The 205,158-nt window shown below is 37.5% G+C and overlaps 1 protein-coding gene across 4 annotated transcripts; it reads right to left on the minus strand.

Annotated features, from left to right (window-relative positions):
* Positions 1–2,818: 2,818 nt before the first annotated feature.
* On the minus strand, positions 2,819–149,241 carry LOC129353281 (semaphorin-6D-like). 4 transcript variants are annotated; one of them, XM_055022551.1, is made up of 23 exons: positions 149,034–149,241; positions 69,068–69,170; positions 52,871–53,079; positions 51,994–52,108; positions 51,101–51,158; positions 48,970–49,026; positions 48,762–48,863; positions 46,215–46,305; positions 45,756–45,878; positions 44,765–44,853; positions 44,431–44,520; positions 43,826–43,953; positions 42,405–42,536; positions 42,116–42,271; positions 40,141–40,314; positions 39,900–40,040; positions 37,055–37,132; positions 25,105–25,163; positions 23,992–24,045; positions 23,165–23,221; positions 7,255–7,499; positions 6,396–6,527; positions 2,819–5,782 (listed from the first exon to the last, which is right to left on the minus strand). In XM_055022551.1, exons 3-23 carry the CDS (start codon positions 53,013–53,015, stop codon positions 4,439–4,441), a joined length of 3,570 nt encoding a protein of 1,189 aa, XP_054878526.1. In that variant the 5' UTR covers positions 53,016–53,079; positions 69,068–69,170; positions 149,034–149,241; the 3' UTR covers positions 2,819–4,438. The 4 variants fall into 4 exon arrangements, with proteins under 4 accessions (XP_054878526.1, XP_054878525.1, XP_054878528.1 ...); XM_055022550.1 differs by having other exon boundaries at positions 2,819–5,794; XM_055022553.1 differs by lacking the exon at positions 23,165–23,221.
* Between the last annotated feature and the right edge of the window lie 55,917 nt (positions 149,242–205,158).

The following is a 205,158-nucleotide window of genomic DNA, read 5'->3' on the forward strand; positions in this document are numbered from 1 at the left end:
GTGCACAGATACCAAAGCTCTACTATAGACTGTGCTCAAATAAATCTGGGTTTTCTTTAACAATCTCGTGTTTTTATCCTCTGCAGTAACATTTAGATTGATAGAGACCGTACTGGCTGCTTCGCCTTACTGTGAATACGTGAGCTATTTTTCACATTCTGCTTTCAGAAACAGACAGCAAACAAAACACAAGCTATTAAATATTATGATTAAAGCAAAGGTTTAATTTTATAAAGCAAATAATTTTTTTTTCTATTAGTTTTGTCAGCAAAAAATCAAAAAGGCGAGTAAGACATGTCAGCATTAGCTTAGCACATGCAAATGTGGTTAGCAGGAGCAGAATGGGAGTTTATTAAATATTATAGCTGTTTATGCTGAGTCAGAAATATCAAAAAAGATAAAGCTATCAACTCGAGTTATTGGGACAAATACAGATTCCAAAGTTATTGTACATCAATGACAGAAACATTTCTAGTTGTTCCCAACTAGCATGTTGGTGTTTGAAAAGGTCATCTGTAATCATTTAAATGTGTATGATCAGTAAATACTTTTTTCCTATTAGAAAAGAAAATGCAAGAGATACACTGACTATGTTCTACAACAATTATTTAATGTGCACAAAAAAGGCCGACCTGTATATACCCATGATCAAACTAGGCCTCTGATGATTATCTTCTGTCTGTTATGTTGTTTCCTGTCTTGTAGGCAGTAAAAATACATCAATCTACAACTAACGGTAGGAGATTAGAGTCTGTCGTCATGCGAGCAGGACTTGTTAATTTAAACCTTGTTTCTTGCAGACTCAGTCCTTCCAGGCACCAGAACACTGATATCTCATAACTACATCAGAGCAGGGGTTCAGGTCAGACATAAAGGAGGCTGATGTAACCCCCTCATACACTGACACATAAATCCCCTCTTTAATAGCAGCCACTGCTTTGCTTTCTTTTGTAGAATCCGAACAGCGACTTGTACTAATTTACAAACGGCTTGATAATTACAACTTTTAGGAAGTGGAATTGTATAAAGTTGGTTCCTTCACAGTCAAGAATCAGCTCCCTCACACTAGACAGTGTTGTGCTGGGGGACTACGTTGCATCATTTGGTGCAGAGCCTGTTCAGCCTAACTGTAGCAGACAGGGATACCTCATTAACAGCACTGCATCATTGCTGCTGTGTTATTACTTAAGCTGCTGTGGGGGAGCTTGTCCAGCCAGCTGAGTGAGTCAGATAAAACAAAACCGGTGTCAGAATGCTTGCTTGGTTCAGTGTTAAAGGTGGAATAAAATTTAAAAAAACCCTGACAAAGTCATTTTCATATCTCAAAGCACAAGCTTATTTTCTGTTTTAAAGTCTGAGAAATTATAAGCTCACTTAATGTTGCATGGATTTCAACGTAAAAAACAGCTGGCATAAATGCAAAAAGACAACTTTTCTTTCCTCTGTCAATAAAATGGACAAGCTGTTTTCTAGTTTAGGTCAGTTATAATTACAAAAATTTATTTTAATTACAAAAGACAATGTTTGGACATCATAGTGTGCAGGAAGGAGTCAGGTTTTACGTCCCTGAGATAAATGGGTTGTATGTGCATATCAAGTCCAGAGCAAATTCAACAGTCCTTTAAAAGATGCTGAAAGTTACATTATCCACTTCAAACATCAAATAAAAACTGTCTTCAGAAGCAAAGTGATACATTTTCTGGAGATATTTCCTGTGGTCTGATGAAACTAACATTTATGTGTTGTAATTAAAACCCTGGCGTACAGTGGTTGTAGCGTTATTGTTGTTTTGTCAGAGAGTGGTGAACTCACAAGTCGATGGTGGCAGGAATTTGTCCCTCACTCGGCGGGTTGTTGGTTCGATCCCCGCTCTGACCGCCTCTGTTGTTTACCATTTGAGAGAGTATCATAAGGACAAAGCACTAAAACAATCTCCAAGACTTGAGATTGTTTCAATGGACAATGAATCCAAGGATACCACATGAAGTTATTCACAAAGAAGTTTAAGAATAAAGTCGGTGGTTCCATCCATCGATACTTATCTGTGCCGGGGTGTCGGGGTTATGTTGCTGCCAGACTTTTTTCCAAATTTCCTCAACATAAACTCAAAACATGGAGACATCACATGGGTAAGAACGTAGTTTCATTCTCCTGCAATTAAAGCATAGTCAACTGTTTTTGTTTTTACCTTCATGTAATCATTCTAGCCCAAAGGCATCAACAAAAGAAATGAACACAAGACAAAAAGTGCTTTTTAAAATAGGAAACGGCAGATTTCCTTCACAGTTGGATATTTTTGGACCATCTGTGGAGAAATACTCCTACAGACCAAAACGAGCTGCAGACTGAAGAGTCTGCCTGAGTGAGGAACTGGGATGCAAGGTAGGTCTGAAAAGATGACTTTTATACTGCACTATTACACTGTTGAACCTAACAGATTATTTTTTTCTCTTAATTTATCTACATTTCAGACACTTTACAGATTGAAGTGCAACTTTCCTTTACTCTAGTCAGCCTTCTTGTTCTCTGCTTCAAGTTTCAGTCCTGCAGGTTAAATTACCGTATTTCCCAGACTACGAGTCACATTTTTGCCCTGCGACTTCTAGTTAGATGCGACTTATATCTGCATTATTTTCCTCGCCATGACATTTTTAAACTGATGTTAATTCATAGTGGTGGACATGAACCAAGGAGTAAAGAAGGCTAATCGCGGGCTGAGAGAAAGATGACCAGAGCTGGTTGAGTCCACAGTGTGGCGCTTAAAGAAAACGCCTTCAGGAGAGGCTTTTGAAAGGCCAGGTAGAAGAAGGACACTAAAAAGGTATCCGATATCAATTTATTTGAGAAAACACTGATGTTACATGTGAACAAATAGTTTTGAGTTAAATGTATACAAGTTGTCATGCAGGTCATTTTGAGCTCCAGGAAGGCAACATCATATGGTGCAGACTTTCATTTCCCCCAAAATAAAGAACCTCAAACAACCTAAAGAACAATCTCCAGCATCACAGTCAGGTCTTTATATTTTCCATATATTAGATTTGAGTATACTTGCCTGAAGATTAACAAACGTGTACAATTGATTATATTTCCATTCTCAAACATATTTCAGAACTAAATTGCAGATGCTGGCAAGCAGACTTCAACACTTTGGAAACCAATGCAGTGGAGGTAAGTGAGTCGTTATTTGGGTGAACTCTCATTGCTAAGATCCTCCTGTGATCAGCTGGTGATGAGAAAACATTTCTGATAAACTAATATTCCTCGTGCCCTATATCAAAATCTGAAAATAGCAGCCAGCACTTTAAACCTCTTGACTTCACAGAACCTTTGAGTGAAAACATATTCTGCAAATGCTGCAGATGTAAGACTGTTCAAGAGTAAAGATGCAGAAGACAGAAATGTAATAATTTGAAAGATTAATTATTCATTGAGCCAATTAAGTAATTTGAACCCATGAAGGATAAAAATGATGAGTGCCAAGTTTAATGAAAGCATTAATTAGCAATTTGCCGAAATGGTTTATCAGAAATCTTCACTTAATCATCGACCAGACCTCAATATTTATTTTTTCTGATATTGATGAAAGCAGCATTTATCTGGTTTATATGGGGGTAAATACTCTCATCTGGATCTCCTGACTGCTCAACTATAACACTTTAATGTGATCTCTAACTTCCCTCTTCCTCTGTTTTTCTCAGTCAAAACTATTTTCAAGTCTTGGCTTTGAACAAATGGACTCTACTTTTTTCAGACAGTGAACATTTCTTGAAATTTCATTAATCAAGAGTCAGAAAAAGCAGATCTGCTGAGCAGAGTATTTTTTTTCTGACTTTTCTTTGACTTGCTTCTGCAGAAAGCTTTGCCGTCCTCGGACTCAAAGCGGCACAACAGTCCCAGATTCAGTTCATCTCAGGTCTGCATTTGTCCAATTCCCTGCTTTTTAAATATTTGCAATTGAAATCCGGGCCCCATTCCAAGGTGCAGCGACTCGGGACATTAGATCAAAGCTCTCGTAAGAAAACTGCATTAATCAGGAATTTTTCCAGGCCACCTCGAGCCTTGGGGACTCCTTTTGAATCATTAACACCTTTCGCCCTGCTTCTGGAATGTTTCTCAGACGTTTTCTGTCTGAACTGGTTTTGATCCACATTTACTGTGAAGAGCGAGTCTCCACAAGGAATCCTGCCCTGCAAAGAAGCAGGTTTGTCTCAGTTGTGCCTCAGAGAGACAACAGATGGCCCGCCGTCAACAGCATGACGATAAGTACAACTGAAAGGTTGTGATAAGGAATCACGAGGACTGAGGTCTCCTCCTGTCTTTTGGGCCCATCGGTGCTCATTTTGTCCTTTTGCATGGCCCCATCCGGCATTTCGGTGATTTTCTTTGTGGGGAGCATTGCAGCCATGTTTGGGTGGCATCTTGTCCACCTGCAGTCTTAGTAGTTGTACTTTCCTGCCTCCGTTACTGCAGACGTTGCACTATTTGGCAGAAAAAGCGGTTTTGGTGGGATCTGTGGCTTTAGGGACACCGTTCTTCGGACTATTGCCGCCCGCTGCGCATGCGGCCCTTCGCTGTAACTGTGCTGCCGTGTCAGACAGGCGCTGGCGACAGACACCCGTTGGCTCTCGTTGTTGTTGCTGGTGTTTGTATTGGCCGCCGCGGCTGAACCTGGGGGTCGGTTGTTGTTGCTGCTACTGCTGTTGTTGTTTGTATTCATTCTGGCCAGAAAGTGTGCGTGTGTCCCCCGTTGGTTGAAGCTGTGATGGCGGGGCACAGCGCCACCTGCTGCACCCATCTTGATGAGGGACTGGCGCTGAGATTGGTGACGCGCCACGGGGACACCGCTGCCTCCAGGCCGCTCCGGGATCACCTGCTGTTGGAGCGGAGTGGAGGAAGAGGAAGAGGACGAAGAAGGGATGGAGGTGGAGGACGTGGGGTTGTTTGAAGAGGAGGATGAAGATGAAGACGTGGCAGAGGATGAGGTGGAGTTTTGAGGAGCTGAATCCAAGCGTTTGGGGACGCCATCCCTCGGCAGTGTGGAGGTGCTGTAATACGAAGTTGGTTCCGTCTCTGGGATCTGCTGCTGGTGATGGTGGCTGCTGCTGCTGCTGCTGCTGTTGTTGTTGTTGTGATGGTTGCTGTGGTGATAGCTGTGGTTGTAGTGATGTGTTCGAGTCTGGTTGTGTTGATTCTGATGATGGTGGTGATGGTGACCACTGTGATGTCCTCCTCCTGTAGAGGACGGTCCGGGGAACAGTGAGGACGACGATGTAGACGTGAGGACCTTGATTCCACCGGTTCCTGATGCGCTGACCTCATGGATGTGTTTGAGCAGCTCATCCAGTGCAGACACGTCCACCACCGTCTGGGGTAGGGACTGCTGGGAGTGGTGGTGATGTGGAGCTCCACCCACTCCTCCTCCTGCAGCGGCTGTAGTGGCAGCGGCGGCGGCAGCTCGCTCATCATTGGGAATTTTCCTCTCCTCAAGGAGGTGCAGTGAAGTTGACGAGGCTCCTGCCCCATGAGCTGCCCCATTGCTCAAACCGCCACCGTTGTGGTGAGAAAAGGGAAACACTTGCTGGCTCAAAGAATTCCCAACCACAGCCATGAAGCCCTGGTTGGATTTGGAGCAGCTGGGGCCTGACTTGGGGTTGTTATCCTTGGCATTGTTGCAGTTTTGGTTCTTCTCATACTGATGATGTCGCAAACCCTTCATGTTCCTGAAAGGGAGCTCTGGGGTGGAGTCAGGCGTCGGCAAGCCAGAGAGTTCTCCATCGCCCTGAGAAAGAGACTAAATGGAGGTTAGACCAATGCATTCAGTGATTTATATTTTTGTACCTGAGGAAAGAATATTTTTAATTAAAAAAATAATAATGTAAGATTTGTAATGTAAACAAACCGTATGCCACAATATGCTTACATTGCACAACTTGCAAGGTAGCAACAATACTCTCTCTGCATCTTTGATCTAATAAATAAATAAAAATGTTCAGATACTTTGCCAAAATTTTTTCAAACAAGATATTGTTTACCATTAATATAACGACTACTTGTTTGTGAGGGACGTTCAATGCTTGTAAATGAGAGTATCAACTGTTGTTGTGTATAAAAGCTTGTTAATTAAAGGTGGCTTTGCTTACAAGGGCAGTGAAACTCCTCAGTGCACGCACAAGTAATATTTAATTACAAAACTACTCAACAAAGGCAGCCAAAAACGTTGCCATTAAAAATGGGAATATTGCAGAAGAGATTTTGGTAAGATCTCCAGGCAAAACTGAACAGCCAGAAAAATGTGCAGGATTTAAAATAATTGAATATACCTTTAATTAAAACAACTACTTTTGTCAGTACGATGAATGTAAATCATAAGCCAGGACTGTACGATCTGCTACCTGTGAGAGGTTGAGGTCAGGGTCTCCCAGCTGCAGGCCTTGATGTCCAGGGGTGTGGAGGTGGGGCTCAGCCCGACCGTTAGGGATAAAGGAGCTGTACATTTTTGGCGTCGACACATCCAGTTTGTCATCCTAGGAAGAGAAAAAAAATAGGGGTGAATTTTAATGGTTCTATACAGCTAATGAGCGACTTTTTTAAATGTATATTTCAGCTAGGGTCAGAGGTTAGCAGCAGCTTAGAGACTCCGATTCTCACTGAAGGACATTTGGAAAAATGATGGAATAATAATGAAACCGTCAATTGTAATGACTGAATAAAACACCAAGGTGAATCTTATTATGTGATCCCTCAGGGTGATGAGGAGGAGGGAGAAAGGGGAGATGAATATTTATGCTGCTCCTCAAAATTCAGGCAGCTATGTTGCCACCTCTCAGCTGTATCGTGGAACTTAAAAAAATCTGATTGAAATGTAATTCAGCAGCAGTGATGAGCACATTTAAGTCTGTCAACTTAATGTTTTCATTTAACTGCAGTCTCAAAACGTCTTCAACTTAATTTAGATTAATGTGCGTTTCTGCATCAACGTCCTGTAAGTTCAGCTTGTGGAAAACGTTCATTTGGAATGAGATCAGTCAAGTAACAACGAGCATCATCATTTCTTTCGTCCTCAAAATGTGATCCAGTGAAAACAATCCCACATATAGGAACATATACATACCATTTTATTGTAGCACCATTTTAGTAAAATACAAAATATAGTAGCCAACCGTTTTCTACTACATTATACTTTCAAATGATGAGAATTTAAGAAGAAAAAAGTTTTTAAAGTCTGAAAGAACAAAACTGTTCATAGCCAACCTTCGGCTGCCCTTCCAGAAGCCCGTTCAGCTTGGCGAGTGATCGCAGCGACAGAGCGTGCGGCAGAGATGCTTCGGGGTCCTTCCCTAGCCTGCGGGCTCGGTGAGCTGCGCTGCGGCTGCAGTAACAAGACACCAGGAAACCCGATAGGATGGCTCCCAGAAAGAATGCCACGAACACGCAGGCGATCAGCAGGGTGTAGTGGACGTTGGCGCGCTGATCCAGCTCAGGAGGACGACGAACACCTTAAAGATAAAAGACAAAATGATGGGAAAAAAAGGACATTTAGTGTTCAAATAACTAGCTAAAGTATACAAATTGTGCTCTTTGTATGTTTTAGGGCTTAATATGGAAATTATCTTTTCTTTACCAAATTCTACATTTATAAAGAATCCTACTTCACACCTGACATGCATTGCCATAGCCACAAAGGCACTATTAAAAGATGAAGCCAAATTGTACAATTTTATAAAATGCAAAGTCTGTATTTAAGTGGCATTGATTCATATGTAACATGTAAAATCCTGAATTAAAATGCGGCTTTGCATGGATGTGCCTCAACTGTCTCCAGCTAAACAGAAAAATGTTATCTTTGAATCTAAGCAGGAACAATCCAGAGTAATTTATTCCAGCTAGAAACTTGTGACGAGGCCTGAAATCTCAGACCAAACTCAACAATCCTAAATCTGTTGCTCCACAAACTCCAAAATACCCCAAGACTTTTTGGTCATCCTTCCAGTGCTGCTCGGTTTAAATGGCTGGTCATAAAATTATGACTGATCACACTTACTTTGTTCAGTGGTGTTTTTTTGTGTGTTTGTGTTTATATTTGTGTGTGGTACTTGGAGTCAAATTAAATGCAAAACCTGATTCCCTGCCAGCGGGCAAAGGCTTCCGTGGATGGATGAGCAAATGTTATGCTGATGTTAAGTTGACAAGCGAGTTTAAGAGGAGGAGAAAAAAAAACAGATGGAGGAGAGGTAAAACCAAGGTGAATGGGTGGACGAAAGAAGAGTGGAAGACAGCGACGAGGATTAGACTTAATGAGAAAGAGGTGCTTTACGGGTGAGAAATCTGGATGACGGAGCACAGAAAAAGACTGGGAGGACAAGAAGGAGGAGAAGAAAGGGAAGGTAAGCGATGAGATTGGAGAGAGAGGAGAGAGCTGACAAAAGGATGAAGAGACGAGAACAGAAGGAGGGAGTAGGTGTAGACGAGTGGAGATGAAAGAGAGAGTTTATTGTTTGGCAGCGTTCACCTCATCAGGTTGAGATATGCCATCAAAGCCCCTCTGACACAATGACTCATCAGTCTGTGCAGCAGTGATGCACACGAGAACAAACACACACTGCCCAGGATTGGTGACAGGGCATCAGTTCTGCAGCAATCAATACTTTGATTACATATTGTTCAGATTTTTTTTTGTCCAAGGGAAAAAAAAAAAGAAAAAAAATACAGTAAAATTATAATTTTACGAGCGACAGTAGGAGCAGAGTGTTTCACAGCCTTTGGCCAAAACACCTGTAACGTGTCCAAAAAAGATTCCTGATACACCAGAAGCTACACTCTAACAAATGGAGCGATCCATCATGAAGACTGATTACCTCTGGTCCGGCTCTGTTGTGTAATTTTTCCAGCTACCAGATGGGGAGGAAAGTGTACTTCAGGACTTGGACTAATGCGTTTAAAATATTAAAGTTTTGCAGAGTGAAGAGGACAATTTATCAATGCTATCCCGACAAAACTTGGTAATCATATAGGATATCCATTGATTTATATCTTTAATGCACTTATTTTAGTACTTATTTTATATTTGTACAGGTTTTCCAACATCAGATTTCACTGATAGTAAAACTTTGCTAATAACCCTGTTAAACAAGGGCAAATTAAATCTCAAGTTTCTTTTAAACGTCTTCGTGTTTGTAGAAACTTGACTTGTAAGAATGGCAGTAACAGGCATTTAGGGGCCAGCTGGTAAAAATTAGTGTGGCCATTTTTCTAAGTGGTTGAGCTTTTGCTGTAAAAGGAAACGTACATAGCGGCGTTAAAGATCCATCTAAATTCCTGTTGGAGATAAATTGCCCAGGCTGAGTTCATGTCCCTGAAACCCTGATCAAACACGACAAAAATACTCCAGAAACAAAAAAGCTAATTCCATGCCCTTCACTTTTTGCCATTAGGGGATTTTATTCCCCGCTCCCTGGTGGTGTGGGACTCAAAGTGGCAACCATCTGAAACCTCAAAGCCGGAGTGGCCTCTAAGCTTCTGAGGCTTTGCTTTGATACAAGAAGCCATGGAAAACATGACTCTTTTATGCAGAAGTACTCTTGAAATGGAGCAAGCAGTCATTACACATCAGGGCAGGAATTAACACACAAATACTTTTCTTACATGCACGCGCGCAAACGCATCCCATGTGCTTAAAAGAGACAATTTCATGTTCGTTATTTGCACTCTTTCATCTCCGTCCCTCAGTCTGACAGTTAAAAATAGGAAGATGAAGACACACAGGGAGAAATATTATGCTAATTGCAGCCCAACACGGATATGTTTCATTCTCTGCCCTCTCTTTCTCCCTCTACCCTCTGTCAGATGGAAAGTTCCTCGTTCTTAGCTGTCAGCCCAAAATGTTGAAGTTTCTGGCATCTGGGGGAAAACTTCAGGGTGATATCTTGACTTTTCCCTTTCCCTCCCGTCACTGTTCGATGTCAGTCTAGGATTTACAGTATTCTGTAAGACTTTCTTTTCACTGTTTTCTCTACCACCATCTCCTTCAGCTTTCATCTTTCTTCCTCCCATTCATTTTTTGCTGCCTCCCCTCTCTGTAGCCCACTGCTTGTTACCATCCTCTCGTCTGCTCTTTCTTTTAGATTCAGCTGAAATCAATACAGTCTGTCTGGGAAGGTCTAATTAAATCAATCATACAAATGAACCATATAACTAGATTCAATGAAAAGCCGTGAGGAGAATTATTAAAAAGGGTCAAAAAAGGATAAAAGCTTCAGTAAAGACTGGTTCAATATGCTGTAAAGTAAGTTTCTACCAGAAGGCAATGCAAAGTGTTTTACATATATTCACACAATATCTGAATAGTCAGGGAACATTGCAGATCAAACATTGTGGGCAAATATTCATAAAAAAAAAAATACTTATATCTATTGAGATCATTTATTATTAATGTAAGCTTTAAATTCTGCACAACAAACTTCCACAAATCTGGATTTCATGAAAGAGGAGCGTTGACGTCCATGTGAGCTCCAGTCAGATGAGAGCAGCATGAACGAGTCTGGAAACTGACCCTGAACACACCATGTGAAAAACGTGATGATCTCTTCTGAAGGGTCAGCAAACTTGTCTGAGTTGACCTTGAACATTTTGGGCAAAGTCGTTTGTGTCCATAGTGAGCATCAGGTGATTTGTGAGACTCGACACCTGGCTAAATATTACACTGGAATGAACAATTTCTATTATTGCTGCATAAGCAGCTTTTTGCAATCGGAATATTGCGATGATGATTTATTCATGATACACTGAGGAGCCAGTTTTAGAAACTGCAAAACAATTCAGGCTTTGGCAACGAATCAAGCTTCTAGCAGACAACAGTCCTAAACATTAAGCTAGAGCTACAATGATTGGTTCAGATTGCTGCATATTCATGTGTAATAAGGGCCTAGTCAAAGTCCTGGCCGAAGTCTGATTAAGAATCTGTAGTAATGTTTCAAAAATGATCTTCCCAAACCCAATCATCCCATTTGATAGTGTTTCGGCTACTTTGTAAAGATGAACAGCCTTTAGAAGGAGGAAACTGGTCGATTTAGACCAACAAAAACAATAAAATTGCACCAAATACTGAAAAAATATTTCATAAAGTCTACTCAGGGGAACTGAATACAAATGCACATCACAGTACTTTTGAAACGATTTTTATGGCATGATACATGACAATGTGGAGAAGTTGATGGGGAGTAAATATTTTTTCAAGATACTGCACATACTGGTCAGGTGCTACAAAATGTTTAGTTTTTAATATACGTCTGCAGGCGTGATGGCAGGAGAAATCAAGCCACCTTTTAAACAGAAGAACTGTCTTTCATTGTTATAGCATAGGCCTGGCAGTGTTATATCAGATAAATGCATTTATAGAAAACTGTGACTTTAAGGCAAACACAGATCCTCTGAACACTGAAGTCAGGCTTCAAATGACTGTCCTATTTGCATGCTCTCCTGTCCACCGCCTTCCCATTGGTATTCACATGAAGCCAGACACCAGTGACAGAATCCGTACAGAGAGGCAGTGAGCAACAAGGATGCCGACACAAAAAAGAACCGACGTCGGGATGAAGGTGATTGAAGGAAACACAGCTGGAAATCAAAACAAAATGAAAAAAAGAAAAAAAACTGAATAAGTGTGACGAAGACACAGCTTGTCAAGTCTGACTTTGTTCTTCTCTGAAAATGTCAGTTACACACATGCGCACACACACACGCAACCTTGTCCTCTTTAAAGGTCACAATTCACACCTGAAACACTGCAGGTGTGTGTCAGGTGTCTTGTGGGTGTGTGGATTTAGAATGAGGCGTTTCAGTCTGCAGACGCCTCAAAATTGCTGCTCCTCAGCTCTCCTTAGATTCTCATTTAGTCTCCAGTGTTCATTATTTAAATGAATGAAGCGTTACATTTAAGAGCTGCTTCAGGGTGTTCAAGGAGGCTGTCGCGTGGGTGGGAGGTAAACAAAGCGCTTTGGCACTTCGGAGCAATCTTCAGAAAGCGATGAAATACAAGGTGTCACTGTTTTCTGTTCAACAGACCTGGGGTACCGCAGCAGAAAGGCAGACACTTCTACGCTGAAGAAATTATTCAAGCACCAATCGCCATGTTTAAAGCCGGCACTTTAAAAGATGGTATGTGCAAAAAGGAGCAACTATTTAAAGAAACAGTAGTTCAACAATTCACTAAACATCAAATCACCTCTGAGTGGGTTCAACTAATCTCTGTTTTAGAAACCAAACATTCAAGCAACTTCTGACCAATCCACATAGATATCGCATATCTGGTTATATCCATTTGTAAATAGGTATTTTGGGTAAATGATGGAGCCAAGTAGTTATAAAACCCTGCAATCTTAGATATTTTTTAAATTTTATTGCATTTAATTTTTTAAGACATGCATTTTCATTGATCGTTCTTAATCTAATGTTGTTCCCTTTGCCTGTTTGGAAACATGCAAAGTGAGGTCAACTGATCAAAGAAAATACCATAGAGGAGGTGAAAGATTTTATGAAAATACTTGTAATCACAAGTTGTCAAAGGCAATCAAGGAATCTGCTTAAGAACTTTTCATACCAAATTTTAAACAATAAAAACAGCAAAAGAACTAAATTGTTGAGCTGAGACTGAAATGTTCCTAATGAAATAGGAATCTTGTGAAGAAAAACTGAAAAATAAATAAAATAACATATGTGGGACCAATATTTCCTGGCACACAGAGAGTAAACAGGTCACCAGTAAAGTCAACATCTTCATAAATTATTAAGCAAATTACTGTGGTTTAAAAATGACTTCATGTTTTCTGACACACAGAAGATTCAACTATTATGCAAATGCAGAATGGATGTTAGCTTTAGAAAAAAAGACGTGATAAATATTTTGTTGTTAATTGGAAAGTATAGAGAAACATTTTCTGAAACAAATAGATTTGCAGTCCATTGAGAGTATAGATTTAAACACTGAGCAGAAGCTAAATTTTATTGTTCAAAACAGAAGGAGCTCTGTATTAATCTGGAATTTAATGTGTGTAATGAAATGATACATTAGGCACCGATGTGGTGATAAAGATAACCATGATTGCATTGAGGGCAGGGTGGGATGTCTCTGTAAATGTTCACTAAGTGGCATTAATGGACTGTTCACTCAGCCTTTTAATGGAGATATTCTATGTGATGATACTGATGCGTTAGCAGCATACGCATTACATTTTTTGCATTCATATTGAGCTTCCATCCTATTACCAACAATATGTAGGAAAAGCTGCTTAACAATCCAGAAGCAGAAAAAGAAGTTAAGCAACTTATAAATGCAGAAACTTTCATGCTAAGATGCTCAGTCAATCAAAATTCAGCATTTCCAATTTTTCTGTGTTTTAGATCAACTGATTTTGAATTATTTGTGGCCTGCAACATGAATATTTTTAGGCGGTTATTTCTAATAATAATCTAAATGACCACTATGTATACCTCTTGCTTTAATCTTTGGGATGTTTTGACATATTTTATTTGAAGAAATGAAAAATACATCAAGGCAGTTCACTGCTAAATGTACATGTAAAACAATTAGATTCAAGATCACCCAGTCTAATTTATTTCTTTTATGCATCAAATCAAACATGGACTGGCCACTTTAATTACTTGTTGACCTGCTTAGTCATGCAGTTATCCATTTAACTGATCTGATTGATTATGTGAAACAGATATAGATCCAGTGCTTCTAGGAAAGTTAAAATTTAAATATAATTATTAGTGTGTGGGGGATGATCTACATTTTAATGCAACAAATCATTCTTTTCTTAAGCTGCACAGAAATGGACAATAAAGTCAAAGTTTAAGTGTGAATTCAATGCATGTAAATGTTAAAAAAATAAATACAAAAATATGACACTGCTCTAGTTTACCTGGAGATAAAATTGGGAATGTCACATTCTAGCATGTAGAAACTAAATGCTAGAATGTTATTTACTCAGAGCTGCTTATCTTAAGATGCCATAGAAAAGCAAGGCAGACGAACAACGTGAAAGGAGAACTAAACAGATTTAAGGCTACAGTGTGAGTAAGCGCGAGTCCTATTCTGCTTCTGATGCAATAACGTTCTCTTCTACATCTGCTATTGTTTTAGTGCCAACATGCAAATGACAGAGACTTCAGTAAACATCAGCAGCATCTTCATTTAGCAGATCTGAATCCTGTGATGTACCTTTGGGTTGATTGAGAGATTGCCAGCCAGAATGTGAGACCGACAGTTCATTGAAGATATGATGAATCACGTTGACATGAAGCTGAATCTCAGAGGAAGGTTTCAAGCATATCAGGACAAACAGAGCTGCATCTTACTGAGCGAAGACGTGCAATGTTGGCTGCTATTAAAAAAAAAAACAAACACTTAACTTATTGTATAATCTGGTATTGCCAACCATCAAACTTCCTAAGTTTATCAAAAAAAAAAAAAAAATCCCCACAAACCCCCTAAAAATAAAAATAAAAAATACAAAGTTGCCTCTCAAACTCAATATTTTTGTTGCAGTTTTATTTTAGGTGTAAAAGTAAACATTTAAACACACGACTGAAGCTAAGCAAAGGGTTAAATCTACTTAGATATGGCAATTCAGGCAACTTTTCTCTGCTGACAGTCGGGGTGTTCAGGGAGATGAAGGCTTTGAACATCTGGAACATTTCCTCTGAAATGTAAGAAATGCAGCAGCAGTTCAGACTGGGAAGTGGGGAAAATAATATGGATTTAGATTTAAAGTGTGCCAATTTAAATCAGTTTAAGGGCCAACTTCAACATGTGCTAGCTTGCATATTTAACATTTTGAATACAAATGAACAACTAAGCAAAAAACAGCTTGGATCTGCAAGTTGTTCAGGATACATCTCCACATACCAAGTACGCAAAACAAAGTCTTTATATTTTGCTGCTGTAAATGATTGTAACTTATCAAAACAAACTACATTGACAGTTTGATGTCATTTCCTGCTTTTAAACACAGACTGAAGGGTCTTTATATGGGGTCATGCATTTGTTTTGCAGAATGAACAGATGACTCATTGTATGTGTGTCCTCCCCCCTTTATTCCCTTAAGTGTTTTAGCACTTTCAGCTTAGAAATTGTTTGCAATGTCTTGCCTGGTGAAGCAAAGATTTAACTAATAAAGATGTGAAAAGAGACGGAGCGCGCTCCTCCTGTCCTTTAACTGAGTCACGTCAGGTTTTAACAGATTAGACAGAGGGCTAGTCAAATGTACTATTTATATTTAATCTGGAAGCAAACTACATCCTCCTAACTGGCTAAATGAACAGCATCTTCCTTAATACCATGTCAGTTGAGTGATTTCGAAAGATTAAACTGCTGGTTCGCACCAAGCAACCATAGTTATACTATTACTGCTCAGAAAGATGATGCTGTTTAACTATAGCTTAGACACAAAACCTTAAAAATATTCATACACAGAGAATGTTTCATCATGTGAAAGGACATCACACTGACGTTATTCCACTGGTGAATTACACTAATCCTAATCTTCAGATTAACCCAACATGGACCTTTTGCTAAATCTTTTTTCCTATCACCAAACTACAGGACTCAATGATGTTGTCTCAGAGTGGGACAATTCTGCCCTAAAATCCCGGCCAGGTCATTTCTTGTGCTGCGTGGAGTTTCTCTACATCCTCTGGTTTTTCCGATGGATGACAACAACGCGTCCGAACAGAAATTTGAGCGTCACAGTGCGGTTGCATAAACAGATTTGCGTCCACACACGGCAAAACAGTGACCCGCATAATAGTGCCCCCTTATACAATCATGTGCTTACAAAAGAGCAATAAGGCTGCAATCAGCAAGGTCACAAAAATAAGTCAGTGCATGCAGTTTTAGTTAGTCCAATTTCTTAGCATGTTAATCTGCTGAATTTAATCCAGAAGATTTTCACCTTGCATAAACAAATTTATTCGTTAGTGTAACTGGAAAAAAGAACCTAAATTTAGTCAACATATTGTGTTGGTTTGCAGTTTGGTTTTTGGCTACCGTCATAAAACTAATGCAACAGATGCAACAGATCACCGTCGAGGAGTACAATGCAAAGAAACAAAAGAGATCAAATGCTCCTGAAGGTGTGTCAGTTTTTTCTCTACCTCAGTAGAGCAACTTTACGTCTTAATGAAATGCGACATGCCTCAAAACTTAGTGTCCAGTGAGCAGATAATAAAGTTCATCAGCAATCACATGCTAGATATCTGTCATTTTCAAATATATATATAAAAAATATAATGTACTTGTTCCAGTGAATGAAAGACGGTGGTCTTTTCAAAGTTTGCATGTTCAATTTTGGGGATTTCTAAGCTAAATTTTTTATCTTCTATTAAAAGAACTTTCACTATTTATATGAAAGTTGTCAGCTTTAATCTGAAATAAAGCGTCTATCTTGCATTAGCTCTGGGAAGAACTGAGCCCAAAAAAAAAAAAAAAGAATATAGATGAAGCAGGAAAGGGCTTTTTGAACATTGTGGTAGCAGTTTTCAAACTCCTGGTTCAAAATGTGTGTAATATTTATAACTAAGACAGTCAGAAATATCACCTTCATCACTCAAATCCAGCTGGAGGCTCATTAGCAACAAACAGCCGCCTGAAATTCATCCAGTGAAGCTGCTTATACCCTTCGCCTCATTTTGTTCAGCGCTGGGAGAAGATGAAGACAATTAGCGTCAATACGACCGCTTTTGGCGGCTTTCTAACACCTCTCATCCCCGCCTGTTCTGCATGAGCCACATAACGTACTCAGTCCATTTGTAAGAGCTCCAGCTCATTAAAAAACACTTTAACACGCTTTGATGGCTCTTTTGCCTGCTCATACACGTGCATTCATAGAAGGAAAAATCACTCACCAAGCCATTGGCAAGCACATTATCACACGCATTCTAGACTTCTACATGATACAGACAACATCTTTTGTTTCACCTTATTGTGTGCAGAAGTACACTAGAAACACCCATGCAGAGTAATTGCTCTGTGTCTTTGTTATTCGCAGAGTAATTAGGCTATTTTCTGTTACAGAGAGTGGAGAGATAACAGTAAGCACACCTTTGGGTTGCACCATAAAGCTATAGATCACATCAGCTGGCACCTTCCTAAATTGCAAGAACACTTTAGGTAAAGAGGTGAAACTTGCAGAAAGTATTATTCCTAAATGTTACAGCAGTATGTTTTAAATCAGAATTAATCTAAAAGTGTAGATCTGATTTGGAAAAGAAAAAATCATTTGCGATTTAAGGTTAATTCTTGCAAAGAACTTCAAATGAAGGTAATATGTTGTCCACAATGAGGTAACTGCACGTCAATGTATCTTTTTAGATTTACACAAGTGTTTGTTTGTTTTTTCTCTCTCTTTTTTTACATTACATCAATGTAGCATTATAGGTTCCAATAAAGCTTCTTCCTGCCTCATGTTGATGTGTTCTGGGTAAAGCGTTTAAACTGAAGTTACCTACTGATTTGTGCATCATGTATGAATGTGTGCAAAATTCAGAATGTGATTAAATGAATGTGGCTCAAGTGTTTAGTACATGACTGGAAAAGCACAACTTAAATCCATTTACCGATTATCCTCTAACTTGTTCTGAACTGTTGATCTTCCTGCCTCCCATTTTATTTACAGTATTTATAGCTGCAAAAGAGTAAGCAAAAACTTTTTGCATAGTTTAAGGTTGAACAATTTTTTGTCAAAAACTAAAGAGATAAGCAGTATATAACTTGATGCAAATGATTTCCTTATACATTTCTTTATAAAATGAGAAAAGATCATTGATTGACTGAATTATTTTACAAGATGTGTGAAAATTGGACTCTGAATGTGTCTGTATGAAATGATGTAGAAATAATTGGATTTCGATCTCTTGAACACTGAGTAAAAACTGGACATGTGTTTATTAAAGAGCCTTGATATTGTGTGTGTGTGTGTGTGTGTGTGTGTGTGTGTGTGTGTGTGTGTGTGTGTGTGTGTGTGTAAAATGTTGCTAACCATCATTAAAGACACATTTTATTGTTAATGTAGAAAATATAAAGAAAGTCTCATCACAAAAACTGAAATTAAATATAAAATAAAATGGTTGCATGTAGAAAATCACAATGCACCATCAGTTTCATGATTCACAGGCTGGTCACTTTTTAAAATGGATATGTGGCATTTTGGCAGCAGATCTTTCAGGCTGAGTGAGGCGAAAAGGAGCCTCACCTTTGTTTCTTGAAACAGAGGTTTTCTTTTAGTTGTTCCCTTCCTGTGGCAGGCAGGCGGATCTAATGGAGACGCCCCGACCTCCTCCACCGAGCTGCAGCTTTCTTTCACTTAGATATGCTCTTGTAAATGCAACTCATGCTTTTATTGCACAAAAACACACACACACTCAGTGGCAACATTTTCTACTCAGTTAACACTTATGAAGGTGTCAGACACAGAAGATACCTTTTTTATTCCCCTGCGTCAATTTGTGTAACTTTATAAACAGTCGACAGGTTTCCATTAGCTTTCCATTTTGGTTCTGAGCAAAGCCACTGATGCCCGGCTAATAGCAGTATGTGAGAATCATGTGCAGTTTTGATGAAACGTGGTGGGAGCAGAAAGAAAGAAAAGAAATATGGACCACAATCCAAAGAATGCCTGCAAAACACTTTGATTTTTCTATTAAATGACAAAAAGTTACTTTAAGGACAAAGCTATACTTTCTCAAAATTTCCTACAAGTACTTCAGGTCTGTAATAGGACTGAAACATCCTGAGAACAAAAGCAGCATCAATCTGCAGTTTTTCTGATCTTTTAAAATATTGCATATTGAAACTAAATTGAAATGAACTCCATCATTCATAAAATCACAGTCGATTAATGATTTGTGAAAAATATTCAAACCTGTCCTAGTATTTAGTCACCGTTTATTTAACTGCTACAGATCATCCATAAAGAATATTAACTCTTTTTTTTTTCCAATTTGTACAAATCTCTATTCGCCAGCAGTCTGAACGTTTGTGTTTCGATGGCACATCTCAGACTCCATGCACTACAAGCTGGTTGATTATAATCCTTTGGTTATAAGAGATGTCTTAAAAAATCTGTTGGTTGGTTTATTAAAACCATAAAAGAAGTCACAAATGCTGAAAATGGCAATTATGAAAAATACTGTAGATCAGTTAATGAGTTATATATATAAAGGGTAACATATATTTGGGTATATAGCATATCAGGTCTAACCATCTGTAGGAATAATATATAGAAATAAATATCTAATGGGCTATTAATTGAAAGATATTCCATATCCTGTGGTTATGGTTCCAAACATTTTCTCTTGCTTCATTTCTAGACCCAGTGAATATTTTAATGTCATGTGTACAGTTCTTGTTGTGTGATTAGTAAATTAATGATCCAATTAAAAAGCATCTGAGCTGCTTTAAATGTCAGCTTCTCACATTCATGTAATTACAAACAAAAGAACCCGTTAAGTCACACCATCAACTCTCTCGAGGCACCAGAAATCGCCCCAAACCTCTGGAAGGAGCCGCTCTGCGATCAACAGCAGCAGAGAGAGGCTGGAAAAAAGCCAGACGCTGCTGGAATAAATAAAGACTGAGAGCTGCAACACACAGACTTTGCCCTTCATGCTCTGGAGGAGTTGTCTTAAAGTTAAACAGCTTCCAACGTGTATAAAGTTTTAAAGTGCAACTATGCCCACGAGTCAAATTCACATTGAAAAGGACATTTGATGTTTAGACGAGGGTAAATGTGTTTTTTCTAGGCCATTTGTGGGCAAAATGATCACATATTTGAAATAGTTTTTGACTAATTCATTATAACATTGTGATCATTATTCTGTATTACACAAGTCACTGCTGAAGAAAAACTCTGTTGCTCTTTAGAGAATCAACACTAAAAATGTAAAATATAATCTTTCACGTGTTAACTCAGTGTTTGAAAATGTCTAATTCTTTGAGAGGTTAAAATTTATAAGGGGAAAATACAGAATGTCATATTTTCCTACCTGGTCAACATTCACAGCATTAACTTCTCTGGACACCAGGAAAGGAAAGTCAAGCTTCTTTCTTCAGTGTTGTAGGACCTAAAAATTTATCTTTTCTTTTTTTATTTCACAAAATTCTTTACATCCATTTATCTATGTTTTATTTCATTGTAGTAATTTCCTATTATATTGGTGCTGATTTTAATATTTTGTTATTTCTTACTTTCTTCTACTTGGGCTCATGTTGGCATTACTGGTAATATAATCAAATGATTTTAATCACAAAGAAAAAAATTGATGGATTTTCTCATTAAATTTGTTATTAATTTTAATAACTGAGTGAGTATTTCAGCAAAACTAAATAAATATTGTTGAATGTGAACACACAGCCACTTATTGTTTTTAAACCGCTGGAGTGAAATTTGGGGATCAGTTCCAAATGAGCATCTTTATAATTCAGATTTTCCTTCTTGCTGCCAAAGAGTTAAGTGTCCAGATATGTGACCTCTTCCCGCCCAACATGGCTTTGAGTCAGACCTCATCAACTATCGGCTAAAATCCCTGCAGCCGTTTTAAAACTTGGCAGGAAACATGAAGGAAAAAGGAACTGGGGGCTTGTTGCTGAGAAGAGCAGGTATTTTTAGCCAAGTATTTTACCTGGAACTTTAATTTAATTGAATATAAAAGCGTTGGAGACAGATCTGTGGAATCGCAGTAATGCCAGGTCGCTGGCACACACAGCCTAACATCCTCAACTTTCTGGGAAGTCAACTTAAACGACTTTTTAATTGGGAATTATGAAGCCAGGCACTCAAGCTCACCAGCAGAATAAACTTAATTTACTGGATCGTCTGCACAACAACAAGTAATTTAAAGGTCACAGACTGCATTTATGTCCTCCCAAAACCATTATAATTTGCATTTCTACCACTCATTACGCACAATGTCAGCACTCATCAAATAGTAACGTAAAAAAAAGTCTGTCCTGTAAAAGCACCGGGCCAATTTGTGTCCATTCAGCCCCTGAGCTGGATCTACAGGGTTCTCCTTGTCAGTGCATTAAATAAGCAATCTACTGCAAAAACCTCATTAAGGGAATAGTTGCCCAGCAAATTATGTCATTACAGTAATGATAACCAGTCTAGCGTGCTGCAGATGAATAAGGGTGCATACAGGCTAACACATCAGTCATTGTGTTGGGAACCTTCACACCCGAATGTCCGACACTACAGAGTTAATGCTTCAGAGATCATTATGCAAAAAGCACCGGCTGACAGTTTTACCATAAAATCTCCCTAAAAAGAAAAAAAACACAATTTAGCTTTGATTTATCACCGTCATCTTCACAATGGAACCACTGAAAAAAAGAGAATAAAAGGGAACATTGGTAATGTTAAAAAAAGACGTGATAAAGTGACTGACAGTTCTTATTGTGCTATCGTTCAATTCGCTCCCCAGGAAAGCCTGCAGGCGATGCAAGGTCTAAAACTTAGATGGCAATTTATTTCAACACAATTAGAACAAGTCAAGCAATTAATCCCGACAATGCACAATTTATTATAAGGCTGTGGTTTCATTTAAAGTATTATATTAGATCAGATATACAACTGTAATCAAAGTTGGGCTAATCTTTTAACTGGAAGGTGGAGATTTGTCTGCAAAGTCTTAATTATGCAAAAAGAAATGAAGACATGAAGCTTCTGTTTCATAATTTAGGATGTAGATAATGACATCTATTCCAACTTGATGTATGTTTGAGAAGATATAGAAAAAAAGGTTGATTTCAGAATATAAAACATCCAAGCAGCTTATGGGTTAAAATATGTCCATTTTTAAAAGCAACACAGATAAATGCACTCTAAAAAGATATAAATCAGAGACTTTATACATCCTTTTTATTAGCCTGCATGTTTTATGGTGATGCTAATGAGCCTAAAATGAACCTAAACTTTCATTCCAGTTTTTAAATACTTTTAGTGTTATAAGACTGCAAAAGAAAAAAAAAACATCTAATGGGAAGGTTGTAAATTATGCAACAAAATGAAGGAAAATGTTTATCAAATAACTAAATAATATTGGTGGATAAATCTGTTGGAACCACTGCTAAAAGCACAAAATACAAAAATGTATAAAATATTGACAGCAGAAAAAAATATTTAATGTCCCACTGGGGATTTTACATCCATCTCTGGAGGCTCATTGTGTCATAAACTCTGTTGAAGATAATATCATTACCTAAAAGCCTTAATGCAGGAAAATCACTAATGTTAAAAAAGAAAAAAACATTAGCTTCAAGTTCCAGGTCAAAGTGCCCCGAGAAATGTTTTATCCTTATTGAAAATAAAAAGAAAATCATCTCAATACCCAAACAGATACTTTCAGTGTTCATGATTCTTTCTGTGCCATTTACTCCTTGAAGACTTAAATTGTGTTTGAAAAATGGTCAATTCTTTAGAGAATTTTAAAGGCCAGGAAACAAATGCCAGCTGCCGTGTTTGCAACCTTTGTAAAAGTTACTGCATGCATAATAAGGACAAAAAAAAAATAAAAAAAGCTTATCCTTTGTTTTCAAAAACGCGTACACTAAACCAAAAGAATTTCACAACGATCTGCTAAAAAAACAGGATTAAATCATTTAATCCAATAAAAATTACAATAAATAAAGCTGACTATCAACTAACTGAATTAGAGTCTCTCTGGCTCTCTGTGCTCCACTTCAGTTTTCCTTTTCTAAAAGTATGATTTTAATTCTTGTCAACGAACACTGCCTCATTTCAATTCCAGGTGGATGCAATTAAGCTAAGTGGTAGAATACAAAGCGAGGCGCTCTCTGTGCTCTGACGGCTACGGTTCCAACCTTCGCTTTCATGGCCTACAGTGAAATTACCTCAGGAGATGCTGCCTCTGACTCAGGGCTGCTCACTTAAAAAAAAAAAAAAGAAAGAAAAAGACTTCAATACACGGACGTGGCAATGTCAAACTGAGGTGGTGATTGAATTTGAAGAGACTGATAGAGAACATCATCCAGAGTTAGGTCTGTAAATGTTTTCAGTATGTGGTAAAAAAAAAAGGACTAATCATTTATCGCTTTCATTTTCCTGATTCATTGGGCTCGCAGTCTGACGACCTTGCTCTCCCTCACTTTCATTCTCTTCATCAGTGCTGCTGACACAACGCAGCCTCTTGGGCTCAAGTGTTCCTGAAAAACAAACTCAGCTTGAGTCAAGTGGACCACAAACCAAAAATGTCTTTCTAGCCATCCCCTCTCCGGCTTTAATCACTGGAATGCACCACATAGAGCCATAATGGGATTCACTGTGTGGGTTCGGCTGCTGCTCGGTGAATGACAATGCTTCTGCTGGTTTACGAGAAGGACTCTTGACAGTCAGGTAGCAGCTGAGCTGCAGCAATGAATACAGAGCAGGTTGCTGAGCGAAGCCGGGCTTTGATCTGCTGGACTGTAAAGTGGTGGAAGGTAATGATGTCAAACTGAGCAATGAGTTGCTGTACATTAACTTGAGCCAACCAGGCAACAAAACGGGATTTCTTCTGGTTGAGTCGAAGCTCGTTTGTTAAGACGTCAAACTGAGACAAGGAAGTTCTCTGGCCTCTTCCTTCTGGGTTTGGGTTTAGGGGATTCTGTCTGAGCATCACCAAGTTTTAACAAACCTACAAGTTGCCTTTCATGGGAACAGTAACTTTAGGGCTAAACCCCAAACAAGTTGTGTTTAGATCTTCAACTCCCATTAATATTAAATGTCTCCTAAATATCTGAGATAAACATTTGGAGTCTGAGACTGATAAACCCTATTTCAGCAAAAACACTCACTTATAGACTTACTGCCTCCTATTACCCCGTTCTACTTTGGTATATTAACTGGACACAAAATATTAAATTGAATAAAATTTAAAAATGATTTGATCCATTAAAAAAAGAAGAAAAATGGAAGAAGGCATGTTTTGCTTTACCGTAGGCAGAGTCAGCTGCTGATTCCTGGTTTCGTGTTGTGGCCAACACATCAGCTGCACAAAAGATAAAACCACCAGTCAGCTTTCATAGCATTAGAAAGGTCAGAAAACTATTTGAACCCACTTTTATGTGTTTTAATTATAAAAATACAGAGAAAAACATTCATTTAAATGCTCTAAAAGCAGCACTTTGCAATTATCTTCACAGTTTTTATGCATGTTAACATGGTGCAAAACTGATGGAAAAAACTACTAAAGGCTATCTTTATTTTGCAATTATAAACAAAAAGTTAAACATGCAATAATATTTTTAGCAAAATAAATTTTAACTAGTAGAAATGAACAAATTCCTGTGTGCTCTGACTTAGTGAAACAAAAAGGTGCAGTTTCCAAACATTCAGGATATGCAACTGTTACAAACCAATAGGATTCGCTTTGGAAACTAAAAAAGAACAATCCCAGCTATTAAACAGAACAGATAAAAGAAAACTAAGAGCCCAAAAACGTTGCTTTAATATAATATATGGTCAATCTTTCAAACAAAGGAGAGGTAGGACGCAAAAATAAACACACAAACAGTTGGGTCTTGCAAAAACATTTTACTTTTAGAGGATACTGAATAATTTGTTGTTTAAATAATTAACTGACAGAACTTGGTCCATTTGTGACTAGAGTAGAGACAGAGGTAATGCCCCCAGATGGGGGATATCATAAGTACAGCTGGAGAAATAGCTGGAAAGCGTAGCGAGTAAGTGGGAGATGATGGCCATTACACTTAGAGAAGTGCTGTATTCCAGTGGGTAAAGGGTAGGGCAGACAAAATATGACGAATTCCACACTGAAAACTGAAATGTGTTTCTTTGGCTCCACTAATGGCTTAGAATTTTTCCAAAAACAAAAGACTGAATACTAAACCAGACAGGTCATTTTTTGTGTGACCCAGATTTTCCAATTAGGTCTCAAACTAGGATGAACTCCATAACTTGGATTGTAAAATCCATGGAAACAAACCCCAGGCTGGGTTTTAACAATCCATAACCTTTACACCTCTACAGCTCATATCATAAGTCCAAAAATCGTTACTGAGGCTTTAAAAGAACAGATTTATCTTACTGTGACAGTTGTCGGGGTAAATAGAGTGGTCGCCCTCTATATCCTGTTCGAACCCGGCTCTGCAGAGAAAAAAAACAACAACAGAAAACAGCATTTATAAACTAAAAGCTTCACACACGCACACATCAGGCACGGCTTTTCATTTTGTTATTTGCCTTCGGCTAACGCTTATCAGGAAACCCATCAGTGACTTTGCATCTATAAAGACGAGATAAGACGTTTAATTAGCTTATCACTTCTACTTCATGTCCGAGTTTTTATTTAGTTTGAAGGCCAAAGAATTTCAGAGGTCAAAAGAGGTGAAGCAGCAAACTTCTTCACCTCCTCTTTGTCCTCCAATTAAATTGAAAAAGGTGAAACTCATCCAGACAGGAGACAGGCTGTGACAAGAGGTGAGCATGAAAAACACTCGCGCTCACTGTCAGTGGCAGTAAAGTGAAGCGGCCTATATCTGAGTGCAGTGGCAGTAAATGAAGCCATTTACCCTCGTCTGAATGTCTGTCTCTGGGTCTGAGTCCCTGTTGTTTACCGAGCCTGTCTTTCTCACCGCCGACACTTCCATCTGACCTCCAAATCAATTTTTAAAGGGACTACAAATCAGGATTTCACAGCCACGGAGCACAAAATTACTTCCGTAAAGCAAAGGTGTCTAAGACTGGAAGCTTTGCTTTATTTTTACTGTTTTCACAGGGAAATAAAAGTCATTTACCTGTTAAAAACTGAAAGATAAAGAAAAATAAGGACAGATAGAGGTGAAACCTTATCCTGCTTTATTTTCCTCTAGCACACAGTTGACATCCCACCAATGAAGTAGTATCGATTAGACTGATGTGAAAGAACAATGGCTCCTGCTGTTGAAACTGCAACCATCCCTCATGTTTTGTCGCTGGCATTTTATTTTATCTCGATGTTTTACAAATAAAAATAAAAGCTTTGAGAAAGTAGAAATGGGATCATAACCGTCTTACTGAATAGTGTCAGCCCACATTCTGTATGGGAAAAAACAAATTGTACATCTGTATAAAAGAAAACAGTTAAAAACTCTTTAATGAGCTGCAAGACTATTGCTGCATAATGTTTTCAATCCCATAATTTAATTAACCCGCCTTTCTTCTCCTCCCTTGTTTTATAAAACTATCCCTCCTCTAGATCCGACTTCACTAATATCTCTGAGCCGTATTTAACTCCTCTCGCCTTGTTTTCATTTTACACCCCAGCAGATTTCCTGGTGTGATGCTGCAAGCGAAAGTCTGCGGCTCAGCAGGCTGCACTGCCAGAACAAGGGTGAGCACAAATGCCCAACCGCTCACCAAATGTGTTGAAGAGAACTCAGTGCATGACTTGGAGTCGTCATTCAGTAAGCTGTATGGACCAGTCTGAATGCAATGCTCCCTCCTGCCCCAGAAAAAAATTTACTATCAAGCAAATGTGACACAATCTGTGAGATTTTTTAATGGCTATTCATTTTGAGTTGGAGGAATTTAGTATATTTCTTCACATAAGGATCCGTCTAATTGGAAACTAAGCCTTAATTCTGTTTGAGAAGTAAAACAAATAGCAAAGTGTCTGGGATCATTTCAAACCAAACGATGCACTTTGGGTTAAAATGTCATTCTGTAATCATACAACCTGTCAGATATTCCCTTCCCTGCCATTTTGATGCTTCTTGTGGCAGTCATGAACATCTGTGTATGTTATGTCAAGGTCTCTGGGCAACTCTGCACATTGAAAATGTATGTAAATGGCTGCAACAACAGTTGCAGCAAAGATACTGTACCCTGGGCATACGGAGAACGTGATTTCAGCACAGAAACAAGCTGAACTCGGCACAAAATGCACCTCTAAGATGCATGCATGCAAAAAAGTGAAAAGAGCAGAGCAAAACGGCTGAAGGTTTTACTGGAAATCTCTGGTGCTAATGAGTTATTCTATTTTACTGAAGAACATCTAAGATGGGTTTGGTTCCAAAGGCTTGACATGAGCTGAGAGTAAAATAAAATCAGATTAGAAATTTAATTTAAAAAAATCTTAAGTTTGACATGAACCCAACGTCCTGAACATTGACTTTGGGTTTGTCCTGTCTCAATTATTCATTCTATCATCTTATGGGTCAGATTCTTTGTCGTGGATCATTTTTCTCAAAATCTGAAAAGTACACACAGTCTACCCTTCTAAAAAAAACAAGAAAAAAAGAAAGGGGTTGCACGCATTCCTCTGTGGAGAGACCTGCAGGACCCTGAAAGCATTTGGCAGCCAAGCAGACCACAGAGTTGCCCAGAAAGCATGAAATATACTGTTACTAAGATGCAGCATATTTACACTTCCTTTAAGCCTTCATTAAATCTTAATTTATTAAACGTATATGCGCCAGCAGTGAACTTTAAACTTTGATGGGCTATACATTTACATATGAAGTCCTCAGCATTTCTTAGTTGATTAACTGAACATCTCATTTGATTACTCAGCATGTGAACCAGAAGATTTGTCTGCAGTAAAATGTGTTCAACAAACTTCAGAATGGAGACAAACATGATTTAAAGTTCATCTCAGAGTTTATTCCACACGCAGAAACTGTGGCAGTAAATAGAAATGAAGTTTTCTTCAACAGTGTGACTCTCCTCCTTACATTTCCTTTTATGTTCTTTAAGTTGTTCGTTGATACTGTATTTACATGACTGTACAATAAACCTGCATTACACATGCACAAAGTAAATTATGTAACAGATGAGAAGTGGAACATTTAGAGCCTATTTAATGAAATGTAAAAGCATAATTTTAATTTCCTCCTTTCATGCACTCCACTTCATAGCACTGTACCTCATATTTGCTAACTCGTCCACCCCCTCAGCCACTCAATATTTATCTCCCCTCATTGCTCGTTTTCTCTCCTTCCTTCTATTGCTGCTTTTCAGCTTGAGCTTCATTTCCACCAGCGTGGGCTGAGCTGTAAGTGAGGAGAAAAAAGGAGAGAACAGGAGGAGGTCGATGCAACGGTGAGCAGCTATATATCCCAACCGCTCTCAGGCACCTGAACGCCTCGTTCATGTAGCGGGGAGCGACTCGGAGGAGGGGATGAAAATAGACTCGGTTGGAAAAGACAGCCAAGTTATCAGACGCCGGCGTCGCTTACATTGTGATTTCACGTCCGCGGCGTTGAGGCTCAGCAGTGGAGGCGTTAACGCATTTGAAAGACTGTGAAATGTAATTGCGATGGATGCACGGCTGCGGGAGTTTACTGCTAAATGAACATTCGCAGGTTGTGTGTACTTCAATTAAGTTATTGAGACTTTATTGAACAGCTTGAGGTTTACAGGCAAACAACTTCATTTGACACAGAACAGCTCAAGTCTTTGATGAAGCTTTGAATCAAATGAATGGAGGAATATATTTCAGGTCGTCTGGTTGGGTATAAATAATATATCACATTTTGCAAAACATGATTCAAATTGGAACATCATTGTTACAGGATGTGGACCAACTTAATTTCTACGCATGTAAACATCTAATGCAGCCATAAAGGTTTATAAAACAGAACTTGCATCATATATTTTGAGACTAGACCAAAGGTTTGCTTTAGATAAAAACTAATCCCCTCGTCATCAGAGGGAGGTTACAGAAAGAGTTTTAAGACAGCTGTGAAAACATTGACAGGTCGTGACCAAAGACAGGACTTCCCTTCAAAAATTTGAAGCAAACATTAAAGATAGAATATTAAAAAGAAGGAAGCTCCTCAATATGAGGTTAGAAGAGGTTATTAGACTCAGCGGTAAGATACTCAAAGTCACTGCATGTGACGAAATAATGTTTTTTCCCCTTTGGGTTCTGGAGGCAAATAAAGACACTTAAATCATCGCTGACTAATTTAGAGGCTGTCTATTCTATAATATGACTCTGAACTCATAAAACCAAAACACAACTGGCTCCAATTTTAACAAATGCTTACTCTTCATGCTGGCAGGAAAGATGACTCTTTCCATTTCACCTCTCCTTCAATCTACCACCTCTCTTCTAAGACGGCTCAGTTTTTTGAATGCATTTTCTGTTCCGGGCTGATGTTATGTAAGACGTTACACTCTTCCTCTTCAGCTCTTTCTATTCTTACTTCATCATCCTTCCCTCCACGTCTTTTTTTCTCCCTGGAGGAAATCTTTTACTCATCAGCAGAATTTTGCGAAGCTAAACTCACTTCAGCTTACAGACAGTCGAGCAAAACTCTGAGCCGTAGCTCTGCCCGTGGAGGCTGTTCTATATTTATCCTTCAATCAGCCTCACTGAGGTCAGCCTGAGCAACGTTTCTGTACTTGGTTTGATTTGATAAGACCTCAAGTCATCATTTCATAAGACAAAAATGTACTGTGTGGTTCGACATTACTAAAAAGCTCATGGCATGTTAATCTTATCAGTAAGATTTTGACATAAAAACTTTTTTGAAAAAAGTCATAATGGCTGAAATACATCATGTTTTTATGCAAGCAATTGAAGGTTACTAACATTATTACATTTGACATATTGGTGCTAAATTTTATTTTATTTTGTTTAATCAAACGCCGAAAAAGTATGGAAAAAACCACTTTATTGCAACTACTTTACAGCAACGAACAGCAGGTGTCAGAATGCATTTTATAATAACATTTTAAACTTTAGTTAATGTCACATGACACTAGGGCATTTACACGTCCTTTGAAGTAGGAGACTTAGTCATTCTCACTTGCTCCATTAAACTTTAGTGATGAGCCTGATATTTTGTTTTGCTCGTCTTCCCTTCACCCAGATGGGGATGCTGGAGATGCAGGACAAGGACCTGCGCCTGGACTGGAGTCTTGGGAGTCTATCTCTGGAGGTGGAGAGCTTGATGTTAAGTGAGGCAGACCAAACGCAGGACGAGTGGGCTGTTGTGACTTATATTGCTGTGATGTGATGCTAATAGAGGATAATGACGAAACTTGGACAAACTTTCTTCCCCTGCCTTGCAGAGTGTGGAAGACAAAACTGAAATCGGAACAGAGCCTGTAGCCCTCAACTTCTTCAGTTTGTCAGAAAGCTTTAACTCATTATGAGGTTTATTGCAGGGAATAACAATTGCTTTCAAATTATGTACAAATCTTAGACTTAAGAAGCATGCATCAGGTGGTTTTAGTAAAACTGCAGTCACTCTCTCACCTGGGAACTCATTTTTGTTGCAGTTTGCTGTTGCTTTAGTCCTCCTCTTTCTGCAGTTCACTGTTTAAATAAAGCTTTCATCTCATCTCAACATGCAGCTCAGTGATTAGTTTCATCCTGGTTCTAGTGTCAGTTTACCATTTCTCATCTCAGAAAAAAGTGGTGATTGAATCTTTTTTTCTAAACCCAAGTAGTAAACACTTCCACACAAATTATTGGTCAAATTAATTTGATGTCCAATTAAATAAAATGCACTTTTAGAAAATACATCTAACACACAAAATACATCTAACACATTCGGATTAAAAAAAAACAAACTGCCCTCGCTGAAATGAGAGATTTCAGAAATCAAACATTTGTTGCAGTATTCACACCTCTCTTCCACATGCAAACTGAAAAAAAAAGATTTTCTATGTTTCATAAAGTGAGATATTCATAAACCGTTTTTGTGGACCCTTTGTGATTGATAGTCATCCAACCATTACTTACTTAGAGTCTCAATGGTGTGGGGAGATTTAAGTAAAGCTTCAGCATTGATTTCTTGCACATCTGATACTGTAATACGCAGAATGTGATCTCCAGCTAAGCCACAGATTTATTGCACATGCAGAAAAGTCTGTGGCATTAGCATGTCAACTGAGAGAGGCCAGACATACCGCGAATATGTGCCAATGCTAAAGTGTTTTCATAAATGCTTACGAAATGTTGCACAAATTAATTTTATACACCATGCAGACGCTTTGTCTACATTAATGAAGATATAGTCACTGGGAAAGTTGAATGCTTGCATCATAAACTGTGTATTGACAATTGAGATTGTGAGATAATGATTTGGTATGTCATCACATAGCAATGCACTGTCAATTTTACACCCTTGTCCCCAGTTCACAACAGGAGGGTCCGTCAGAAACAATATTCTGATTCATAGACATAACGGGGTTTAATCTTTTGCTGGATTTCTTCACACCTGTGGAAAATTTAATTTTAGGGTTACAGGAATATCCTGTGTTGTTTTGTTTGCTCGATGGAAACTTTCGATTGAATCTGCCTAAACCACAAGCAGCAGATTCAGAAATAATTTAGTGATAAAATACTATTTCATGCTTTAAAAAAAAAGCAATCAGGTGATTAGTTGCATCAGTGGTTTTGCTTTGGTAAATTAGGGTGGTGACTTTTTTGTAGTCACAGTGGCGACTTTTCCTTCAAAGAAAATTAGAGCCTGAATAGATTTGAAAACACTCAATGTGGTTTGCTTAATAAAACAGTGAGACGCCAACTGATTGAAAACCAAGCCCTGATTTATAATTGCAGAGACAAAATAAAAAAGAAAAGCACAGAATGAAAATAAAACAGCTCTCCTGAATTGTCTGTCTATATCTGTCTTGCTTTTATTTCTTCATCCCTCAAGTGTCTGACACAGATATTGCTCTTGTTTTGTAATTTTCCGTCTCGTATGTTTTGCCCCCTTTCTTCTTCCTTTCCGCATCTTGCATCACAGCTTCGCTTCCCCCTCAGTTTCCTTCCTCGCCTCTTTTTCATCTCAACCTGCTCATCCTGTCCATTTTAATCTTCCTGCAGCGTCTCCTCTCTGCTCCATCCCCACTCCTGTCTGTATTAAAAGCTATGAGCCGAGCGTCTTTTGTGCTGCCGCAGAAGATATTGTTTCCTGTGTCTGTGGGCAAATGGACGATTCTCTGAAGTTAGCAGAAAACAGTGTTTTGACTTCATCTGGCATTCTTTTTCCAGATGAATTGTAATGTCTCATTTCGAAAGTAAATGAAGCAGACCAAAACAAAACTGCCTGCCAGCTTTTCCATCAGCGCTGTCATTTCAGCAGAAAGGAACCCTTTCCTTCGGGTTTATCAAGCCCAAAGGAAAGGATTGATGAGGCTCTTAGAAACACTGTGGACATTATTCTCTCACAGCCTTTGTTTCTCAACTGTTTCACAAAAATTTATTGCATATCTTTACAACTTTAAAAGGATTCCAACACTAACTACAACAAAAAAAATCCTCTATTTATTTCAACAGAGGAAGAAGATCTGATTTAGCTTCCAATATACAACAAAACAAAACTCTGAGTTCAATGTTGTTTTAAACGACTTTGCTGTGAAATATTAGTAATTTATTTTCCATTTTTTTTTAGCTTAAGATGATTCACCATGTTTTTCTTCGCCCTAGAGATGAGAAATAGGTGTAAAACGTTTGCTTGCAAATACGACCATGAAAATGTTTCCACAAGGCTGTACAGTACTTAAATAGTTTACTTTAGTGCAGTTTTACTTCGTGTTTCTACATGTTTAAAATTTTTACAACTGAAAGAAGCCAGACGCATTGGAAAGACACATAGAAGAGGAATGTTTCATTTCAAAATGTTGAGGTTTTGAATTCTGTCTTTCCTTCTAATTTATAGGTAATTTCATGTAGATGAATCGTTGCTTTGCATCAGAAATCACATAATTTATTCCATAACTAGTTTTTTTTTTTTTTTTTTTTGCATATTTGGAATCAGTATCAAGTTTTTTTTCACCTTTTTATCCCAAACACTTTCTGTGAATCACTGATGTCACCAACAGTGGTTTCCCATATGACCAAGTCAGGCATAGTTCTGCTTTTTTACTTTTTAATTATAGATTGGATGAAGTAGCAAGCACTCTATAATGCTAACAGTGTTAGCTTAAATGAGTCAAGTTAAGCTAGAACATCTCCTGCAGATTTGAACATGAGCTTCAGCAATGCTGAGACTTCTGTTTTTTTTTAACTCCAGTGTCCATTTTGAATTGGAATTAATGAATTTCTCATTTGTGTCCATCGACTGAATACTGTGAACATGACTAATATATGTGCAAGCATGCTCACCAACTACAAGTATAGATTTATGGATTGACCTTTATTTCTCTGCTGACCACAGATAAGCTGTGAAGCACCAAGTTGTTATAATAGCTCCCTAAAGACATGGAAACCTTTACGTAAAAGCCTGACTCAAAACTCATTCCCTGTCATAATGACATGATCTTATTAGAAACGCCAATCATGTGTCATATTTTCAGCATTATCCTAAAGTAATATAACAAACTCCTCAAATTCAAGGAGAGAAAAACACGGCATCTGCAACTGCAGTTCTCAAATCAGAAGCAAATATATTATCATTTAAAGTATGTTATCAGAATCATAATGCTAAAGAGTTTTTTGACAACAGAAAAAAATAAATAAAACAGCTTTTAATTAATCAAAACAAATTTTAACCAACTGAGTGACTTGTGCGGAAAGCTTACGTCTTCCTTTGAACAAGTGCAGATAAAAGTCAATGAGTTAAAAGACAGGCGACTGGCCCCTCTCTCCTCGCATCGATCCATGTCAGGAGACGGATCAAAAAGATGGAGGCAAACACAAAGAGCTGCCAGCAGAGGAGCCAGATCAATACTGGGATTATGTATTCCTGCTGGAATATTTGTGTTCGACACTGATAATGTTCAGTTTTGATAGAAATATTGGTGTGATCAGACTGGCTTGATGTATATACAAAAAAAGAGCAGAAAATCTCAAGTCGAGTGCTGCTGTAGATCTTATGGGGCACAAAGTGCCTCAGAGATGTTCAATGAAACCCAATTTCCACGCTTCGTTCCAGCGGACAGCTTTTCCCTTAAATTGCATGAAAATGCGGCATAAATATTTAAGACACGGTCATTTCACTACGAGCAGCCTGAAATCCATCAACAGAAATTTCTAAAAGACGCTGCTATTCTGTTTTGACATAATACAAAATAAAAAAAAAGAATCAAAAGTAAGGTGACTGTAATGTGGATCTTCATACGAGGGAACAAGCTGACCTTGTCAAATTATACTGGGCCCCTGACAACTCAGGGGACTTCAGTAGCAAGAGTAAACACTGTCTAGACGAAGAGATGGTGAGAATATGTGCTGCGAATGAACCGAACAGAATGAAAGGTTTCACTGTGGATCATCTATACGTCTTTAAATCTTTTAAATCGAGGGTTATAATAAAAAATGCAGTCTACCCATGATGATATTGGGTTTCTTTATATATAATTTGAAGGACGGAAAACTGGCCGTCCCGTCATAAAGAGAGAAGTTCCAACTACAAAGCACAGCATGAATCAGCGTTATAGTGAACCCAGTAATTTTAACCCAAGAACTGTTCCTAACTAATATTTCAAACAATTTTCAAAAGAACTTCACAGTTTTAGGAAAACATTCCAAAATTATTGTTGCATCTTGTGATGCCTACTTTGACATTGATTAATCCACATTTTCCTCCTTCCTCTTTCAAATTCAAAGGTTTTAAACGTGAACGCATTCAGCTTCAGCTTTTCACTACAAAACTCCTAAGAACGGTTGTGAACAGCGTCCCCTGAGGGCAAAGAGAAGCACTGCTGTGACGACATGCTGAAGGGCGGGGGTCACAGAAAGGCTAGAACCTTCTTAAAGAGACAGGAGCCCTTTCAAGGCATCAGATTCAGCTATGAAGTCAAATTTCTTTTAAACTGTTTTTGATACTCAGCCGTTTCGTAGTATGAAAAAAGCGGCACCATGTGCCTGATGCAAGGCAACAAACTGGTGACATATTACATATTTTATGATGGAATATTTTGTGCATTTTTGCCTCATTCCTTGCTTTGTAGATGTCCAAGTTCAGCATCATCGATTTGGAAACCTGTAGAGGCTCTCCTTTAGGAGATTCTGCAGACTCCCAAGTGAATCAGCTCAATTCATAACACTACATTTATACCAAGAAATTCTCACCTTAAGATAAAAGCCCACTGTTTGCACATTTTATCGATAGTCCCAAGCAGTACAAGGATTAGAAATACACGCAGATATGCACAAACAAACAAACTCAGCAGGCAGCTTCTAACTTGTGAAACCCAGTGTTTGTGGAACCTCTCAATCAATACCTTTTAAGTGTCGGGTAACTCGGGCTCACGATGCAGCACGTCATAACATCGATCTGTGGCTATTGGATTTTTTTGCCATTCCTCCAACCCTCCGCAAATCGAACTTATATTATTTTCACGTATGTCTCCAGAGGAAAGCCTTGCTCTAAACCTCAGGGAGCAACTAAGCACCTGCAACATTCTGGTATGTAAATATAATCAGTCACAAACGCGGTGAAGTGATCAGAGACAGACACTGAACATCAGTAAGCTTATTATCAAGACTGCGATTAAACTAATGAACTCAAAACCACCTTTGGCTACAATAAATAAAAGCAAATTGAGGTTAGGAGGAAGAATTAAAGAAGAGTCCCATGATTCTAAAAAAAAGTATAAATATGAGCAACTTATGACTAAAGCATAAAATTAGTGACACTAAGGAAGGAGCAAACATAATCACATTGCTTTGTGGGATCAGAAACTATTCTGCTTTAGTCTTTAGGTCTGAGTTGAACCCTGTATTCATCAGAGTTCAGAGATTTTCTCTCAGCATCCATGTACAGCTGCACCAGCAACTCCCACCTGTTCTGAAATCAAGATGCTTCTTGCAAAGGCAGCGCAGCAACGACAAAGGTTCTCATCTGTAGATCAGCAGCACAGATCAGTGATCAAAAACCAGCCGCACATAAATGACTGGAATGCCAGCCATCTGCCAGGGACGGGAAGCTGAGGAAGCGATTTTTCAGCACCTGGTGCAGCGTCGACTGAGCGAGGCTGTGTCCTCGGATGATCAAAGTTCCAACTCTGGGAAATTTTGTTCAAACTCAAGAGTCAAAAAGTTGCCCTGGGTAAAATCAGAGAGCTGCACAGCATCCCCATGTGAGCTTTATGAAAAATGATACCGTGAGGCTTGGGAAAATGGGCAACTTCTATAGCATGCATTGCAAATGTAATTCCATTTGCAGTTCTGAAAATGGGTTTAGACTGAAATAAAACTGATATTTGTTTTAATTTTTATTATAATAATGTCCACAACTGCTGATGATTACATCAACAATACAGAAGCTCTGACTACTACTTACTGTAATCCACTCTGAGCTAATATTTGGATTCATTCAAATGTAGTTTGATGCAAAATAATACATTAACTTCGTGTGTAGAAATTAAATTATTGCCAGTATTGACGACTGTGATGAATCTAGAAAAAAAAAATGCATTTTGGAATTGATTTTGAATATTTCGCAGGTATCAAAACTTAACTTAAAGGTTATTTAATTATTTACCATTTTTCTATTTAAATTTTCTGCTAAAAAAATAACTGTCAAATTAAGCAGCATGAAGGAAACAAATGAAAAATGGAATTTCTAAAGTCACAAAAACTCTTTCCAAACAAAACGTCTGGCATTTGGTGGAGTCACCGAATGATAAAATGCGTTCAAAAAGATTTGTGGGAATTCACATCAATATATAAAAAATAAATCCCTTTTGCATTTGCTTTATAATGATGGACCTCATTATGAGGTCACTGAAAGTACAGAATGCTCATTAATATGAAAAACCAAAGCTAATTAAGAGATAATTCAAGAATCATCACCGTCAGCAGGACAAATTGCTTATCAGAAAGTCAGAGGCTGAGTTTGTTTGTGACTCAATAGCTTTCTGACTACGGCTGATTTAGACCAACATCACTCTCAGAAACATTTGTCCTCATTGCACTTTTACATCCTTTCACTTTGGCATCACAGATTTACAACTTTCAGACGTACGGCCTTTTTGCTGGCAGGGCTGACGGATGAGCAGGACCTCCAGAGCCTTATTGGCCGTCAGACTGACGATAACAGGAAGAACCGGGAGACACGACGGTAAAAGAAAGATTACAAGGAACTGGAACATACTTGAAGCCTGGTGCCATGTTGGCGCATGTCCCGGTGCGAAGCCAGATGCAGTAAGGGTCACGAGAGGCCAGGCAGGTTCTGGAGGAAGAGATGAAAAGGAAGATGAGGGGAATTTATTGTTATTTGGGGGTCCAGTGGGCTCCATTTTCTTTTTCCTTCATGATGTTAAATTCACACAAGCTGAGAGTCCTGAATTAAACAATTCAGGACTCCCCATTTTCCCATAGCACTGATCTAATTTCTTCATTATCACACAATAAACCTTTGTTACTTCTCTGTGTGTTTTCATTGATTCACCTCATTCTGCTCATCTACAATGTTTAGATCTGTGAGTCAACACTGAAATCTCAATAGTTTCTAATCGAGCCAATAATGAACAACATGGCAAAAATACAAATTGTGAAAGTCAAATCAAAGCTTAATTATTGCAAATATCCTAGATACAGTTAAAAAAAAACAACCCTGAGAAAATACAGCAAAACATGTAGACCAAGGAAAATATTTTTTGTGTAATTTTGCCAAAACGTATGATCCAAAAAGTATAACTTAAGAACTGAAAAAAAAATCTATTTTAATTTACAATGTAGAAATAAGTTAAGCAAAGTGGAGTCTTTTGGGGATTTAAGATTTAAATCTCACTTGTATTCTGTCTGTTTTGATATGAATAATTGATAATCAGATTTTGTTGCAGTTGTTTGTATACGAACACGACCGACAGAAAAACTTATCTTCTCTTTATTGTGTACATTACAATATCCTACTTTAAAGATAAAAGTTGATGCTTCAAAATGGCCTTTTGACAGTTGTCACAAAATATCTCTACAAGTCAGATAAACAAAGACGTGTTCAAAAACAGACCTGCATCAAGGACACATTGATAATATAACATCCGAGACTCCCTTGCCTTTTGTTTAGAGACAGTGAGCTGTCACACCATCTTTTCATGCGTTTCTGAAACACACAGACAAACACGCTTGTGACAGCAGCTGCCATCAGGTAGCCGTTTCAAATCTAGCAGACCCTCAGTAATGCAAAAAACAGCTGCCAACAACTTGCACGTGTTTACACATCTAGTCTCAAACGCGTTCATCCATTACCAGTCCACTTTTATTCGGGCTCTGCCCATCAATCACGCACAAATGCACAGTGGCACAATTCACAAGCAAAACACAGAGGCGACACGGCGGCCAGCCAAAACAGCAGTGTAAGTATTTACCAGTGCTGTCAAACAGTCACATCGCAAGTCATTCTGAATAAAGAGAGCAAGTCCCAGCAACCACAGGATGAAGTCCAGGCAAAAATGAAGAAAAAAACCTTTGTTTTCAGTAAAAAAACAAGTTCAGGTTCAGGTAAATTAATGATACCGCAAGCAAAAAACAAAAGACATAAAAACTAAGAGACAAGCAATCTGAGTTCTAAAAATGATCAACAATAAAATGTGCCAAAACAACACATCGAAGTCCATACAAGACAGGGAGAGGACCAACAGTGTATATCATCATTAACCAACCATTAAATGAACATTTAATGGTTCAGATCATCAACCTTACAGTTCCAAAGTGGGTCCAACAACAAGAGCTAACCAGTAGGTCAGGTAAATTTATGGTGATAGACACATGATCAATAGTATCAATAACATGAAAGAGTTTTAATTTATTCCACTGAACTGTGATCCAGAGCTGCACAGCATTCTGGGAAATGTAGGCAAAATAAAGGCTTTAGCCACTCAACCGCTCACAGCCAGATCAGCTGGGTTGGTGGCATCAACTCACTCGCTCTTTGGTTACCTCGCAACAACCAGTTGGGTAACTTGCGCAGCAGCGGTTCAAGGTTTTGCCAACGTGCCTCACAGCTGTTTAAAAATAGTAATAACAAAAAAACAAGTTTGACTGTTTCAGATATTTAAAACAAAAAACGATTAAGAATTGATATTGCCCCATATGGAATGCATATATACGTTTTTCAGTCATATTGTTCAGCAAACGTACATTTTCCTCTCGTTTCCACCAGATGTAAAACACTAGGCAACCTTCTTCTGTTGCTCCAGGTACAGTTCTGATGCAAAATGTCTATATTGGTACTTTCGACAATAAAAGGGGTCCCACATGTTCCAGGCTGCATTTCAATTCTCTCAACTGTAGCTGCATTTGGCATGAGATTGTTCTTCCATAAATGTTAATAGGCATCATTTAAGGTTGCTGTAAACCAAATTTACCCCATATATTCTTCATCAACAATTTGATTCATTACTTTGAAAGCAGACTCGTTAGTTTTTCCAAATCTGAATCTCAGTTGGGTGTAAAAATGACAGTGAAACCGTTGTGCGTTTGACTAGCAGCAAAGCGTGCGTGGCTTTGCGTGATGGAGTTCCAGCTGGTGCAAGCCTCTCTTTGCCACTGCAGCTGTTGCCACACCAGACTGGCTGGCTTTCATTCATCCTGCTCAGTGATTAAAATGAGCCTGATTAACACCAATGTGGGTGTGTGCATGTGTGTGTGTGTGCACATGCATCCCTCTAAAGTGATGAATGTGCTCTAATTTGGGCAGTGAGCTCTGTTCTTTTCAGCCTAATGAAGTCTATAAATAAAGTTCTTTAATGTTCATATTTTACGATTCAGATTTCCCCCATTATTACCCCGAATGCACATGTGTTTCTACAATATTTATTATGCTACCAAATTAGGCTTGCCATTTTAATAGTTAAATAGATTTGCAGCTAACAAACTTGAGACTTTGTTAAACTCATTCTTCTCATGTAATTTTTAAAATACATTTTTGATTGAGTGTACTTTTCCTACAATTAAAAATCTGTATGAAGCCATTAGTTTTATTCTTGTTTCCTTACTTTTTACAGGCTCCATGTTGGGTGCAGCGACTAAGTGGTACTCTGATTACACAGCTGGTAAAAGCAACAAACAGTGCATGATGGTCCTTGTCCAACTCCAGTCCCAGAACCCTCCTGTCCTCCTGACCCTGAACATTGCACCTGAGCACACGAATAAACAGAAAACAGAGCATTACTCTGAAACCTGGACACATCGTTCAACGCCAGCGGTAAGGCGGATTAAAAATGAGAGCAGCAATACTTGGAGGGGTTATAAACATCGATGTCCTCCAGGAGTTTGGATCCAAAGCTGTCATTGGGATGCGTGCTAGCCAGAACTTTCAGGACACGGCCGTCGTCTGAGCCCAGGAACATGACTGTTCTGTCCTTAAGGGGACCAGCTGAAACATCCACCACGATCTGGGTCAACTTGGACCTGAAAAAAACACAACAAAAAGAGCTGAAAAATCCAATCTGTGTTGTGTCTCTAAACAAACTCAAATACATCTGAAATTATTAAAAAAGTGCATCTAAAAATTTAACTTTTGTCAATATTTCTTGTGTATTTGGACATTAACAGCTACTATTACAAACTATGATAAAAAAAAAGCAATTCCTGAATTTTCTTTTAACTTACAACGTTCCATCTATATACTTAACTGTTATGACAGGTTGACTACTATATAGTTGCAATAAATTGTTTAATAATACAATAAATCAAACAGTGAAGTGGTTCACAGCTGTTTTTAGAGGAAAATATGACCCAACAAGTTTAACAAGGGGAAAAAGTGACAGATCTGTCCTCATTTGGTCATAATACGCTTCGTACTGACAACATCAGGAAAAGAGCTACTATCAGGAGAAAAGCTGATTTAGGCATCTTATTAAAAAGGCTACAGTGAAATGGCGATTTAAAGCCAAATGTTTAAATCTCAAACTAGTTCCAGCTGCCTTTACATACGTAAAAAGATTGGTTTCACATTGAAACAAGAATCAAATTTCTCTTTATGGTTTAGAAATCTGCATCATCTCTTTCACAAATCATTCAAAACCAATCATTTGATTGATTTCTACTTTACTCTTATCACTTATCCTCATTCTACATAAAACTTGCATCAAAATGAAAACAAATTGAGGCTAACTCCTTACCCAAGTGCTCCGATGGGCTCAGACTGTCGATCTGACTAATGCTACATAAAAGAGTCAGCAGATTTGCGCTACCCTTCGGATATCTGCATCATTATTATCTGGGTCAGCGTGGACCTCTCCAGCAGAGAGGCTAATTCGAACATGGAATTAAGAATCTCATTCTCATTTCAGACTGGTAATTAGGATCCATCAGAAACTCATTTGAAATCTACAGCCGAGATTAAAAAGGTCACAGAATCGCAGAGCTGCAGAGTCGGTGGGAGCCGGAGCAAGAACTTGCTGTGAGCCTGCGTCTAATCACGGCTGATACAGATGATTATCCTCGAGGCTTTAGGTCGGGTAGCGGATTCACTATCCCTCACTGTGGCTGTAATTTTCTAACTTGCCCCTGCTGGGTACACTTTACATCCTCCCCTTTCATTTTGACCTTTAAGATTTCTTTTTTTTTATTGTCCTGGCCTTCCTGGAGCAGGTTTTCTCTGGGTGATTTAAAAAAACACCAAAGCATTTTGCTTGTTGCTGCAGCCTGGCATAGCTGTACTCTCACAGCTACAACAGCACATCTGACAATAATTTAAAGAACAGATTTATTCGTGGATGCCAATTTCTGCCAAAAAACAAGAAGAAAAGGAATGTGAAGGTAAGGGGGATTTTAGGCAGGTGTCATCTGTGGGTGTAAGCCAGTCAACACCTGCTTATCTTGTGAAGCAGACTCCTTCTTTCCCACGATCTGCAGCAGGTGTAACGGTTGCTAAATTTTCTATCTGACAGCGAAAGACAAACTTAACTCTTTCCACCTACATGTGTAACCTGGCTATTGCTGATGATTTGGACCATGCATTACAGGATGAGCACTTTCTAAAGGCCTATAAAGAATGCATTTTACCCAAGCACAGCATGCATGTTTAATCAAACTTCACAGAAGATCTGGAGCAGAACATAATGGTTCCTGTTTCCAAAATGGAGCTCCTTATACTCTGAATGGGTGCTGAGATGTTAAAACAAAACTAGTCTCCTTCATGGCAGAAAACCTAAACCATCTCAGCAAACTTATTGTGACTTCAGGATGAAGCTCTGATGTGTTTTACCTGCTCGATGTTCGTGTGAAGCACGGCCGGTCGTTGACAGAGGGAACTGCCTCATCCATCAGAGGATAAGATTTGATGAAAGTCAACATCTCATCTGGGAACTGAACCGAAGATTTGTAGTCTGAGGCCGGACCGTCGCCTGCACAAGTACCAGGTCTGGGAATAAAAAAAAAAAAAAACCTTTACACTCAGCAATCTTACAATTTGATAACATTTGAATCATGCACACAATTTTTTAGTACCTAGATTAATGTTTCTGGTTTCTCTGATTTGTAGAGAAAGCCCTCACCTTGGTCTGGGAACTTGTTCATCTGGCACTGGAGTCCAGGATGAGTCACTGGTTCTTTGCTCTTTGAATTTCCCGTTGAAGACTTTCTCAATGTCGTCCATGTAAAACGCACAAACTGCTGAGCCTGGTATGCTGGAGACACGCAGGAAATAATGACAGCAGGTATCAAGTTAATTAATCTTAATTTCAGTCAACACAGAAATGAAGAAAAGTTAAGTAAGAGGAGTTGAGCAATTTAAAATCTTCCTTTGTTTTGACTGAAGAAGGAAAACTGTTCAATGGCCCATTAACAGACTCCCATTTGTTACTTTGTTCTTGGGTTTAGTAAAATAAAACCATCATTTGGATTTTACTAAACATACTTCTTGTTATTGTGAGTATAATATAATGTGGCTCGTCTGTTTGGGTCTGTTGGTGCTGATTCTGAAGCTTCCTTGTTGTTTGGCAACCTGTTGGCCCAGGACGGCCGCAAAAACCTAACAATAACCCAACTGTCCCGCACCATGATGGCCAGCAATCAATGCAGCATTTCTGACTCATGCCAGAATCCATTTAGCAATTTAAAATTTATATTTCCACAATGGCAACGCAATCCGACATTGGACTGACTACTCTACCCACTGAGCCACATTTGCCTTCGTAAACTCAATTTTTATAAAATAAGCTGCAACTAATGAGGTCAGCCTCATGGATTATTATAAGTATTCTGAAAATGGAAGGAAAAGAAAGAGAGCAGAGTAAAAAAGGAGCCAAGGGGATTAATTAATTGAAAATGGCAAGGGAAGAGACATTCCAAGAAAAACCTGTACATATTTTTGCAAAGACAGTCATGTAAAGCTGTACCTGAGAAGACCCCGTTTGACATGTTATTATCCCTGACCCAAATCTTAACAGGGACCCAATTTCTTTGTGAAATCTTTAAGTCCCGAGAGTAAGAACCTGGGTACCGCGTTCCTAGTTTTTAAATGATGTCCTCATTTCCATAAATGTCGAGTGAAAGAAATGTGTCTGCTTTCCAACAATAACCCCACACACCCTTCTAACAAAAATCTGCACATTTAAAAATGGCCCTGCATTTCCAAATGACCTCCTTAACAGTTAGAGTACCGTTACTTTTTTAATTCAACAAAAACTAATCCAATTTTCTTTTATTTGGAAGAAGGATGTAATAAAAAAAAAGCATGCACCAGTCTTCTAAAACATTTTCTTGCATAATTTTCCATTAACTCTCCACTTTGATAAAATTGTCTTAATTTTCTGTCCACTTTCCAAAATTATGCTCAAGGAAGGGTGGCTTAAAACAAATTTTAGAGCTGAAGACAGCCATGCATACTAAAACTATTAATTAACAGAAATCTCAAAAACATGAGTTTTCTCACCAAAGTAACTTACTTCCTGTAAAATGTCCTTTATGAGCTTACCTGTTGGACTGAGTGGTAAACACTCCAACAACTGCTGGCCTCTGGTTGATCTGCAGCACGTTGGTGAGAGACTGAAGAACGTCGAAGTAGAAGAAGGAGTCGCCCGGAACCGAACAGTTCAACCGAGCCTGAAAAGACAAACCGATTTACAGATGGAAATATTCGGAAGTGTTGCAATCATCTTAGATATCTTCAAGCACTAGTGTTAGCATATTTACACTATTTGGGTATGAAACTGTATCCTTTTGCCATGGGTATGCATCACAAGAGCTGTCCAAAAGTAAAATAGTAAGAAAGAAAAACATCCTCTGAGCCGCACTGCATCCAAAACTAGAGATTCCTTAACCAAAACAATAACATTTTACAAAAAGAACAAATCAGAGCTACTCCAACATGCTGCTACAATGCGTGGTTCAATTCTAGCATTTTTATAACTAAGATATTTATATGCACACAGCTGCATCATGACATATTAATGGAACAGGGGCTAAGAAAATCACCAACAGAAATCAGAAATTGGATTTCATTCAGGCGTCTGATCCAGGTCATCTAAACGAGATATTTCATCCCAACTCTGATCTGAAACTTCCGCTCAAGAAAATCACCTTCAGGAAGGAAGTCCAGTATCTTTCCAGAACTCTGGGTGATCCTCCGTTATCATTCTTACATACACGCGCGACTCGAGAAAACACAACCTGAGGAAATTAAAAGGAAAAAAAAAATGACGGCGGTTAGACATTGCGAGTAGCTCATTTAAATTCATTTTTAAAAAAATAAGTCTTACTGCTTTCAGGATTACAAAAAACACACCAAGCTACTGTTTAAAAAGAATTTATCAAAATACAAACTAATTTTTAGGGTTTGTTTCTGTTTCATTGTTTTAAAAAGTTTCAACCATCTTGTTTCATAATGAAAGAGAATTTTCACACATGCATGTACCTTGCCCAAGGCTGTGTACTCCACTGCGATCTCACTCAGGAAAAAGTAGACATAGTTACCATAGTCAATGGCATGCAGGAAATGAGGCTCTGCAGAAAGGAAAAGAATAATCATCCGTTTCATCTATTTTCAAGGTGCATTTTTCTCTAACATTTAAGCTTTGTTTCTGTTATTCAAATCATCAGGTTGGAAAAGCCGGTTCTACGTTTTCCAGAATCCTTTTCAGAAACGAAGGACAAGAAATAAAATATACAATATTGGGAGAATAAATTAAAAGGATTGTCTTGTGAAGGACAAATTGACACTTGGAATCCTGCCGTCTGTCTTATACAGTGAACAGATTCATTATTCCTCAAGTCTGGCAGGGGATCGCTAATTTTAATTTATCAGATGGACCAACAAAGGGACGATGTTAATGTGGCCATGACACTTATGAGTTTTAAGATCAACTAGGTCTTAAACCTTTATAAATAGGTTTCAACGATCATTCAAAGCATTTAAAACGCCTCACTCTAAACGCCAACAATACAAGTTGTGTCTTCATTTGCTTTCCATGGAGGTTTTAATAGAATATTTTTCCAACATTAAATCAGAGGCTCAGCTTTGGTTTCAGTAGGTTTACATCATAGGTGCCTGTTGTGAAGATCTGCAACATCGCGAGGGAACATACAGAGCATCTGTAGAAGTCACAGACTTTAGGGAGGCATTGACTACAAAGAATATTTCACACAACTGGTAACCATTGCAATTTATTCTGTTAAAAGCTGTGAATGAGCTTTAAAGGCTTTTATACTGATGCAATTGTATTCAAATTAGAGAAAATAGCTTGTATTTTAAATGTAGTATTAAGTTGATACATGCTGCAGGCTGTATTGCTGAAAGGTGTGGCGCCTAAATGCGATGAAGTTATTAAAGATCAAAAATAAAACGTTGCCGATGGTGAAGATGATTCCAGCCATGAAGTGATCAAAGTCATGTTTCTACAAAATACCTCGCAGCCATTTGGAGTCGTATTTGACGGTCCTGAGAACTGGTCGGCCGTCGCCCAGGCTTCTGTAGATGACAGCATCGCTTGCTAGAAAGTCTGTCATGGTGGCCGAATAGAAATCTCCCCCTGCAAACAACGGGGCATTTAATTGACAAATTAAAATGAGAAAAATGATTCTAAGTACTATCTCTTACAGGTAATTAAATGTCTAAGACAAATGAATGCTTCATTCAAAGGCTAAGTATTTAACTTTTCTAAATTACCACCTAAAACTTGGGGATGTTGTGATCAAAGCTAGTTTTCATCCCCACGTTTTATTAAGCACATAAGTTAAGAACTTCCATTTTGGTCTCACCAGACCAGAGCACCTGGTTCTGATTGATTTATGTGCTGCATATATGGCTAATATGTCACTGCAGCATGTAAAAGTATTAGAAACCCAGTAAGTACGAATACTTTTACCAGCAAACAATCCAACATTGGACTGGATGGACTCAAACGGACAGCGAGCCTGGCCCACCACTTCCTCCCCAACCTGCTCCAAGGAGGTCATCTGAACACGAGAGAAAGAAAATCACATTTCTGCCCATCCGTCCACAAAGTAAACCAAGAAACTCAACACTTTAAGATAATAGAAACATTAGTTTTAGTTTGATCTTTTGGAAAGAATTTGCAAATAAGATAATAGCATTAATCTGCTGCCGTCAGTCAGTGTTCAATGTACAATATTGGGTGCTACTATTTCATACATCTTATGCTTCATCCTTCCATGATGAAATAAGACTGACTGTAACAGCATTTCAAAAACAAAAGGTCACCGTTTAAAATGGCTCCTTCAGTAACAAATCCCTCTAAGTTATTTGGCACACACTGCAGACAAAAAATAAAAATCCATCAGGAATCTTAGCATCTGTTTGCTAACAAAGGACAAGTTTGTGACTGTGATAAGGTTCTGTTTTATATATTTGGGTTAATTATCATGCTGCTAATATTCAGGCCGGCCTGATGAAACTTCGATATCACCTCAGAGTCCTCCTGGCAGATGTGCCGACAGCAGTTTTCTGAGTGTGTTAGCTGAATCTCTAACAGAGAGAGTTTAGCCTCCTGAGAAGCCTCATAAATACACCTGTCTGCTATTTTCTCCCTTGGGGAGCTGAATCCGTTTCGAGCTGCAAATGCTGAACTCCCCGATGTTTCTGCCAACCTACTTTGCCGCTTTAATTCCTAATCCAGCCCTGGCTTATTATACTTCCTTTTTAAAATCGGAGCAGGGCTTTGTTGCTTTCGTACATACCTTTACAATTCTTTTTTGGATTTCTACAGTCTCCTAACTTTCCAACTCAAGAGATTATCTGGATTTAACCTAAAACCCAAGTCAATATTTAATTAATGTCATTTTTTTCTTTTTCTTTAGTGTTTATTTCCAACAGTCTCGGCTCAACAGCCACACACAGAGTAAATAGACCCTAATTTCCACCAGTATTATTGTTCATCGTCTGCTGCTGTTGCAATAGCTTGGAGACATTGATGTTGATGAATTAAAAGCCCTCCACAAGACTAGGGCAGGCCATAGGAGCCCACATTTATAATGACTTGCTGGCCTGCATAAACAACTCTTAAAGGGATTTGGATCATCATGGCCTCAATACAAAGAGAATATATAAAATTATCTCCAAAAATATCTTACATGTTGATTTGGAAGATTGTAATTGTTTTAACTCAGAACACAATGTTTCCTAGAGTTACTACATTTTAATGCATAAGAATTCAAAGGTGTCAAACATACAAGCTAAGCTTTGAAATCATTCAAGAGTTTGCAGTTTCTCTAAATTCCTAATGTCTACTTTTAGATCCAAATGCTTCAAACCGGAATAAAAGCTCCTTTTCTTCAGGTGAACATGTTTTTTTTTCTCCTCCACAGCAGGAGATTTCAAAGGCCGAGAAGTTTCTGCTAAACAGGGTCATAAGCTGTCAATCAAACCTGCAGCACTGCGGTGGAAGGGTAAAAAAAGAAACCGCCGCTCCTGAGTGGCAACTGGGATGGTGGGATTTGTGAAAGTTTGTTTGGTTTTGACGAGGCAGCCAATTATGAGTGAGGGGAAACTCCGTCAGAATCAAAGGCATCATGTCTCTGAGACAGATGTCCTGCTTGTTATCTAAAACATGGGAGGCAAACGGGGCTTGTAAAGTGAACAGCTGAGAGAGTAATGGCTATGACTGAAAAAAAACAATGAAATCACAATAATCTCTTGGTGGGTTTTAACACAGAGAATTAAATAAAATACACAAATGGCAGAAACAGCAGGATTTTCACTCATAAAGTCACAAGATAGAAAGAAACAAAAGAATAGTTAGAACTTGAATTCTGTCTAATTTGGTTCATGAGGTCCTAACTGATCTAAACTCTCTATTCATGTTGATATAAAATTCGTAAATTAAGTTGCACCCGGAGCGTTATCCGGATCGTCATACAGCTTTTTTCTGCCACTTTATAAAAAAATCCACCCATTTTTCTAAATCCACCCATTTTTCTAATCATCCAAAGCTCTTGAAATGCAATAAATATAATTATGATCAAACAAATCTTTTCCTAAACATTAGAAGTGCTTTTTGCAATTCTAACCCAGCCTTGTCAACACATTTTACATACAACTTCCTACAAGACATTGGAGGCCAATGCAACTGCAAACCACTGCTTGGGATGCCACTTCTACTCGACTGGGATTTATTAAATCATAATCCTTTTAATCCCTGAACCAAATAAACATTAAAAAAATTAATGAAATTAAATAGTTATTAGGATTTCTGTTTCTCCTTTCTGATAACTCAATATTTAAGACCCAGGAGTTATTTCCCACCATTTCAGCCTGGAAACTATCAATATTTATTGAGCTGGGAAAGAGCTCTCACAGAATGAATAAAAATGTGCTGGAAAAAAAAGAAAAACACCTGTGGGGTTTTTCAAATGCCCTAACGAGGAAGAGCGCATGTCTGAGGAAAATGTTTTACCTTGTAGTTCCGGCAGGTTGGGTTGAAGGCATTAGTACCACAAGCAAACAAAGTCTCATCGTTCCGAGGTACCAGAACTTTGACGTAGTTATAGCACTCATCCTGAAACACAAGCGTATATTAGAAAATATTCTTACCATGAAATTAAACCGTAGAGTATAATTGTTGAAGGCAAAATCTGGAAAACGTAGAGAGATCAAAAACTCACGCTGTTCTTTCCTCTGACTGTACACTTGCTGACGTCTTTGGATCTCCACGTCAGCTTCTGAAACAAGGCAAACATTCGCTCAATAACGGTAGACTTTCTCTGGAGCTTTGCCCGGTGAAATCAGTTGATTAGAAATAACAGCAGCTGCACTGATGAGCAGGAAGAAGATGAGTCATATGTGACTGCAGAGCTGCAAACACTTCAGGTCAATCAGGGAGGCAGCTGTTGATTCTGCAGCTCAGGTAAGCGTTGGTAGACTTCAAGAGAGAAGTTTTCCCATTATTCTGTTACTGGTTACGAATTGAACCGTTCAAGCAGTTTATAATAAGTTTGTGATTTCTCGGCTCTGTGCAGTGAGAAGCTTCCCTCCTTACCTGCTGCCTTGTGCTATCGAATCAATTGAATAAAAAATACCAGATCAAATTTCTTTAAAGCTTAATTTTTATAACCACTGAAGGTAATATAATCCTAATTTTGGTGTAAAATATCACTTTCTAAAAAATGTATAACACTCTCCTTTTAACCAACGTATACCTTAAGTCATGCTAACATTTATGCTTAAATTCATGATATCACATATCACCCAGTGACTTATCCCTGCATTTGAAGGCAAGAGTGAGAAATCAAGATCTGGACATTTCTAGAATATAAAGTTCCAGCCAAATATTCCAGTTTTAAAAAAAGATGGATGGAATTTTATCTAGTTCAAAAGCATTTTGTTTTTCCGATTACAGATTTTGTTCTCTTGGTAAAAGAGAGATAATGTAGTGACATTGCCAATCAAGTCAAGACAAACTTTTTTTCTAGAAGCATGAGTTTTACCATAATTAAACCCACTGAGAAGCAAAACAAACATGTTATTGTAAACATTTTAAAACATAGGGAGCTCAAGAATTCCCAAATAAAGAAGAAAAACATTTCTATGAGACCGAGAGGGCATACGCACAGAGACGGAGCGGGATGCGCTTCTCAGATGCACCACTGGGATCGAATCAGTGGTAACGAGTGTAACATCTCACTTCAAAGAGCTGCAGTGAGCCCACCATCCCACAATACACTAGAAGGCCTATTACTGTCAGAAGCCACCCTGTAACCTTTTCCCTTTGATGAAGAGGAGGTGTGAAGATCAAAGGAAGCTTGTCCTTTGTGCTGCCTCAAATATTACAAGCCGCTTTAGTTTTGTTTTTCCGCCCTGATATTTAATAGATCTATTGTGCAATAAGGAAAAGGGTTCTTTGCTGCATTGTCAGCTGTCAGCTCTAATGCTGCTCTCTTCGCCCTGAGAGAGATAACCTTATGTAAGACTAAAAATCAGAAGCAGAAGCTCATATATGAAGTTCACTGAACCGTCTGAAATGAACAAGTCTATTAATCATTGCTTGCATGCATACGTGGATATATTAACCTTAAAACGTTACTATGAAACTTACTATGAATGCAGAGTTTTAAAAATGGAGCTCAGCACAGTTGAGTTAAAAGCGGCGTGCCACCTGGCTCTGTCCTCGGTACAAGTCAGTATATCATTTTTGCTTCCATGATCTGAATTATCGAAACTTTATGTCTGCATTCTATTTTATTTTCATTTTTCTATGCTGAAAGAAATAAATAAAAGTTCAGCTTCACTTGTAATAGCAACTAAATATCTCTTTAAATTGAACATAGAATGGATTTGGTACATAACTTCAAGTCATGTGTACTTTGTTCTTTCACAACAATTCCTGTCAAACAAAATATGTTTTAGCAGCAGAGGAGATGTTGGATATACTTCAAAATAAAGTTACTCTTAACTTTCTTAATCTCACACATTCAGTTCTTTCAAAGCTTATTCCAAGTGTTTTTAAACACCTTTGACCAACACTGAAGGAGAAAATAATGACTTTCAGGGTTAATAAAATAAAACTGAATACTTGCAGTGCTGTTACTTTTTTGGAAAATAAAAAAATATAAACTGAATCACAAACTAGAAAATATATATATATATATACAAAAAGGGTGAAATACATCTGCGGGGGCAGATAGAGGTACACAGTCAAAGTAATTCTGACATCAAGAATACTCGATGCAGACATGTTTGTGATCTCTTGCAGCAACAGATCCAAAAATAAACTGTTTATCGTAAAAATTTACTCACCAGCTGTGGAACAAACTCCTCTGATGCCGTCGTGAGGTTCACAGCAAACACATGATCCCTGAAGAGTTCAAAGCACAAAGTCAGGCCTCACCGCACACACTCACTCAGATTTACCGAATTATGAAGAAGGTGCTGCTTCAGACGCATCATATATAAATGCTTCTATATGTGGAAGGTTGTTTTTAGCAAAATCCAATACTGTTTGCCATCTTCCTTGTTCTAGTGGCAGTAATAATAATAATAATAATAGGACCTGGTTGTTTGGTCCCCCTTTGTATCTATACTAGTTTTAACTTTACCTTTCCTTTGTTTTTCGTGTCTGAATATGAATATTTATCAAAATCAGAGAATAATCATATTATTAGAATGTGTTCCAATAATGTACAATGCATCTTGTCTATTGCATTTTTGTTAGTCAGTTTTTCTTTAGTCAGTAACTACATGTGAGCAGGAAGATGCACTTTAGATGAGGCTTGTGGATGCCGTGTACCTCTTAAATTATAATAATTTTTTGAGATAGGCAGAACAGACCGAGACAGAGTGTACTATAAGTCTTACATGTCAAGTGGACTTAATGGTGTTTGGTAAATTACATAAACTGAGTAAAATCTGTTTGCGCTCCAATGCTTCATTATATCATAATTTTAAGGAATGTGACTTTACAAATGAGAATACTCAGACAAGCCAAACTAAACTACACTAAAGTACTGATTGAATCATTAAAAAGGGCAATATTTTATTATGATAAGTTTACCTTAATGATACATCTCAATCAAGATATACAAAAAATGAAACATGTTATGGTTTGTTGAATGTAGATATTCAGTACAGGAATACTATGAGTCGAGTGCAATTAGCATTAATGCGAACTGCTTCACTTCTGACCAACCAACCTTGCTGCAATGTAAAGAACGTGATTGATCCTCAACATTCTCTGAAAGTCCAGACCCAGGCGCAACGTGTCGTTGTCCTGCAGCAGACCCTGAAAGCCTGGATACTGGTACGACTCTGCAAACAATTCAACATTTAGAAATGTCACTTATCAGCTTATTTCTTTGAAACAGTCTCAGAACAAAGAGACTGCATTTTGATTTTAAAAATAAAATATGGTAAACTACATATTTATACACTGTACTTGGATCAAGGTTTGATATTAAATCGGACTAAATGTTCTCCACCTTTATATGAGATGTAATCATGAAATATATAAAGAAATTTTTATTTTTATTCAAACTTAGATTCTTACATTTTAATCAACATGAATTAAGTCAAATGTTTGGCTATTTGTTGCCAGACCTGTGGAGGTCCAAAATGTTCTTCCTTATATCTCAATATTTCTTAATTCAACAATGAGTTCAAATGTCTTTTTTAAAAATATAACATGCCTGCTTTCGTATTATCCTCATGGATTCACAACGGGTATAAAAAGCATATTAATCTTATTTTACATAAACTTCTAAATATGAGAAGTTTTTTTTTTAAAAGTAATACAGTTTTTCATCATTCTTGTAGAAATTTATTGTAAAAACAGGAAACATTTACTCAGATTTAATATCAGACAAAAACAAAAGGTTATTTGTCTTTTTACAGTGTATGACAGTGATTTTCATTTTTGTTCTGAAATGAATTATTGGTGACTGCAAATTGTTTAATGACCACATCAATAAGGTGTAGATATGAACCAGATACAGATAAATTTAGCAGCATCAAAAGTTAGCAATGAGCCAACTTGTCATCAAGACCAACACGGACTCTGAGGGATTCACTCACGCTCCGAGCTGACGACATGGAGTGGCTCCAGGTCTTTGGGGAAGGACGTGGTCGAGGCCGACACAGACAGAAAACACGAACGAAGCTCGAGGATCGTCAGCAGCAACGGCAGCCGCCACAGCCAGCCGGTCGGGGCCATTTTCATAAGAGACCTTGAGGATTAAGGAGGGTGGAGGAGGTCGGCGTCAGTGGGTCATCGCGAACATCCGCTGTGAGTAGACAGAAAAAGAAAGGAGGGTAAGACTCTCAAAAGGAAGACGGAAAGCTTCCTTTCTCTCCTGAGGGAATGGGTTTCGTCTGCAGCTATAAATTAGAAGAAATTAGCATTTCACCCTGCGTTAACCGATACAACCACAGTGCAAAAGCTGCAGTCATTTACAAGCATTAACATACTGATGGCATGTTGGAGTCACCACAAAGAGACACTTCTATCATGATGAAAACAGAGCATTGCAGTTTTAAAGGAACTGGTTCATCAGCAAAGACTCGGATCAATCGTTTTCACATCCAGTGTTTTCACAGAATCAAAGCGTTGAGCCGCTTGTCGCACAGACATCAGAAGTCTGGAAGTTTATTTTGATAACTTCAGCTGAGCTGCGTTTCCTTTATTTCGATTTTGCTCGTTTTAGGGGAACGGCTTCAAAATCGAATGTTAAGACCTCAATTATTTCAGTTTCTGTTGAAATCCTCTGAACCAAAGTTGTATTTTAAAAAGCTCCTTTAACTTGCTCTGATTTCTAATTAACACTCATCGAAACCTCAAGGCAAGGTCAGATTATCACATCGTACAACTGTAACACCGGAGAAATAAATTAGTTGAATTACCAAGGTTTTCATGGCTTCTCACTTCTTATTTTAATCTATTTTTACCATTTTATTCATCAATTATATTCTAAAATGCATTATTAATATACATTTGGAATAATTGTTACTTTTTTCCTTATGTGTTCTTGTCATTCATGTTGCTCCATACTAAATTTCTGGCTCCTCTATTTCTTTCTGTCTGACTTTTTCAGCTCCTTGTTTCTTTTATCATCTGCCAAAGTGACAAAGGAGAGCATGAAGGTGACACACTTCCCTCTCGTCCCCTCTTCAATCACCTTCTTTGTGTCATCTCCTCAATCTCTTGATTTGTTCTGTCGTATGAAGTGACAAATGAAAAGAAAAAAGTGAACTCAAACATGGCAAAAAGAAAAAAACAATTTTCTCCTCATCATCCTCAAAGGAAATGCACAGTCGGAGTAACGACTTGCTTTTTCTCCACCCATTTGCGTCCTTTTCCATTTTGATCTGAAAGCATCATCAGTTATGTTGTCTGGACTTTTCTTGCTTACGTTTCATCTCAAACTACAGAAGATCCAAGCTATTCTTAATGTCATCCACTTGATTTATTCTGTGTGCGTTGAATGGGAAAAGGTGGGAAGAGCAACAATGGGAAAAGCATCAGAAAACACACATCAAGTAGGTAATGGGAAGTAATGTGGTAATTCTACCCTGGAACCATGAGATTGACCAAGATCATCTTGGCAACGGTAGAAATTTGGTATTTTGTTCAGTAAAAATGATACTGCTTTGAAAAATCCCTCAGCGCAGCGCTGATATCTTGTTTCAAGCCGTGCACCTTTGATAAAACGGCTTCTGTGATCTGATGATTGCTGGAAATCTTGTACTGGAGCTTTGTGGCTTCGCAGCGTTTGAACAAACTGCTGGTGGTAATAACCATCTTTCACTCTCCCTGTTGACAGTTTAGCAGAGGCCGCTTCCCTTTTTTCGCCCCTCTAGCTGCTTTTTATTGGTTTTATACATGAGACAATTTAAGAAATTAGCTTTAGACTGAATTCTATTTTGCAAAATCTCATTCAGTCATCACTGGTAGATTTTCTTCTTTCTAATGAGATCATGTTGTGATATATAATCTGGGAAACAGAAAGTAGCTCAATAGCTTTGTGAAGTAATTTAAATGATTGAAATACAAGAAAAAAATATTTATTCAAGTCTCCCAGATATAAAATAATTTAACACTAATATCCAATAAAAGTGATTCCCACAAGAAACCCTGTAAAATGAAAAAAAAGAGAATGAAACAGTTCCATCTGTTGTGGAAAAAAAAAGTTCATTAGTTTTAAATTTGAAAAGAAATTCGTCAGCTAAAACTACACATTTTACAACTGCAAAGTGATGAGGCCTGTGAGCTTATTCCATCTGGCCCATGAAGTATTAATTTGCTCATAAGTCAAATTTAGTCCAACACAGTAATTAGTCCGCTTGCTCGCATTACATAATTAGGGCTTATTGTGCACACTGGTGTGCTTCATTAACTAGTGGTGTCCAGGTCTGTTCCACAGTATTGCACATCATTGCATTTTTAATAATCTGTGTTGGCTCCCTTATATAAACTCAACTCCTTATACCAGTAGCTTGAGTTGTGTTTGTGATTTTCAGCCATGTAGGTGCAATTTGCACCACCAGCTTTTTAGCAATTACAGCATATTTTCATTTAAACAGATACTAACAGCCTTATAGATTTCACACATTTTGTCTTGCATAAGTGAATCCATATATTTTTTAATTAAGCAAAATGTTTTTAACCCTTTGAAATGATGTTCCCAGTTCAAAAGAGAAATATGGCAACCTTCGTGCAACAACTGCAACAGGAGTACACTTCACATGTGTGAAGTCCAAGCAGCGCTTCACTGCTTCTGGTCTTCCTTCGCCATTTACCATTATACAACTAAAATCTACTGCTACGTGAAATATCATCAAAGAGGTCGGTCTGATACAAAAAGGCATCAGTTTAAGCTTAGCATTGGTAAATCCATGCAACTAGTGAACAGAATTAGCATTGATGTTATTAGCATTAGCAAATACAAGCTTTGTAAGTTCCCAAAGACTTCTCAAAAACTCTGGCTGTCAGGAAAGATGCATTTAGATTGTCAAATTGTAAAGAAATCATCTAACATGCAAATATTCTTCAATGTACAGTCAAATATTACTGGTCCTTAGGAGGCTTTGCTCTCTCAGAGTAATGTTAAATACATATAAGTAATTTAGTGCAATGCAAGAAAAAGCAGAAATATACAAAGAGAAACTTGGAGGATGAATTGCATATTTATCATTAAAAATAAATTAATTTATGACTAAGCTCTGTAGGATGAGTGTGTGTGTTTTATTCCTTCAATCACTAATTGGTTGCTGTAAGCTAAATCAGCCATGATGTCAATTCTCATTCAACAAGACGAAGCAAAGTATGAGCACCATCTGACTAGTCACTCAGTCAGTCAGTAACGCTTGTACAGCTCAGAGCTCACCTTGGAGAAGAGTTGGCTTTATTTAGTCCTTGATCCGTCTAAAGCCGCGTCCCATTTCTTATGTGTAATTTGCACCTGGATGTGTACTGCTGCATGGGATGGACGCATGGAAAACTTTCCAGTCAGTCGAGACATTATAATGCATCGATGACCTCCAGGTACGCATGTTTGATTCTACAACATAATGTGAGCTCATGTCTATTTTTGTCATCTATATACAAATTTCACTCTTTGCCACTTTGGTTCTGTAGATTTGTCAACAAATTCAGAGACAGCGTGCATGCAACTTGCATACAATTAACAAAAAGTAAGGAGTTAAAATAGCAAAAGATTGAATGTAAAAGGTAAAGTATATGATTCACTGTGTGAGACATACACATATAACTGTGGCAATTATGCCATAAAAATCTTGATCTTTTCATGTACACATCGAACAGGTCTCTGCTGCATTATGTGTTATTACAGCAACATTTCCAACATTAGCATAATACCAAAGAAAGCTCAGAGTTGCTCCAGTTCATGCCATTTTAACAAGCAGAACTGCTCCAATGCAAATAATTCCCTAAAATCCATCAAAGGATCCAAAATGCTGCAGCCAAATTGGTCTCTTCTGTATTCGCCTCTCAAGATTAGCTTTCATGTACAATCTACAAAAAGATCATTCAATTAAAATTCCTTCAAGGTGTTGCCACTCAGTTTTCTTAATTGTGCTGCTTTAGCACTTAGAGTTACATTTTCTTACGGTAAATTAAAAAAAATAAAAAAAACAAAGAGGTTAGTTAACAGTTAGCCTTGACTTGTTTGCAAAGGGAAGACAGTGACATTAAATGACTGATGCATATTTAAATCAGAAGTCTGGGATTACTTAGAAGATTGGGGTTCTGTGGTGAGGTTATCAGCAACAATCATCTGATCTAATAGACGGCTCTTTGAATATCTTGAGCTTGGATAGTTGATGGTTATTTTTTTAACTGTAGACCGCACTGGATGGCTGTCTGCATATGCACAATGTGAAAAACACACATAACTAATGTTCCAATCCTAAGAAAAGGTCATAAGCTGTTTGTTTTTTTGACTGAAAACACTAAATCCTTGATGCAAGAGCCTCAGATAAGCTTCCTCCACGGGGTGGACAGACTCGAACCTAGAGACGATGTGTCACAGTTTCTCTCCAGGATCTATTAATTTCACAAAGCACTCCAATGCAGGAAGGATACAACTTTGGTGTGAACTTGGAAGCACGCAGGATATATTTTATACAGCCTTAGTTATTCTCATTATGAATCTGCCCCAGGCTAAAGCCAGTTTGTATCTTCAAACAAATGTTGAAATTGAACAGGAGGATTAAATGCCACATACTAATAGGACTTCCTGAATGTCTACCGGTAATTAAAAAACAAAACAAAAACTGCTCTTTTGCTTGGCGTTTCTACAAGAAAAATGTGGTGATGATATAAGTGCACTGACAGCACATTTAAAAACAGAAGAATCCAAGAGATTCTTGGCTTTTCCAGTTTTAAACATTTTAGTTTCTCATAAAGATGCAAGAGTCTAAAATCCAAGCTCTTCCAGCCTCTCATGTGGTGGTAAAGCTTTGAACAACCTTTGTTTTCTTCCTTTAAAAATCTTTTGTCAATCCCCGTCACTCAACCAGTAACCCATTTGGATAATTGAAACATCTTGTTCTTCCTTTTCCTCGCTGCATGTTTTCTGCAGTCGGAACATGAGCGTCTTATTTGGCAGAGACGATCCGTCATCTGAACTGCAGAGCTAATGTGCCACACAGGGTTCAAACAAGAACACCAGACTCTGCAGTGATGTACGGTGATTTATAGAAAAGGCCAATATCGAGATTTGATCATAAATCTGATCTGGTTTGGCTGCTGTAGTACGCCCACTGAAGAGAGCTTGATCGATTGCACATTTACAACAGGATTAATCAATAGAACACTGCTTCCTGTGGGAGTTAAGACATTAAGCTGAACAAGTTTAACCCTTTACTACCCATCTTTCTGCCTGCAGCAAAAGCAGAGTTTTATACAGCTTTGGCATTTCATATAGAAGTAGATTAGACATATTTCACTCTTAGTTCTTCTGCCATCACAAAGCTTCATAGTGAGACCAGTTGGAAGGACAGCAGTGATTTTCTTTCATATCAGTCAAACAAGTCATCACTGAAGGGAAGAGCATCACTGTAAAATGCATCAGGCTTGTAGTCGGCAGACAGTTCTTTTAGACAGACGCAGTCTGCTTGACCTATACAAGAAGAGGAACAGTATGGATCGTCTTTTCTTAATTGAAAGTTATGGTTTTCCACAGTATTCCCAACTTATCACTGCAGACAGACGTATGAAACCACAGTTCTGTTGACCTCTGGGTTATATGATTCAGTTAAAGATTATTTGTGAATCTTGGAGTAGACAGGAGCTGCATCAAGTCGTCTCACAGGAGTTTTGCTCAGGGCAGGATTAGTATGGCTCAGTTCAACCGTCTAGAAGTTTCATTGGGTTTCAGAAAATCAACATTTAGTGAACACATTTTCCAGGAAAACAGAGCTGGCATTTAAAAGGTAGCAGTTAAAACGGCAAACAAAGACGGCCTGGATATGGGCAAAATCCAAAAATATGTATTTTGATAAATATTTGCACATTTGCAAAACAAATATCTGCTAATACAAGGAAGCACAAGCTGCATTGAAACCTTAAAAGATTTGAAAAGCGAGCTTTGTCAAAAACCAACACCTACTGGAATACAAATTTTAATTTGACCTCAATTAGCATAATCAATAAGTGGACGCCATCTGAGTTTTAGTTTTTTTAATCTTCCAGGCCTCATGAGAAGTCATATTCTAATTTACCGAATATTACTGTTCAATTCCATTCAATGTTACTTATAGTAAAAAGCTGTCAAATTCACTTCATATTTTAATCAAAGAGGCAACAACAATTTTGTTTTAAGCAAGAGGAAACCTCCGGCAGATCCAGCAGAGGATTGGGAGGACAGAGCAGACACATAAAAGCACAACTACACACACAAATTGTCCCAAGAGGGCTACATCTCTCAGTAAGTGGTGGCCCATCAGTGAGGTAATGTGTTTCTGAGGCCAACAGTTTATTCTCATTCACTATAAAATCTGTATTGCCATCAATACATTGCAGGACAGAGTTTATAGTTTTCCTCAAAGCTTCATCAGGACTAGTAATACTGCCAGACCTTAACTGTGTGTTTTTTTTAAAAAAAAAACAGCCGGTTTAGGTTCACACATCAGGACAGAGATGCACAATTAGATCACTAAAAACATGTTTTTGAGGAAATGTGTCTTTCTTCCTCTGGTGTAATTTAATTTCTTTAAAAGATCTCAATGGAAACGGCACATCAGCATCTGCTACCCTATCATCACCATCAAAATCTAATTGTGTTTGTGAATGCTTCAAAACCCCAACCAGCCAATCACTAATCAGCAGCAGCAGCATTATTGCAAATGAGACTTAAACACAGCTTACAGAGCAAGATTTTACTAACTGGTGATATTCAAAGACCATCACTGTCTCAGGATTAAGAGGCAAACGACATTTATGGAGCCAGTGGAAAATGGTGGCGAAACGACGAACATTAGTGATATAGCCTGAACTTTTTATTAATGCTAAAGCTCAATGTTTTGCTATCCATCAGATTGAAAGCAGAAAGAATTTGACATATTGACTCTTTACTGATCCACATGTGCCAGTATAAGACAGTGCAAGTTTCAGATCCCAGAGCTACACTTTGGAAACAAAGAATTGGTGCAAACCAAGCAGGAAAACCATTTGCTGGAGTGAGCTGTCCATGGTGCTGACACACATACACACACACACTCAGAGCCGACACAGAAAAACATGTTCATTATTCCTCTGACATGATCTTATGCTCAAAAGCATTTTATTCCTTTATGAAAAAAATAAAGAAACTCCTTAGATAAATGACTTACCTCAAACTAAATATCCAGAAATTAACTTGTTCAGGAAGTTTGTGTGTTATTTTTGCCATCTTTTTTTAGACAAAGCTGCCTCAGTAAGAGCGATTATGCATCGCCTCAAGAGACAGCCTGCCAATTAGTTTTTGTGACTACAGTGGCATGTTTATATTTCCATTTTGCTAGGGGAAAATTACCTTCCCATGTATTTATTCCAAGATGAATAAAGACAATCTGAAACATCAAATTTGTAGGGTGTAGAAATTAACTTCATGCCTAAATGCTTATTTTTCTGCAGAAAACAGCATTGCACACGCCAGTGCAGTCTCGAATAAGCACAAAATAAAAAATCTGCAAGGCCAAATTTCAGTCACTGAAATTATTTCGCAATGCATGCATTTACATTACTTACTTTTTTTGTCTTTTTTATTATTATTACTATTTCAGGTCACGGTTGATAGACAATACAAAGTTATTTATCTTTTTTAAAACAAAAAAATAAACTTTAGTATCATATTTTACACCTAAGCTGAACTTCATACAAGAGGTGGATGCAACAAACCACAAAGATGCAGTTTTTACACATAACATTAAAGGCTTAACAACATATCTTCCTTTCCCTGAGCTACACCTGAAGCTTCCTCTCCCTACTTGTCATCTCTTGAGATGAAGCAGAATTAGTATAATGAACCTCATTCTTACATAGGAAACCATGAGCAGCCATTAGGTAAGGTCCTTAACAACCTGCTGTCAGTGGTTGAAAAGGGGGATAAGAATTATGTAAATCTATTTTTTACTGCCATACTTAAAATATTGGGTCAATTTATATTTTGACTACTCACTGTCATGTGGTTTGCCATCATTTTTGTATGGAAAATTTAAATGACAAAAGAATACTCAATGAGGGTTTTGTAGCTGCATCTGGATTAAAAAATGGCGAATAAAAAAATAGAATTGCTGGAAGCAACAATTAAATGTATAATAGATGTGAGGCTGGCCTTCACTAAAGCTTACAGTAATGAGAAGAATAAAATATAGAAGTCATAATATGAACAACTTGAGCAAATGAGCTACAGGTGGGTATATGTATGAGAATGTGATCTTATTAGTATATGTCTGTCATTTCATATATTTATTAGAAATGGCCCAATTCAACCCAAAGTATTGGATCACAGCTTTATTAAACAGTCAAAGTTCTCCGACTAAATTCAGCTCCAAATACTGGCTGTTAGTGCATCGTCTGATTTTCTGAGCCACGCATTAAATGATCAAGTTTAAAAACATGCAGCCAAATTTCAGAAGCACAGCTGCATACTCTGAGGTTAAAGGTATTTTAAAGATACTTAATTATTTAAAAGTAGAGTATTAAAATGGCGAAAACAAGTGTCCAGAAAGTTATTATTAGGATTGTCTCTTAAGTTTTAAGTAGCAGGAATAAACTGGAAATAAACCTCCATGTTGTTAAATGGCTGCTAGAGACAGTTGAGGCTCATTAGTCCATTTCAATCTGCCTCCAGGAGTTTCTTCCAGTAATATTAGGTATTACTATTACACTAAAATGTAGATGTATTTAATTCACCTTTAATTGCAGAAACGTCACAGATAATGAACCAATCGCTGACATTGGTGCATCTGTTAAACAATCCATCTCTCTTCTGCTTTGCACAGTCTTCAACTGCCACCTTCTTTGTAAAACAGCTCCTCCCCTTTGAGACACTGCAGCTGCTTTCATTTAGATAATTGACAGAAATCATTCTGTGGCAGCTTCCTGTTTGTGTGCCAGATGAACAGCGGTTCACCTCCGCGGCCCGGTGGCTCTGGATTAACCGTTATTGGGAGAATGTCAGAGCAACTCTGAGGTTTCAATGAGATTGGTGTCAGACGGGTCGCGGCGGCTGAAGCGGCTGTGATTATAGTGAAGCCTGATAAGTGATAATGAGATTAGGGTCTGCAGCGTGAGGGCAGATCCACTGATTCGGTCATTTACAGCATCTATTGAAGAGGACGGTGAGATGCTGTGGCCTCAGCTCTCTCATTTGAAAAAAAAAAGGATTTAAACCATAAATAAAGTTACATTACTAGTTAGTAGAATTTAATGATCTCTGGCTAACTTTCTGCACCTTTAGGTCTTATTGGACATATTTTTCTCTTTCTGGTGAGCCCTACATATTCAGTCAGAATGCATTTTGTATCCGTCATTTGATGGTTATTCTTTAACTTATAAAAAAGTTTTAGTATTCAACCATTTGAATGGATTGTGTTATTTTTGTGCATGCTTATGCCAAATGTGTGGATTCTTTTGCTTAATTAGAACAAAAGGTGTTACTGGTACGATTTTAGTCACACCACATTTCAGATGGTTAAATATTTCACTGAGAAAGGTTTCAATCCCTGTTTTCATCTGCTTGTTAATAGGAAAAATAATATGCAGACTTATCAAATCACAAATTAGAGTAGATGTTCTCACAGATAAACACATTTCAACAAAGTAATGCTATCTGTGCTGTATTTTCCATCTTATGAATATGAATGTGAAGTAATGGTGTCAGTAATGTTGATTTTTCAACAGAGAAAATATTCTGTTGCAACACATTTTCTGTTTTGAAACTGCCAAACAAGAGAAATGGAGCCGCACTTTTACCCTGATTCATAAACAGATTCTACTGGACAGAGTTTTGTATCTTTATTAAGGTTTTATTTTAACCTTACAAGAAAGAAAACATGATTTGCTGCTGCAATCATGTGACTTTCTCTAGGAATTAGTATGTATTTCCATTTGAATGTTTAGTCTGGTATTTTTTAATCAGTTTTCTGAAAATTCCAATTGGATGAAGCATGTTTTACTGTACAATAAATAATGGACCTTGACCTCAGTAGTAAGACTTTTTGGAGCTTTTGGGTCTTAAAGATGTTTTGCAACATGTGCATCATTCCAGAACTGACTGTTAAAAGGATAGAAATGCTGCATTAAGCACCAATTGACTGTGGAGAGTGACTTTTTAACCAAGCAGTGTGTGCAGATGGGATCTATTAGGACATTCATTCATCTGCTTCTGGAGCTCGATTTGTAAACACAAAAAACCCACAGACCTCAACTTCAGAAAGATAAATGTGAACATTTATAGCTACTAGCTCAGTCTGATCACTATCCTGGTGTATTTTCCACCTCAGAAGTTCCACGTTTTTATTTATAAATTGAATCAGATTGATTTGAGGAAAGTTTATTGTTTAAGAGGATGTTGGTCAGCTAACCAATTCCTCATATTTAATGGCCAACTTTTGCAAGTAGAAAAGAAACACAAACAAAACAACATTTTGAATGCATCTTTGCACACACATTTAGGTCAGTTTAACCTGCTTACAAGCAGATTATTTAAAGTTCTTTTTTATAATATATTGATAATCAACTGTCAAAAAATGTGGTTATGTGACTGCAATGATCATTATTTACCAGTAGGGGGCAACTCTAATATTCTGGTTTGAAAACATGTCAACAAGTTGCTACTAGTTGATAATGCACATCCAGTAGGATGCATCTGGCTACAACCTGCATCAGCAAATTGAAGTTTTAAACAAATGAGAAAACTGTCAAATTAACCAAATGCTTTCATTTTAGGCCTGAAAACAGGTCTAAATGAAATAGGAAGAGATGAATATGAATTGGCAAACGAGTGAAAAAACCCAAAGCTGGTCCAAGAACATCTTCAATCTCAGCGGGCATGCATCAAATCAGGCTTTTATTTCCATTGTAAAACATGTTTACTACTTTAAATGTACTTAAAACGCATTTCACTGTTTAACTGCATCACTTCTCGCTGCCTCAGTCTCTGTGTGTGGGACTTTAACTGCGTGCAGGTTTGATGTCTCGCATGGATGTTTGTGTGTCTGCTGGCCTTGAGTGGGCGCCCCAAGTGCCAGACTGAGAAAGTGGAATCAGTTTTCAAACTGACAGGCAATACACCAGTTTCTGCCGCTGTGCGCCTGTGTGCGTGGTTTTGTTTTTGTGTGTCACGCTGAAGGACAAATTCTAACAAAAAAAAAACTTCACGGGTGCCGGAGTAACTGAAAGACCACCTAAATGAAACTGAAACTATAATCGGACTGAGGAACTAACAGAAAGAGGGAAAAGAGAATAGCTACAGTCTTTAGTTTTTTTTCTCCCCTCCTCCGGCTCTCACTGTTTCCTTTGAAAGTTTACGGTATTAATGAGTAAACTATGGATCGGGCACAAAACTAATCCAGGCTGTAATCAATCTGCTGGCCTCTGTTTGGGGAGGCGCAGCAACACATTTAGCTCTGTGAAATCCTGATTTCATGCAGCTTGAAATCAGCTCTTATGCTTCCTGTGGTTCACTGCTGGCTGAGAAGAACCCTGCCAACCAATGCCTGGCCTCAGTACAGATTTGCTTTCTGTGTCTCTCCACACTAAACATGTTTAAGAAAATATATAAATAGAAAGAAGGAAGGTACTTTGATCTGCAGTCTGATGCATAAACCTAAATGTTAACCTAATTCAAAAGAAATTATTCCTGTGTGTCACAAAGTTATTCCTTTCCTCAACTATTGCATCTATTGTGCTTTCATTTAATCTATAAGCAATAAAAAAAAAGTTTTGGCATCGCACAGGTCTTGAACAATCTGTGAACTACCAAACGTAAGCACAAATCCACCAAAACTGAAAACACAGCTCTACGTATCAATAAATTAATTGAAGAGTGTTGCAGATGGGATATCAGTATCTTATGTTTCGCAATCTGTGCCGGCAGATTTGCGAACTGAGTGCACACTTAAAAACAATATCTTTGTTCAGTGAACATGATGGTGTGCCAATGTCTACAGGAATTTACAGGCCGCCCACAGTCGAGGAAATCAACTTTATTCCAAAGTGTTGTGAAGGAAACAACGCTTTGGAATAAAGCTATGCAATAAAACTGTGCAATCAAAAAAAAAAAAGAAAAAAAGAATAATATCATGGCTGAGAGGCGAGAGGGGAAGTGATTTGTTTTTAATCCGGTCACTGAAGATGGGAATCAAGAAGCCTGTCAGCATCTTTTCTGCATCATTCCTCACCTTTGAGCCAAGTGAGAGAAACGCAGTGCAAATGCATCGTTTGTTATCCAACGACGTAGGCTGACAATATATAATACGGAACGTCTAAAAATCGCTTCTAGTGCGGGTTCTGACCCACGGAAATAAAGAATTTGAGAAACAAATGTTCTGTTGTGAATACAAAATATGTGCATCATTTATGAAGCCCCCATGTTTTATATATTGTATGTGCAGCAAAAGGAAGAATGTCAAGAAAGTCAATATTTTATAAATTTTTTTCTTCCTTTTTCACATTTAAAAGTAACCTGACCACCTTGGGCTGAAAATTCGGCCTTTGTGTGAGGTTGAAAAAAGTTGGAAATCTTTCTTAATATAGTCTCATGGATTCATAAGAATTCATGAGAATATATTGGCATTGAGAGGAATTTATGGCCAGAAACTGAAGAATATCTAGAATTTGAAATATTTTACATTAACCCTCAAAATGAATATAAATATATGGAAATATATCTTGACTTTAACAAGCAGATTGCATGAATTTCTAAATATATTCTAGCTCTATATATATATATATATATATATATATATATATATATATATATATATATATATATATATATTATTTTGATTATTTGATGCTTTCATTCGGTCAATGCTACATTTGTTCGGATTCCATAATTGTTGCATATATATCCAGCAGCTATAAATGACATTTACTCTTTCTGAATTAGATCTAAGCCATCTACAACAGTCAGCAATGCTTCTGCGCACGTTTGATTTTCTCCTATTTTTAGACATCAGACTCATTGATAAAACAATTTCAGCTGTCTGGACTAATTAGTTATATTAGTAATAGATTCCTAAAAGATTAGCTGCAAGAGAAGCTTAAAAAAAACAAACTAAAAGTCAGGCTGTGCTTTGAGTGATGCAAAATAAAGAGCTTCTTTTCATCTTTCCTCTACTGTAAGGTGTCACATTTACATAACTAGTGAGTAGAAACAAATAAAGACTCCTCAAAATAGATCAGAAATGAAACTTCAGATACATTTTTTTTTTGTTTAAAATGCAACGGCATTTTCTTTCCAAATCCTTCTCTCCTGTAGATGGTTGTTGTTGAGATTTTTAAACCAAAAACAAAACGATAAGATTGTGTTTGAGTTGGTTTTGACATCTACATATCAGTCATCGGGCAAAGAAAAACTTCAATAATCTGTGCCATTTAAAAATAAGCCATTTCTGGCTCTCAGGGGGCTGGCTGAACAAGAAGCAGTGATTGAGTGCTACATCAGACCGCCTTCTTCTTGCTCCATTTCCGTTCATTTTTAGTGTTTCTTATGAACCATTTCATTGCTTCGCCATTGTGCCACCACATAAGCGATGACTGCACTGATTGTGACATTGGGACGTGTTTTTTCCTACTTTTCCACAAAATGTTGTCGATCTGAAACATTTTAAGAAGCATGTGTGCGAGTCAATTCAGCCGTTCTTGTGCTAGAGGTTGCAGAATGCCGTTTTTGTCTGGATGTAACTGGATGAATGGAGTAAAGTCAGGAAAGGAGAATAACAGAAACTGAGGGTCAGCTGGAAAATGTCATCGAATGAGAAAAAAGGAATTTACATGAAAATAAAGACGCAACAAATCCAAACTGAGGATGAATGAACAGAGATTAATAAGAGGAGAAAAAGTGAGGAATGAAGGGAGTATATTGCAGTTTGGATGAAAGATTCTAAAAAAGGATGCAAGAACCCGACCACCTGAAAAAGAAATAAAATGAATAATGAATATGTCAAAAAAAAAGGAACTAACAGCTGAAAGGCAAATGAAGCACAGACAGAATGAGGAAGTTTATAAAAAGTGACTGAAAGACATTACCATTTGAAAAAAAACAAATGAATATGGGAAAAATTGAGTGCAATAGAAAAATACAAAATTCTAGCATTCCCTCTATTTTTATTCAAATTCTGTCTTCCATGTATCTTTTATCCCCAGTTGCAACACTGTTGTGACATTTACTGTTCCAAAGCAGGGAATAAAAACAGGTGGGAATAAAAAAAAAAAAAAAAACGCATCAGAGGGAAACTGTTTGAACCAGACTGAAAAATTTATTCCACAAAAAGAATAAAAAGGGCAGAAGAAAAATCTCTGGCCAGCCAGTTTTGCTTTATGGAGGCCACACGTCTGTTCAGATACCGCAGGGAAAAGTGATCATCCAATTTTTATGGTGTCTTCATGGTTCATCTGGGAGCTGCACGTTTTTATGTTGTTATTGTTGCAATTTAACACAGTTGGATCAAACGCATTGCTTTAGAAATCTTGCAGCATAAAAAAATTGTACAGCAGAAAAGAAATTACAAAGTCATAGATGAATATTTTAATCTATTTAAAGATTAAAGTCTTTAACTGTTGCTCAGCTGTAAAGCCAAGAGACCAAACAGTTGCAGTTGATGGACCCGAACCAAATGACCCAAATCACTTGATTGTAAAAATGACTCTACGCGTAATAATGTATCGATTCCTTTTGTTTAAATAACCACACACAGATCAGAGGCCACCATGTTTCAAAGGTAGAAGTAACTGTGTCCCATAAGCATATTTATGTTAAGAACAGAAGAGGTAATTGGAAGTAAATCAGTTCATCACTGAATTTTGTGCATGGTGAAAAGCTGTCCTAACAGATTGTCCTACTTGAGCCTTTGAACGCGTTTAAATTAACAAGGTTAAGGAGTTTCAACCAGCTGATGAACGTGACATGACTCATCTGTCAGGAAGAAGCTGAGTGGACAAAATAAAAAAAATCTTTCTGTGAGGTGAGAACGACGAGGAACCGAGATGCTGCAACAAAAGCTGCCTAAAGGGATTCTGGGAAACTCTGAACAACAATCTGCACAAAAGCTGCACTTTGCAAAATAACAGAGTGAGAAAATAAAGCAGACAAAAATGATGAAGCCGCAAAAGAAGTACTTGTAAAATATTGCTTCACATGTTGGCATTCACACACACCTTGAGCAGATGTTCTGTTGGATTCACTTTTATTTCTTTGTGCCTTTGATTGTAATGAGACACTGCTGGAAAGTGAATCAGTCCATTTCACAATGCAATGCCTTTGCTGAAGCTGAATAGATGGAATATTTTATTTATGACGCTGCATCTATTGGTAAAAAAGGAGAGCACTGACTCATGTTGAATGATAGTTTAACGGTTCCTTCCACCAGCTCATAGCAGCCATTCGAAAGAAAAACAGGTAACAGCAAACAGGGAAAAAGGAGTCCCTGCACATTATTAATATAGTGTAGTTTTTTAAAATATAACTGCACTGAGAATTTATTGATTTCCTGTTTTGGGATTGGTGCTTCTGTTCTCTTTTTCTGAAAATACACTAAACAGACAAGGACACAACTGCACTTATTTTGACATTTCATTTCATCTGCCGCTGCACTTAAGGACCACAACCTCGCCACTGCAATCCAACAACTTGAAGAGCAACTTTGCATTTGAAAAGGAAAAAAAAAAAAAGCTGAACCTGATAGCTGAAAAACCAGTGAGGTGTCTTTGCTGCTTTTAGCACAAACACAAAGTCAGTTCACAAGGAGACCTGCATGGTGTATTGATACAACTGATGCCTGGAATATGGAGGCTATAAGTTTCTGATGCAGCTGTTTAGGATGTTGGCCATTTCCTGGAGGAGAAATGTGTTGGACAAGAAATGTAAAAAAAAAAAAGATAAATCAAGCTCCTTATTTACTGATTGGTTCTTTTGCATCATCTGTTAATTGAGAGGATGACATTGGGTGTAATTTAAGGCCAATCCTAAATATACTAATTTCCCTTTAACCAATTAAAATGATTTTAAAAAAAGATGCTGGGATGCAAAGGTCAACAGTACTTACAGTATTAAAATATGCTGGGTCTCATCTGTGGCTCTTCCAGCTGGAGAGGCGACAGAGATGTGAAGAACAAGTCAAGAGGCGGGGGTGGACCCCCTCAGATGTCCTGCAAAAACAGAAAACACAGAAGTTTACTTATGAGTTTTCATTTGTTATACTTAGCCAACAGATGAAAACAAATTATGTTCATCTTCTCAGAAGTCAGGTAATTTCCCAAATGTTTGCTTTTGATGGAATGGTGTTCGAGTTTGGCCGAGGAAACACCCAAGTGAAGATGAGGCTGTTTATGAAAGGTCTTTGTGAAATCCACTCTCATGAATATCCAGAAAAAAGTTCAGTGAGGATGTGTGCAATTTTTCATTTCCTTCTAACAAATGATATAATCCATAATGATATTTGAGATTTAGGACAATTCAACCAATTGCAAAACCAATTGCAATCAGCAAATGGGCTCCTTCAGAAAATGTTTTAAAATTCAATCATGCAATTTCATATAGTCAATACAAACCCCTCCGCCAGTTTATGTTTCCAAAGACTAAAATTAAATGTGATAAACTCAGTTAGAAATGAACGGTTGAATCTACACAAAGCAAGGATAAAAATAAAACGTTAACTTTCAGTTCAAGGATCAGGAGATTCCAAAAAAATTATCTGACCTCTATCAGATTCTAAGATTATTTTAATCTCACTCAGCTGAACAGTTCTTCATATCTTTACTAAATAATAATAAAGTGAAAGAATGAAACGTCTGCTGAAGCATGCTGCACCTTTCCATCTTGAAGTAGCCCTTTTCTTTATGACACCATCAGTCTTTCATGCTGTTGTGGGAAAGTTCTGGTTCAATCTTCTCTACAAGATTGCTTGCATGACCCATTGTTGGACATGCTGCCTCACATTTTGACTCTGGGCTACTTTTTTGTACAATAGAGATTATAATCCATCACTGAAAGGTGCCCAGGTTGTGTGACTGCAAAGCAAACTCACATTTAAAACACTTTCACTCCTGTGCTGGTATGCAGTGGCGCTACATTTCATTTTATAAAAAATAAAAAAGTAAAACAGTGCTATACTATATAGAGAAATATCCTTGCTTTCATCTGAGCAAAATATAGTTTCAGTTCATTTAGATTCATCTCAAACCATTGGAGTTAAATCTAACTGCACTGACAAGAACGTTAACATTCAGCTGAAGCTTGTATGAACCGAGACTGAACTCTTGGATTTTCTTGTGTGATTTCAGGGTAAATCTGTTGGGACGTTGATTTCAGAGAAGATTGACAACTATCTTAATATATTTCCATTTATGAAAAAAAAACAACTGAAAAACAATTAGTTCAATGGAAAAGTGTCTTCAAACTTTACTTGTTGATCAACAAGAATGACTGGCTGCAGATCATTTTTGTACAATAATCACAAAGCCAAATCCATTCAGTGCTTCAAATACAAACAAGTTGTCAAACACCAAGTTCCACATGTTTTCTAAATCAGATTCTGCTGAGGAACATATTTCTCACATCAGATGACTCCTGGAAGATCATGCCGCGTGCCTGCTCTCCACTGTGAACCACAGCTGGTTCTGCAGCTGCCTTTGCTTTGCATCATATCATTATGTCACCCTCGTTCAGCAACCCAAGCAAGTTTCAGACTACCGCCCAGTGAGACCAGGAGTGCAATAATATCGGTGGGATGACTTAAAGTAAGGAAAGTAGGTTTGCATGTACCACAATAAGCTCTGTTGAATCTTTTTCTCTAAAGTTTCGAAAAATAATAAAAAATTCCACATAACCATAATTGATGGAAGTATTTTATTCTGCAGATGGCAACACATCAAATGACAAAAGTAAACACCAATCAGATTAAAAGAGGCCTCCAATTACATATAGAAAGGATTTGTCCCGTGTTGCCACCAGGCAAGATTTTTCACGTTCTGGAACAAATCAGATTACTCCGCCTGGAGGATTGTAGTTCCTCTGGAGTCTCTGGAGGATTGAAATCTCATCTGGTGGCAGAACTCCAGATCGAAGGAAATCTAATCAGAAGGCGTTTGGCACCAGGCGAATCCCAAAGCTGGCTTTCATTCATGAAGAAGCGAGAAGAAGAGCCAAGGGGAGATCGACACACGTAAATTAGATCAACATGCAGGGAGGAGGAAAAGGAATTAATATCTCTGATGTTCCCACCTCACAGTGAATCGTCTAAAGGTATGCAAGGGTTTTGATTTCAAAGACGACGATTTTAGCCACTCATTTCAAATCTGGGTTCAGTGCAAGTGCATTTCTCTCCACCTGAACTTTTGTGCCATCTATCCCGTGAACTTCTTAAGACTAAAAGGTTAATAATTTTTTTAGCCAAACAGGAGTTGTAAAACATGGGGGGTCATGACTGGTTGACCCAACAAGTTAAAACAAGGGTAAGATCAGTGGAGAACTTGGAGCAGAACAAAATACAAAGGGGAGCAGGAATTAAGTGCAGACACAAAATCATCAGCACAGCTTTAAAAAAAAGTGACAAAACAAAAAAGAGAACTCCCAGCTACCACTCACCTGGTATTTGACAACATTAATAATCATCATGCAGCTCTAGACTAAACTGATTTAAATTAATGAAAATATAATGGATACTGGAGTAAAAAAGCTGAAGTGTAAATGGCTACCTGTAGCATCCAATTAACTCAAACACAATATATTTACAAAGTGAAGTGGGAGCGAAAGGAATCTCTGAAGATGAGACTGGATTTTCCAACAGCTGCACTTTGTATTTACATGCAGCTGATACAATAGTTTGATGAAATAAGAGGTTTAAACGTCTTTTATTCCCAAATATGAGTATAGTCTTATTTTAAAATGTTTCATCAACATGAAGTGTTTGAGAGGTTTTCATGATATATTCAGGCATCGACTATGCCTCCTTATGCTACTTTATTCTTTGAAATATATTCAACCCAATCTCCATTAAAATCTATCATTTTCACTACATTTGAGAAAAAATATTTCAACAAATCTTTTTTTTTATTTTATACTGCTTATAATAGTTTTGTTTTTTCTTGATTGGAGCGTACCTAAAGAATAACAAACTGTAATTTTTGTGACCCTTTCCATCTCTACTGCTTTCACCCTTATACCACCTTATTTTAGTTTAGGAAAACTAACTACATCCAAATCACATTGAAAATCACAGCTGTGACAGTAAAATACAAATTGGGCTTCAAAACTGCTTTGATTATTTCAAAAGTCAATGGTTGTTGTCATCCAAGTTTGTGGAAAGCACAAATATCAATTAATGTTTGTAAAACAAGGCCACTACGCCTCTACAAATCAAATGATTCAAGCTAATGAAACCCACTGTCCCTCTGATTTGGATTACAAGGGGAAACAATACTGATCACACAGTGGGTACAGTTAAACATTTTGTTCTTGGAAACAAAAAAGGTGCCCAGTTCCAAGCAGACACTCGTGGTTCCAAATCTATGAGCCTGCCAAAACACTTTGTGATGGCAGATATATGCTGGCAGGAAGTCAAAAGTTAAAGTTCTAATAAATCCACCTGCTGTTCCTTCAGCTGTTCAAGAGCTGAGTTTTTTAACCAACATGCACAGTTTGTTCCTTCAGAAAACAAGCCGTCTATCAGAAATATGCCCAAAATATTCCTGCACAGCGGTTCTCCTTACCAAGTTAGAGCTGAGAAAGAGGGAAAACAAACCAAGCAAGGTGGGACTACTGCATAAAACTCCTTTGTCACAGCTGGGAAGGAATTGAGGGAGGCAAAGTACAGATGTTGTTTCAGTAACACTCATTTTTAGAACAACAAATTGCCAGCTTGCAGTTGGTCTCTTAAGTTCAGCCATATTGTGTTGCATAACTCCCCCACTTAGACCCTAGTTTGGTCAGGACACTTTTTCAAAACAACACTGAGGTACAGCATGAAAGTTTGTTCATATGACAAAATATTCACTAAAGAAAAAGCAAAGATGTGAACAAATGAACCAATCAACAATGGGAAAATCCTATGTTTCAATGGCTGACGGTGTGTTCCATGATTTATTTTTGTTATGATGTAAAGCACTGTGAAACGCCTTGTTGCTGAAAAATGCTATACAAATAAAACTGATTGACCATCCGTAATACTCAGATTCAGTGGGAGAGGAAGTGCATGCATTAGTGAGTTGAATGTGCAAGATGTGCAAGACTATTTATATAAATTTGGAGGTTGCAAGGTTGTTCGTGAACACATAAAGAGGAAAATGTATGTAATTTTTTGCATCTCGACTTAAGAATTTTATGCACTTTAATGCTTAAAAATGCCCAACAAAGCACTAGTGATGTGAATTAGCTTTAGCTATGTAGTCTGGGTGAAATGGATCAGTTACAAACGTAATCCGTTCTGTTTGTGTGCAATTTTCATGTCAACTAAACAAATGTATTAAATACAATGAGTTCCATCTATTTATTTTGTCTCAAATCCTAGAGACAAAATAATTGTACAGAATAACTGAAATTGAAGTTCAGTGCAAGAGACTTGGCGAGTTGAAAATTGGGTTTTCTTTTACCTCACATGTACTAATCCAAAGGTAATTAATGCAAGTTTAGGACAGATTTATGGTCCCTTCAGCAAATCCCAGGCCTGCCCTGAGGTTTGTCAAAAAGTGTCCAAAACTCCTTCCCATTGGTGGAACTACTGACCTGATCTGTACGGTTTTGCTCAGTTCAGCTTCTCACAGCTGAGATCTTGATGTCGAAGCCACAATCTAAATCTAATGACCACAAGTGGGATCGAAATATAGACAGAACGCTAAATTAAGGAGTTTGTTTTCTGGCTCAGCTTCTTCACAGCGAAGCACTGAAAGCATTATTGCAGAGAAAGGCCTATTCTGTCTACTCATCTCCCACTCTAAAGAACTGTGCAATTTTAAAGCAGAAATGTGTTTGTCTAGCAAACTATAGAACATCTTACAATTAAGTGTTGATGAGCAGCTCCTCAGGACCCCAGAATGTATGTAGGTCATGTACAATTAGATCTTTGAAAGTGAAATTATGTTAATTCAATTCCAGGCGTCTCATGTTGGAGCAATTATACTATTAGCACCCTGGCGGTCATAACATAAATAAAAATAAAATACTTTTACTCGCGCTATCAAACATTTACTGCAACATAGCAAAGTTTAGAAATTTTGGCAAAAATCAAATCCTGAATAAATGAGGCTTTCTGGTTTTCATTGTTTTGTATTCGTGGGCAGGAAACTTGAAGAGAAACTAATGGGTTAGTCAGAAGGGTTACACTTTATTAAGTGATGGCAGCCATGCAGGCTGTCATTCTTAAAGAAGATCCTGATTGGCCATGGTCTTTGGTTTCCATAGATACGATTATGATGCTTCATGTCTTCACGTCTTTGAGGTTGAGGCGGTTATGTTTGTTCTTCTGTTTGAGCCGCAGTCAGTAAACATATTAAACCTCTCAACAACAAATCTGATCTTTATCGCCCGGCTCAGGCACGCACAGAAAAACACACAACAAGGCAAATGGGCCGAGTCAGATTTTCATCTGTTTGTCCTGCAATAATCCCATATGTGATCTTTCCATGGGTTAATCCCCTGTGCCTCTATCCGTCTGCTGTTGTAGATTTACTTTCATCACTACAGACATTTACTCAACTTCTTTATCTATCCTTCTCCTCCTCTGCAGTTTAACCCCCAAACCTCCATCACTTTCTCTTCAATTTCACATTTCTCCTTTCTTTTTGTCCGTCTCTCGCTCTCTTTCTTTCAGTTTTATGACTTTATGTAATCACTGCAAATCCCAACAGGCTAAAAGCTTTATTGGCAGGAGATCTGTGTTCGTACCACCACAGCATTCAGAACAACACGGCAAACAGCAAATAAGATTTACCAAAGAGAGCGTCCCTGCAGTTCCAATAAAAATACGGCAAGGAGTCCTTAATGGCGTTCAGACTTAGCAGGAGTGCAGCTGTGGTTTATTGGTCCTCTAATGGCCCTTAAACCTGTCTACAGACTTCATTCATCACCATGCTGCTTGAACAACATTCAGATCTTTGTCAAAGAGGATGTTTGAAGCAATAACGCAACGTCAGTGTTTGCAGCTCTATTTGAGCGTCGTTAGAGTTATATAAAATTACAAATAATCATTCAAGATTACACAAACACCACAAAAATGTTATCTTGAGGCTAAGAACAAATTTAAAATAAATAAGGAATAAATCCTGCAATGAATTAATGTTCCTGATCAATTTTAAGTAACAGATTTTTGCACTTGTGTGTTTTTTCCTCAATTGATTGGCTTTTCTTGACGTCTCCAACATTCTGAAAAGTTGTCTTTTGGAATTATATAATTTAAAATTATGTCATCAAGTTTGTATGATCCTAATCTATTTCTTGGGTAAACCAAGAAAAACACCTGAAAAAAAATCTGTTCACCAAGTTTATCTTCTGTAAGGAAAAAAAAAAGAAAGTTCTTTTGGAGTAATTTTAACTTTTCCCCCACACATTCTGGAGGAAAAGTAATACAATAGCCTTTTCAAATAAACTAAAATATTTATAGATGGTGTATGAACTCAGAACAACTGGAAAAAATAAATATCTGAGCCGATCTAATGGAACATCGATTTTAGAGACCATCAGTGAGAGTGTTGCCTCTGAGGCTTTGAGTTGCAGAAGGGAAGGTTCTGGTTGTTTTCTGTTTAGGCACCAAGCAGCAGCTCAGGTTGCCCGGCCTTCTGGGAGCCTCCAAAAGGTTTCCTGGAAGGGAAGCCGACTGGTTGTTCGGCTGCGCTTGTTCGCATTGGCAGTGGCCAATTCACCAGGAGGGGTCGGCTCAGGACGACCGCAGCCCCTGAACGGAATCAAGCTGTGCTTTTTTTCTTGTTGGATTTTTTGTGCTCGGCTTGTGATATCCATGACAGACAATGATCAAACACCAGGTGGCTCTCTCGGGACCAAACAGACAGACCAAACGTCCATAATCAGACTTTTGGTGTTATTTGTTGGACACTCAGGTGAAAAGATAGGCCAAGCTTTCAACTGATCACCACCTGGCAGTACATTGGATTGCCAGGGGAAGCTTGAGGACCGACATGCTGAATCAAAATGAGTGGGACGGGTGAAGAATGAACGCCTGGAGGTGGACCCTTCAAGAAATTCATAATTCATCCCTCCAGAAGAGCTCCTCTAAAGACGGGAAGTCAGCGGCATGGATTAAAGAGTGGCACCTGTTTTAGAAATGCACAGGTGTGCACCGGGACAACAATTAGAAAAGAAAAAGGAGGACTTTTCATGTCAAATCTTTTTTGCTAGTTTATATTATTTTATTTTATTTTTTTTATTTATTTAGCTTCTTTCATTTTTTTTGCACTTTCACAGCTTTCTATACTTAAAATTACTCAGTATTTTTCCCTTTGGATTCCTGTTTTCAGATTTCTACATGCAATATGTACTATCCTTTTTTCCTGTATGCGTCTTCAGATTACTATTGAACAAGATGCAAATACTTTGGCTCCTTTTTCTACTATTTAAAGGTCGTCATCACCATCTCTGACATGATCTGTCCAAAACAACAGGCCCTAATCACACCCCAACTCTTGTCCCACATTTCCATGGCAATGTAAAAAATGGAAAGCTAATGAGCTGGATCCTTGTTGGATCATGAAGTATTGAATCATTCCTGTCTCTTTTCCCTTGCCTTACCCATCTGTTTGAATTCTCTCATCATTTCTTTAATTAGATTCTGTCAAGCTTTTCTTCTTAAACTCTACCTCTTTTTCATTTTCTACTTTTGCCCCCTGATCCTTGTCATCTTGAGCTATAAGTTAGCTTCAAGCACTTTAACAAAAAAAACTACCATCTACTTACTTTACTATCCATTTTGTGAACCATTTTTAGTTTATTTTTTCTTCCAACTTTATTTTAAATGTATATTGTTGATCAACATTCCCATTACATGCATTTTCTCAGTTTTTTTGTAATTAACACAGCCATTTCCAGCTGATGTTAAATTCAGTACTTGTCTCAATAACTTATGATTTAATTTAAAAAAATGATCAGACAGATCCCTAAAATAAAATTGTTTCACATTGCAGAAATTTCAAAAGTTTTTGAGCAATATTTAGTTTTCAGAAAAGTAAATTTTGGTCTCATCTTTGATAATTTTGTCTATTTTTAGTCCAGTTTGTTATTCAGATAATTGAGCACTAATGCAACGCGGTAAATGAAAATCTACTTAAACTACATATTTTTCTTTCTATGTAACAATAATTGCATCTTATAAGAAAAAATAATAAAATAGACTGAAAGTATTGGGTATGTTTTAAATGTCAGGTAGATAAATAACAGTCCTTATTTATCTGAAAGACCCAAGCATGATCCTGACTTGGACAAATTCTCCATCTTCTGCTCCCTGCTCAGCCATTATTATTCTTTAATTTCTGAAAATCATTTTCTTGTCAGCTCATCTATTCAACCGTTTATGATTTTTGTCACTGATGAATTCATTAATTCAGTTTCTTTCCTTATTACCCCAAAACTCTGACAGAGCATCATCCTGTCTCCATCTCATAAAGTCCATCTGCTAATGAACCTAATGTCTGTTTTTTCTATCTGCTCTGTATTCTTCCCTTATTTTTTTCAAATAGTCTCTTTATCTTGAATTGCATTATTACTACATTGTAAATTAAATATAGATTTTGCATTTACAGTTTTATTTTTCAAACTATAAATGTAAAATGTCATGCAGTTCCCAGTCATTACTAATGCAGGTTTGCAGACTATGACCTACCATCTATCTTGCCTGTCAAATGTAAAAGGACATATTGATGTTTTCTGAAACATTTGAAGTTCAAAGGTAGTGGAACAAAGGACTGGAATATTTTAAAACTTTTTTTGTTCTTCTCCCAGTAAAATACAAATCTCTCTTTTTATTTTTAATGTTATGTGCAATCAGAAAGGCCATAAGCACCAACCCACCCGATCAATGACAAAACCACAAATCACAGTTTGCTGCTGCTGCTACTAATGCTGGTATGATCAAATCAGCACTTCAATCATCACTTTGTGTAAAGCCTTACAAGTACTTTTCCATTCCTCCGATTCCACATGTGACGCTTTTTTTTCTTCCATTTTTTCTCAGTGTTTCCCTCTGACTTGTTTCTTTTTTTATTCTGAAGTTGCAGATCAGCTACAATATGACTTGACTGGCAATGGCCAATCCAGCACAGGATTATCTTTATAAAAGAGATTCAATGACTTATCTCAGAAACAAAGAATGCAAAGAGAAAACCCCAACACATCTCTTAAAAAAAAAAACCTAATCAACTCCGAGTTCTCGATGGGTAATATAAAATCTAATCCTCTTTTGATCAAACAGTAAGCCATTATTCAGTCAGACAAAAGTTGAGGTCTAAAACAGAAATAACTGAAAACCTTCTGAGCATCTTTTGTAAACAGACATGCAAGCAGATAATTCATTATTTCGCAAAGTGACAAAATGTCAGCACATTTCTCCATTCTTCAGATTTCAAACAGATCTGAGATTTTTTGCAAATGAAACTGCTTAAATGCGTGGTTATTTTCAGCAGCTCTGAGAAAGCAAAATGTCATTTGAAAATCTAAATATTTAATAGCTGCAGTCTTTTTCTGTCTTTATTTCAGTTTGTTTAGTTTCAAAGAAAAAGACTCAAACCTCAGGAGCTCTTGAAAAATGTCAGACATACGGCACCCACATGAGAAAAGCTGAGATAAACACTTTTTGCTGGATGCAGATATATACAGTCTCACACTGAACATACAAATCCAGTTCAGTTTACGAAAAGCTGTCAGGTACTCAGTGTGTGCAGAAATGCACTAACTGTTCTGTAGCTCTGCTATGTGAAAGATGGGGGCTGGTTTCCACCTGACAGCGCCTGATTTATTCATGTATTGTCTTTAGCAATGTGTCTGCAGTATGAAGACACTTTAGACCATTAGGTTCTTCCTCCCACGACACCCCAGTATCAAAGAGTAACTCTAAAAAGAGAGGCAGACCTTTGCTTCATGTTTCCCCCTTTCTCCCTCTGAATACCTTTAGTTTCAGGAAAAAACATAAAAACAAAAAAGCCTGAAGAAACATCTAGCAATAAAGAAACTGCGCAAATATCTATTCAAATCGAAAAGATATATGGAAGCAAAATGAGCTGAACTTTTTCAGGAACTAAAACTTTCCAAGATGTTAATACTTCCATCGATTTCCAACATAACCAGGATGTCTCTTATAAACCAGAATGGTCACTGCACAATGGAAACAATAAGCCTCAAGAACTCAACGAACACATAAGACTTAAAAGATTAATTCTGCACGGCTGATTGGATGGCATGTCACAGAACAGATGGACAGCGACTCAAAGCAGACTGAAGGCAGATCAGGAGTTTCTCAAGATAAAACTACCAGAATATCCTACAGCTGTCAGATCAGCCATGTCATCTCAACCTGAACAGTGAGCACAAACTTCTGTCATCCATCAGTAAAAGAAGAGTCATAAACATAGGATTAAACAGATGTTATGTTGAACTGTGGATTTCTCTGGAGGTCATTATGAGAAACGCAGTACACTGTACCGTTTCAATTACATCAAGAATAATTCGAGAAAAAAAAAAAAAATTCCTCCTTTGCAGCAGTTCAGGACAGCCAGACATGACTTCCTGTAAGTTTCTAGATTGGACTTCTAAACTTCAAGACTGTCACATGCCTGAAATTTACATTTTTAGAGTTTAGAAATCTAGAAATGTTTAACATCCAACAGAAACCCTATCAGGTTGCTCACAAACATGGAGAAAAAGAACAGAATTCAACCTGATAATGTTTAAGTTCTTATTGCAGCCAGAATGTTAAATGTATGGGGAAACAGATTCAGGGGACAATCAGAGAAGAGTAGACCGACTCTTCAACCAGATTTTCCCCCTGTAGCCTGGGATTGTGGTTGCAGGTTAAGGAATCCATTGGAGAGCAGATTACAAGTGATACAGGAGGGGTCATGGGTCACACAGGCATATGATTGGTGTAAAAGCTTTGGGGATTGTTGTCGTCTTTCTAGACGTTGCTGGGTGTGAGGGCAGGACGCAGATGGACTCTCCCTTATATTCTATAAGTGCATGTAATAGCTCTGTAGCAGTTTGTCGCTCCAATGTGAAAGACATGGTGGTAATACAGGCCAAGGCCTTAGGATTACATTGGAAATAGCAAATAAAAAACAAAACTAGAAAGTGAAACAAAATGACATTACAGTGCAGGTGAAGTCATACAAGTAAAGTTCAAACAATGGCAAATAATCAGAGGAGATGAGGGCCAACATTTCCAATATACAATGAAAAAGTGCATCAAAATCTTCTTGTATTAAAAAGCTTGCATTTATTTTAATTAGTTTCATATTGGGAGTAGGAGACCATCCCAGTGGTGATTATTGGGTGAGAGGCAGGATGCAGCTTGGAAGGGTCAGGGGTTAAACACAAGTAAAATAAAAAAAATAAATTAAAAATTAAAAATTCACATTTTCAAAAAACCTCATTCTAAAACAACCCCAAACGATTAAAAACCCAAACACACAGAGCAGATGTAAGATTCCTGGTAGAATCTGTAAAAAGTGACATTTATTTTCATCCTCAAATTTTCTTTAAGTTCTTTAAAGCTCATCTATATTGGAAAGTGAATCAAAGTGTAATGCAAACTTCTCCGCGAAGATGTTACGTGTATCTTAAATTATGTGAAAAACATATGGACAACTTTTATATCCGTGACAAAAACAAATTGCAAGAACAGATCTGGTTCAAACTGCCAGTTCATATCCACACAAACTTCACCATCCCAACCCATTTCCATTTTTCCTCCTAAAAAGAGCAGATTTTCTTACACATTTACAGCACACAGTAGTTAACTTTAATTAGCAATTAAGTAATTAATACTAAATACTTATGAAAATGTATAATGTATCTAATCTGAGTGTATATTATTTACAGAAGATTTTATATAATACTAGTTCCATTAATTGTGGTTCTGATCACAGTTTGGACCATTTTATTATCAAAAATTTACTTCATTGAACCAAAATAACTAGAAGTAGAAGTTTTTATTCACTTATATCCGAATGTTGTATACAAAGATTAATATGTTAACATAAAAAACTGAGAAAATAATTATTATGTATCTGAAAATCATACAAAACTACAAACCTACAAAAGGACAAAATCACCAGCATCTTAGGTGCCTTTTTCCAGTTCAACCCTTAAATCAGTAAAAGATTTTAATATATATATATATTTGGTCATGAAATATGCTTTCAGTTCCTTCAAACATGAGGAGATCCATTATGTGACCAGCTGCTGATGACCCAGAGACTTTATGATCTGAGTGAGGAAACAGTCCAAGTGAGCAAGTACTTTAGTACGAAACATGAATACAGGATTACTTTACAACTGTCCCTGCAGTGAAATACTCTGTATGCCAGTCGAATCTGTTTCCAATTCTCTCATACAAGCGGCATCTCACCGATATGAGAACGATGTGATGCAAGATCTTATAAGTCTCACATCACTGTTTGCATGAAACACAAAGCGGTTCATTCAGAAAAAGAAAAGGCTTTTTCATCTCACTCTCATTCTGTGAAGCAAAAGCTGCGTTTTATTCCCCCAAAATGTCTGTCACTCATTGTGGTAAATAATAACAGTGACTAAGTGAACAGCTCGGCCTGCAGCGGGGTTTAAATCTCTGCTAAACCTCCCGATTTGATCTGGTTCCAGCCGAGCAGCGTTGTTGCTACTGAGCGTCGCCTCCATCTGTCGCTCAGTCTTCCGGCGCCGTCGAGCGGCGGCGAGCTGATCCGTCACTAAGGAGACGACAGCACCTGAGCACAACTGTCAGCACATCACCGTCGGCTCGAGGCACTGAGGTACCGAAGCAAAATCATGTACTGAACCAGGATCCACATTATTTTTAAACAAAACTGTACATTCATTGTGACAACTTGAACTAGTGATTTCTCATCGTCGGAATCTTTAGAAACTTTAGTGGAACTGAACCGAGTCTAAATACACGCTGGAGGCTCCACGTCCCTCTGCTGGTCTGGCAGCGCCTTGCGATTCAAACATGCACAATTTATTCATTCAATGACGACCTTCTGATGGATGTGGTCAACGCTGAAGTCAGAATGCACACCTGTTGGCTTCGAGCTAATGCAAATTAGTCATGTATTCTTTTCAAACGTTCATCTCATTGACCAAAACCAATAATAAAAGAGTTTAAACTGAAGCCGGTACGTTAATCAGCTGAGTTTCCCCAGAAACTGTTCAGATTTACTCTGTAAACAAGCTGGATTCAAACACGTTTACCATTCAAAAATATCTAAGATTGTTATTTAAAGAGTGGGTGAAATCTTCATGACTTCAATTTATACATTGAGAAAACAAAAGAAAACCATTTCAATGCTTTTTCTCTGTTTCTACTCTAGCAGCTTGCTCCTGATTTACCTGTGGCACATTACAATTTTGCTTTAAACATCAGTTGTTGCTGATCAGCAGGTAAAATATTTCAAAAAGCAATGAAAGGAGGGATTTCCTCCTTATTCATTAAAAGCAGCAAAACTAAGAACTCCCAGGATTTTCAATCCATCAACAAGACAATAAGGGCTTCCTTGAGTTTAACATCTGATAAACTTTTCTTCATGTTTTTGTTGTCTAAAAGAATGATGCGACAAAGGCCGAAGCACATTTCTTTCTTCCAGGTTTTCTAGTCATTAGGGAAATAAATAAAAAAAAGACGAAAGAAAACAATGGAACCAGCTTGTCAGAACACAAAGAAAACCAGAAGCTGCTATAGGTTAAAAAAAGGAATGTCAGTGCGTCTCTTTGAATTAGATGCAAGAGTCGGCGCTGAAGTGACCCAACTTTTCTAGTGTTGCAGAGTTTAAAGTAGCCCGGCTTTGCCTCAGATCACCTGGAGCTGCAAGTCAGATGATGAAGTTAATGCTCTAACCTCTCACTCTTACAAAAGAGCCTGTTCAGATCTCTGGCAGTGGAAAACAAATAGTAGTTTTGTGAAACTGACTAAATGAGGGGCTGAGATGGTCCTCGCGCATAGACACTGTTTGGAAGAAGTCCCAGGAAAAACTCTGCTTCCCGCGGCAATTCAAGAGAAGCAGCCTACCAAAGGAGTTCATCTTCCACCTTATCCAGTCTGTCCTGAGCAAACCGTCACTCTGTGGTTCGGCTCATCCACAAAACAGAACAGACTCAAACTGCAAGCAGCAAAACGGTCTGCAGCAAAGATCGGAGTTATCGTCTCTTCTTTGAAAGGGCAGGCAGGGTCAGAAAAAGGGCAACTAACATCTCTGCAGAGCACACACATACTGGACATGTTTTAGTTTCTGGTTAAAACTACATACAAATAAAAAACAGATATTTTTGTTCTTTTACGATATCTCACTAACTCAAGCCTATAAAAAAGGTTTTGTTTGACAAAGTTCATTTGTAAACATCTAATCAAATTAGAAATGGTAAAATAAAACGATCTTTAACATTTATAGACGTGAATCACGTGCAGCAGTGTGACATACTTTGCTGCACTCCATCTTGTACGTAGATATTTAAATGAGTAAAAACAAAGTTAGTTTGTTTATCATCTATTTTCTGTATAAATATCAAATGTTGGGTCTGACATTTTCTGCAGCAGTTTCCCACTGAGCATGAGCGCAGGGATGAGCGTGTTGTGCAGCTCATCCCAGGGCAGCAGAGGAAACAGTCCAAAGATGAGAAGATTACACTGGATTCATACTTGCCTGATTATCTGCTACATGGAAAGTGTTGTTCCTCTGCGTGTGTACATGAAGGGATTGTGGTTTTATAAAAAATTGGCAGTATTTGCACCCAAACCACTGAGTGTTTTCCTGGGAATTTAAATCTCTTGCTAGTCTAACCTTATGTAAATGTTAATACGATTCTATTGGTATCTGCAGGACTTGCATGTACAACCGCACGCTTAAAGTTTTCCATGCCACATGTGTAAAGTACACATGCTACATCTCAACTGACACTTGACACCCAGCACTTAAGTAAATGGCGAAAATTAAAGCGCTCTAGAATTAACATGGCGAGACATGGGCATTTATTATTGGCTGTGCAATTTTATATGCAGACATTCAGAAAATAGAGTTTATCTAATGTACTGTCACTTTAAATCAGATGACATCTGTATTATTCAGGATTTAACATTTCAGAAAAACAAGGCAAAGTTATTGTACAAGCAAGTTCAATAAATAATCCAACATATAAAACATTTCTAAAGGCGTACATTATTCCCTGTATGTTTTTTTTTTTCCATTCTAAAACACTTCTGTGTTAAGAGCAGTTTAGTTGGTACATCTGAAGTGAGCTAGGTTGTATCTTGACGGTAGGACTGGAAGATTTTCACGGCAATAATTTGGCCGCTTTTCACCCAGTGACAGATGGACTTGTTCTGAAATACTCCGAAGCAAAGCTAGAGAAAACCTAAAAGGCTTCTGTCAGATCTTTCAGGGCCCTGCTTCATCTGCCGACAAGAGAAAATTAGACTCAAGAGCTTAAATCTTAAGAGGAAGATGCTGATTCTCAGGCCTGTCAAAGAAAAATGCCTCTAATGATGAGAAAATGGAGAAAAGTTTGAGCAAAGGAAGTCTTTACTGTGAAAAAAAAATCTACAAGTCAAACGCCACCCAGCTTAAAATATAGCAATACCATTGCAATCGGCTATTCTATATTACTTTTAAATGCTAACATTTCGACAATGAACCTGAAAATTAATTATAAGTTTTAGTTCTTTCAGGCAGAAATCAATAAGTGTTTGAAACTAAAACTTTTACTAAAATGTGCCTCCTAAAACAAACTTGTGCCCGACTATTAAAGCTACAACATCAAATGTATTTATAAAAGATTACAAGAAACATTATGCAATTAAATAAGTAAAAGTAGATCAACAACAAACCGCAGGTCATGGTCCAGTAAATACAACAGAACAAATAAGAAGAAAATCCAGCAGCAGAAGCCGGATTCTTTTCACTTCTTTCAAATACAAATTAATTCTCAAAGAAACAAGAGCAGAAAAAAACTAAAAGCTTTTGTGTGAAGGCCACCACATCAAGTACAGAAAAACAGGAATTGTGAACTTTGAAGTTTATTTCAGAATGAAACATATTTTCAAAATGTTAAACTACGTTGATATGGACACAATTATGGTATTCAGTTAGTGTTGGATTGTGTCTGATGTGCCTAGTAGATCAAATCAATACATCTAACCAAGTAAAATGACAGATGTTATATTTTGTGACCAATGGGCTTTCCATTAGCCCAGCACGCACACTGCATTATGGACAAATTAAACAACTTAATTAAATGAATTACTTTAATCTATAACAAAATCCCTTAAGAAGAAGCTAGTAAACGAGAGCCTTCATTAACTTTCTAGTGTTGATGTGAGGATGAAGCCATTACTCCAAAAGCAACATAAAAAGCCTGATAACAGGTTGAAAATGTCCTCAGAAACAATGGTCTTAATTTTTGGAAGCACTCTGTGGCATGATGAAATTAAAACTGAAGTGTTAGATTTAGAGGGAAACGGGGGATCTCGCTTGCCTGAGAGCACTATCCCTGCTGTTAGGTTTGGCAACTTCATGATCGGATGCATCTTTTTTTGTTTTTCCCGCAGGAGATGGTGGTAGACTTCACAAAACAATCATGTGCAAGGAACAAAATGTGATAATATTAAAGCAACCTCCCCAGACATTAGCCTGGAAGTTAAACTTGGGAACAAATGGGTCTTCCAAATTAACAATGAACCAGAAACTACTAAAGCTGCTTATAAACATCAGGGTCAGTGTGTTGAAGTAGACAGACCTGTTTTCTGTCCTATAGAAAGTGTGTGCACAGAGCTGCAGGTAAACGCATAAAGCAGTCTACAAACCCGACTCCCTTCCATCAGTTCTGCCAGAAAAAAAATGACCAAATTAACAAATGTTGCCACAAGTTTAACCTTTCATACTAGTTTCTATAAAATGCTCAAGAAATGTGTGCAAAAAAATACATTTGATAATCTCAGAAAATTAAATAAACACAATATATTTTTATACTATGTATGTAAATAGCAGTTTTATTTATAACTCCTTATTAATAAACTTAAATAATAAGTAATTGTTTTCTTCAACTGGAGACTAAACAGATATCACCTCCGCTTTAGGAAAATGTAGAAAATGAAATGAGCTAATATTATAATATAAAACATTCCACACACCAGTTTCAGAGCAGAAAGACATAAATACTGTTAGATGTTTTTCTCTGAAAGTGCAGTTTATGTACCATATCATAACCTGCACACCAGTATTTTCACACACACAAAGCTGGGTGACATTTCTCAGCCTAACAAGCTTATCAACACTAAACAGCGATGCTAACAAAGAGATCTGCTGATGACAACATTGAATGTTTTTGTTTGCAGGCGTGTGTGTGTGTGTGTGTGTGTGTGTGTGTGTGTGTGTGTGTGTGTGTGTGTGTGTGTGTGGGGGTGTGTGTGTGTGTGTGTGTGTGTGGGCCGGCGCTGCGTGACTCACCGTGATGTTTGAAGGAAATGAGTTTTTGCTCTTTTTATCTTCAAGATTCATTGTGTTTTCAAAAGCCTCTGACATCCGATTCACGTTTTTCATCAAAACAAAGACATTGATTTTCTTTCTTTGGGAGGGATTACTTTAATAAACTTAGAAGTGCCTTCAAATAATCACTCATAACACGAATAAAAGACTCAATGTTTAGCTCAGTATTTAATAAAAAATAACAGTGAAGAATAATTGTGTTGTGAAAACTGTAGACTGTCAAAAAAAATCAAGGTCTCCATTTCAACCAATTTCCATGTAGTTATGAATAATTCTATATTTCATGAAATACGGGAGTTAAATGTTTGATCACAAATCAAAGAAACTATTTTCCTGTCTCACAGCCAAACACAAAAGCACAACGTTTTGTCCAAAAAACCAATTTACAATGGTCACCAAAGCAAAGCAGCAAAATGGGTTTATTGGACATTGAAAATCTCCTGCTTCATGAAAATAGACAAATTATGCCCCGACTGTATAAACTGCCTCATGTATAATGGATTTGTGAAAATATGGAGAACAACTCACCAACAAATCAGTTTTCTTAGTGAACACATTTATGATGTAAAATCCATACAGCATTTCTGTCTTATATTTTTATATATGAATAAGGTAGCCACAAGGTTTGATGTCTTTAGATTTAAAAATATGTTAAAATTTTAAATCCAAAGTTTACAAACAGACCATGATTTGTTGCTTGTATTTCACATGCATACATGATGCCACCTTTACAAGTGCAGCCATAAATCCTCAGAGCAACATGCACAGACACTCAAATAAAATCCAAAAAGGTTAAAAGTGCAACAGATTTAAACTCAAATACCAAGAAACATGCCTGATGATGTCTAGTCTACATAATTCCAATTCTGGGATTTTATAAAACTCCCAATCCTGCATCCCTACACACTGGCAAGAAAAGCTTTGCTTCAGCAGATAATCGTGTATGTATGATTCCAGTGCAGTTCTGTCATCTCTAATCTTTTCTCTTGTCGCTCAGATATCACATTAACTGCCTTTAGTGCTGCTGAACATTTCTTTACATACTTTTGAAAAAAGAATCACCAATTGTGATCTTTATAATCATAGAAAACACTAAAAATAGTTCTAGAAATGCCCAATATATTGGCAATAGCGTCGGTATTGGCTGATGTTTGTCATTTAACATTTTGATATTGCCTCAGTTTTATTAAACTATTTGTTCCATTTGTGTTTCTGGAATGGGCTGGTCTAGTGACATTTGCTTAGTAATGTGATGGTGATTGAGACGATCATAATTTACTCAAATGATTTATACTTATTAGCTCACGTTCACTCTGATTCCACGAGAAAAATACTTTTTTGTGACTGAAGTCCCAGGACTCAAGTCTATGCAAAGTCATAACACTTTGTTTTGTTTTTTTTTTCCACCTTAACAGCAAATCAAGGTTAAGTTTTAGACTTCAGTGACCAATTCTCTTGTGATCTGGGCATGTAAAACTCTGAATACAATTATTTCCAACAAACATTTCAAACCAGAAATAAACGAGTTTAAGTATTGAAAGCAGGAAAAGAAGCTAATTACTTATGATTTTTGAACAGGTGGATTAAAAGGTGAAATTAATGAGTTTTCTGTAAAATAGTGAAAATTGCCCATTCGTTCAGCTTATGGTTTGTGCTTTTCCTTCATTAAATTCACCAACAGTATTTCTGCTGGCGAAATTGAATTAAAATCCTTCCTGGCATGCCAGTTTAGAACCCGTCATTCCCTCATCAAAGTCAAGAGACTGCAAGCTCAGTGATGACAAGAGAATGAGCAACAGATGTACAGATGTTGAGTTCTGCAGGACGGTTGGACCTCAGTCCGAGCAACACTCAAGTGCCTTCACAGATTTTACAGATGAAATATTTTCAGACAAGGAGACAAGCTGAGACTTCTAAAAAGTGATAAAAGCTCTAAAAATAAATAAATAAATAAATAAATCTTCCCTTTGTCCAGAACTGAGAGCACTCCAAGTGAAATACTGACACAGAACGACTCGATATGCCGTTTCTGGCCCTTATCAATCAAGTGCAGAAGATGGGAGCAGTGCAGCTTTCTGAATTAGTAACAGCTTTGACTTGTGTCTGCGCTGAAAAACAGAGCTCTTAAGGAAGAAAGTTGCTGTGTATAATATAGAACGATAAAAACATAGAAATGATTGAAGCAAACAACAAAGCCAAAAATAAAATGCATATTCTTTCCAGCTGGATCTATTTTATATGCAAATATTTTAATGATCAACTGTACAGGAACAGTAGAGCTTTACATTTTAGCTGTTCTGCTGCGACTGAGTGTTATTTTATGCTTCTGCAGAACCTAAACAAATGTAGGGATCTTGTTTCTAACTTTAGCATTGTGAACAAATATGCTGAACTCTGTCTGTACCTGCTTTTATAGGTGGAGAGACTCTGGAGATACATTGTTTATTTTCGCAAATTGAGTATATGCCTCCCACACCTACCTACCCACCCACGCACACACACATCCCCTCACAAACACTCACTTTCTCCCTCTGGCTCCCAGCTGAATTGACTGCAGACCAGCCTACCGAAGAGCTGAACGCATCAGATCTGAGCTCCATTAATTTGTCCTTCCAATAACGTCCAACACACACCGCTAGCTCATAAATACTCATCTGTGTGTGCAGACAGCACCACACAGACACCCGTGGAGGTTTAAATATAATAAAGGCCACACATGGACAGGCAGGAAGGCACAAAGCAGGAATAACCAACTGCCCGCCAAAAGCTCTCTGCACACAATTATACTTCCATCATTTTGTCAATGAGGCTGCACACAATGTCCCATCCCAGCACAAGTAAACGGCCAACCCCAACATCAGGGCTATTGGTGGCAAGACATTAAGTTCTTGGTTTTTCCTAACAAGAACAGGGGAAACGACAGCAAAACATACAACAGAGTCAGAAGCCCTTATATGTGATGCATGAGGTTTCAACGACTTTTGCAACTACAATTGCATGAATAAAATATGTTGAAAATATGTCGACAAACTGAATTATCTCCTCATCGCTATGTAGTAACAATGTCTGGGCTTCCAGCTTGCACATTTGGAGGCTTTTCTTTGACAGGTAACTGTGGTGGATGTATGTCCCAAGATGAAGAAGCTCTGCAGTTGGTCTGCTAGCGTCAGCACAAAGCAGGCGCTAGTTTTAGGTCCCATGTAGAATGAATGGGTGGTTTATCGATTGTCCCTCTGTAAAAACAGGATACAATGGCGCTGACACGGGGATTTGAACAGACCTGAAAATTTGCTGAAGAAGCTGAGAGAGAGTAGTTAACATTCGGTGAAGTTTTGCTGAGCGCGTAGCGAGGAAGGTAAACGACGATGTACATTTTAACCAATCAGGTTTACAAAAAAAGTCCAAACTTTGGCTGACAGAACATTTCAGTTCAGCTGAAGAAGATTTAAGAGAACAAATTGCAAGGTTAACTTTTCAACACTCAAACTAAGGCCCAGATTTACAGAAGCTGCCAGAGGTTTGTTTGATGTTCACATCGGAAGAGGTGCTAAAAAGTTGGATTGTGTTCTCTTTAGAGTATTGATGCAGCATGTTCAATGTCCCTTCAGCAATCCTATTTTCAAAGTCTGAACCTGCAATTTACATTCTAATACTTCACATTTACCTTTACCCATCCATCACTACCGATGCTCTGTGACACCATCTTCTGATCTGATGCTGATGACAAGAGCCGAACCTCCTCTACTCAACAGTCGAGTTGCCCCTCCTTGAGTATGCAGCGATAGTGCAGCTGCCAGGGCAACCCTGATGCCGATGAGAGAGGAAGAACGAGAAGCAGCAGCAATGGGGTGATGTAAAGAAAAGAGGCGAAGGACAGAGGATGAAAAGATGAGACGGGGATGAGACGGCGACACTCAGTCTAAACCTGAAGGAAATCAGATTTGCAAAGATCTGAAGACACAGCAAGATGCACACACACATGCACAGAGTGGCTCTCTGCTGTCGGTTAATCAGCTCTTGGCCTTGCCTCGCTGGGATTAGAATGCCGCTGGGAGTCCCTAAAGAGATCAGCCCTACACGTCTCAGAGAGCCGCAGGATTTCTAGATCAGGGTTGATCAAAGCATTTTCAGATGTGGTCAGTTTCTGCTCTATTAATCCTGCTCCATTTTCTAACATTTGGTTATTTATGATGATATGCATTGAAAGCATGGAAGAGTTACAGCCGTATAATCAGCACTAGCTGTCAATACTTAAAACAGAAGCTCAGATTAAAAAAAGAAAACATAAGGTTGTGTCACAACTTTTAAAATAAAAACTATCGAGATCTCAATAAGTTGCTAAACAAATTTGACTGATTTTGGTAAAGGAAGATGCTGCATAAGTAATATTGCGAAAGAAATATACACATTTAAACCAGATCATATGCTCCCTTTACTTTGGAAGGATTTTGTTCCTCCTAATTCATTTTTCTCCCACTTCAGGTGCAAGAAGATGCAAGACATTGATGGGATGATGTCAGAGAGATTGATTTTCACAATGCAACTAGATACTGACTGGTCAATCTAATCGTGTACAAGATGAACGTACACGATTTTACTGTAGCTCCACCAACCACTGAAGGGTTATCTTGAATTTCAAGAAACCCCAAAGAGCAGGATTAATGCATTTGAAATAAAAGCTGAGATTTTACTGCTTTTGTCAGAAACTTAACATACAGCTACTGTTGGTATTTGTGAAATAAAATTAAAAAAAAATCACTATATATTCAAACCAACATTCTATTTTACCATGAATTTCAATAAATTCAGTTGTCTTCAATAAATATTTATGAAGGTTATGCATCTTCACATTCTTTCATTTCGTATTTGTCCTTCAGAAATTCACATGGGAAGTTATTCTTAATGCAGCTAATTTAAACGAACCTTCCCAATGAATAAGTAAGAATAAGTTAAAAACAGCACGGCCGTTTCTTCACATTTATTAACATTCTGAGGTAGGAGACGTAAATGAATAATGTTCAGTGCAGGAAAAAACACCCTGGCATCAGGGTTTGCCGACATTGAACATATGCATCATTACATTTAGATGCAAAAGGAACCCTGTGACCAACACTGAGGTCACAATAAATAACTTTCACAATCAAAGATTTTGAAAATACTGGAGGTTCACACCAACAAAGTTTTAGAGTTGTACAGATCTACAGCATCAAACCACCGACACAAAAATGGATTTACCCAAAAGTGAGAATAATTTCTATAGTTTTGATTCTATTTTTGTTATGCTGAAAGGTTGGATGATGTATATCAAGTTGTGAAGATTTTACAACCGACTGATCTAAAAATTTTTATTTCTTGATTTCTTTATTTGTTACATAAATATCTTATGGTAAATAGTCTTCTGAATATCATTAGACTGTTGGCTCAACTAATATTTTACCCATTTTCAAAGGAGTAGTTTGATTTTTGCTACAACTGCAGTTTTGCACTTGATTTAAATCTTCAGGAATGTGCAGCATGATCAACTATTGACACGTTATGAAAATGGTAGCAAGATCACTGACATTATACTAACAAATCACAGTTTAATAGGAGCACTTTTTAAAATAAAAAAAAAGAATCCTGATGAGAGTTTCCCTTCTTTGTTTCAGTGAAAATGTGACTTGCTGGACTTCCCTCTGTGACGACATGCTGTCCTGTTCGTAAACCGTTTGTGGCATCTAGATTCATCTTTTATGTCAAGTCTTCAAAACCGAATCCACCCTGCTGGTGTGAGCAAAGGACACTGATAAGTTGAAAACAACTGTGGCTTTGCCAAAATACACACAGCTTGAAGCGAGAAAGGATGGGTTGTATCATGACTGTAATCTCGCAAAACTTGGGAAATTCTTTCTGCTTGTCAATAGTTCCTCATCTGCTCTCCTTACAATAGGTGCTTACAACACATGACTGCACAAATTCCTAGAAGGAGTGTGAAATTAAGAAGCAAAGACAACAAGTGATTTGTGTTCTTGTGTTCATTTTTTTTTTTTTTACAATTTGAACACAAGAAAGCCAGAGTTTTTGTCTCTTTGTCCCAGTGACACCTGAGGAAGAGACATATTAAAGCGTACCACCTGTGTGCTGCCTGCTGGCTCAGTGATTTGCGTCAGGTTCAGACAAGTTAACCTGGGACTTTCTCCATCTCTGCACCAGTACAGGAGACCATCTGGCTGATTTTTAACAGCTAAACGTAAAGTGGAGCTGGCAGCCTCCCCACTATGACACTACAGACTTCCTAATGTTCTTTGAAAAGCTGATTCGCCAAATAATCATTTGATCTGATGGACTCAAGTAGAATGCAAAGTTCTGAGAAGGCAACTAGTAAAAAACAAAATCTGGGGTTGAGATCTAATCAAACAAATACTGTATATTGATTTATTATTAATATGTAGACTTGGATATGAATGAAAGCAGTTGAGTGCTGAAGTTGGCACGAGTTTCAAAATGCTTTGCTCAACCTGGTGGAATAAGTGTTGGTCTGATCGTAAACCAGGTGATATGTTTACTGAATATCCAGCAAAATCTCAGAAAAGTGAAAAAATATATTCTTACAATTCTGATATAGGATATTTTTAGAAATTACATCAATCCAATAGATTAAAATACTTATCTGTTCTCTTTTCTAGACTTTCAATTTACTTTTTATAGCATTTACAATTTAAAAGGTATCCTTTTTAGCTATGCAATAGATATTCAGTTTCAGTTTTGTTAACCTTTTGATACTGGGTGAAGGGGGTTCAATTAACTACAGTTTAAACTCACTTATTTTAGCTGTTAAAAATCCCTGCCATGTTGCCAAAATTCAAGAAATGCAGGCGCTACGATCATTTCTATGGCCACAAAGGTATGAAATGAACCTTCTGTGCATACAAACATTTATCCAAGATTTGGTGGCACGATGGATTGGAAACCATCTGAGCGACAAATCCAGTGATGAAACGTTCTTCCTACTAAATATTCGAGAGTCAACTGTTATAACAAAATAAGAGTGATTGGGAAAAACACTAACTCAACCACAAATTTAACGCAGAGTCAATCAAATCTTCAGATTCTATAGTTAATTTTCAATGGCTGAGCAGATCCATCAAAGGTTTTATTGTAGATTGCAGTAAGCAGAGTGGTGGAAAGCATGCACCAGTTCACTCTGGACCAGTGAAAACATTCTCTGCGGTAGTGTGTGCTGCTGTGATGCCAGGTCCATAAAGACATGGATGAGTTAATTCAGTAAGAAGAGTCTGATTAGACTGCAAACTGCCCAGGCCTCAAACCCAATAGGAAATTTGTGGCATGAAATAATGCCAGACCTTCACATCCACATCAGAGTCTGACCCAACAAATTAAATTTTGGAAGGAAGATCAAAATGTCCAATAAAATCTTCATAACCTTGTGAAAATGCCTTCGCATAAAAGCTGTTATAGTTGCAAAGATTAGGTTATCATAATAAATTATGTGTTTCCCCTACGCTGCTGCATTAACTGGCTTGATTTTTAAGAACACTCCAAACCTTTATTTTCCATTTCCATTCATAGTTTCATTAGCGCTGAGGGTCTAAATTAAACTCAGGATTATATGGTTGGCATATGCACACCCACACAGTTCTGCAAGTCAGCAGCATTGGGTCAGTCAACCATAACCGTCATAAACTGATGCATAATTTCCACTTTATGGCCATTATTCATCAATCCCTTCGATAAAATTATACCAACTGCTGTAAAACTAGTTTCACCAAGGTGGGCATTTACAACAGAAATAATTTTTGATTTTGCAAAAGAAACGCGTTTTGTTTATAACAGCTCCCCACTTTAAAATGGGACATTAATCCTGCTGCGGTCATTAGACCACAGACTCCCCGGTGCACCAAACCAGATGACTCCGTCTGACACAGTTGCCAGGCTGCAGGAAGCATCCAGTTTATCCGTAGTTCACTGAACCTCTACTTGTACTTACACAATAACCCTGCCCTGCATAAACCCCTGGATGGGCCAGTTCATTTGGACCTGCTCTTAACTGCACCTTAGCTGTTTAGATGATAAGTGACAAAACAAAAGCGCCGATCCTGCCCAAGAGCCACTACTGCAGCTCTGTCTGTAATGATGATTGGACTGAGAAGCCATTACATTAATGATCTGCCTCCACAGGGAGGTAGTGGCTAATGATCGATGAGGTGGACAGAAGGGATGAAACTGGAGAGAAAAGCAGCAGCGAGAGAAACGCTTAGGAAAAGGAATGGAAAGAAAAGAAAGTCAAAGAAATGCAGGCAAGTTAGAACATTTTTTAAGGAAGCTGTAATTATTGGTTGCTTTAATACTTTCTTAAACAATAAAAGTTTGTCAATGCGACTAATTATGAACAGGTTAACTTACATATTTATGTTTGTAGCCCCATGCTAACTTCATGGTCCAACAATCCAGAGCAATATGAAAACAAAATGCATCTTAACAGGGTTGGAAATTCAGAATATTTTATTTTGTATAAAAAGAAAACTGAAAGTCCTGAATACAAACGTTATCCAAAATTGAGATGTGGCTCTAAATTAAATCAAAATCATCTCCACCATCTCATCAGTCCCTTATCTCTCTATACTATGTTTTAGTTTATCATTATATGTGGGTGTTTGTTTACGTGCATTTCCCTCAGGATCCTGCTAAAGATTTCAATCAGGTGGACCAACTACAAAATACAAATCTTATCTTTTTCAGTCACGTTGCCTCAAGTTTGCTGTTGTGCTCAGGACAAGTGGTTTCCATTTTAACTTTAGAACTACTTTTGTAAACTTCCTGAACAAAGTTCAAGCGACTCGTAGGGCTTCAATAGGATTTAAAACTCGGTAGGATCGGCTGCTGTAGTGATGGCTTTGAGTTTGACAGTATTGAACGTAGTGTGTTGAAACATCACTCTCCTACTTTTCTTCTTTTCTTTTGTTTGTTTTGAATTGATTTTCGAGTTGTATTTATGACTTTGTTTAGTCTTTTATTACACCATCTTCAATAAAGTCAAACTCAAAGCCATCAAGGACTATAAATATAGTCCCAACAGTTATAGCTCCAAAATGTCTACAAGAGATTTTATTGAAATCTCAGCGGCTATCAATGTCTCCAGCTGCATTGAGCTCAGAGTGATGCAGCGTTCCTGGTCCCCTACCTCATGCAGAGCATTGCTATCAGATGACTGGCGGTTATTATGCTTTTAAAGCGATGCAGTTTTAAAACTGCAGTTGGCAAACTATGTTTGTTAAGCAACTACATTCCTGCTACTTACTGGTCAAACAAATTAACCAGCTTCTATCAGATTAATATGCCTGTTATTTTATTGTTGCACTTGTTTTGCTTGTTGCCTGCAGCAGGTTTAGATTGGTGCAGTTGTAGCACCTATCTAAAGCTGCTATAGCTGCACCTCTAGATGCAGTTAAAGCACCAAATATATATATTTATTATGTGTGTGTCATTTATAGGGCTAAAGTACTTGAACCATAATGTTTGAAGTCATGGTATGGTAATTGTGTTACTTTATTCATAACTGATCAGACAAAAATTGCAACAATCTGCAAATTATGAACTTGAGATTAAAATATAAAAAAAATAAAAATACTGAGCTTGTGCATCAAAAAAAGATTGTAGGAATAATGAGATTTTTTTTTTCATTTAAAGGAGGACATTATGTAAAAATCAACTTTTCAGTATAATGTGTTATAATGAGAGTCCTTCAAACAAACTGAGCTCGTCGCTTTCATTCTATTATAACATGTCCGTCATAGGAATTATACTTCAACTCAAAACTGCAAAGAATTATCATAAATGGCATAATGGAGATGCATTGTTGTGACATAGGCTCAATTTCAAGGCTTAAAATTTTAAAATTGAGTTTATTTAAGGTATGTTTGATATATTTTTATCAAGTTATTTAATTGTGCTTTGAAATGGCACCATGTGCCTGGAAAATAAATAAATACCCCCTGTTAAAATAAAAGCTATTTAATCATGGTGTATGACTTTATTTACATTTTCTGTTTCCCATTACACTTTAAACTACACTACTTTTTGTTAAGATCATACCATAAGAAATGTCCTGGAGCATGCCTATAAACTGCCTGGATGAGGGTGAAATAGGTGCTGCTCACAGAGACATCTTAATGCAACTCTGACCATCACCCTCATCGACATCAGCTGCTCTTCAGCTTCAACTCTAAACTCTTCCAGAGTCCTTGTACCTTTGAGTCACAGCTAGTTGTCAAGACTAGTGACAAAGCTTTTGCTTTTATGGAAGGGAACATTCAAAGACTTGATGATGACAAGCTATCGAAATTGGCTTTTCAATCTCCCAACTTCTAAGGAAGATGGATGAGAATATTTGGTGCTTTACGTGGCACATGTGAATTTCTCTTAAATAAAATGATACGGATGACTTGATAAAAATGCTTCTGAGGTGAACTTGCACACCTCTGGTGTTTCAAGAGTGACATGGCTTTCTTTACCAGTTGCCGGGGTTTGTTGGCTGGATGGTCTCTGACTTTTTTTAATACTTCAAGAACACTTTTCATCTAAATTATCTTCATGTCAGTTCCAGGCGACGGGTGGCATTGCATCAGTGAAGATGAATGGGTCCTGGCAGTCAAACTCAGTCAGCTTTCGCAGCCATTTTCCCATTTTTTGCTCCATCACTGCCAACAATAAAACTTCGACAGAACGAGCTTCGGCCCCTTTAGCTCTCCTCCTCTCTTTCCCCATCTGCTTTGAAGGATTTTATCCTCATCTTGTCCTCTGAACAGATGTTTACCTTATATCTTTCAAGCAATTAAATCTATCTTGAACTCCAGATTTAAAATGCAGAAAAGAACCAGAAGCAGCTTCAGACACTGAATAATGAATGTTAGAAGTGATTGCCACACCAGACTAGCGGCAGGTTATTATCATGCGGCAGGTTCTCTGGACCTTACTATAGATCTCAGTTTGTTTTCTGTCTGACTGAAGGAGAATAAATATTTGCATCTGTGTGGGGGATACGTGCCAGCTAACCCAATTACATCCTAGTATTCATATGCATGGGAAGGCCAGGTGGAGGCGGACTCTCCAGGAACTCTGCAGTTAATTGCGGTTGCGGATTATCCCATGGAGCATTACGGTGATAGTCACTGTTCATTTCCTCCTGATAGATGGTCACATTTAATAGAGCCAGGGTGACCAGAGGAGCAGCATTGCAAAATGTAAGGTGAGCCCTGGACAAAGCACAAAGAAAGTTTCAAAAGGAAAGTATCTCAGAAAACTGCTGCTCCCCGTTTTTTTGCTATTCAACAATGAGACGTTTTGGGTCAAAGTTTTGAAAACCGGTTTGTCTTACGATGGTATGTCAGTGCCTTTATATCAAGATGAACCATTTGTTTCCATCCCAGCATTCAAACCCAGACTTCAAATGATAGCTTAATGGCACTAGACTGTTGAAAATCACGTTTGATTTATTAGGGCAAATTAATTCTTATATTCACAGAGCAAAGGTATACAGCAGCTTTTTGTCTAATGACTTTACCACCTTAAAGGTTGGTGAAGTTATTAGAAATTTGGGTACTTATAATCTAAATTCATTACTCTTCCAAATCAAGATATTTTGTAGCTTCTGAACTGCAGCGCTAATCATGGAAACAAGATGATTGTAACAACCAGTCTGATCACCTGTTATTGTAAAGTTTAAGAATTCACACTCTGTCCTCTCTATGAAATCTCAAATGGATACAAACCTTTTAATGTTACACACTTATTTCACCTTTCATAGATTTTCAAAAGAAAGGACAGAATGGCCTTACTAAACTGCAACACAAACCTGTCAAAAGAATCTTTTATAGTAATATTCTGACATATCTAAGAGTACTCTAGTTAATGTCCCTGACTATTGGGTATTTCTGCTTTTTTCCCCCAATCTGATCCCAGGCCTAGAATGGTTGTGTTTTGAAATATCAGAAAAGAGAGACTGGCAGCGGCGTGATCGTAGCATGTTTGAACTGTCGGCACAACCTGAAGTAACCCGGCATGAAACAACAAAAACTGAAGAGACAGGAAATCCCAGTCTGACAAAATAACCAGCAAACATGGTGAAAGCAGCAGCAGTGAGTTTTAACCAAACAAAAAGTATAGTTTGTATTTTTTCTTTATGTAGTGATCAACATTTTAATAGATATTCAGCTATTTTAAAGGAAGACTAAAGGAGAAGCTACGAGGGGAAAATGTATGTTTCAAGAAAACTCCCATTTTCCTGAGTAAAATAAATCTATTGCTTCTTAAAACCCAATGAGTAATTGGTTAAATAAATGCTTTCAATATTGATGAAAATAATAATATTTTTCCATAATAAAGCAGCCCTAATATCCATCATCTTGTTCATGTTCTCTTCCCTTAAGTGCACACTTCTTTTCAACTTCAGAGCAGCCTTTTTGTTGACTGCAGCACATCTGCAAAGCTACATAAAAAGTGTAGAAGCCATTACCCAGAAGCAATGGTGAAAATATGTTGTGAGTTCATTTCCTTTTGTCGGCTGAATAGAGAGTGACTGTAGAAACTGTTTACTGAAACTCATTTCTCCCCAAGAGCCCATTTCCCCCCAGGCAATTATCCAAAAAAAGTTGATTTGTGTACACACACAAATAAAAAAAAAAAAAAAGAAAAAACCTTCTACAACAATATTTGGAGCACATTAAAGCGCACAGCTCTGAATGAAGGCCTCCATTAGTTGCATTAAGTAGTTTGCGAACAATCAGCTACGAAACTCTGAACGTCCCGGCTGTAATTTCAATATCAGAGATCGGCATTTTAGCAGCTTGGATCAGCCTTACATTAGAGCTGCAGCTTGTTGACAGTAATTAGGTCTCGTTAGAGCTAATGTTGATCCTGAAGAGCTGCACTGAGCATGGCATCTTCTCATCAACAGTTCATCTCAGATCTGAACTGAATCATAAACTCATATTTATAGCCAATAGTGATGGAATTTTAAATTATATGAAAATGTTGAAGGGTGAGTATGAGAACAGGATTAAACTGCAACACAGATCTGAGTCTTTAGTATTTAATTATGTGCATTATGAGGACTTGCCGGGTTTTTTTCCTATGCCTTGGTTCCCACAGGAGGCAGTATTAAGTTCTCACAGAAACACATATGTCACCGTCTATGGCTGCGATTTGAAACTACGAACTGCAGCTTGAACTGGAAACGTCAGAACGTCTCGTTTCTGTCGCCTCGTTCCGGATAAACAGACACATCAGACAGACAATTAACACCGACAGAGCCAGAAACAGACAGAGAGCCAGGGAGGGAGACTGTTGATTAGATGGCGCAAGCTAAAAATAAAACGGACTATAAACAATAACAAGTGTGAAATGAAGGGAGGAGAATCAAAGCAAAGCAGAGGAGGAGAGAAAGTGGTGGCATCTTCGAGGCAGAGATGAATGAATCTAGTGTCGATTCTGTTTTACTACAAAGCTTTTGAAAAATAAATAGCTATTTGTTTTGAATATTAGCGACTGATTAAAGTATAATCATTTTTTTATGAGAAACTCTGCTTGCCTTTAAGAAAGAATAATCACATGCGTTTAGAGTTTGAAAATGTGTGTTTTTTGTGTCTCACCAAATTAATTTGCCCCCCAAAGCTGCCAAATGAGATAAGGGCCAATCAGATCTCCCCGCGCTCCCTCACGGCTCCCAAAACTGGATAAGTGAAGGGTAGAAAGTTAATAGAAGCACACACACCATTCATCTGTGTAATGCCAGGTTTAAACAGGTGCAAACTAAATCCCATCAGTTTATGGTAGCTGCTGGCTTCCTTCCCACCTAACAAAAGCTATTATTTAAGAGCAGAAAAGTCCTCCAGTCATTTCTTATAGGAACTCTCTTTTTTTTTAATCTGATTTATTAAACAAACTTCTGAATGGCAGACAGAGCCTTGGGATACACTTTCTAAACTAAATAAGAGAAGTGGCTTTCATTTCCACTGAATATGAGCTCAAAGGAAAAGATCTGAGGATCTGAACCAATGTGTGTTTAGGATCCATATTTCACATTTCACAAAAAGAAAAACCGCATTGAGAAAAAAAAAAGATAGATCAAAGGCATTATTTTAAAAAAGCAATCAGATTTTATATCAAGATAAGACATAAAATAAATTGGGATCTTTCTATGCAAAGTGAACTCCAAGAAGCAGTTAAAGAGGAGAAAAGTGGTTCAGTTGTTTTCCTCTCTGGATCATTATGTCACTTCAAACTGATTTTCAATATTTAGCTTTGAATGCTACATATCACACCTGATAGTCCGGTAGATGAAAAGGATCGGGGAACAAAGTTGCATCATTTGTTACATTTTCAGCTCGTGAAGTTTGCATTTGTATTAAACAATCCTCATTTAATGAAAAACTATTCCCCTCCTTCCCTGTGGGGGCGCTGCATCGAGAACTGAGCACACCTTCTTTCATCAAGAAACGTAAACAAAAATGAAGTAGTGTCATATTTTAGCAGTTGTAAGTTGTTGTAAGTCGTTTTCGTGAAATTAGATGGAAGGATCTGGGGAGTCACTTTCTTTTTTATTTGGATTCAGTGCAATCCACAGTTATTGACACCTCAAGTAAAAAAATGTGTAAAAACCCTTAATTTAAGTTAATTTTTTACTGCAAAAGGCCTTCTGTCCACATTTTCTCAGAGGGAACATTTTAAGGAAATCATTTTAACAAGGTTCACAGATGACTCTGTGGCAAGGAAAGAGGCCCACAGCATGACAGATCCTACCTAAAAATTTGTAAATAGGCAACGTAACATATGGGTTATTATGGAGATTTATCACAGTTCTTTAACTTATTGTACATCTTCTAGAGAAAAGTTAAAAGTGGTTCATTGTCCAACTGAATGGATAGTGACAAAAATAGTAAAAAAAAAATTAAATGTGCAAGTGAAAGGTGTGAATTTATGTTTTAAGAGATTTTATAGATTGTCAGCACATGTTTCAAATTTGTACACATTTGTAGTTTATTATTTACAGAACCTGATAGGCTTGTGATCTTCAACTTACCCGCCTCTTGCCTACTACAATTCAAGAAGTTCAATATAAACCAGCACTTAAACTAACCAAACATTTCAATAGGACAAGATGTGTGAAATATCAACCATAAACATCAACATGACTTAAGTACAATTACCCGTTATAGTGATCATTAACGTTTTCTCTCAATGCAGGATGCTTTGACAACATGCTGGTAAAGACTCGTCTTTAATTCTGTGTAAATATCAAACTGCATCACCAGCCGTTTGACATTTACACAACAAATTATGCATTGTTTGACCGAGTCCAACAACTTGTCATTAAGCTCCAGCACAAAGTCCTCCATTTTCCTACGGTCAACAGGCGAGAGGCTGAGAACGCCGCAGACAGGTCATCAGCTGAGAACGCCGCAGACAGGTCATCAGTCTGACACAGGGAACAGAGACATGCAGGCAGATCACACTGCACACGCTCTAAGGTAAGGGGTACCTGCAACAGAGCGCCAAGTTAACCTGGAATCTATGTTTTTGGACTGAAAATAAGCCAAAATACCAAGAAGAAAAATCATATATACACAAGAAGAACATGCAGGAACACCAAAATGAAACTAGGAAAATTAACGGTTCAACTGTACAAAGGTAATGCATTTGGAGTTAGATTTTAAATGGTGAACTCTCTCAAGTTTCCACTGTGTCAATCAATCTTCTATCACTGTTTTTCTCTCATTTTTGGTTTTTAAAAGTGTCAAACGTTTTTCCAGGTTGAGGGAAAAAAAAACTTAAACACAAAAGTATTTATGATTAAACCTTCTTCCATTTTGACATTTATAACCAGGCTTGTGTAATTTGTGGGGCTCTTATGAAGGAACGTTTTGAAGTGGATTGAAAGGATGTACACTTTTCAGCATTTATAAATAAAATTCTAAAATATGTTGCATGCATTTGCATTCAGTTTGATTTAATTATTCCATTAAATGAAAAAAAGAAACAATTACCATCAAAAGCCACCAAAATTTTGTGTTTTCCTTCCACTTATTTATGAGCTAATTTGCATTTGCCTGTTTTAAAGTGAAATATATTTAAAGTTTAATGCGACAATGTGAAAAAGCTGAAAAGATATAATTACACAAACATTTAACGATGCAGTGCTCTATCTTGTTATTCAAAGTATATTCATAATTTAAAAACTGAAATTGAGGAATTTTTAATTTATTGGCCGCAAGTAAAACCCAAACTTTCGCAAACTATGTTTCTTTGTGCAACTTTTCTTGTTCTCCAAAGTTTCCGGCTGAATGAAGAAAATGAAAAATGGCAAAACGGAAAAAGTTTACATGCCTTTACGTCCATTTAGAAGTTGGGGAGGGGGAAAAAGCGAGAAATTGACAGGGTGCAGTTTTTTCCTGTCACAATGCGACAGGAAGCCCTGAAGTGGTGTTGAGTTTAAGTAGCAGCAGAGCAGCAACAGTAGCCTCTTCACACTGTCACTCTGTTCTTCCACTTCACCGTTTCAGTTTGCTGTAAATGTCAGAATGATTTTCCATCCAAGGTGAAGCACAGCAGTACGGCTACATCACAAAAACAGTCAAATTAAACAGAGCAAACTCACAGCTCCACTTCTAAGGTCTCCCTTGAGTCGTCTGTGCAGGTGAGCAGGAAGAGTTGTTTCTCTTTTTAATTCAAAATTACTCTGACTAGAAACAAACAGCATGATGATATAGATGCAACAACAGGAGTTTCACTTGTTTTGTGGTGAAATATGACGACAGAGCCACAAATACATTTATATTCTATTATTCTCCATAAGATCAAAGAAAAAAAAAGAAACCTTTAATCTCCTGCTGCAAAAAAAATGTTTTGTGCACTCAGGTAAACATTTGAAACTGTCTGCATCTACAAATAATTTAAAACTAAAAACACATACTTGACAGGAAATAATAAATTATTGATCATGGACCTGGTGCCAAATCACTATGAGTAATACAATAACAATGTGCCACAGTGTTTGCCCTGCAAGCCTGGCTGTTCTCAGCCTCAGCTGCCGCAGGCTAAACACGAGAGGCTGCTCACTGCCATCAGCATTTCCTCAAAAAAAAAAAAAGTTTCATGTAGTCAGGATATGACTGCATAAAAAGACCTTTTAGTTGCACATTTCACATTTAGCCGTAATCTGATTATTTTGTATCAAAGTGTATGACACAAGTATCTGTTTTAAAGTTTGAACAATGCATCTTAAAATAACTAACAAGAAGTCAAGAAGAGTGTAGAAAGAGGTAGCAGTAGAGAAGAAACAAGAAAGTGTTTAATTAAACAGAGATGCTCTAAGTAGCAGCCTGTTCACTTTTAGAGCTTCTGCTTCGTTTGCACAGAACATACAAACACACCTGGTTCGTACTGAGTATGCAAGTATGCAAGAGTCGAGAGATCTACACTGAACTTTAACAGATGGTAATAACACTAATATAATACAAGTGATTGGTATTTTAGATGGGGGACTCTACTTTGACCTCTAATAGGTCAAAGTCAATGAAAACAGGAGAGGTGATTATGAATTTCTGATCAGAATCAACCAGAGGTTTTTCAGAAACATCCCAAAGAGGAAAGAGTCAAAGTCAGATGATCTGGTGCCGACCAGATCAATGGCCCAAAGACAAGATATGTAACATTCAGTAACAGTTTTTGACAAAGAAATGGGTCTCAAGTTGCCCAATAGAAAATATAATGAGGAAAAACCAAACACAAATAATGAGATGTTCAGATAACAAATGTAAAAACTTAACTGTAAAACAATGAAAATTCTCTCAAACTTCAGCAGAATGTTGGAAATTTTCTTATTATCCCCGATGTCTACAGAGAATGTTTGAAGCAGAACATGATGCTGTGATCAACGCTGCAATCAGAGCCCAGACGGCGACACATCTTAATGACTCAGCACAAACGGGCAGAAAAACACTCGTCATGTGATCAAAGCCATCTAGAAATTACCTGGCAACAGCAAGCAGAAACAATCACCAAGCAACCAGAGGCAGAAAGGGAGAGCAGAAAATGGGTGGGGCTGGGCAAAGGAGGAAAAGACGAGACAAATGCATGCAGAAAATGAGGAGAATTAGACCGGAGAAAGAGAATGTGGAGGTTGAAACGTCTCAAAAATGGGAAACGTAAAAAGAATGACAGAAGGAAACACAGGTGATAGAAAACAGGATTAAGAAAAATATGGATAACAAAGAGAAAGAAATGAAAGAAAAAAAATTATGTGACATAAGTAGAAAGAATAAACAACCCCCCCCAAAAAAAGACAAAGCAAAAAGCAAATGTGATAGATGAACAAAAAAACAAACAGGAATATTGCAAAAATGTACCTCAAAAGAAAAAAGGCTTGGGTTAAAATGTAAAATATGTAGAAAGAAGGCACAAAAAGATTCAAAACCAAAAAATAAGATGAGAAAAAACTGGATGTTGTGGCAAAGAAATCAGATGCATTGGCATCAGTTCTTTCTTCCCAGAGGAAAGTGAGAAATGGGGTTTATATTCATTTTCCTCTGAAACTAAAGAGAAAAACTTCCAAGAAATTTCCTGTTTTATTTGTAACAAGGAAAATTGATGCTTTGAACTGCATCAGATAACCAAAAAACACTACAAACCACATTTTTTCTGGGTCTGTGTGTTGGTGCATGAGGCTCTGAACTCGGAACAAAATCCAAAAAAAGCAAAGCCAGAAATAAAAGCTTTGTGTGTGTGTGTGTGTGTGTGTGTGTGTGTGTGTGTGTGTGTGTGTGTGTGTGTGTGTGTGTGTTCTTGCAGGAAGCAGAGAGATAAGCCAACACTCAGGAATGCTGTCACTCGTTTTTCTTCACAGGCTTGATAAACTTTGTCCCGCGTCCTGCAGTTTCCCAGCATTCCTTAGTGATGACCACTGCACTTTCACACACACATTAAGCCCTGATAGTGTCAACCACTTACTCCACTCAAACGCTGGTCTTGCTTTCAGTGAATGGAGGCACTTCAATAACTTTGGGTGGGATTACTATATTTTACTGTTATTTAGGATCTTTTCCTACTCACTTGTGCAAACATGCTTTGATAAATGTGATATTTCTTTATTGATATTTAGAAGAAATTCAGACCAGGAATCATCATTCAAGCAGAATATTTGTTTTTCCCGTCAGCTTCATGAATAATATCTGATAAATTGTTCCTCTCTATTGTAATGCTGATGTCAGGCTGATTCCTATTCCACCATGCACTCTGCCATTCTAAAACAAAACAAAAAACTTAAGTTTAAAACTAGAGATAATGATGGGGATTTTGCAGACATGTTTTGGAGTATGCATGTGTATTTTCATGCATTTCCCTTCTGAATAGTGCATGCTTACTGGGATCAGGAGAGTGGAATAGACAGTGCTGTACCGTGTAAGGAACGGCTATGTCACCATGAAATTGCCATTTTATTATCTCATCTTATTTGAAGATCAATTGATTGTCATGGGATGAAATTTCGAATTTCCTCTGCATGACACAGGATGTTGGGTAATTATGCTAATACATCTGAAATAAAGTCGAGGCTTTTAGTTTCAGTGTTATTTTGAGACACCCAGCAAGGAAAGGTGAGGGAATCTCCATCAGAACAAACAGCATAACTTGAGATGAGTTAATGCTACTACAGAATAACGGCTCATTGAGAAACAATCCATGTCAGAATGGCTCTTTAATGACCCAACTGTCAAATGCAAAAAGATGCAAGAACTTTGCATCTTCCTACGTTAAAACAAAAAGTGGGCATCCAATAGTATTACAGTAACTTTTGCTTATGTTAAACCAACTTGTGCATGTTTGATGCTGCTCTTCTATTTTATAGGAAACTTCTATTTTATAGGAAACTTATTCCAAACATGTCCATCGGAAATCTTCAAAGATTTCATTCTTTTCAGTAAAAGGAAGAAGCCTTTACAGGTCAGAAGTGTCTTTCTGAACACTATTACGGTATACACATGCGAAAAAGGCATTTGTGGTAAATAAATCAGTTGCTGCAGTTAATCATTTTCAAGATGAAAGTGATGATTTGCTACTTTCACCCAGACATGTTTTGAATTTCTCCATAGTCAAAATGACATTTTAATATGTATTTGAAGGTCACTGTTTGAATTTTTCACAATGTAATAAACAGGTGTTGTTGTGTTGACACTTCTTACACTGAATTAATCGTCATTTGTAGCAGCAAGCATGAAAGGCCGTCTGCCTCTTCTCACCTGGGTTTTGTGTGAATGTGCATAAATACACAAATAGGTGTAAAAAAAATTGAAAATGAATTTGTGTTGTAGCTTAAAATGCTGAAACCTATTAAGGAAATACATTTGTTTATTCCACAAACACTGAAAATCTGTAATAAAGTGTTAGATAATTGTTGGCTCAGGAAATGATTCTATTCTTTCATAAAAAGCTGCTTTTCATAAGAAGCTCAACTAAGAAATAAAGACTAAATGAGAACTTAAGAGATTTTTCTTTCTCATATACAAACTCACATACGGTAACATTCCTAAAAGTGCCAAGCAATGAACAATTCTTAAAGTGGAAAAATCAAATAATTTTCCATCAAGATGAAATTTACAAAAAAAATTAAAAAAACATGCAACATGACTGAGTAAAGTGGGAAGCCAAGAACAGCCGCAGAAAATATCAGTGCTAACATGTAATCTGTCTCCATGTTGCTGCCACCTTCCACATTTTTCTTTCTTTTCACAGAAAAGTGCACCAGTTCTCAACGTTTTCAGATTACAAGCATCTGGAATAATCATGCAGGTCCATTTCCATCAGAGGCTCACACAGAAACTCACGCCGGAGAAAAAGGTTCGGTAAAAATCTCAGATTTACTGTCTTGCAACATAAATTATATTTCTGAAAAGGGTATTTTATGTACAAAATCATCTGTTCTGCGTCTTGACCATGCTGTACTCTTCTCTTTTTCCACAGAATCGAGTGAGTCCCACCAGAATCAGAGGTATCAACTTTCAAATTGGTAATCATTGGAACAGCACAACCAAAAAAGGGTAAGAAACAAATGCATTGTGGTACAAGAACGGACACTTGATTATCTAAGCATCCTGAGTAAAAACATATGATTAAGGATCTAATTATAATGAATGGAGTCAAACACAGGCAGAAACTTCAGCAAAAGAATGTTTACATTAAAACTATTGCATTGCTGCCATTACAGTCCAAATGTCCTGTAAATTTGTTGGTTCTGTGAAGACGCATTTTTTCCCTCTCTGAACACTAAAACAAGTAAGATGCTCTTCTTGCAAGACGATGATCTGAAAACTTTTATTGGAATGAATTCACTTTTATCCGTTTCTGCGTAGAAACTGAATTTCAGTGGATCTTGATATCGTATCAGGTTTTGTTTTGGAGTCTATCTTCTGAAATGCAAACGATACTTTACTGACCAGATTGCTGTATGCAGCCATGAACACACCTTTATGAAACTCCTCCAAGAAAACGCCTGATCACATCAAAATGAGAGCGACTTCTGTGACAGACTGAGAAACACACAGAAGCAAGAAGAGATCCTGATCAACCAGGATTCATTTATCAGATTTCACATTTTTCACTTAAAGCTAATAAAAGTTTGCTATGTTTTGACATAACGGTGGATGACTGAGTTCTGGGTTGAAACAATGTTGTGCTGATCAAGAGGACACTGATGGCGCATTGATACCCAACGACTGAGGTTTGCAGGTTTGACCGTCTCCTTCCTGACATGTTGATGTAAATTTGATGGATGAGTCATATGATACTTGTCTGTAGAATATTTTGCATGGTGGACGTTTCAATGTCAAACTCAATAACTGCAGAACACCTATAAAAACTAAATCATTATCTCACCACCATATTTAACAGATAAAACGTGCTTATATGCCTGGTTTGGTTTTGTCCAGGCACTCTGTGAAAAAGCCAGGCATCTCCAGTTTGGTCTCAACTGTTCGAAAAAAAAGGACAAACGTTTGGAAAGTTGCATCTAAATATCCACAAAAAGTTTCCATATTCAAGATAAAAGGTATTTTTATCTTTTTCCAACTGTGGGGTCACAAACTTTAACCTCTACAGTTTCAGATGGAGCTCCAGGATTTTTGGAGTCCATTTCCCTGTTTGACCTTGAGGTCAATTTGATGGAGCGTCCACTCCAGGGGAGATTTACCATCTTCCACTTGTGACTAATCCTTCTCCCTGTTAAAAAGGGACTTCCAACAAATATTTGTTGTCGAACTTCAAACATGCTCCCAGAAGTCACAAAATGATTAAATCTCGGACGACCTTGGAAAAACTAAGATCAACAGAGGTTCAGATGTTTTGATTTTGATGCAGACCAGAAACCCTCATTGTTATCCCCAACCAGTCGTCTGGCTCATATGGAGAACGCCCTCTGAACCACATTCCAGCTGACTGATAATCAGTCTTCTGAAGTGGCGATAAAAGAAAATATCCCCCAGAGGAAAAATCCCTTATGGTGCTTACTATTGAATTTTGCTTCAAATGAAGCTGCTGCCAATCAACTAGCTCCCAAATACACTTTAAGAAGAAAAGGTAGAGATTCCTAATGCTTAGCTAAACCCCTGCTTGCTTGCTATTGAGCCTTCAAGGGATAAATATTAGGAATTAGGCAGGAGATGCTGCCTGGAAACCTTTCAGGGAGCCGAGACTGAGAGGCGAACTGCCGCTGAAGCATAAACTTTTTGACAGAGTCGGTATGAGCCCTGCATAAGGAAATAAATCACTTGACTTTTAATGAGACTTTATGGCCAGGGGAGAAAACACACCGACAGAAAGAGGGGTTGATGGACGGAGCTGTTGTTTTCCAAGAAGATGGCTGGAAAACAAAGAAGGAGGATAAAGGGGAAAACAGAGGGGCTGATTGGGAGAGGAGGGGGGACAGGACGCCTGCGGGGCCACTTAAGCTAATTAATGGATCATTGTGCACATTCAGGGAGCGTGCACGTTGTGTTTTAAGGGGGCTTAAGTCTTCATCCATTAGACAAATGAGAGGGCAGGAGGGAGGCTTCAAGTGGAAGTCTAATGGGCAGTAACACGCACACACTAATGGCTACATAAAGTAATCAGTCTCCTGGACTAATCAGGATTTTTTAATGAACATGCAATCTCTCACTCCGAGGCTACAAAACGCTCTGATTGAATTAGAGCACGGCTCGAACCACAGCCGTGGGGTAAAGGAGTAGCAGGGGCGGCAGGGGGAGAAGAGGGATGTTTTTTTATGTAGGGGGAAGGAGGAGGAGAAGCTGAGCAGGTGATTCACTTGGTGATTTAGTTTTCAAGTGAAAGTGAGCCCAGAGCCTCAGTCGGTCTCCTGTGTCGCACCTCGTCACTCAGATATTCATGCATCAGTTTTAACCCTTAACTGACGGCAACAGATTTGCAAACTGACCCATCTGTTTAAATTTTTAGCAATACAGCATCAGCTGTTCTTTTTCTAGCTAAATGTGCATCGGGTTGTAGCGGCGTGCTGGATTCACAGTCCCACATACTATAGTTTTCACTCCCAACGTGTTTTTCATGGTATGTGTCAAGTTATTTCTGGTGCTTTGGCTCTTAACCACTTCTCATATCATGCCAAGTTGAAGAGCAAGTCTGGCTGCTGCTCCCCACTCTGCAGGAAGTCTGTAAGCCTCTCTATCATATGTTTTTAGAAATAATAATCAGATTCATTCTGGTAGATTAGAGCTCCTCGTGGCTCCATAAATAGCCAGCTCATCCCCACCCTGCGCTGGCTGTCGACCACCTCATCAGCGACTCAAAAAAATCTCAACATTTCTTTTCCGCCACCCATTCAGTCCGAGGCAACAGATTAAACAGATTGCACTCACAGCAGATCTCTGGGTTAATTTCCATTTGATTTAAATATTCACTCCCCTCTTTGAGGAATTGGAGCCTGACTGATATCTGAATCTGATCTAAAATAGCTCCTTCGAGTCTCTGAGCACACTGCTGCCTGGAGAAAGGAAGATTTTAAACATACTCACAATCACACGCTTATAAAAATATGGAAGACTGAAAATATCACCGGTTTCCTGACAGGCAGAGACCACTTCCTCAAACCCTAATGTGAGAAAAATAGAAGATGCTTTTCTTTATACTCAAGAAAGCCTAAAATGTAATCCTGTTTCATGTTGCTTAGCCTTTTTTCCCACAGCATAGTAGCACAGAGTGCATTTAGAAAACCACAGTGAAATAAAATTTGTCGGCTACAACCACGGTAAAATCTGCACCAGCAAATACAGGTCTGCAAATGAGCAGATATGAAACAAATACCATGTAAAATGTGTTTTATGACAGTCGTACTGAAACCAAATCATGGCTCTATTTTAGGGCCCTTTCTCTTTTCAACTGATTTCATATAAAGAGATAAAAAATAAATAAAATAACAGGAAACATGCGTATGTATTTTAAGTTCTATACTGCTGATTTACACATCTGCTTCTCTATTCCAGAAAAAGGATGAGTTTCTGATTTTCAACTTGAAACTTAAAATAGCTCAGTAAACGTTACGAGAAAGTGATCCATGGTTTGGATTATTGTATCTCTTTACTCACTGGAGCTGGACCAGGCTGTCATTCATTCCCTGCAAGTCTTCAAAATCCAGCCGCTTGCCTTCTCAACGAAGCCAAGTGACATGGCCACTTTTTAGCCTCCTTGCTTTGGATGGTTTTAAAGAGTCTTCATCGGATTATTTTAAGGATGTATTAATCAGTCACGTGCCAATCAAAGTGTTGGAAATGTCACACCAGCTACTTTGATAAATTCCTAATGGGGGATTTTCATTCTTGGCCCTTAAGCTCTGGAACAATCTCCTGTTTCAAGTTAAATCTACCAGGACTACAAAGTCTTTAAGAGGAACTTTAAATCCTCCCTTCTCTACAACAGGCATTTTACCGTTTTTATTTAGTATTCCTATTTATCCATTAAGTACATCTTTTTCTTTTATTAGGCTCTTGTATCATGCTAAATTATATTCCAATTTGCCCGTAGAGAACTTTGGTGTAGCGGCCGTTTTTAAATGTGCTACATAAATGATATAGAACGATGCACAATTGGCTGGTTTACAATTAAACCAACCAGCAGCAAGAATAAAAAAAAATTATAACGATGCTGTTAAAATCCCTCATAAAGAGAAGTGTGAACATCTCCTGTGAGCCCTCTCTGCCCTTATTTGACAAAATGAGAACACTGAAACATACTAGACCCTCTACGTTGAATTTCACCTTCAAATAATGATATTTTTCTTCTTCGCCTTCCTCCCATGTGTAGCATGTCTCACTTTCACAGTCAGTCTCTCCTTAGTGTTGGTTTTCTGGGTCAAACAGGAAACAGTGGCTCTTTCAAATTTGGGACACTGTCCAAATTAAAAAAAAAAAAAAAAAAACTATCCAATGTGGGTCAACAACAAGATCCAATGATCCAACAGGATGAAAAATATCCAAAACATGCATAGTGTTTTCCCTCTTCTTCTATTTCTCAGACATAGAAACAGGAGACATGATATACTGGGTTGTTTTGAGCCGCTTATGAAATGAGGTCATAGACCAAGATAACTTTCAGGGTGAGAAAAGGGCAAGTTGGGATTAACAAAGACACAAAAACATCTCAATCAGGAAAAAGCGGTTCCTTTCAGCCGAGAAAACAGTCAACCATCAACCAAGCAAATATGTTTCTTTATTTAAATGTGATTTATTTCACTATTTAAGTGTGATTAGTAACCTAAAGCCTCTAAAAAATAAAAATCTATCAACATCTAGATTTTCTAAATCCACTTCATTGTTTAGACTGGTGGAAAAACTTGATCCTATCACAGCAATCAGCGAGCAAAAACACGGGTCAAATGTTTTCCAACTTTATTCTGACAAAATAAATCACCCAAAATAAACTCCAACACAGCAGCTGGAGCAACAAGTTCATTGACACATAGAGCGTAGGAAGGCATTAGTTGTTTGAATCGAACAGATTTACTCAAATTGGTCGAGTGCAAAGGTGCAAATAGTGCTGATTTGTCCCAAAAGTTGGGCCTGGGATCTGTCCGAGCTGAATTTCTCCAGATGTGAGTCGGAACACCAGAGGGATTTGGAAAATTATGCTCAGGCCGACAAAATTGGCAACACAGAATATTTGTAAACGATTAATATTTGTAAATTAATCCCGTATATTTGATTTAAGCCTTCATATAAATCCTAGGCAAGGTAAATCTGTCAATAAAAATTACGCAAATTTCTGCCCTTGCACATATTCATGAAACAATCATTTTGTGATGTTCAGGTTTGAAATGTGTTAAATATGATTATATAAATATGTGTTAAATATGATTTGTGGTTTGTTGTTTCTAGCATGAAACAACAAACCACAAACTTTTTAACTTTTTGTAAGCAGATGTTGAGCTTCGGGTGGTTCAGAGACAGCCAGCTTTCCAAAAACCAAACTCAACTTTAAACTGATCACACATCGATTGTTTTGTATAAAATATTTCAATAAAGTCTAAATTCCAACTAAATGCAAGTTATTAAAGTTGCTAAATGACATTTCTCACTCAAGAAGCCTTTTTTCTGGGTATTTTCACTGAAAGATTTTTGTCATTCATCTGTTTTTGTTGATATAAAAACAACCATATAATCTTTCACACTCTGTGTTTGCTTTTTGACTGATCACTAAAATGCATCATTTTCCAAAGGACTAGTTATTGCAAAGATATGAACTCTGACCTGTAAATAAAGAAACCCAACAACACAACCTGTCCAGCTAATGCAGCTTCTGTTATTGCAATCCCACATAAATCTTGAAGAGGCCATTTTAAAAGCATTAGCGACAAAGAGCAGAGTCAACAGACGAACATTAGAGCTGAAACATTCAGAGTTATACATCACAGGCGTTGGTGGGGAGGGGTCAGAGGGTATTAGAGCGTTTTTCAACAGAGGGGATTAAAGACATGAGGGAAACAAGGGAGGAGGAGGAGGTCGAATCTTATTGTGTTTAATCTGAAGACAGACATGAGGCCCCACCCGAACACCACCAACTGGTCAAGGTCACACACCAACACACACACACACAATTGGACAAGAAGATTAACCCTTTCAGCCATTTAAAGTCAAGGAAAAGGAGCCAAGTGAGACGGAGATTCCATCATCATCATCCTCCATTTTCTGAGCTGCCAGTCGCATGACATGATCAAGACCGAGAGGAAACTGGGAATATTGGAAACTTATTAGTGACAAACAATGTACAAAACAAAATTTGAGGCAAAATCTAAAACTTATCCATATGCAGTGCATGACCAAATATTTACTTTTTAGATGCAAACAAATGTTTTTCATTATTACTAAAGTATAGTTTAATGGGGAAAAAAACCCAAAAACATACAATAGAAACACCAAGAACTTATTTTAGCATTTAAAGCCCACCATAAAAGTTTCATTTCAGTAACTAGTTTAATTCAGACTTTCTAATAAAGAGTTTCAGTCGTAATGTGACTGCAGAAGGAAGCATTGCCCTTATTCTGGATGCTGCTGCAGTCTGGTTAATAGTGTGATTACACATGGCTGCTCCCTTGAGTCAGACTAACAGGAAGGTTTTTCAGCTACTTGACAGCACAGAAACGACACGAGGTAGGGGATACTGGGCCCAGTCATCTAAATCAGCTCTTGGGTTAATGTCGAGGTGCTGAGACATGTTTTTGTTTCAGCAGCATTTCCGTTTACAGGCACAATTTCCACAGTGCTGCACGCTCGAGCCAACCCTGGGGTTTGGACTTTCCGCACTAAAAAAAAGAAGACAACTGGAATGCTACACCACTCTGACTTTAAGATTGCTGCTGGTTTAACATGTTTCTGCAGTGGGTGGATGTGTGTGTGTGATTCACTGTGCATTGGGGCGACTCAGGCCTTCAACAGGACAGAGATCAGATAATCCCTCCTGCCCTTAATCCCTGATCAGGGAGAGGAACAGTTGGGAAACACAGAAGGGGCCCCAACATGCTTCAAATGTTTGGGGTGAATAATCTCCAGCCAAAAATTTCTAAAGAGTGTTTTTTAAAATACCAAAAGTGTAGGTTTATTTTTTCTTATTAATGTATAACTGCTTCTGTTTGTCTTTCAAATATACAGGATGTTCTAGTCAAACTTTTTAAAAGCTACATCAAGTTTATGCTTACGGTATAAATGTTGCTATATAGTACTTTAGGGACCTTCGACAGTGAAGTCTTCTTAGCAAGGTTAGTAGCCGTCAACCCGCATATTTTACTTCAAAAACAAGTTTTGGGATATTCAACTTTAGAAGTAATGTCACCTTGTTCAACTCACTGCAATGCGTCAAGTAGCTACAAAGTAAACAGCTGATTACAGGTTTTTATTTTCTTATTCTGTACACAATTACATACAGACATGGAAAAATAGCTTGTCTTTTTTTAAACACAGAAAAGTTAGATTGAGAAATTATTCCAAATCTCTGAAAATGATCCTACTGCAAACTGTGGGGTTAAAATAGAAGAGCAGCCATATGTCCTTCCTGGGATTCGGTCCATCTGGTCAAAGCTGCCAGATTGGTTAATTTCAACATATTTAACTGACGAGACTTTTTGATTTATAAGAACACAATAAGAGCTAAGCAATGTATTTTTTCAGTTGTGATAGAGATTTAATGAACTACAAAGTGCATTTTCACAAAATCAAAACTTGGTTTAATTATGTTTTAATTCTTGTCTAATGTGGCTCCAATGCCAACAGAAACCTTAAACATTTTACCTCCACTGTATTTTACAAACATAAAGCCTACATAAATCACAAACTGTTTCAAAGATGAAATATTTTAAGTTTTAAATCTAGAGCTGATCAAATTCAGTTAAGACTCAAGAAAAGATAACTTTTCAATTCAGCACCAGTTGCAGGAAACATACAAGAAAACAAGTTCAGCTTCATTAAATGCTAACAGTTTGAAAGCTGCATTCTCACAGAGCCTCCAAATCATTTCCGGGTTATCCGTCAATGTTTCTTTTTCCTGTAGAAGCCAAGACGCGCCAGAACATAAATCATTTTTAAAACTGTCGTGTTTTATTAGCCCTTTTGTAGCAAAGTGTCGTCAGGCAGAGAGCAAAGAGATTTTATTAACCTTAAAATCAACTTCCATCCAAGCTTCAAAATAAAAATTGCAGACTTCTTATGCTTCTTTTCAAACAATTATATTCCAACAGCTACAGACATTTCCAACAAAAAGTTCATTTTGAGAAACGCTCAGAAGTTTCACATAAAGTCCAAACTGATTGACTGTTAATCCCTAATCAGCAAAGCAGGTGTTTCAATAATTTAAAGCTGGTTACTGTTAATACCACCACTACATTCAATCAATACTTGACTTTTGTTTACTTTAAATGATTTTTAATCACTAATGATGGAAGTTTTCTTTTAAAGTTCTTTAATCTTTTCCCAAAACCATCCAAAAACATTACTCCAATTTTTATCACAAGAAAAAGCTTCTCAAGCAACTCGTAGGAGTTGGTGTGAAACTGATTTCATTAGTAATTTTAGGGGTGTCTGTTGACAATCGGCCTCTCAGAAAAACGTGGTTGTTGGCATCTGATTCTCCATCTTATCGAGGCAGGACAACAGGAGAAGCAGGAGGAAACAAACCCAAGCAGCATTTGGTATTTTGGTTTGGTCGAGTGTTTTTATTTGGCAGCACAGAAAGTGAAACTCGACTGTCAATAAAACCAAAATTTGGCAGGGAAAAGTTGTGTCTGTTGTACTGGAGCCAAGAGGGTCAGCCAGAAAATTTGGAAAGCTTTTATCTTCACAACCGATACACCTCTTGAGTTGTAGAGATATGAAACTGAAAGGCCTATTTAGGTAATTATCTGATTATTTTCATATTTAAATAATCAGACATATTTCCACCCAATTTAATTTTAATAGCACTTTTTTTATTGAAGTTTTTTGCTTAAAGCTAATTTTCTTTTGCAATACAGTTCTGTCAACAATCACTGTCCTCAATTCTTTTATATTTACAAACCTGACTTAACTTAAAATATTATTTCCCTTCAGTAAATTCACAGCAAGTTCTGTTATATTATAACACATAAAATGCACAAAAAAGGAAGTGAAAATCTTTGTTCTGACTATATGTAAAACTAATAACCTGCTCACAAGATCAAGTGATGAAAGAAAAAACTTGTGGTGTCATATCAGTTCTAAGCTCAGCCTTTTCTGCTGTCACTCCTGTAAAAAACAAAAAGGCAAAAAAACTGAAACAACAAACACATTAAATAGACAGCGTCTGAGTTGGAGGCATATATCAAAGACGCTCCCAGTTGGAGTTTGACAAAGTGAAGTAAAAATAGAAAGAAAGTCGTTGTTATGATGCTCCTGTCAGACGAGATGCAAGGTGGAGAGCACGCAGTTTCATCAACCCCTTTTCATCACACACGCAAATAAGACATCACTTCTTTAAAGGAATTATTTTGAGATCATTAGGATACAAACATTTGTAATTTACTATACTATCTATGACTGTACATACCACCTGTAGCTCAACTTTTTAAAGATTCAAAAATGCATTAAACATTTACATCTTTGTGATAAATATGCTGAAGTAAATTCTACTTATTCCAATGATTAAATGTAGACAGAAACAAGATTTATATACAAGACAAAATGAGACAAAATGCTTTCCACCATGAAGTAAAACTAAGAAATCATATTGTAAACAAAATCTCTCAGTCCTAAAGGGTTATTGCTGTGAAATGTGAAGGACGACAGTGCTGGTACTAAAGTGCAGTCACACAGGAGCTGCATTTCATACCAACCATGTCGCAGTGCAACCATGATGAGTCTTCCTCCTGCAAGCCGCATCATTTGATGCAAAAACAAACAGCTGAATGAATGTATCTGGAGTTTTAACCCCCTGGTGTCACTGTTGAGCCTGTGCAGTTTGAAAAACGGTGCACATTTGATTTGGCAGAGTAGCAAAGAGTCAAGAGACATCAGAAATAGATAAGCACCACGTCTAAAAAAACATTACATAAATGTTGCATCAAACACTATTTCCATCATGGGAAAGAAGTGGAGGAGTTGAAGGAGTACAAATACCTCGGCGTTCACCTGCACAACAGGCCGGGCTGGAGTTGCAACACTGAAGAAGAAGGGACAGAGCAGACTGTACTTCTGGAGGGAGCTAAGATCTGTGCAGGTTTGCAGCAACAAGCTGCAGATCTTCTATACGTCTCTTGTTGAAACTAATCTGTTGGGACTTAAAGTTCAACAACCCGTTACAGAAGGCTGAGTATGTTCTGGAGATGGTGGCGCAAAGATGGATTCTTCATAAAATAAAAAACAACGACAGACCCTGAGCATCTGCTTTCCAGCATCAGAGTATCTTTACTCAGAGGTTACAGATCGCTGTAATACAGTCTGCTACAGGAAATCATTCCTCCCTAAAACCAGCATCTCACAACTCTGGGGGAAAAATACCAGTTACAACAACTTTTAATTTTCTTTTGAGATCAATAAAGTACTTTCAATTAAACTGAATTAGGGTTCCAGCCAGGGTGCACAATATCCATTCCAGATTACTGTTCTGCTAACAATCTTATTGATTTCATGCATTAAAAATGTGACAATCTAATGTAATTTGCAACTATGTGCATAATGCTTGGATCTGTGACAGGTAATCATGACTAGGACATTTCATCAATCAAAACATTTTCCTGAGTTTGAGTCAGCGTTACTGGAAGAACATTTTGACTGGATGATGCAGAAACAAGTTGCAGCATTGGAAGACTATACAAGAGTTTTACTTGCAAGTTTGAGTAAACAAACATTATGAAGGACGTCACCCTCCCTGTCACCACATCAGGTGAGGGAAACCTTCACAACATTGCCTTAAAACTTTAATATGGTGTTTAAACTCAAGCAGCTTGCAGGAGCATTAGTCATTCTGCTGAATAGCAGCTTTCACTTAGAGACAGCAATTATCGTACACTCATAGAGGGCCATAATGCACCAGTTTATATACCGTCTACTTAGAGAGGAGCAAAAACATGACTGAAAAACAGAATGTAGTGATTCCTCAAGTATATTAAAGCAGTTTCTGTATCCTTGTGGTCCCTGAGAAATAAATGTATTCAAATGGGGTAAACAACAGATGATCTCACATTGCTTTTCTGAAAAACAAGCGTCACTGTTTTTCTTCTTCTTCTGCACATGATCTGACTTTGTGTTTTCTTTAACAGCTGTGTGTTGAGTGAGACCCTTTGAATGGAAGTATTATTGTCACTGTAGGCGTGCAACAGTCTGGGCAGTTCTCCGACATGCACAGGGAGCGCTAGCAGACTGATGGTGAGCAGGTACAGATGATGAGATTCATGTCACAACATTCAACATTAACCAGACAGAACACAGGAGAGAAAGACACTAATGTAGCCTGAAGAGTGGTTTCTATCCAGTTACAACAACGACTTTGCCTGCTTAAACCATTCACACAACATCAGAAATGCATATACAATGCGTTTCTACTATAGAAAATGTCTGTTTTTTCTCAAACGTCAACAATAGTGTTGATTGTCTCTCCAATCTAAACATTATCCTGAAGTCTAAATTTATGATAATTTAGTCATTTTACAATTGTAGGTTTATTCCATCATGACAACTGAAGATGTATATTTCTAAAATATGATTGCTATTAAAATATTCCCCAATCCTTCAGACAAGGTGTAGCAGCAGCTCCAGCAGCTTTCATCCTCATAAATGTTCTGTTTAATGTATTTAGAGGGAAATATGTGAAGCAGAGGGACCTGGTGATTTATCGCAGAAAAACCTGTTTATTATCTTTCTAGACTGTGTGAAAAACACAGCCTAACATTTCCGACACATCAGCTGCAAAAAAGTGAACTGATTATCTTAACAGGTTGGAAATGATTTTGCAGAAAAATGCAATGATCCAGATATAATGGCAAATAAATTAACAGCAGGAACTAAAACCACTGGTTTTTCAGTGATGGATAATATCTTGCTGTTCTTTGTGCAAAGGTCATCACCTCTAAGCAACTGTGTAGAAACATGTTTGTCATGCCCCCCATTTCTACAAACCTAAACTTGACTCGACCAGCCTCCCTTGTTGTTAATTAGTGACACTAAGCCCAAAAGAAACTCCTTTCACTTCACTAATAAAATGCAGGAACTGTACCAACTCCCATCTGGGTTTGAGAACAGTGTTTTATCAAAATCACTGGATGCAGTCTTTACCTCTCATCCAGAAATGAACTGAACTGTGCTGCATGCATTTTTACAAGTTCAAGCAGGTCTTTAACCTTCACTTTTCCCAGGAGATTTCTGCAGAGATTCAAAGTAACTTGGGACTAGTCCAATTCTGCCAACACACACAGAGATCCTGTAGATTATATTCACAATCACACAGAGCAGGATTCATAGCAGACAACTATGTGGACCGACCTTCCACTAACGTGCAACACGTGCCTTTCTTACAGCAAACTGTTTTTCTTGGACTGAATTCAAGAAAGCTATTGATTCTACAGAATAATCTACACAGAAAAAAAAGAATCACACAGACAAAAGTGTTATAACTAACTTTGTGAGGAACATTGTTCTGTTCAGTTTGGGAAAAAAATAAAAACACAATGCGTTCCCCATGCATGAACTGAGATTCAGCATAAATAACCAGAACAAAGAAAGCAGACGGCCAGAATCTCTTGTTTTAGGTCTTCTCCAGCTCATTTTAGGATGCAGCAGTTTGAAATTTATGTTTAATAAAGCATCAAAACTCATGCATCTCTATAAGCCAAACACAAAACTTCACCTTATAAAGAACACATTACCTCAGTGAACATCACTGCTAGTGTCAACAAAATACCTGACAACGTATGTGAACAAATCATGAGCATGATATGCATGTCGTCTTGAAATCAGAAGATTGTAGGTTTGATTCCATTTTACTTTTGTCACAGACTGATGATTTGCACAAGAAATTCTGTGTTATCTGTGTATAAATTTGCTCATTTGTGATTGTGAATGTGTCTGGATGGTGAATGTGTCTGGATGGGCCTATAAAAATGTATCAGGGATTTTAGTGTTGGTAGAAAATGCAGTGTACTTTATAATAACAAACAAATAACATGCTTAAGGTAAAAGTTCTGATAACACAGAAATTATGGATTAAATCAGGAGTAAGATTCACAAACGTCAGCCCACTAATACATAGCAACACACACACTTACTGTGAATAGGAACAATCTCCTCACCTTGAATATGGGAGTGTCGGGCACAGGCAGCGTCGGAGCAGAACCAGCGAAGCGAGACGCTGCCAAAGCCAAGAAGGGAAGGCCGTTTCAATCCTGATTGTCCCCGTGAGTTTATAAATCTTCAGAGGAAAAGGAGAGCGAAAGGAGTGAAATTGGTGTGTTTTTACTTTCGCCCTGATGCACAGCAGGATTGGTGCAGGTTTTCCTGAGAACTGGGACACACATATCAGAATACAGCTCCATGGCTCCGTGGAATATCAAGTTTTGATCCAAACAGACAGAAGATGAAGACTGGGCTGATAATCCTCATGGTTGGAGCAAATATCAGGCACCACTATCATTTAACACCAACTAAAACGTGTCAGCAGCAGATTGCATGATCATAAGAACTGGGTGGTGTGCTTCTTTCTAGGATCATTAGTCAGTTTTGACCTCTGTATGAACATTTCCACATTTGCTGAGTAACGGGCAGAATGCCCTCGCTGCTAGTTTCTAAATCCTAACTCTAGAGATAGTTTTAATATTGGTAGGTCTAAAACAGTCCGAATTGTTTGAAGCACCATGTTTGCACAAAGTACAAACGTATATAAAATTTTTAGCATTGCTTTACTCCATTTTAAAATCATTCAATTCCATAGATAATTAGAACAATGCAGTTCAATTCACAACAATTCAAGCACGTTAGAGTCGTTTTCTATGCTAGAGAAAGGTTTTACCTGAAGTAGTTAATTTAATGGCTTGAGTAGAAGAAAATACCCAAATTAATCAAATTTGAACAAAGTAAAATACCAAAATTATACAGAGTTATACAAAAGCTACCAGTCATTTTAAAATTACAGATTAATTAATCTCAACTAAAATGTGTAACACCACATTTTCTCCTTTGAATTTATTCTGACTGAACTGAAACATTTTTATTTTTAGTTCTTCAATTTTGACTTTCTGAACAATCAAGTTTTATTCTAATCATATAAATATTAAGTGACTAATTTTGCCAGACGTGACACTTTACGCTTCTTTTGCATGTTTGTCACTTCAGCGATCAGAACATGAAACAAATTTAAGTCGAATGAAATGCAAGTGAAAATAAAATCCAGTTTTTAACTGGATGGAGTTTTTTATTAAAAGAAACAATTTGTTTTCCTAGATATAATCTACACCTTGTTCACCTTTTCACACATGCTACAATCTTTTCTTGTAGTAATATTATATACTTAATGAATCTCGTTCACACAATGGCAACACCAATAATACGAGACACTAGTATTGTGTCTAGTATTGTAAAATGTTTCACCCTTTACTTGTGCAGATTGACAAAAGTAAAGCAAATTAAAAGAAGATGTATTGTTCCATCTTAAACATCTTTCGTCGCTGCCTTGAAACCTGAATTCAGGCATTCAAACCTCAAGTCAAAAGTGACTCCAGTTGTGTGTTAAGAGTTGCAGTTTTCTTTCGCTCGGTGCTAGAAATCCCTTTGCCTCGGTATGCTCACTGTGAAACAGACAGATGACTGCTTCATGGTTTTTATGTATTCTAGATACAGACTTTATGCACCAAAGCAGCTCTTTGAACTGAGTGAAAAAATTTAACCACCTGAGTGAGAAGTAAAATACTGCTGGTGCTCAGGAATCAGGCCTGAAGCTCAGTTACAAATTGTAGGTGCTCAGAGTCTGCTAGTTGCAGCCGAGCTTCCAAAGCAATACTATAACATATTAAAGTGGAACTTACCGCAACTAAATGTAGTAAAATAAAACTAAATGGGCTGCTCAGGGAGAAGGCTAGTTTACCCTGATGGATTGTAAGTAAAAAATATCTAAAAAAAGAAAAATAATTTGAAAACAAACAGAACAGCTCAATTTGCAAGAACTGATTCTCAGATTACAGAATAAATAAGCAGAAGACAGGGAAGTATGCATCACTTCACAATTATTTTACACTCTGTTTTAATCTTACAAATTTCACAAAACTTGAATATTTCACTGTGTTTGTTGCAATTAAGTGGAAGTCTCTCTTTGAATCTCAGCTCTAATTATCTGCCTTGTAAGACAACAATGAATTTATACTGAGCATGAAATCTCATTGCAGTCAGAGTTGGAAAGAGGCAAAGAGTTTTTCACCATCCACTAACCCCATTTACATTTAAAAAACAAACATTTGATCCTTACTGTGAGAAAATGATGCATGTGTCCCTTTCCTTACAGATTCAAAGAAAAATTATCTATTTAAATCAATCTTCCATGCAAAATAATAAAGCTAAGATCAGTAATAATGATTCAACAGCCTCCTCACATTTCTGCTATTCATGTTGCTAATTTTTTCAAGGGATTTCATTACATGCAAGACATGACAGCTATGTTTAAAACACAGTAGTGGTAGTGTGATGATCTGGTCTCAAAAACAAGCCATAATATAGGGAAACAAATTCCACTTCTGCTAAAATATGCAAGAAGGTTTTCTCTTCTCACACCAGCTGATTTATATTTCAGTTCATAATTTGCATCAAGAGCCAGCAAATAAACAAAACCCACACCAGGGAGGATACAACAGGATATTTTTCATGCATCATTACTCCTTAAACTACCTGTGTGCAACAGAATTGTAGTAAACTTTTCATTTAAATCATAGTTGACACGTTGAACCTCCACACGCCATTACCCAGCAGCCCCTGCTGTGCATCTGTGACACCTGCCTCACAGAGTATGCAAGGTCGGTTCATTAACGCCCCACAGCAACGCGCTTTGTGATTCCATAATGAAATTCACAAAAACAGCCGAGTTGAGACCAAATCAATTTGTCTCCATTTATTTTTCTTCTTCTTTATCAGACATCACACACACCCAAAAACACACGATTCCCTGCTGAGTCTCCAGTTGTCTGGAGCCCTCTGAGCTCTCAGGCACTCGGAAAAGATATTTCAAATTGAGACTGTAAGGCTGAAGAAATCAGATTATCTGCTACCGGAACCAACAAAGGCAGGATTGAAAAATGACAAATGTTAAATAATTCCCCTTATAAAATAAGAAAATCTAATTTCGAAAGGAAAGTGAGGAGAGAATCCAGGGGATTTTGGAACTAAAACCAGAATTGTATGTTTTTGTGCACAAATATAGCTCACAATAGATTTAAACCGTCTCATGGAGTCTTATTTATTTAAAAACATTTGCTACAGTGTAGTATTAGAGAGAGTAACTATATGGTTTGTTATAATTGTAGTTGATTAGTTTGCTGATAAAGACGTGCATAGAAACCTTAAATTTGTCATAGTGGTTTTTGTTACCTCAACATGTCATTTTGCTGCAATGATCTGTACATGAAGTTGGTTCATGCTTGTCAGAATTTGTTGTCTTCGATGGGTTTGATGGATTAATCATTAAAATTTACTCTATACTACCTCAGCTCAAAAATTAAATTACAAAAACCTAAAACTACAACAGTAAGAATTTTTAAAAGCGCGTTTCTTAAGGTGACACTTTCTTTCTATGAGATAATGTAACTACAATCATATTACTCTGATTTTAAGACTTTTTACACGAGTGTCAAGACTTGAAGTGATAAATGTATTTTATGCATTTATGAAGTAGATGGATAAAAGGTGATTCCCACTATCAAAACATGTCATTGTGTTGAAAGCTTATCCCTTTACTGTACTTAAGAAACTGGCTTTCTGGCAGCCAGAGGCTCATGAAACAATTAGGAGCTTTGCATCAGAGCAGAATAATAATTAAATATGCAAACCAAGAGAGTATTATCACATCAAGATCCAGATAAGCGACTTGGTCTCTGTCCGTCTCTCTTGTCAGCTTAGCAAGTCAGCTAAAAGGACAGAAACCCATCAGTTGAGATGTTGACTCGCAGGGTTTACACCTGTAGGCTGTGTAGTGACAAAGAGCGCAGACACCTTGTGGAAAGAAAGGAGAGGGGTTGTGCTGTGGTTGACAATGGCCGCCAGGTGAAAACAGAAAAGGTGTAAACAGCTTCAACGACCAGGCAGAAGTTCAGACTGCGAGCAGCAGAGGGGGAACTTATTTAGAGAGGGCGGGAGAATAAAACAGCAGAGGAATCATAGGAATCAGATTGGATGAGGCAAACCCACCGGCAGCTCTCAGTCAAATTTCTCTTTATGCAAACATGAATCGCATTTGATTGTGATTTGATTGCTGGCTCACAGTGCCAAATGCTCCTTGACCATCGTGTTTGTTCAGGATGAGACTTCGTCAAAGAAAAAAAAAAAAAAAAAAAGATGGTCTGCTTTCCAGTTTCAAATTAAGCGTCACGCAAAGACAATTTAAAAATGTCCAGCAAATTACTGATCTGGGCGAGAGAAAGCAGAAGGCAGTAATTGCAATTACAACATGTAATCATTTACTTCGATAACAATGTCCAACAAGTAAAACAAAGAAAACAGATTTTGCAGAACTTCAACAATTAGTGACATGAAAAAGCAGCAAGCTCAACCTCGATTTTACATCCATTTAATCAAAGATCTAATAAATTACAAGCAAAAGTTCTTTCTCACATTTTAATTAAAATGTTTCTCAGACAGCAATGAATTATGTAGCTTTTCGTTTCCTGAAAATGAGAAACATCTGTCCAAAAATAATTTAAAAACTATCAGAAAACATCTCAAAGTTTTGAGTGCAAATAGTCTGTTAAAAATATGTGACGTGTATATTTTAATAAAAGATCTACGAAAGATGCATTTAACTTATGTCTGTTGTGTTTTGGTGTCAGAAGACCCACAAGTACACTGGCAAGAGAAACACTTAACACATTCAGGTTTTCTTTTATTGGTCCAATTTTTGTTTTTAAATGGTGTCTTGAGGTTTTAAAAATGTTACGGTTTTAAATCTTCAAAAACCTTCAGTCTCGGTGCTCCTACGGTTTAACGTCCTTTTAATGAGAAGCTAGAGAAAGGGCTGGAGAGCCCATTAAAGCCACAGCAAATGAGTTTTGGCTCATGGCGCAGAAATAAGAACACTGAATATCTCTTGGGACTGACTTTCTCAAAGATTTATTTACATTTTAATTGTTTCAATAATGAACATAAAGCATCAAGTTCTTTGAAGAAAAGTTCACTTTAGCATTTCTCTGAATGCAAGTCATTTCTCTATATTGATATTTAAACGCAAGTTGAACAATTGTCAATCTTGTCTGATCTTTTTTGTTTTAGAATCAAATAAAAATTGTGCTGCACCAATCCTCTTGTATTAATGGTTAAACATGTGAAGGCATTTGTATCTTAAACATACAGGCCGAAAGCATATCATAAAACTGAATTCCCTGCTATAATACGTGAAGTATTAACTGGATAGTTGCCTGTCGGTTGAAAGATACTCTCATCCCCTCAGTGTGTCGTCAATACATACCATGAAACACTGTTGTAGCTCTAACAGCATGGCGGCTTTCTGTTGCCAGTTAAGCAAAATTCATTCCAAACTCCACAAGCCGACTGAATCTAATCCCAAGCATGAAAAGCTGCAGGGATCCAGGCATGGTTACACCCGGTCCCGCTTCACGCTCACACACTCTGCAGCCTGCGTGGGTTAATAAGTGTAAATCTGCTGCCTGTGTCTGCAGGAAAACTGTCGGATCTGTCACCTCATGCAGATTTACTATACCGGCGCCACAACCTCACAGGGTTAATGTGCCACACACGCGCTCGCGATGCGGCCCACAAGCTGCAACTTTGCATCTGACCCCTCAACTTTGGCATTTATTTATAGTGATGCACACGGTTGACTGAAATGTAAGAATTATCATGAGTGCATTTAGCAGAGAAATCTGAGAGAAGACATTCTTTAGTCAAATCTTTGATTAAAGAGTTATTAAATTTCAACTCCACTTCTACACTTGATTTTTTTTTTATAGAAATTTATTAAGGAAGGTTAATGCAACTGTCTCTGGCTGCCATAAATGATCAGGATTTTGCCAGGTTTAATGCAAGTCATCTCACTTGATGTCAAATCCTATTTCCTAGTGCTTCCCCTTATTAATAGGGATTTAATTTGAAATCAAAGAGAAGCAGTTCAAATATTATTGTGCTGCAAAATGAAAAAAAGAACTAAAGTTCTCAACAGTTTTTGTTAATCCATGTGATTGTAGGAGGTTGGTGTAGATCATGTGCAACCAATTATAGATCTGTAATAATTACTGAATTTGTGGTCGCACATTTCTCAGCTTTCCACACATCATGGTGTCTCTAAAAATGCTGTTTACATGCATCAAAATGTGACGAAAAACCACACATTCATAGTGTGCATCCAGATGCACACTATGAAAAATAATAATCATCCTTTCTTGGATATTCAATTTGTGCCAATTATGACTCACCCTAATTAAGCACAGTCAGCCACTTCATCAGGTTAATCTGATGGCAAAATGCAGTTGAACAACTGTCACGTGAATCTCCAAAGGATGCTCTATTAATATATAATCTGATGGGGGCCATTGGAGCACAACAAACACCATATTCCCTCATATCCCGGTTGTAACAAGTGGTTGTTTAAGCCTTTTTAATCACTTTCAAACAGTCTGTCTGGTCTGCTCTGAAATCAACAATCCATGCCACTGCTGCTTCCCAAATACTCTCTGGTTTTTGGACCAGTTTCTGTAAACCTGGAGAGGCTTTGTCGGAAAAACCCAGCAGATCAGGAGTTTATGAATCACTCAGATCAGCCAATCTGCTGCCAACAATTATGCCTCAAAGTCACTTAAATCCAGTCTTTCCAATTCTGATGTCCTGAATGGAAGCAAGTCATATTCAACGCATCCAAATGCAGTTTGTTGACTCAACGTTTGTCCCAACCAACGTGGCTCGTGAGTCTATATTGCTTGTATATTATATTGGGTTGAAGGTTGGGCGTCTTGCTGAACAGAAAGATCCACACACAACTGAAACTCAAACAAAAAGCCACAGAGATACAGATGTTCAAAAAATATGTCAATGTTCAGTTTTAAAAACATCTTTACAGACGAAAGGTGAGAACAAATATACAAAACTTGCATCGTTTTAGCTTAATCATAATTTGCTTCCCTTGAGGAAGGAAAGGAAGCTTAAAAGGTGACTTGTATACTCAAATCGTAGAAATAAATCAAAATAAAAAACATTTCTAAAACCATAAAGGCTTGTTGAACACCTGTGAGCAGCTGAAACTCTTGTGTCCTGCTGGAGATGAATGCTCAATTGATTTTGAACAAATGCGTTTTGTTTCATGTAGTAAAGAAGGTAAATCGCCTTGTAAGCACACACAGCAGATTGTAATAAATGGGTTAATCCCACTATTGTTCTCACAATGTGTGTGTGTGACCATGTGAAGTTTTAGAGCTTGTGAGGAAAGGTTTCACTTTAGACCTCCAATGATTGTTTCAGAGCCAAATAGGATTAAGATGCGGTTGGAAAGGGAAGCATTGAAATCACAATCAGACTCATAAAAGGAGAAGAAAAGGCCACAACTTGAATTCAGTAAAAAGAGGGATAAAGAAATAGATGATCTTTCTCTAGCTTTGCATTCCTGGCATAAAAAAGTATCAGAAATTCAAGTAAAACAAGATAAAGAAGATCAGAATAATTTTTTGTGTCCAATTGTATTGTATAAATGATTGAAAAGCGGTAATAGCACAGAGCTGCAGAATAAAAAGAGCAGCATGAGAGGACAAGTGAAAGGGCAAGAAGAAACAAACACGTTCAATGAAATGCACACTGCGAGTGTGAAATGATCTGCAGCAATCCTCCGCATGTTTGGCTGTGTTTAGATACTGGCAGCTTGGAGGTCAGCCAACACACAGAAAAAAGGTCAGCCAAATAGGTTTTATGCTTTGAATAAGGTTTTTGAGCCTCTGGCATTCCTAAACACTGAAAATTGAGCCAAGAAAACGCATCGAGCTGAATACAGGTGGCAGCATCTCTGACGAAGAGCAGAGCCTCTTTGAGGCTAAATAACTTGCATTCCTTTTCTATTTTTTCTAAAACGTTTCCTCCACATCTTTATCTCTGGCATTTATATTTGTTTTTTCAGCAGCAAGAAACACTTCAAAACATCTCTGCAGATGCTCAGACATGAATGCCAAGTGATATTCGTTTTTTTTTTGTTTTTTGGACAGGGTGTGTTCATTTTGCATGCACAAAAGGTAGAAGCTGATGAATTAACATGATTGCTGTGGTCGGGCTTTTTGATCTGAAGGAAGGAGCAGCTGCTGACAAAGCAAAAAAGATAAAAATCCCCACAAAGGAAACTATTCTGCCTTTAATGTGAAAAGCTGATTCCTTTAGGAAATTCAGGGGGAAAAGTTTATGAATGCCAAACTTTGCTGTGACCTTGCAGGAACAAATGGGAGGAAAATGAGAAAAATGCAGCTGTATAAATCAAAAGGTCAGTTAATCAAATCTTTCCACTGCCTGGGAAAAAAACAATTTCCATTAAGGATTCAGCACCAAAGTGACAGAACAGATTCTCATTTGCGGTGGAGGATGAACGCCATCGCCGCTTCATTCTTTAAAGCCCCAGCATGCGGCCTGATGGATCTCTAGCTCCACGCCTAAAGGTCAGACAAACGAAATCACAGAAAGCTGCAGGACATGTGTCGAAGCCGCGCGCGCCGAAGAAATTCCATCCATCTTCATCTGAGAGACGCAATTTTTACCGGAGACCTGGGTGACTCGCGGCAGGAGCGGGGTGAAGAATGAAGGGAGGGAGAGAGAAGGGGAGCGGGGGACCTCAAGGCAGGGAAGCGGAACGAGAACAAAAACAGGACAACAAGAAAGGGAAGGAAGAAAGTGAGGATAGATGTCTGTGTGCGAGCGCAGACAGGCAGAACATGAAAACAGAGCAAGACAGACGGCGTGACCACAGAAAGACAAAAACCCAAAAAACAAAGAAAAAAATGATCTTTTCTTCCCTCTAGTCTGTCATATAATGCACAGAAACAGGAAGTGTTTGACTTAATTGAGATCATCTGAGCGTCTATATTCCTGTAAACATTGTTTAATTGATCAGAGGTCATTTTAAAAATCAGTAAAAAGGAAAACCATTACTTCTGGTTGATTGTCGGTAAGTGCTAATGGTGTCAGTCTTATAGTTGGCGGTCAGTAAAAATCCAAAGTTTCATTCAATTGACAAAAAAGGTAAAACTATGCAATATGTTGTAAAGCAACTATTTCAACCGTTGCAAAGAGTATAAAATATTGATCATTACAGATAAGAGTTTAATTTGTTTTGTTTGAATTTCAAAATAAGGACCCAAATAAAAACCTGCCAAAGTTAGTTTCTACATACTCAAAAACAGTTGCTCCATTTTCTGCTTCATTGAGTAACTCAAGTATAACTGATAAGTATTGGCTGGATAATCAGTCATGCTATTTCCTTGGCTGGTGAGCCAACAGTTTTCTGCTCATATTTTGCCAATTTTAGCTTTGATTCTGATTATTCTGCTAGTTTTGCATCTTGTGAAAATGTCTTCAAGCTGAACAGTTGAAAAACTTTTGCTGTTTTTGTAAAACCTGCTAAACGGATCATGTCTGGTCGTATTTCCGCCTCCGTCTTTAAACATCAGGCTTCCAACAACACAGTCTTTAAATTTGAAATGTTTAGCACTTCTGCAACTTTCAATAAGAGTCAAAGGAAAATTCAGTGACAAAAGAAAATTTTGAACTTTGAATACTTATATTTAACAATTATCTTAGTATTCCTTTAAATGCTTTTAACTACTATAATGTATTGACTTCACCTCCAGGACAAGGGCTTTTACAGATATTTTAGAAATAAAAAATATTCAGGAAACACCAGGAAGACATACATTGTTGTGTTCACATGGCCCAGGTTATTATTCAAATTTTGTGCTTTATCTATTGGACCTCTTTTATTCCTCTTCTCAAGAATCACAAAGCAAAAGCGTCTTTCATCCAAAATGCCAGATACAAAATGTCAAAAAGCACAGAGACAAATTTCAGAAGTGACAAAATGCAACCAACTGAATCCTTACTCACTGAATCAATGCAAGTTTTAATCTCATTTTCAGTATTTAGAAACTAAGACAGGAAGTCAAGTTCCCTCTAATGAGCTGAAAAGGAGAGAGAGCTCCTAACAGCCCCCCATTTTCTACATGTTTTTGATCACAGTACTTACGCCAAGACAAAATACCTGGGTGATTGTTAAATTTGAGCAGATAAATAACAGTCAACGGGTTTCCCTTTAACTGTGTTTCCAATATCTATTCAAGGGTTAATAGTGAAGCCAAGTTTTGAGGTAGAAATCAAAATGTTTCTCTATAAAACTAAGTCAGCTCACAAACTGCAGTTTGTTTCATTTGTTGAAAATCAAACACTGTTGTGAAATCAGAAAATAAAACACACTAAATGCCTTTTTTTTTCTTTTTAAGAGTTCAACTTTGGGCTTTACAAAAACATGAGAAAATGTTTCTCAAGGCAAAGCAGGAGGGAGGATGAATGAGGAGGAAAATTAAACGACACCCTGCGGAGTGAACAACTCTCCTAAATCGTCAAGGCTTCGGCTCCTGCATCCATCGCTCCGCCTCCCCCGGTGCTGCAAACAAACGACAGCAGCGCTGATGAGACCTTCACAGGCCAAAAGCCTCATCCATTATGCTGCTGTCAGACTGGGAGTTTAACTCTGCACCTCTTACCATAATAGGCTTCTTGATAATCAGTGGAGTCTAAAGATCAGCTTCAAAATTCAGTTTGACTGAACTCCAAAAGCCTTTATGAGATCTGACTGTTTGAATTAAAGGATTTTCAAATAGTTTGTTCACAGGAGTCGACTCCCGGTGTGTTCCAGAGACGAGGTGCAAAATCATTTCCAAGAGCAGCTTTACTTCACCGCTTCACTGAATATCAACAAAAACTTACAGGCAGGAGAGCAATTTGTCTTCATTTGATGTAAAACAGATCACTGTGATGAAACAAATGAGTCAGGCTCAGTTTGCTCTTCTAAGAATCTCAATGCATGTGAAAGGATGGTCACAGTTTTCATACAGCAGCACAAATTCAAGTTTAATCTTGAGTTCATTGACAAAATTCAAGGCAAACTAATTTACAAAGAGCTTTAAAACAAAACTCAACATCCATCAAGTCTCTGGAGGCTGACCGAGATGCTGACCAAGCTTTGGGCTTCATTCTGGCTTCAGTAACATTGAATCATTAATTCACCTTATTGCATGATAACGAACCAAAACCCAGGCAAGAAACTTAAAAACTGGAGAACATTTTCACTCGGAAATTACTTTTCCACACATAGGCTGTAAATTAGGTTCACTTTCACCTTCTGCGTATTTCACCTTCTGCGTATTTTTAATATATGTGGCTGGATGAGTCATGCTAATGCAATTTTTGCCACCTGTGATGCTCCTTGCTACATTTACATACATCGTCTTAAACGATTCATAAAACCTGGGTATGTTTCTTTTGAGTTAAAAAAAAGTTTACAGAAACTCGTATACACAAACCTGTAGAAGCATGATTGCACTAGCAAACCAAGCCCTGAGAGAACTACTGCCAGGATGATTAGTTTTTAGATAATCTGATGGGTTTTTTTAAGACAGAGATATAGAAATCTGGTTCTTGAGACATACAGTGCTGATAGCTTTCCTGCTTCAACTAATACAAATGTTTAAATCATTTCCTCACAGTTTTACCAATAAGTAGTTGAAATTGGCCTTTAGTAAGCAGGAAAGCTCCCAGCACAGTAAGAAAAGAAACGGTAAGATCTCATTCATGCACATTATATTCATGCAGATGATAAGGTTTACTTAAGATGCAAGTGAACAAGTTAACAATAATCATTCACTCTATATTTAAACCTAACTTAACTGATCAGATGACTTTTACCCACTTTGAACACTAAAACTGTGGCGCCTTAATGAAAACAAGCGGTTTGTTGATGTTTCTGTAACATCATGGATCCAGTCATTGACTTCAGCTACACCATTATTCAAACATCAACTCAGCTAAAATTCATCTGACTCACATTTTTGTTTAGTTATTTTGACTACAAAAATCATGGTTGCATTTTTATAGTTGTTAAATGTAGACAAAAATAATCAGCTACAGGACATAATTTAAGGCCTTTCCAAAGTACTGCAGTGAAACATTTGATGGTTTGTTGCACACTTGTATTCATTTACCCACACCTCGCTACAAAATGAAGGGACATGGCTTTCCAATGTACAGGGAGAATATTTAATTTTAGAAAAAGTTGTTTTATATTGTGATGATTGCAGCAGCTGGTCAAAAGTTGGATGCAGAAATTGCAAAAAAAAAAGACAAAGTTGAGACAAAAATGACTCAATATCAGTGAGTTGCAGGACATCGTGCATTCAGATGGTCAAATAAGCAAGAGTCGACACTTTGGCAAGTCGTTCAAAGAAATAAAAAACAAAAAAAATCAACAATAAGTCTGAGTGTTTATACTTCTGATCAAACATGATCAAAAAAATGTTAGCGACAGGTGTAAAGATGTAAAGGGCAGCTTGCTTTAGCAGAGTCAGACACGTATCAAAGAAGTTCATCCATTTAATTTACCAAACAGCGATCGCGCCTGGTTGGTGGCCGACGGTACAAGGTGCAACGCCCAGTGGCTCTTTTCAAACTTGTCCTCTTGTTGAGCGTTTGTACTTCTGATGCGGCTAAAATAATGTGCCCTTACTCTGTTCTGCACCGCTACAAATCAGATGTGTGTTTGGCAAAATGCTCCTGATATTCATTTCACTTTAAAAGAAAATGTTCTTTTCCAAGGCCCAGATTCTGGAGGCCTTATCACATTGTCGTTTCAAATGTCTTGAAAGGAAAATTGGTGTTGGAAATGAGTGACAGCATATTTATTACAGAGTGAAATCATGTTGAGTTTGACCTTGGCAGTATCTCTCCTGAGAGCAGGTGATGTAACAAATGCCTTGGTTAGTAAGCAGAAGCAGGAGAGTTATCGTCAGCACACCTCATTCCCCGAGTCATTTCCTTGTGTCTGCATCTCTGAGCTCAAACTTTCTCAGACAAACAAAAAGGCAAAAACTTTTCTGCGGCAGCCATCGCAGTTTCATCAAAAAAGGGTGTAATGACAGCATCCAAGTTGAATGAAACTCAGATGAAAATGAAAATAGAAAAGTGATCTTCTTACCAACGGCATGTTTCAGATTATTTTTGCCTCACTATGCTATGATACGTAGGATTGAGGCTTTTCAGGTGTAATAAAATTACGATAATCTAAATATGTTCTTTTTGTGTCTTCTGAAACACTGAACTGACTGGGTATTTTTAAATAATTATTCCAGCTGAGCTCATTAGGGCAATATATACCAAATGTAGCAATTAATCTCTTCCAATAAGTGCATAGCCTCCTTTCATCCCCCTAATCTTTAGCTCCTCCTTCCAGATTTTCTTTTAAATTCACATTTGAACTTTGAGTAGGCCACTCAAAAATGTTTTGTCCACAACCTGACTTGATATTTGTTGCCTGCAGCTTCTGCTCAGATGTGCACCAACCTACGTAATTAAACTGGACTCATAATGCATTTCTGTCTGCAGAAAACAGACTAAATGTCAGGAAACATCTTCTTTTCTATTGATTCTCTCTCTACAGGCAGCAGGAAGTTTGCGTCTGCTGTGAACCAGCTGTCGGTAGACTGCAACACACACACACACGCATCCACCCACACATACACACACAACCACAAAACACCTGCCGGGAGAGCAATGTGTTGTGTTGCTGATCAATAAAGATGGAAGAGAGGCTTCACAGAGACACAGAGGTCACCTGTGTGTGTGCGCAAGTTGAGGAGTATGTGTGTTTAACACATGAGAATGTTGAAAGCAGCCAATACCAACTCTGAAAGATAGGGGGCGTGTTGACACTTAACACAGATTACGTACAAACAGAAGTTTAATCTGAGCCGCATTTTTCAGTTCATTTATGTTCATTTCCATTTCACTGTTTTCAATTAGGATGGTAAAAATTACAATGGCAGGAGTTTTAAATCCGCTTTAAGGTAACGACTCATTTCACAGAATAATAAAAATCGCAGTACAACATTTATGCATCTTATTTCAAGCATGAATTCATAGGAGTAATTCCAACAGTTTCTAAACATGTACATAGTTTATGTTAATCACCTTTCAATTCATATTTGATGAGATTTAGAAATGATTCTCAATAGATAAGCAGGATCAACTGGTACCAACTATGCTTCATCATATGGTGTGTAAATGAATCCACTGTGCCAAATGTTTCTAATGCAGAGTCTTCAAACAGTTGCTCTCTCCGTCTCTCTCTCTCTCATCCATGCTGCATCTGAATGAACCCTAAAAGCCACTGCTGTAAAAGAAAATGCATTTATAATGACATTCCCAGACAGGTCAACAAAAACTAAAAAGAGTTAGCCAACAGATACAGAGATCTACAACAAAACACAAGATGCAGAACCTTTGAGAAAAAAGCTGAAGCTGTAATCGTTACAATGACAATTTTTCAGAGACTGGCCAATTCTCTTTGCTAGTTTTGTCTACGTCAACAGTCTGTCTTTTTCCAGAAAAAAAAAAATAGAAAACACCACTAGTGTTTTGTTCCAAGCAAAAAGACAATTTCATCAGGCTGTAGCAAAACGGTAAGAATGGAAATAAAAAAGAAAAGTGCATCTGGCAAAGCAATCTGCCTTAAATAGTTTGGAGGTTTGCAGAACAGACAACAGGGGGAAAACAAAAACAACAGCAGGGAAAGCAATAAAGTGTGCTGCATATCAGAGATATGTTTTTGAAAAGATGGGGATTACCTTTCACTAAAGGAGAGGCGAGTGCAAAGCTTCGAGATCTGATGCAATTTTAAATGTAAAGTCCTGGGGTGCTTCATTGATCATGCTAAAAAGTATCGTTTTCATCAATATGGCAGCATCTGCAGAAGAAATGTTGATAAGCCAAAGCGAGTATGGGATTATCATTACATTATTCCAGTCAGCTGACCAGCAGTGCACAGGAACAGCAACAGCAGAGGCAACTAAAAATTAGAACAAAGATATAAAACCAACTTTTTCTACTCCATTTAGTGAATTTAGGTGAGCACACTGAGTTTGACCCGTCATTTAATACTGATAAAGTAAATATAAAAGAGTAATTTGACTTTAACTTTCAACCCATCTATAATATTCTTCACACTATCTAAAACGAGCCAACGCAAAATTAAAGAACAAGTCATTTCTCCCTGTAAAACGGCATCAACAAGCAGCAGCGGCAGAAGTAAAGGAAGGACACCTGGAGTTTGAGAGCATAAAATCTGCGGTAGAAAAATGTGTTTTATGGATAATTAGCTGTAGCAGACATATTATACTGCTCTGTGTCTGAGCCAACTAACAGAATGACGTTTTCAGATGTATATTAGTTAAAGCCCTACTAGGAAAACAGACTGATTAATAACTTTAGAGTCTGAAAATTAGAAAAACCCAACACGGCTCATTAATGAGATATTCTGGTGAGATTTGTTTGGAGAAATAAAAGTGTTGGACATCAGAGCTGGAGAACAAATTACAACGTCTAACAGGAAGTCTGCCAGGATTTATTTATTTTTGATTTTTTGTATTTTTTAACACAAGTGGGCTCTTACAAGGTGAATTACATGCAGAATAATCTCATCACAAATATATTTAAATCCCTCTACCTACAGGGCGCCAATTCAAGTCTCCTGCAGATCTTCTGACATATTTTCCTTTATTGCATAAACTACCATAAAAATTTCAGACTTGGATAAACTTAAAATCATTCTGCAACTTTATACATTCCCATTGCCTTCTCTTTCAATTTCTCAATGCTGAGCAGCTTTGAAAGTTGTACAAAATAATTCAATATATTTATTAAAATCTTATTTAAGCTTTCACATCTATTAAATATCCCTTCAAGTCATAAAATGTAGCATGAATTAGAAAATGCTCCTTTTTAATGAAGGGGCCCTAATAAAGTGTCAAATATTAGCTGATTTTTATATATTTTGAATAATGTTGAACAGAAAATTTGCAGATACTTTAAGCAATCCGGCTTGAAAGCATTATCTAGACTAGATTGAGCAGCTCTTTTCAGTGTTTTCATTTTTAGTCTCTCCTCTTTTTCTGAAAATAAGCCTTAAATTTTATGTTCAAAATCCTAACCAACAGGAAAATCCCCTCTAGGTTTGTTTGCAGCCAGTTTTCAATATATTGCATCACCAATGTGAAGCATTTTATCAAGAAAGTGTTGAAACAAAAAAGGCCAAAGCAGGAAGATGATCACAGACAGGACAGAGGGAGGATCAAGCAAACGCTGCTCAACCTAACCAGGTACATTTGATACATGACACTGCAGTGCCTGGGAGAAACCAGAGGAAACTGAATCCATGCGCGCTCACACAACCGCCGATTCCCATATTTTGATTTACTAGGCAATGCAACACCGCTCCACGCTGTAAAAAATGCGTATATCAGGACACTGAGACTGATGCAACGCGCAGTGGCTTCTGACACCATCAGAGCAACTCCTCTGAACTAATGAGGTTTAAAAGGAAGAATGAAAGAAAGAAAAGAGAAGAAAAACTGCATTTATTCTGAAATTATCAGTATTCTTTTACTTGTGTGAAATCACTAAATATAGAGAGCGAAATCCAACCATGAAATATATCACAGTTTCTGTTCATTTTCACTTGTCAATCAAATGATCCCAGGAGTTAAAATTAAACTGGAACATTGAACACAAGTTTAACTTTAGTGAGATAAAAGGACAGAAATGAATAGTTTTGCCGTTTTGGTAACGTCAGGCGAAGGAAACCTTGCTTATTTTAGTCCAACCTGATTTGACCCTCTCCTGTGACTAATGGATCATTTTCTTCCTGGAGAACAGACTATAGTGGTTTAAACAGGTTATTTTCTTTGTACATGATGCACCACAGGCACTGCAGATTTTTTCTGATTTCTTGTCAACATAAATAAAATATCTGTAAAACAATGTAACTGTCCTCACAGCAAAATGTTTAATTTAATTTTCTCTAAAGCAGCCAAAGCTAAAGAGCTCTTTCTTTCTCCAATGAAGGAACCCTCTATTTATGACACACTAATTCAATATAAGGAATTACAGCACAGAATTAATCTATTACAGAATTAATGTAACCACTTCTAAATTCAACAGAACTCACACCACAGAAAAAAAAACTTGTCTGTAAATTATATATCTATACAGAAGTTTTAGGTCTTTCTATGACCACTAACTATTTACATTGAGAACATAGTTAATAAACACTTTTGTCAGAGAAATGAGGCTGTTACCAATAGTTCAGCACAAAACAAAAGAACTAAAAAATTCAAGCATTGTTAAGTGTAAATTTAATTATAAAATCTTCAAACAAGTCAGCCTAAAGTAAACTCAAAACAACCCAAAATGGAATGGGAAAAAGAAAAAAAAAAACAGCACCAAGCCTGCCAAACATGAGCTTCCAGTTTGTGAAATCAAACTACTCAAAACTCAAACTGCTTAGCAGAACAAACGAGAATGAAATGTTCAAAATGGACAGATGAACAAAACCTCTTCCTGCACACTGCTCCACTGGAGGAATGAGTTCAGGAGCCTTTTATAGGGAGCAGGTGAGGCTCATCAACATCTCATTGGTTTGCAATTCTCTGCTGGTCCAATGAGGTCGCTGCTCTCCTGCAGCCTCCAGGCATCTTCAAGTTCAGCCCTCACAGCTGAACTTGAAGCCTGCACTGCCTCAAGAGACCAGGGGCCGGAACAAGGGGAAATTCAAACACCAGTTTTTGTGCATCTCTACTTTTAATCACAGAGGTAAAAACAGGAATGAATGCAAAAGAAAAGTCCTTTAATCCCACTATGTTCTCCAAAAAGAGTTCACTTAAAGTAATTGGAGAAATAAATTTATCTCGACCTTTTTTAAAGCTCAAAACCTTTCTGCATATTTGCGTAGTAAAGCCACCGTCTCAACTCTACCACGACTTTGGTGGTTAGCACTGTTGCCTCAGAGCAAGAAGTTTCCATGTTCAAATTATGGCCTTTGTTTGTGGGGACGGCATGATCCTCCATAGTATTCGAGTGGGTTTTTTTCCAGGATTCTTTGGTTTCAGGCCAAAATCCAAAAACCTGTGTGTGACTTCAACTGGATAATCAAAATATTCCAGAGGAGGGAGTGTGTGCAAGACTGATGGTCTCACGTTCCCCAGTGGCTCTCCTTTCATGCATCAGTGGAGACAAGCACCAGCCCTCTGCTACTCAGAATGGGATGAACTGGGTGTAACTTAAAATGAAAAAATAAATAAATCTATTCAAATTGGACAATTCCTTGAATGCACTCCATTCTAAACTAGAGGAAGAGAAAAATCTGGTCCAGTCATCCTCAACCCTGATGCCCAGTCTCCACTGACCTGCATTATTTACATGTTTCCTTGACTTCGTCGAACTTATTTACATGAAATCATCATCAACGTTTGCTATGGCTTCGTCACACCCAGAATGAAACCACACAACTCAGATGTGCAAAAGCAGGGATACAGCATTACTGAAATTATGGCTGGATAACATATCACAACATAGGTCTTCCATATTGATCAATGTCAGGATTATTGATTCATTTTGTTGCATCTGAACTACACACAAACTAGTGACGCAACCAAATCCTTTTTTATCCAAAGTCTTCACTCAACGCCACTGTTTTTGTTCTTTTGAAGCAGTTGACACACAATGGCAAAACCTTAAACTTCTGTTGTGCAACATTATATCAGATGCATTAGCATTTGATATTGATCACATATCTATTGCCATATATATCGTTATTGATTCATTGTCCAGCCCTACTAAAACAAATTAAAAACCCTCAGCTGCTGACTTTTTGAGCATCATAATCATGCTCAGACCTTGGGATTTGAAGAAACAGAGAACCGTCAACTATGTTTTTGTTGTTTTTTTTAAGTAAGCTATAGCCAAAGGAAGAAAAACACATCCAACTGACTAAGGGTGAACCAAGTAACTGCTCTAGCAGCAATGAGTCTGATTATAGAGGAGCAAGGCTCAGAAAAAGGGTCAAATATAAGGCATCTAAGGTTTTCCTGCAAAGAGAAAAGAAGTGACTAAAACCTACATACTTTTAGACTGCAAGAAATCAATTTGGAGATAAACAACTAAGGAGGACACAAAAACAGAGGTTGGGATTGGAAACCAAGGAAGAGACATGGTAAGATTAACTTGGAAACTTTAATTGAAGAGAAGGTCACAAATCCCCAGAGTCTCAACACACTAATGAGCCGTTAGCTGATTAACAAACTGTGTGAGGGAGACAGAGTCACATGAGGACTGAGGAGGTCCTGAAGTCACTAAAACGAGAAAAAATACCATGTTTCTGAAATCAACAGAAATTCACAAACCGCAGAACTGGAATTTCTGCTTCCCGGTCTAAACACTACTCATTTGAGGCTGAACAAGTCAGAGCAGAGAAAAGCCTATTTAAACATTAACATATTAAAAAGAGCAAATGAATAAACTGCTAATTAACAAAGAGTTGTGCAACATACAGTTACAGCCTTCCATCTGCTACTCTTCCTCGATTCGACCCTCAAGACCTCACGCTTCACTGAAAGGCTTCACGTACATCAGACCTGATGTACTGTACATATTCAGCATTTTCAAAGACAAAAGAGAAAATGTACAAACCAGTTTCCACCTAATCAGAGCAAAAATGTGCTGCCATTTTCACAGTCATCACACTACTTACTCCAAAGACAATAAACTCAATGAATCAGACAAAAGTTTAAAATGGCCTTTACATTTTTCTAGGTTAAGATGTTTTGGGACCCAAACAGTAGAAGTAATTTCTTTTGAGCATCATCCATAAGCCCTATAATGAGAAAACGTTTGGAGCGACACCTGTAGATCATTGATGAGGCTTCAAAACCTCTTCAGTACTCTTCAAAATTGAGCAGTCTTCAATCTAGGCAAAGCAATCCATAATGCACTCTGTGTGGTTGCACACAGCCTCTGAAGCAGGCTTTCTGTTCACAAATCCCACTTCACTAACTTGCATTAGTGAATGTTTCTGAAATCTGGGATGCATTTGGTCAGAGTGCTGCTGGATCAGCGGCTTGTCAGGGTCCCTTTCCCAAAACTGTGCCTGGAAAACAGGAACGTTGTTACGTTCAGCTCGCCTTTATTCCAGGTCTCACACATTCACCAAGAGTTGTGCTCACACAATAGACTGTCTACAATTAGAAGCTGCTAATGTATTTTATATATTTAATCACTGCAGAATTCACAAGCAGAGGTTGTAATGTATTCTGCATTCAATTAACATATTGAATCTTAAATGGTAAGAAGTGCTAATTAAAAGTTCATTACAAGGACAATTAACTTAATGCATGCAGGAGATGCATTGGATACCAAGATTCAGGTTAAACTCGAGGTTCGTGGGCCAAATCCAATCCGCTGTAGCTTTTCATGTGGCCCTCTAGGATCTAGACCAGGGGTGTCAACATCCAGTCCTCGAGGGCCAGTGTCCTGCAACTTTTAGATGTGCTTCTGCTGCACCACGCCTGAATAGAGTAATCGGTCATTAGCAAGGCTCTGGAGAACTGATCTACACAAGGAGGAGGTAATCAAGTCTTTTCATTCCTGTGTTTTGTACCTGTGGCATATCGAAAAACTGCAGGACAGTGGCCCTCGAGGACTGGAGTTTGACGCCCCTGATGTAGACTAAACACCAAGCGTGGTTAAATATTTTTTTTTATCAAATGAATGCAGTTTTTATCCCTTTACTGTAAGATTATATCAATGTAGTGTATACAGCATGTAATGTATACAAAACCAGATATGCGTGACCTTTTTTGTTCAATCTAAAGCATAAAAAATGTTTAAAAATCTGATTTAATGACAGTTAAGATGACCAAACTCATTTCTGCTGATCAGAATAATGATTTTTTTTGTCTTTGATAGAGATTCACATGTTATTGCATTATGAGGTGAGAGAAAACGGTTATGTTTTTATGCAATGGCTTAACTATTGCTCAATATACACAGAATGTCAGAGAACTTGACTCCTTTCTTCTCTCTTTACAATCTGCTTTTCAATCTGTCCAGTGCAGTTTTAGATGCACAAAAAGTTTGTAGTTTCTTTTCCTCCAAGGGAAAAATATCCAAATATAAATTCAAAGCAACCAAAGTAGTTTACCATCTAAAAGACAAAGACAGCAGCACCAGGGGCCTTTGTAATAGGAGCACTTTATCCGTCAGCGGCGGCATCACATGCGATTACAATCCTATATTACGGTGAAGAGGCCTGACAGTAAAGCCCGAGCCTCGGGACTGGAGTCGTATTTTCAGGCCGATTACAGCAGCGATTTGGCCTTCACGCCTCATTCTCTGAACCATCCGAGGCCACGATGCCCGTCTGCCTCCTGCGGCTTTATGGATCAACAAGCCACCTTTGAGGCCGTCTTTAATGCGCCTGTTACTCATCCGGACCAGCTCACCAGCCGAGCTGGGCGGTGTTATGGAGCAATCCACAGAACGCGTCGCATTCAGGCCCAGTGTCCTGCAGTCAGATTGACACCTTGTTGTTATCTTGGTAAAGGTGTAAAACTACAAACACGACGGTTTAAAATCTGTCTGCAGATATTAATCAAACCTTTCACATTTTTATTTAACAAGTAAATAATCAAGATAATAATCTCAAGATTCAGTCCTGAGTTTCCAAATTACAGATTCAAGAACTCTGATTCCTATTCTGTGGAAAATCGCATTCAAGTCATTTCAAAACCAGATTTCTAGCACACTGGTCGACTGTTTCAGCCTGGTTGGTACAAGGCACATCTTTTGCAGCTGCATTTTCCAAAGAAAGTAGACACACTCAGTTAAGGCTTAGCACATAACTTACTGCTTAGCTTTTGAGGCTGGAGCCTCTTTGGCAGTCTTGGCTTTGACGACACAGTCAAGTGCAACACTCCAAACCTCGCTGCCATCCTGACGGCACATTATGAAGGCTACTAATGATAATTTTACACATTTCCCTCTGGAAAGCAGCTTCTGATAAACAAGTGAAGCAAATTACAAAATGAGCAAATATCTGGGACTTGTGTGACTAGAGAGGAGGAAAATAAAATAAATTGTAATCTTTTTCAAGCTAAATCACTTTTGAATGTTATTTTCTCAACATTGTCCTTACAGCAAAACCAAACAGAGCCTTTAGATCAGAGAACATTTCATTTAAATCCATCTGCTTCTGACAAGAACTAATGACATCAAACAAATGCCTTGACATATTTAAAGTACATTCGGACTCTGTTACACAACTCAAGCATTCATTTTCATGGCAAAGCTAAATGTTGTCAGAAGCAATCTGTTGACAGTGATAAACTCTTGGTACATGAAAGCTCGTTTATGAAGATAAAGGAGAAGGAGGAAAATTAGATTGATGCATCTGTGCAAGAAAATAAAACAGGATGTGCCTTACAGAGCTTTCTACAATCCTCCTGCTTTGGCAGACGAGCATTTTCTCTTCCAACAGAATCTAACCCAGAACAAAGTCTTTAAGCAACCTTGAATTGTCACAACTGCCTATTTACTGTTGTCTAAGGTTCCACATGAGGAAAACGCACCAGTGTGGGTGCTGAAAATTGCAAAAACAATATTGATTACATTTAAGGCAATTTATTTCCAAACATTTTTCTTGGCTGGACATTTACAGCCCGTCCAATTGACCAAATACAGGGTTCCTTTACCAATTTTTGGGATGAAAACATTTGTAAAAGTCCAAAATCAAACTTTTGCAAAAACCAAACATTTCATTTGCCTTTAAGACAACCCACAGCAGAAAACAGAAATAATCAGAGATGCTCAAAACCCTGTGAAAACCTGCACCATTAAAGAGAACAGTAATATTTAACTTTAAATAATGTTGCAGCAGCTACTACAGTCATTTGAAATCATTTCCTAGGATGGGCTTCAGGATGACGACCTTTATTCTTGTTTTAATTGTGCATGGCGTTAGGATGAATTCAAAACAAATCTAAAGCATGCATGATAGATATTGTTCATCTGTGATAATGGATGAACCCCAGATTTCTGTTCAACTCTGAATCTTTCACTCATGCGTCAAAGTTTCTTCTTCAGAGACGATAAAAGCAAAGGAAATTAACATTCGGAAAGAGATGCACCCCTGACAATAGGTTATTATTTGTGCCTGATTATGTATCCTGTAGTCAGCCTCTGCTACATCAAAACACACGCAGACACACACACACAAACACAGGATTAGAACAAAAGGCGAGTCCCGCGGCACAGATTTGCGCAGGGAACATAATAGCTGATGACATGCGGCAGTTTGGAGGCTTTCAAAGCGACGCGGCTAATCTTCCTGCACTGGAATAACATTATTTTCTCCGCTTCCTCCTCCTCACCGCCCGCCCGCCCACCGGGGAGGCACAGGTTATTGTGTCCAAACGCACCCGAAGGTTAACCCACACAATGAATGGGCAGCAGTGAGCCACGCAGCCGGCTGATCGGGCTGCCTGGCTGATAGATTGTGATGAGGCAGGTGATCGTTTAGAATGGGGTTCAAACACAACAAAGAGACATTTCAGATTGTAGCGCCTTCACGCTGAACAATAAAGCAAAGAGGCTAGACTGCAAAGGAGATAAAAACAAAAAAGTGAGGGGGGGCGGAGGGAGAAACAGAAGGGGACTGGAAAAAGTGTTTTGGTGTCAATCCAGGTTTATATTGTGTGTTTAACAAAGAAACGTCTGTTCTTTGACCTCAAAGTGAGGACAGCCATGAAAAACAAAAATGATCCAGAACAATGGAGAGAAACCCCAAAGCAAAACATCTAAATCTCAAATTTTACTAGAAAGTGCTTTGTCTCTTACCACTAAATATGTCGATCTGACATTTTCCTAAAACAAAACTGCCTATTGAATTAGCTATAAGGCTTAAATTAAATTAAATTCAGAAATGAATTTGCTTTTCATCTGAGCAACCAAATTCAGTAAAAAGAGGAAATGGGATTATAAGATCTATAGTCATAAATTATTGAGTTCATCTATTGCTTTTCATGTGTTCTGGCCATAAAAACGTTTCCAATGCTATAGCAAACACTGGGCAAAAAAATAAATACTGGAACAATTAATGCCCAATTTTCAACAGGTCCAAATGATTGAAGTAGCATTCAGGCCAACATAGAAGAACTCACTGCAGTTACTGTAATGATCTACTCTGGTTCTGATCAATAAAACATCGAGATGGTAAGAATGAGAGGCAATAACCTAACATTAATAAGGTAAATTAGACGACATAGTTACTAAAGATTTGCTGCTCACAGGCAGAAACTTAACATGAATAGTCATCTAAAAACAAAAAAGTCCTTCAAAGTTGCTGTTTTATTCTATTGAGCCATTTGTCTAGGCTTTAAAACAAGCTGAATTTAATTTATTTTGTGATTTCCAGGCACATAAAGTGAATATGTTGCCTCCAGTTATGAAAATGTATAGACCAAAAACAACTTAAAAGAAACAATCGTGAATTATACCCATATCTGACACCATGATATTGGTTGTTTACAACCTAAGTTCACCAGGTGTTTGTTAATTGCTGCTGCCGCTAGTCTGGAGGAGCAGTGTGGAGGAGGCTCTGTGAAACGGATGCTGGGTTGGGACTGAAACTCCAGTGAGGAGATTTAGGGAAACGGTATGAGCACCGAATGGCTGAAACTGGAGAGCCCAGGTTTTCTCAAACACAAATGAATAAATCAGTGGGAATGTGCTTGATCAGGGAACCACATCATGAAAAGGTATAGAGCTCAAGAAAGTCAATTTTGATTAACATCCCCCCTTTAAATCTTTAAATAGCACAGTTCCTCAGAAAAAATAAAAATCAGTCAAGGCTTTACAAAACACTGCGACTGAAAAAACTATTATGGAATGAGGAAGTATAGAAGTAACAAACAATCCTCAACATTTTTGGAAGATTACAAAGATTAATATTTATCATCAGTAATCATCAGCACATTACTTTCTAAAAACTGAAGCGTTTCCTCCTCTACAGACATTAACAACCACACAGTGCAACTCAGAGGCTTATTGACCAGAATCACAACAAATAGGTCAAAAAAAACAAACATGATCAGCTTTATTGTTGCTTATCTTTAAGACGACTCGCAGCTGCAATCCCATCACTGCTGTGTGGCGAATAAGTCTGTGTTCAGAGGACAGGAAAGAAGCCAAGCTATCTCTGAAATGAGCCCATCAGATACCATGTTCATGGCTGCAGGACCCAATGTAGTGCCATCATTTGTTATCATAGCTTACAGGCTTGTCCCTGGGAGGCATTAGTGGTTATTGGCCATAAATCCAGTTTTGCTTTTGTCATAGCATTTGTATTTTCTAGGAGAATTGCATAAACTGTTTTTTTTTATTATTATTTTTAAAGGAGTCCATGTGATTAAAAACACACCACTTTGGTTTAAAAGTTCACATTTGGCAGGAGTAAAAGTAGTTGCATCTGCTGTTCTAGTCATAAAAAAGTTAAGCAAGTAGAAAGCTTTCAAACATTTGCATAAATTACCCTTTCAAACTGCAACCCAAAATGAATCCATGTAAAAATGACCAAGAGCAGAGCAGCAGATCGTTTTCTAGCCATCTACTCCTGTGTCTCTTGTTTCAACCTCGCATTATTCAGCACACTCAGATATGATCAGCTCATAAACATTTATATCCGGCTTTTAAATCAGACACCGCCGGCAGTCATTTTCCTTGTAAAATAGCGGTAAATGTGTATTTAACCTCCATTAGACCCCATCTCCTCCCACATATATTAACTTGTTTGCATTCACCGACAGATTACAGTCTGTGCCCGACATGCAGCGGTAACTCTGCATGCTGACGTCGTCCTCTGCAGCTCCGCTACAACTCTGATGCCAAAAAACATCAACGCTGACATTACCAATTCAATATCCCGCTCATAAAGACGGCTAATTGGTGGAACAGTGTGGTTCCTGAATCGACGGGTGGGCTGAAATTTTTATTTCTGAATGAGAGAGGGGGAAAAAATAAAGCATAAATGAAGAGGAGGATGACCTTCAGAGCAGCTGCTCTTTTACCAAAGGTAAAACATTAGCTGTTAATACTCATCAATCTGCACGCAGTGTGGCTAATGAGAGGCCGAAGGATGCCAATTAAGGACAATTTAGGATGTTTACTCAGAAATTTTACCCTTAAACCGCCAAGCAGTGTCTCGGCAGTGACTCCTTATTAAGATTTTTCCAAAATAAAGTTTTGCAGATTTAGTGTGGTGGCTTTGTTGTCTCTCGTTTGTCTTTTAACTTTTACATGCATATGTCAAAATAATTAAAATCAAGAATAGAGACTAAGGATGTACCGTTTATATAATGTCACTGGTGCCTGATAAATGCATTCAGACCTTATACCCTTAGACTCACAGTCATCACCGCCCTGCATGTTTTAGATGTGTTCCCACTGCAGAACAACTGATTCAAATCATTGCAGAAACCTGTTATTCACCAATTCATATAAGCCAGGTGTGTAGCAGCAGGGAAACACCTGAACCATGCAGGACACGCGGCCCCTCATGACCGGGGTCAGGGACCTCTGGCTTAGAGCGATCCTATCCAACCAATGAAAGAGCTCAGTGGGAGAAACTAAATATATCACAAAGGAAGTTGGTGATAAATAATAAAGCATGCAGTGTGCCATATTAGAACTTGAAATCACCCTGGCTGAAAAAATGAATCTTAATTCCTCAATCTGTTATTGCAAAACTGGTTATCAGCTTCCTAAATGTCAAGATTAAATCCTCTTTTTTATTGTTTTTTTGCCTAAATCTTTACAACTAAAGACACAAATGAGAACTGAGAAAATAATATGGCAAAAATCAACCATCTATATTATATTGATATTCTGCTTCACTTGTGAGGATCTCTTTTGGTCTCAGTGTTCAAATAAAACACAAAATGAGCTTCATGAGGGGAGGTCCTGGGTCCTTGCTCAACAGATTTCATCTTTTTGGCTGCTGAGCCAGGAGGTGCAGAAGTCATCCACCTCATTAGCAAAATGATCAAAACTCTCCAGCCTCAGGCCACCAACCTGCCAACGAGAGCGAAGATGCTGTGGCAGGAATATTCCCAGTGAAGCAAACTGGTCAGAGAGCAAAACATAGTTGGATGATTTACAATTATAAAATATTAAATAAAACGATATTAAACGTGACACGACGTCAGGGCTTTTTATTTCAGAAAAGTCAAAGAAGATATTCCCGAAATCCCATCCGAGAGACACCGTTTGACTATATGAGTAATAACAAATATTGATCGGTTCAGTGATTGGTCCTTTCGGGAGACTAAAATCCCCCTGCGGATGAATCATTGATGAGCATAAACGCCGCTCGCAGCTGTGCGCCGCCAGGTACCTGGAACCAGAACAAGAGGATTTCTGGACTCAAAGCACCTCTGCTGAGCTGAGAGGGGACCAAACCCACACACAGACACAACCCGGATCAGTGAGACCCGTCACTGAGAATCCACCTTAGCGGAAGACAAAGACATCCACCCAAAACGTCCGCGCCGATCCCGCCGTTAGGGGTGTCTGAACGCACCATTTTCACGGGATTTACCTCCCAGACGCGCATCCAGAGCCCCCAGCCTCACCGTGTCAACAGACGGGATGACACCGAAGTTGAACCGTGACTGAAGGTGCGTGGCTCCTGCAGATGCGCGTGTTTGAGGGAGTTTCATCAGTGCAGCTGCGCGTGCTCACGTCCAGCTGACTGGCAGCTATCAGTCAATCACAGGTGTGACACGCGCACGCGCTTCGCGAGAAAACCACGAGCCTGAACAAAGGTCACAAGAAAACAACTTGATCTGTTTATCGCACAGATACGCACTCTATGAAACTGCTCTCAGGCGTGAACGCGCGCACGCACACATTGTTCACTGTTCATCAGGAAAAAGATCCATAAAAACAAGTAGAAACGCACCTTTCAGCCTGCAAAGACTCCGTAGAGGCTTAGTCCGTCCAGCCGGAACATTCACATTAATCCACAGCCGCTCCGCTTATTTCCAAAATCAAACCGGGACCGAGCCGGTAAGAGGATCCTTTCCCAGGCAGCACCGAGAGGTTCGTGCGAATAAATCCACCAAGAGAGCCGGCTCACGCGGAGACAGAGCCGGGATGAGGTGCGCCAACTCCGGGTCAAACGACACAATGAGGCGTTTCTCAGCAGCCCAGCGTCTCCAGGCCCCCGGACCACGCCCTCCTCATTATCATAATGGATTGACTGGAGCCAATCAGAGAGCGGGACTCGGTGTGCCTCTCGTTCAATTTAAAGTCGCTATGAATCGCACCGATTATCCACAATAAGAGTCGTAACTTCTTCAAATATCTGATACATTAATTCAATTGAAATTATTTTTCTACTGAGTTTCTAAATTTGAATTTCTGAATCTGTGGTGGAAGTCTTGAATGATGTGATGCCAAATAATCATAAACAAATATGACAATGAAGTAAAGCAATACACTAAATATGCGTTGACTTATTTCTGCTCTGCATCCCCAGAACCAGAACCGAACATGGAGAAGCAGCATTCAGCTTCTATGCTCCACAAATCTGGAACAAACTTCCAGAAAACTGCAATACACCCGAAACACTGAATGCCTTTTAAACCTCGATTAAAAACTCACCAGTTTATAGATGCTTTTGAAACATAATCAATGACACATTAATCGACAATCTGATTAATGTTTAATGAGATTAACCTTGATTAAATGTTGAAGATTTGACAAACTTTAAAGCAAATGCAGAGATATGTCTTAAAGTACTCTAATATGGATTAATTTACAATCTGATGTGTAACAATGGCAGTTGACAAAACATAATGTTTCAACTGTTCAGTGTTTTTTCACTTTGTATTTTTTGTGTTTTTATGACATAAAGCACTTTGAAAGGCCTTGTGGCTGAAATGTGATGTGATGAAAAACAATTTCATTTGATTTTGACTCATGCAAAATTCTTCATTATTCTATTAATGTTTTATGCAATGTGCACAAACGGTCTACTACAAAAATTAAATTATAAATCCTGGCTTGATATCAACTTTTGAACATTAAGCTTTGAAATAGTATCAAATCATGCAGAACAATAAATTTGACAAACTTTAAAGCAAATGCGGAGACTGATGTCTCTAATATGGATTAATAATGAACTGTCTTTATTGCTCTGTACATACATACCACATGGGGTTTGTATGTAAACCCCAAGATAAGTGGATGAAGAGCGAATTTAAAAGGAATGACGCTTGGAACGAAGAACAGTTGAGTCTAATTAACTAAGTGTTTTGATGCAGAGCATGACTGCAGGAGCAGAGGGAAAACAAGCTACTGATAAAGAATGAACACCTTGGGAATCACTTTAATAACCAACTAAACACAAGAAAACACAGCAGACACGACCAAACTCTAAGATAATCAGACAAGTATGAACAGAATAACAAAACTAAAAACCGGATCATTCATAAAGATAAAACTTAATCCAGCAAACAACTGTAATTTAAGCTGCTTATTCTTTGTTTAAATGCGTCTAAAACTAATGGATTATTTCTCAAAACACTTAACCTCATGAATCAAAATATGTGTCGTCTTCATCTGAGTATGTGAATATCACAATAAGCTGTGGCAAAATGGAAATACAATAAATTCTTAAAACGAGTTTATTTTGCATTAAATGTTTTCTCAAGTATAATCAATAAAACAGCTTATTGATACAGAATCCTGGTCAAGATATCATAATCCATAAGAAACCCAGGGTTTCTAATTCTAATTAGGATGAACAAAAATCATCCTAAAGCTAATTTAAATCTTTTGACAAGACAGTTAAATACTTCTGAGAATGCAGTGTGGTCAGAAAAAAACAAAATTGTACAGTTCAAATGTCATTTGTTTAGAGGAGAGGCAGCACATCACCTCAAATAAACCACAGCAACGATGGAGTCTGGAGTGGAAACAAGGTGGAAAACTTTGACCATAATGTTGAACTTTATGGAATTAAATAAAGGCTGAATAGAGACATTTTTGGTAGGAGTCTGAAGGTTGTTGGTGATTTTAAAACAAATAAGAGTCTAAACAAAGCCATGGAAATTCTTGTTTTACTTTTTTGCACACTTGTCTTTGTGGGGGTAGAGATGCAGTTACAGAAATAAAGGCTGAGGTGCTCATTAAATATTTTCTCCGCTGTACACTTAAGGTCTGAGTTGTGGAAAAGTGAGACATCTAATTTCTACAGCGCTGGCTGGAAATGTAACTACTGAAACTGGTATCAGTAAAAAGAAGAGGCTTGTCTACTCCAGAGTGCGTCCCACTGTTGTAAAATGATTTCCTGAAGGAAACTTCAATTAAATTTCCGGCTCACAAACTGAATTTATTTCTCAGCAGGATAATTAGAGTCAAGTAAAAAAAAAAAAAGAAAACTGAAGGAGGTACTGCAAATGCAGCACCTAGATTAGAAAGCAAATCCCCTCTGCTGCATCTCTGTCCATATATCTGTCTGTCCTTTGGCAGATCCTCCTCTTCCTCCCTCCCAACTCTCTGTTTATGAAAAACAACAAATTAAAGGATATGAGAGCTGCCAATATCTGGGGAAATAAGTTTCCAGTTGTGCTTTGTGTTAATGTTCCTGTGTGCCTGATTAAACTGCAATCTCTGCATGTTTACTCCGTCCTCCCTCCCAAACACAACACTCGCCCACATTTCCACTGACAAGCAGGGAAGCAGGAAGCAGCAGGAGGTCCAGGTAATTCAGAAGCTCTCTTCAGTCGCAGCAGAGGAAGATTTGAGATCAACCATCTCCACAGCTGTGTTACAGATGCAAACAACAACCATCAGTCTTCTGATGGGTCCAAAACGTCTCTAAATTGTGTTTCAAACCTAGTTGTGTGGTTTGTCGTCGTGATTTCTCAGAAATATTTTGCAACAAGGTGCAAAATCTAAAAAAATAAATGAAAATTAATGGGAAAAACCGAGAATATCAGCCAACTGAATTCGATGTACTTCAAACAAATTTCAGTCAACACTCCTCTTGGATCTAGCGGATGTTGTAATTTGTAAAGTTATATGTTGCATTTCAGGGAAAGAGCCACGGCATAGCTGCCTGACGCCTGATCAGAACTGTAGATTGGGGCACCTATATGCAGTCCAAATATTAAACACCAGCTTGAGGAGGGATTTCTCACCACGACCCAAAAGAATGAAATGCATGACATAAATAAATGCATGAGCGTTTCCATTTCTCCCTGCCACTTCGGCAGCTTTTAGTCGTCGCTCTCGTCGGAATAGAATCAATAAATCAGACACGTTCAACCCCTCTGGGCTCCAACACAGACACTAAATCACATCAGCAAATGTCATAAAACACACACTTTGAATGAGTTTCATAAAGGGGAGCCTTCATTGAATCGTGGGAGCGTTCCCGCCGGAGCCACACAGAGTTAAAGACGGAAGAAATGCATCAACCTCTGAGCCAAAACAGCATTTCTGTTTATTCGTCGTGTTTCTTGTGTCGCATGGAAAGAGAGATCAGAACAACCGGGCTATGGCTACGAGGCAAAAACCTAGCAACTTCTGAAAAAGAGCAGGAGATGTGGCTCATATGGCACTCTATCAATATTAATGTGGACATCTAAACCACACACTGATCCACAGGGTGAGGGAACAGCTGCTGAGCTTATAACTTGATGGTCGGTAGACCTCATGAAACGCAACATCTGAGAAACTTTGCTGGAAAAAGAGTATTATTTTAAAGCTGATGTTTCTATGTTTTGTAAAAACATATATATATATATATATATTTTAAAGAAGCAGGATAAAAACTGAGGTATAAATTTGTGTCATGGAAAATTTGCTGTGATGTTAGAAATATGTAGAAATACCATCCAATCTTATTAAAATTTGGAAGGTTTTCTCATCTCCAATTTGTTTTAGGTGTAAAATCTATTTCTTGTGGTTCTTGTTCATGTTTGGGTCAGTTCGCTCCTACATGCCTTGATAGATTTTGACCTTTGATGAAACTAAAGCAGCTCCAAGAAACATCCTGCTGGACCACATTTATTTGATTCACACAACCACATTAACTGTGAGTGAAATAGAGAAACTTACATGAAATCATCAGTTGTCAAAGTGGGTAGAAAACGTCCCCCTCACAAGTATTAATTAATGCACATTCAGAGAGAAACGTCATATTAGACAGCTTCGCTTCACACTAGAAAAAGTTACAGAACGATAAAAAACTACAGGTAGGAAATGATGCAGGGTTGAAATGACCAGCACCGTTTCCAGCAGGGTGGGAACTTTTGCTGCTTCATTTGTTACCTGCTGCTGCTGCTGCTGCTCTGGGCGTCTGATAGGGATGCCTCCCAGGTGCCTCCCTCTGGAGCTTTGCCTGGTATGACCCAATTGGACGTGAGCCCAGGGCAGACTCCGGGTTTCCCTCCAGTACCTGTTCTGCCCAGAACCTGATGATACATAACGCTCAAATTACTAGATATAACCTTCATTCCTTAATTCTTTATATTAAAAATGTCACCTTCTTTGCCAACAGTCAAAGCCGGAGATCACTCTGGCAATGTCTGGTTTCTGTGGGATCTCCATTATGGCACACAGGAAGTTAGAATTTATTCTTAGCGTAATAATCTTATTCTAGGGGTTTTTTTTCCAAGTGTAAAACTGTTGAAACTACTCAGGATTTATTTTAGATTTTGGTTTCAAAAACGCTTCCTCTATATTGATTAATGATTGTGTTTCTTTTCCATTTTGTTTTACTGATTTCTTATATTTAAGTATTTGTGTGTATAATATTCATAGATTCTACATAAATCTATAAAGTTAAATCCAGATAAGTTGCTGCTGCCCATTCGTTCCCAACTCAATGTTTACACTCGCACATGAAAATGGCTGCAAACAGATGTGCAATTATACAATTGTGCATCTTTGAAAAACAGAAATTGGGCCTGCAGCACAATCAACAACAATACAACAAGCGGTTTCTGAATGGGGAGTCAACCACAAAACACTTGTCTTTCCAGCAGCCATTGTACAGCGCATACCGCGGTAAAACCAGCTGTCAAAATATGCTGGGACTCAGATTTGGTGACAGGCTGGGCTTCAGCATGGCTGCTTGGTAACAGGTTGGGCTTTCACTGGGGTTACTTTAGCTGTTTTTAGAAGCAGCCCAAGTATCATTTCACATTTTTACTCTCCAAAAGAATGTGCAAAACGTAAAAGTCTTGCAGATGTGAGTTAATAATCTGTTTTTATGTTGTTTTCAATCATTCTTCATAAAGATAATAGAAGACCCAAAGCGTGCAAGAGAACCCAGGCACAATAACCTTTGGGTTTATATAAAACTCTGTTTCTATAGTGTTTTATATAAAAGCCCATCACATTGTGTTGAAGCTAATTGTGTAAGTTAATCAATGCCTTATCTAATCACAGTAGCAGCACAAAGGCTTGAAACAATATACAGAAAAAGCCAATAATAATTTAGTTGATCAATAAAACTGTTTCTGCCTAGAGCCTAATAGATATGGTCTGATAATCCCACACTTCCACGCCAAGGCTCTGATGGATTACAGTCAGACAGGAAGGGATCCACTTGCTCAGGAAATCATGCACATGTTGCTGTTTGAATAAACATCATGTACCTGATTTCTGCAGCAGCTGCACAATGTTCAACAACTCTGCAAGCATGACATTTAACACAGCGATATATCACCTGAATCGTACGTGCTTCGACTTCTTATAGAAAAGACAAACACATCGAAAGCTTCCGAAACTCGTAGACAAGCTTGCAGCTGTTTCCCAGATTGAGATGCACAACTGTGAACATGTGAAGGTTTATGCACTCTCACTTAAATTACGTTAATTTGGCAGGTTTTCTGTCACCTCTAGAAGTGATTACTGGATAAAGGTTCACACTTTCGGAATATTTTTATTTCTGTTCAATAAATTAAACCTTGTGTATTCAACTCTGACCCACATTCAGCTTATTAGGTGGATAAACTCATACAGAGAAGGCTTTTGTGTTTTAGATCTTTTTAGCTCGGTTTATTGAAAGCACTCCAAGAATTAAATGTATGTATGAATTCTAATTAAGAGTTGTGCAATAAAAAGGAAAGTATTTTCCCTTTACAATAACAATAGCCAATTTTTTTAAACTGCAGCAGTCTACATTAGGTCATTAATGCTACCTGGGGGGCTATAACTTACTTTTTTGGCTCTTGGATAGAAAACACTTCAGAAAAAACATTTCAGGACGTTTAAAGGAAAGACAGACAACTTCAAGAGGTTCCATTTAATGGCTTCTTTTGATTAAAATGCATAAGTGCTGAATCCAGCTGCATAATAGGACTCAAGGTTAGTTTTTCAAAATTAGACCTGTCTTTAATGCTCAGAGTGGGTGGGTAAATTGTAACTGATTGCTTACAGAAGCAGGGAGGCGAGTGTTGGAGGAGTATTGTGGATCCCAGGGCGAGACGGTGGAACACGAGGAGAATTCAGGATGAGTAATGAGCTAATTTACAGCCAGGCACATATGTGAAGGTGGAGGCTGATGGAGATGAGTGATCGAAGGAGGGCAGATGGGCAGGTGAGTACGGAGGATCGTGACTGTCTGACCAGAGGAGGATGTCGGCTGCAGTTCCAGAGACGGCTGCAGACACGACCTGCAGACGATGGCGGGTTTCCAGGGCAGGATCTGACGGAAGGTGGAATGGGAATCAGCATTATCTGATCGTATTGTTACATTTTCAACTTTCACCCATTTTGCCTTAAAAAATCCCAAATTAGGTCAATCAAATCCAGCTTGGTCTGATTGAATATCAGGATAAATTGAGCTGTTCTGTAAAAGCACCAGAGATTTTTAAAGAACAAAAAGTATCACAAAGACCATGGAAGATGGATCAGGGGTAAAGTTGTCATGATAATTTCAAGCAGGGTTTATTTTTAAAGCTCTGAGGAAAGGGAAATAGTTTAAGCTGACCAAATTAAGCATTAAAAGAGCTTGGTTACTCTTGAGGACCTGCAAAGATCTGCAGCTCAGGTGAGAGGAAAAGATGAAAATTTGGAAAGGTGGCAAGAAATACCCACTCCTGAAACAAAAGTCAGAAGGAAAGATGGGAAGATAGATGGAGGTAAATGCAGAGCAAGATTTTCTTCCAAGATACTAGAAACTGGGATGTAGGTTCATGTTTCAACATTACAAAGTCCATAAATTCATATATCAGCATGAAGATGAGGCAAAATCTAAACCAGACAGAAAACCGATCTATTTTTCTGGCTTGAATTTAATTCTTTACATGTGTGAAAATATTCGAAACATATCACAAAAATACCCACTAAAAAACATGGTTTTACAAATTATTAACCAAGAGAGGCACAAACCATTTTATCCCTCTATTCATTATCATTCCAGTACTGCAGAGTGTCATCTCTTCTGACATGTCAGAGACAGAAACTAAGACATTCCTTTACCCATTCCTTTACCCAGAAAGGAAAATATTAAGAATAATGAGAAGTTTCCAGAGTAGAGTAACAGCAGGCTGGGCTGTCCATCCATCTCCTGCTCCATCCTAACATCACTCTTGAACAAAATACATGAACTCCTCCACTTGAGACAAAGATTGACTTCCAACCTTGAGGAAACAATTTAAGCGTCCTGTATCATGAAGTGGAAACTTCACAATTACGCACCTGGTGTTGGTTTATCACATAAATTACCAATGGAATGTGTGACACTGACAGCGCAGCGGGTGATGGGTAACTGCAGATCCTTGAGATTTTCCAAAATAATAGAAAGAGATATAGAAGCGGAGAGGAGGAACAGAAATCAGGAGACAACTCCAACATCCCTGGAATACACCTGTAAGCTCATTAAACATCATCTGCAAAGACGCACTGAATTACAGAATACTTTTTGTTTTAAGGTTTTAATTAATTGATTGATTAATTAAGGTGTTAATTAATCAATTGAGTTTATTTCTATAGCACATTTCAGCAACAAGGAGGTTTGCATCACACAAACACAGAAGTACAAAGTCATCAAATACACGGTCAATAAAGTGCCATCTTTACATTTGGGATTGTTGATTAATATTTAATTTATAATGTTTCAAAAGCAACTATAAACAGATTTAGAGGCACTCAGTGTTTCAGCTGTTATGCAGAAGCTCATTAATGTGTGTATCTTCAGTTTAGTTGATCTGGCTAAAACGCTGCTGCTGAGGTTCTGACTAAACCCAGGAGGTTAGAGCACATCGACCAGTTCTAAAGTCCTGAGGTAATAAGCTTTAAAATACTGGAGTGAGTTTGTAAATCACTAAATCACTGAATGTATTGTGGCCCAGCATCACAACACATTAAAAATCTGCTGCTGTTGTATCGATTTTCAACCTTTCAGGTGGAAAATCAGCATTCAGCTTCTATGCACCACAAATCTGGAACAAACTTCCAGAAAACTGCAAAGACATTGTTTCTCTAACCCTGGAAATATTCTTCAGGTGACAGAAGGCCGACTTGGTAGTCGTCTTTATGTGACTCTGAATGTCCAAAGATAATAACTTCAGTTTTGTTTCTGTTCAGCTGGAGAAAGTTATGGCACATCCAGACATTTTCTGTTCTAAGCAGAACAATAAATTAGAATAAATTATTATTCTAATTTGAACAATAAATCATCACATACATAAACATGCTTTACTTGTCTTCAGTCACAAATCCTGAGAGTCCCAGTCCTGTTTGCTGCCTGGCAGATGCTGTAAGGTTCAACATGGTGAGTTCATGGTCAGACAATTTTAAGGCATTTTATAAACTCTAATGTATTCTTGCACTGCAACCATCTAAAAGCAGAATAACTTTAATAAAAACTCAATTTCTGTGATTCTGACTGATACTGGAAACACAATTAATAGCTTGAGATTTTCTAACCTTGCTCACTGTTTGAACTGCAATAATCCCCCCAGAGTTCAATAAATTCACATTCTTCACTACGACTTGATCTGGTCAATGTTATTGGGTTCCAGCAAAGAAACCCAATAACATCTGAATAACGAGCTGGACAAAGTTTCACATTTCAGCCACAGCAATCACATTTATCATTTAGATTGTCTTTGTTCATCGCTGCTAACAGAGCGTTGATTACAGCACATCTTCCTCGAAGGCTGCCATCTCGCTCATTGAATATTCAGGAAACGGATCTCATCAGACCTCCTGTCGCTGCACCTTCATTCCCCTCATCCTCCTTCTCTCCATCCTTGTCCTTCCCTCCTTTATTCTTTCATCACATCCATATCTTCTCTTTCTTTCCGTTTTTACTACCTTCATCTTCATTGCATCCGCCACGTTCTCACTGTAGTTTAAATATTGCGAAATTGAAGCTAACACAAACAAGAGGAGGAAGTTTGATTCTATAATTCCACACATAATTTAATCCTTATGTCAATCTATTCTTTATTTTAATTTCTTATCTATTGCTTGTGTGTGTGTGTGTTAGTTTCCTAATGCAAATCAATTCTAAGCTGCTGTACAGGAGAAGAGAGACGAGACCTTATTATTCAAATCATATTTTAGATTCAAATCTGTGTGTGTGTGCCGTAGTGTTTGTATTTGTGCTTGAGCGTAAAGTTGTGTCTGTCGTTATCTTAATTCTCATGAGATTGCAAGCCATTGTGCTGGCAGGGTTAGGCATGCGCGTCCTCGTGAGTGTGTGTGTGTGCGTGTGTGTGTGTGTGTGTGTGTAGGTGTGTGTGTGGTGTGTGTGTGTGTGTGTGTGGGGGGGGGGGGGGGGGGTGCGTGTGTGTGTGTGTATTCAGCAGCAGCTTTTGTTGTGGAGTCACCTTGAGCTGAGGATGCAGACAGCTGAAACGACCAGAGTCTGAGAGGCAAAAAACACAGAAAATTCAAGAGAAATGTAAAATTAATTTATCTCTTATGTTTATTGCAGCCTTATTTATATATTTAAATATTTTTAGATATACTGACTCACAAATTCAGGAAAAATGTTTTAAAAAAATAACCAGCTCAGCCATATCTTTTCCTAATTCTTCCAAAATTGTATCTACTTCTACAGCATTTTTTGTATTTGTAGACACTTAATTCACAGCTGAAAGCATGTTGATGTCTCCAAAGAACATTTCTGCTTAAGGAGGGTTTTCCAGGATTTGCTGTAGTTTTCTGGCTGTTTTCTTTACCACAGAAAAATACCCAGGAATGGAGGACGGCGTTTCCTTTGGGGGGGAAGTTAAACATTTGCAATGTTATATTTCCCTCATCAGTGTTTGAACAAATCAATAGTTAATATATTTTCATTACTTTAACTCAGTTTTTATAGATTTTGAAATCTTCTGTTGCCAGCCTCTTTGGAGATTAAGTCCTGAAGTAAAACTAATATTTTAAAGCTCCAAGCCATTTATCTTTAAATATTTTGTGAATAAGCACACCAGGCGTCTGAAACTCATTTTCTGGGGTCAAATCCAGATCACGAGGGCTCTTAAAGGGCCGGTTGTGCCAGAATGTATTGATGAAACCTGTTCCCAAACTGTTCAAAATATCAATTAATTCTTAAATTAAATATTACTGAACATCTTTTCAGTCCCTCCAGGATTTTGTGAAACGTTTTGTGATTTTTAAAAACTCAAAGTGTTTGTGGTTCTAATTTTGAAATATTTGCATTTATTTATGGTAGTAAATGCGACTTTTTATTCCTTGCTGTATAGATCATGGACAAAAACAGTTCGACAATTTATGAGAAAAATCTGCGATAAACTCCCAGTTATGTATTAGCTCAAAAGCGTTTGGAATTTTGTTGATTTCATGTGAATTTCTATGATAATTCTGAAGAAACTGGAGAGACTGATTGACATAATTTGGCAGTAAACAGAAGAAAACTGCACTGATGTGATTGTTAAGATCATTTTCAAACACACTTAGTGTTTATTCATGATCTAGAGGGCCACATAAAAAGCTTTGGCGGGCCACATTTGGCCCACGGTCCTTTAGTTTGACACACATAAAGTACACTGGTTTTTGCTTGTGCAATAGACTGGTCTTAATTTTTAAAATTTGTTCATAAAATTAACCTAAAACTAGTTATATTTCCACATCAGTACAGAGTTCCAATTAACTTTTAGAAGGTCATTGGGAGTAAACCTCAGAAAAATTTGTATGTTCCTTCTTTATTGCCGATTTATGTTTTTGGGGAGTCATCTTTTTTTCCCGCTACACAACGTGAACAGGAGTGAAGGTAATTAACATAAACAATACAGGGGAGGTTGAGGGCTTAGGGTAATTATCTGTTTTGGGAATGAAAGTTCAGGTAAACGTATTGGAAATACACAGAAGATGCTCATGTGTGTTAAATGAGTTCAGAAGAAAATGAACAGAAAGCCTTTATTGGTGCCAGAAATCATTACTGGGATTTTTAAAGCACAACCATCTGTTGTGTTTACCAAGAACAATCCACAAAAAAAAGATCATATCCAGGCTGTGTGACTGGTAGCACCAGGTTGAGGTCAGAGGTCTGAGAAAACAAAAAAATGGAAATGATAAAAGATGCAGGAGCTGCTTATTAAGTAAGTAGTAAAATCCAACTATAAGTTAATGCAAAAAACGGTTGATAATTTGTTAGCAAATATCTGTGAACTTCACTTGTTGCTCCTCATAAGCGTCTTGTGGTTAAAGTTTAATTTACAGGTCAAAGGAATGGAATGAAGACGGTGCTTCTTTCTAAAGCACTGTCTTTAAAAAAGACTGTCTCCAAAAAAGACTGTCTCCAAAAAAGAGTGACTTAATGTGAAACTAAGATTAAAAATCTCCACAGCAATGTTTCTCATTAAGGCAGAAGTGCGCCCACACTCATACTAACACGGCAACATAAAAATCAATACACCAAACACACTGACAAAGATTTGCTAATATAATTTGACACAGCAGCATCCTGGCACACGAAAACCGCTGACTCGGCGTTTTCCTCTCAGGGTCAAAAGCTTTAGGGAGACTCAGCAGTGTTCCAGATGATGTCTGTGATATCATGTTTTAAATATACTCTTTTTAGAGCTCTGATCGCTGGCATTAATGCCTCTCTTTGTCTTGTAAAGCTCAGTGTTTTTGCTTTTTGTTTGTTTGCTTTTCTTCAGTCTTTTTGGCTGCAGTTTTTTCTTCTTTTGTGCCTGCAAAGGCCATAAAATTGTTCATATGAAAAACCCATCTACAACCTCCAGTCATTGTTTGTATGAAAACACAGTGATCTCAACATGGCACACAGCTGGAGCTCTCTAACACTTATTTTATGTATCATTAACATCCCTACAATGCATCCTGTGCTCAGTGAAACTAACATGAAAGGCAACTAAATGTGCACTTAACTTAAAGAACTAAATAGATAGATAGATAGATAGATAGATAGATAGATAGATAGATAGATAGATAGATAGATAGATAGATAGATAGATAGATAGATAGATAGATAGATAGATAGATAGATAGATAGATAGATATAGATAGATAGATAGATAGATAGATAGATAGATAGATAGATAGATAGATAGATAGATAGATAGATAGATAGATAGATAGATAGATAGATAGATAGATAGATAGATAGATAGATAGATAGATAGATAGATAGATAGATAGATAGATAGATAGATAGATAGATAGATAGATAGATAGATAGATAGATAGATAGATAGATAGATAGATAGATAGATAGATAGATAGATAGATAGATAGATAGATAGATAGATAGATAGATAGATAGATAGATATAAAACCCTCTGTTACATTTATTTGATGCAACTTGTTTGTAATGCCAAGAAAATAAAAAAGTAATTTGTTTTGTGCCATTTTAAACATCTTTACAACATCTGAGTGCTTTGAAGGATGATGGACCTTTTTAAGCTTTTTGGGGTTTGACAAAGCTCTTCATAGTCTGTTAATCATTCACCCACACAGTGGCTTCAATTACATGGAAACAGGAGGGATAATGTTAAAGATAAGAAGTTAGTTGGTTATGCTAATGTGTTACATTAAGCTGTGTTTAATCTCACCTCTGGGTGCAGAAGTCTTGTTTTGACATCATTTTTGTCCTAAGCAAAAATAAAAAGTTGGTTTTCTGAAGGTTGTTTTCATGCATTATCATCACTGCTCCTTTGACAAGTACACTTGTTCACTAATCCACACAAGACGTCAACAAGGATTTGGGTTATTGAAGATTCTCTCCAACAGGATTGTTTGTTGATTATCCATTTAAAGGATCAAATCGCTAATCTGTGCTCTAACTGCGCCAGACTAAGTGTAAACAGCCAGAATCAGCACATTAAGCCGGCCGTCCAGAAGATAAGGTGGCAGTCGCTCTTACAGTATTAAAATTATAATGGTTTTAGTGTTTCACTGCTCCACCCTGCAAAGCCTGCCGCCCTCTCAACACACTTAAATCGGTTCAACATTTGCACAGGAAGTCTAATGCAGCTTAGATTATTACAACTCATGTTTGGCCAAAGTGTATTTACTGCAGAATGAGATGCTTCACAATGAACCTTCAGAAAATTGTCAAATGCACTTGATTGGTCTAAGTGCAAGTATGCTGAAATATCTACAACTTTTTTCTCTACACACATTGCAGAGTTTTATTTCAGGATTATGTATTTTTCAGCCAAGTGCCTTGAGATTTTTACTTTTGAATATGCCCACAAGGCACAATCCCTTTACATTTCATATTTAGATATGTGCCCAAAGGGAATATAAGAAGTCAAAACTTCTGTTTTTCTTGTATAATGACACAAAAAACCTTATTGAGATATAGAGCTGCACATTAAGGTCCCAGGATGATGAAATATTAAACTCTTTCATGGAGTTGTCTCATTATTTTTAGCTGATTTGAGAGTTTGAGTCAGAGCTACTGCAGCTCAAAAAGGAGTAAACTCTGTCTATAACTCAGAGTAATGTCAAATTGTTCCAATTTTAACTGAGTCACTTTAATTTGAAAAGTTAAATGTAAGTAATAACAGAAGTTCTATTAGCAGAACTCTTTAATTAGTCTTTAACTACTCAATAAAAGATAATGCATTAAAAAGTTTTCCTGAGCTGCTCCGGGTAGCGTAACTTTCCCTCTCACTTCGCCGCAACTGCGCTGCAATAAAACTGATTTTAAATCTCTCTTTACAGTCTCATTTGTCTTGCAGTTAATGCGGTGCGAGGCTTCCGCTGAATCATCAGCAGCTGCGTGATTTAAGATCTGACAGTTATTGGCCGCGGCAGCGTTGGGGCCGTTCGTCGAGGCGAGGGAGGAGAGCCGAGATGGATCTGAACCTTTGACCTCTGGCTGTCAGATCGCAGGCCGAGTGATGGGACCTCTGCACTGCCCAGTGGGACCAAGAGCCACATATCCTGCAGAGATTTCCCTGGGTTTAACCTTGCTGTCCCTCGGAGAGACACTTAAGGTGCTGTTAACATTTCTGCACTAAGCTTTAAAGTCCCGCAGGGCGGCTGTGGCGCTCACTGGTCGGACTTTTCCCAGAATTCTCTCAGGCTAAAATAGTAAAGGGGATTTGGGGAGTCGGAAGAGGGTCAGTGAGAGAGAAAATGATCAAATACACCTCAGAAATACTGTCTGCAACCTGCTATTTGCTTAATTTATTTACCAAAAGTTCAGCTAAGTTTTTATTTTATTGGGCAAAAATATATTGATGACAACTCATTGTTTTTAATAATATTTCACAAAACATCTAATCTAAGCTGTTATGCCATTGATTTGTTTTATTGTTGGTCAGATGCATCTATGTAAACAAAAATGGTGGACTTCTCCTTCACATAAAGGTATTCTCTACAGGAAATCTGATTTATTAAAGGTTTTTAATTTACATTGTTCACTGAAAAAACACAAAATCTTAAGTATATTTGGTTTAGTTTTTAAAGCAAATATCTTATGAAATAAAACAAAAATAACTCAGAATAGAAGTCGCTTTTCACCAAGATACCAGAACTCAATAATTCCTTAACACTGATTAAAATGTCCAAGTGCAACTGACAGATTATCAAGTGAAATAATCTGCCAATGTAGCAAGTATGTGTTCAATTGATCTTATCTTGATGAATAGTTAGTTTTATCAAGACAACATAAAACCAACAGAGACTACCAGAAATGTTTGCATTTTTTCAGTATAGAATTTCATTTGCAGTCATTTTCATCACATTTGTTGATTTTTTCTAAATAAAATAACCTCCATAAATTTTGAAACTCTTCGGCACAGATGTACTCATAAACACATAACATCGTATAAAAACTCATTTCTGCTGCTCTCTGATTGTGTCAGAGGGTCGGGACAAACCCAGCGAGTCCCAGGATGGGTAAAGTTTTAAGCTGAAATAAGGCAATATGCTGGTGTTTAAGAACATTAAATATGATAGTCTGAGGATTTATTTGTTACGTGCCTTTTCCGGAGCCAAGTTGGAGTTTAATCTGGACTATAGGGATTACGGCCGACAGTTTGGGAACGACGAGCAGCTCAGTCCAGACAATCTTTGACAGCGGTTTTAGCTGCATTTGGCTAATCCATGCAGGCCCAGCTGTCGTTTCAGAGACACTTCATCCTGCCGGTTTGTCAGCTCATCATCTGAGGCATATGGACCCTCATTGTTGGTGGGGAGATCCCAGGGTTAAAGGGTTAGAAGGACCTGATGGCCTTTAAGACTTTGCAAAGCTGCCTGGAGCCAAAGACTTAACAACAACTCCTTTTCTAAATATTTACCCTTTTTATTTAACATTTAAGCCCATCCCTGCTGCTCTTATCTGAACCTTTTCCTCCCTGTGGGCTATTCCTCTCTTATCTCTCTGGATTTTATGGTTTGCCAATATTTTCTAAAAAGCTGCTTTCACTTTAACTTTTAACAATTCTGTGCAGATTTAGAGAATATTGGCAACCCACACAGTTTTATTTATTTGTTGAACTACCAATGAATATCAGATTTTTGTTAGAATAATGTAGAACACACAGTTAGTAAAATACTTTATTTTAGTTTTACCAAGCACACAGGAAGGCATTTCTTTACCCTTATATTAATAAATTGTCCCTTTTGTTTTCTAAAGTAAGAGTGAACAGGGTTGGGATTTTGTTATATCTATTAATTTTAAAAAACTAAATTCAAACTTAGACAGTTCCCAAATTAATCATATTAGATAATTCTTCAAAACACGACTCATTTTAGGAATAATTCAGAAAAATTGGGCTCAGTTAAGAGGTTACAACTAGAACCAAATAAAAATGTTATCTTACAAATAGTGTTGAATGATACAGTGACCATTTTGGCTCAGATCAACCTATATTGTTCTCTTTTTAAAGTCGGGGAGATTAAAATCTGTATCCGAAGGCAGCGTGTGGCCTTCCAAATGGCCAAGCACATTATTTGCAAGTACAGCATATATCCAAAGTACTTAGGATAAAAATAGCCTGCCAAACATTGCATTCAAGCACTCCTTCGTAAAAGTGGCATTGCACGCGTTGATATTACAACATGACAGTTGCATCCAGTTAATAGTGCAGCTCTGGTTATGACCAGCCTCTGCCTCGCCTGCAGGAAACACATTTTTTAGAAACCTCACTTTGATGAGACAGAGATCGATTTTTAAATAATTTTAACGCTGTGGCTAAAACTGCTGGCACCTCAAAACACGTTAAAACAGTTCATATAAAACATTTTTCAACATTCTAAGTGAGTATTTTACAGCTGAAAGATGCATAAAAACAATGTTTACACAACCCAGATACCTCTAAATTTGAGTTAAATGTCTTTTAGTAATCTAAATCATGTTTTTATATGTTTGTTAACAACAATTTAGCACAGTTTAGTTTTCCCAGCATCAAACAGTAACATGTCTTCTGGTAAATTTGGATTTATGATTATAAGCAGGTCGTTTTAACCAGTTGAGCTGCACATATTGCAAAATGAAAAAGGGCTATGGTCATTGTTTTGTTGTTTTGCTGGAGAACTGAACTGCTTTTCTTAAACAAAATTTAAACTTCTTCCAGTTAATATGGTGTTATCTCTGTATTTTCAGGATAAATTGGCTACTTACCATCAAGACAACCAGAACCAGCTCGACTTCTTGTCTTGTCATCAGCGTACAATTACTATGTGTAAAAACACTTGAACTAAAAATGCTTGTTGTTTTAATCTGCTAGAATGTTACAAATTTATTCATTTACCTTTAACATAAACAGAATTCAGAAACTTAGTCCATTAGTTTATATGTTTTTACAAGATAAAATGAATAAAGTTTTGGTTTCTGCTTCGCAAATGTCCAAACATTTAAGCATTAATTTGGATTTTAGGCTTAAGACTGAAATACGTCTGTATCAGGTCTTTGTTTGGCATTAACAGTGAAATCAGGTTTAGGAAGCATCATGTTTGTGAAATCCCAGCTGTCACAAAAACACAGTGCAGCAACCTAGCATGTCAACCGCCTGCTTCCCTTCGTTCAGGATCACGCTCTCATTTAGTCCTTCATCTGCTTTTCCCGCTAAACGTCTTCCTCTGTTTGGCAAACCCACATAAAAAGGTGCATTATTGCCACCAGCTGGGTAATGGCTATATTGCTAAACAGAGAATAAAAAAAACTGCACTGCTACTTTCCTTCACTAGTTAAAGTGCAGTGATAGGAAGTCAGAGTTGATCTTCTGATGACATCCATTCAAGACTACTGCAGACTGCTGTCTATGACAAAGATGTTCCAATGTATTATTTGGGTGGATTAACAATCTGATAGCGCAGCGTAGAGAAAATAAGATGTTTTAGTTCAAGAAATGCAGAACTTCAGTAAACAGTTTACAAAATTAATGCTAGGAAAAAAGAATGAAATCAAATCTAGCTTCATGTTGGAGCTTCATGTTCCTCTGCAGCGTTTAGAACGAACTTCATTTATTAGCAGCTGTAGGAAGACGCCTAAACATTCAGTATTGAGAAACGTAGCAGGAACGGGCTCAGGGTGAGTTGGCCTATTGGTGATCTGAGGCTGGACTTTAACAGAACAGTCTATTACCTTCAGACCGCAGGACCAAACAGCCTCAGATAGGAACGATGTGGAACACATCCTGAAACAAAAGCAGATAAAACTACTAAATGGGGGGAAAAGAGTTTTAAAATGCTTCAGCAGTAGTTGAGTCATTTTTTACTCATTCACAGCTCACCTATTTGACTTCTTACGTCATTTGAACTTGAACTCTTTCACATTATGTGAGCCTTGTGTAATGTACTCTGACATATGAAAAAACCTTTTTCTGCATTGCTTTTTTTTTTGCATGTTAAAAAATGTCCACATCATTTGCGGTGCAGTCTCTAAATACAACACAAACACTGCTTCTGCAGAATCCATGCAACTGCAATTACTACTTGAATGTGCAACAGTGACCCAATAATACAGTAAATTAATCCCATTTGTCTGGTCTAAAATCTAAACACCCTAATGTAGTTTTTATATGAGATTTTTTCATGTTTTAACATTTATAAAAATGTAAACTCTAAAATTGAGACTCTCCTTTGTCTACACAAACTGAAGCTATGCTTTAAAGAGGCTTTCTCAGGTCTTATGATAAAGATTTGAATCTTTAAAAAATTAGCTGAACAAAAGGATAAGAGAGACCAAAAAGGACGAAAAAAGAACAAAATCAGACAAAATGAGACCATAGAGAGGCAGAATCAGAATTGTGAGCAACAATATTATAAGAATTAGAAAATGAAAGTCTTTTAGATGAACAAAGGAATGGGATGAGCATTAAAAATGCAAATGGGCCAGATTTATAAATGTAGATGAATTGGTTCAGAGAAGGAAAAGGATGACCAAGATAGTGGAATGATTAAGCAGTGGATCAATAGATGGAGGAGTAGGTCTGACAAAGGATGGACGGATGGATGAATGGATGCTTGAAGCAACAAAGACATACAGACGGATGGATGAACCAGAAGATAGATTACTGTTCAAGAAAAATCTGTCAAAAAATAAGCTCCAAAAATGTCACTGAGCCAATTAATCTCCCTCTATCTCCACTGACTCACTGTCTGTCTCTTCATCCCTCCATCTGCTCATCCATCCGTCTGTATATCTTCTCACTTTTGCAGCTCAGCTGATAATTTTCTTCATGAAGAATATTCACAAGCATTTGGTGATTTTTTTGGCAGACAGAAACAATTTTTGTCTTCATTCATTTACGGCTGATTCTGATTCAGTCTTAGCACAGTTATGACACCTGAATTTTCTAAGTGGCGTTCTGTAATTTCAGCTCAGGTCGAGCTGCACGGACTGATCACTGGCTGGTCCTGCAGTACGATGATCCGCTGAGAATAAAGTCAATAAAGCTCAGCGATCCTGCAAGTCAAATGAGCCATTTTCATGACATATCAGGTTCGTTCAGGACCCGTGATGTCAAGGCGATTTGCATGGTCTCACATCCTGCGATGACGTACAATATTAGGTCAAGTTGAACTGCATTGCATCTCAGTACGAAGCACCAGGTCATGAACAGCCTCTAGATAGGAGCCGTTAACATGTAGGTCACACAGAAAATCATTTGAAACAGTGATTCTCTAAGCAACGACTGAAAAGCAGATGCAAAAAGGAAAAACTTAGAATGCATGTAGAATATTGTAATTCTGTTGACACAGAATATTCAGAAAATAACACTTACTGAAAACTCTTAAAGGGGCAGTACTGTGTAGAATCTACTCTTCTGAGACTTACATCATGTTATGATGTTATTCCCTCATCAAAAACAAACCTGGGGTGTTGCTTCGATTCTCATGTTTGCTTGAGAAATCCTTTAATCTCCACGGGAACCATTCAGCTGTGCCGGACCTCGCTGCGGCATCAGTTTCAACCAACCAGGCTTTGGAGCTTCCATCTCACAAGCCACTCTCCCCCAACTCACCCAGGAGCTCCTTCAGACTAGTCAGCAGCAATTAGCAAACGCCTGCTGAGCTCTGCAGGAGCTCAGTTCCAGCTACTAGTTTTGAGTGCAACACGAGTGAAAATATTGATAAAGGGTGAATAGAGGCGCCATGTTGTGACAACTTCCTGTAGCCACAGTTTTTGAAGAGACAGAGGCTCAATTTCAAGGCCTTAAATTACAAAGTCAAATTTTTAAAGTCATATTTTATATATGTACCATTTTCATAACAATGGAAGTCAACATAGCTACTATCTGCCTGGAAAATACATGATGCTGTCCCTTTAAGTAATTCCATATTGAAAATATGAAAAGTTTGTAGCGATGGGAATCCAAACAGCCTTTTTCTCCTTTCCCCTCCCAGTCTGATTTGTTTACTTCTGGCTTTTTTTCCGGGAAACATTTAAAAGTCTGGCAACTGAAATCGGAACAAGCTGCAGGCGTAACAACAGAGACTGAGGTAATGCCAAGATAAAGAAAGTTACTAAGTCTAATCTGGAAGTGGTTGATGTCATGACAACAGTCTTAATATTACATTAATATACAAAAATATATTTTTTGGAAGTTGTTTAATTTTTTTTCTAATGAATTAGGACTATTTTTCACAGCTGAATCCAAAATGACATCCATTCTGTTTGTGTTCTAATTTGATTTAGAGAATTCCAATGTTCTTACTAAATTGATTACATTTTTGTGACATTATCAGTTCATTTCTGTGAATAATTCTCATCCAAAGCAGGTTTTAGGAGAAAAAAAACTTGTCTAATGGAGCGTGTGAATTAAATGTTACAATCTTGAATTTCTGTATGCCTAAAGCAAGTGAAACTTTAATATTCATTTCTTCTAAATGACTTACTGATTCTGCATAAGTGATCATTAAAGCTGCAAATCACTGCTTAGTTCCTTCATCTGTTTTGATATGACTTGTTGATTTGACTGTTTTCTTTGCAGATCTAGTTCTTTATGAGTGGACAAATTTTATCGTCAGTAAGTGTTATTTACTAAATATTCTGTGTCTTTAAGTCTTTAAGGAGTGTTATGTGTGAACAGGGAAGAATGATGTACAATAAATATGAATTTTGTGCTAAAAGTCGTAAAATAATATGCTAAAGAACTAAATAAGACATTTATGCAGTAGCTGATTTTGAAACGAATGTTGCAATTTTGGTCCCAATCAAACTGAGACCGTCAGGTGTGAACATATAATATTCAGATATTCAGAGCTCTATATGTGTTTCAGCAAACACATATTGGCCACTGTGTTGTCACTGAAGTGCTGCAAAGGTGAGTTAACTATAGAAACTGAACCAAACTCCTCATTGTCACTTATTCATCCTGTTTAATCAATTGGAAATGATGCATTTTAAGAGGAAACATAATGAGATGAGGGAAGGTCAGGGAAATGGCGACCCCGTTCAGCACCTGCTTAATTACACCCTGCCCTGTTAGTGGATGAACAACACTTGTAAATACACCAAATTAACTGCAGTTGGTTCATCAGACACAAACTCATGTTTGATAAGCTGCACAGCCACGTCTTTCTAATTATCATGATTTTAAGAAGCACTCGCTCCCGAAGATGAATGTGGCTGCAAGTTGCAGCTGCCCACTCTGCAAGTAATTAGTCCAGATTTTAAAGGCTCTCTGGTCAGTGTTTTTATGGTTTCAGTTCCACAAATCTGCGTTTAACAAGCAGAGTCACATTTACAAATTACAGAATGTTAACAAGGCGGATCTGTCCTTCTCAGGAGACTAATATTGTGAAAACCCCTGATTTATGTTCAGCATTCTCATAAATGTTAACAGTGAATTTATGCCTTCATCTGAAATTAGGAATTCATTAAATAAAAAGGTTTCTCACCAATATCATTACTTAATCATCTCTATACCATTTAATATAAAGGGATGAAAATATTAATCTGTTGGTTTATATGCAGCTTTCTTTATATTTAGAAAGGGAGCCAACATATATATATATAGTAAATGAGAGAAAAGCTTTACATTTAGTTAGTCTCAGCACATTGGAGTGACCTTTCCCCCCGACCTCAAGTTTTCTTCCAAACTCTGCATTAATATATACTTTCCTTTGGAGGAAACCAATTTACCAGCGTCTCATCAATTTTGTAGTAACCCTGGAAACAAGAATAAACTTAAACTTAAAGTAACTTTAAAGAATAGAAAAAATAGAATAGAATAGAATAGAATAGAATATAATAGAATAGACTTTGAGGGAAAATTGATTATTTGTTGCCAAGCTCTTCCCTCAAAGGTGTTAAACATGAACACAATGGTAACAATAAGAGATTAAGTTTATAAAACATACATACATTAATGTAGATATGCCTAAGAGTGATGTAAGTAAATCAGTATGACTGAATATAATAAATAAATAAACATGCACATCCAAATATGTTAATCTATTAAAAAATCTTAATGAATGCATACATTTAGATTTAACAAGAAAAATGTTTTACAATATTTCATACTGAAGCATTTAAACTAATCAGGGAAATGCTTAAGTTGACCCAATAGCAGTCAACACACAGTTATACAACACGGTACACCTTTGAAAAGCAGAAGTAGAGCCTCCTGCACAACCAACATGATTTTAGCAAGTGGTTTCTGAATGGTAAGTGAACAACAACAAAAGACTTTCCAGGAGCTATCCTTTATTACTGATACTTGACTCCTTCTAAATGTCCTTCATTTTATCTCCTCACTGTCCTATTTTTTTTTAATTTTATTTATTTGTTTTTCTGTCTTCATTCTTTGTCTTATTAATGTATTTAAAAATCTAGTAAGCTGAGATGTAAACTTGGCCTTAGGAAGAAGAAATCTTTCAAAAAACAGCCAAAGAAAAAATAAATAAATGAAGTTTTTTTGGAGCTGTTAACTTCTGAATCACTGCAATTTCTCGGTGCAGTGGCTCAGCTAACTGGCAGCTAACCCCGCTACATGGCAGCTGATGGCTGCGCTTCGACTGACTTCCAGCAGGTTATTCAAATCTCACTCAGCTGGATTGATTTCATCATGCCGCATGTTTCAATGTGCCAATACCGCCGCTGCCTGAATCTAATATTGATGCCCAGCGGAGTGTGGAGACTCTCTGTAAGGCACAGCGTCACCTCTGGGAGGTCCTGGATTACTTCACAGACCCTTCACCCACACTGTCACCCTGTGTTCACTTGGTGATTCATCTGCTCTATATTATTTAATCCCAGCCGACTGAAGCGGTAGGAGTTGGTGTGTCTGAAGCTTGGTCAGACAGGAACTTCTCCCTGACTGGTTTCAGCTCTTTAGGGACTGCAGTTAGACAAAATCCCTGTCATCGTCTTGGTGTGATGAAACAGATGTTAAATAAACACTCAAAAGTAAAATACAAGATGATCAGGCAGTAAATAAATGATTGATCTGAACCATTTCCAGTTCAAAAAGGAGTGGGATTTAAACAGCTCTGGAAAAAATTCAGACCTGTTAAAATAATCAGTTTCTGTGACTTTACTCTTTAAATGCATATGTTTGAGTAAAATCAACATTGTTCTCTTATTATATGAACTACTGACAACATGTCTCTGAAGTTACAAGCAAGATTTAGCACTAATTTGTAGAAAATGAGAAATGGTCAAAATGCAGTGCTTTCAAATTTCAAATAATGCAAAGAAAACAAGTTTATATTCATTTAGAAATGTTCAGAAATCAACATTTGGTGGAAGAACCATGAGGTTTTCAATGGGAACCAGTGCAGTGGGCTCTTGAGGTTTTCTTTCTACATACCTTCGATCCATGTGTAACCTATAAACTCAGCTCCATTACATTGTATACAATTGTATTTAATGTACAATACAGTTAGTTCCCTTGGCACTTCAATCTCAAAGAACATTGTGCTTTTCATGTGAAGTTACCTTGCACAGATTTATGCTTCTCCATAAAAGCAACAATAAAACAACTTATTTACAGTTTAACACAGAGCAAAACCTTTATAGGTTTGACAAAAATTAGCAACTCAAAGTTGGTGAGTTTCTGCACCATCATTTCACTCGTTACGTCCAGAACTTTCTTCAGTACAAAAATAAAGTTTGCTGTCACAGGATTTAAATCTGCAAGGGCAAATTGACCCAGAGTCAAATTCAATAACTATCAGAAATGTAAAAAGCTGCAAAGGTTAAAAGGTCAAATCCATATTTTGTCACTGTTTTAAAGCAGTGAAGCCCGATGTCGCAGCAACCACTTTCTCAAACACGTTTTGACATTTACCCCTCAGTGGCACATTTACATTTTCTGCAGGACTGCTGAAAACAATTTCCTGCATACTATTAAATATAGTTAATGAAAATTTGTAGTTTTTTCTGCAATTAGTAATCTGGTCAAGATTCGTTGTAAGACTGGCTGACCCGACATTTCACCAGCCATTGAGATCTAATTTACATGTAAATAAACAGCAACATATTGTCATTCTTTATGCTGAGACATCCTGAAGTGCACAGATTGTGCAGATAACAAACCACATGCTGTTGCTTTTGTGAAAGGATTCTTAAAAAAAATAATAATTTAAAAAAGGGAGGAAAACTGCAGAAGGTGTAGATTGTAATCTTCCAATCGATGCAGTGATGAGGGATGTGGATGGAGCAGAAAGAAAAATGGCTGAGTGTGTGAGCTGAAATCTAATGATGTCATTTGTTACTAAACTGGCAGGGGAAACAAGGAGCTTAATCATCAAACAGACACTTTTACAGTTGGTTGTTTTTTTTTTTTCCTGATAATTTTTGTTTGTTGGTAATGTCATAGTATAAAGACTTCCATAAACCTTTTTATGTGTAAATTTATTTTCCATAAAAAGTAATCACAGCATCAGAAATGAAGACTTCACTCTGGTTGTAATGGATCTTCTTTGCATCTGATGGATGGAGTGCATTCCACGTGTCAAACAATGCGGTAAAATGTGAAACTAATGCAGACAGCTATATTTGGACATATTTACACATGGAGACAGCCAGAATAAAATGAACTGCAGCATCAAAAGTCCATAGTATAAATAAAGGTTTTAGCAAAACTTCAGCGTTCTGTAAATAATAAATATAATATATAAGAATTATTATTGTTGCTCTTTCACCTGTTCATTTCACCGATGCGTCGGGCAGATGAACAATAATGAGACGAGGACATCACAGTTAACACCAGAGGTTTACTCAGTCTACAGTCGAAACAAACCAAACTTCTATTTTAAAACATGCAGGATTAACAAAAAATATTTCCATTGTCTAATTTCCACAATAATCAGAGAAAGAATTTGTTAGAAATTAATTTATTAAAGTATTTAAAATCTGAAGTTTACATGCAGAATGAGACCAGATGGTGATGTCACGGCTTTGGAAATGTCTGACAAATTAACGGATATATTTGAGCTAAATGGAGGGAAACCTGTGGATGTATTTCAAGGTCAGACCTGGAACTCACTGCATTCTTCTTTGACTCAATGGGAAAGTCAAAAGAAATCACAATGCAGCTGAACAGATAAAGTGACATTTATCTGTGCTGTCTGAGCATCATCATGCTATGTCCAAGTACATTTTATATGTTGCATGAATGTGACTGTTTAATGTTATGGGGATGTTAACAGTTTCATTCATTCTATAAGAAAATGACATGGTTGGTAGCAGACAACCAACAACCTGGCATGGTGTGTGGCTCCTTGGTGAGTAAATCCATCTCCCTCATGCATTGACATTGTTTATGATTATGCAGGGTGGAGCATCACACATGCTTTGCACATTTACATATATTTTCATTTATAAAAGAGGGGATGTCTAAGCAGACATCTGGTATTGCCTCGTGTGGGTTCAGTTTTACATACACAAGAAACAGGTTTAAATATCTGTGTGCACCTTTTCTAGATTATGATCCATTAGTGTTTAGGTTTTCTTTTATTTGCATTCTTTGTGGTTATTAGTGATATTCAGGTGTTGCCATATTTCTTTCCAGGCTGTTTATTGTTTTTGGTAGGATTTAGTCATAAAGTCAAAGTTTTGAGTTGAATTTTTTACAGATTTTTTGTGTTGTGGTGTCTGTGAATATTTGCTTATTCTCTCATTTTAGTTTCTGGTTAATCTCCTTCTGTGTTATCCAGATATCCAGCACATTAAGTTGATGATGTGCTGGATAATAAATTTTAAATAAAAGAAGCTCCACCATCACATCCAGTCACTATGTATGACGTTACTGCGTCCACTATTGCACATGTGGGACACATATATCTGCACAACCATGCAAAAAAAAACAAGTGGATTTCACAAAAACTCTGAATTGAGCCATAAGGCTCGCAGAGTGAAGATGGTCTGTTTATTTGTCTCTTTCCCTTGGTCCCTTGCTCAGCTGTATACTCCTTATTACATTTACCTTATTTCCATGCCACAGACACACCTGCAGTAATTAAGTTTGTTTTGTTATCTTTTTTGTCTGACTGCTGCTTTCTTCCGTTATGCTGAACCCACTTTGACATTTTAGATAATTACATCCTTCAGCTCTACTGCTCTCAAACTCTTGTGCTCTTAAGTCCTGCTACAACTTCACAAACCATGACAACATCTGCAGTTTTTCAATTCTTTAAAGATTGAGTTCAATCGCAATACAGATACCTATAAATAAATAGAAAATATGAAGAAATTATAGGGTACGTGCTGCTCTCTGTGTGCGTGCATGCATATGGTTTTGCACTTTCTAGTCATTAATTACTCAGGAACCCACACAACAAACCATGCAAACCTGCCACCACATGCACTTAAGCTGATGGAGGCATTCACAAGGGGAGCAGAATCTGACACATGGGAGGCAGATGTTTGATATGAAGTGTTACAGACGATTGCTGGCTCAGCAGAATCTGTGTGTGTGTGTGTGTGTGTGTGTGTGTGTGTGTGTGTGTGTGTGTGTGTGTGTGTGTGTGTGTGTGTGTGTGTGTGTGTGTGTGTGTGTGTGTGTGCGTGCGTGCGTTGGGGTGTGTGTGTGTGTGTGTGTGTGTGTGTGTGAGAAACTGGGTTACAGTGGTGAGTTACTGAATCAATGAAAGATGCAAAAGGACATGAAAAAGAAAATGTTTTATTTGAAATTATGCATACTTCCATCTGAGCTTTTTGAGTTTAAACGTTTAAAGGAGAAACTATCTATGAACATGGGAACAGTTTTTTTAAATAAAAGAAACTTGTTGAGAAAAATTGTATTTAGGTGTCTTTTTGTCTAACACTAATCTTTGTTTCTTTAGTGAAGCAACTTTGTCCTATGAAACAATTTTTTTTTATTTTTTTTCTTGCAGATAAAAGAAAAAGGAGCAAAGCTCTATGTGCTAATAATAATATGTATTCAAAAAAGAGCCATTTTCACATTTCTGCTTGTGCAAGCAAAAATTTGCCATATCCTTTTTGGATCCAGTCCTGTCTAGAATATAAAGTTTGCATGAACACATATTGTATTTGCATAGGGATGCAAGGTGTACAAACAGGGTACTAAGACAGTCTGTTGGTATTTAATTGCCTCTGATTGGCATAGAAGAAGAAGAAGAAGAAGATCTACATTGTCGTCCAAATGTTGCAGAAATATTTTCAGATGTCATCAAATAATGATAATGTCAGCGGTTATGCCCGTTTACTGCTCTGTACTTGAAGAACTTTCACTCAACGTCTCAATATGTCCAGGCAAAATTTGAAGAAATGATTGAGCGTTTTAGGTACAGACTAAATTTGAAGGCACTTTTGCTCAGTTTTTCCTGAAGACAACGTCTAGTTTAACCGGTTCTTCACCCTTCAGCCACAGCCAGATTCGTCAGCATTTGCAGATCCTGAACAGTTCCTCCCCGTTTCATCGATCCACCTCCGGGTTTGTACAAAGCCAAGCTCAGTGTTGCACAAAAGTGATTTTTGATTGGCAGCCGAGTGCATTTGTTGATTTACAAACAACGTCTCAACCGCCATTTTTAATCAGTAATTGAGCTGTGGTAGTTAGCAAGACGGCTAACTGCAAATCGATATGTTCATGGTCAGAACTGGAGGTACAAACCTCTCAATTAACTGTGGAAGTGAGTAAAAAACATCAACTGCATGGAGCAATCTGTAATAAACAATAATAGTAAAAGATTTTCACCCAAAAGTACACATGCAAAGTTTGCTTTTAATACAAACCAAAGCAAAAACCATAAGTGATGATTTTTTTGCTGCTGATCTATTTAATTCACCTTTCCATGCAAAAACTCTAAAGTGCTGTCGCTCATTTCCTTTCATTTAACAGCAATAACCTTCCTAGAGTGTGACTAGACACAATTTTATCTCAATGTTTTTTTTACCATTTCTGCATTTTCCAAAGGCCAAAGAGCAGCTCTGAATTAGACAGAGAAGATTGAAAACGGAACGTCTCATTCACAGTGTCCTCTTCTTCTGCCCCCATCAAACATAAAAAATTGATATAAAGAGTAATAATACTGAAGACATGAAAGACTGCAGAGAGGTGCCAGGACTCTGGAGCACATTAGAAAAAAGCCCAACCAATGTCAGCTTTGTTACTGAAGGACGATTAAGATTATTCTATAAAAATGACACCATTAGCACATTTATCAGGAAGTGTCTCCTTTTGTCCACAGGGATCTCTGCTTACTTTCACCAAAACGTATTGCATAATAACTTTCATTATTCATCCTTATTTTAGGGTCGATCTTACATCCTTGAAAGAATAATTTCTCTCGTTTTATCTGATGAGCTCCATTTTGGTTGCTGCAAAACTCGACGTGATTAATAAACCGAGTCGCTCATTCTGAACAGTAAGATTTCAATGCAGTAAATACAAGGACAAAACTGTAAAACTTTGATTAGAGGATTGTTTTCATGTCGTGTTTATTGTCTTTTGGGTCCAGTTAACATCCTACAGACTATGACATAATGTTGACCAATCTTTCAAATGACGTAAACCAACCAACAAAATGATAGAGACCATAAAAGCAGGTTTCTTTCATTACCCTCACACATCTTGTTGGAGGATAAAGAATATAAGCTTTTCACTGGAAACCACAAGGTTCTTTCATTTTACTTTTTCATTAAGGATTTACAAATTATTTCCCTTTTCCAGGAGACAGTGACCCACAGCACATCATGTCCCTCGGTCAGGTCTGCAGAGCCTGTTTGCCTGTTTGCTTGTCACAAAACATTCAAATGGAATAAATATTACTGAATGTGTGCCACCCTTCACTTTAAGGGTTATGATCACAAAGTGATAAGTTAAATTGAAACAAAAAATATTACAAGAATTTAATATGCAAATCCCTTGGTGCTGCTCGAGAAGCACAATTTAATTACACGTATATTTACGTGCATTTAAAAAACATTAAATGCACATTTCAAACATAGAGTTACTACATTATAAATATTAATGGTTAACTTGTAGAGCACAGAAATGATTCAAGAGAATGATAAATCAGAGTGTAGCTGATTTATTACTTTGAAAAACCTGAAGCCTTAATTCTACAACAAGAGCTCTTTAATATATGCAACTTTGAGATGCAACACTTATTTTTTTGGCATGGAGACAAATCCTTCAGGGATTCCCATGGTGGTGGATTTCTGGCTGAAATTTACTTTAGAGCAACACTGCTCAGAAGTTTAGTCTCTGCACTGGACGATGGTCCGATCAGCAAAGTGAGTCCGGTTAAAAATTAACCAAAGTGCATCAAAAAATTCATCAGTAAAGTGAGTGGATTCAGCTGACCTTATTGTCTGGAAAGCTTTCAGGTAAGATGGATGGAGAAGAAGTAAAAGAAAGTGATATGTAAAGGTCGAAGCAGCCAAACTGGATGATTAAAGAACAAGTGGCACTTTCCAGGTCAACCATGTTAGCTGGGTAACAATAAATCTGGCATGATTGATCGGTTCTCCTGTAATCTGATTAGTAATGTCAGTCGTCTTATTTCTCTCTGGCCCAGAATTTGTATTTTCATTTCATCCACCCTTAAATTGTGTTATTTCTTTTCTTTCTTTAATTACACTCGTGTTTGTTTTCTTCACAATAATATTTCCTGTCCAATCTAATTTTCTTTTTCGCCTGCTAGATTTTTCTCCCTGCATGTTCATGATTGCCTCTGTTGTCTGGGAATTATTTTCTCTTACTTCCCTGCCTTCCTCTCATTCACCTGCCGTCTTTCTTTCTTTGTCTGCCTGTCATTAGTTTGTTCCCCTTTCTGTTGCTCTTTGGCTTCATCTCTCCATCTCTGTCACCAATTCATTTTTCTAACATTTTTATTGTTTCTGCTGACAGACGTGTCAGCGGAATAGACAGAGTCAGAAAACTGTTTTCTTTCTTCGGTTTCCTTTTGTCAACAAATCTAATTGGCAAACCACGAAATATGAGTAAATCTTTTACCATCTTATCAAGGAGAAAGATAAAAACATCAGTTTTCATGACATAATATGTTGTTGAGAAAAATCTGCTGCTTTGCTCCATAAGCTACTAAATGCAACCTGGATTAATGCAGAGTCGCTTTTTAAAGTATACAGCTCTGGTTAAACTTATCAATTCCTCAGATTTTTATTTTTATTGGTAAATGTTTCAGTAAAATGAAAATATTTTTTTATAGTATGAACTGCTGACGGCATGTCTCCAAATTTCAAGCAATGTTTTTTATTTATTTGCAGAAAATGAGAAATGGACAAAACAGAATAAAAAATGCAATGCTTCTAGACCTTGAATAATGCAAAGGGAAAAAAAATAAGTTCATATTAATTTAGAAACAACAACACTAATGTTTTAACTCAGGAAGAGTTCAGAAATCAATCAAGGTTTTCAATGGGGATCAGTAAAACGTTTTTCCAGAGCTGTACATCAAGGCAGAATTACTATATATGATATATTATTTGGATGAGTTAGATTCTGCTTTACACAGATGAATGCAATAAAGACAGTTTAAAGTACCAAATTCATTTCCATCTTGTTTTTGTTTAGAAATAATAAAAAAATAAAATGAAACGTGTAATAATCCTGTTTACTGCAGGGCTGTGTAACAAAAGGCCAAAGTAGCTAATTTAATTGACAACATTAAATCTGACTTTGTAATTTACTAACTTTATGTCCACAATCTATTTTATAAGGGAGAAAATACAAGCTGTAAGTATTTTAAAGTTTTAGCTGTTTTTGTGGATTGCTACCACTGACTGTATTGGAATCATATTTTATTCTGAAATGATCTTTTGCTCTTGATTAGATTTTCAATATATGGAGAAAGTAGAAGTAAATAGCTCTTAGAAATAAACCAATAGAGGCTGAAATCTGCAGGTCAGAGTTTTGCAGAAAAGAAAATCTGCACATTGTTCGATTGGTGGATTTCTTCTACAGATTCCTAATCTCAGGCTGTTCTGACATCTTCTTCAGTCAGAGGTAATCCTTTTCAAACATGCAACCCTTTATAACTTTATTGTTCTGAACTTTTTTGCTTCACTGAACTTGCAGTTCTCCTCTTTTTCGCACTTTTTAAAATTTCACTGAAAATATCCATTCATGAGAAGATTGACTATTTCCTTGATAAGTTTTTGATTTTTCTTTAAAATGGTTAGAAAACCATTACATTTTCTCAGAATTAGGCAGAGTACCTGCTGGAAACTTTTTGCCAAAAAACTTTGGGTTATTCAAGTTGTAACACCAATTTTATCTGCATGAAAAAAGGCCTTTTTAGTATATTATCAAAGAAGAACAATGAGTTTACACCCTCTAGCTCTCCTCACATTTATATATATATACATATATATTTACTGTTATACATCCCTTTCTATAAGTTTGCGCATGTCTGGGAGTTATATAACTCTGTAGAAATGTTAAAGTGGAAATAAAAGGACAGACAACAGTAGGACGGACAGACGGACGTGTCATGGCTCATCTGTGAGCAGTAATTGGATTGTCGCCTCGTCAAGTTGCTGGTTGACACTCTGTGTAATGGACAGAGACGTTCAATTTAGGTGAAACACAAGCTGAATGCCAATTAACTGCAGGACACTTTGAGACAGAGGAGAAGAGGCGAAGAAAACAATGAAGACGAAGGAGAACGAAGGATGACGAGGATGAAGAGACTCCATGGGTGATTGTGGAAACATTGAAGTATTGATTAAAAAGGCACTTTGTCACTTTGTTTTGCTGCCAGTGCACTTCTGATTCAAAATAAATAAATAAATCGATCGTCTCTAAAAATAGATTAAATACTTAGATATATATGTTTGAGCCTTAACAACTTGACGAACTTTTAAAAGTTCAACATTTGTTCAATTAGTGGTCAGATCTTCTTGTACCTGGATATTCCTCTGTGTTCTTTAAAAAAGATTTGTTAAAGATTGTTTTAACTCATCCTGGGAGCCAGATAATTAAAACGGTGTACTGCGATGCATCGCTCCTCCCCTGGCCCTTTTTTGTCGCTTCTCTTCTCCCTCACTTGTCTCCTGTAAATTTTAACAGCCGCTAAAGGGCAAAGTGATGGAGAGATTTACAGCAGGCTGTAAAGCCAGTTCATCGCATTCACTCATCTTTTTTTCTCTGCACTTTATCCCAGACGTCCTGAGAGTCTCCGACCATCAGCAACTTTCCTCTTTCCAGCCTCCATCAGTCATTCCCACTTTGAAATGATATAAAATTAAAAAGTGAAAAACTATTTCACCCAGTGGCTTTGCCCACTTCGAAGCAGATATTTGACATGAAGTGGAAGGAAACATTACAAACATTATGTGTGGTGTCCAAAACAGTCCAAGGTGGAAACCTAGGCTGTTTAATTAGGGTCAGCATGAAGCAAACAAGAATATAGACATCCATCGCAAAAACATAACATATAATTCTCTCAGTTTTTTCCATTTCCTGTTTTCCAGCTAATGCAATTAATAAAAACTACAAACCCGGATGATAACCTGCAAAGCGAGTCACTTACTCAGAGCGGATAGTTTATTCCTCCAAAACAAGTATTTCTGCCAGTGAAAGTCTCATCAAAACGAAAAGTCATGACCTCATGTTTACGTACAAGATACTCAAATAGCTTTATCGTGTTTTCACTGCGACGGTGATAACAAGTGTTATGCAATGCTGAAAGTCGGGTCTTAGACTTTCAGCATTGCATGAAATATGACTTACAGCCACCTGAAAATGTTCAGATGGCTGTTCGCTCATTACTGCATCTAGTGAGATAAATGAGTACAAAACATCCAATGCGTCTGTGTCACATTTTGCTCTGCAGCTCTAATTTCTTCATAGCATTGTGAGAAAATAAAGAAAAGTAAATATAATTATGCACAACTGTAAGCAATGATCATTTTTGAAAGCTGAGGGTAATGGTTCAATTTGGGAGCCGATTTCTGGAAAGAATGAGCAGAAAATGTAAAATATTTTTGTACTTAGAGACTGAAAGAATTAAAGTCTGACTTTCAGCTTTATAAGGGATGGCAAGTCAGGAATTACAGAGAGTTAATTTGGAAACAAATGATAATGTTACAGAATTGATGCATGTCCAATATGACTTACAATATGACTTACAGAATGAGAAACTGCTACAATAAGATGCTCAACTTGCTAAATGTTGTGGCTTTTGAACCAAAAGTTGTAAGAGCTTTAATCCTGATCAGAAAAATGCACCAAACAAATTGGAAAAAAAAAAATGTGGTGATGCTTGAACATCTCCGTAAACATCCCCACCAGAAATAATTGGGAGAATTTTAAAAACAAGAATGGCCAGAGAGTATAAAGTTTCCTGGAGGTTGAGCTCGACTGCTGGGTTCAACTACATAACAACAATCAGTGGACTTCCACCCTGCTGGGATCGTCAGGTGTCCAATCAATAACTCAGGGCTTTCCTCAGCCGCCTCTGAAATTGATGCATTGCTCAAAAGACAAAGTGAAATTTATGATTCGGATTCTGTAGGTCGTTCTGAGGAGGACTGATCAATATCTGGGGGAGAACAATGAGTAAATCTGAAGATGCTTCAGGTCAGAAAACAACAGGTGACTCATTACAGATCAGTTTGATCCAGACAACAACCGCCTCCCCTCTGCTCACTGTATCATGAAGATGGTTTGTTTTGTCAGATGTTGCTTTGTTCATTGATTTTAAATATTTCCTGCGTTACGCCTCTGGTCTGGAGGAATCCTGAAAAATGACAGGCTGTGTGACTCTTGGACCTCTTCCAGGTCAGCAGACATGACCAGCTGCACAGTGTGGATCTGCTTTATGGACACAGTCAGTGTTGGAAAAATGAGCACAAGATCTTCCCCCAATTTAGGTACAAAAATGTCTAAACTATATTATTTAATTGCTAAACAAGGAACCTAAAACCTTAATTTTCTCCCCACTTTACAGTTTTGTGCCACTTTTCATTTGTTTTACTTTTTAAAATCCCATCAGAAACTGATTTAAAAACAGTGGAAAATTACTATTACTATATTTGCAGATCAATTTTTTTCTGTAGCTCGTTTTAATAAAGACGCTTCACTGGACGGACAGTGAGGTAACAAATCACTCTATTCTGTCTCACTCTTCTGACGGAGTGAAAATTAATATTACTCTGCCACTTAACATGTAACCACACAGCTTTCATTTTGGGATCTTGGTGCTTCCATATCTTTTTTTTCATTCTGACAATAATAATGATTGACAGCTAATGGTCATTATGACTGACAGCTGTCGTATTTCACTCATTAAAAGATATGCAATAAGATGATAAGTTAGGTTTCATCCTGTGACCATTTTTAAAAGTGAAATCAACTAAATAAAAGTGATATTAGGCTACCAGATGTCTAATTTTTGTCAGGCTTTAAAGGAAATAATTGCTTGTTTTGACGCCGCGGCGAAGCGAGAGGATTTCTGAGCTGCGTGACGTCACATAAAAAGAGTCAAGTCTAACATATAAACAAGTCGTGTTCATGCTTTTATAGTTAAAACGTCAGCTTAAGATAAAATGAGCTATATCTTCTGGTTAGGTAAAGAAAAAATGTGAAAAATTTAAAAAGTACTAATTGATTTGTCTCAATGTTCTAACATATGGCTTAATTAAGAGGAACATACAAAAAAAGACAACATTTTGAAATTTCCTTTCTCATAATGTGGGTAGAGTTCAGTAATAAAAAAAGTGAGTAAATAATTTTGTCTGTGGTATTTGAGCTTTCAGATTCTGTCAGGTTTTGAAAGTGAGATTCATTAAAGTTACGGATGAAGCCCCGTCCTTCGTATCTCCGCCGAACATCACGATGATGTGGAGCCTTTTCCATTAACCTTTCACACATCAGAACGACACCTGCTACTTAGGAAGCATTAAAATGCTACATGAATTTAAAATGCTGTTCAGAAAAACCTAATTAAAATGTGGTCACAGATAGACGCAGCCCTGATGATAATTTGAAAAATGCTTCAAAATGAATTAATGTTTTATTACAAGAAATTAATATCACACTAGAATTTTAGAACATATAACCTTCAATTTAATGTATTTATTAGGTAATAAAGAAAAAAACATTTGTGGTGACAGACAGCCTTTTTCATATAGATCAATAGGTAGTTGCACATTTTTATCTAATTTTGCAGGTGCAACACCATGAAAAGTTTAAATGATGTACCTTTTCCACGAACTGACTGGGACATAAACTGATGAGTGATTATCCGTCACTCATAAATAAAATGAGCTGATATTAAACAAATTAGATTTACAAGGATAAAATCTCAATGTTTAATAATCACCACTGAGTAATTTTGCAAAATAATGATGACTAAAGACGTATATTGTCAATAATGTCTATTTATTTACTGATTATAATAATCACATATATTTTGATAACATGAAGTAGTAGGAGAATTTAAATGTTTACTTTTTAGCTCTCAGATTTCGCATCTTGTCCACAGACATGGTTTCTATTTTACCAATTATAAATAAAACAAAGGCTTTGAGTTTTTAGCCAAAGCAAATGTAAAGTTTTTTAAATTTCCTTAGCTTCAGTGGGACAGCGCTGTTACACTATTGATTAAAGAGGCTGGATTCTTTTATATCGCTGATTAAAAGCTCTGGATTCCTTTAGACTGAATCCAGACACTGGAGTTACTTACAGTATTGATGACGGACACAGCAGCATTCCTTTAGATTATTGATCACAAACACTTGTTTGCTGCAGATTACTGACTGCAAGCCCTGAATCTCAGGCTGGATAAAAAACAGAAAGTTTCCTATAACATTAACCTATTATTTTAATAGGACGAATTGAAGGCATTGAGTTTCTTTACTATATTGATTAAGCCCTTCTTAATTTCTTTTATTATAGTAACTGATTTTTCTTACAGCGCAAATCACTTGCACTATTGATTTGATTTAGATAAATGTGGCTTTTAACACCATTTATTGCATTTTAGGGTTAAAGTACTGCTCATACGTTACTGCAAAGCTCAGCAGACATGGAGTTGCCAATATCAGTTATGTATTTCTAAATGTGTGGCATATTTTTGCCAAATTGCTCCCTGAATATGAGAAATCCTGAGGTATAATTATGGAGCTGACACTGGAGATGGATCTTGAGCACAAACGTCGGTGATTTAAAAAGATTATTCAGCATCTGAACACACAGGATGCACACAAGCAGCAGGATGCCGGCATACAACACACTGATAATATCTGTTTGTGTGGATATACACTCACATGCTTTTGTATTATTCAGATTACCGGTGTGCTTGTTTCCATCAGCTGTACAACTCCATGACCAACATGGAAGCAAGCAAATGATTCCCTCGATGTGAGACGAACCGCCTGATCACCCGCTGCTGTTAGTGACGACTTCCTTCCAGCTCAGGAGAATAAACAAACATCGTTTTCTTCAACAAAGTAGAAATAATTGTGCGGTTTATGATGCCAGATTCCAGTGTAAATTAAGAGTTTACCCTTCAGTATTAAAGCCCACTGATGGATCATGATTTGATGTATGAGACTTTCTCCCCTAATTTTATAAAATATAAATGAAAAACACTTTTTGTAGCAGCGTAGCTATTCGGTATATCCAGCTCTGGCAAAAATTAAGAGTTCAAAACCTCCTTGTTATTCCACAACATGATTTCTGAACTTTTTCTGAGTTAAAACATTAGTATTAAATTAATATGAACTAGTTTTCTTTGCATTATTTGAGCTCTGAACTGCATCTCTTCCTTATTTTGACCATTTCTTGTTTCCTGCTATCCATCCATCCTTCCATTTTCTTGAAGGAACCTGCTGGTGGCTCTCTGCAGCAAACGAGAGGCCTGGTCAGGTCACCAGTCTGTCACTGAGTAACACAGAGACAGACAACAATGCACACACATTCACACAGGGAGAACATGCAAACTCCATGCAGGAAGACCGCGGGCCGGGAATCGAACCCATGACAGTGCTACCAACTGCGCACCGTGCAGCCCCATTTTCTGCTAATAAAAACTAAATTTTATCTTGAAATTTCAGAGAGATGTTGTCAGAAGTGCATAGAATAAAATAATAATGTTCATTTTAATCAACATATAACATAATGTAGTAACATCAGAGAAATTGATCAGTTTTAGTGGTCTCAAATTTTTCCGGAGCTGAATATGTGAACAACATTTTACAGCAACGCAACGTTCTGGTATACAAACACTTATTCTATTGTTTCAAGAAACGTAAAAATATCTTGTCACTTTGTGTTATTACAATAAAAACACTTGAAATAATGTTTTTGTTTTTCAAAATAGATTTACACTACCCTTTTTAAATTTATTCATAAAGTCTTGATCTTAGGCATTAAAGATGGGAATGTAGCTTCCCATCTTTTTTTACTTCTCTATTTTGGAATTGTAGTGATTTTAAATCCTTTCTGAAAAATCACCTTAAGCTTTAAATGTTGCCTTTATTGCAAGTGAACAATTGATAAAGAAATACGAAGGGAATCCTTCATGCTGAGTTTCAAAACAAGTGAAAGTTTCAGATTATTAGACAAGTATATGAGAATCATTTACTTGTCTAATAAGGTTTTCCTTATTTTGCCGCCTGAACATATCGAAGATCTAAATTCAGCTTTAAAGCACAAATAATGTTTTAAAGCAAATATCAGTGGATCAGTTGGATTTCTACACATTTTCTCAAGTAATCAATACATTCCCTCAAGGGATTGTATGAAACAATCAGCCAAACTCTTGACCTGCTCGCTTAGATCGGTTTCACTGGGGCGGATAGAAAACCTCCGGCCTCATCCAAAAGTTTCAGCCACATTTTGGATTATAAAACTCCTCACTTTTTGCAGGCAATACTGCATTTATTGTCATTATGTGACTCTGCACTGCATGCTCTTCTAAAACTCTCAGCAGCTCTCGGGACATGAAAGGAATCCAGCAAATGAAATCCCACAGTTTCATAAGATTGGAGCCTTTTTCCGTTCCAGGTCTGTTTTCTGCTGAGAGCAGATCCGCTTCACTTTGTGGCTGCCGCTCGCGCTCAGAAAGGGAGAAGCCGCCGCCACGGGTTGCCTTGCTTAGCTTTTATTGCACTTCAGTAGGTAAAAATAAATCACCCACCCTCTCATTTCAGCTCAGTGTGTCTGTATTTGCTTCTGTGTGTGTTGGCTCTGACCCTGTTGTTTGAAACGTTAGAAAACACAGTGTGAGCGTTTCGAGGCGGCTGCTCTTCTGCAGTTATATTTCTCACTTTAAGCTAATTATATGGTTATGTGTTCGTCAAATGATCTTTGGGGGTTTTACAAAGAAAAATACCAACAGAAGGATGAGCGTTTTTTCCAAAAGTAAATTAAAAATACATTTAAAAAACATTTTTTTGTTGTTTTTCTCTCTATCAACCAGTATGTAGTTTAATAGGTTTAATAAATTTATGTTCTAATCCTCATATTTCACAGATAATCTACTGACAATTTCTTTTTTTTGCCATTTTTAAAAAAAATACTTTTGTTTTTATAGGTGTACCTCAAGGCTGAGTCCTCAGATCATTTCTTTTTTTGGTTCTTTGGTGAATATTTGCCATGTTTGTGTCCTGGTCCACATTTCCAGTCAATGAGTCGTGGAGTAAAAAAATTGTGTCAGTTTTAGCACAACTATTTCAGTTTGAAGTCATGTTTCACGTTCAGCGTTACAGAAATTAACAAATTTATAAATCTAAACGCAATTGGGATACAATATAAAACCAGTCCCAGGAGTAAAGTGTTTTAGTGGATTCTCAGTTCAATTTTAACAAGTTTTTTTTTTTTTAAATGACAAAAGCAAACTTATTTAGCCTCATCAGAGATAGATTAGGCTAAATAATGATTATTTTCTAACTTAAAAAACTTTTCCTTGTTCAAAAGAAGCTTCGAAAACCCCTTAGCCTCTAAACTAATTTTACAATTAAAATGACATTCAAGCTAATTTCAAGCTAAATTAATGAACAGTTATAGTTTTGGAGTGACCAAGTCAAAGTTAACACTTAAATTTTTATAGATTATGCTAAAAATTATAAAAAGCAACAAAAAAAAAAAAACCCCATTGAATTCCCTAATGTGCTGCAATCTTGACTGAACGCTGTGTTAAGTCTTTTGTTCAAGGTCTTCACGTGTTTAGTTTTTATTTCCCTCTCAGTGACTTTGCATTTATTTATCCTGCAAACTTTATTGTTTCTTGTCCTTTTTTGTCTCATGAAGTTTTAGTCGTTTCATGACTTCTGGCTTGTTTGCAATTTGAAAACTAAAAAAAAAAACCCTGACTCAGTAAAAGCCTGAGAATATACTTTTCTTTTATCCCTTAATTCAACACAAAATAAAACTCCAGCTTGTCTTATCTGAGGGTCACTAACAGTGAAAGGGCAGAAACACCATTAAATTCCTGCTGCAAACTTTCTCCTGTTTCACTTTCCTTATATTGTTTTTTTTTTTAGTCTTAAGAAAGTTGTCAAATCCAGACATTGTATTTTCTCTGATTTGTAATTCATTTGATACCTTTTTTGTGCGTTTCCCTCACATCTTATCTTTGATGCAAACAAGACGCAGCCACAGCATCTTGTGTTTTGCTTTGCTGCAATTTCCTTTCCTGTTCCGGGATGGGAAACAGTTCTGTTTATTGTCATGTCATTCTTCGCTGATGGCTTTGCTTGGGATTGGTCCACAGAGGCTCATGTGTGAGGTAAACAAGTTAATAATTAATCCCTGTGATGAATTATACAAACACGCCGTCTTGATTTATCAGCTGCTGGAAAACAAAGTCATTCCTTTACTTGAGTAATAATGTTTGAGAAGGAAGAAATATTTAGCTTCTCTGGATGAATACATTACTTTTTAGTCTTCTTTCTTGTTTGTATATCTTGGTAGAGATGATCTCATTAAGGAATATTTTCAAACACAAATACTTCTGATTGAATAATCGAGAGCAAATGTGTCAAACTCAAGGCACATGGGCCAAATTTGGCCCACCGTAGCATTATATGTGGCCCTCTAGATTTTCACACCAAAGTGTAATTAATTTGATTAATTATCAATCGAATTAATGCATTTTTTTTTATCTCTTTACGATCAAATTTTATCAATCAGTCCTTCCTGTTTCTTCAGAAATATTATTGAAATTCAATGAAAATCAATAAATCCCTGCACTTCTTTGTTCTAATACATAATCAGGAATTTATCGCAATTTTTCAAACTTTTTTACTTGTACTAAACTTCTTCAGTAGCCTTAATTGATGTCAGATGATAGTCCATGATCTATACAGCGAGTAATAAAAATATTTCCAAATTAGTGCCACAAACACTTTGATTTTTATTGCAAATAAAAAAAAATCACAAAAAGTCTCATGAAATCTTGGAGGACCTGAAAAAATGTTCAGTAATATTTAATTTTAAGAATTCATTGATATTTTATCAATTTGTGAATCAATACATTCTGGCACAACCGGCCCTTTAAGAGCTTTTACAGCCTGGATGAAATGTTTTGTAAACTCTTGGTCAGATTTCTTTTTTAAGGTGATTTTTTTTTGTCACTTTAGAGACAACAGAGGCATCCTGGCCTCTTTTCTTTCCCATCAGATCTTTGACCTGTTTTGATCTCATGAGGATTCCTGTGGGACAACCTGATTATTCACACCAAAGAGCTGATCGTCAGAGCTCTGCTCAACATGACACATGCTGCTAATTGCCATTCAGGTTCACAAGACTCCCTCGGGTCGCTCTATACATGCTTTCAGATCAGTCCTTCAAAACTGAAAGTACTGCTATTTTATCAGCCCGATTGGCAGCGGTGGTCACTTTTACTGAATTTCAGGAATCCAGTTAAACGTTAGTTCGTCTTTGACACAAATTGAAATATGAAACAGCAGCTTGTCAAAGTGTTTTACCTTAAATTATGTTTTAAAGCAGAAAAGAAAGAAAGTAAAACTGGAATAAGGCTGATGTTTGAACATAATGGGAAACCCTGCAATCATAAAAATTATACTGGTTTATGCTTTTATTGATACATCAAAGTGTAACTGAGCAGAGAGTAAGGAAATGTGCTAGTGTTCAATAGTAACAATAAAATGGTCTAAAAGCTTTGATTTGAGAATTTACAGGTTTAGTTAAGCAGCTTTTATGTCCTTTATTCCTTCCTTCCTTTTCTTCCTACCATTCCTTCCTTATGTCCTTTTTTCCTCTTGTCCATTCTTTGTCTCTCCATGTGTCGTATCTTTTTGTCCTTCCCTCCTTTAATCCTGACTTTCATTTATTTTATTTTCAGTTTCTTGCATCTTCCTTCCTGACTTCCTTTTTCCTGGTATCCTTGCTTTCGTTCCCTCCTCATTTGCTTTCCTCCTGTGTTTATCAGTTCATTCTGTCCATCCGTGTTTCTTTCTCTCCTTCCCTTCTTTGTTGCTCGTTTCCTATCACTATTTTGCTCTTTAATGATCAATCTTCTAGGATCCTTTCTTCTTGGGCCGTATCCTGCATCGGCTGCTTTACTGTCGCCAACTTTAGGGAGAGTTTTACTGTTGCACATAAAAATAAAAAAGACAAAAGAAAAAAACCCAGTTCTCTTCAGCAGTGAGTCAGAACCAAACTTCGTTTTTATTCTACCGCTCTATTTCTGACTCCATCTCTCTGCTGAGGTACAATGAAAGGTGACTCATAGATGATTTGCAGAGGCAGCGATTGCGTTTTTTTTTTTTTTTTGCTCGCATTTTGGCGCGCTGCTCATCTCAGAACGCAAATAGCATTGGGGGGCATCATGGGAAAAAAATAAAAACACGCTTTTGTTGCTGAGGGTGCTGCGCTCCTATTGATGTAGCTTGTTAAAGTTTCCTGTGGTGTAAAGATCAAAAAGCAATCAAGAATGCTCCTCAAAAATCAGCATTATGAGTCTTTTTTTATCATCTTTAGATTGGTTAAATATTTTAGCTGTCCTACATTTCACAGCATAAAAGACAGTTGACAGAAATACACTGGAGGTTAAACTGCTGCAACAGAGAAATACTGCAACAAAAACATTTTCACCACGGGATACAATCTGCTCTTCATTTCTCACATGCTGAATCAGTATTGGTACCTGCTTGTTTGAACTCTGTGTGTTTGGGTTTATGAAAACTGTTTTGGTTTCTTGTGTGTTCTGCGTTGCTGTTTTTCCTCGCTACTTTAAAAGCTGGAGAAATTACGCAACGTTCGTGTTCCTTGCTCTTATGTCTGCGTGTCGGGCAGGTCCTGCTGAGCCCTGATGTTTTTCACCTTCAGAAACACTCAATTATTCAGCAGCGTATTGTTCGGCTCCAGTGAAGCAGCTGTCATTGACCACTGTAAGTGCATGAATGTGTTATGTGTGGGTTTCCTGCTGTCACCGGGTGAAAAAAAACAACAAAAAAAACAAGCTTGGATTTACGTAACTCATGTTAAATGTAACTTTTCAAAGATAAATAAAGGTTTAACAGGCTCTAAGCAAATAATGCAAACACAGTAGGTCCCCAACAAGAACCATCTTTGGTAACTCTCGTCTCAAAGTACCTTTTATTTTACACAAACTGCAAGCTACGATAAAGAGAACTAAAGTCAAGTCAAAGCACCGCCAAAAAAAAATCCTGTTTTGCTCAAGACATGAAATCTGAAACATCCATGTTAACCTCTGCACCAAACTGCTGTGAGCGCTCAGCTCTGTAAGCATTCGTAATACTGTCAGAGGGACGACTGGACTCAACTCCGTCAACAACTCAACATCTGAGCCCATCCTTGTGCTTTGGGATTCTTACAAATCTGGACTGAGTTTTAAGAAATGTGTTCTCATGTCCATATCGAATTCTGGAGGTCACAAAATCACTGAAATCAGAAAATGACTGGGATGTTTCAGCAGGAAATCTGGTGTAAGACGTGTAACGATCAAAAGGGACACATAATATGGATCAAAAAAGAAAGAAAAATTATTTTAGATTGATATAAATCTGGACACTATCATGTTTTAATTTCTTCTCCATAAAACTGGAAAAATCCAGGAGTTATCTCAAGTTTAAAGCATTTAAAATGCTTCTATATATCTTCATTGGTACTAATGCATAATTACAAGCAGAAGACAGACTGTGTTTCCTCTTTCTGTAAAAGGAGGATAACATTCTTTTTTGTAACCAATTTAATTAGTCCTCAGTAGTTGTTGGTCATTTCAACCTTTCACTGTTTCTAATTTTTGTCATTTCTTTTCCTGATTTGCATAAAATCAAAGATCATTCGCATTAGATGTAAATCAATCTGCAAACCAAGCCATCTTTACTTTCCTTCAGCTTTAATGAAATTGTGTTATATTATTTTGCACCTTCCTCTCTTTTTGTTAAAACCAAAGATGCCTGACGCTGGTAATTTTGGCCCGTCATTATTTCACACCTTTCAGTTTTACTTGTGTTGTTCATCCCTTATTTGGGTCGATTGTAGAAATCTTCCACCTCTGGATGTTTTTATCCATCATGTCCAACCAGGAGGAAATTTGTTCTCCAGGGAAATCTACCAGAAAGCTTGAATTATTTTGGTTTTATGCAGAAGTTAGAGTTTTACAACAGAAAATTTAAATAAAATATTACATTTGGCTGCAGGAAAGTCAATTTTAGAAATGTAATTAATCTCTATTTGTAGTATATTTCTTTTTTGATGAAAAATTTTAATTTGCCCATAAAGTCTCAAATTGGACTGAGATCATGCTGGTTTGGCAAAACAAGATGCAACATGGCATAAGCTACATTTTTGACATTCGACTCATCATTTTTAAAGACGGTAATTCACTTTGGTCAATAAAAGAATAGCTGAATGCTATTTGTTTATATCCAGAATCTCATTTTGAAAATCCTGAACTATCCCAACCTCAAACTAAACGTTAATGTGTCTCTAAATCATTCGTATTCACTGGATCAATCACATTTTTTCTCATGCAATTTCAACATTTTTACCTTTCTTACATGTAAACAAACCATTCATGTCAGTGTCGGCGTCCCACCCTTTGCTTTCCAGTTTATTTTCTAAACTTTGTGTCAGTATAGATGATTCAGCCCCAATAAAAGCTCAGATATAATTACTCAGAATGGCTCCAGGTCCTGTTACAGTTCAGATATCTGCTTGAACTCTTTTCTCCTTTCCAGTGTTTTCTCACAGCGTTACTTGATATTTTGCCTTTGAAAACGTTTCTGGTCTTTCTCCCTGACATATGGAGCTAAACTGCTTTAATTGCTTCATGTATTATTTAGAAAACTTGTCTTGAACTTAATTGTTGTCAAAAGACAATGTTGCAATTTGCCTTGGCTTCATGTGTTCCAACATCAGGTTACAGGACGTGTGTGTGTGCGTGCGTGCGTGTGTGTGTGTGCTGATCCGGTCTTTTGTACTGCTTGCCAACCCACAGTATCAGATGAACACGTATGTACATGATACACGTGTGTTTTGTATTCTGTTGTCCATCGTTTCATTTTATATTTTAAAGGCCTGGAAGCGATAACATGCTCCGTGAAACAGGACATTGTTGTGACTCAGCGGCTTAAGTTTCAAATATTTATCTACCTTATTTATCTACCTGATGTCATCTGAACTGATTATCAGGACTTACTGTATGTTGTAAAATGTTTATTGTAAAATAAACATGAAAAAGGAATAGCTTATTATTTGAATTAGCTACCTTAAAATTTGAGGGTTTTTTTTTTTTGTTTTTGCTAAATTATACATCATCCCTGCCCGCCACACATCCTGCAACCTTTTGGTGCTCCACTGCTCCAGAAACGCCTGATTCAGAAGCACTGAGTCGCCTCCATGGCACGTCAGCGGATTCTGTAGAGGCCTGGCCATTAACCATTCATTTGACTCAGGTGTGATGAAGCAGGGATGCATCCAGAAACTGCAGGATTGCGGCGCTGAAGCTACACACTTGCAGCAGTACGGACAACTCACCATCAATCTCCTGCTGAGTTAGAAAAAACCAAAAACTGGCTTAAATTTTTAAAGGTATCTAATTGAAATCATTTTGAAGCTATTCTCACTGCTTTTTAATGTGTTTTCTATTATTTCACCTGCTGTATTTGAAGTGAAGCAAACTGAAGCATTGATGGTAAACGACTGAGTCGTTTCCTTTCTTGAACTCTTTTCACCACATGTTTTTTCTTCTTGCCCTTATAGTAAGACTGAATTGCTTCTCTACACACCTGACTGGCTGTGTGTCCATAAACCATGTAATTGACATTTTGAAAATAAATTCACTTAATTGAAACGCACTAATTTAAAAAAAATCATTTTTTGATTAAATGTTTTGGTGCTATGATGAGTTTTTTTTTTGGATGTGTCTTAATTGATTTATTATTTTTAAGAATAAAATACTTTATTCAGATGAAATGATCAGGAACTGAATGGTGCCACTGGCACAAACTATTACAAACACAACAAGAAGCAGCTGCATGTTTTTAATGACGCGTGAATAAACTTTTTTTATTATTTAATGCAAACAGAAATTGTGAAGTTGTTTTTTTCCTCTTGTGTTTGTATTGCAAAAGTTTTGCACACATTCGTAATGAAAACTGTTCAATTTATATTTTTACGGCCACATCTTTCAGTTTATTTTCACATTTTGATTATTTCTTTTTTTTACTGGTTATAATCAATTTGCAGAAGCACAATATTATCTAAATGGTGCTTTTTCGGATCCAGTTTGATGGGGAATTTGAAGATCCTCCATCCTAAAGTCAGTTTTCAGCTCTTTCTCGTGTGTTTGCTGATGAGCTCTGCATGCTCTTCATCAGCGAGTTCTTGCTGCACGGTGTCTCTGTGTGAAGCGCCGACTCAGCAGCCGCCCAGCAAGACAAACATTCAGCTTCCTTCAAACAGCCACTAACAAACTAATGAGGTCATTAAGAAGGACAGGGAGGATAAACGGCTTCAGGCTGACAGGAGGAGAGCAGGCAGTGTGAAGGTGCTGATCGCTCCAGTTGTTCTCTTCATTGATTCTGCTGTGAAACAGAATCATAACCACCTTGGTTTCACTGTAAATACGCAAACACAATATTTAAGATCCTGTATTTTATTCTGGTTCAAACGACGCATTCGCAGAACTAGCCTGGACTCGTTTCCTTTCTCGTTTGTGCCTTAATCTGACTGGTTCAAACTGAATCACACTCACTAAAAAAACAAAATAGTCCACCAGACTTTGAATCTGTTCAACAGAGATCCATTTAAATCTAATATATTTAACTGTCCACACTGAGGAAATTCAGGTGCAACAGCATCTATAGGCTCACACAACAAGCAAAAAGTTATAAAAATATATGAAAATATGACTAAAATCGGGACTATGAGTAACATACTGTATTGTATAGCCAAGATTACAACAAAAGAATACCGTTAAGCCATCAGAAACAGCATCTGATCCAAGGAAGGTGCAACTGTGTTATTTATTTACATAACGTGCTCGTGTATTCGTGCATTGGAAAGACTATTTGCAATATATGAGAGATAAGAACTCTGAAGAAAAACAGCGATGCAATAGCAGCAGAACTGTTATGTAAAATGTACGAACACCAGGAGGGATGCAAACAGATACTGACGAATAGAAACCATTGAATGTCTCAGCCTGCATCTCTGCTTGGGAGCCATTTTGAGCTCCATGCATTGATATAAAAGGTATGTAATACATAGCATGTAATTGTTGTGTTAAATGCAGACATTTTCTGTTTCCACAGATAAACTGACAGTTCACTGCTTTGCAGAGTCAGATACAAAAGCAGAGACTTGCACAGAGCTGGTTATATATGGTATCGTTCCATATATAAGTGATCATGTTTTATCCTAGACAAACTATTTAAAATCAGTAAGTCGTTGCCAAATTAGTTCTTCATTTGCACCCCAAAGTAAAATAAATCCAAATTTGAGGCTTTTACTGCCTTCCATAACTCAAAAATTAAAAACCAAAAAGTGGTAACAATAGCAGGAAATTTAGCTTCCTAAACTAAATTTCAGATTTATATTAATTACAATTATTTTCATCCAACTAGCATTTTATTTACTGATGGGAAACAAAACAAGCATCTCTGCTAAGATTTTGAATATAATTCATCTTTTTACTTGTCAATTTATTTACCTCCTTCCTGATAATAACCTGAAAAATCTGCCATTGCTGTTGTAATTAGTGGTAAATCAAGTGTTGAGCAGCTTTCTGCAACTTTTCTTAAATCCGTTTTATCAGAAAAGTTACTTCTGGAAAAGCACCACACGTGAATGAATGAAGTGCAGGTCCTGCAAAAAGCTCCACAGCTGTCAGCGCTTGGTTTCAGGGTTTGAGCATCGGGTAGTTTGATGAAGTTTGTGTGTGACAACAGCGCGATGGAGCCCAGCATGTCAGAAATAGACTCCTGTCTGGATCAGCAGCACTGCACTCACTTGTGCTCCTGCAAACATTTTCATTAGAGCTGAGGTTTTACCTGCGACTGTCCCACTGGACCTCACTTTCACTGTTTACCTGTCGAGAGTTTGCGCACACCTCGGCGGAGTTTCATCGGTTTTTATGCATTGTGGTTGTGCCAGATTTGAAGGAAAGTGTTGCTTTGCAGTAAACAGAGCTGGCAGACAAAGGAGACGACGACGAATCAACAGTGATTTGGCTCTAGGTGACTGTTTTTTATGCAACATTATCAGTTTTGTTGATTCATCACTGCAGCCTTACAGAACATGCTACTTTGAGAATGTGTAAACAATTTTGTATTTGAACAAATTTGATATTCTTGTATTTAGTTTTACAAAATTAAAGATTTTCACATGACAATTAGACTCTCCCTGTTAGGAAAGGTAGCTGTGTCTTGAAATAAAATAAAACTAAAAGAGACCAGAGTCTGTTTAAACAGTTTCTAGATTATTGATAACTGATCAAATTGTTATAATAACTTTTAATTTACTTTACAGGTGGTAATGCTTGTTCAGTATAAAGTTAAAATAGCATTCTGGTTTCCCATGTATCTAAAACTGTTTATGTTCGTGTTCTCTGTTGCCTGGAGGGAAATTTAATTGATTATTAACTGACGTCGCTTTGCCATGACTTTAACTTAGCATTAGCAGTTTAGCCCTTCATTATGAGAAGATTTTAAACAGCGCTGGAGCGGTTTTCATTGCTCCGTCACTTCTTCATTCTTTCTTAATCCTCCAGTAATGAGAACAGATGGAGACCATCTGAGAGCGATGATTGGAGGTCAAAACATTGCTTCCGTGGTTACCATCTCCCAGGTAACCGCCTCTTGTGTGTCCCTCTAGCATCCGCTTTTCTTTCTCTCCGAGTTTTATTCTCACCATATATCTTAATGCACGTGCCTGTTTTGTCTCTGATCAGGTTTCCAGATAAAATAGGACGAACCTTTGCAATTCTGCTTGTTTCTTCATATATTCAATCTTTCCTTTTGTTACCCGCTGGTTTTTCTACAATATTGTCTCTTAATTCCTTGTAACTATTAAAAACTTTTCAGGATTGGAAGATGAATTATTTCTGGTGCAACAGGAAGTAGCAGGAAGATGACGGTTTGTTTTTGTTTCTTTTGGGAAACGTTCAGCTGGCTCCACTGTAGCTCTGTTTATGAAAAGTTGTGGCATTTCAACATTTTGAGTCCGTAGCTCTTCTGTAAAATCACAGACTGCAATTTCGCTGTTTCCTGCAACTGTTTACATCCGCATGAAGCGCTACTAAAAACCTGTGGTGATTTTTAATGATTTTTATTTAATGGAAACAGAAATTGCTATTTTTTTTTTCAAACGAAACGGCGCTACAGTTTATAGTAGTTACAAAACTTTCCAGTATTTACATGTCACCATCCTGGTAATAAAGGGCTGTAAGGAAAGAGGAGGTTTCCCTTTGTTATGACCTACTGAGAAGATTTTAAACATATCTGCTCAGCAGTCCTAAATCCTACAAGCACATCCATTTACAAACAAATAAAACCACATGGTTACGCCTCCTGTTCCAACCGCATCGAGCCCCTGCTCTACGGCAGACAGTTCTGTGATTCAGTCATGTCGAGCAGCTGGAATGATCCAAACGATACATAAAACCTGAGCAAGGAGGAGTGATAAAGTAGCACGAGGTAATCACATGAGACATCTATCAAGCTCAGCATAAGCAGGCATGACAGTTGTAAGCTTCATTTAGCAGCCAGCTATGGAAACAGGTTCATAAATACAAGATGGGGTCCCGTCCAATAAGCCGCCTCACGCTCCAGGGTCTCACTTGTATCAGGGGAAAAAGGTATAGCGCTACATTCACTGCACTTTACGGAAAGGTTACAGCGTTCACAAGCTTTTACTGTCACTGCTCATCCCAGTGGACAAGTTGCATTACGGAAATAGTACATCACTCCTTATTGTTTCCTTGTAAAGTCAGTGTAACTTTAATCTGTGCTGTATGAAGGCAGAGCAGCCTGTGTGCATTTCTGATGACATTCAGCAGGTTGAGGTTTCATTAAAGGCATGTTTGCAGCCAGCAAGGGAACACCTGCCAATCTCCTGTCATTAGAATTCACTGGCAGCATATGATGGGGCCATATGGGCTATTAACAAACCCAACCTCTCCGTAGATGGAGGAAGGAAAGGGGGAAGGAGAGACTGCGACCCAGCCATATGGACCAGAAAGATGTAAAACTGGAGAGATGGAGGTAGGGAAGGGAAGAAGGAGTTGGCAAACTCCCAGGAATAGTTAGCGCGTCCTGTTAGCATTAATTTTGCATGCATGGATGCATAAATGAATAAGAGAGTTGGATGGATAAATGAAAGGATGCATAGGTATGAAAGGGAGATGTAAGATGGAGGGGAAGAAGGTCTTCAGGTGGTGTGATGCCCCCTGTTGGAGGCGGTTAATTAGCTCTCACCAGCTGATGGCGTTCCCGACTACGCTCCACAGGAAGCATTTCATGGTCACATAACATCCGGCTGAAGTGACTGAACTGGAAAAAAATATGTGATTTTGGCTGAACTATGACATATAACCAGTAGATATTCATAAAAATATACAAGACAAATCCTGGGGTTAGTTAGAAATTGCATTTTTTATCAGAAATGAGCAGAACTGGATGTTTCCTGAACTACATCCAGAAGCTCCTCTAAAAAAAACTAACAGAAAAAGGTGATGACCAGACGGTGACTCACCAGCACTCAAGGACAAAATCTCTGCAAATAAATTATCTTCCTTTTCGCTAACCACTCACCGGGCCAATTACAGGTTTTTCTGACAACATGTGCTCCTTTGCAGCAGGTTGTTAATTAAGTGTGACAGCAGTAAGCTCACTCAAAGACAAGTGGAGTACAGTCGGCAACGTGGACAAGATGGAAAATATTTATTGTGCCATTTTAATTCCTGAATCACGGAGACAGAAAAGGAGCAGCAGAACCATAAACACACATGTAGCAAGAGAAACGTATAACCAGGTCACTGCAGAAAGGTTCAAATATACAAACACAGCTCTTGAAAAAATCAGATTTAACTTTTTACAGGTATATGTTTGAGTAAAATGAACATTGTTCTTTTATTCTATGAACTACTGACAGCATGTCGCCGAAATTCCAAGCAAAAATGTTGAATTTATTTGCAGAAAAATAACAAAAAAGACGCAGTGCTTTCAGAACCCAAAAAAAGCAACAAGTTTTTAAAAAGTTCATATTCATTCAGAAACAACATTATTGTTTTAACTCAGGAAGAGATCAGAGATCAACATTTGGTGGAGAAACCAGGAGGTTCTGAAAGGAGTTCAGTGCACTTTAGTATGTTAACTGCAATGTTAACTAAATTAAATTAATTATTTTAGAGCCAATAAACGTGGAGGACAATGTTCTGTGTTTGGGTGAGAGGCAGACAAGCACATGTTGAACCTGCTGCTGCTTTACTTATTATTCTGATGGCTGTTGGGTTAAATGAATATTTAAATGAATATTTAAATCCATTAAGTAAACAGGTGTGGACTCCACGCCGTTTACCAGATGGTCAGAGTTCAGATTGTGAGTTGAAGACGTGAGCGGGATCAAACAGTCATACATGGAGATTTCAGTCATCGGCACCTTCACTGAAGGTTGTTCTGGACAACTGAGTTTAAACTTTTACTTAAGGTTTTAGGTAAGACAGAGACGCCGAACCTGGTGAAATTCACCAGTCTTTTGCTAAATAGCTTTAAAAAGAGTAATTGAGCTTTCCTTATATTTTAAAAGGTTGCTTTGTTGCAACCTGGGAGGTTCTAAGATTGAAGAAAAGCTGCAACATGGATGAGAAAAACATGGTGTCAAAAGATAGGTATTTATAGACGTTTGTTAAGGCCAAGTGACGGCCAAACCCGTGGCCACACTCCTGTGATATTCTGTGACTCCTCCTGTTTTTAACTCGGTCCATCACAGGCCACAGATGGAAAAAAAAGAGACTTTTTCAGGATTTTTTACTTTAATCTCAAAAAATTTAAGTCAGAATTATTTTTGTCCAGTTTCCTCTTCTGTAGATATTTCTCAGATTTGATAAATCTCTATACAAACTGAGGCCATTTCACCAAACATGTAGTAAAGTGTATAAGAGGAAGTGGTTTAGGTTTACTTTCTCCTCAAGTTAGAAACAAATAAATAAATAAAGCATCTAATTGCAATAAAAGTTCTGGTCTGAAAGGTCTTTTAGTCAATCACTATCATGGACATTTCTACAATGTTTTCCTCACTGTAACTTTGCAGTGAGGACAGAGGAGAATGATTATGTTTTCCTACAAGAGCAACACTAAATGAGCAGTTTATATTAATTGTTTTTCGTTTTTTTCTGTTTATATACATTTTTAAATAAAACGCAACAATAAATACAACAGAAACAGCATTTTAAACAAAATGTTAAAGATCTAATCCACCCTGTTCTGTCAGATTATCATTTTCATGAAATGCTAATTTCCCTAAAAATCTTTATTTTTCTTTGTTCATCCATCTAATCCACTATTTTCAATCACTCTTTGCAGGATAACCTATATTTTGGAGTTTCATGTCACTTCTACTGTTGGATTATTTAAGTTGTTTTTTATTCTGTTGACATCACCACTGCATTACAAGCTTGGACATTAATCCTGTGATGAAGAATATAAATTTAAAACATATTATTTTGACCTGAACATGCGACTTTTGACCATTTTAAAACAAATCAGCTGAGGGTGAGTAACGACTTACAGATCTCTGAGGAGGAAGTCGAGTCCAGATGGCTGCAGATGGTTTCTGTAGAGGTTCTGTAGGGTTTTCGTCCCTGGGATTTCAAATCAGGTGAGCGAAGAAGAGCAGGCAGGCCGGCGTTCATCTGAAGAAACAGGAAATAAGAAAGTTTAGCCAATCATTTCTCTGAAAATACCCAGAATTTCCAGCAGCAAAATAAAAAACCTTCAGCAGCCTAATCAGGAGATCGCTTCCAGGTGTGTTCCCACCTGGCTACACACACACTGGTGAAGACCTGCAACCAGACACACACACACTGCACACACACTTTGACACATTCCCATTAAAATGTACTGAAACCAGTCAACATTCAAATAAAATTCAGGGATTTAGTCATCGATGTAAACAATACTTTAGTATTTTAACCTGTGCATGTTTTTCACAATTTAAATCAAAATATTTTATTTTTGATATGAAAGAAACGTTTGACAACATTAAAAGCATGAAATCTACTGAATCATATTAAAATCCAGTTTTCAGTGTTTTTTGTTAGACGTGTTGATGGACCAACAGTGAAGCTACTTTGAGTTCATTATTTCTAAACTATGAACTAATTACACGGATCATTTCAGCTGCAGTTGTTTTTGGACGTCTGGGGAAATAATGGAAATGACAAGAGGTCAGTTAGGGACCAACAATTAATTAATGCACTGCATATTAACAAGGACATGTTTGTACTTCCTCTTCCTACACTGTTTTTTTTTTTCACTTTAGCTAATCTACATTAATTAACAAACAAATAAAGGGAATCGGCTCTTTTGTCAGCGTTTTGTTGAATTTGTGTAGAGAAAAAGATGAAGGAAGTGTCTGCGCAGCAGCTGAGGGTTGGAGCAACGTGTCACGAGCAGCAGCCAGGACCGTCCGTCAGACGAAGGCACTGATGGAGGGATGGTGTCAGAGATGAACTGTCAACCATCTGGACTGCTAACATGTCAGCACGCAGATAAAAGAGGCACCAAAGATGGGTTGCTGAGTTACTTTCTTTTTTCTTTCTTTGTTGTATTTTCAGTCCAGATAGTTTTTGCTAGTTTTTGTCAGTCCTGTTCCCTGCTTCTTTTGAGAAACAGAAGCAGAGACTTTCTAGACATGTGGAGAAAACATGTTGTTGTGTTCTCCAACATTTGGCTGAATGAAGAAAAAAAAATTATGGAAGCACAAAAATCCCAAAAAGAAAACTGTGTGGTGACATGCAGACAGGATGGGAAGTCGATGGGTTTCAGTGAAAACGTGCAATCAATCTGCAGGGGGAGTGGCAGAGTAATATTTATTTTCACTCTGTAAGAAGAGTGAGACAGAATGGAGTGATTTGTTACCTCACTGTCTGTCCAGTGAAGCATCTTTATTAAACAAGCTGCAGACGAATGCAGAAAAAATGGATTTGCAAACAGTGTTTCTGTGATGGTCGTAAACGTTGCAAATGTAAATTGACTTTTAGTACATCGTTTGAATCAGAATTATCTGAAGATTCACTGTTGAATCTGATTTTAATTAAAACTTAAATGGTTTAATTAAATATGTCTTAAATGAAGGAAGTCCAACTTTAGAAAGATTAAGAAAGAGGTCCATGTTCGCTGTTTTTGTACAAGTAATTCTGCAAAAACATTCTTTGTACCTTTTAATTTTGTTTTTGCTTTTTCTTCATATGTTTATCAGTTGCTTGATGCATTGATTTTTTTAAATGTAATTACAGATAACAATGATGAATACTAGTTATGGAAGCCAGTTTCACAGGTGGGTTGGAGAAGTCCAGACATCCTTTTGTTGGGTTTGAATAGCTTTTCTGAGGAATTTTTAGATAAAGATGCATCAATGGAGGTCGTAGAAGCAAAAATGTTTTCATTCAGATGTAGATATTCTGTTTTTTCAGCAGAGGAAATCTGCTGAGGGCACAATTATAAATAGTAATACCAAAAATATAACAGATGCATGTAGAAACTAAACATTGCATTACAAAGTTAGCATGCTACACAAGAGAAGTCCCCATTAAACTGACAGCTCCAGTAAGAGAAAAAACAACCAAACAATGGTATGCCGTGACCTTTTGCTAACAGGAATGCAGCCGTCATTAATAAAACTGAATTTCCTGCTGAGACGTGAAAACATCTGCTGTGAAAATGGTTTGTTGCTATCAGATATAAAATCAGGAAGTCATCTTGTGGAGGTCCAATTTAGTTTTCTCCTATAGGCTCCAATTATTCATAGTGTATTTTTCTCTTTTTTTTTCAAATAAGATGCACTAGAATAAGAACAACAATGAACAAAAAGGTCTGTAATGGTGAAACATTCAAAAAATTCATTCTTATGGGTTCAGATCTGATTTCTAAAAATATGGTGGAGAGTCAGAAACAACAAATGACAAACTAAAACTTACTTTGATTTACAAACAATTAAAAAAGCAAAATAAGACCAATCTTCTACTCCAAAAATAATTGCCTTTGTCTCAGGACAAAAAACCATAATCTGTTTAATTTTGTGGAAAATTTCAGCTTGAACTTCATTACCTTGTATTTCTATAGATAACCAAGCAAAACTACTTTTCTGTTTGAAAAGGAGTAGGTAGATGTGAAAACTTACTGAATTTGACCTCTTATTTCAATATAATGAAATATATCACCTACTGACTCAATAATTATCAAAAATTTCAAATTAAAACCATTTTATAATATGCTTTGCTGAGGATCCAATCTTTTGATGTTTCAACAAATGAAAAATACCAAAACTATTAAAAACGTAGTAAAAACAACTCTGTACAGTGAAAGAAATTACAAATTACCAGAGAAGTTTCTTATAATTCATAGCTTTGCATTAATAAAGGGTCTGCTGAGTTTTAATATGCGTTTCAGATCTGAAATTCTACCTTTTTTAGTCATAAAACATTAAATGATAATTGTGTATTAAATGTTTGACAACTGTTTACAGTGTGAGAAGTAACAAAAACTATTTCAGCATTTTATTTATGATCTGGAAGCACAAACTGAGCCTCATGAAGACTCTTGTACTATTAAAGCTCATTCATTCGTACAGTGTTGTGTTAATCGGTTGCAGATTAAACTTAGTGGGTCAGAACTAAGACAGCAGATCTTCATCTTGATCCTCTTCCTAACTGACAAAAGTCAATTTCCTTTCCTTCTCCTCCACCTGCAGAGCCTGAGAGGAACGAGAAGAGAGCCATCTGTGGAAGATCTGCATGCTGGGAGGAGCAGATTGGAGAAAACCAGGGATGGGGAGGAAGGAAGGAAAAAAGCACTGCAGGAGGGCAAAGATGGACTGAAAGAGGAAACTTTTTTTTTCTTTTCTCATGTTAATTCAAAAACATTTTAACCATGTAACCTCATCTCACCAACATGTTTTTCTTTGTTGCTGCAGGAAAATAAGAATATCTGCACAGAAAGGACATTTTTTCCAGATTCTTTATGAATCAGATTAGAACAAACAAGCAGCATTGCAACATGAGTTCATGTAAACTGT

The sequence above is a fragment of the Poeciliopsis prolifica genome, unplaced genomic scaffold (genome assembly GCF_027474105.1).
Source record: "Poeciliopsis prolifica strain line A6 unplaced genomic scaffold, Auburn_PproV2 SCAFFOLD087, whole genome shotgun sequence".
In the NCBI taxonomy this organism is placed as follows: domain Eukaryota; kingdom Metazoa; phylum Chordata; class Actinopteri; order Cyprinodontiformes; family Poeciliidae; genus Poeciliopsis; species Poeciliopsis prolifica.

Coding starts and splice junctions, on each gene's coding strand:
- LOC129353281 (XM_055022550.1), bottom strand. CDS start 53,015: ATGAAAATGGCCCCGACCGGCTGGCTGTGGCGGCTGCCGTTGCTGCTG. Junction 43,954..44,430: donor ACTGGACTTCCTTCCTGAAG/GTGATTTTCTTG, acceptor TTGTCTTTTCAG/GCTCGGTTGAACTGTTCGGT. Junction 42,537..43,825: donor TTTACCACTCAGTCCAACAG/GTAAGCTCATAA, acceptor GCGTGTCTCCAG/CATACCAGGCTCAGCAGTTT.